General features: G+C 38.1%; 12 protein-coding genes across 17 annotated transcripts in view; 5 read left to right on the top strand and 7 right to left on the bottom strand.

Annotated features, from left to right (window-relative positions):
* The window catches only part of elfn2a (extracellular leucine-rich repeat and fibronectin type III domain containing 2a), a 113,651-nt gene extending 89,123 nt beyond the window's left edge, over positions 1 to 24,528 (bottom strand). Inside the window, exon 1 of the mRNA XM_056256610.1 lies at positions 24,442 to 24,528. The gene's annotated coding sequence lies outside the window, so the exon portion shown is untranslated. The remainder of the gene's footprint in view (positions 1 to 24,441) is intronic.
* The window catches only part of rrp36 (ribosomal RNA processing 36), a 305,769-nt gene extending 221,543 nt beyond the window's left edge, over positions 1 to 84,226 (top strand). Inside the window, exons 1-8 of one of the 2 annotated variants that reach the window (XM_056256612.1) lie at positions 81,356 to 81,437; positions 81,747 to 82,146; positions 82,260 to 82,395; positions 82,896 to 82,962; positions 83,042 to 83,146; positions 83,232 to 83,306; positions 83,454 to 83,571; positions 83,808 to 84,226. In XM_056256612.1, the coding sequence (XP_056112587.1) occupies positions 81,795 to 82,146; positions 82,260 to 82,395; positions 82,896 to 82,962; positions 83,042 to 83,146; positions 83,232 to 83,306; positions 83,454 to 83,571; positions 83,808 to 83,941 (987 nt within the window). In that variant the 5' untranslated portion in view covers positions 81,356 to 81,437; positions 81,747 to 81,794 and the 3' untranslated portion in view covers positions 83,942 to 84,226. Of the gene's footprint in view, positions 1 to 81,355; positions 81,438 to 81,746; positions 82,147 to 82,259; positions 82,396 to 82,895; positions 82,963 to 83,041; positions 83,147 to 83,231; positions 83,307 to 83,453; positions 83,572 to 83,807 lie in introns of those variants that run through there. The other variant, XM_056256613.1, reaches the window with a different exon arrangement.
* Positions 47,812 to 67,624, bottom strand: mfng (MFNG O-fucosylpeptide 3-beta-N-acetylglucosaminyltransferase). The gene is made up of 8 exons (XM_056256611.1): positions 66,905 to 67,624; positions 59,716 to 59,761; positions 59,532 to 59,634; positions 56,741 to 56,894; positions 52,610 to 52,695; positions 52,275 to 52,440; positions 48,942 to 49,027; positions 47,812 to 48,286 (listed from the first exon to the last, which is right to left on the bottom strand). The coding sequence occupies exons 1-8, from the start codon at positions 67,244 to 67,246 to the stop codon at positions 48,190 to 48,192; spliced, it is 1,080 nt and encodes a 359-aa protein (XP_056112586.1). The 5' UTR covers positions 67,247 to 67,624; the 3' UTR covers positions 47,812 to 48,189.
* LOC130089327 (amine sulfotransferase-like) lies at positions 73,713 to 75,447 on the top strand. The gene is made up of 6 exons (XM_056256615.1): positions 73,713 to 73,878; positions 74,063 to 74,265; positions 74,344 to 74,470; positions 74,604 to 74,698; positions 74,821 to 75,001; positions 75,317 to 75,447. Exons 1-6 carry the CDS (start codon positions 73,713 to 73,715, stop codon positions 75,442 to 75,444), a joined length of 900 nt encoding a protein of 299 aa, XP_056112590.1. The 3' UTR covers positions 75,445 to 75,447.
* Positions 77,654 to 80,704, top strand: LOC130089325 (amine sulfotransferase-like). The gene is made up of 6 exons (XM_056256614.1): positions 77,654 to 77,832; positions 78,002 to 78,204; positions 78,283 to 78,409; positions 79,767 to 79,861; positions 79,989 to 80,172; positions 80,546 to 80,704. The coding sequence occupies exons 1-6, from the start codon at positions 77,667 to 77,669 to the stop codon at positions 80,671 to 80,673; spliced, it is 903 nt and encodes a 300-aa protein (XP_056112589.1). The 5' UTR covers positions 77,654 to 77,666; the 3' UTR covers positions 80,674 to 80,704.
* An 18,190-nt stretch (positions 84,227 to 102,416) lies between the features above and the next one.
* Positions 102,417 to 103,913, bottom strand: tmem264 (transmembrane protein 264). The gene has a single exon (XM_056256333.1). It carries the CDS (start codon positions 103,731 to 103,733, stop codon positions 102,747 to 102,749), a length of 987 nt encoding a protein of 328 aa, XP_056112308.1. The 5' UTR covers positions 103,734 to 103,913; the 3' UTR covers positions 102,417 to 102,746.
* Positions 103,914 to 121,407: 17,494 nt separating this feature from the next.
* rpp21 (ribonuclease P 21 subunit) lies at positions 121,408 to 129,453 on the bottom strand. The gene is made up of 5 exons (XM_056256609.1): positions 129,308 to 129,453; positions 129,132 to 129,232; positions 128,959 to 129,041; positions 128,700 to 128,834; positions 121,408 to 121,934 (listed from the first exon to the last, which is right to left on the bottom strand). The coding sequence occupies exons 1-5, from the start codon at positions 129,362 to 129,364 to the stop codon at positions 121,813 to 121,815; spliced, it is 498 nt and encodes a 165-aa protein (XP_056112584.1). The 5' UTR covers positions 129,365 to 129,453; the 3' UTR covers positions 121,408 to 121,812.
* Positions 129,454 to 132,590: 3,137 nt separating this feature from the next.
* Positions 132,591 to 192,477, top strand: gpc5b (glypican 5b). Its single transcript, XM_056256606.1, has 9 exons — positions 132,591 to 133,046; positions 135,315 to 135,476; positions 137,787 to 138,496; positions 140,460 to 140,641; positions 140,774 to 140,833; positions 141,208 to 141,330; positions 158,254 to 158,374; positions 168,906 to 169,041; positions 191,922 to 192,477. Exons 1-9 carry the CDS (start codon positions 132,878 to 132,880, stop codon positions 192,110 to 192,112), a joined length of 1,854 nt encoding a protein of 617 aa, XP_056112581.1. The 5' UTR covers positions 132,591 to 132,877; the 3' UTR covers positions 192,113 to 192,477.
* A 4,623-nt stretch (positions 192,478 to 197,100) lies between these two features.
* gpc1a (glypican 1a) lies at positions 197,101 to 230,525 on the top strand. Its single transcript, XM_056256608.1, has 9 exons — positions 197,101 to 197,661; positions 223,469 to 223,627; positions 224,815 to 225,212; positions 227,479 to 227,644; positions 227,759 to 227,889; positions 228,033 to 228,170; positions 228,258 to 228,388; positions 229,378 to 229,553; positions 230,220 to 230,525. The coding sequence occupies exons 1-9, from the start codon at positions 197,505 to 197,507 to the stop codon at positions 230,426 to 230,428; spliced, it is 1,665 nt and encodes a 554-aa protein (XP_056112583.1). The 5' UTR covers positions 197,101 to 197,504; the 3' UTR covers positions 230,429 to 230,525.
* A 2,047-nt stretch (positions 230,526 to 232,572) lies between these two features.
* ankmy1 (ankyrin repeat and MYND domain containing 1) lies at positions 232,573 to 247,323 on the bottom strand. Its single transcript, XM_056256605.1, is given in 16 exon segments — positions 232,573 to 233,088; positions 236,754 to 236,908; positions 236,999 to 237,110; positions 237,200 to 237,365; positions 237,461 to 237,574; positions 238,814 to 238,945; positions 239,124 to 239,231; positions 239,415 to 239,561; positions 239,647 to 239,787; positions 241,852 to 242,023; positions 242,680 to 243,348; positions 243,351 to 243,610; positions 244,562 to 244,778; positions 245,376 to 245,827; positions 245,908 to 246,054; positions 246,772 to 247,323. Coding segments are annotated over 16 exon segments (3,279 nt in total). The 5' UTR covers positions 246,907 to 247,323; the 3' UTR covers positions 232,573 to 232,936.
* Positions 247,324 to 248,365: 1,042 nt separating this feature from the next.
* hsh2d (hematopoietic SH2 domain containing) lies at positions 248,366 to 253,395 on the bottom strand. 2 transcript variants are annotated; one of them, XM_056256604.1, is made up of 7 exons: positions 253,225 to 253,395; positions 252,940 to 253,175; positions 252,155 to 252,292; positions 251,904 to 251,993; positions 251,594 to 251,759; positions 251,043 to 251,276; positions 248,366 to 248,970 (listed from the first exon to the last, which is right to left on the bottom strand). In XM_056256604.1, exons 3-7 carry the CDS (start codon positions 252,277 to 252,279, stop codon positions 248,473 to 248,475), a joined length of 1,113 nt encoding a protein of 370 aa, XP_056112579.1. In that variant the 5' UTR covers positions 252,280 to 252,292; positions 252,940 to 253,175; positions 253,225 to 253,395; the 3' UTR covers positions 248,366 to 248,472. The 2 variants fall into 2 exon arrangements, with proteins under 2 accessions (XP_056112579.1, XP_056112578.1); XM_056256603.1 differs by lacking the exons at positions 252,940 to 253,175; positions 253,225 to 253,395 and having other exon boundaries at positions 252,155 to 252,420.
* A 473-nt stretch (positions 253,396 to 253,868) lies between these two features.
* On the bottom strand, positions 253,869 to 276,545 carry tpm4a (tropomyosin 4a). 4 transcript variants are annotated; one of them, XM_056256599.1, is made up of 9 exons: positions 276,249 to 276,542; positions 274,469 to 274,594; positions 267,094 to 267,227; positions 260,233 to 260,350; positions 260,079 to 260,149; positions 259,907 to 259,982; positions 259,623 to 259,685; positions 259,472 to 259,541; positions 253,869 to 254,585 (listed from the first exon to the last, which is right to left on the bottom strand). In XM_056256599.1, the coding sequence occupies exons 1-9, from the start codon at positions 276,360 to 276,362 to the stop codon at positions 254,503 to 254,505; spliced, it is 855 nt and encodes a 284-aa protein (XP_056112574.1). In that variant the 5' UTR covers positions 276,363 to 276,542; the 3' UTR covers positions 253,869 to 254,502. The 4 variants fall into 4 exon arrangements, with proteins under 4 accessions (XP_056112574.1, XP_056112576.1, XP_056112575.1 ...); XM_056256600.1 differs by lacking the exon at positions 253,869 to 254,585 and adding an exon at positions 255,604 to 255,812 and having other exon boundaries at positions 276,249 to 276,545; XM_056256601.1 differs by lacking the exons at positions 274,469 to 274,594; positions 276,249 to 276,542 and adding an exon at positions 271,926 to 272,156.
* Positions 276,546 to 288,358: the final 11,813 nt, after the last annotated feature.

Raw genomic sequence — 288,358 nt, 5'->3', positions numbered from 1 at the left:
AAGACCATTAGAATCAGGCCTAGAAGAACCTTACACCTAGAAAATATTAGACCATACCAATCAGGATTAGAGGAACCATATCTCACTCCAAGACCATCAGAATCAGGGGCAAGCAAATCTTTAATCTTGGACATTAATTTAGCGTAAGTATAAGTGATTTACAAATTAGGAACATCACAAGCAATAACTAAAAAGTACCAGACTGATTCTGAGGGTATTGTAATTTCAGGGCCACAACAAAATCTAGAAAACACAATAGAATAGAATATATAGAACCGAATCAGAAAGAGAATCAATCAATCTAGTCCAGGAGTGTCTAATCCAGCTCCAGGAAGGTCTCGGTCTTGCAGACTTTAGCTACAACTCTAACTAAACACACCTGAACCAAGGTGATCAACATCTTCAGGATTACTAGAAACTTCCAGACAGGTGTCCTGGGGCAAGTTGGTGCAAAACTCTACAGGATATTGGCCCTCGAGGAGTAGGATTGGACACCCATTAACTAAGGGGACCTTTACACGACAACGATGTACTAAAAAACTGAACACTTTATTCACGTACAGAGGACACCATGCTCAAAACGATCCCCGTTCACTCTGATCCGAGTAGACGACTAAAAACTTTGTATTCTGCATGCCAGGCTAGTAGTTGCAATGTCACTTTGTAAAGAAACACTACGCTTCTAAAGACTGAACATGCAATACTCATGCGCATGGTGTCACAGTTTTCACAAATTCACATTTTTGTAGTTTACACGGAGATGATAACAGTATCGTTTTCAAAAACGTGCACTTCTTTCTTTAAGTTTGCGTTTCCAGGACCGGCAAAACGCAGTCGTCGTGTAAATGAACGCCCAAACTGCATAAAATGTTTTCAGTTTTTAGTTGAAAACGGTGTCATGTAAACGGCCCCTAAATACAATAAGACCATTAGAATCAGGCATAGAATAACCTTCCACCTAGAAATTATTAGACCAAGTCGAGAGTAGAATAACCTTCACTCTTGAGATTACAAGACTATCATAAGAACCACCTCCAATCTAATGGTTTCTAGAGTTTAAGTCTTACGGCTGAAAATGATGATTGATTTCTTGTAGTTTCTAGAATGATGGTTTTCTGTGGTCCTGAAACAAGACCATCAGAATCACAAGACGGACCACCATAACGCATCATTTTCAGACCACAGAACCAATTATTGGGCATTAAACTGATATGGGTTTTAGTAATTACTTTAATTATACTGTAGTTGATGGCTTTATCCTTCTGCAGCATGTTACTCAACTAGTACATAGGAACGTTCTTGTAAGTAGGAAAGATTGTGTTTTTGTTGTCTTTTTGTCTGCTTCCTACCTATTCTCCTATCAGCTGAGAAGAGTTGTTTTATCAGTGCTTTAAAACATGCACACATAACTCTTAACACAGAGAGCGATCTCATCTCGGATCTGCCCCTTCCTTCGCCTCCACGTCAATCATTATTAGCACTGAATTACCTCATGTCAGGTTTCACTTCTCTTTTTATCTCTCTTGTTTTCGCACCTTTTCTCACATATTCTCAAACTTAGGCATTCAGTTAAAAATATTCAAGTCCAATTATCCTGATTCAAAACACTGTATGTTAAAGATCAATACAAAACACTCGAAATCCACTAGATATCAGCAATTGAAGCAATTACAGATCAGAAAAAGAAGAGAGTCACTTTCCCCCATATTTTTGAACCACTGATTTTTAGTGTATCTGTTATTTGGAGCACTTTTGCTTTTCTTTTTCTCCTCTTTATCACATGACTGTTTTGCTCTCTTTTATAGCTACTTCTCTTGGGGAGGAGGACAATCATTACCTAGTTGCTGTGTTCAAAGACAACACTTTTTTAAAAGGAATAGTTAACCGAAAGATTAACATGTTTTTATATGTTTTCTCACATCACTCCAAACCTGTATGACTTTCTCTTTTCAGTGGAACACAAATGAAGACATTTTGAAAAACGGTTCCACGGCTATTTTTATAATTGCCCAGGGATTGTCAAGCAAAATAAAATAAAATAAAATAAAATATTTTAACAAAATATTAAAATAAATTAAAATAATTTCTTAAATTAAATGAAAATTTTATTTGTGCATGCACATATTCAAAAGTGGCCCACCAAGAAGTGATAACTTGGTATGTTACTGGCCTTTTTGTTCCATGGAATAAAGAATGATATGAAAGAAAATTATGTTAAGTAAGTGTCACTATGATCTTTATCACTAATATCAATTTATTCCAATATGATCATAACATCTGTAATCATATTTGCATTAATAAGCCCCTAAGGCTTAACTTGATCAACATTTTCGAGTTTGTGTGACTGACAAATGCAAACATTAAACTAAAATAAACCACAAAAATGTCCATGTTTTTGCTGTAGCACAAGTTTTTCGATCCACTATGAGCCAACTGGCTGATGCAACAGCCGGCCTTCCTGCGTGGCCATTTGGAAAATCACAGTTGCATATTCCATTGATTTCTGCAAATGATCTCATCCATGATAAAACACCCTCCCGGGTGAGTTATCCAGCTGGATGTCACATTATTGAACTAGCATATGAACCGCATCAACAACAAACCCGAGGAATATGACCAAACACTGTCAACAGGGACGATGTGAGTCTGTAACCCCCACCGCTCAAACAGGAAAATACACAGGGGAGCAATTTGCTCTGGAGCTGATGTAGATGCACAACGGGGACCACTGTAAATAACCAGGGATCGACGCACGTCCAAACACAGACAAAACATGTATTTAGAGGCTCCGTTTATTTAACCAGCTTGTACGAAATTGCATACTCAATAATTTTACATGGCGAATGGAAACTAGAATGGGATGAGGGTGCCAGACTCTCGCTTGTTCCTGTAGCAGCAGAGAGACTAGGGGGCCGCAGTCACCCGCCATTTTGGCTACGGTCCCGAACAAGTGCTAGTCAAAGCTATTTGTCGACCTGCTGTTTTGAATGGATGAAGTAAACAAAATAATCTTGTGTACATCTGATGCCCGTCAGTTTATAATCAGCAGGGGAACATGCAAATAAAGCACCAGCCTATTAAACAGGTTGTTGACTGTGGAAATGCACCCGGCGAGATCGTCTCTAAACGAAACGCAGGACCACAACATGGAGACGAATGACTCAATTCCATTTGTTAACTAATGTGTGAATTTTCTTTGGATAGATAGATAGATAGATAGATAGATAGATAGATAGATAGATAGATAGATAGATAGATAGATAGATAGATAGATAGATAGATAGATAGATAGATAGATAGACAGATAGACAGATAGACAGATAGATAGACAGATAGACAGATAGATAGATAGATAGATAGATAGATAGATAGATAGATAGATAGATAGATAGATAGATAGATAGAAAATAAATAAGAAATCAATAAGAAACATTTTAGATAAATTATAGAAAATCTCTGAATCAGAATCTCTTAAAAAGTGTAAAAACTGATGTTTGTGATCATTTCTGGTTTTAGTTTTGCATTGTAAACAAACAAACAAATAAATAAACAAATAAAATCTAAAGTGAACCGTTTCAATTGCTAGCAACTCCTAAACTGTCAGCGAGGACTGAGGTAAAAGTGACGGTAAAAGCGCTCATTTCCATTTCGACGGATTAAAATAAACCTCTCCGTCTCCTCCACTTCCTGCTGAGAAGTCCGCAAATCACCTCGCTAACACCCTCGCTTCTTCTTAATGGAGCGTAAAATTAAATTAAAGGAGAAGTCTGTGAGGAAATCCTCACAGGAAACCAGGAAGGGTGAAGGAGCTCGTGAAAAAAATCCGGGGAAAATGTTTTCTCTGTGAGCGACGATTATGGGCGCAGAAAAATATTCAGCACAGATTTGTTATTGTCCTTTCAGAATATCTCCAAATGACCATAAGGAGAAAAGGAGCCCAAAATACATCATTATTACGCTGCATTACTGCAGTCTTAATTACAACTTAAAGGGACAGTCGCTCACAATTAAACCAGTGCCGGGTCCAAAATTACACATTGTTGCTCTACTATGAAGAAATTAAAGCACTGTCTTAAAGGGATAGTTCACCCCACAAAATGGAAATTCTGTCATTTACTCATCCTCAAGTTGTTCCAAAACTGTATGAGTTTCTTTCTTCTGTTGAACACAAAAGAATATATTTTGACAAATATGGGTATCCAAACAATTGATGGGCCCCATTGACTTCCCCATAGATGGGGTCAATGGGGTCCCATCAACTGTTACCAATATTCTTCAAAATATCTTCTCTGTGTTCAGCAGAAGAAAGAAACTCATACAGGTTTGGAACAACTTGAGGGTGAGTAAATGATGATAGAATTTTCAGTTTTGGTCCTTAACTTTCCTTAACTTTGAATTCAGTCACATTTGCAAAACACTATCCTAAAAACGTCCTTAGAGTCCATATATGACATATTTATCATTATGGTCCTTATAATGGCCATGAAAAGCAGACAAAGATTTATCTGTGCAGAATAAACCGACCGTTTCATTCAATACAGTATATGCTGCTTCAGATGCTCATTTTCTCGGTGCGGAGAACAAAATGCTGTTTATGGTCATTTAATTTTGATTAATGATTCTCTGTCTCAGTGTAAAAAAAGAAAGAAAGAAATGGGTCTGGATTCGGACGGTGGTCTGCTAACCTCGGCTCTATACTCAAAGCGCAAGCCTTCCAAAGTCCACAAACTCTGGGAATTCGTGAGTTTTTTTACAACAAACTGCCAAAACCTGCGGCTGTTTTCCAGTAACAATATATCTGACAGCCCATAATGTCCATGTGTAATGGGCTCTAAAAATTACTCTGCAAAATAAAATAAAATATAACATTAAATTAAAAAAATAAAATAAAAGTAAATAAGTAACCATTATTTAGATTTTCTTAGAAGTGATTATTCAAAATCTAAAGTGACAAGATCTGGCATAAGGATTCACTGAGCACAAATCCCACTCACACTTTTAGTTATGCTAATTGCCTTTTGTTTCAAGCTGCAGCATAATTACCGTTCATGATAATTGCATAAATGTTTGAAATTAGAAAGGCAATGCAATTAGCTGGAGATACATGTAGGCTATAGCATGCATAGTGTTGGTTTGCAAATCAATTCTCACTGCAACACACTACTCTAATTTATTAGAGCAATCTCTTTTCATGTATATAGGGGTGTGTCTTTAACTTCGGGCACTTTTATGTACCAGGTGTTCAATTTTATTACATGGGAAAAGATTTCGACATTTTTTATTTTGGTATGTGAAGGCTCAATTCATTCATTCATTCATGCATTCATAAATAAATAAATAAATACGATTCATAATCAGGTTCTGATTAAAGGCCTGGCTCATCTGTAAATAAATAAATATGTTAAATAATTAATTTTATACTTATGTTCTGCTTTTTAGGCCTGGGTCAAGGGTAAAAATAATAATTATAAATATATAATAAATAAATAAATATTAAATAAATGTTTATATTAAATTATTATGTTTCATAATTAGGTTCTGATTAAACAAACCTGGGTCAAGGCTAAAATAAATAAAACAAATTAAATAAATAAATGTTTTATAATTAGGTTCTGATTGAAGACCTGTTAAGGGTAAAATAATAAATATAAAAATTCATACATAAAGTCTTTAAAAATCATTAACATCCTATTGTCAACTGATTCACATGAAATTATAGGCTAAATAACTAGCGTTTGAGTCCTCTGAGTTCATATTACGGTTTTGGAATAAAACATGAAAACCTAACCCAATTTTCATCTCAAGGTTTAGTTAGTGCTTTCTATTTTTAATAATTACTTTGAGAATAGGGTTTTGTTATGCCTTTTGCCATGGACAGGCAAGAATTCAAACATTATTAAATGGATAATACACTATATGTCACATCTGAAAGAGCAGCCCAATTTAATTCCAAGACAACTGTCAAACAGGCATAAATTACTAATTTAGATTCAAAGACTATCCTTGTGTTTCTCTTTATATGGTAAAACAAAGAACCTGCTGTTGTGCTTCAAGTTTTTTTTTAAAGACATCAGTTGAATATAAAGCTGGCCCACCTAATCTATTCTTAGAGACAGCGTCCATTTCTCCAGCAACACAATAATAATCTATAGAATAACTCCAACTAAAATCTCATCATATCTTGAAACGTGGATGAAAGAAGCAAACGTTACCCAACTGCTGACATTAATGGGGTGCTCGGCATCCTCTCGAACGTTTACTCTTTTAAATGTCAGAGTCGGTGCCTGAACCGGCAGCGATGCAGTCCAGCCCCGTTGACACGGATCAAAAGGTGGGGAAAGGGCAGTGCAGTCATTATCACCATGGTGAGGAACTTTCAGTTGGGTTAGAGGCTTCGGACTTGGTTACAGTGAGAATGAAGAGCCACTGAGGACCAGTGACCTGTGAGGGCAGTCTGGCCCGGTAGACGATGACTGGATGCCTCAGACAAATACAACGACGTCCAGAACGAATAAAAAAAAAACAGTGCTAAATAATAGAAAAGCCACTTTAGCAAGATGTATTTTATGGTTTCATGATATTGGAAAAGATTGACATTGCAATGTTTGTTTGTTTTCTGAGATATATTGCGATATAAAAAGATAACGAACATTTTTTTTGTGGCGTACAATAATTATAAATATTTAGGGGGAAAAGTTGAGAACTTTTTTTGAGTCTTATCTTGTTTAGCATGCAGGCTGGTTTTAAAGGTGTTTTGACCACTTCTTTAAATGGTTAGGCTGGTCTTATCTGGTCAGGCTGGGAAACCAGTTGACCAACCAGCTAAAACCAGCTAAACACCAGCTTGGCTGAGAGAGCAACTTGACCAGCTTAAACCAGCTACATCCAGTTTAAACCAGCTAAGCCATATCACGATATCGATTTTATTTCTTTATATCATGCAGCCCTAATGTATTTCAGTGCATAACACCCATAAGCCTTCTTATGAAGGCATCCTAAACGACGTTATCTCAAACCAATAACGCCTTTGATTCAGTAACCTTGGAACGCCGAAAAAAAATGTTGGCATTTTGGGCAGGAGGCCCTCTGGCCGATTTCCGTGCCCACACTATGATGGAAATCACAGCTTCTAATTGGACCAGATGGTGAGGAGAATGTAGCCAATTATGGTTGATTGCCTACCCACACACGCAGAGAAAGCCACGTCTACATCCGTTCACGGTTGTCCACCTACACGAACATACGTAGGAACAACAACGCAGCGGTAAAGGCACGCATGCCAACAATGCAAACACTGAAAAACAAGCATACTGGGGAATGTCTTGGTCATCCACACAAACATGATTTGGTCTGGCCCACAGAGTTGTTTCAGCACCTTGGAGAGCACCAGTGGCGACGGTGGTGTGGATTTCAGCACCATGGACAGTTCCTATCATTGTTTTCATGGTTGTCACCGTTATGGCTTTAACATTAGTTTTCAATGATAACAAATTTAAGTAATAAAAGGATTTTGAATGGGCTATACAATCTGGAAAGTTTACCTTGAAAGTCTGTAATCATATAAATGAAAAGATAAAAGTTTTAGTGTGTGTGTGTGTGTGTGTGTGTGTGTTTGTGTGTGTGTGTGTGTGTGTGTGTGTGTGTGTGTGTGTGTGTGTGTGTGTGTGTGTGTGTGTTCGTGTGTGTGTGTGTGTGTGTGTGTGTGTGTGTGTGTGTGTGTGTGTGTGTGTGTGTGTGTGTGTGTGTGTGTGTGATAATATATATACTTTTTAAAGAAATATAATGAAAATATTCATTTTAAGTGTAGAATTATTCATTCATGTTATAAAATTAAATAAGAATGATACATATGTATGTTATCTATGATTTAAGAATTTAATTTTAAAATGAAATAAGAATTTTTATATATATATATATATATATATATATATATTAATTATATAATTTTTAATTATAGTTTTTAATAACTATATATTTATAAAAAATAAATCTAAATTCAATATCACACTAAATGAAGGTACACACTATAATTAAAAACAATAATGAAATTATTCATCAGAAGTTTATTATATATTTATGTAAAATAAACATTGTGTGAGTGTGTTTAAAAAAAATCCATTAAATGAACCAACAGGAAACCAGACAGACAGGTTGAAGATCCAAATGCAGTTTTAATAGGGCAATCCAAAATCATAATCCATGTAACAGGCAGAGGGTTAAAACAAAGGCAAACTATACAAACAGTGGCAGATTCTAAAACATAGGTAAACGGAAATGGGCGGGAGATCGAGACCATAGACCATAGACCATAGACCATAGACCATAGACCATAGACCATAGACCATAGACCATAGACCAGGGAAACAAGATAGAGCACTCATGACTTCGCAAAGAGTGAGAGAAAACACAGGGCTTAAATACACAGACATTAACAAGCTAATGACACACAGGTGGATGTAGTCAAACAATAATGAGTCCAGGCAAAGGTTTCTGGGAAATGTAGTTCATAATGGAATAATAGCAAAGGACTAGGAAGGAATGATAATCCAAATACTGACCAGAAAACAATGTTGATACTACAAAGAGCTGTTGTTTGAAAGCATAAGACTGCAGGGGTTTTAAAAGATTTGTCTGTTTGACACAAAAACCTAGAAAATCCTTCGACAACTGTACGAACACGCGCACCATGCATAAACCATGAAAATGCAGACACGCTTTTGCTTTTTTCCGGTACAACTGCGATAAGGCTGGGTAATAATGGAGCATATGCGTCTCGGCACATAAAAGGTGAAATTATGACTGTCTGAAAAATAAATTTATTGTGTTTTTTTTCCCCCTGCTACTAGACATTAGCACAGTTTTAATTAATGGCACATGCTATGCCTGGAGGCTGAGAGGAGATTGCAGTGCACCGTCATGAAATTACCTCTCCTCATGTGTGCTTTGAAAGTTAATGAGAGAGACGCAGAAGCTCGGAGGAACAACAGAGCTTGAGGAATGATGGATCTGCTAACTGTGGCGTCCACAGGAAGTGACGACAGGAAATTGTTGCTGATGCATGTCATTTAGGTTTTAAATACAGTTTGGCTCTAAAGCATTCAAAAATGCTCTTTCTTGTTTTCATTTCAGAAGTTCAAAACGTTCAGACACAGAGCTGACAACTACAGGAAGTGAGAACACAGGAAATGGCCAAGAGGATTTCATGGCTGTGTAGCAAGGTTTTTTTTTATATAATTTAACGACAATTACACTGAGAACGATTTGAAATGCTCTGACTGTGAAAGTGTGAAAGAAAGAAAGAGGGAATGAAAAGCTTATTCTTATTGCGTATTGCTGCTTAATGCATGATGATAATTTTCTGCTAAGTACAGAACAGAAAGACAATCAGAGTTATAGAGGAAACGTGTGAAGCCACACACACACACACACACACACACACAGGCAGATATCTGGAGTCTCTGGCTGGTCTTAGACTTCTCTCTAATTGCCATGAGTCAGCCTGCACCGGGGCTGGACCTTCCACCCACAGACTCACACTGAACGAGAAAAACACACACACACAAGCCTCGCCGTTTTTTCAGCCACTGCGTGCCCGCCATTCCGAACAGACAGGATCTGTGTGTAAGCCTCTTAGTATGCAGAGCAAGATGGAGTGAGTGTGTGTGGTCAAAGCTGGCCAAGGAGTTTGCATTCGTTAATGAAATTTCAGGGGTGATGTTGACAGCTTACCAGTACATGGATGTGTTTGTGTGATTATGACACCAGGGTCTTGCGTCTAGTCTTCACTACGCTCCAAACTAAAACTGAAATAAAAATAAGAACTATATAGGCATATTTAGAACAAAAAAAAAACATAAAAATGACAAAAATGCACAACAAAATTACTAAAACTTTAACTGAAATTAAATTTAAAATGGAAAATATAAAAAAATTCTTATTAAAAAAACTATGATGGATGGATGGATGGAAAAAAATAAATGTAATTAAAATAACAAAAAAATATATAAATTATAATATAATACAAAAATATTATAAAATAATCATAAAATGTACTTTTCCATTTCATTTAATACCGAAAAGCATAAAAAGAGTTAATTACAATAAAAAATATTATTTAACTACAATTTAAAAAATATATATTTTTCTGCTTTCTTCCTACTCTATTGAAATCAATTGTGAATAGAGTCTCTCATGCAAAGCACTACATGGCACATGAAGTTGCTGCAGATTGAAGAATGTTTCAATTCACAGGTTTAGGATTCTGAAAAGTCAGTTCCACTAGGTTTTGGAGCAAATCTAAACCCATTGTCCTTCACTTCTTCAGTCATGCTTGTTCTTTAACAGCCGTGAGATGTAAACCACAGAACTTTTGCACTTTAGACATTTAACCTTTAAGCTACAACCTTAATTAGTCACAGCCTCACTTGCAAATGAGTCAGATTTTTACACTTCTTGGAGTCAAATTCACCAAATAATAGAGATGGTCCTCACTGCAGAACACGAAATCCAGGGGGAGGAGTTGGATCCAGATCCAACTCCTCCCACCTTACATATACCTACACCTACCCATCTCCGCCCCCTGATCTCTAACCCCACCCCTAATCCTACCCATCTCCACCCCCTGATCCCTAACCTCACCCCTAATCCTACCCATCTCCACCCCTTAGATCTGGATCCAACTCCGCCCCCTGGATCTCGTGTACTGCAATGAGGTGCTACTGAAATAATAAGTGGTGTGCAAATACTTAAAATGTCTGTTGTGTGTCTGTGTGAGATGGAGGGCACTGCATTGTCCAAGAGAACCCAAAGATTTAGCGAGAGAACGCAAAGATTTAGTGAGAGAACCCAAAGGTATAGCGAGAGAACGCAAAGATTTAGCGAGAGAACGCAAAGGTTTATCGAGAGAACTCAAAATTTTAGCGAGAGAACCCAAAGGTTTAGCGAGAGAACCCAAAGGTTTAGCGAGAGAACCCAAAGGTTTAGCGAGAGAACGCAAAGGTTTAGCGAGAGAACGCAAAGATTTAGCGAGAGAACCCAAAGGTTTAGCGAGAGAACGCAAAGGTTTAGCGAGAGAACCCAAAGGTTTAGCGAGAGAAAGCAAAGGTTTAGCGAGAGAACCCAAAGGTTTAGCGAGAGAACCAAAGGTTTAGCGAGAGAACCCAAAGGTTTAGCGATAGAACCCAAGGTTTAGCGAGAGAACCCAAAGGTTTAGCGAGAGAACCCAAAGGTTTAGCGAGAGAACCAAAGGTTTAGCGAGAGAACCCAAAGGTTTAGCGAGAGAACGCAAAGGTTTAGCGAGAGAACGCAAAGATTTAGCGAGAGAACGCAAAGGTTTAGCGAAAGAACGCAAAGGTTTAACGAGAGAACCCAAAGGTTTAGCGAGAGAAAGCAAAGGTTTAGCGAGAGAACCCAAAGGTTTAGCGAGAGAACCCAAAGGTTTAGCGAGAGAACCCAAAGGTTTAGCGAGAGAACCCAAGGTTTAGCGAGAGAACCCAAAGGTTTAGCGAGAGAACCCAAAGGTTTAGCGAGAGAACATAAGGTTTAGCGAGAGAACCCAAAGGTTTAGCGAGAGAACCCAAAGGTTTAGCGAGAGAACCCAAAGGTTTAGCGAGAGAACCCAAAGGTTTAGCAAGAGAACGCAAAGGTTTAGCGAGAGAACGCAAAGATTTAGCAAGAGAACGCAAAGGTTTAGCGAAAGAACGCAAAGGTTTAGCGAGAGAACCCAAAGGTTTAGCGAGAGAAAGCAAAGGTTTAGCGAGAGAACCCAAAGGTTTAGCGAGAGAACCCAAGGTTTAGCGAGAGAACCCAAAGGTTTAGCGAGAGAACCCAAAGGTTTAGCGAGAGAACCCAAGGTTTAGCGAGAGAACCCAATGGTTTAGCGAGAGAACCCAAGGTTTAGCGAGAGAACCCAAAGGTTTAGCGAGAGAATCCAAAGGTTTAGCGAGAGAACCCAAAGGTTTAGCAAGAGAACGCAATGGTTTTTACAGAGAACAGTTACTTGGGGGAGCGCATGCAAAGTTTATCTGGGGAACAAAATTCTTTTGCGAGAGAATGCAAAGGTTTTGCGAGCGAACACTAAGTTTCTCGGGGGAACAATACTTTTGCAAGAGAACGCAGAGGTTTAACGAGAGAACGCAAAGGTTTAGCGAGAGAACCCAAAGGTTTAGCAAGAGAACGCAATGGTTTTTACAGAGAACAGTTACTTGGGGGAGCGCATGCAAAGTTTATCTGGGGAACAAAATTCTTTTGCAAGAGAACGCAGAGGTTTAACGAGAGAACGCAAATGTTTTGCGAGCGAATACAAAGTTTCTCGCTGGAACATAATACATTTGCGAGAGAACACAAAGGTTTTGACAAAGAACAAAGTTACTTAGGGGGACCCAATAATTTTGCAAGATAACGCAAATGTTTTTTGAGCTCATGCAGTGTTTCTTGCTGGAACATAATACTTTTGCGAGAGAACATTTTCTCAGGGGAACGCAATAATTTTGCAAGACAATGCAAATGTTTTACGCAAAGTTTCTTGGGGGAACACAATACTTTTGTGAGAGAATCAAACATTTTGCGAGAGAATGCAGAAGTTTCTCTCTCTCTCTCTGTGAGATAATCCACACCTCATTCTCCCCTGCCGCCCACTCTCATTCCTGCGCTGGGGGACCATCTGCTGTTTCCCAACCTCTAGACACGCCGTCAGTAAAAGAGTCAAAGAGACAGCAGACAGAAAGACATGATGATTCAACTCCCCTGAGCTTTCAGCGAACATCAGCCTGCGCCGCCTCTCGCATCTCTGCAAATCCATAAACGAGTCTTTTGAAAGAAAAATAAGGACTGTAAATATAGGAAAGACATGAAGGATCATGCGTTTGAACCTCCAGATCAGAAATCAGGTGCAAGTCTACAACCTGCACAATAAGGTTGACGAATAACTAACTAGAAATCCCGACACTACTAACTTACAGCTTTTTCAAAAGCGTGAGCGTTTCAAAAATAATGTTGATTTTCCAGGACCAACTAGTTTTCCTAATCACAGTCACAGGCGTAGTATGTAGTACCAATACACACACACGCACACACAATGTAGAATAGCCCTTGAAATAATGATTGTAGCACACATCTCTTGCGACTTATTGATTTGTTTCTCTTTTAATCGCTCCCAAACCTGCACGTGGAATCACATTTCATCATCATTTACAACACCCATAATTGATTGACAGCTGCCATGGTGATTCAACAATATGGTCATCCACGGGTGTCTCCATGGCAACATCTCTGGACAGACAGATTCTCCAATTGGCCTCAGCATGACCGCTCATCCCCTGTAGACATGTGTGACTGACAGGTGAGAGGGTGAAGAAGAGGAGACTCCTGGCAGAGGAAGCAGGCATAAGTGACCAGTGACAGGTTTAGTGGAGAAGAGGCGAACGAGACACCATCACACACCGACGGGCAAGCGTTAGCTATAGCCTATACTAGGAATATTCTGGGTTCAGTTAAGCTCAATCAACAGCATTTGTTAATGTCAATTAATATTGATGACGAGGCATCATTTTTTCGACTCTTTTTCTTTACGTGGTTACGGTAGGATACTATGAGTGCGACTTTACGAGACTAATGGTGAGCACAGACAACAGATAGAGAATTAACGTACATTCAGCGGTTTTATTTACAACATGCACTCATTCAAGGCTGTTTTATTTAATTAGTGTAAAATAAAGTGTTTATAGCGACAAGACTTGACGGATTGCGTGACTTCGTCTATTAGCGCCAAGTTTAAACTAGGCATAGGCTACAGCATGTTATCTAATTTGTGCATTAATGGCTGTTAAACAAATTTGGCTAATTCAAATAAATAAGGTTTACTAATAAGGGAGGTTAGTTATTTTACCTTTGAACACCGTTGTTGACTCACCTTCCCTCAGGCGCAGTTGGCGGGCTTGAGCGCAATTCACAAAATGGCGCCACTCATCGGTGAATCCGATATAACAAAACCGATACCAGATTATGGAAAATACTAAAATGTCGAGGAAATATCGGGAAAACCGATTACCAGTCATCATTAATTTTTGGTCACTCTTAAATGTTAACACATTGTTCACATCTTGTAGCTATAGCCTACTATTTAAACAGTAAGTATTTATAAATTAGCCATCTTAGGTCTATTCTAACATCTTAGGTCTATTCTAATATTTTAACTTTTACAAATTGGCCCATTCCCTTCCAGTGTAAGTGTCTCACTGTAACTCAATTCTTTTTGTGATCAGGCCATATTAAGGGACTAGTACATCAAACGCTTGGGCTCTTTTTATTTAGGCCAATAAACAGCCACCTAGCAACCACATAGCAACATGCTAAAAAGCACTCAGAACAATATTGCACCTTCAAGCGCACTTTTAAAAAAAATCAAGGAAATTCCAGTAAGGGGTTCACAATTATCTCTTCTTCTTGTTCCCACCAATTACGACCCCTGATGAAAGCACATCCACCCGCCCATGAATTAACCTCAAGAGCTAATTAGCGAGCTCAAATACCATTACCATCTCAAACGCAGGCATGATGACGGGAAGAGACTTTAAATGGCTTAAATAAATAAATCAGTCACGCGTGGGTCACATCCTGACTCGTTAAGATGTGATTTAATGAGGGTGGGGCAGGCTTAACGAAGGGGGGAGGGCGTTCCTGGCCCTCTGATGACTAATTATGAAGATGACGATAATTAAATACCCCCACTCAGGGATGTGTGTATTATCAAATCATGCATCTCGTCTGGAGGGTGGACATGAATGCACGCAGTTATTACATGCGCTCGGAGAAAACGGAGGGAGGAACTGTTTACATACTCTTGAGACTCGCGGTAGCATGTGGGCACTTACACAGATATGTCGTTCCAAACCAAGTATTTACCCACACGTAATTTCCTGAAAATCTGCCCTTCAGTCAGTCGATATTGGGGGGGAAGTAATGGAGGCCAAAACATAATACAATTCACTGACTGCAAATGAGATGTACAAAGACATGGGCCATCATTCAGCAGTGCTCTAGAGTTGAATCTATTCATCAATAAAGTCACTTCAGAACATTTGAACATATGCTTAGTAGGCTATAGCTATCGGGTATGAAATTAAAAAGGGCTTCTCCAGTGCGTTCATTACACATAATTATCATCACAGCACATTTAAAGCCACAGATGTGATCAGCTATGAAATGGAAACAAATGCTGCCTCAGATTCAATAAAAAAATGATTTAACAAAAAATTAATTGATGCAGAGAATAAAAACGTCAAAATGACTCTTATTTGAAGTGGTTGGCACAATCTCCCACCTCAGGGAAGGCGACAAAAAATTGCATTGATTGGACTGGGTCCCTTCCTCCCAAACCTCTCTACCCGTACATATTTAAAATCGTGTTAGTAACTGTAACCTTGTTTAAACTGTTTAGAAGATAATTAAATTGGGGTAAACTGAAACAGAGGAAAGCGAGCATAAGGAAAGAGTTTAGTTAGGCGGTTTTCTGTTCTTTAAACCCAAGTTGAACGTTCACTAGGGAATCAGGGTTGAGAAACTTTTGAACTTTTCAGAGAAGCAAACGTAACGGGATGCTTAGAGGGATCTGTGAGCTTGTACATGTGTGAGTGAGAAACCTCCTTGCCCCGAGTGGTCTACATAAGATTGTTAAAACATCTCTGAGGTGTTAAAAGTTTCACTCTCGAAAACAACATGCAATCTGGTTTCTGGTGCATTAAGTTACTGTGCTTCGAAGTACAGTTTAGAAGTCCCATGATGTATTTCTTCAAAACCAATACCTATCAAGGAAGGAAATTATTTATTCAGATTTACTCAATATGCCATGTTCAATGGCAAATTGCAGATCAGTTAGAGCGAATTAAAATGTTTAATGGGAGACATTAAACAGTCAGATTTGTTTCTGAGAGAACTCTATTTCTTAAACAATAAATGTTTTTTTAACCACAGGCTATAAGCTTAATAGTCAGACTTTATCCATACCATGTCATTTTTAAGTTTGCTGACGGAACGAACAGTGTACATTATTAATTATCTAACTGAAATTGAAGAGTGGTAACTTGCCGTGTCTTGTGTCGGTAACACTTTACTTGAGGGGGTGTGCATAAGACTGACATGACACCTTCATAACCATGACATGAGTCATGAATATGAAGTAGGGTTTATGCATGTTTATGACAACTGTCATTAAGTGTCTTTCGCTCAATAATGACATTTTGAATGCAAATATGACATTGTTTAAGATGTCTTTGTTATGACATCTTGACATAAACCATAACATCATAACCTGTCAGTGTCTTTGTCATGACAACTTGACATTAAATTAAGTTAAACTGTCATGTGGTTGGTTTTGACATTGGCTGTCATGAGGCCATTATAACTGTGTCATGAATATTTTTCGTGACCTCAACTACAGTGGTACACATTTAATTTGTCATTAAAAAGTTATAATGGCTTCATGACAGCCAATGTCAAAACCAACCACCTGACAGTTTAATGTAATGTTAAACAATAAAGCTAAGTGGTTTCTTAAGTTTGATAATTAATCTGCTATGTCATGTTTATGACAGGTTGTGTTGTCTCAGTAATGTCAAGTTGTCATGACAAAGACACTGACAGGTTATGATGTATTGGTTTATGTCAAGGTGTCATAACAAAGACATCTCAAACAATGTCATATTTGCATTAAAAATGTCATAATTGAGCAAATGACACTTAATGACAGTTGTCATAAACATGCACAAAACTTCCTTCATATTCATAACATGTGTCATGTCATGATTATGAAGGTGTCATGTTAGTCTTATGCACACCCCTTCAAGTAAAGTGTTACCCTTGTGTCCAACTGAAATAGTTTGACATTATGACTATATTAGACACAAACTGGAGTTAAATGCAGGTTAAGCCTCAGATATGCATGTCTACTCAGTAGTACGGGTTATTGCGTTGCTCTAGAGTTCGCTATACTTGACTTTTCTTAGTTGTAAGAAGCCGTTCAAATAAAAAGCTTATTTTGCAGTGTCTCTACAATACAGCTACAATATGTCTTTTTTTTTGCCGCAAGGGGTCGCTAACCTCTTACAATAACAAATGCGTAGATTGATGACGCAGTGATAAGCGGAATCATGGAACTTGCCGTCATGCTGATGGATTTAATAATGTTTATAGATGAGTGGAAAAATTCATGTTTTTAACATGACTGTGGTATGAAGCAGGTCGCGATTGCTAATGAGAGACAGATATCACACGCGAGTCCCGCAGATATAAAGGAATAAGGACATTTAATTCTTTACAATCTTTTTTTAACTTGACAGTCAAAGATGCCATCAAAAAAGATAAACATCAAAAACTTTGGATTATAGCACAAATTAATTTTGCCTGAATTTAGCATGCAGACAGTCAGCAAACCAAAATGCTCTCTTAGAAACATTCGGTTGTATTAGAATTTATAAAAAATTATATTATAAAAAAAAGAGTTAAGCATTCATATATATATATATATATATATATACAGTATATATATATATATATATATACCGGTATATATATATATATATATATATATATATATATATATACATACTGTATATATATATATATATATATATATACTGTATATATCTATAAATGCATACAGTATATATATATATATATATATATATATATAATGCTTAGCAAATTCAGACACTTTTAAGTCAGAACATTTCAGACTTACAAAGGTAGCCGCAAGATATCCATAAATTAAAGGGGGGAAAAAATCGCCCATCTTTCACTGGCAGTTGTCTAACTGGCTAAAATAATGTCGTAGACAAAGCCCTTACACAAGAGAGTGAATGGGGCTTTTAACGGTTTTCTTAGTTGCCATCTCTCAGTGTGGGAGAAGGAATAATGGTCAGACTGGAAATGCACTGGGACAGAGTCTAAGATAAGCTGATGCCCGATGTGCGAGTGTGGATCTACGCAGCTGTGTGTGAATGTCTCACTGTAGGCTCAGCCCAAATTGGCGCTCAGTCACACCTGATTTCTTCAACACCAAGCATATGCGCAGATACCAGACCACACACATACTTTATTGGCTACAGCATATTGAGCTGGATGGCTACACTCCTGAAGTCCAGAATCCCCACTGGCCCTGAACACCTTATTGATTATTTTTCACTTTAGATTAAAAGCCATTAATTGCCTTCTCTCACCTGCTCTCCCTTCCCTCAGTCTATCACTATTATTAAAGATGCCAGCTGTCTTTAACTGCTCAGACTAAAGTCTTTTAAAAATATTAAAGGTTCTAATTAGAAGCAAGAGGGTTTTACAGCTTGATTCCATAGCAGGACATTTTACATGTAAATGTATGATACAATAGGAGAACGTAGTCACATGGTTCTTCAGAAAACCATCTATAGATGTACTGCTGCTGCAAACAAGGGCTTAAACAGTTCAGACAAAAGTCTTAAAAATAAAGGTTCTAATTATAACCAAGATGGTTCTAAAGCTAGATTCCATTTTAAATGTATATTTAAGATGCCATAGGGGAACCTGGTTACATGGTTATTCAGAAAACCATTTATGTACCGTTGCGGCAAACAAGGTGCTTCCCTGAAGAACATCAAGAACTTTTCAAAGAACAAACATAGCGATTTTTAGATCTCCATTTAGTAAGTATTTGCAATTGAACAATGGAAGTTCTAAAAAAAAAAGAAAGAAATGAACACATATGCCAAATACTGCAAGTAGAGAACTTAGAACCTACAAGTTCAACTTAGAATCTTAGAGTTCCAATATGAAATGTATCAGTCTTGTCTTCAAAAAACCATACAGCCACAGAACCCTATATAATGAAAAAGAAATTCTTGATAAAAACATGGTTCTTTGCTGAACTTGAGGTTCTACAAAAACATTCTACAATTCAAATTCACAATTACAATTTGTCAAAAGTAAGAGGGATCTTGAGAGAACCTAGAATCTAGAACTTTAAAGGGATACTCCACTTTTTTTGGAAATAGGCTCATTTTACAACTCCCCCAGAGTTAAACTGTTGAGTTTTACCGTTTTTGAATCCATTCAGCCGATCTCCGGTTCTGGCGGTAACACTTTTAGCATAGCTTAGCATACATCATTGAAGTGGACAAGACCATTAGCATTTCTAAAAAAAAAAAATGACCAAAGAGTTTCGATATTTTAAAACTTGACTCTTTTACGTTGTGCACTAAGACCGACGGAAAATGTAAAGTTGTGATTTTCTAGGCTGATATGGCTAGGAACTATACTCTCATTCCTGCGTAATAATCAAGAAACTTTACTGCCGTACCATGAGAGCAGCAGGCGTAATGATATGATGCAGCGCCTGAAAATAGGCCACCTTCCGTCAACACAACGGAACTATTTTCAGGCGCTGCGTCATATCATTACGCCTGCTGCTCTCATGGTACGGCAGTAAAGTTTCTTGATTATTACGCAGGAATGAGAGTATAGTTCCTAGCCATATCAGCCTAGAAAATCGCAACTTTACATTTTCCGTCGGTCTTAGTGCACGATGTAACTACAGAAGAGTCAAGTTTTAAATAGAAAAAATATCGAAACTCTTTGGTCATTTTTTTTTTTTTGAAATGCTAATGGTCTTGTCCACTTCAATGATGTATGCTAAGCTATGCTAAAAGTGGCACCGCCAGAACCGGAGATCGGCTGAATGGATTCAAAAACGGTAAAACTCAACAGTTTAACTCTGGGGGAGTTGTAAAATGAGCCTATTTCCAAAAAAAAGTGGAGTATCCCTTTAAGAGTTCAAATATGAATTTATTTAAATGCATTAAATATTAAAAAGGTTCAAACGCCAATTTATAAAATATAACAGAAGTACTACAGTTAACTCAAGAACTCTATATAGAGAGACACGGTTTTAAATAGTTCTTTTCAGAAACCGAGGAGCATAAAATTTGGGATTTTAGGATCTTTCCTAAAAAAATCTATTAAAAAAAGTACAACAAAGAACCATTAAAGAACCATATTTTTTTAGTAACATAAACCAGGCCAACTTTTAATATGTTTTTTTTTTTTTTTTTTTTTTTTTTTCAGAACATACATTCTAAAAACCTGCGTTTGAGATTTATCCGTGTTAGATATAGATCCGGGTCGCTAAAGACCCGAATATGTAATAATGATTGGCGAAACATTTATGCATTTAATAAGGGTTAATAAAACTAAATACAGTCATTCATTAATATTCAGGATGTTCATTCAGATTTCGTATTCAAGAGGCTGTAGTAATTGTATTATAAATTAGAGAGGGTCAGTTTGTCTTTATTGGCAGGCACGCTTGGGTCACAGACACATGAACATCAAAGTACGGATTGTGTGCGTGCTCTTTCAGCATCTCGAATCCCTTCGTCTCGCTTGCTCTTTCATGCTTTGTATCTGCCCCTCTCTATGTGATCTCGATATGAAATAGATCTACCATTGACCAGCCAACCATATGCCTATAGCATGTCATTATGCGCCTGCTGGCAACATTGGATCGTGTGCGTTCATTAAAACAGCACAGAGAGAGTCCCGCAGGCAAACATGCTGGGGTGGACGCGTGGGCATGAGTTCACGATTAATTTAAACACACGACTTTCGTGAACCTGCACCTTTAAACAAGCAGCTGCGTGACTCACTTCTGGCACCTTTGGATGTGTCTAAAAAAGGCCGGAGATAAATCAAAAGCCTGCAAACCAGGCTGCAAATAATGAAGTCACACACTCAGCATTGCCATATGGGGCAAATAGGCTTTGGCAGTGAGGGGTCAATTCATCATCTTAAGAATTCAGTCATTGTGGTTTAACCCAAGACTCAGCTTCTCGTCCAAACCATAAGTAAATCTGCTGCAAGCGCAGTGTAAAAAAAGCCAATCAAAATCTAAACGAACCCTATTTACTTTCTTACAACACCTTTTTTGCACTGTAAAAAATTATTTTCATAATTTGTCATCGCTACTTTTTTTTCTTTTGTCAAATCAACTTCGATAATTAATGTTGTTCAGATAACACAATCTTTTAAAAGTTATATTTATTAAACCAATCTCCTTCATTGTATCAACTAAAATTGTTTAATTTCAACAAATTCAAAAATAAGGCAACTTTTTTAAGTTAAACCAACGTTTTTTTTACAGTGTGGAATAACCTGCATTACATCTTCTACAATAAGACCATGGTCAAGAATAACTTTCCTTTTCGAGTGACACCACTAAGTAGTGGTATTTTTCAACTCCGCCCCTTTTTACAATTTAATCAGTTTCCGATAATAAAACGAAGCCCATTCATTTTTGATAAAAAAATTAGGATATGTATTTTTTTTTCTTGTTAAATATCCTGTTTGTCGTGTATCTACTTGTTCTTTACAGAAGCAAATGCCATTTTGTGTTCATTTTAAATACCTAATGACAGTACTTGATTCCATGCTAACGTATTTCCACTGAAGAAAATTTGGCGTAGGATTTACTAGTCACTTTTATTTTACTTTACTTGTGAAATTCACTAGCAATTTCTGAGTGTAAGTTCTGAGTGTAAAAGGTTTCAAAGAAACGGCAACGTACTCTAATAATCTTCGAAAAATATTTTTTTACAAAACAAGTCGTGGGCAGGGTATATTAGAGTTTGTCAGCAAAATGATTTAGTTGATACCATTCCTTAAAGACAACATGACAACATTCAATCAAAATCAAAATTGACAATTCTTTTTTTACTTTTTATGGAATATTGCATTTATTATAAATGATTTGTTCGTGCCCTCATTCAAGTGCCCTCCTAATATTTAATCAAAACAACTTCCTCTTTTCCTCTTACTGCAACATCTCGGGGCAACCTGTCACTCACATGAGATCGAACAATAGCAAACCATGACTATACAACCATCCAATCAACTCCCAATGGACAAAAACAAGTCTCGCCCTACAAGAAGCAGTTTTACTCAGACATAGTGATTGGACAATGAAACTGAATCCCTGTCCAATATAGTGTTGGAGGTTTCACCTATATATGCATGGTTTGGTGGCCAATCTTCACTGATATAACATCAGTAAAAAGTGTGAAAGTTGAAATAGCAGAGCAATAGCACAGCTGTATATGAATTATTGCAATCCACACAGCATAATGGGAGACATATCAGAGTCCACAAAAGGACAAATTGTTGGTGTGCGTCTCTCTGGCTCTGTGACCAGTATAGCATGTCTTTATGGTGTATTGAGAGCTATGGTATCCAGGGTAATGTCGGCATACCACCGCATAGGACGACTTGCATCCAATAGGTGTAACTGTCGACACAAGAGGAAGCTCTCTGAAAGGGATGTCCCGGTACTAACCCGGATTGTATCCAAAAAAAACAACATAAAACCACTGTTGCCCAACACACTGCAGAATTAAATGAGCTCCTCGACTCTCCTATTTCCACCAAAACGGTTCGTCTGGAGCACAGAGTCAATATTTATGTTCGAACTGCCACTATAGGCAAACCTTTGGTCACTCATGCTAATGCCAAATGTCGGTTTCATTGGTGCCGATGGTTCAAATCTTGGGCTGTGGACAATGTGAAACATGTATTGTTCTCTGTATGTGTCCATCTTCACTATCTTTCCCACATCCGTGGGAGTTATGTTGCGGAGAAGCCCCAAAGAGGCTTAACATCGGGACTGTTGCTGCCCAGAGTGAAGCACAGCGGTGGATCAGTGATGGTTTGAGCTACAATATCATGGCATTCCCTACTGTGCTTGATGGGCGTCACTGCCAAGGACCACCGAACCATTCTGGAGGATAATGTTCACCTAATGGTTCAAACATTGTACCCTGATGTGGGTGCCGTGTATCAGCATGATAATGCATCAATACACACAGCGATACTTGTGACAGAATGGTTTGATGAACATGAAAGTGAAATGGCCTGTACAGTCACCAGATCTGAATATGTTTGAGCCACTTTGGGGTGTTTTGGAGGAACAAGTCAGAAAACGTTTTCCCTTAACCAACATTACATAGTGGACACTGTTCTGGAAGAGAAATGGCTCAAAATCCCTCTGGCCACTGTGAAGGTCTTGTAGCCTATCTGCCATTCCCCCAAGACGAATTCGTGCTGTACCGTCCACAAAGCAGGAACTACAAAACTAATAAATTACTGTGGTCAAACAGGTGTTTTAGTTTCAAAGTGTTGAAATGTGGAAGAAAAGATATGCATCTTCTGTTTCATGCCGACAAGAGAAAAAGGTGAAATTTATTTGATCTAATTGCAAATATTTCTATAGGCTACATTAAAATGCATATAATGTGAATATTGACGAAATTTATACGATGTTTTCATTAATATAATGATTTAAAATAATTGAATAAAGAAAACAAATAGCACAAATTGTCAAATTTTTGTAGTATACCATCATATAAATCGCTTAAAGGTAAAAATTATTAAATAAATAAAAAAACGACTAACAGCTACAAAACTCGATTCGAGCGTTATTCGTATATTCCCGCTGCCGCTGTCTGTGTGCTGTAATGAAACAGGTGTGGTTGCATTGAAGCTCCCTAATCACATTGATTTCTCTCCATGCTGTGGTAAAGAGCTTTCTGGAGCCCTTGCAGAGGGAGCTCTTCTGTGTGTTACTGTTATCAGTATTCTGGTGTAATCGGCGGCTGCTGTTAAAATGACAGCGAGTCAAAGCGGAGACCCCAGGCTTCGCCAGTCGCTGCGTATTTGTGAGGTTATAAATCAAACGATGGCGCTCTCCCCCGTCCCGTATCTCTCCCAGCACCCCCTCTCCATCGCTCATATCCATCAGTACGTTTCATTTCCAAAGACAAATAGATAGGGCTACGATGAAAGCATGCCAAGAAGAGACAATTCCCCTAAATGATTCGCTCTTTAATTATTGAAAGACTAGAAATACAAAAAGTAGACAGGCATTTCCTTTAGAACACTAAAGCAGTTCTTCAAGCCTGCTAGAGCCAAGAAAGCGAAACACACATGCATGAGTGTATATGAAATGTATAAGAAATGTAGGCTACAAATGTATAGAAATGACATAATCAACATCATCTTCACTTGAAACTGCTGTAAAAGAACATCTAAAGTCTATGAAAATTGTCAGTATGTCCCGGCGTGGGATTTATAAATGCCCTGAATCTGCTGATTCTGGTTTGGGATGCATTTTAAAACCTAAGCATCTTTTAAAACTCTGATAGTGTCAGAAAATATCTGATAAACCCCGTGTTATCTTCAACTGGGGGATGCAACACACAGCTCACCAAACCCCCTGCGCACACAGATCAGCATGCAGGTGGCTTTCCAAATGAATCACTTCTCATCAATGGAGAGGATATTGATTTTACAAAAAAAAATTAGTAATAGTAAAATCGCACGAGCTTGGTTTTACACAGAAATGATTGAATTCAGAGACTGCATTCTTACCTCTGTTGCGGGCTCTTCCTTTCACCACGTATTGCTGCGGAAAGGCAGTTTATTATCCCTTGCCAGCGCTGAAGACTCAGACCGACGGAGATACGGACTGAGCTGGCGAGAGAGAAAGATGGGGGGGGGGGGGGTTACAACTGGATCCTGGATCAGTGTACTCCGATTCCTGAACGAATGACTCAATGACTCTAAATGATTCTTTTCATCATACAACGAAATTAAAAATAATCAGATTTTTCGTGTGTGTGTGTGTGTGTGTGTGTGTGTGTGTGTGTGTGTGTGTGTGTGTGTGTGTGTGTGTGTGTGTGTGTGTGTGTGTGTGTGTGTGTGTGTGTGTGTGTAACAAAAATATACAACACAACCAATGCACACAGTCCGATTATCGAACTAATAAATCTGTTCTTTTTTTGTGAATCATTAGCAAGTTCAGTTCTCGAGCTGGTTCTTTTTGATGAATCACTTAAACCCTAAATGCATGAATGTTTCCCCAATCATCATTACATATTCGGGTCTTTAGCTACCCGGATTTATATCTAACAAGGATAGATCACTACCTGTTGCGATAATATAAAACTCTCCTTATATTAAAGTAACAATTACAGAAGAATTAATAAAGCATATTTTGTTACCTTTTGGAGCTTGAAAGGGTTCAGTTTGAGCAGATGTTTTATACTGTCATCACTGTCCTCATCAGAGCTCATTCCCCAGTACATTCAGCATCTGGCTCATATTCTCAAAACTATCATTTTCAACGTCTTCAAAATCAATATTTTGATCTCTGACAGCTTCTTCAGCAGATCCACCATCATGACAGTGACACTAATATCTGGCATTCAGTACTTGCTCTGCAGGAAATCACTGAGCCATTTCATGTTTTGCTGATGATACTTTCTATTCTTTTGTTTTCTGCCTGCAGGAACTAATGAAGAAGTATTGCATTTTTTTTATTTAAAAAAATTCCTTTTATTTAGTTTATAATGAATTGATTGAGGAATACAAAGAAGGTTGATGTCTAACTTTTAAAAAAAAAAAATGAATGAGGTGGAGGGTAGTGAATGACATCACCGGTCACTAAAGACACAAAATGTGCGTTTAAGGGTTTGGTTCGTGAATTAAAGAATGACTCTTCTGAGGGTGTGCTTTACAGTGTTTTAAAACCAGATGATTCCAGAACGAGTGACTCTCACCAACCGGATCTTTTTAGTAATCAATCAACAAGTAGCCTATACAATGTGAGTTTAGTTGTTAGGCTACTGAATTAATCTGCCTTACTTAACCGCAATACTTTGGCCATGAAACTACGACAAGAACAGCTACTCTTATGCTGCAAGGCTCGTGAGAGAGTAACTATAGTTACAGAATGATTGTTCACATGACAACATAAGTCTAGCTAAATATACTCATGCGTTTTGTTGCAATCGGTAGTTTTTATTTATATAAAAAAGAAAAAAAGTAGGCTACATGAATAAAATGTTAATTTTTGCATAAAGTATTTTTATTTAATAGGTCGAATTATTGGAATGCATTTATTCTACCAGCCACAAATGTCTATTTAAACCTTTTGCAGAAATTGTCATTTATTTGAAATATAATACATTTGTTATATCTGAAATCTGATGATGCTAAGTTTAAGACTGAATAAAGCAATGATAGTGCACATGATCATAAGGACCCATCTCAGATAATGATGAAAATATTTCATGCAATACGTTATTTCATTTATTGCAATGGCTTTTCTTTGCCGCAGAGAGGAGAAGTACGAGATACATTTCCATATCGTCTCCAAAGTACGCTGGTAATGCACATAAATGCATTTTTCATATGGCTTCAGTTTCTTGCTCGTTGTCTTTTCGATCGGCCACCAAGCGCATCTGTTTCCCACTCTGAGCACGTAGCGCGCTTCTGTCAGCGCGTGTCTCTCCCCGCGCGAGCGAGCGCGCGCCCACACGAGCAGGCAGGAGCCTTTGACGTCATAGAAAGGCACTCCGCCAGAGCGCGAGCCAGCCACAGCTGCCCGCGTGTGTTAAATCAATCTTTCACGTGAATGACTGTGCAGCTCCCCCTCTGGCATCCTGAAACATCCCCAGAGAGATTTCAGAGCTGAATTTGGGTGAATGGAGGGTGCGAGAGGCTCATTGACATTGAACTTGCCTAGTGTTTGTCTTGAAGGGGTCTGTGTGAGATTTTGACCTGCTATGACCAGTAGCCTATGTGAAATCGCCCTGCACTGCCCAGCTAGCAGGGAACTTTCTCAAAGTGTTTCCAATAATGTTAACAGAATGTTAACTCAAATATATTTTTAATTAAACATTATCAAAACAGGAGGAAAATAATGTTCACATAACTGAGAAAAAAAAAACTTTTTTTAAACTGGACACTCTGAGAACATTCAGAAATATTTTTTTCATAACTTAATGGGAACGTTAGCAAACCGTTTTTATAAATTATTTTTGTTAGCTAGTACTATACAGTATATATGTCCAGTTTGAAGAGCATTGTAAACACCATAGAATACATATTTCTGTCTTTCTAAACAGGTGTTGTTTTGTATATGAAGGCAAGAAACTGGTTTCAAACTGACTTTCAAGCCATCAAAATGTAGAACAGATTCAAATGAGTGTCCGCAAAGCCAATTTTTAGTGACTTGCTAAAAGGGGGAAATATCTACATTGCTTCCCATTCATGCTTGTCCTTATACTCTGGAAATGAAAGTATAAAAATAGTATAGAATGATTCAAACACATGCGCTCTTCAGATAGCAAGCAGAGAAGCTTTGGCGCATCTGGCTTGATGGATTTACACTCTTTCTGCAGGATCAATGCTACTGATGCAGGGACTCACAGGATAGCTTCTATAAAGAGATAGCTCCCTCACGATCAGGAGCATAAGCTTTCAGGAGAATGATGTGCAGCTGTGGGAACCAGAAATGAGCTTTCTTTTGCGTCACTGCAGCTTGGGTTAGATTTGAGATTCAATTGGAGCAGGAGGTTAAAGGGATATAGTTCAACCAAAAAAAAATGACAATTCTGTCATCTTTACTCACCATTTGTCAATCCAAATCTGTACTGAACACAAAAGATATTTTGAAGTCCAAACAACATTGGACCCCATTTATGTTCATTATAGACACCAAAAAAAATATATATATATATTATTATTATTTTTTCTACAGAAGAAAGTCATACTTGTTTGGAAAGAAATGTGTGTGAATAAATAATGCCAGAATTTTCTTTTTTTTGGTGAACTATCAATATAGTGGTCAAAGGTTGTCCTTTAATGATCAGGAAAGAAACATTCTAGACATTAGGATTGAGGACAATCCTCTTTTCATTCAAAATGTCTTCCATTCCAACTCTTTATATTCAGTTATATTTCAGAACCACGGACAGTTCCACAACAGTAACGTTTCAGGACATATATTGGCCAAAAATAGTATCAAAAACACAAGAGCCACAATAGCTCTAAGTATAAAGAGAAAAACATCAAAACCATTCTGAAATCATCTTGGTTTTATTGGCTTTCGATCTGACCGTCCCACCCAAACCAACTAGAATCAATCCTCCAAGACCTACACCAGCAATCACAGAAATTACTTCAATTATTGCCAGTTCCGTTCCAGCTTGCCTCATGTACAAAATATACTCCTCATACTCAACCGGGAGGTCTGGAGGTTGGTTTTACTTTAACTTGCCTCTACCTGCAGCCATCTTAACCAGCCTGACAGACTCCATTCATGCAAAACACTGTACATTTTAAAGCTGCTACGTCTGACTGCATGTCTCTTTTTTTGCTATTGAGATCTTAAAGAGCCTCGTCAGCGTTGGTATTGGTTTTTTGCCTAACCATGTTAATCCCAGAGACGATCTCCTCAATTGTTGCCTCACTACCCTGCTCCACACAATAGGGCCAAGCACAGATAAATGATCCCCGCTTTAAGACAAATAGCCCTTCTTTTAAGGCCGATAGTGTGGAGGAAGGAAAGTCCCATCCATATACTTCATGGCATCGACCCCGGTCGATTGGGGTCGATCCGGGTTGGGCGAGCCGCACCTTACCTCTTGGCTCGACAGTCATTTGTCCAAATGGCACCATAAGCATGCAGCAAGCAACTCGTTGATGAAAAAAAAAATGATTTGCTTCTCAGTAGGAATGTAGATAGACAGCTAATGTTTAACTTTAATGAAGATCATAAAACCTGTCAGATCTAAAGAGTTGTAGATTATTGGATAGTCAATTTTGGGTCCTTCCAAGGGGTCCTCCAACAGCCGAGCAACTGCCATTGAAATGTACAAAATGTAACCTTTAGGGGTACAACTTGTCGCTGGGGATGTACCCTCAAAGGGACAACTTTGTAAGTTATCTACCCTTAAACGTGCATATTAGTGCCTTAGAGTAGCAATAAGAACCTTAAGAACCCGCCGGCGGGCCCATTTGCCATTGCATGTTTAAAACAATAATATCTTAGTAAAAACCTAAAGTAATATTGCCAAACTATATATCATTTGAAAGCTTAAAATCTCTAGTTTTCATATTTGGTGGCTGTTATCTAAAATATATTACAGAGGAGCAGAAATTTATCAATTTGCAACAAGAATATTTCATATTCATTAGGAGTATTTAGGCCTTTATTTTGAAATAACAATAAACATGAAAAATCATGAAAGATTGGTAGAAACCTCAGTTTGTTTTCATGCCATGAGTTCAAAAGATAACACCAATTCCATTTTATGAGAAAAAAAGGTCTGAAAATGTTTTAAATATAAAGAAAATGGATTCTCGATTTGTAATGCGCTGCGAGCTATAACGCTATAACGTAGTCTTTATGCATTTATTAGAGGTTTAATTCAAATCAAATACTGCCAAACCACCCATACTACTTCTGAATAGGATGTCTACTTCATAAATTGTATGAAAATTATGGAAATACATGGCTCAGATCACTCAAAACATATGAAAATGGAGGCGCCCTTATATGGGCAGTAATGGAGTCTGGTTGGCGCCCTTATATGGGCAGTAATGGAGTCTGGTGTTCACCTAGTGAAAAAGTTGGGTACTGTGCCCGAATAAAATCTTACTGAAAGCTCATTTTTTGAGATATCAACCTAAAATTTGGAATACAACTTGTTCAGATTTTTGACTTTAATTTTCTTGCAGTTTTAGAGTAAAATATATTTTGTAATATATATATTTTATATAAAATATTAATCATTATATTTTTACATTACACAATTTCATAAACTCAAACTTATATAACTTTTTTTCTGTTTAATTTTTTTACAATTTCTAGACTTCTACAATAATCTGGAAAATGTCTTCTTTAAAACAAGACCAGCCATAGGTCTATATTCCAAAGCATTCCTGAATTACAACCATTTAAGTTTGGATAGTGATTTTTATGTCTATGCAAAAAAAAGGGGGGTGACAGTTAACAGGTTAAGGCAGTGGTTTTCCTCACTTTTTTAAGTTAAGTCAACTGATCCCTTTTTACAGCTTTCTTCTCTACTGAAAATGTTTGGCTTACAAAAATCTCCATCTAAACCACCTCCCTCCCCTTCTTGTCTAGGAACTAGTGATTTCTTCTTTCCTTTTAAATGTAATTAAGATACTTAGAAGGGGTATGTTTGGGAATTTTGTAAGATACACAATGCTATTTAACAAATAACGAAAACACGTCATCACAAAAACCAGAACACTGTAGGATCCTCAGGTTTGATTAGAACTGGCAAGAGAGATATTTTACCATTGTGTTGAATTCTCAGTAATAAACTATTTTGTACACACTGAATCATCAAACTCATGCGTTTGTCTTCTACCTTTGTCTTACGTGAATCATACACCATGGCAACAAGAGTCTAAATTTAGAAAATTGGACGTTTCTGTTTCCTTGTAATTGTTTCTCATTAATAAACCCCTGGCCTCCGTTTTGAATCCTCCAAGGGCTTGGTGTATTGGCTGCAATTGTGCTATTACTGCACTAGGAAATGGCCCAGGATCTATTTGTATCCCTCCGTCAGGGATCCGTTCGAACTTGATTATCTAAAGACGCATGATCAGTCATTGATACAATTTACCTACCACCTAAAACTGAGCCTCACCCTTTTGCTCTTTCACATAGGGCAACGAGCTCTCTCATGGGGCGACGAGAATGTTTGAAGCCTTTAGTGACCTTTACAGACATGGTCATGTTGCCCAGCATGAGTGACGAATGAAGTGTCAGCATGAAGGGAAAGATAGAGCCATTTCGGGGAATGGATGTTCTTCTTGTCAAGAGAAGAATGGTGTTTGGGGTGGAACAGGTTGGATGTAGAAACTCTTTCAGACCGGTTTTAGGAAACAATCTACACAATGATGTAGATGCAAAAAAATATATATAACTTCAAAATAACAATCACTTTTCTCTTCAAATTTCTTTTAATATGTTAATCTGACCTAATCGACGGCAATAGTAAATATATTTTCTGTAAAAATGTTTAAACTGTACTGAAGTTGAGATTTAGAATCTATCTAAAATCTATGAACACATTTTATTATATACATATATTTAATACCTTAGATTAGATAGTATTATAGAATATAAACTTTGGTACAGTTTAAATACAGTTTACAGAATTCATACTATTCAGACTATTTATAAAACCTACATAAACCCAGAAACTTACACTAAATGCACTAGAGAAAAAAAACTAATAACCAAAGCAGTACAACATTTGCAGAAATATTTTTCCATTTTAAACGTCCTAATTTACATACAGAGCGAGAGAGAGAGGCCGTGTGCATTGCACCCTTTGCTTTGTTTCTCCCTCCGGTTTTCTGTAACACACACCCTCACGTTCAAGCAGAAATACTTGCAGCCACACAAAAAAACAAAAAAAAAAACATAATGGAGGTGTGAAGTCAGGCTCTGTTCTGAGCCTGATGGGCCGCGTTTCTCAAAAGCATCGTAAGCCTAAGTTGATCGTAGAACAATTGCCACCAATGGCTCTATGACCAACTTAGGCTTATGATGCTTTTGGGAAACGCAGTCCTGGTCTGTTTACTATTTAACTATTCGTTTGCATGAAAAGGCACAAAGACTGATTATAAAGTGGCGAGGATAGGGGCAGGCGGAGATGAGACAGGTCTAATATTATTTCAGCTTTGTCTAAAAGACTGACATGACTTAAGAGAAAATAACAGCCTTGGAGAATTCTGCATGATATGTTAGGCACTGGATAAAGCTCACCGGATTAAGGAGGATATCACTTATGGATGCCATTTAGATATTGACAGCAAGCAAACAGATGCACAAACATGGACATGTGTGTTTGTGAAGACATTTATGCTGAATAAATTTGCATATCTGCAGACAACACCTTCCATTGAGATGTATGTACCCCCTCAGATATCTAAATCAAGAGGATCTAATCGAGTCTTATCTTTTGGATACATCAAGTTAGGATTTCAACCCAGGTCCACTTGCATCCTAAATGAATACAATATTGCTACACAAACAGGTCTTTGCTTATATATTAAAGATTTACTAAAGGGATTTTTGTTTTGGTCATATCATGTATAGGTCACCAAGTAAGTCAGGTTGGCCACTTGCAGAGATCGGCAAATCCAGCAACTAGTAATTCTTCTTCAGAAGTGCACATTGAGGGTCTTGGGAACTTATAAAAAATAACTTAATGATCTTTAGGTGGACTGAACAAAACCTGTGCATCTTAATTCCTGGAAGTAGTGTGGAGTCTGAAGTTAAGACTAGTGAGACACTTTATAAATTCATAATGGAAAACCACTAGATTACATTGTTCCTGGATGGATCTACAGACAATATTTATCAGTATCAGGGGATAAGTATATAACTGGAAAAACAACCAGCATTGTTTGTGTGTGCTAGTGTTACAGCATGTGTCTCTCCTTAATGCGACATTGCAGAGGAGAACCATTGTCCTTAAGGGAAAAAGTTTTACCTCCAAAATACACTGTTAAAGTCTGTGGACTCACAGTTCTTATTAAAGTTACAGTCCCTCCAGTCTTGTAAGTCTCACACCCACAGACAATGACTAGTAATCAAAGACTCCGAGTGCTCCGTTCAGAGGATTATGGCCTTGTAATTTTCACATTCGCTCAGTGCCACAGGACAAGCCACTAAACAGGGTCTATCATCCACTGAGCCATGAGCAGGTAAAGGGGCTTGTGCTCTGAAAATTGCTATTTGCCTCCGTCCTCCCAGACCAAATGGGGATTAATTGAGTCTAATTAAAGCTCATCTCCACTGCAAGCACTAATGTGGTCAATATCTATCCAGTGGGAGACTGTCCTCAATTATCCCGGCCTCACAATTATCATCATCATTACAGCGGTGTCATTTTTGCGCCAGTATTTCAGAGTTATCTTTTAAAGACCTGTTTCCTGTGAGAAAGCAGAAAAATAATTTTATTCCACCATTGGACGTCCCTCAATGCCATATCCCTTTTCTCATTTGTCATGTTTCCTCTCTCCTCCGTTCTCTCCAACTTTCAGACAAGGGCTTGTCGCCAGGTGATGGATTGCAATAGTCTCTCGGTTATCTCAGGAGTCACAGGTAATCTGGAATATGCCAGATGAGACCCAGGTTTGCCAAATGAGCCATTGCAAACACACATATGAGTGCAGACACAAATACATTTACTATTGATTTAACTAACCAAATGCCCCATCACTCAACTGCTTAAATAAGGCCCAACGCTCCACACCAATCCACCGCTGAATCCCAACTTAGGTGATGTAATACTGCACGGATTATTGTGAAATAACCCACCGAGAGTTCAGCACTAAGGGTGCATAGCATTAGCAATGAAATGACAAATTGGACACTCTACAAACTTGAGGACTTACGCAAAGGACTCAGCATTGGATCAAGTGCGCCATTTGGGAAAACTTAATAGCCTCTAGTCAAAGAACCAATGGAATGGCACTTCAATTTGTAGCAAGCAGTAATGAATCTATACACCCAACAATATCATGGAAATTGAATCCTTGCTTTTTCTAAAAGGGCGTTTGCCTGATGGGAATTAGCTTAAAGGAAAACAAGTGGTATAAGTGGTACAAATTCATTTTGGACCTTCAATCTGATTCTAGTGTAGGGTGACTTTACAAATGTACATTCTTCTTCGTTAAACAGATTAATTGTTATCTGAATCAACTTACAGTACACTTCTACTACAGGGAAAATCGCCAAACCTGAGGCACCTTGCTAAAAGGCACAATGGTGGTAGCTCATAAATCCCCACTTTTGGGGTTTAAACACGAGTTTTAGGTTACCAGTGTAACCGGTCCTGCTTGACCCGCTCCAAGTGGGATTCAAACCAGAGTCTCTGGCATGGGAGGCAGGCACGCTAACAAGGACACTAAAGGCCGCAGCAGCTAGCATCAGTCGCTAGTGCGCCTCTTGAGAACAGGAGAGTGAGGTTTACACGCACCGCTCTTACTGGCCTATGTCCGTTACACTCACCCCCCTAAACCTCACTTCCAACCCGGGTTTCGGCAACAAAAGTAATTGGTCCTACTCGACCCATTCCGAGTGAGGGGAGTAAGGTTATCACGCTCAGTGCTTACTGGCCTACGTCCTTTACACCAGCATAGCAATCTCTCTTCTTGACACCCCTCGGAAATAATTAAAAAGAAATGAGAATCTTACTATTACCACACCTCAAGTGCACACACCCTACTGCTAATTCTCCACATTTGTGCTGGACACAGACCCGCTGAGGACAAATTGCCACAGGTTCAGTTAGCTCAACAAATAGAAGAGGTCCAGATCAGCACGTACACCGACTCCTGTCGACTGGACCATGACATTAGCTAAAGAAAATGACCAGATTGAAACCAGTGGGCGAGAAACCCCCTATAGCTTAAAGCGACACTAACTTGTCTCCACCACACACCTTGGAAAAAGCTTGTGGACTCAGTTGCAGAAGTTCCCAGCAAAAAACAAACAAAACAAAAAAACTGAGTGGGAGGTTCTGAAAGTCAAAGCGAATAATTCTTTAATGTCAATTGTATTTTTCACCCTCCAAACTGGCCAAGGTGGTATGGTTCAGTGATTTGAAGTGGGGAGAGAGAGAGAGAGAGGGAAGGAGTCCTGAGTTTTAATGGCTCATTGTAGATTTTTTTTGTGGCAGATGAAATATGTTTTAATTTGCCAAGCGCTAGAGGGGCTGTCGATAACTCACATGCGAGAGAAAGCACCAAAAGGCGGGAATGCTTTTTCTCTCTCTCTCTCGCTCTTTCGTTCTTCACTCACATTGGCGCTCCTGCATGTTCCCATGGTAACGGAGCACAGCAGCAAAGCAAGGCAAGCCAAAACTGAATGAGATAGACACCAAATACAAATTCTCTCACTGTCTCTATCTGTCTTTCTATCTATTCAACCTGTCCTATCCTATTTATATCTCACGCAAACACCTTGGTCATGAATTGAGTGTGACAGATAAACAGTTGAAATCACTTAAATTATGCATGCAAAAACTCGAAAGGTAAATGTGTTCAGGATTTTGCATTTGCATCCTATCATTCAAAGTCATATCATACCAAGTCGTATCAGGTATTGGCATGATTTAAATTAGATCATGCACTTTAACTAGTAAAGGTGAAGGCTTGGATCGGAGGTAGATGAGATGATGCAGCGAGTATTTCGAAGTTCTAAAGCATGTTGGAACATTCATGATCTCTCCAGCTGACCGAAGAGATTCTGCGAAAGCCACAGTCAGAAAATGAGATGTCGAGCGTGATTAATCTTCACACCATGAGAGGAAAAGAAATGAGGTGATTCTGGGGTGAAGAACAAGAAAGATCTGGAATAGCAATGAACAAGCTTGACATTCATCCATATTCTGTGCGGTTAGGTTCCAAGACCTAAAGGATGTGTGTGGGATTCAGGTTAATGTGCACATTTCATCTTTCACAGTTGTGCATTGCTTCTGTTCTAGACAATTTAGAGTTTGCTGCTTGTGAAACCGTTCTTGTATTTACAAGTATATACACATACATATGTTCTTGTTTATCCACAAGTAAAAACTTTTTACCAGTTTGTACGTCTCTGGTTGTGAATCGAATTTGGGTTGGAAACGAGACCTCAAATCAGCGTTAAATAAAGTTAAAACAAAAAAAATACATTATTTGGTCAACCTCATGCTGGTTTTTGTGCAATGACAGTTAACAGTGACCATTGTATATTGCAAGTTATATTCCAAGTCTTCATAAGTTAGACAATATTTTTGTGTGAGGAACAGACCAAAATTTAGGGTACGTTTACACAACAACGATGTACTAAAAATTGAAACGGAGAAGTTTTACCTTTGCGTTTTTCGCAACATTATCAAATCGATCCCCGTTAACACTGATCCGCGAAAACGATTAAATGCTGTATTATTCATGCCAGGTCAGTAGTTGGTGTGGTCACTTTGTAAAGAAATGCTACACGACAATAGACTGAACAAATGCAAATGCAAATGCTGACTAATTATTTGAATGTTGAGCAGCGAGCTCATTGGCTACTGATACAGCAGGAACCAATCAGCGGTGCCCTATAGAGAATGATGTGATTGCAGCAGATTGAGTCATGGACCTTTCAGCCTGCATCAGCGTTTCATAACAGAACTTTGGATTTATTTGCTATAGTGTGGATCGATGTTTGGAGGCCAAGAACAAAATGTTCCCAATGTTTTCTCCAAGATGAGTGTAAATACTACTCCAATTTTAAGAGCAAGCGTTTTAAGCATTTGTTAGCTTATCCAGTTGGTCCTCCCCCTCACAGGTTTACAACAATATTTAACATTTAACATAGACCAATTTATCATTTTTAGTAAAATTTCAGTCTCTTCCTCACACAAAGCTGTATGACTTTAGAAGACTTGAAACAAGTGCACAAAGAGCTACATTTGTGGTACTTTTATGTTGCTTTTCCACCCTTTTGAAACTTGCTAGCCATTGTAACCCATTGTCATGGGTTGGAAAATACCTACGTAAAAACTGAAAAAATGTAAGCTGTGTTCCACAGAACAAACAATAGCATACAGGTTTGTAACAACATAAGGGTGAGTACATGACAGAATTTCCTATTTCATTAACTATTTATTCCGCTATTCTGTTACACTGCTAATCCAATGCTATGCTAATTGACACATTGCAAAGTTAAACACTATATTGTGTGAACACAAAGTGTCAAGTGTTCATAATGCGAATATAAACATGCCACAAGCAGAGCCTGGAAATGTCCCCGAGCAGATCCCCGCTTAGTCACTGGCTTGAGAGCAGTGTGTAATCATCATTCACACTTAAATGATCTGTTAATTGAGACGGACTCGAGCTGTGACAGGGAGGACCAACAGGGAACTAGTGCTAAGCTAACAAACGGTTGCGCCATTTGCAAAACTAACACAAACCACTAATCTGAGAGAAAAACATTGCAACAGTTCTGCTAAGCCCCTGAAGACTGAACCACATGCTAATGCAAATAAATAATTTAGCACATTTTGAACAATCTGCTTCACAATCTTTGCAATTTTACTGTTAGCTTTATATTAGCCTAAGATACAAAGCAATCTCTTCTTCACAAGTCAAAATGTATTTTAAATGTACCCTATTTGTTTTCTAAATGCATGTTCCTGGTCTTACTGTACACAATTCATCAGCACACATAATTACAGCAAGTCTTTATAATCTTTTAAGTATGAAATCATTCAAATATGTATAATAACAACAGTAAAATGGGCTGTTTCATGTCACTTTAAGTGTCTTTCATCTAAGCAAGGCCATCCATCTCAAGCCAGCAGCATGTGTTTTGACAGATATGGTGATGTCACACCTGGAGGATGAGGTACTGGTGATTCAATGTGTTTGGGGTCAGATTACTTACTGATGTTTTATGTCAGCCGGTCAGCGAGGTTAAAAGCTTTGTCAACTAGGAATCACGGCGTGCTAACTGGCCATCCCAAATGTACCTTTGAATCAAGCCGTTACCTTTCCCAGAAAAAGGCTGAAAGCAAAGAGCAGATTCCTGACACTTAAGCAAAATGAGACTGACAGGTCTGTAAACACATTACTTTTAGTGTCATGGTCCATTAACAAGAAAGGACCTCAGATCCTCTTCGGATTGTACATTCCAAGTGGTTCTCCTGCAACTGAAATCCATCAATATTATTGTTCCATTTTAACAAATACATGGATTTTTTTTGTAATCATGACACTTTCACTGATAATGTGCTGCACCCTGGTGGATAGGAGAGGTACCGCAGGCTCCGTACTGTGACGGTGACTCACACGGTTTTGTTTTATGACGATGGGATCTCCTCTTCCACCCCTCTCACCATCTGTCTGGGAATTCTCCCGTCCTGAAACTCACCTAAACTGTTTCCCTCCCTCCTTTCCCCCTCAGCCTTTTCTTCTCCTTTAGCTGCATTTCTTGCTAGTTTTTTGTTTTCACTATTCATCTACACTAAAACATTAATGCTACCAAACAGATAAAAATCATGTATCAGTACAAAACTAATTTATTCCTGATAGTGTTAAAAGGTCATATAGTCACATTTACGGTTCTGTGAGCTCCTGGAAATTGCATTTTACTGTTATTCTGACAAAAAAATAAATAAACACCCAGCAATAGATAACCCAGTCAATGAATAACCCCAAACTATCTGACACAACTTACCCCACAGCAGTGTTGTTATTGTTAACTACAACTTAAACTATTACAAAATATTGTTGTTAGTTGAAATAAAGCTGAGATAAAATACAATATAAATATTAAACTGAAATAAAATAAGCTTAAGTTGAAGTACAAAAAATAATAAAATAATAGCTATATATAAATATTTTTAAAAGTAATGAATATATATATATATATATATATATATATATATATATATATATAAATGCAGACAATGACTATAACTAAAAAATCCACGTAGAACATTTACTTTTTAGAAAATAAAACAAATAAAAATACATTTTTCAAAAATTTACTTTGACATTTGTCATTTACTTTGCTTGTCAAAGCACATTTATACAGACCTACAGTACATATATACATTATCCATTTACATGTAAACTAGGTAAATTGGTCATCATGTGTGTGTGTATGTATATATATATATATATATATATATATATATATATATATATATATATATATATATATATATAATCATAGAAAAAGCTCGTTCCTTTTCTCATGCATCTCAGTCATTGGCAGATGTATAAGCCAACCTAAAAAAAATTTAACATTTGACAAAAATTATGTAATCTTTAGATAAATACAAACTATTTTGTCTTATTCTTGGTCTTATAACAGCAATGTGTCATTTTATTGTTCCCTCTGTCCTCACAAGGTCCTGACCTGAGCTTTCTGCCTTTAACATGCAAGTTAAGGTGTCAGGGTCAAATCCTGACCCTATACGGGTCTGAAACATAAACAGCCTGACATTAACTGAGTCATTGTGAAGAGACAGAAGAACAGACTCTGAAAGACATGTGTTTGTGTGACGTGCATAAAAGATTTATTTTGTTGTTTCCAAGGCAAGGAACTGTCTAAGATTTCCTGTTCGGAGGACTTCTACATCACGGTTGGTCCAGAATTAATTGAACAAAGGGTTAGAGGGGTCAGTGCTGAAGAAATCACCTCTGCTCCTTCTGTCTGGCTTGAGAAACAACTGAAAGAGTTTCAAAGTGAAGGTGATTGGCAGTCCTGCACTTCCCCTCTCTGTGGAGGGCTATCAGATGGAACAGGAGCTATTCTGTTCTCTATAAGAGCACAAAAAACCTTTGGATGGGTTCATGGCAACACGGTCAGGTTTTTTTGTTGTTGAACTAGATCCCACTGAGCTTTTCTTTGAAAAACACACTTTAAAGTCTCAAAGGAAGGTTATATGCACAGCTACTCTTTTACACAGACCAGGTTTTTGGGTCATGCTACTTTTGATTGAATTGACAATCATTATTAAGTCATATAAACACCATAATCTTGTTTAATCAGGAAAAAGTTATAAATGGGTTTAAGAAAAACCTGGCTTAGGCCTGTCCATTTATTCATTGAGCCTCATTTATGAAACATGAGTAGAACGGATTTGTGAAAATTGATTGTAAATAGACGTAATTACATTTTAAGACAATTTAATTGTACATAGAAATTTGTTCAGCACGTTTCATGAATGAGGCTCAATCTAATGGTTTTGGCATCAAGACAAACTATTTTTTATCTTCCCGTTAACAATTTTCTTGCGTTGTTGCTTCACGGATTTGGATGTAAACCGTTAAAATGCATTTTTTATATATATAAATTATTAAGTATTATTCATAAATTAAACATTAGATTAAATACATGCAATAAATGATTTTTTTTATAAACAATATGAAATAAATCCTTTTATTTCAGATTTAATTTATAAATAATACTTATAATTAAATTTGTTTTGTATTAAAAACCTAAATCTAAAAAATAAAAAAATAAAACAATATTTTTAAAATAAATAGAAATACATGAAAAATCATATTTTATAAATATGAAAAAAGTACATTTATCATATTTGATTTTAAAAACCTATTTTTTATTAATTAAAAAAGCTAACCCCCAAAAATAGTTTATAAATTATTTGTGAATTCATTTGTTTGAAAATTTTATACATTTTATAAAATATAAAATTTTATTTCATATTTAATTAATAATATTTATAATACTTATGTATTAAAAACCTATTAACAAACTAAATACAAATTGAAAGAATATTTATAAATAAAAATACATGCAAAATTATATTTTTATGAATATGAAATAAAAAATAATTTAATTTATAAATAATATCCAGTTTTTTTCATTAATTCAACAAACATATCTATAATATTACTTATGAAATCAAACATGCATTAAAATATTTCTGAATTAAATAAAAAATACATACAAATAATATGAAATAAAAACTATTTGAAAAAAATGTAACTACAATTTTTTAAATTCTGTCATCATTTACTCAACCTCATGTTGTTCCAAACCTGTATGAATTTCTTTCTACTGTTGAACCACTTTAGACATTCTACTAACTATAAGTAAATTTGCAACTACATGTCAACTAACTGTCATTAGAGTTTAGTAAACTGTCTGCTTAATATCTGCTAACACTTTATTTTTATGCTCCTCCAACAGACATTCTACTGACTATAAGTAACTTGGCAACTACAAGTCAAATTATTCTACTAACAAAACCCTAACCCTAACCTAACAGTCTACTACACTCCACTAATACTCTAATGACAGTTAGTTGACATGTAGTTGCAAAGTTACTTATAGTTAGTAGATGTCTAAAGTGGACTATCGAAATAAAGTGGAACCGAAGATAGTTTGAAGAATGTTGGTAACCCCAGTTGATGGTAACCATTGACTTCTATAGTAGAAAAAAAAATGCTATGGAAGTCAACGGGTGCCGTCAACTGTCTGGTTACCAACATTTTTTAAATATATCTTCTTATGTGTTCAACAGAAGAAAGAAACTCATAGAGGTTTGGAACAACATGAGTGTGAGTAATTAACAAAATTTTCGTTTTTAGGTGAACTATCCCTTTAAATGTCTTTAGAAGTTCGACATTTGCTGGTTGTAAACAGATATACAATGAGCTGGGGGTTATCTGGCACTCTCATCGAAACGTCTTGTTAGAAGTCAGCGCCTGTCTCTCGGTTTCTGAGTGGCGTTGAGAGGAGGGCGGTTCCATGGCTATGAACCCTCAGCCTGCTCTCAGAGTAAGGGCCACTTGACCACTCTCTGCTCCCCCTCCATTATCAACATCAAATGATGACCACACTACATCCCAAACGGCCTCAGAAAAAGGAGAAAATACCTTCAGCGAGACACCTGCTGTGGCAGCTTGTGTCTTCATTGAGATCCTATTGATTTACCTATTGATTTTCTTGTAGGGGGGGTGTTGGGGGTTCAAGGCGCGATGGCTATTGATTCCCAAGAGTTGCAGCACCACACAGTTTGTCCATGTGAACCGTGTCATTGCTAAGGTGATTTTAATGCACCTAACCTCAGAAAGAGATACTGGGCTTTTTAATGCAAACACACCAATAGACGTTACGTAGCCCTGCCCCTTTTCAGCGCTGCGCTCATTGTTTGTATTTCCACAGCATGAAGGTAAGATCTTACAGATTTATGAATGAACCTCTCGTTTTTAAATCTTCTAGTTATACTGACATTTGTTATGACACCCGCTTCAAACAGTACAATGCCCATGATAACTTTCGTTAGCAGTACAATAAGTAAATCCAATTCACTAATTCTTCGACAGAGATGGCATAGAAATATACAGAGCTATACCGCAAAAAAATGGAAGTTTTTAATTTGCACATATTCTAAAGACTGTGTGCTTGTTTCTCTGGCGCAAAAGGTCTATAGGAACAATAAATAGTGGATTATTTCCTACAGCTGAGACGCCTCAAATGCGCACTGTTCACCATGATGGTTTTGAATAGCTTGAAATATGATTGAAAACACTTCTTACAGAAATTTACAGTTAAGTGCAACGCAAGTGTGTCATATAGATTACATAAAATCAAAATGGGAACATTCTAATCATGGATTTTAATGGTGAGACTTTTGTTTTTGTAATCAGGCACTCAAAAATTATATAAAAATTTGGATTCAGATTTATCGACCAATATATCGGTTATCGGTAGCCTGGATGCCAGCCCGAACCCCGCCCACAACATTTCTTGGTCGGGAAGTTCGGTCTGGACTCAATCCATTGAGGAGTAATTATGATCGGTTCAGAATTAGTCGGGCCAATCAAATTTCCAGGGCGGGCTTTATACGATGAAGGACAGATGATCTGCAGTTACGTAATCATCACGTTATCAAAGAGCGCTTGGGTTGAACTGGTTTCCCTCAAAGGTGACTCAAGTTGGAGAATTGAGATGTATAGATTCCGCTATTGCGTCTGTTGTAAAAGAAACCGACCACGCATTAATTTTAAAAGACGAACAGAGAACTGCAATCAAGGCATTTGTCGATCGGAAAGATGTGTTTGCCGTCCTTCCTACGGGATTCGGCAAAAGTTTATTTTATCAGCTGGCTCCGATGGTCGCTAAGAAGATGGGACGCAATGAAAACCCTGTGGTCGTTGTGGTTTCTCCTTTGGTCGCACTCATGGAGGACCAAGTAAAAGATCAACACTCATTATTTTAAATTTGTACTACTTCTTTCAGCGTGCGTGTAGTCGAGTTCTGTTGACAATTTGCGTAGCTCATAAAAAAAAACACTTACTGCGTTGCTCTGATTGGTTGTAGGTCTATCCAATTGAGTGGAGCTGTGTCTGAAATCGCTCCCTATCCACTATAGTGCACTATATCGGGTGTCGGCCATTTTGTGTCCGAATTCTGAGTGAACGACATCATTCCCTACATTCATTCACTACTTTTACCCACAATCCTCTCTGAATTCGAGTGTACATTCGATGTACACTTGCTGAAGCACTATTTCCCACAATCCAATGCGGAGAGAACTGAGAGAGCAAGTTTAAACCAGAGATTACATTACAGCTTTCTTATTCCTGATTTAACATTTATTTCATGCTAGTTTTATTTTTCTATTAATCATTACTTGAATAGAACATATTAAAACATTGAGACAATATTATATAGATGAATTGTAAAATTAAATTAAATTATATTTATATCGTTTTTTTAATTAAAATATATTATTTAGTTTTAATTAAAATAAATTATTTATTACAATTTAATGTGTTTTACTAATGTGTTTTGATAATTTATGGCATTGTTGTTAACTCGTTAAACTGTAAAGGGAGAGATGATTTTTTGGTGGATGATTTGAAAAATCTCCGTTTATCATCTGTAGGAAGCGTATTCATTCGAATATAATAACGGTCGCCTGAGGACTCTCGACCACCACGTCATCTGTGAGCGTGAGAGTTACAATTTCAGTTGATGAAACTACAAAGCTGGCACGGAGGTATATACAATTACAAAATAAAGTCATTATGATTGTGATTGTTGTTAATATTATTTTATAAAGTAAGTAACATAAGATAAAAGGAGTTTTATCAGTACGTGTGACGAAGCCTTTTCTGCGACAGCTCCAACTCTCTGACGCACAGTGTAAACGTCAGTGTCCGAATTCACTCACTTCATTTCGTTCACTCCTTGCAGATATAGTGCACTCAAATGCCATACACTATATAGGGATTAGTGAACGAGTGAGCGGTTTCGGACACAGCTTGGGAGTTTTTTTTTTTTCCTGGTTCGGTTAAGACAGACCTCATAATCAAACCCCTATGGAGCAGTATCAGACTCACATTCTGACTAGAATATGAGTATGACGACGTCAGGCTAGGTTATCGGCTTTCAAATATAAAGAATTATCGGGTATCGATATCGACCAAAATTTTCATATCGGTGCATTCCTAATTTCAACAATGTCTCAAACTGTGCTCAGATTTGCCATAATAAGTAATAATAAAAAATATATATTATTTCATAATATACAGTAGAGGGAGTGATCATTTCATTCATTTCATTTTGGCTCCTGCGATGGGTGGGGGGGCGTCCCATCCCTGTGCGTTGAGCCGACCAGATGAACCAGTTGTTTCCAGTGCTGACGGTCTTGTGCCAGCTGCTCTGCATCCTCCACAGCAACTCCATGTTGTTGGAGGTCGCTCGCAAGGACGTCGAGCCATCGGGTGCGGGGTTTACCTCGTGGTCGTCTCCAGCCTGCGGCCCTCGGATCAAACTGGAGAATGGCTCTCGTCGGATGGTCAGGAGGGAGACGGAGGACATGGCCGAGCCAGCGGGTGCGATGTTGCGCAGCCAGGCAGGATGCTCTGGACTGGCACGTGCGGGCTCTAAGCACTTGATTGGAAACCCGCTGGGGCCACCTGATGTTCTCGATGGTCCTGAGGGCCCTGCTATCAAAGCCATCTAATCTCGCAGTCAGTGTCTTATTTAAGGGCCAAGTCTCCGAGCCATAAAGCAGGATGGAGAGTACTGCCGAGTTGTAAATCCGGAGCTTCGTCTTGCGTGAGATGGTCTGATGCCGCCAGAGTGGTTTCCAGAGAGACTGCAGGGCTGACGCAGCCAGGGCTCTTCTGCGGGTAATCTCTGGTTTTAGCTCCCCGTTGTCTGTCACTAAGGATCCCAGATACACAAAGCTCTTGACAGGCTCTACAATGTGATTGCCAAGCCGCAGGGAAGTTGGATGAGGTCCGTCACCGACATACATGAACTTGGTTTTTGTCCAGCTCACCTGAAGGCCAAGCTTCTCAGCCTCTTCGCTGTATATGCCCAGAGCATCTCTCAGCTGGTTGTAGGACGTGCTGAGCAGGATGGTGTCGTCAGCATACTCCAGGTCAGTCAGGTGGTAACTGCCGAAGGGAGTGATGCATTAAGGAAATGTGTGCTTCATAATATCATGAAGACAAGGCTATATTAATTACATTAATGTCTGGTCCTTGTGTAAATACTCTTTATTTAAAAACTAGTTTTTTACACTTCAAGCATTTTTCGTGAGATATAGCCTATAAAATGTACTGTACGCATGTACGCGTGCATTCGTTTGACCAACACACTGAACATCCAAATGCACCCACCCATTGAACCCGCCTGCCCACATAAAAGCCTGTCAGCAGAGAGCCATTTATTCCGAGTAGCTATATTGAAAAGAAACTGACAGACACGGTGTGCGAGAAACTGTGAAGCATAATTACACAAACACCCTCGTTCTCTTTTCCTCGGTCACCTCTGGTTTCTCTCCTGAACCCTGTTGGATCCACTTTGAGTGAGCAATTCTCTGCTTGTGGATGTCTTCTTTACACGCTTGTCTCTGAAAAGCTATATTTTCTTGTAAACAGTATATTTTCAAAAGTCTTACTCAGAGACTTGTTAAAAGGATAGTTCACCCAAAAATGTAAATTGTCTAAATCTACTCACCCTCGAATTGTTCCAAACTTGTGAGTTTTTCTTCTGTTGAACACAAAAGAAGATATTTTGAAGACTGTTGGTAACCAGACAGTTGACGGACCCCATTGTACGTTTTTTTTCCTACTAAGGAAGTCAATGGCTATCGTCAACTGTCTGGTTACCCACAGTCTTCAAAATATCTTCTTTTGTGTTCAACAGAAGAAAGAAACTCATACTCATATGTGCATTATAGACCTCCCTGTGTCTGACCACAGGACAAATAAGAGTGTGTGGGAGCTTTTATTATCTTCAGCTGCTTTTATGGCCACACAGATCAGGCGGTGAGCAGATGGCAGAAAATGAGATTGCGGATCCTCTTCTCTGACTGGTTTGATTTGGTCTACTGAATGTCCACAGGTAGACATTAAGACTTATGGGGCAGAAAGAAAACTTTCCAAATTTGCGTAGTAAAACAAGTAGGCCGTTAATGGCTATGTATACAGGTATACTAAGTTTGAGGGAGAAAGTTCATTTGAACTTTCATTCAAAGACAAAAGCATGTAGATTATCCTCAGAATGGTGTAGTTATGGCACCTACCTAAATCTAACATGCTAAAAAAAGTTGAGATGCAAAGCCACCAAAACCATTTATATTGACATTTACATTAACTACTGAATTTCCTATATGTATTAATACTGTGTTACAAAATTAGTAGTAATTGTAATCTAACCCCACTAAAAAATTAATTTGCAATTAAATAATGAATAAATATTACAATAGAAAATGCTAAAAAATATATATTACAAATAAAAAACTATTTGCACTAGTGGATTCAGACTTTAGACCACTGTTAATATCAATTACCAAGAAATCCACCCACTAAACAAAGCATTAAAATGACAAATAAATAAATAACGTATTAGATGTTAAAGCTCCAGTCTGTAACTTTTTTGGGTTCAAAATTATCCAAAATAAATTTGTGCAAGTACATAACCAGCCAGTGTTCAAAACTATCTGCTTGCCTTAGTTCAATTCAAAGCGGTAAGCTTGTAATAATGTTTTTAACTCCAGTGGTACTGGTGGATTTCCGCAGGAAATTCGAGCATGTCTTTGCGTCATTACGTCACATCTGTACACATAAAGAAGAGTCTCGGCTAGTATAAGCTATATTGCGTGTGAGGATGTTGGAGGTGGAGATTTATAGCCTTTTTTCACAGCACTTGATATAATTAAACTTATCAATTTGATGGCGGATCCAGAAAAGTTCAAACGACAATCAACAGTGACAACTGGAGATTCACCCGTTGTAAAATGCAAAAGACTAGTGGCAACAGAAAAAAAGAGACTGCAATCAGAGCATGCGAAAACAAGGATACACATCGGAAGGCTATGAAATGTAGTCACGCAATGCTGACGTTGTTAACCTTTACAATTTGTGATCAAAGTATAATTTGCACAGTTTGACGTGATATGATAAACGATCGTTAGATTTAATCAGCGCGATTTACTGCAATGCTTTTTTTCCCTTAGTTGGACAGAACAAATGTCACGTGGATGTTACTTACTTGTTCAGATGACATTTTACGGTGAAAAATCATATGTTGCTCATACTTCCAAAAATAATAATCTGTGATTCCAAAGACAGTATCCACACCGGCGCGGTGACTGACAGCTGCACATTCTCCTCAAACATTGGATTCATTCCCTGTGCCGTGCCGAGACACAACCCACGTAAAGTTGATTATTCCGTGAATAACTGCAATTGCAGATTTTGAACAGAGATGGCGACAAAGAGGAAAAACTGCGGACTGCAGCTTTAAATAAATAATACTAAAAACATCTGTAGCATTAAATCAATTGCAAACGGTTCTTAAAACACCAAAGTCTTTGTGATCAAAGTGCACTCAAAATTTCATCAACGGCCTTTCAAAAACTCAACAAGTCAATAAATAATCAACTAATTCAACATATATGCAAATACAAGACAATATTTTAAAAGAGTTGGCTTCTCCAGCTCAAACATAAGCACTTCACAGGGGAATCAGACACCAGCAGACATAAAAAAATGAATCAAACTCACTCAGATGCTATTTTGGGTTAGTTTTTGTACTGTATAATCCACACTGGAATAAAATTGTGCTAGTTTGTTTGGTGTACCAAACTCTCTGTTTGTTCTCACAGACTGCCACTTGATTAATTGGTTCATTTGATTGGCTGGCTGTCTTAAAGGGCCAGTATCCCCTGTCTGTCAAAGCCCTGTCTTAAAGAGGCAGTGCATGATTATGCCAAACTGTTTCATGTAGAGCACTTTCTCCAAACACACCTCCACACACACACACATTTGTGTTATAAAATAAATAATTCATAGTCTTTATACAGAAATAATTTGTATTTAACAATAACTGTAAAATGAAAAACATGTAAAAAAAAATGTAACGAAAACATTTTTTGTGGATATCCACTTATCTTAAGTGCTTCATGTATATCATACAGTATAAATATTACAGTAATCAAAATGTGTACAGTGCAAATATACGAATACAACTGATCATAGGAAAAAAAAATATGATTACCCTGTTTTGAAATAATTTGATTATATATAGTAAATGGTTTAAAAACAAACATATTCATAACCAAAATGTGCAGCAAGTAGACAGAGGTTATACACTTTCAATTTACAATTTCAATAACAATAATGGCTCAGTTAAACATTGAGGTTTTTCCGTGTCCTCATTTGAACACCATGCACTTTTGGCTTTTGTTGGCTCCTCAGCCCTTACAAAGTTCATGCATTAAAATTCTCACTTTATACATGATTATTGTATCATTGGAAACCACGTTGATTCCATGACAAGGCATTATTGAGAGCTACAGGACACCAACTTGTTGTAGGGTACAGAAGACAGTGGACTGTCCTGAACCTGAAAAACAGATTACAACAGAACAACATTAGCTTAAACCATCTTAAATGCATCATTAACAATGTCTATGACACATTTTTAAATGTCATCATAGAATAATAAATTATAAAAGCAAAGGATTAGTTGAAGTTTGCGAAATCTTTGCAGGAATCAAACTTTTACTGTCTCAAAAACAAGTATCCGTTATCTCTTGAGGAAAACATAAAACCTTTTAGCCTGTGAAGAGTTTGGTGATACATATAGACAAATATATTCAGATTAAGCTGATTAATATGTACGAGGAAGTGCTTTTAAACTGCCCGTAAGAGATGTCTGCTCACGAAGTGTGTAAGAATGGATTTATAGCGATAACAGAAAATGCCTGGATGTGTGGGAAGATATCAAACTCACCGTGGTAAGCATATTTTACAGATAAACATATACAAATATTAGCATGAAATTAGATTTCAGGAAGAAATTAGTAGAATATGCTTTTATATCAGTTAAAGTGGCTATATCTAATTTTAACATTACTTCGTGTGGTAATTTGTGTTGAATTAACAAAGGAAAGATGAGTTAGTGCCCGTATTCGTTATCTTTTAGTCATAAATAGCAAATCTATATCCCCAGGGTCTGCATGTAGGTGTATGTGTGAAGGTGTGTGTGCATGACTAACCTGGACGGATCTTCGTCTTTGGTAAAAACTCCTTTTAGTTCAACACTATTCATTTTATTCTCAAACCATCCATAGCTTAGAGTCACCTTCATTGTTAGAGGAAGAGAAACAAACAGGAAGAACAGAAAATTTGTTGTTAGAATTGCATGACTAGTCAGATTTGTTTTTACTAACCATTTCATTTTAGCCCAAAAATCTGTTATCTGTTTTGGCAGATATAATACTAGCATCCAGTTCATTGAGGTAAAATATCAGCATTCTGTTCTTTGAGGTAAAATATTAGCATTCAGTTCTTTGATATAAAATTAGCATCCAGAGGTGAAATATTAGCATTCAGTTGAAAAATTAGCATCCAGATCTTTGAGGTGAAATATTAGCATTCAATTCTCTTACGAGAGGTTCTCTCGTATTGCGTAAGCTAGCTTACGCTACGGGAAAGATTCATCTTTTCTGAGAATTTGAAGCCAAAAAATTATCCTATAATTTTGTATCCATTGTCAACGCAGTTCAGCTGCAGCAGACCATGAGGGGGCTAGCTAGCAGCTCATTGGTTCGCTCACAGAGAACTGCTTAAGCCTATGAGGAGACGCGAATGAACTCTCGAACCAATGATATTCTGACCCGCTCTCATTGCGTCAGAAACCGCCAAAACGGGCGTGGTCAGAGAGTATAAATAGCGTCCCAGGCTGTAAACTCTGATTTTCATCTCTTCAGCGAGGCTACACGCATCTGCTGATCCTGAGAGAAGCCGCCGTCGTCGAAAAGGCAACTCTAGCGAGCATCTAGGAGACTGAGGAAGCCGGCCGTCTTCGCCACCTTCAGCCGTCCTGCGAGCTAGCGCCATCCGACGGATTTGTATCCTTTTTACAAAAAAGCTTCCTGTTCTTATTTGTATCTAAAAGAGCCGAGCGTCTTTTTAAAGATGTCTCGTAAATCTTCCTGCGGTTCTTGCCGCGCTCCCCTCGAGACTGGAGACCGCCACGTCATCTGCGCTCTCTGCCTCGGATTGGAGCATGCCGAGCTCGCCCTCGCCGATGGCGGCTGCGATCTCTGCGAGGATATGCCGTTGTCGACCCTGCGGACTCGACTTCAGGCCACTAAAGTTGCTTCCGCGCCGCCTCTGACTTCGCCGCAGGAAGAAGAAACGCCGCTCTCAGAGGCCGCCGGAACCCCAGCTAGAAGCGTTCATCCCGCCGGAGCCTGTCGCCTCCCGCTCTCCTTCTCCGCCGCTTCCGGACATACAGTTGCCGCCGAGTGGCCGCTCTGTCGCCTCCGATGACGCCGCGGACATCAAGGAAACCTGTTCGCTTCTCGCTTCAGACAGTCGCTTAGCTTCTCACTTTGCTCCTATCCAAAGCACCCCGCACGTTCACGAAGTGCATGGATGCGGCGCTCGCCCCCCTGCGGAGTCAAGGTCTGCGAATACTGAACTATTTGGACGACTGGCTGATTTTGGCACAATCACAGAGAGAGCTACTGTCTCATCGTACAGTTCTCCTCGACCATCTGAAAGCTTTGGGCCTCTCTGTCAACTGGACAAAGAGCGCACTACAACCCAGTCAGACTATCTCCTTCTTGGGTATAGAGCTAGACTCGGTCACGATGACGGCTCGTCTGTCAACACAGCGCGCGCGCCGTGTTCAGCGTCTCGCCGCATCTTTTCAGATGAACAGACTCACACCTCTGAAAACTTTTCAGAAGGCGTTGGGTTACATGGCCTCAGCCTCCGCAGTGCTCCAGCTGGGGTTACTGCGCATGCGCCCGCTTCAGCTCTGGTTGAAGAGCTGTGTGTCTCACCGTGCGTGGACCATGGGCCGCCAGCTGATAAAAGTAACGCAGACCTGTATCACAGCTCTGCAGCAATGGACTGTGGCAGAATGGTTTCAGCGGGGCATTTCCATGGGGACCTTTTCTCGCCGAAAAGTCATCTCGACAGACGCATCCAACACGGGTTAGGGTGCGGTCTGCGAGGGCTCACCGGCCTTCGGCCCCTGGTCAGCTCAGGAGAGCCTCCTCCACATAAACTGTTTGGAGATGCTTGCGGTCGAGAACGCGCTCACGCGCTTTCTTCCGCGTATTCACGGTCACCACGTGCTGATCCGTTCGGACAATATAGCTGTGGTCTCCTATCTAAACCGTCAGGGCGGAGTCAGATCCAGGAATCTCTTCCGGCTGACAGAACGCATCTTAGTTTTGTCTCAGTGTCACCTGCTCTCGCTCAGAGCGACGCACGTGCCGGGTCATCTGAACGACGGTCCAGACAGTCTGTCCAGGAACCCCATTCCCCCCGGGGAATGGTCCCTGCACACTCTTACAGTCCAAAAGCTGTGGCTAATATTCGGCAGAGCAGAGGTGGACCTCTTCGCCTCAGAAGAGAACACCCACTGCCCAATATTTTTTTTAAAGAGCGAGGACGCGCTAGCCCAGACCTGGCCCAGCCGCCTGCTTTATGCATTCCCTCCGGTTTCTCTGCTACCACAGGTGCTTCAGAGAATCAGGGAAACACGCCACTCGGTGCTCCTCATAGCCCCGCGTTGGGAGGGTCAGACTTGGTTTCCGGAGCTCACTCAGCTGTCACAGACAGCCCCGTGGCCCATTCCAATCAGAGCAGATCTCCTCTCCCAAGCTCGCGGCACGATCTGGCATCCCCACCCAGAGCGCTGGGCGTTACATGTGTGGGTGATCAACAACTACCCGTTGCTTTGCCAGAGGGAGTGTTAAACACGATCATGCAGGCTAGAGCGGCTTCTACTAGAAGGCTCTATGCGTCTAAATGGTCTGTGTTCTCTAAATGGTGCACCGACAGAAACTTGGACCCACGGTTATGCGAGGTTCCTTCCTTGCTAGTTTTTCTCCAAGAGATGTTGAACAAGGGCAGGTCCCCGTCCACTCTCAAGGTGTATGTGGCAGCCGTCGCAGCGTTCGTTGAACCCCGGCGCGGCCAGTCACTGGGCAAAGATGGCTTGGTCATCCGCTTCCTCAGAGGAGCTAGGAGGATGAACCCCCCACGCCCCCCTTCGGTGCCGATTTGGGACCTTTCCATAGTTCTCGAAGCTATGAAAGCCCCTCCATTCGAACCGCTAAACACTATTATAAGTGGTTGCTAGGGTATCCTAGGTGGATTCTAGGTGTTATCTTACTAGCCTAGCTTATTAAGTCAAAAGATACTTAGAAAATCCTAATTTTGTTTGCTTCCGATCATTTCTTCTCAACTAAAATGCATGAACCATCACTCATTTCTGTACCAATACAATAACAATACTTTAATACCTCAATATAAGCAATACTGATAGCCACCACTAAAAAATCAGGTGAAAATTACAGTCATCTCACTTGTTTGGGGATATCACTGGGGGAAATTAGAAGTAGGTTTTCCAGATGAGAGTGAAACATGTTGCTATGGACCATTGAGATGCCCAGTCGCCTCTCAACTATGAATCCCACCGTACAGTCATCAGGTAACATGATTACTGCGGAGGTCTGCTCGAACCTGGGACCACTGCAAATAAAGACAAACATATTCTATATGCATAATATATACACAATACAGTTCATAAGTGTAGGGTCGGTAAGATCTTTCCAATTATTTCTTAATTCAGGCACTAAAATGTGCATAAAATGGTTTCAAAATCAAAGCCAAACACACACGTGCTGAATCAGGGCCTCACCTTGCCCAGGGTGCCATCTTCTCTGCCAGCTTCCTGCTCAGACAGAAACCAGCCCCTCCTGTGGCAAACCAGAAACGCACGTCCCTCTGAAACGGAACAGAGGAAAAAGTCAACCAGTCAGTTTCAACATGCAGTTGGTTACAAATATATAATTTATATGAAGAATTAATGCTACAGTTCATTACAATTTAAGAATCAAGTCCTAAAACATTGATGTGCAGGGTGATTTATGGTCGTTCTGAAGCTCTAGTGATGCAAACGGTCAGTGTGCGATAGTTTACAGCAGTACATGTGGAGACTCGTGAGTAAAAGCCTCACCTAAAGCAGGCATTTAAGCAACAAGAGATGAAAGAGATGAACAAGAGCAGTTATTAAAGCAACTCAGTTTCCTTTAAAAATATTGTGCAAGTGTGCAGAAATGTTCATCACTTGTACATCAATATACACTCACCTCAAGGATTATTAGGAACACCTGTTCAATTTCTCATTAATGCAATTATCTAATCAACCAATCACATGGCAGTTGCTTCAATGCATTTAGGGGTGTGGTCCTGGTCAAGACAATCTCCTGAACTTCAAACTGAATGTCAGAATGGGAAAGAAAGGTGATTTAAGCAATTTTGAGCGTGGCATGGTGGTTGGTGCCAGACGGGCCGGTCTGAGTATTTCACAATCTGCTCAGTTACTGGGATTTTCACGCACAACCATTTCTAGGGTTTAAAAAGAATGGTGTGAAAAGAGAAAAACATCGAGCATGGGGCAGTCCTGTGGGTGAAAATGCCTTGTTGATGCTAGAGGTCAGAGGAGAATGGGCAGACTGATTCAAGCTGATAGAAGAGCAACTTTGACTGAAATAATCACTCGTTACAACCGAGGTATGCAGCAAAGCATTTGTGAAGCCACAACACGCACAACCTTGAGGCGGATGGGCTACAACAGCAGAAGACCCCACCGGGTACCACTCATCTCCACTACAAATAGGAAAAAGAGGCTACAATTTGCAAGAGCTCACCAAAATTGGACAGTTGAAGACTGGAAAAATGTTGCCTGGTCTGATGAGTCTCGATTTCTGTTGAGACATTCAGATGGTAGAGTCAGAATTTGGCGTAAACAGAATGAGAACATGGATCCATCATGCCTTGTTACCACTGTGCAGGCTGGTGGTGGTGGTGGTGTAATGGTGTGGGGGATGTTTTCTTGGTACACTTTAGGCCCCTTAGTGCCAATTGGGCATCGTTTAAATGCAACGGCCTACCTGAGCATTGTTTCTGACCATGTCCATCCCTTTATGGCCACCATGTACCCATCCTCTGATGGCTACTTCCAGCAGGATAATGCACCATGTCACAAAGCTCGAATCATTTCAAATTGGTTTCTTGAACATGACAATGAGTTCACTGTACTAAAATGGCCCCCACAGTCACCAGATCTCAACCCAATAGAGCATCTTTGGGATGTGGTGGAACGGGAGCTTCGTGCCCTGGATGTGCATCCCACAAATCTCCATCAACTGCAAGATGCAAATGTTGCTAATGCTTTCAGCACCTTGTTGAATCAATGCCACGTAGAATTAAGGCAGTTCTGAAGGCGAAAGGGGGTCAAACACAGTATTAGAACGGTGTTCCTAATAATCCTTTAGGTGAGTGTATATATATATATATATAATATATATACAAAATATATACAATAATTAATTTATAATATTAATATTAATATATTAGCCTATATATTGAGTGAAATATTCATTGATTTGCTCATTGATTTGCTCATAAAGATGACCACTTGTTCAGATTCTGAATGATTTTTTTTTGTTAATGAATGATTCATTGAGTAAATAAACACAATGACTCAATGGCTTCATCCAAAATTGCATACTTCCCTACTATATAGTAGGCGAAAAACAGTATGTGACAAAAGAAGAATGTCTGAATTCACAGTTCTCAAAAAAGAGTAGGCAAAAAGTACCCGGGTGACCTACTACTTCCGATGAGATTCTGAAGTGTGCATACGATGGACACTTTACTTTATCATGAGGCCACGGGAGAGGATTTATGAATGACAGTGAAGTGACGCAACTGATGCTGGTAGGTCAGATGATAATGAAAACATGGCGAATGTACTACGTCCAGATTACAATTATACTACACTTTTGAAGTTATTACTTAGGCTATTCAAAATAAGAGAGTATGCCATTTTGGACTCAGCCAATTCCTCATTTTGTTCCTGAATGAATTACCGATTTTTAATTGCTTGAGTTAATGATGCAATGACTCACTCGTGAAGACAACTGTTTAAATAATACCTGAATGAGTCTGTGCTTTAAAATGAATCGCTTGAGTAAATGATTCATTGACTCACTCATAAAGACAGTGATTTGCTGCCACCTAACTGGTGTAAATATGTAAAATACCAAAAGAGTCAAATTCCCACCACTAAATTAGGCCAACACAAACTGAGCACAAACACAGACATGTGGATTGATACGAACATCAGAAAGTGCCGCTCAGCCAATATGAAAACAACTGTTGCACAAAATGCATTTATTTTAATTTCCATTTTAATTTTCCACTTCTTTTCATTCAAGTTTTTTTATTACAAAATCCTATTTGCTGTACCGCCAAGTAGCAATCTAAAATCTTTACATTAATTCAGATGGTTCACCAATTATGTGACCAAATCCCTAATCAAGCAACAAAAATTGCAATGTATCAGCTCTTCAAACCATGAATTTCTCTTTCTCTGTAAGTTCTCAATGCAATCTGCTCTTCATTTCTTGGCTTTCCAGATAATCTTAGCCGGTTTGTTTTCACATGGGGTTCTGTGGAGCATCATAAGCGACAGGGGCATAAATCTGCCTGTATCCATCTCCTTATCCCCCCATCCGTTTATCTCTCCATTCAATCCTCCGTGTGGCCGTTACCCTCAAGGTTCTTTACAGTCCTTTTCTGTCTTCTCATTCGTTCGACCGTATTCCTCCCCTGTAGGGAGTTGTGGCCTGTCCAGCCAGACGTATAAATGTGGACATAAACAACACAGGGGACACACAGAGATGGGGCAGACGGGACGGCCAAGGTTTTTGACCAGAACGAAAGAGCAGTTTAGATTCAATGGAGCTTTGACTGTCCAACTGGGTGTTATATTGAGAAAGAAGTTGAGGAACAAAGCAAAGGAAGCAGGCAAATGGATTTGTAGACAGTAATCCCACAATTAAAAAGAATGTCTAAAATACATATGTTTTTATGGTGGGTATAACTAATAGTTAAGGTGGGTGTAATTATTTGTTTTCTTTTTGTCTTTCATCCCATTGAGCGGAGGTAGAGTCCGGCTGGAGTGGCAGAAATGAAAAGACAGGTCTCATTTTTATTACCCAGGTGCCTATGTGCCCCAAGAAGAGATCAGTAGAGCAGAGAGAGAGAGAGAGAGAGAGAGAGAGAGAGAGAGAGAGAGAGAGAGAGAGAGAGAGAGAGGATTATGAAATCTGAACTAAATGGCTTGTCTGTTCCTGTAGACCTCACACACACACACACACACATACACACAATGGGTTTTCATGATTTATGAGGACATTCTATAGACATAATGATTTTTATACTCTACAAACTGTATATTCTATGCTCTAACCCTATCCCTAAAACCTTTCTGCATTTTTACATTTTCATAAAACATAATTTAGTATGATTTATTAGCTATTTTCCTCATTGGGATTAAAATAGGTCCCTACAAGGACAAGGAGTTCGGATATTGTCATTTTTGTGGGGACATTTTGTCCCCATAACGTAGGGTTTACCAGGATTTACACATTCACACACACACACATACACACACAGAGAGAGAGAAGAAGCAGGTCCAAAGACAGCATGACTACAAACACACACTCAAAATGATTGGCGTTACACATTGTACATGATTGGATCAACTCCCCTGACAGTATTTTTTTCCAACTATACAAAAAAGCTGACAGAATTGTCCAGATAAATAAGCAATAAAGCTCTAATCACTGATTGATCCCTGAAGGGCAAAAATACAATTTGGTAAAGGCTGATCAATAAAAAATAAAAAATTATTATTATCGATAATGGTTCAGAGCAGTGAATTCAGGTTTTTTTTTAAATAAAAAAATGGGATGCTGACCGTCTTATTCCCTTCCAGCAGCTCCTGTGCTCTCATTGGTCGATCCAGGCTTGGCTTGCCCACATAGATATCTCTTTCTCCTGGGAAGGCCGTCAGGAGAGAAAGAAGGGCTCCAGGGTTCAGGTAATTATCATCATCAACATGACAAAACCACCTATGGCAAAATCACAAGTGCTTTAAAAGTTGTATCAAAATCAAACTTGTACTGTTCACGTTGTCTTAGCACGTTGTTTCACTCTCCGATGTGTGTGTGTAGATAGATAGATAGATAGATAGATAGATAGATAGATAGATAGATAGATAGATAGATAGATAGATAGATAGATAGATAGATAGATAGATAGATAGATAGATAGATAGATAGATAGATAGATACCGTAAAACTTCAAATAATAGCCGAGTCCCAAATAGACGCCTGTCTCTTTTACACGCCTGGTGTGGCAGCAGGTTTGGGTAAATAAAGGCCGGTCTCAAATAGAGGCCGGGTCTGTTTTTTAGTTTCGGGTTGTATTTAATCCTCTAAAACCGCCAGATCGCCCGCTTTTTGTCGGCCGCCAAAGTAAATTTTTGTCCCTCCAAAGCCTTTTTTTTGATCGATGTAGAATAGAATGACCGCTTGACAGGGCGCGTTAAGCCTTGTTTATACTCGACGCGTCCGCAAGAGCGCGAAGGTGCGCACGGCAAAATGACGTAATTGCGGTATGGGCGGTCGTGCGCGTTGGGTGCGCAAGACCCCATTTCGCCTGGCGGTGTGCACGGCACTTTTTGTAACATCGCGCGCGGCGCCGCATCCGAAGATGAACGACTTCGAGCCGAATCAGGCCGAACTGTTACGTCTGTACCAGCATGTTTATGATCCTTCTATACACAGAGACATTTGCATTGATGGGCGATCATAAAAGCCTCTCATTTTGTGAATAGGAACACATTTGCATTAAGCACCCAGTTTGCACTTGTCTAAAATAACTGCTTACATTTATAAAATAAGCCTACAATAGCAGAAGTAAGCCCTGCTGATTAAATTAAGGTTTAAACACTCTTCAATAAGGCTTCAGTTGTTTAACGAGTTTGTACAAGAAAGTACAATACACCTACTGCATTTATTACTCTTTTAATATGAATCAGCTATTAATAAACTACTAATAAACGGCAAACTACTTCTTCACTGCTGATTCCTGGTGGTTTAGAGGAGAATTACTCCGAGGCGCCCCCTGTCGTTTCACAGAATAGCACAACGGCGAGCGCGTCAAGTATAAACGCCTCGTCCGTTTGGAGAGGTGCGCGCGCAGTCAGCGGAGACTCGCGCTCGTGCGGACGCGTCGAGTATAAACAAGGCTTTACGAGCAGAGAGAGAGAGAGAGAGCGCCCCGGCCGCGCGCGCGCACTCACGTCTTCAAACAACACGAGCGCTGTCTTGCTCTCTCTCCCTCGCGCATATTAATCAAAATCAATTGACGCGATAGTAAAAGGTCGGAAGACCGCAGTTTCACGTGGAGCATTTGGAGATTTTTAGGGATTAGAGACAGGCCTATACACTCAATGAACAACATCTCAACACTAAATTATAAAGGCCTGTCCCATATAGACGCCTGTCTCAAATACAAGCCGGTGCAGTTCGACGATTTGGGTAAATAAAAGCCCGGGCTACTATTTGAAGTTTTACGGTAGTCTAAATAAAGTTCTGGATAAAAATTTCCCCCTCAGAAGGTCAGAAGTATTTTTTCAAAGTTCAGGAAGTTTCGGGAATGGGACTTGGGTGCTGCGCATGCTGATTGGTTGAGTTCGCGCAGCATTTTGATTGGTTGACTCCACGCAGCATTTTATTTCAACCACCATTTTTAAAGTCTGTCGCGGTGCGTGCAATAAAAGTTGTTTGATATTCGAAACAAAAATGGAGTTTAAAAAATACGACCGATGGACCGACAACGAGGTTCTTTATTGAGCTTATATTCGGAGGAGGAAATCCAGCGGGAACTGGAAAGTCGCACACAGTCCTACGTCAACGGACTAATTTGCCTAATCTTCACGGTAGGGTACGCTCACATATCGCGTCTTTTGCGCGCTCAAGTTCGTTATTTCAAATGTAGGCGCGCAGTATGTGGTGCGGTGCGACGCGCTCATTTTTTTTCCATGCGCGTCCGCGCCGCATCGAGATAAAAACATTTCAACTTTTAGGTCACGTGACAAGAACCAACCGGAGCGCAACCGCCCTAGCGCTTTGGGAAAAGGAGAATGCGGCGCGCCCAGCGCTTTCTACACGTTTTTAGGCGCTATATGTGAATCCGGCCTTACGGTACTGATCCACTTTTGCGACACGACTGAAGCGTGGTGTCGCACCCTCTCCACATTGATGCGCGTTCCTCAAGTTTACCGCTATGGGCGTGGTTTTGACCCAGCGGCCAGTCTAGAACAAAGGCCCCTCGAGAGACTACTTCTATTGGATAGACGCGTCGCGTTTGACGGATTCATTTGCATAAAGCTGGGCATCGGCCAGCTTTTTGACGCGCAGCATTTTTCCAAATGAAGCGCCGCCTTCCCGGGATGCTTTGCGGGCGCGTTAAAGTCGCGTGACGTCACCCATAGGAATAAAGTGGAGTGCGGCGCGACTGAAGTGTCGCACGGACAAGTGGATCAGTACCGTTAGACAGCAAAGGAAACGCAAACAGCAACTGGTCTGGGGGAGGGAGGAGTTCCTGGGACAAATTGTTCCGGGTAGTTTCGGTGGAAATGCGGCTATATAGATACATATGAATCGTAACATAAGGTCATATTCCATTATCGTCCAACTCACTTTTTGTCAGAGGCCATGAAGTGGTGATACTCGGCAGCCATCTTGCAGGATAAAGCTTGATGACTGTGCTCCGGCGAGCAGTTAGTGACGACAACATTAAATCCTGTGAGGACAGAAACACACAACGAGTGAAGAGCAAATATTCAGAAGCTCACACCAATCCTGCAGAAGAACGATGATCTACCTTCAGAGGAAATGTCTTCATCTGGACTGTCTGTGAAGATGTAGGTCTGTAAAAGTAAAGAAGAAACACAAATTAATGAGGCAAACCATAATAATTCTGAAATGGTGCAGTGAGAGTCTAGTGGTCTTTTGGGGACAAGTAACATCCAATCTCCCATCATGCACCAGTGCGAGATAACAGCTGGTGCACCAGGAGGCCTCAGAGCATCTGTGATCAAGGTTTTGTCTCTACAGAGAATATTGGTTTATTATTACCAATGTTTTCTCAAGGTGGGACGACAATGTTGCGAAGAGTTTGTGTTTTTCTGTGAGAGTGTCTAAAAACTACAGCTGAGATAATTGGACTGGCACAAAAACTATTGAGAAACATTATCAACAACAACAACAAAAATAGCACTAAATAATTTAGAAATATGAGGTACGTTTGATCCGTTGTAATATAGTTTGATGAACATTAAATAAACAGTCAGAATAAACTTTTTTTTTTTTCAAAGAAAAGTTGTAAGGCATGTTACAAAATGTAGCACTAAAATGAATATAACATTTTTATTATTTTGAATTAATTATTATTTATTCTTAATTTTATTTATTTAACTATAAATTATATATTTTATTAAATATTGTTTATATTATACATTTCATATTGCAGTTTTCTTTTCACTACAATAGCTTTTAAATTAGATTTTTGGGTTGATTTTTTTTTTTGGAGGGGACATCATCTTCACTTACACAACAACAAATAATTCCAATTATGAATAATGTTAAAAAAAAATTATGTTGTTGTTTAATATGTTTAATATTTTTGTGGAAACTGTAATACATTTTTCAGGATTCTTTGATGAATGTAAATTTTATTTTATTTGAAATACAATTTTTTGTGACATTTTATATATATATATATATATATATATACTGTAACTGTTGCTAAATTTAATTCATCCTTCCTGAATAAAATTATTAATTTCTTTCACGCACAACTAATTTTACTGATGTGGAACATTTTGTGTGCAAGAGGGGTGGAAAACAACAAAATGTTACATTCTTAATTCTTAAATTATATATTTTATTAAATATTACTTTTATATTTTTATATAAAATATATATAATATATAAAAAATATTATTATTATTTTTACAGACTAACATTTTTTGGACATCGCTTTTTTCCCCCTCATTTTCTCATAATTGTGTTCTCTAGAGTGTCAGTTGTTCACTAAATGTTACACAACAATGAATAATTCCATTTAGGAATAATTACAAAAATTGTATTATTATATTATTCAAAACCTAATAATATAACTATTATTAAAATAAGTATTATTAAACATATTCAAAACATGACTTTTATTATGTAGACATCTATGCATCCAAAGCAACTTACAAAAGCAAACAAATATTGTATAAAATAATTCTAAAATTTGATTATATGAGGTAGCCACTGTGATATAGTCTTTAATATAGTTTGATGAAAATTAAATAAACATTCAAATTAAACAATGACAAATGCAGCCAACATTTTAAAGAATGTTACAAAATGTAGAACTAATTAATTTAATTAATGTAACTTTTTTATTTATTTAATTATTAATCAAATATATATATATATATTTTATATTATACATTAAAATGTATTACTATATTATTAGAAATCTAATAATATAATTATTATTATTATTATTATACATATTCAAAACATGACTTTTAATATGTAGATATTTGCATTTATGCATTTAGCAGACGTTTTATCCATTACAGAAAAGGAACAACAGCAATCTGTCAAAGAGTCGTCATATAGGCCTATAGTAAATATATATATTTACAAACTTTTGTTACATGCAATTAATCGCAATTAATCGATTTGACAGCACTAATATATAATATTAGCATTGGAACTTTCCAGTGTCATTTGTAACCACAGAGCCGAAATGATAAAAAAAAAAAGGCTCTCAACCAAGTGAGAAGAGCAGATTTGGGAGCCATTTCCTGTTAGACCAAGGCACATCCTATCTGTGGCCATATTTACCTCTACACTTCCGTTTTGACTCACTCACACACACACACTCTTTATCGCATCCCGTGATGATGCAGTGCAGATGTCACTCTGGAAGTTTAGCTTCATTACGACGTCTGCTCCAGACGGCTCAGATCGTAAGTCTACATGCCTCTCCCTCCGTGGTCCTTGAGTGCTGGCAGAATAATCGAACGCGCAGATCAATGCCGCAGCCATCAAAGCCAATGGGCCAGAGCGAGTGGAAACGGCCCACTCACACCCCGAGCTCCTTCATAAATCATAAGGGTGGATCTTTAGCTCTCATTTCTTCCAAAGTGAGACGGCTGATGACAGCGGCTCATAAAGCACCGTCTGGAGATACACAAAGAGTGAAACGGCAGGACAACTGCCCATTAGTGGCATAATGAAGTGAAACCGGTGGAGGAGGTGCGTACATTTTGTCTTCCCAACTTGAGAGGGAAAGAAGGCATAGATGGAGCCCAGCTTCCCCTCTGTGGATGTAATGGGTGGAGCTAGAATATCCAAGCACAACTCGATCCCTCCACCCATTACATCCACAGAGGTGAAGTAGGATCAAGCTCAACCCATGACGTCCTGGATGTCATTTGGCTCTTTAGTGAGCTCCACCTGCAAATTTAGGAAAGAAATGCCTCATAATGTGATGGACGATAAAAACGAATGCACTTATAGGAAGCCGGGTTGCGTCCAAAACGTTTTTGCTTATAATAGGCTATCAAAGCCTCATATACTACACATTCTGTCACTGAAATTAACAGGAAAAAAAAAACATATTAGTCTGTAAAAGTGCTCAATAACAAAATCTAACAATGTGTTGGGGGGAGGGGGGGTATTTTTTTTTAATTTTCCTGGCATTTGTTAAAAGTGCCAGAGTTGTTGTTTCACACTTCGTTCCTGTTTCCTCAGCTTAAGACTTCCTCTGTCAGATAGACTTCCGTTTTGTCATTGTTTCTAAACGCAGTCTGCGGCTGTCGCTTCCTCTTATTGGCACGGAGGCAAAGGGCACACAAACATACGCACACACTCTCATGAAAACTGAAACGCACATCCTGTGTTTAAAAACCCGCTGTTGGAACCCGAAAACTAAATCGAACAAAGCCCAAATCGTAAGCTTCAAACAGCATAACTCAATCGCCTGGAAAAAGCCCAGCTAACAGGGAATGTTCTCAGAACTTTAGCTGACGCTGTGGCAAGGTTCTCTCAAACTTATGAACAAACGTTCTTCCAGGAACATTAGTAAGACATTCATTCTGGTCTTTAATAATGTTCTCAAAAACATTATTTATACATCGTTCATGGAACGTTTTTTTTTAACCTGAAACGTTTGATTGGATGTTTGCGTAACAGTTATTTCAGAGAACATTCGAAAGTAACGTTTCCATTATGTTTGCAAAATGATCACATGGAATGTTCCCTAAACGTTCGCATAAAACATTTAAAAGAATGTTCAGAAAACATTCAGAAATAACGTTTTTAACTTAATGTTAACATTCTTATGTTACGTTCAAATGTTCACATTTTTCGTAAAATTTAGCAATTTTCACATACAGACGACAATGTTGTCAAAACGTTCACAAAACAACTAAAAACGCTGTATTATTCATGTCAGGCCAGTAGTTGCTGGTGTCGCTTTGTAAAGAAACATTACGCACCTATAGACTGAACGTGTGATACGCATGCACATGACATCACTGTTCGCACCGTTTTCAATAACTTTCACTTTGAATCCCGTTTTCAAAAGTTTGCATTTCCAGGCCCCCAAAAAAACACAGTTGTCGTGTAAATGAACGGCCAAAACGTATTAAAAGTTATATCCATTTTCATCCATTTCCTCATATTCAAAACAGGACCAATAAAGCAGAAGCAGGGGATTTTTTGGAAAGTGTTGCGTTTGAGGGCGAAAAAACCTCAACCTCAACCCCCCTCCAGTTTCAAACTTAATCTGTCAAACGACTGAACGTTTGAGAGTCATTTCTCCCACACAAACACAAACGAATTAGTGTGAGGAATTTCAGCCCCTAGCATTTCACTCACTTTCTCTGTAATCGTACAAGTATTTGGATCAGCAGCGCCGCTATTTCGCACGTGTCATCTTATATTTAGAGTGACGGCTGCTCCTTTGAAAGTGTTACATCCTGAGTTGCATGTTGGGAATTCGTTTTGACAAGCCACTCAGAGATAATGCTCGGCAAGTCCCAATCACTAGCATCTTCCCAAAGTAGAGCTCATGTTGTCAGTGCCTGCCAAACCACGAGTTTGAACGTGTGAATGCATGTGTTAGTACGTCAGTCCGACTTTGTTCTGCTTCTTAATGTCATGTTACAGAAGGCCACAGTCAAGTCTAATCATTTACGGTTTAAACGGGTGTCCATTAAAGGGGACGTTTAAAACTTTTTCGATGTCAGTTTAAAATAAATCTGTGTCAAACTTTGCTTTTTGCCAAGTACCAATAATGACCGATAATTATGTCTGACTTTCACAAAAATAATATAAGGAACCAGGGCTTCACTCATGAACATTTTGTCTCACGTAACATGCATTTAAGTGTCAAGCAAGTCTAAGGAACAGCAAAAAAAAAAAAAAAAATTATATACCAGCCAGGGGTGCGTTTCCCAAAGCCAACTATGGTCGCAAGTTCCGTCGTTACCAATAGAGTTCACTGGAAATTGCGATCATAGTTGGATAACGATGCTTTCAGGAAACGCACTCCCAGTATATCAAACCAGTATATCCTGAAGTGTCAACCAGTCTCTTCCCTGTTTACTGAAGTCAGCCGGATCCGGGCCGTATCCAGATCAGATGGTGGACCTGCACCTGGACCCGTCCATGACACATCCCTGAAGTGCCAGCCTCATCAGCCCTGTGAAGGCCTCATCGACACGACAGCCATCGGCACTGATCCTCAACAAACTCGTCTCCACACCGGCGTGATGACTCCGACTTCCAACCAGATGGAACTGGATTCATATTCTGAATGTTCTGATCCAATCGGACTTCTGACCTGTAATGCTGCCTGGATCATAATCATACACTGTTCGCTCGTTGGCCAGAGGAGAACTGGCCCCCGACTGAGCCTGGGTTCTCCCAAGGTTTTTTCTCCATTCTGTCACCTGATGGAGTTTTGGTTCCTTGCCACTGTTGCCTTGGCTTTTGGCTTGCTAGTTGGGGACATTTAATATTCAACTATATTATTGATCTGCCTTACTTAAGGTGGACGATGACATAATTTTCTTCTAGAAACAAACTTTGTTGTATTATTTTCATGTTATCACTGTGAAGCTGCTTTGATACACTCTATATTGTAAAAAGCGCTATAAATAAAGGTGACTTGACTTGACTATATCCCAAAGCATGAATTTGAATTTAACATGAGCATGATTTTAATAGTATAACTTAAAAATATGATGAGGTTGTTGACAAATAATGGGAAAATCTCACAAAACCAGCCATATTTGAAAACATATTTGGGTAATATTTCAATAAGTATATATATATATATATATATATATATATATATATATATATATATATTATTAAGTATTCTTTTTTTTCAGTATTTTTTGCTTAAATAATCTGAAGCCATTTTTCGGACCATTACATTTTTTTTGTGACATTATTAATCACAAATAAAATAATACTTATTATTTCAAATTAAGTAAATCGTATTTATTTGAATATAAAAGTTGTATTATTAATGATCAAATAATAATTTGTAATATTATTGTTGTTGTTGTTATTGTTGTTATTATGTGATTAATAATGCCACAATGAAATAATCATTTTTATTATCATTATTATTATAAAAATAGGTTACTACTATATTTAATAGAATATAAAAGTTGTATAATTATTTTAAAGTATTAATAAGAAGTAAATTCTATATTTAATTTAATATAAAAGTTGTATTATTAGTCACATAATTACAATTATAAATTGTATTATTGTTGTTGTTGCTGCTGATCTTATGATTGTGTGATTAATAATACAACAACACAGATTATTATTCTTGTTATTATTGGTAGTAGTAGTATTAAAAAAAATAGGTTAATATATTTAATAGAACTTAAAAGTTGTATTATTATTTCATATTAGTATTCTGATTTTAGTATTAGTATTAATATTTTAAAATATTATTTATATATTACTGGCCTATATACAATTTATTTATTTTTAAAAAATGGTCACTGTGCAAAACATTTTAATAAAATTTCCTTTATGCAACACATAATTTTGTACTTTTTTCTTTCGATTTTGTGGTGAAATGCGACCGTGACGTCACAGGCCTTTTGGATGCTATTCACAGAGCGGCTGTGCTGTAACCGCACACTTGGTCTGGTCGTTTAGATCTGTCAAATCAGAGATGGTTTCAGTATCTACAAGCCTTAACCCAGAATCCATCAGTAAACCTCTAAAAAATATCTTAAACAGGCTTTAATTCACTGCCACACCAAATGCTTTGTATTATAAGATATCAGTGGAAGGCACTGAACTTGGCTTCATTCAAATGGACTTTCAGTAAGTGGTCTTCATTACTTTCTCTTTCAAAGGTCACCGCTGTGAGGTCTGCTTCTTGTGACAAAAAAGAGGACCTAAAAGTCCATCTCTACCCTTGGTGACAAGGCTACTGCTGAATTAGAGAACACAGAGAGGAAGTGCTCAGTCTATAAACGAGCACAGGGCGGACGAAACAGGAAATGGCTCAGCTCACTCTGTTTTAATATAGATGCACCAATGTGTGGGCCAATCTTTGCGGCGTGGTGCCAACGTTAATAAATTCGGCTCATTCGTGCTTGTGAAAAATGACTTCAATCACTCTGTTTAGCAATCAAATAGAAGAAAAAAAATGTGGGTTGGAAACATTTCCTAGGTGCCACTTCATATGTTGCCACCGCTCAAGTGAGGTTTTGCACCTGTGCTTTCACCGGGACGTTTGCACACAACCTCTATCTGATGCCACAGGATGTGCACATGTCTGCCAGACGTCCTGTGACATCAACATCAGCATGTTTTGTATGAGTTTGTATCATAAATCATGATTTAGACTAATAAAATGATCAATGAACTATCATAAACATTGACTGGTTGATCAGTATGGGGTTTCTTATATTAAATCCCCTTTATTTTTTTGAGTATATAATAGATCCTAGTCAAGGAGCACTCACGTGGTCTTTAGTCCTGGAGATCCAGGTCTCCAGAAGAAGAGCAAGGCGGGTCTTGTGGAACCGGCCGGTGGTTTTCACTGCAATGAAGATGTCTGTGAGTTTTAAAGATTGTTGTGGCTTCATCTCCCTCCATTTCTGACGTTTCTGTTTCTGATTTTCAAGAACAACGTCTCTGTGTTGGTTTACAGCCACGGTCCTTGATAGAGATGCTGTTCTTTCACGTGCAAAGGGCGCAGTGGGGTTTTGGTCACTCCGGGTGCGCAGCTGCAAATCCAGCAAAACCAGGATGAACAAAGTCAGAGCGAAGACAGGCAGTGGATGTAAAAGCCTCCTCAAGATCATCTTATAAATCCTTAATCCACTTTTGGTCACATATTAAAGTAGTTCAAGTATAAGCTGCGGCATTTGCCCGCATTCACATTGCATGGCGCACAAAAAAAGGTCTGATTTTTAAAAATAGTAATGAAATGAAACAAACAGAGAGTCCATGTGTGGGTTGGAATATGTATTTTAAATTCATTGTTATTCTGTGAAAGTTTGCATCTGGTAATTCCGCGCGGATCCTAGCTGATGCCCCATGCGCCCTGGTAAAGCGGAGGATGGATGAACTGTCACTCATTCACTTTCGGGCTTCGCAAACTTTTTACGCCACGCCCACTTTCCGTGGTGACTGACGCTCCGATGGTGACTGATAAGATAAAGTGTATGGCTGCAAGTGTGCAAATAAACCGAATTTCCTGTTGAAAACTTCTTTTTGAAGCCAAACTTATTCTCTCCTGTGCGGAAGGAGATTAAAAAAAAACTATAACGTTTCTAGTTGGTGCATTATAGAACATAATAAATAACTTTGAATCTATTCAATGACAAAAAAAAAAGAAAAAGTACCAAGAACCGATGTGGAAACAACCAATCAATTTATTTTCAAATGCCTTTTATGTCTTTATTACTGTTATTAACATTTATTTAACCAGGCAAGTCACTTAAGAGCAAGTTCTTATTTTCAACAACAGCCTGTTTTAGTAAATAAAGATATTTAGACAGTAGGCTAATTATAATAGGTTTTAAACTCTGATAAACTCTCTTTCGATATTTATTGTGGAAAAAAAATGTGTACTGATTTTAAACAAATTACAACTGTTTCCTCCTAAAATATTAAAACAAAATGGTGTAAATATGAATATATATAGGCTATATGTGTGTGTGTGTGTGTGTGTGTGTGTGTGTGTGTGTGTGTGTGTGTGTGTGTGTGTGTGTGTGTGTGTGTGTGTGTATATATATATATATATATATGTGTGTATATATGAATATATATATATATATATATATATATATATACATGATATATATCGGTATAAGTATTGGCCAATATAATATGATTCTTTTTAATGTTATCGTTATCGGCCCGATAAGAAAATTTGGAATTTTTTTCCTTCTGCTGAGACATTTCAGATGCACACTGTATGCCATGATGGTTTTGAATTGCTTTAAATATGATTGTAATTTCTTCAAAAATTAAAATACAGTTCAGTGCAAAATGTGCAGTGCAAGTCGTTCATATAGGCAACATAAAATTATAATGAGAACATTAAAAGAATTAAAAGAATAAAGAATTATCGGTTATCGGTATCGGCCAAAATTTTCATATCGGTGCGTCCCTAATATATATAGACAATATACTTAAGACAATTGAAAATGTCAATGTTTGTAATTCGTAGCCAAAATTATGATGACACATGAGGATGTATATTTCTCAAGGCAATATTTTCGGAGAACTCCCTCTGAGGGAGGTTGCCAGCTGTTTATATTTCTGACGGTTCACTGTATGACACTGTAGGCGTTCTGGCTTCTGTCCTGAACTACTTTATCGTTTTACTTTCAACTTGTGCCAGAGAACTGCGTTATCCTAACTGTTATCCTAAGCACCACTTGTCAAGTAGTCAAGTATACATGCATTTGGAACGTTTATTGTGTTCAAACACTTTTTTGTAATGTTCTGGCTTATACTTTTCCTCAGGTCAAGGGGGATTGAGGATGACATGATCAAAAACCTCTGCAGTGACCTTCATCAGCACCTTTGTTTGTAATTTCTCAGCCTTCTCCTCTTTCATCCATTCATCCTTTGCAACCAGTAACCAGCTGCCTCCTTTTCTCCGTCCCCCCCTCCCTCGGTGGCCCCATGCACGGTCGTCTGGTCCCTCAGGTAAATCAGAGATGCCCAGGCACACCCTGGCCAGGAAAGGCCCAGGATCGGTTTACGGCCTACCTGAAAAGATCCTTTTAAAACAGCAAGTACATTGCTCCCTACTTTGAACAATGGCAGACCTTTTCAGACTCTTTATGCATTGAAAAGCCATTTACGTGCCTCTTGACTTGCTGTTCTGAATGCGAGATTCATTGTTGATGCAGTGTTTTGTGCAGACAACAGAGTGTTAGACAGAGCAGACAAAACAGGCAGCAAAAATGCCTCAGATCCTTTAAAAAAGCACAAAAGCCTCAGATCCTTCAAACTGAAGTTTACAAACAAACACCAGTGTCTCCAAACGGCAGGTGTGTGGGTTACCATCAACAATCTGAAGACAAAAAGTGTAAAAGAGGCTTAACTACACTGTTTATGTTGTTTATGAGACAGATCAACAGTCAAAACTAAAAACACATGCTCCACCTGAAAACAGATAAAACCTTTTCAAGTTTAGTTAGGCGTTCCTTAGTTTTATTTAAAGAAAAAAAATCGGATTTTATGTGAGAAAATTAGTAGCTGATGAAAAACTTTTTTTTTCTAATATTTGAAAATTATTTTATATTGAATATTTTATATCCATGAGTCAAAGTACAGAAGAGGATTAGGGCCAAGCAATAATAAAAAAATAAAACCATCTCGAGATTAAAGTCATTATAATGCGAAATTAAACTCGTTAAATTTCGAGAAAAAAGTCTAAATACAATCTTGAGAATAAACTCATTAAATATCGAGAATAAAGTCGTTGTGTTTTGAGAAAAAAAACTCGTTAAATTTCGAGAAAAAAGTCGAAATACAATCTTGAGAATAAACTCATTAAATATCGAGAATAAAGTCGTTGTGTTTCGAGAAAATACGTTGAAATGAAATGTAGAGAATAACGCCTTCGAAAGATTTTTTGAAACTTTCTTTTTATATTTTATTGTTTTGTTCACTTTAAAAAAAAAAAATACAAATATTCCAAACAGCCTCTCAATTATTTGCATTATTTCCCATTCAGCCCTAGCCTGGATGCCAGCCCGAACCCCGCCCACAACATTTTTTGGTCTGGAAGTTCGGTCTGGACTCGATCCATTGAGGAGTAATTATGATCGGTTCAGAAATCGTCGGGCCAATCAAATTGCCAGGGCGGGCTTTATACGATGATGGACAGATGATCTGCAGGGACGTAATCCTCACGTTATCAAAGAGCGCTTGGGTTGAACTGGTTTCCCTCAAAGATGACTGCAGCTGGAGAACTGAGATGTAGAGATTCCGCTATCGCGTCTGTTGTAAAAGAAATCAACAGCGCATTCATTTTAAAAGACGAACATAAAACTGCAATTAAGGCATTTGTCGATCGGAAAGATGTGTTTGCCGTCCTTCCTATGGGATTCGGCAAACGTTTAATTTATCAGCTGGCTCCGATGGTAACTAAGAAGATGGGACGCAATGAAAACCCTGTGGTCGTTGTAGTTTCTCCTTTGGTCGCACTCAAGAGGGCCAAGTAAAAGAAGCAACACTCGTTCTTTTACTTCTTCCAGCGTGCGTGCATTTGAGTTCTGTAGTTGACAACTGTGCTATGCAAAGTAGTTGACTTACTGCGTTGCTCTGATTGGTTGTAGGTCTATCCAATTGAGTGCAGAGTTTTTTTTTTTCCTGGTTCGGTTAAGACACGCCTCATAATCAAAGCCCTATGAAGCAGTATCAGACTCACATTCTGACTAGAATATGAGTATGACAAAGTCAGGCTAATTCAGCCCCTTACAATCATGAAAAATCTATTCTAAAAGTCTGTTTACTTTCTGTGATTCATTCATTAATTTACAACAAAAAAAATTGTATATCTTTCATCAGAATGTAATCTGAATAATTTCTGAAACGACCATCTAGTATATAACACCCACTTTCACAGATAATTAGCGATCAGTTTAATCAAAATTATCATTATCATTATTAATCATAATCATTATTATTATTATTTTTTATTATTTTATTTATTAAAGTGCCTTGCACGTACATGCCCAGCCCAAATAGGCTTAAAAGACACTAATGACATAAAACAAACATAATACAAAAAAATGACCATCATAAAAATCACTTGAATCATCATGAAGTGGGAATTTTATTTTTTATTGCATTGCTGAAACGAAAACATCATGCAAATTAATTAAGTTAATTAATAGAAATGAACTGAAGTAAAATAGCCTACTTCCTTAAAACTTTGTCTTGAAACTCTCAACCAATTACTCTGCAAATGTAGTTCTCAGAGGTGTAGGATTTGTTATGTCAGACTGCAGATCACAATCTAAACTCAGATCTTCGCTTGCTATAATCCCGGTGCTGAAACAGTCCTTTTGCATGTTCGGCTCTCCAGAGGAGGGATTAGGTGACCCATGTGTGGGAAAAGAGGCACAGAGAGAGAGAGAGAGAGAGAGAGAGAGTAGAACCGCGCTTGACTCTGGCTAAACAAACCTGTTTCAATCCCAGGCTCCATGTGAGGCTGAATCTAGATATGTATCACACACTCAATGTGGGCTTGCTACTCAATAGTCGGCTGTAGTTTGATCTAATACATGTTTATTTGAAAATATCTATCAAGACTATCCAGGGCTGTGTTGCGAAATCGCCCCCTATACCCTTAAAATTTGAGGGAACAGACATTTGTAGTGGTGTCTGAAACCATAGTGGTTATCGAGTGCACCATCGAGTGCACCATAATGCACCACAATAACGAGTGTAAAACAATCAATCATCCATACATTTTCCAAACCGCTGGTCCAATGTGGCTACAGCATAATATCATACAGGTATAAATTACTTTTTAATTGATTATTAAATTGTTTAATTACGCTTTTTACATGCTAGTTTCCTGGAGCTGCCAGTTTGCTACGTTTCAATTAACATCAAGCACTAACTATGTAAAAGCAGCGGCCCTTCCGACGCACTGCAATGTCCGAATTCACGCACTCGTTTTCATTCACTCCTTCAAGTCGACTATATTAGTGGAGTAATGTGGGAATAGTGAATGGGGGGTATAGGGGGCGATTTGAACACAGCATAGGTCTTAAAAACGCCAAAGCTCACACTAAACCTCTCTGAAGCGGTATTCGAGGATAAGCGTATCCCATCATGCATCATGTTCAGGAACTTGTGCCCCGAAACCGTGAGATGTCGAGGAAAACAATCCACTCTAATTAAATTAATTAGATACATATAATTTGGCACCACAAATACTAAATCATCTGGTATAGCGACTACTGAACAGACATTTAGATGTTTATTTTCAAAGGCACGGTATTGAAAATCAAAATAAAGCATATCATGTAAGTTGACAAGTGGTCAAGTGCAAAGACCACAAGTGTGTGTTTTGGAAAGGCCCTGAATCACCTGGATTTGCTAACTAATAGGCTTTATGTCAAACGTCACAAACGGGAAAACAGGTCTCATCGCATCCGCAAGTCAGGGAAAGTGTTAGTTAGATTTGTTATAACTGGTTGCAGACCATTTTGATAGCCTATTTCTGATATGCTTGAGTTTCCCAGAATTACCAGTAGATATCAGCAAAAACCATCAAGTCATATAGCCTAAATAATGATTTCCAAATGTCAAATCGTGTTGCTCATGACTTTTTATTAAGGTAGTGTAGTTTGCGCATCAATCTCCAGCCTATCTTATATTATGATTGCTTCATCTTTTCCCACGTTCCAAACTGCAAACAAGAGTTTTTTATGATGAGGTTAACCTGGGACATAGCCCTAGTTAGAGGTAAACTCTCTGAACTGCCCTCATATCTTACATAACAACTATTCCTTGACTTTTAATTGTGTTCAGTGGTTTCATTTAGGCTGAAATTATCCCATTTGAATAGATATGAAGATGTTAAATCACATGCAACATGTCCTTCTGAGACTGTTTATGACCATTTTATTGATGTTTATTCTGGTAATAGAATAATAGAATAGGCTGGGGTCCACTAGGGGCCTCAGCAAACTTTCAAGAGAGGCCAGAATTATTTATTATTATAAGATTATTATATTAAAAATATATAACTAATCTAAATTAAAATCTAAAAAAAAGAAAACATAAAACCAAACTTAAACTTAAATCATATTTCTTTCTCCACCCCCCACAAAATGAGTCATGGTTAATCAATTTACGGTAATATATCAATACTTATTACTGTTCATAAAGTTTGAAAACAAGAAGCTTTTTCAGAATTACAGCAGGAATATGGAAAATACCTTACAGTAAAGAATGTTGAGAACCAATGAATATTATTGAACGTATAAAATATGGACCAAGTGCAACAGTAATTTGTGCATCTGCTGTGATATACCTTCTTAACCTTCCTATTACATTTCCTATTTGAAATGTAGGCCTACAAAGACTGACAATAAAGATGTGGATTAAAGCACCGTGTCCAAAGGTTGGTCATGAACTCCGCAAAAATAAATAATCCTTTGACTATTGTGTAACAGCAAAGATGACCTTTTTCTCAATGAAGTCTGGCCCTGCATGGATATTATTTTCCTTCGTCATTTACGGTCTTTTGGCAACACGCGCTAGTGTTGATTTGGCTCAGCGAGAACTATGGCTCAGCAGGATTACAAAAAGCTTAGTGACAAACTGATCACGTACAAAGACACTGTCTTAACTTTGGATCCGAATCATGATGTTACTCCAGAGTATATTGACAGTTTAGAGGATTTCGAAACAAGGGATGATGATCTCTTTGTTGTTACCTTCCCGAAATCAGGTAAGTGAAGACAAAATAATAATAATAATAATAATAAAAAGCCAAAGAGTAACCTATTTCAGAATTTAAGTAGCCTACGGCATATAGGCTACTTTTTTAGCAGCACGTAGCTAAACATCTAAGGATATGTAACAGAAATATTTAATGTAGGCCTATTATATGCTTGATTTTACGCCGCTCTCAGGTACGGTATGGACCCAACGGATCATTACTTTACTATACGAGGAAGATTTCCCGGACAAAGCCAAACAAAGCACGTACGAGCAGATGCCCTGGCTAGAGTATCGTTTGAAGGGGGAAGATTACAACACTCGTCCATCTCCAAGACTCTTCTGTTCCCATTTACTCCAGCCGCTGATGCCCAAAGCGCTGCAAAGAAAAGGAAAGGTGTGTATGCGTTCATCAATCAATTAACAAACAGCATTGACGTCATGCACAGTTTTTAATAAAAATTTTTGATGTCAGATCATCTACGTCATGAGAAACCCTAAAGACGTCATGGTGTCATATTTCCATTTTTCCAACAACATGAAAAACTTGGATTCTTCCGAGAGCATGGGCGAGATGCTGGAAAAATTCTTCACAGGATGCAGTAAGAGCCAAAACTATCATGTTTTACATAACAGATACTTGTTACTTGTATGTATGTATGTATGTGTTTATATATATAACCAGGTCTTGAACCTTCTACAAAGTCTGACACTAATGTTGTGTCTGGTTTGTAGTGATTGGTGGCCGTTGGTTTGACCATGTTAAAGGATGGATTACAAATAAAGACAAATACAGCATCCTGATCCTTACTTATGAAGAAATGATCAAGGTGAGACTGGTTCAGATTATGATCATCTTTCCATCAAGTGTTATTATTTCTTTTCTGATGTTGTGGTCGGTGGCTATTGGTATCTGTAGACTGACCAATGATATGAACAAACCTTTTAACAGGACCTCAGGTCTGTCATTGTGAAAATCTGTGAGTTTGTGGGGAAGAATCTGTCAGACGCAGCGATCGATAAAGTGGTGGAGACAGCCACGTTCAAACACATGAAGCAAGACCCCTTGGCCAACTATGAATCCGTTGTTCAGGATGTCACGAAAGATCCAACAGGACTTTTTTTGCGCAAAGGTCAGATAAAAGGTTTGGATAATTGTAGCAGTGTCCAATTAATCTTAGAGATATAAAGATATAAACGGAGAGCTTTTTTCAAATTGTCACTTCATGATCCCAGCTAAAAGGGAACATTCTCAGAACTTGGGCTAATTGTCTTTAACGATGATAGAATGTTTGTTCAAAGTTATCTTTAATAATGTTCTCAAAACATTATGTTCAAGGGGTCACAGTAGACTTTTGTTAAAAGTAAATTATTAAATGTGATAAGTGACACATCAGCGGTGGTGGAATAGGATGTTATATTAATGTTTTGAACCTGCCGTGTTACAGGAACAGTTGGGGACTGGAGGAACTCTTTAACAGTGGCTCAGAGTGAATGTTTCGACCACGTGTACCAAGAAAGAATGAAGGACGTACCTCTGAACATGGTCTGGGACATCTCAGAATTACTTGGCTGAAAACTCAAGTTGTGACATTAATTTTAAAAACTATAAAGATATATGTCACGTTTTGGTTTTGTTCATGTCATGCCTCATGTCTGCCATGTGTCTTTGTCAAGTTTTGTTTCACTGTAACCTCTGTTGTGTAAATTCATGTCTTAATTTTGAATTTTTCATGCCACGCCATGTTTTTGTTTTATGTTTGGTTTTGTTTGTAATAAACTGCACTTCTTCTTCTGTACAACTTGCCTTAAGTGGATTCCTTGCAATATAAGACTATCACAATAAAAGGAAGGCATAATGTGACTAGATGTCACCATATCAAAACAGATAACTAATGGAGGTTGAAGAGTGTGTACACTATAATTAACATTATGTAAAATATGGAAACAATATGAATTTGCAGTAGCCTATGTAATTTTCAGCCAATTTGATATTTAATAAATATGATCATATTTAAGTTTTTTCCGCTTTTATGTTGTAAATGTAAACATAATTCTGGTAGTAATAGCCTATTAAATGTTGGTTGAATGCAAATGTCGAAATAAATTTACCAAAACATAAAACTTTGAAAGTTTTTATTTCATGTGTTTGTGTAATCCTTTTCCAAAATGTAATGAATTAATTTACAAAGCTATCGTATTTAATGTATAAAATACAGTATATAATATTCATTTTCACATGTCTCCGAATACAACTATTTTGACAGAATTATAATTAGCCTGAGGACTTTTATTTTGATAGACGTTTTGTGCAATACAACATGATCCTGAACTGTTCAATTATTCAGACTCTGGGCCTGTCCAAATACCCCCACATGCGGTCTTGAGCTGCGTCTAATCAGGACGATGGAACCGGAAGTGCTAAAATGCAAACTCGTTTGTCTACAAAGTGATGTCATACCTGCACCACTACAGTTTTTCACATACTATATACTGTATGTCACAGTTCATGGATTCATTGACTCATTCTCTCTCCCTGTGTGTGTTAGCACTTTTGTGCTCTCTGACTTCTTTTCTTCATTCCCTGCTGGATTTCTGTCCTTGGCTCCCTGGTCGTTCTTGGGGTGACTCACGGAGGATCTGGCTTTGCCCATTGCTTCCCTGTAAACACAGAAAACCCCATGCAAACACACATTGACCGACAGAAAACACATGCTATAAGACCGTTCGGACCGAATGCAACGATTGAACGAACATTCTTTGGTCCTATACGCCTTCCACAGACGACATATATTTATAAAAATACTTTTAGACCGTTAAACAGAGTGATTGCTATCATGATATGAGGAGACTTTCAACCAGCATAACAAAAAAAAAAAAGATTCTGCAGGGAATCACCTATGGCCCCTTTAAGCAATTCTGCTTGATAGGCCTTGAGTACAGACACCTGTCCAGCGGCCATGTAAGATTTCCCAACCAAAGCGGAAATAACCCTACGCAAGTTGGAGCCGAAGACGGCGCGAGATGGGCCGCAAGAGTCTCTTCCACAATCAGCATTGCTGCCTAGCCGTGCTCCGCCATTTTAGAAATAGTGGCGAAATCAGCGGCCACGAGATTCGTGATGTGCGCCAAAAAAGGCTGCTTCCAAGACTTCGAAACCTCGTGGTGGAGGTCTTGGAAATAGGGGAGAGACCTACGGAGCTGGGCTGGGGTCGATCATCCAGCTTCGACTGGGCCTGAGATTGACTGGGCCACGAAAGATCGCTGCGCTGTTACACTACGTGAACTCACTCGAGGCCCACAGAGAAGGAAATAAATAGTTGAATAAAGTCGTTTGTTTTTTGCGCACAAAAAGTATTCTCGTTGCTTGATAAATTTAAGATTGAGCCACTGTAGTCACTTGGACTATTTTAACGATATCTTTAATAACTTTTCTGGGCCGGCAAGTTTCACTTCCTTAGAAGCCTATGGAGGAGTGATCCAGCTCTCAGATTTAATCAAAAATATCTTAATTTGTGTTCCGAAGATGAACGAAAGTCTTACGGGGTTGGAACAACATGAGGGTGAGTAATTACTGACAGAATTTAGATTTTTGGGTGAACTATCCCTTTAAAGCACAGAGTCCAAAGGTTGGTCATGAACTCCATAAATAACCCTTTTACTATTGTGTAACAGCAAAGATGACCTTTTTTCTCAATGAAGTCTGGCCCTGCATGGATATATTATAACAATTTTCCTTCGTCATTTACGGTCTTTTGGCAACACACGCGCTAGTGTTGATTTGGCTCAGCGAGAACTATGGCTCAGCAGGATTACAAAAAGCTTAGTGACAAACTGATCACGTACAAAGACACTGTCTTATCTTTGGAAAAAGATCATGATGTTACTCCAGAGTATATTGACAGTTTAGAGGATTTCGAAACCAGGGATGATGATCTCTTTGTTGTTACCTTCCCGAAATCAGGTAAGTGAAGACAAAATAATAATAATAATAAAAAGCCAAAGAGTAACCTATTTTAGAACTTAAGTAGCCTAAGCAAGGCATATAGGCTACTTTTTTAGCACATACATTTCTAAGGATATACGTATAAGTGAAATGTTTCATGATGGCCTATTAAATGCTTGATTCTCAGGTACGGTATGGACCCAACGGATCATTACTTTAATATACGAGGAAGATTTCCCGGACAAAGCCAAACAAAGCACGTACGAGCAGATGCCCTGGCTAGAGTATCGTTTGAAGGGGAAAGATTACAACACTCGTCCATCTCCGAGACTCTTCTGTTCCCATTTACTCCAGCCGCTGATGCCCAAAGCGCTGCAAAGAAAAGGAAAGGTGTGTATGCGTTCATCAATCAATTAATAAACAGCATTGACGTCATGCACAGTTTTTAATACGTCTTTTTGATGTCAGATCATCTACGTCATGAGAAACCCTAAAGACGTCATGGTGTCATATTTCCATTTTTCCAACAACATAAAAAACTTGGATTCTTCCGAGAGCATGGGCGAGATGCTGGAAAAATTCTTCACAGGATGCAGTAAGAGCCAAAACTATCATGTTTTACATAACAGATACTTGTTACTTGTATGTATGTATGTATGTATGTATGTTTATATACACTCACCGGCCACTTTATTAGGTACCCCATGCTAGTAACGGGTTGGACCCCCTTTTGCCTTCAGAACTGCCTCAATTCTTCGTGGCATAGATTCAACAAGGTGCTGGAAGCATTCCTCAGGGAGTTTGGTCCATATTGACATGATGGCATCACACAGTTGCCGCAGATTTGTCGGCTGCACATCCTTGATGCGAATCTCCCGTTCCACCACATCCCAAAGATGCTCTATTGGGTTGAGATCTGGTGACTGTGGAGGCCATTTTAGTACAGTGAACTCATTGTCATGTTCAAGAAACCAATTTGAAATGATTAGAGCTTTGTGACATGGTGGAAGTAGCCATCAGAGGATGGGTACATGGTGGCCATAAAGGGATGGACATGGTCAGAAACAATGCTCAGGTAGGCCGTGGCATTTAAACGATGCCCAATTGGCACTAAGGGGCCTAAAGTGTGCCAGGAAAACATCCCCCACACCATTACACCACCACCACCAGCCTGCACAGTGGTAACAAGGCATGATGGTTCCATGTTCTCATTCTGTTTACGCCAAATTCTGACTCTAACATCTGAATGTCTCAACAGAAATCGAGACTCATCAGACCAGGCAACATTTTTCCAGTCTTCAACTGTTCAATTTTGGTGAGCTCTTGCAAATTGTAGCCTCTTTTTCCTATTTGTAGTGGAGATGAGTGGTACCCGGTGGAGTCTTCTGCTGTTGTAGCCCATCCGCCTCAAGGTTGTGCGTGTTGTGGCTTCACAAATGCTTTGCTGCATACCTCGGTTGTAACGAGTGGTTATTTCAGTCACTGTTGCCCTTCTATCAGCTCGAACCAGTCTGGCCATTCTCCTCTGACCTCTGGCATCAACAAGGCATTTCCACCCACAGAACTGCCGCTCACTGGATGTTTTTTCTTTTTCGGACCATTCTCTGTAAACCCTAGAGATGGTTGTGCGTGAAAATCCCAGTAGATTAGCAGTTTCTGAAATACTCAGACCAGCCCTTCTGGCACCAACAATCATGCCACGTTCAAAGTCACTCAAATCACCTTTCTTCCCCATACTGATGCTCAGTTTGAACTGCAGGAGATTGTCTTGACCATGTCTACATGCCTAAATGCACTGAGTTGCCGCCATGTGATTGGCTGCTTAGAAATTAAGTGTTAACGAGCAGTTGGACAGGTGTACCTAATAAAGTGGCCGGTGAGTGTATATATATATATAACCAGGTCTTGAACCTTCTACAAAGTCTGACACTAATGTTGTGTCTGGTTTGTAGTGATTGGTGGCCGTTGGTTTGACCATGTTAAAGGATGGATTACAAATAAAGACAAATACAACATCCTGATCCTTACTTATGAAGAAATGATCAAGGTGAGACTGGTTCAGTTTATGATCCCATCATCTTTCCATCAAGTGTTATTATTTCTTTTCTAATGTTGTGGTCGGTGGCTATTGGTATCTGTAGACTGACCAATGATATGAACAAACCTTTTAACAGGACCTCAGGTCTGTCATTGTGAAAATCTGTGAGTTTGTGGGGAAGAATCTGTCAGACGCAGCGATCGATAAAGTGGTGGAGACAGCCACGTTCAAACACATGAAGCAAGACCCCTTGGCCAACTATGAATCCGTTGTTCAGGAGGATGTCACGAAAGATCCAACAGGACTTTTTTTGCGCAAAGGTCAGATAAAAGTGAAAAATCAAGAGTTGGTAATTGAAGCACTGTAAAATTAATCTTCAAGATAAGATATAAACAGAGACTTCGTCACTTTCATGATCCCAGCTAACAGGGAACGTTTTCAGAACTTGGGCTAACGTTATGAGTTTCTAAGTTTCTCACAAAGTTATGAACAAACTTTATTTCTTTAACGATGATAGAATGTTGCTTCAAAATTATCTTTAATAATGTTCTCAAAACATTATGTTCAAGGGGTCACAGTAGACTTTTGAAATTATTCATTATTTAAAAGTAAATTATTAAATATGATAAGTGACACATCAGCGGTGGTGGAATAGACCTGTTATATTAATGTTTTCAACCTGCCGTGTTACAGGAACAGTTGGGGACTGGAGGAACTCTTTAACAGTGGCTCAGAGTGAATGTTTCGACCGCGTCTACCAAGAAAGAATGAAGGACGTACCTCTGAACATGGTCTGGGACATCTCAGAATTACTTGGCTGAAAACTCAAGACATCCATTTTAAAAACTAATAGATATATAATGCTATCACAATAAAAAAGGAAGGCATAATATATATATATATATATATATATATATATAGACTAGATGTCACCATATTAAAACAGATAACTGATGGAGGTTGAAGAGTGTGAACATTATTATTAACATTATGTAAAATATGGAAACAATATGAATTTGCAGTAGCCTATGTAATAATCGCCCAATTTGATATTTAGCCTAATAAATATGATCATATTTACGCTTTTATGTTGTAAATATAAACATAATCCTGGCAGTTATATCCTATTAAATATTGGTGAATGTAAATGTCAAAATAAAGGGCTATATTACCAAAACATAAAACCTTGAAAGTCATTATTTCATATGTGTTTGTGTAATCCTTTTCCAGAATAGTATCATTGAATTTACAAAGCTATCGTATTAAATCTATAAGATACATAATATTAATGTTTACATGTCTCCAACATAGACTGTAAGGTCTCCGAGTACATTTATTTTAAAAGAATTATAATTAGCCCAAGGACTTTTATTTTGATAGATGTTTTGTGACGCGCATGCTCAGTTCTCAAACTTCCACGTGCGTGCGGAACTAGCTTTTTTGCGCTAATATTAGTCTTCACTTGTCTTATTCTATACGTTTTGACATCTTCTGAGTCTTTTGACACTGCATCTGTAATGAACCTGTCATGTTAATATTTTCCTCGTTTTATCGGCATATTTGACTGCTGTACTCCGAGGCACAGGTAAGTGGATGAAAACAACAACAGAGTAAGCACGAGTATTTCGGGGGAAAAAAGCAATAAACGAATCTAACTTTTCATATAACGTTAGCTCTAACTATTAGTGAATGACGATATGACATATTCATATTGTCATGTACAAGACATACACAGCTGTCTTTTAATAAAGTTAATGGCTTCGCGCAGGGTTAGCATTCATAATATTGTCAAGTGTTACAGTTATACTTAAAACAAATATTTACATATTTAACATAATATATTGTAAAATGTCTTTGCACTAACATCTTTTTGTTCAATGCATCATTTCCACAGCTTATAAACAAGCTAAGTAAAATCAGGTTAAAAAGGACAAGAAGTAAAATGCCTAAATCAGCAAAGAAACTGACCAAAATGGAAAATCACAGTTCTGATGATGAAGAGGACGCTTTAGAGATGGAGAGAAACTTTGCTTTACTCAGTAAAAGGAGCGCGATGCAAACTTCAGCAGAGAATGATGAGAAAATTAGAGATGAAGAGGGATCTGCAGAGGATGATGAAGCACCTGAAGAGGATGAAGATGGATCTGCAGAGGTTGAAGACAATGGCATGGACGATGAAGGTGACTCAGGGAGTGATGAAGTTGACACAGGGAGTGAAGATGAAGAGTCCGTTAGTAACCATGAAGATGGAGGCAGCAAGGCACAATCACACAGGAAGGGCAGCATTAAAAGTGGTAAGAAGATATCAGATCTTTATGCAACAATTTTGACATTTAAATGATTATTAGCTGACCCTGTTTAAAAGAGCCATATTTACATTTACACGCATATCTTTGTGTTTGTACAGAATTATCAACCATGTCATTTGAGGAAATCTTAAAGCTACAGAATAAAGTCGGAACAAAAGTGTACAATAAAATCGCTTATGGTGCCACAAAGCAGCAGCAAAAAAACGAGCCCATGAAACGGCTAAATAAACACAGGTACACACCTATTGTTAAATGTTATAGTATTTATTAATATTTTGAATTAGCTTTTATTTGTATATTTTCATTATAATTTTAGTTTGAGTTACTTTCAGGAATTTGTTTGTGCTTTTGTAAAAAAATATATATATATATTCAAATTTTATTTTTTGTAGTTTTACTACTTCAACTTTAACGTTTTATTTCAGTTAGCTGCCAAGGCAGCATTTCTAATTTCCGTTTGTTTTTTAAGTTTAAGTTTTCTAATCTTTATATTTAATGTTATTTCAGCTTTATTTTAATAAACGAAAATAATTTTTTATTTTTTATAGTTAACAATAACAACAGTAACTTGGTAAACAGGGCTTCTTTTTTTATCAAAGTTTAACCACATTTGATCATTGTTTTTATTGATGTATCTCACTAAAAATAATCAAAGAATTGTTTATGTGAGTTAAAGTTATTTTGTCTGTCAGTTTGTGTATGTTTTGTCTAATCACTGTGTGTTTTGTCTTCAGACCTCAAGAGATTTCTGCAAAGAAACATGTGCCTTTCCTCCGAAAAGTGGTTCCTGTCAAGAAAAGGGTACGTTTCTGGAGTTTATTAAATTAATGGTTGCTCAAACTTATGCTTAGGGAGATTTCATTTTATGCTTTGTAAACAGATTTCAAGAGACCCTCGCTTTGATGACCTCTCAGGGGAATTCAAGCCTGAAATTTTTAATCAGACGCACAAATTCATCAATGATCTCCGAGAAAAGGAAGCACAGGTTTGTGAAAATGTAAAATGCTTTATTGATTCCTGTTTGTTTTCATTATGTGCATCACATTTATGTCCACTGCTATTTGTTTCAGTTAGTGAAGAAGAATCTCAAGACAGCCAAATCAAAAACTAAAAAGGGAGAGCTGAAAGCCTTGCTTAAGAGAATGGTATGTTTGAAATATACTGGGCATAAAGACTCTTTAAACTTAAATACCTTTAAGAAAGCTACATAAAACACCTTTACAGGTGTGTTAAGCTTAATATTGCTGCTTATGATGTGCTTTATATCTAATCTGTGTGTGTGTGTACAACAGGAAAACCAACAGAGGGAACGTCAGAGGCAAGAGCAGGATAGAGAAAAGGAACTTGAGTTCAAGCGGAAACAGAGAGAGTTGGTTGGCCAAGGACACAAACCCTTCTACCTGAAGAAATGTAAGTCTTTTCATCATGTTCCCTGAGTGTTTACATTGTTCTGATGTATTTATAATTCAAAGTTACTGATTATTTTGGAGAAGATTTGTTAGTGGAATGCCACGCTATTCCTACTCGGGTTTCTTTTGAGCGCCAGTGTTCGCAATTGTGCGTCATTTAACAAAGAAATATCAAATAACCTATATAATGTGCTGTGTATTTTTTTTATTTACAACTTCTTTAAAACCTCTCTACAGCTGACATGAAGAAGCTGGAATTGGCAGAGAAGTACAGCGAGCTGAAAAGGAGTGGAAAACTGGAGAACTTCTTGAGTAAGAAGAGGAAGCGCAATGCCACCAAGGATCGCAAAAAATTGCCCAATATGCGCTAAATATAACTTCATCTGTAGCATCTGTTGATTATTTGTCTTGGTGCGAGATGATACAGAAGGACGTCAGCTGAGGAGTTATTTTTGCTCGACTCTGATGTTTAAAGAGAACTTGAGGTTTAAATTTGATCTACAGTTTCACAAAACTGGATGCATGTTGTTTATAGGTTTGACAGAGATGCTTTTCCTAAATATCCATTGTCTTCTGTTCTTTAATTATAATGTAATGTTTAATGTTTTCTTAAAATAAAATCCTTAGATGTATTGTCGGACACCTCTCTTAATTCACCACTAGATGGAGCTACTGATTCTTTAAATGATCTCTGCATAATCCTTTTTTTTTTTTTTTTTTTTAACAATGCTCAGAAGTTAATATGAAGGAAACTATCTGAACTGTCACTGAATGATGTTAATCCAATTTTTTGACCTTAAGGGCATTAGACATAAACCTGTTTCATACAGACATCTGTCAAAAGGATGAGTCAGCTCGCATTCGCATCTGCCTTCTCAAAATCCAAAAATATTTTTCTTTCGACTAGATCATGACCCATTTAAGCACGGTTTGTCTTGGGCAAGGTTGTTTGTGGCAAATCCGCAGGGGCGTATCTTGAAATTGCTGTTATTAAGACGGAAGAAGCAAGGAGTACCTTGCTTGAGAGATCGGCGTCAGTTCCTTATAGTTTCCAGCTTCTCCACTTTGCTCGTAGCAAGGGTTTCCTAAACCTTGCAATCCTGGCACAAACACCCCTTGGTAATTAACGCCTCACAAGGGTAAAGCCCTCAATTAATCATTTAATTTACATTCTTGTGTAAAGGATGGGACTACTGTGGCTATATATCTTCTTAACCTGCTGGTCCATGCGCTAGAATCCATCGCATCCCTTTAGGGGGTGGAATTAATGCTGCCTGCAAATTTAAAGAAGGGCTTTATTTTAAAGCAGGACACTCCAGCTAAGACTTTCGTGTTTGAAACCATCCTTGCTTGAATACTGAACGGTGGATTAGTGGCCTTCTTTAACCTTGAGTTTTATGTCAGACTCATTCCCTTGCAGTTAAGTCCTTTCTTTGGGTCACCCGAGGCTTTTAGAAATCTTGTTTCCGGAATCTAAAGCACACAAACCCTTCCCTTTCATCCTAAATCTGTCTTGTGAAAGATGCAGTTGTATTTTCTGGTATTGATGAGAGAATCTGGTGCATTCGCTGAGCAGAACATTTGACACAGCATTTGTCAAACGCTCTTTGGCCATTGGGACACCCAAAGGAGTGATTGCTGAAACGCAAGCAGAGATCGTGGAATGCTAAACTGCGAACCATCACTCTTAATCTGCAAGTTAGGATATTGCTACCCCTTCATATGCAGGAAAGTAACCCAAGGCAACCCGAGGCTCCTTTTAGAAATTCGCAATAGGCACAGAGGACAGATTTGCATTTTATTACCAACTTGTCACCTCGTTGATGTCTTCATATTTATGGATATAACAGTGGAATGCGGAAGGAAAGGGATTGGAAAATGAAGCGGGCCAGCCACACAGCAGCTAAAGAAAAGCGCATTGACATGTACTATGCTCACCATGATTTTTCCAAGACGTGCTCCCAGATCAACTTTAGTTGGTCCTGGAATATCATTCATGTAAAAAATTAAACTCTTAAACCTATCCCAATCCACAACCAAGACTGGTGTCCTGAGCCTAATTCTTAACACCTGAACATAACTCTAACTTAACCCTGATCTTTTTACTTTACCCTAAAATCGAATTGGTTGATAGGAATATTGTTCCAGGACCAACAAGGATCCTTACTTTCGAGTCACAAGCGATTTTGATCTAAATAAAATGGGCTCACTGGACAATTTCTCTTCCTGATAAAGTCAGGAAGCCTTTTTAATGCCAGTACAACATAATGAAGTGTAAAAGATGCATGAGTGGTGTGTAAATTATACTTTATCTGTGTATTTATGGTGTGTTTAAGTAACGTCGGAATAGTTGATCGCACATGAACTCCACCACAAAGTGGAAAACTCCTCAAGATCTCGAGTCCGAGATTCCGGTGGATACAGCGTCCGTTTTGATGGGAAATTTGTTGAAATGTTTTTTTTTTTTTTTTTTTTTTTTAGATTAAAACTAGCTAAGTTGTAGGCCTATGTACAAAATACAATAGTATTGTTCAATTGTGAATATATCCATAAACTGAATAAAAATACATCCAATGTGCATTCTTTATTCATCATTTCAAGAAGAAGAGTCTTGTTGTATTTTTTGTAGAAAAGGTTGTGCTCCAACCAAAATATGAATGCACCTTACGTTGTAATTATGGGTATGTTTAACAATCCCCAGTCACACAGATCCACAAAAATGATTATGTTGCCAGGCCAGTAGTTGGCAATGTCACTTTGTACAAAAAAAAACAAAAAAACTCTTACTCCTATAGACTCAATACGCATGTGCATATCACCATTCTTTTCTCAAATTCGTGTTTTTGAAATTTACACGGAGACAATAACGGTATCGTTTTAAAAAAAAAACGGTTTTCAAAAGTTTTCAGGCCCCTTAAAACACTGTTGTCGTGTAAATGACCGGCAAAAACCCATAAAAGGTTTTCCGTTTTTCGTTGAAAACAGTGTCGTGTAAACGGCCCCTATGGCTTCCCAACTCGTAGCCTGTGAACTTCCCAGGAAGACTTGAATTGAACCATAATTTCTTCTTGTGCTCCCATAGGGAATGATGGGAAATGTAATTTGCTCATCGTTGCGTTTTCAGACAAGCCACTTTTTTTTTCCACCAACGTTACATAAAACATGTAAACTAAATTGTACAGTCAACATTTGCATTAGCTTACTACTACGTTTCAGCCTCAAGCTTTTAATGCTATGACTTAAACTCATAAAGTTTTCCACTGGTAAAAAGGTGGCCTTTATGCATGCTCAACTTGAATATTGAGGATCATTCCAATGTGACTTCAAACTTCATCAAGTAGACGATCATTTTAACAACCTTACAATAAAAAGAGCGTATTCTCTCTTTTTTAAGCTCTCCCCTGAAAGATTTTTTAAGATAGAGTGGTTTGCCTTGCCAAGAACCAACAATCCATTTCGAGGGTGGCCTGCTGGGAAATCTAGCGCTAAATGAGGAGGGAGCTGTGTGCCTTACAGACGCCGACTCCGCGACACCTTCGCCTCGTCCCCTTGACGCATTACGACAGTCCTGTCCGTAATGACATTACCCGACTGAGTGTTGAGAAGCAAACTGCCGCCTGGATTGAATTACCGCGCCCCGCCGTTTCTCTCGCCCGTCAGATTATCAATTTGATGACCGTCGGCAGGAAAGTGGATTTTCAAGATGCTGCCCTGAGTCTCACATGTCTGCTTTCCAAGGCTAAAGATTCGTTTATGACCATGGGTATTCGGATTTTACAAATGAGGTGGTGAAAGGGAATCAAGGGCACGTTTAGGGATGCAACATGGTGCGGAGATGGGATTAACGTTGTGTCAGGTTAGCGTTAATTGCATTGGTAATCTGGGATTTGAGTTAGGATGACAAGAGGCCATTGCACAAGCAGGCGAAACGTTTATCGTCCCAAGCAGAGCAATATTCCTTGAATGTAAAAAGGTTATTTCAGGCTGAAACACTTGAAGGTTAAATCGCATTTGGTTTAATCAGCCCAATGCCATTTGCAGTGGACTCACAAAGGTCTGAATTTGCATTGCTTCTTAGACAAGACAAAAGAAATGAAATATTTAAGCTTTGCATTAAATATGGGCACAAAAAGCACATAAATATAAATACATTAGATGTAATCTGAAATCTTTCCTTATACAGGCCTATAAATTCATGGAATTGACTTTCCTGATATTTCTTGAGTTTAGATTTCCAAAAGAGGCAGAGAACAAGTAAACGACTCATTTATTAAACCCTTAAAGGAACGCTCCGACTTTTTGGGACTTTAGCCTATTCACCTTTAACCTGGCCCTAGCCAGATGAATTTCGCTCCGCCTAGCTTCACTCACATCCATCTGGAACCTCTTCCATTGAGAGTGATTTCTCCAACCAACTTTATGGTTTAGCCAATCAGGACGCAGGGCGGGAGTTTCATAGATGTGACGTAGTGGAGAAGCGACCGTGAGACTGTTTTGATTCAGACAACAATGGCGGCTCGCATCGAGGAAACAAGCGTTAACATTGATGCTGTTAACATTGATTTCATCCGTGTTGTCCAATCTACCTAATATTGTTTCATTAAAAGAACATCAGAGAACGGCTCTTAAGGCTTTTGTTGGTGGAAACGATGTTATATAGATCAGTGCCTTCTCCCGACCGGATTCTTCAGCGTCACGGGTTGGCTTCGGTGTGAGTGGTTGAAATAGCACGTCGATAAAGATGACAGACAAGTGGCTTATCCAATCATATGCAAGGATTTTTGATAAGGCCCAGCCTTCTGAAACACCATTTCAATGGATCGGTTCCAGATGGATGTGAGTGAAGCTAGGCGGAGCGAAATTCATCTGGCAAGGGCCAGGTTAATTCACCTTATCCCCCAGAGTTAGATAAGTCCATACATACCTTTTTCATCTCCGTGCGTGCATAAGTCTGTTTGACGCACCCACCGATAGCCTAGCTTAGCACAAAGACTGGATGTAAATGGTTGCAGCTAGCATACTAATAACCGCAGCACCTGAGACGCGCTCTCTGCTCCTCACCACGGCGCGTCTCAGGTGCTGCGGCTATCACTCCGCCCAAGTAGCAGTGCTTCGCCTTCAGAGAATATAGTTCCCAGTATTTATACGGTTAAAATATGTCTGTGTCTCATGTGACTTTGTTTTTTGTACACTCTGTGACTATACAAATCACAACATGTAAATAGGAAAATGTTTGCGTTATTTTGTCACTTATTTGGATTAGTATGCTAGCTGCAACCATTTACATCCAGTCTTTGTGCTAAGCTAGGCTAGCGGTGGGTGCGTCAAACAGACTTATAGCACGCACAGAGATGAAAAAGGTATGTATGGACTTATCTAACTCTGGGGGATAAGGTGAATAGGCTAAAGTCCCAAAAAGTCGGAGTGTTCCTTTAAATGCACGAATGTTTCCCCAATCATTATTACATATTCGGGTCTTTAGCAACCCGGGTTTATATCTAACACGGATGGATCTCAACCTGTTGCGATACTATAAAACTGTCCTGATATTAGAGTAACTATAACAGACTAAAATAAAGCATATTTTGTTACCTTTTGGAGCTTGGAAGGGTTCATTTTGAGCAGATGTTTTATACTGTCATCACTGTCCTCATCAGAGCTCATTCCCCAAAACATTCAGCATCTGGCTCATATTCTCAAAACTATCATTTTCAACACCTTCAAAATCAATATTTTGATCTCTGACAGCTTCTTCAGCAGATCCATCAAATGATAGTGACACTAATATCTGATTGTGTTCAATACTACACATTATATGCCAAAGTTGCATACATAAAACAACAACAGTGTCCTGCCACAGTGTTTTTTGATGTATTTATTATTATTTAGTCAACCTACAAATGTGTACTTATAGCTGTCTCTACGTTAAACTTGGAGAGAATTAAATATTGTTTTATTACTAAATAGTCGTATGTCATTGTCAGGATGTTACAATGAAGCAAGAAACTTGTTTGATCAACACAAAGGTGTGAAATTGAATTTTATAGTTACAGCGTTTAAAAAAAAGACACGTAGATGAATTTCCAGCATCAATCAAACCACAGGGAAAAGTATTAGCAATGTCAGCATATTGAGATACGTAATTACGTTTGACATAGATCCGTGATTCATTTTCTGTCTTTCTGCAGTCTTTCCCTTCAGAGTGTCTGAATTGATTCTGCTTTTATTTAGAATAAAAGACAGCTCCTCGTCTACTTCAAACAAACATATTCACCGCAGAGCAGCTTCAGTCACTTCACCTGTCCTTGGCCATTTGGAAAAATCCATAAAAACAACTTTCTTTAAAACTATACATTTTAAAAACTGGTGCGCATGCAGTTTTGCTTCACGTCTTTCTCTCACTATCTTTGACCCTCTGGTGCTGTTCGGTCATTTTTGACTGAAAAATTGTACGTTTTTTTTTTTTTTTAGAATTGTTTACTTCATCAGAATGTTATGAAACTGGGGAAAGTTTTTCGCACTTGCTATGTGAAACACACACAAATAAATGGTCCTGAAAAAATAATAGTCACACTTATACTGAATTTAATCTATGGAAATGGTTGGTACTCCACCCAAACAAAATCTTACTGAAAGCTCTTTTTTTTTTATATCAACCTCAAATTTGGAGCACAACTTGTTTAGATTTATGGCTTTGATTTTCTCACAGTTTTAGTGTAAAACATGTTTTTGGAAAATATGTATTTCATATAAAAAAATAAATAAAAAATTTAAATCACATCATAATTTTTTTTTACTTATTTCACTTCAGCAATAATCTGCCAAGTGTCATCTTTAAAAAGAGACCAAACTTCAGTCTGTGCTCTAAAGCATTAAAGATTTATGACCGTTTAGGTTGGAAATTTAATTTTCAGGTCTATGCTTAAAAAGTGGTTAACGGGTAATAAATGGATAATTTATTATTCCATAAGTATAATTTAGCACCATAAAATTCCCTAAAAATGCAAAATATTAAATTAAAAACATTATTGAACTAAAGTATAGTACATTTATTTAATTGAATATGATTCAATTGAAATCATTTGCGCATAAGTGTCATCTTTCACTCTCGGGTCGCTGAACAAATCAGTTCAGACTATCGTTGTTATTGAATTTCTTTACACTTTTATTCCTAGAGAAAAATAATTATTTCTTTGGCTTTTAAATAAAAGCAATCAAAAGTGTGAAATTAATTTTTTAGTGTTTAACATTCAAAGGCAGACTTCTCTGCGTCTTGACACTGATCTATTCATTTCATACCCGGCATAAAACATGCCCCATATGGAGTTGTTAACAATGGGATGAATGTGTGGTGAATATTAAAATCCCTAATTATATTCAAAATGAATTTTAAAAGTGAACGAACAAAGCCAAAGACTGATTAACTGAACATATGCCTTCAAGTGTCTTCATTGCAGTTTAATCAAATAATAACAGATAATGGTGCAATAAATTGCCTTTCTACTCAGTAACAATGCAATCACTGCCAACAGTGGTAATATTTCAAAAACTTACGGAAAAACAATGGCAAATGGTATTATGACACCCTTGAATTAACCTGAAATCCATCTTAATAGAAGTCACCCATATGTGCCAGTCAGAAATACAAAGTAAAGTGGGTTGCAAATGCTGCTTAATGTTGATTTTAAGACGATATTGCCTTCATAACCTGCATATCATTCAAAAACTGGTATCACATTAGATGTACCACAGCAGCTTTGAATATGACAATCCCCTCATAAAGTATATGATTCATTGTTGACTCTCCTTAAAGTCTTCTTCGAGTTTCTGTTTTGAGCATCAGAACAACGATGTCACCTGAGGCTCATGTTGCCATAGGAACCCCCTCAGGTGTGTGACACCAATGACAACTTCATCTCAGTGTTGCGATGGTAATTCTCTTAGATTAAACTTCTACCAGAAGAATCATTGGGTATATTCAACTCACAGTTTTAGATACCAACCATTCTATAATTAGATGATGGTTTCTGGTTTCTCTTTCCTCTTTCAAATGTAATTTGATATATCTTTTTCTCTCTTTTTTTTTTTTACCAGGCTATATGTTATTTCAGAGATGGACGTGGAAAAAAAATGTATATATAATTTAATCCTGGATCAAAAACGAAAAACAAATTATGCTTTTCCAAATTTCTTATCTTTTTTTCTAGGCGCTTAGAAGGAGCTTCATACATATTTAGGCTGCCTTCATACATGCTATCGCAATTATTGTAAATACGAGTTTCCGAGTTAAAAATTGGACATCAATGCCCTCTCAAGTCGTATTTACCACTGGGAAGTTCGGAGATCATTTTGATAAGCAAGTTGAGCTGGGCGTGCCATAAACTTTAAACATGGTGGAGAACGATTTCTGCTGTGAATGGTTCTTTATTAGTCAATGTACCGGTTTACAAAACATCGAACTGAATCGGTCCGAGAAGTTCCCAAGCCAACAAACCACACACTCATAATGCGGTAACTGTATTGAAGTTTCAAAGCATTTAAAGTCCCTGTAAAGTCTTCTGAGTTTGTCACACCACAGAAAATTGTGTTATTAGCCACCCTGCCAAATTTGAATGATAAAAAAAGCCAGCAAGTACATAAAATAAGCTATCAAAATCTTGAAAAAATGAGCAGTAGTCTCTGCTCTCAAACGCTGGGGGCGTGTCTGCTGGCTGCGCTGAAACCACGCCCACTCGCGGGAAAGCTGCCGTCGCCACACTCAACTCTACAGCCGGAATAGATGCTCGCACGGTGGGCACGCACTGCCGATGATGGCACCAGTTGTCGGCGCGACGGGAGGATGAATGCCGAGGCGGAAGATAGTCGGTTCGGCCCCATTCACCAGTAACAGCGGATTATCAGTGAATGTCTCAGTTGTCTCCGACGAAAGTTTATAAAACTATCCCGTGTAAAATGATCACTTACAGAGGCGGGTTTTGGCAGTGATCCTCAGCTCTCCATCAAGGTTGGCTCTTCACAAAATTAATCCACTTCTTCTTGATGTAATCGTTTTTCGGAAATTTAGATAAGGACACCGATCTGTTTTGTATGTAATCCGGTGATCGCATCCAGGTAGTAGGCCTACGCATTTCCGTGACGAAGGCATAGCTAGCTAGCAATCTGTAGGCTGCTGTAGTAACTAATAGTACTGACCGTAACTCACGATTGAGCGGCAAAACTGATGCGAATGTGCTCTATTGTTAGGGGAGCGGACAGCCTCAGTGTAGTGCAGTGTTAAATACATCTGTGGTGTAATCCCATATTTACTCCACTAGAGGGCCACCTTGGTTCTTATAAGGGGGTCACCGTAAAGCAGCGAGTGAGTGTTATTTTTCACATGCTGGTGAGCAGCAAACGCTGCTAGTGCTCGGTAATAAATAACGAGTTCGGAGATATACCTTTATGTGTCGGTAGTTTATTATAGGCACCACACTACGAAGATAAAGGAACACTACATGGTGTCAGAAGAGAGTCGTTTCATGAACTCATGAACCTGCATTAGACAGCACTGAGACGCAACGGAGAAAGCCGGCGCATCGTGACTGAAAGTGAGTCTGCCGAGTGAAAATTAATCATGGATCAGTTCAGATTACCACCCCCATTAGTCCTGTCAGGAAATACAGGCGAAAATTGGAGGAGATGGATACAGCGGTTCAACATTTACATGACTGCTACAGGATCAGACTCAAAAAGTGAGAAGGTAAAAATAGCCATTCTACTACATGCATTAGGAGAGGAGGCCTTAGAAGTGTACAATTCGCTATCCGTTGAGCCTGAAGAGGATGAGGAAACAATGCAAGATATTGTAACTGCACTTGAGAAGTATTGCTTGCCGAGAAAGAATGTTGTATTCGAAAGGCACCAGTTTTGGGCTTACCCCATGCCTGATTCGATAACCATCGACAAGTATGTCACAGAACTGAAACAAAAGAGTAAAGACTGTGAGTTTGGCCCAACAGAATCTGACATGTTAAGAGACAAGATCGTGTTTAGCATCGGTGATCAGCGTTTAAAAGAGAGGCTCTTAAGAGAAATAAACCTGACCCTTGAAAAAACTGTAGATATTTGCAGAGCGGCAGAGGCAGCAAAAACACAGATTCAAGCAATGGGAGAGCAGAATAAAACTGTCCACGCCATTAGAAAGAAGACAAAAGATGCAAAACCGAACAAGAGATATGAAAGAGTGACATCTCAGCTGCAAAAAGTTAATGTGAACTCTTTCATCTGCAAAAAGTGTGGAAAATCCCACCTTCCACGACAGTGTCCAGCCTTCGGAGCTACATGTCATGCCTGTGGAAAACGTAATCACTTTGCCTCAGTGTGCATGTCTGAAAAAAAAGACATTCAGCCTAAACACAATAGAAATGTCACTGTTGATTCATTATTCATTGGGACAGTGGAAGTAAAAGAGACTCCCACCTCTGCACAGAAAGCATGGTACACAGACGTGGACATTGGAAATGTGACAGTGAAGTTTAAATTGGACTCAGGGGCTGAAGCCAATATTATTCCTCTCGACATTTATCAATCTCTGCAAGAAACAGCGTTGTTGCAACCGACTTCGACTATGCTGGTGGCGTATGGTGGAACAAAATTAAGGCCAGAAGGTCTGGCCAAGCTGCAGTGCGTCACTCCCAAAGTGCAAGTTTGCTTACCCTTTTACATCACCAGACACTCATCCATTCCTATACTTGGTAAAGACGCATGTGAACGGATGCAACTGCTGAAAAGAGTAGACACTGTCGTAAAAACCCATCCTACCTCCAAAGAGGAGCTGATAGCACAACATTCAGCAGTCTTTGAAGGCCTTGGTCAGTTTCCGGGTGAACATCATATACATGTCGATCCGAAAGCAGTCCCGGTCATACATGGCTGTAGAAAAATTCCCTTAGCAGTGCTGGGCAAACTGAAGGATACACTGGATCAGCTGTTACAAGCAGATGTTATAGCGCCAGTCACCCAGCCCACTCCATGGGTTAACAGTCTCGTCATCACTGAAAAAAAGAATGGGTCATTACGAGTATGCCTGGATCCTCGTGACCTTAATAAAGCCGTTCTTCGCCAACACTTCTCTATCCCAACAACCGAAGATGTACTATGCAGGCTTGCTGGAAAGAAAATTTTCTCCATCTTTGATGAAAAGGATGGCTACTGGCAAGTCAAACTTGACAAAGACTCCTCCCTGCTATGTACATTCAACACACCGTGGGGTAGATACAGATTCAAACGTCTGCCATTTGGTGTCAAATCTGCTAGTGAAGTCTTCCAGCAGTACAATAACGAAGTGTTTGGTGACATAAAAGGTGTGCACATCGTAGCTGACGACATGATTGTCGCCGCTGCTACAGAACTAGAACATGATGTCATAGTTGCTAAAATTTTGGAGAGAGCGAAAACACACAATGTGAAATTCAACCCTGACAAGATTCAGTATAAGGTGAACAAAGTTCATTTCATGGGACACGTGATAACTCCACAGGGTGTGAGAGCAGATGATGGCAAGATACAGGCAATAGTAAACATGCCAACACCCACAGACAGACAATCGCTACAGCGTCTTTTGGGCATGATCAGATATCTCGCCCCATTCATCCCAGGTGAGGCATCACTTACAGCGCCTCTCAGGCAGCTGCTGAGAAAAGACATCGCATTCCAGTGGCAGCCTGAACATGACACGGCATTGTCTGCACTCAAAACTGCACTGACCAACACACCAGTTCTCAGGTACTATGACCCCAACACAGCACTCACCATACAAACAGATGCATCCAAAGATGGCTTAGGATCATGTCTGCTGCAGGAGGGGCAACCAATAGCGTATGCATCTAGGGCTTTAACTGATACAGAAAGGAACTATGCCCAGATCGAGAAGGAGCTACTGGCGATCGTTTTCTCGACCAAAAAGTTCCATCAGTATGTATATGGACGCAGTGTGAATGTCCAGTCAGACCATAAACCATTGGAGGCTATCTTCAAGAAGCCACTGAGCAAGGCACCAGCAAGACTGCAACGTATGCTCTTGCAGCTACAGAGATATGACCTCATCGTCCAGTACACGCCAGGGAAGGACATGTTAATTGCTGACGCATTGTCACGTGCCGTTGCTGATGGTCAGCACTCAAGTACAGACGACCTCAGCGATGAAAGAGTTGTGTATGCACTTGAAGCAACACAGGCTCTCAGTGACGACATGCTAAAGCAGCTTACAGATGCTACTGCAAAAGACAGTACTCTCCAGCTTCTCATGAAGATGCAAAAGACAGGCTGGCCAACGCATAGAAAACAACTTGATCTCTCAATTCAACAGTACTGGCCTGTTAGACACACTGTGGCTGTGCAAGATGGTATATTAATGGTATCTGACCGGATTCTGATTCCTGAGACAATGAGATCAGAGATGCTTAAGAACCTACATATCGCACATCAAGGTATCCAACGCACGAAAGCACATGCCAGAAAGTTCATGTATTGGCCTGGTATGACCAGACATATTGAACAGATGGTCGAAACATGTCCAACGTGTCAACAGTTTCAGCCCAGGAACCAGAAAGAGCCACTCATCTCTCATGAAGTACCAGAGCTCCCCTGGTTAAAAGTTGCAGCAGACATCTTCGAAATCAGAGGTCAATCGTTTCTTCTAATTGTTGATTATATGTCAAAGTTTCCTGAGGTGATGAATATCAAAGACAAAACCGCATCCACAGTCATTGCAAAGATGAAAGCAGTGTATGCCAGGCACGGCATCCCTAAAGAGCTAGTGTGTGACCATGTACCATTTGCAAGCTATGAAATGAAAAAATTCACAGCTGAGTGGGGCATCAAACTGACACACTCAAGTCCGGCCTACCCTCAGTCAAATGGGTTGGCAGAGAGAACTATCAAAACTGTCAAAAGCGTCCTGAAAAAAGCAGAACAATCAGGGACGGATCATCACCTTGCTTTGCTGTCGATAAGGAATACTCCTGTCACTGGCACGCCTCATTCACCAGCGCAAGTTTTGATGGGAAGAGTACTGAGGAGCACCTTACCAGCATCCAGTGAAGTCCTGCGACCAACCACTCCCAAAGGTGTTCATCAGGCGCTCCAAACCCTGCAAAAGAAGCAAGCGTGTCACTACAATGTGGGAGCAAAAGCCCTGCCAGAACTGCATGCAGGTAATACCGTACACATTGAAACAGACAAAGGGTGGCAGCCGGGTCTCATTGTTTCTAAGCGAGATGAGCCAAGGTCATACAATGTTGTTAATGCAGCTGGACGACAGTTTCGTCGCAACAGGCGCCACCTAAGGAAAACAATTCACAAGCACACAGAAACATTTGATCCTGCAGATGAGCCTAATGACGGTGCACACTCTGCCATTTCAGTGGCACACGAAGTGGGAGATCGGTCTGCACAGGATGTACCAGATCATTCCTTATCTAAAACTAGTACCACAATCACCAGGAGTGGTCGAGTTGTGAACGTTCCCGTGAGGTTTCAGGACTACTGTATGAACTGACTATAAGTTTGCCTTGTAATTAAGCTTATAAATGTTAGGCATTGAATTGCTTATCTGACAAAATGTTTGCTACAAACGAGAAAGTCAATGTTCCTGTTATGTGGACTTTAAGAGCTATATTTAGTGTTTTGTATCCTATTTATAGCTAGTTTGTTTCCCTGAGAAAAAAGGGGATGTAGTGCAGTGTTAAATACATCTGTGGTGTAATCCCATATTTACTCCACTAGAGGGCCACCTTGGTTCTTATAAGGGGGTCACCGTAAAGCAGCGAGTGAGTGTTATTTTTCACATGCTGGTGAGCAGCAAACGCTGCTAGTGCTCGGTAATAAATAACGAGTTCGGAGATATACCTTTATGTGTCGGTAGTTTATTATAGGCACCACACTACGAAGATAAAGGAACACTACACTCAGTGGCTCCAGTGCGTCATCAAGTAGGGGCGTGTCCAGGAGCTCAGGGGCTCCAGTGCGTCATCGAGCCCCGTTTTAGCCCCGCCCAAAAAATCCGTAAAATATCAATGATGAAAAACTGTTTAACGGTCTAACTCCACAATTCAGTACTTCACAGTTCACAGTCTTTGTAATATGTTTTAGCAATACATTTCTAACATTTATAATGTGTTTAGAATTTTTTTTTTAAATTGCCTTTACAGGGACTTTAATATGACATGTTGTGAAGGTTTAAATATCCCTTGACTGAATCTCTTATTTGAATGTTTCACGAAAATGATTCGGACTGACTAAATCTAACGTTGTCAACACTGCAACAATAGAGCTAAACATACACAGACATGTAAATGCGTTCTATGGTTAATTATGCAAACCAATGTAGAATTGCTAAAAATTCGTATTAGACAACTGTGCATTTATTTAACTACATTTTGCCTAAAGAAGTCAACAATGGCAGCCGAAAAAGAGCAAATAAGAAACTTTAAAAAAAAAGAAAAGTGTTACTCATTTAATTACCAAGATTGTCATGGTAAATTAAGCAGAGCAACAGATAGACGGCATCCTGGAGTAAACAAGCAAAGTGTCTGGATGACACATTGTGTTTTGGTCTTGTGTGGCGGTCCGGGTTCTGGGTGGCACAGCAGCCATGCAACTGAATGCATTGTTCGGGCTAATTGAAGTGGAAACAAGAGGACTGAGACCCCCCCATAGGCTCTTGGCAGGAACAAAAATACACAATCATATAATTCAAGAATCCAAATGCAGTGGCGACAGATAATGATGTGTCCAATTAAATGATGCCGAAGCTGTTCCAGTAGAACTCCAGCCGCAATGTGTTGAAATGCCATGTTCTTCCAAATGCAGCTTAATTGCCACCCACTGGTTCTGTCAACAGGTGCCAGCGGCTCTGAATCATAGTGGGGGAAGTGTGTTAAAGCTTTTTTATGTTTCCACCTCTCATTATGAGGGAATATTAATCAGCCACGTATACAGACAATTTTTAATTCATATATATATAAATCGCTCCATCCATCTATCTTCATTTCACGAACATTTGTCACCTCATCGACAACTTTAATCACACTATCTCACTAAAATTGGGTTCACACTCCGTATGACCATAAATGACGGAGTATTTTAAGTTGTTTCCGCTGTTAAAATGAGACAATTTGTGCCGATTTGTGTCATGGAAGCCTCATTACTACAGTCCAGTGATGAAATATGCCTGGAAATGGGAAGCCTAAGGTGCCGCTTCACTCGCCGTCTCCTCGTGGAAAGGTGAAGTAGGCAGATGTAGATGGCACTTTATTTTCTCCTCCTCGCTCATCTTTCCGTCGTTTCTTGAAAAAGCGTGACATTGAACTTTGTGCATCCGCCATGGTCACCGCATGTTAATACTCTCACGTGCAAAGAAAATGACATGTAAATGTATACCAAACTTGTATCGAACCGTGACCCCAAAACCGAGATACCGAACCATGACTTATGTGTACCGTTACACCCCTACTATCTATCTATCTATCATCTGTACATCCATACTAACTAATATCTTTCCTCAAATCCTGAACTCCACTGCCAAGAGACTTCTCATATCCACACAGAATCACACTAATATGTGCATATCCAGAGTACCCAAAGAGAATATTTTTTATGCTGTCCTCTATTTCAGATTTGACTTTCATGGCTCCCTCCGGATGCATTTATCAGCCGAGGGTTAGTAGTTAGCTGTGTTGAGCACTGCCTGCAGCTGCCCCATGTCTTTACAGTACATTTTTTCATTTTTACCCACATTAGGACTGACTGACACATAATCTCTTGGCGCAGCAGTGGCCTCCATTTTCTTGGCAAATAGCAGCGGGTTTAATTCCAAAATAACAACTCATACGATTTTGTTTCTGTAATTGGGCTATTATCATCATGGCGTGAGGGCTGAATTCTCAAGCTTGATTATTAAATGGTCCCAACTGAGTCATTATTAAGAGGTTTTTCAATGGTCAGCTATTAGTTGTAGAACAATTTGGCAAGGGCTAGTCTGCTATTCATATGCAATGCTAACATTTAGATTTAGACATAACTGCTCTGTTTTTGTTGTAAGTGCTTTAACATAAATTAGTAGATTTAACTATGCTTAAACTTTAGTGTAGTTAAATATTGACCTTATTCGAACTTTCACATTACTTTAAAAGTAACTTCCAAAATGACGTTTTTCGGTTTATGCATTGTCTTTTAATAAAAATGTGCTATAAAGTTCAAATTCTACAAAAAGATTTCCTCATAGAAAGCTATCATATGGCTTCAGAAGGCATGAAATATACCGCACAAGTCATTTGACCTACTTTTATGGTGTTTTTGTGTGTGTGTGTGTGTGTGTGTGATTTTGCTGCTTAAAAGATTTAGTCCCATTCATTCACGTGAATAAGGGTGAGTAAAATATGTATTTTTTTTGTGAACTATGCGTTTTAGCAGCTACATCAAATGTAAATATTCATCAAGTGTGATGAATTTCTGTATTTTGATTCAGAGCACCTTACAGATTAACTTGCAAGAACAAATGCACACCCATAAATTACTGACTGAAAGGGACTGCTTTGACAAACTAGTTACTATTTACTTTACTGTTGACATGTAAAAAAAAATATGCGTTTATATGTTGTGTTTCAATCTGGCACAGAAGCATCTATGGTGTCAGTGAAGCAATGAGAAGCTGTCAGGTGTATTTACTGAGATCTTGTTTTTTTTTTTAGACACGTCTTTGTGCTATATTTGTCGACTGTGCTAATCTAACAGTAGCTATAGCAACATGCTAAAATTATAGCTCTGGGTATACGTTGTCATAAAACATTTCTTTGCTTTACTTATTATTCACACATTGCTTTACTTATTATTGAAATACTCAGGCTGAGATTTGATTTTTGGATTTAAATAGAAAGCCCTCAGAGATTTGGAGTGGGTTAACAGTAGGCTAATCATTTAGGAACAGGAGACAAAACTTTGCTAAATTTGCATTTGATTATGACAACTTTATTTAAATGAGTTGCCTCAAATTCTAGATTTGTAGAAGAAAAGAACAAGCTGCCTTTTATCATCATGTTGAGCTGACAAGATAAGAATAATCATACTGAATAGCAGGATTGTGATTTGGTCCCGGTTTGGGGAAGTCTTTGCTTTTAGCAGACTTGTAATTTTACTCAAAAAGAACAAAGGAACACGATTAAGTGAAAAATACTAGATTTTCTTAAGAAAATGATTTGGCACAGCTCTAGAGTGGTTGACAGGGTGTTGCTACATGCACACCACACACACACTGTAAAAAAAAATATATTGTTGGTTTAACTTAAAAAAGTAAGTTACCTGGTTGTCAAGTTAATACAACGAGGGAGAAATTATTGAGTTGATTTGACAAAGGAAAAAAATGTTGTGATAAGAAATCATGAAAGTATTTTTTACAGCGCTAAGGTGTTCTAAGTTTCTAAACAGTTTCTAGGGTTGCTATGTTGTTGTTATACGGTCGCTAAGGTGTTCTTAGTTTCTAAACCATTGCTAGTGGGCTTTGGGTGGCCGTTAGTTGGTGGCTTAGCATCAGTAAGAAGGAGAAAAAATAATATCAGATATCAACAAAAACATTGTTTTAATAACAAAATATCATTCATTTGATTCTCATAAAACATCGAATATATGAATAATTCCATTAAATATAAAACATTCACTTTGTAATAGGTTTAGATAAGTTAATTGTAGTACGAGTTGTTCCAAACACACAACTTTTCACCATAGTTATTAAAATACTGCAAAAATAAAATACATACAGAACATGATGATTCAGCATATTTTTTAACACCCTACCAGAAAAAAAGGAAAGTAGATGAAGTATTCACAGCTGTCTGTAATTGTACAATCATAGGGTCACTGAGAGTTCCTTCAAGTGTGATTTGCTTGCCACTTGTTAATTAATGACTTTCGGAATAAACTTCTACATTCCATATATAAAGACATTTTCTGGAAATGAATGGACCCCAGATCCACCACAGCTGCTTTGCACGAACATTTGTCACCTCATAAACAACTTTAATCACATGATTTCACGAAAATTGGGTGCACACTATGATATTCGCCACTTTTTTGTTGTCAGGGACTTTTTATTTTCAAGGCGAAATTTGGAATTGGCATTGAATGTGAGAATGTTATGTGAACTGCACTGATTTTTTTTCTTAATCACTATTTTTTTCTTATCTTTCAGTAAAACAACACATAAATCAAAATCTAATTATGTTTATATCAAGAAAACACAATTTAGTTTAAAGCCCAGGACACACCAAGCCGATGTCAAAGAACTAGCGGCGACAAAAGCTGACTGTGTTGTCGCCTCTCGTTGGCTGCGTCTCGGTCAAAAAGCTGCGCTTGAACACACCAAAAGGACTTAAGGCGAGTGTCAACTCGCATGTGCGTTCTGCGCCTGCGTGTAAGTAAATATCTGTCTATATCAGCAGGTATCAATAGTCTGTTTTCTTCATTCAAAAGGGGAAACAGAAACTATGACTTTAGACATACGCACTGTAACAAAGCAGTGTTTGTTTATCATTTTGAATATCAATCACGCTTATCAGTTTTTTCGTTCCAGTCGGCTCATGTTATAACGAAAATATGCGTGCATTCGAATGCTCAGGTAAGATAACGTCAAATTCTGTCTGTCTGTCTGTACCATTTTGACTTTCATCACTTTTACTTTCATTCTCGTTCACTGACTCGTTCGCTAAGCTGAACAGCCAATCAGAGTTCTCTCTCTCACCGACGGTGCCCGACTAGAGCTATAACCGAAAAAACTAAGCTGACCGACGCTCAAACACGGCCCGAGTGTGGCCTTAAGTGTAAATGTATCTTGTTTGAAAGAAAATTTGGCATTTCTACTGGAAAACAAGATGAAAATAATTATTACGATTTCTTTTAACACTGTGGTGACTAATGCCTAGTCAGTGCTGTCAGTTTCGATCAAAGTCTAGCTAAATGTCTGTGGTATGGGCTGGACAGTCTTATTAATATCATGTCATACAATCTGATAAGAAACAATGGTAAAGTACAGTAAAAATCAGACAGTGTACACCCGGATTAACTTTAGGATAAAAATCTCATAGCAGTTCATGTTGTGCGTTGTCCAAATATCCTCCGTGCAAACTCTTCTAATTCCACCTTTTGTCATGTTTCCTCAAGTTCGGGCTCTTCTGGAAGCGTGGTGAGATCTTGTATGACTACCTGCGGAGTTGGCAGGGTGACGGACATTGGCATTGCGACTGGCACTCCCCTTCGAGAACTTTGTGGCACTGCATCCCTCTGTAGCTCCGGAGCGAGAGCGGGTGTCGGCGCCTCCTGAAGGTGTCTCCGGTACTGCACGAAGCTGCACGTCTTCAGGACAATGGCGAGGACGTTCTTGCCCATGAGTATTCCAGACACACGGACGTCCCTATAAAGCACCATATTCCCTCCCCGTATAAAAATCGTAATAAAGTTGATGGCGACCAAACTAAGAATAGGATACAACAACATCTTGTGCGGCACAATATTTACACCTTGCATGCTTATTTCGCTTAGCGACACACACGGCAGTATCAGAAGTAGTATGTAGCAGTAGAAAAAAGTAAGGCCCTCCACCCATAGGGGGAGCCCTTTTCTCTGAGGCTCCCATAGGCTGGCCTGAATGTCCAAGATGTCGAGAAGGTCCACCACAACCCAAAATAGTCGACTCCTCAGCTCCTCTCTCTTCTTGATTGGCCGAACGTATTCCATGTGGTCGATGGCTGCCAGCGTAACGTAAAGTCCCGGCACGAACACGGAAAGCAGCACCGTGAAAGCCTTGCATGTAAGAGCTTCCACTCTCTCGCCTTCCGCTTTGTAGTTCTGATAGACAAAGTAGACCTTGATCTCGAGCACAAAGACGTAGAAGAACCAGAGGATCATGGCGTAGCCGCGTTTAGCAGTTCGTACCTCGGCCCCAACCCATACGGCAATGTACCTCAGCACGATGAGGAAGCACACGTCGCCTACCATCACCATGATGCAGACGCCCACCTTCCGTGGACCTTGATTTTGCTCCACAAGGTAGGCGTCCAGCAGCGCCATGCTACTCATGATAAGAACACACGAAAGGCAAACGTGTGGCTTGTTGGAAGGGGGCGGTGGGACCATGTTGATTATGAGGAACAAGGTAATAATGATGGGTGGTTGAATGTTCAATCAAACCAAGTTTTGTAGACCCATATGCGTTGCTTAACTGTTCATCCCAAAGGAACCGCAGTCCTGGAAACAGTAGTTAATCTAATCTGCTTAATAGCACAGCAACCTGTTCCTCAATATAAGGCGTGATGGGAGGAAGAGCTAATGAAGAAGCAAGAAAAAAAAAGATCAAGATTGAGCCAAACTTGCTGTTTCTAAATTCAGCCCAAGGCTGAAGACAAACTAATGCACAGGTTGTACTCCGGGGTACCACACAGCAAACCTGGTACCGCTGTCAGTCATTAGTCCTCTCGTCTTAACTCACTCCCACAGTTTTCAGAGTAAATGTAGGCAACATGTGCATACTGATCACATCCGTTTCGGTTTTCATTAATCGTTAATTGCATCTTTCACAGCCAGAGTCTTAAATATTTCAGATCTCCCAATCTGTAAGCACAACCACCGGCTCTTATTTTCCAAAGAGGAGTCTCACGGCTTCTAAAGCGAGAGGGAGTGGAGAAATAAGCCACATGCTCTCCGAAAGAGTGGGTCAGAAATGATCGGCTGTGATAAATTTCTCATTTTATGCCAGAAGTGAATTTCTTCCCATCTTTATTCCTCAGAGCGCCGCATACGAGACTACAACTGACATGCCTCTCCTATGAGGTTCATCACTCCAGATTGCGTTGAACAGTAAGTGCGTGGGGTTCACGTATGCATGTATTTCTCAGAAATATTGCAGCAGAAGAATTCTTTGAAGCCTCAGAATCTCAAATCCGATCCAGTCCTCAGATCTCTTCCTCCCACATAAATTGACGTGGGCTGTAAAAGGTAAAGTATTTAAAAGTAAGTTTACCTAGAAGAAAATGACCTCTTTCTGAAGGATTGGAAGCACGGCACTCCTCCACAGTAGCAGTCTTGCGCCTCCTGTAGATTGAAATCACTCAATTCTCATCTTCTTCCCAGTTTCGACGCCAAAGCCAATAAGTTTCCACTTGCCCTCACCTCTGAAATCTCTGCAGCAATAATCACGATCTTCCTCCTCTCATCCTCTGTAACTCCAGAGCAATTTGCTGTGCGCAGCCTGTGGCTCTTCAACATAGTCTGGCTAGATTTCACCCTCCTCCTGCTGTTTTTCTCTTCTCTCCTCCCTCTCTCTGCTCCCCTCCACTTATGCGCAGTCAGGCATTGGGTGTCAAAGAGGGACGCTCTGCAACAGCTACAGATAAAGACCGCGTGAAGCTTTCATTTGATCAGAGCTGCGCTGTCACAACAAGACCAAGAGTCTGCATGCAGTACCTCTCTTAGGGATTCCCTTTATGAGACCTTCAGTTCCTCAGAAGTTCAATTGTGAGATGTGCAGTGGTCCAGCGGTCTTTGATCTGACATAGCAAATCTCAGAGAAAGTGTGAGTGAAACAATAAAGAGAGCGAGTAAAGGTTTCCACAATGCGGAAGCAACCACTGAGCGCATCAGGACAAAGATGCTCGATCTAGATTTTAACCCTCATTTCATGAAATAATTGTTTGGTGTAAAACTTACTGATCAAAGGTTTAGGGTTGGAAAATGTTTATTTTATTTTATTTTATTTTAAAGGAGCATTCATTGGATTACAAAAAAAAAAAAAAAAAGTAAAAACAGAATTCATTCTAATTTGGTGCTCAAGAAACATTTCTTTTTATGTTTTAATTGTTTTAATTTATTTTTTTAATTTAATTTTCACCAAAGCAGCATTCATTGGATTACAAACCCAGTAAAAACAGAAATCATTCTGATTTGGTGCTAAAGAAAAATGTATTATTATTATTATTACTGTACTACTCGTGTTGTTATTATTATAAATAATATATATATATATATATATATATATATATATATATATATTTGTAACTTTAATTTATGTATAACTTAAAAACATTTTTTAATGTCACTTTTGATCAATTTAATAAAATCATATATTATATTAAAATACTTTTAATATTAAACATATTAATGTATTAATATTAATACAATATTAACTTCAACAAAAGCTAAAGTTCAACTAAATGTTTCATTGTCTGTCTCAAAGATGTATTATGTACAATAATTTGAATGGCTTTGCATTGTAAGCATTCTAACATCCTACATTCAATCGATATTTAAATCAGTGATTTAGAATGTATGTAGTTTATGAATATATAACATTATGCACATGCTCTTTTAAAGTCCACATGAAACTAACTGACCTGTATTAAAACTAGCAAAATGTAGCCAAAGTTGTGTTTTAACACAGACATTATGCTTAAAATAGAACTTTTCAGATATTTCGTTCTCTCAGACTTCTTGCTATGTATGTAGAGTGAAGAGAAACCCAAATGCGCCTAACTACATATGACAAAAATGGAAAAAAAGAGGTACAATTTTCGTTTGATTCAAAGGCTTGGGGCAAAGCTTTCATTTATGAACTAAAGAGGAGAGAACAAAGATCTCTGATAGCGACATGAGCATGCAATGAGGAAAACAAAAAGCATAACGTGATTTACTGAGGCTACCTTCAGCAAAGGATCTGCTCCTGCACATTTAAACTCCACAGAAACAAAACTACAGGTGTTTTAGAGCAAATTTGGGAAAATGTATGGCTTTTAGTCCATGTCTGTTAGCTTTGAGCTCATCTATATGTTAATGTACCCCTAAATCTTGACAAAATCAACTTGTTGGAAATAAATGCATTCAAAATAAACATTCTTACTCAAACCACATGCTGGGTTTGACTGAGATTCTGTCAACAGTTAGACATAAACCTTCAGATCAAATCTTTATGATGATCGACAATAAATTAAAAATGCACAGAGCCTTTGTTGTTAATTATAAAGCATATTACTTATAAATGTCCTCCTTTCTCATTAGCGTTAGACAGTCATGAATGGTTGACAAGAATCCAGAACATTAGTTCCAACAACGAGAGGCTGATTTCTCGCCTTTGTTAATTGGATGTGTTTGATCACTTTCCCTGCCCCCTTCTGAAAAGCACCAGGCATCAATCTGAATGTGCCACTGAGAGCTGTTACAGTAGGACGAATAGTCTGATAGATGGTAGCTTGTTCCATCGATGTGTCAGAATGTGCACCCATCCACAAGCACCATTAGACAGTGACTCAGATGAGTACATGGCCATAAATGACCATTACTAAATGATTCAGCAGAGTGAGAAGAGCTAAGGAAGAATCTGTTCCAAATGGCATACTAATGTAGCTGCATTCACTGATAAGCATTTTAAACATTCGTATGCATTCGTATCCTGATCTCACGGGAAAACATAACTAATATACAAGGTGGCGATTTTATATGAATTTGTGCGATGTGAATCGTACAAAAACGATTATTAGAAAAGAAAAGTGCATGAAGGTCCACCCCTAATCATACCCATCACTGGGGGCGTAAGCATTGTACGAATGAGATTGTACGAAGTTATACAAATTAGCCACCGATTCCCCAAAGACGTAAATAGTTACACATTTTCATTATTTGTTTTGGAATTGCCAAGTTAGTACGTATTGCATGCTAACTTGAGCAAGTGGCATCCGGTTATAATTTTGAAAATGAATAGTTATTTTTTTTTACATTTTTTTTTTTTATTATATGATCAATAAGTTATAACAACATGTGCTTTTACATTGCTTTAACGCATCAAAAATATATACCTTTTTTTTATAAGGTATACAAGTTTCAACTAATTTTTTAAGTTGACATGACAAACATCCAAGTTGATTGTACTTAAAAATGTAAAGCAGCACCTTTTTTACACTGTGTGTATAAATGTTTTAATTATAACGAAACGTTAAAAATGTTGCTATTTACAGTTAATTTGTATAACTTTTGGCTATAAAAAAGATTTAAAAATTGCGATTGTTTCTTTCTGCTAATTTGTCAAATTGGAAATGGAAGTTCTTGTTGAGCATAATGCGCAAATGACAAAAATAAAGTATGAAAAGCAGTATGCCGTTCCGAACATATCAAATGTATCAACTAGGGAATCTAATGGGCTGTGTCCAAATTTTTCATTCTGAAAGCTCATTTGTCTTGTTTAATGAGGCACTTTAACAAAACTTGGCAAGGATTGCAAAATTACCCTCTGCTTAACCTGAGCAATTACAAGTCTCAAACTTGCTGCAGAATATACTACACCCAAATCCTCAGCGTAGCGAAACGAAACATATATCCTTTATGACTCTTAATTAAATTTGCTAGCTGTAACCGTAAGTGACAGTGAGCATATTCTATGTAGTGGAGGCATAATCCAGTTACTGCTTCATTCTGGGAGATGCAGATGCAAAGCATCTGTAAGCATATTCGATCCGAGAAGCAATAAACTTTGAAAGCAATAACAAGTCTTCTGACCTAAGCAACATGCATTATACATGGGACCGGATGCTGTAAGATGAAATACAGAAGTTTTTTGCCTTCTGCGGATGTGTTAATGTAACCGTGTAAATCTTTCAAGGAGTTTGCTTACAGCGGTTCGCTATTAAATAAATCGTGTACTTGAAGTCTTTAAACTCAGAAATAAAGGTGGTACCACAGTAATACGCACATAGAATGGATCATTCCTGTGTAGTGCATTTTACCTGACAAAAGCCAGTTCCTTCAGGAAGTGACATACATTCAATGAATTCTGTGACATTTGGTGGTAGTTGGTTTGCCCCACATAAAACTTTGGTTCGATTCAAACGAACCCTGGTGCGATTGCTCTGTTAGTGCGGTTCATTTGAATAAGTGTGAACGCTGCCATCTGAACCCTGGTGGTTCAATTTGGCTGCGGACAAACAAGCGGACCAAGACCCCTGAAAAGATGGGTCGTGGTCAACTTCCAAACAAACTCTTTTGACTGAAATATGAACACTACACGGACCAAAGAAATGTAAACAAACCAAAAACAGGACACAAGATGCGACCCTAAAAAGGACGGAATGATCAGGCATACCTGTTTTTCCTCGTCATATTGTCGCAATGTTTCTCATCACAGTTCGGTACAGGCGTCAGAACGACTCCATTACACATTTTATAAGCTCTTCACGAGTTTAGGTTCAGTGTAAAAAATGAGTGTGCGCGTTAAGCGAACCAGGACTAAATGTATCGTTTTCTCTTTTTGGTCCAGGCCAAAAGAACCAAAGAGAACCGAATTACAAGTGTGAACACACCCTAAATTACATAAACATATTAATTTTTCATATTTTACTAAACAGTAGCACCACTTTTGCACAGTATTTCGGAGCAAATTGCTTTAAGCACTAATTTTCTAGATGAATTTGAGCCTTATCTGATTTTCAGAATTCCTTCAGTGAACCGGCCACCATAACAAAGCAGAAAGCATGTCTAAATAAACAACGCAACTAATTCTTGGTGAATTTTCCCCTAAAGAGTTCAAAAAAGAACAGGAATGGCCCGCCTATCGCTAAAAGGAAGAACACTTTTAAAATGTTTGTGTCTGCTGAAAATAATTGTTTTTCCCCTTTGTGTGCACAGAGGAAGCACTTATTTTCTTGAGTGTGTTTTCCTCTATCTGTGAGTAAGAGACATCGTGCTCCAAGTGTTCATTTTTAGCAGTGGCCTACTTCTCTGTCACCATGAAGAATTGTCCCCGGGCATAAGACCTGTTCCTCGTACCTCTCTCCTTCCGTCTTCCCCACTCTCACTCTCTCTCTCTCCCTCGTTCTACCCTTTTTCTCCTTCCATGTGCCTCAGTTTTCACCCAAATCCACAGGGCTATTCAGTAGAGGCTTGTTAAAAGAATAGTTCTTCCAAAAATCAGAAGTCTGTCATTACTTATTCGTATGTTGATATTTTTACTGCAGAGCAAGCTTTTTTTTTTTTTTTTAGAATTGAAACATTGCAACTCTTGTCTCCATGACAGTTGTCCGAAAAAGTTAAAAGAAAACAGTCTACAAAATATCATATTAGTCAGACTTCTGTGCAATAGTCAGAAGTCTTCAGAAGTTGTTGTGTGAGGAACCGATGAAAACGTAATTGTTTAGTTGTTTAACAAATTGAATGGAGCCTATACAGAAGGCCAACTGAAAACACAAATACGCTTTGGTTTTCTAATTTGAAATGTAATTCAAGAAAATACATTTATAAATCCACAGCTAGTAAAGTGATTTTTTGTTTTTCCTAATCAGGCACCGATTAGAGTACCCATAAGAAAGTAAAAATACATTATGCCTACACATGCAATGGAAGATCAGTGGCCTCTATGCATGCATTTCTGCATTATTTAACATAACTTGATTGTGTGTGTGTGTGTGTGTGTGTGAGCTGTGTAGGTGTGTGAGGTCTCTGGTTTCTGCCTGGGTAACTGCAGATGGAGATTGCAGACTATGTCGCCCTCAAGCAAATCGACTTTTATTTCAAACGGTTCACCCACAGTGGCAGCTTACTGTACAGTACCTCTCTCTCCAATAATAACTCGTCAACACATTCTGTTGAATTTATAGCATGGTGACTGCAAGTTAACATATTGGTTCATCTCATAAATTTCCTGCATTTTTATGGAGACATTGTTGGTCCATTTGCTGATGAGTATCAAAAAGAATGGCTGAACATTAAACCTCAGATTAGAACTACATTTTTTAATTGTTGGTCTATGTGCATGCAAAGTCATTTCTTTCAAGTCGTGCTGTTTTTTCAGGGTCTAATTTCACGATTGCTCCCTTTTAAAAACTGAAAAACTGCACTCTCTAGTTATATCTCATATATTTATTAATACCATGGACATGGTATTAATAAATATATGAGATATAACTAGAGAGTGTGGTTTTTCATCTTTATTTGATAACTTCTTTAAAACTCGCACCCATAAACGGTTTGGGAGTTGAGCGCGCCTGTCCTCAGCTCCCTTTTAAAAACACCACTTAAAGTTAGACCTGTTTTTCACCACATTTCTATCCTGTTTAATGTAATTCAAAACTAAACTCTCATCCTCATCCCGAGGTTACCGTAGTCAGCCGCCCAATGTGTATTGCGCCCTGGGTCCTTACTGTACACAGCAAAATCCCCAGTGTTAACTTAACACTACTCAGTGTTTATATGAGTCTACACTCAGAGTGTTATAAGTAACACTGAAGCACAGTCATAATTAAGTGAATAATTGAGTGATGATTGAGCATTATTGAAGACACCTGATGTTAACAAGCAGAATCACTGAAGGAGAAAATCACAAATTTCAAGTCACCATTATGGTGACATTAGTTGCTTTAGTTGGACTCTTGACCCTTAAATTTTCAATTTGAGATTTTGTTTGGCTGCTGTAATTGAGTTATAACAGCCAGATTAACAAAGAGAAAAGATGATCTGATGGTATTGGTTGTGTTTTAACATAATTCTTTTTTTTTTACCTGGATCGCTGAACTCATTTAGAGCCAAATATCCGAGTTAGGTTTACTTTATTGATTATAGCAACACTATCCTTTTACAGCATAATATTGTTTAGCTTTTTCAATGTAATCCAAAGGATTTCTTGAAAGTTGTTCATATACCAAAAAAAAAAAAAAAACTTTCATATAGGCACACATAGACATCAAGAATCAGTGTAAGAATACAGGAATTACTAAGACAATTAAGCGCATTATTTATTCATGCAGCAATGCATGATGGGAGCCATGAATGAGTTTTGGTTGGTGGAACCCAGAATGCACTGCAACACGCTTTATAATTGTCACCATTGTTGAAATTCACAGGCTGATTCTTGATGTCTGTGTCTAAATATATATATATTTTTTTTTTAGTTTTTGTATAAGAACAATTTTGAAGAAATACTTTGGATTACATTGAAAATGCAAAAAAAAAAAAAAATAGTATGCTGTACAAGAACAGTGCTGCTATAATCAATTAAATAAACCTAAATAAGAGATTAGGCTCCAAATGAGGTCAGTGATTCAGGTCAATAAATGATTATGTTAAAACACAACAAACACCATCAGATCACCTTTTCTTTTGTTCATCTGACTGCTATAACTCAGTTACAGCAGCCAAACAAAATCTAAAGTTAAAAATGTAAGGGTCAAGAGCCCAACTAATGCAAATATTGATCACCATAATGGTGACTTACAATTTGTGATTCTGCTTGTTAACATCAGGTGTCTTAAATAATGCTCAATCATCACTCAATGAATCACATCTCATAAACACTGTATAAACACTGAGCAGTTTTAATTTAACACTGGGGATTTTGCTGTGTACTAGTGCTTAATTCACTGTATTTAGCGGTGTGTCAACGACTCGCGAGCTACTGACTCTGAGCGATTCTTTTTAGTGAATCAAACACAAGCAGCGCAAACAGCATAGTCCGATTCCCAAACAAATGACTCTAAGGCTACATTCAGACTGTCAGTCAAAATCCGATTTTTGTGAAATCCAATCAGAATTAGCTAATGTGAACAGCAAAAAAATCACATGAAATGCGATTTTTACAAATGCGTTTCAAGCTACATCCATATGTGGTTTGAAATCCTATTCAAATCGCATTTCTGTAAATCCGTTCCAGATTTCGCGTGGTTTATGTGACTTTCGTTGTCAACGTCAGACGTTGTTAAAGAACAAGTTCGGTATTTTACACTTAAAGCCCTGTTTTAAGATCGTTTCTGATGAAATAGAACGGTTAAGATTGAAATTTGGACACATGCTGCAGCTGGCCCGAGAATTTTCGGTTTCTGTGGTAGCAGAAAATGCCGAACTTGTCCTTTAAAGGAAACATGCTGAAAGTCGCTGCCGACACAATGCTGTGTTGTTGCAAAGTGCCGGACGAGCAGAAAATGACAATACGGAGACATATTTTGAAACCGGCGGAGACGACAGCGCGGAACAAAGCTGTGCATACCAGCCTCCGGTTAGGGTACACATTTCTATGTTGTAAAATTTAAATAAGACAACATTTCTATTGCAAACCCCTCCATGTTGCGGTTGTTATAAACCAATGCAGATAGCCTATTCCGGAAAACGAAAGAGCTGTATGGACACACAAATTGGATTTGGACTGTGAACCTTAGATCATATTCTAATCGGATACACAAATAATCGGATTTGGACTGACAGTGTGAACGTAGCCTAACAAGCCGGTTCTTTTTAGTGAATCGTACACATGCAGTGCAAACAGCGTAGTCCGATTCCTGAAAAAATTACTCTAATAAGCCGGTTCTTTTTAGTGAATCAAACACATGCAGCACAAGCAGTAGACGATTCCTGAGCAAATAACTAGGCCTAACGTACAGTTAATGCAGATTGAATGGCTGACTTTTTTCAATGAAGTGAGTAGTTTGCTCCATTATGTGAGACAAGCATTCGAATGTATTAAACCTTGAAAAACGCATCTCAAGATTCCTGCAATTTGTTCCATTCCAATGCGTTCCGTTGAGCTGCTTTGAACACAAGTAATGCATCCAGTGTAAATGCCCCTCAGATTTGCATCATAAGCATACACAACCACAGCACATTGTCAGCATAAATAGCATCCGAGTCTATGATTATTGCTCTGCAATTAAATGTAAAGCAATCACGTGGATGTTGGGAACCATCACATCACAGGCGGTTTATTTTTAACGAGCCTTCTTGATTAATCGCAGTAGATTCTAGAAGTCTCCAGGAAGGCTGCCTCTGACCCACAAAAATCATTCCAACCCCCATCTTTTCCCAAGTTTTATGGTGCTCATATTAAAAAGTCATGAGAAGAAGTGCTAAAAATGCATTCGGCCGCATCAAATTAGCCCAATTAATGCTGGAAGTTCAGGAGCATGCATGTGTCCCAGCATGCACCACTGCATTCTGTATTGCTTATGTTCTCTCTTCCTCTAGACCCTGATTGTAGTCCACCATCCACGGATTCAGGATGACTTCATCAGCCTTTCGTGGGAAAGACATGCAGTGGCACCTAAAAGTATTTGGACATGTAAGCTGCAATTACAAATTCATGAATGTCTTTGCATTACATAATTCAATATCAAAAACAAGTAGCATTTATTTTAAAGCGAGCATTTGATAGGTTTTAAAGGATGAAACAATGGATACCATTGTGAAAAAGAAGTACAGGCTACTTTTAAAAAGAGTACTCAGTGCCGCTGCTAGCCATTTTGGTGCCCTAAGCATAATTCCTTTATGATAATTCCTTCATAATTCTTTTTCACACGGGTGTACTGTCCTAACAAATTCTGTGTTCCAATATATAGTGAGCTGCCTACTGTACGTTGGATTTCCCAACACAGAAACATTTCCAAAAGTTAAGTTAACTTAATTATTCTGTCTATCTAGTTTTGGTCAGACTGTAAGCTGGCTTCGCATGTAGCCTTTACAAAGCAGGAAATCCCATAATCCTTTGCAATGAGCTCAGTGGAAGAAACAAAAAAATCCAAGATGGCGGACAAGAAACTTTTCAAAATTTAAACCGGGTTTTAAAATGGATTGTTTTATCAAATATCTATTTGTTCTCTGTATTTTTATACCTATTAAAGTATTGTTACATGAGCTTAGGAACATGCTAATGGCGAATTCTTTGAAATCAAATGCGAGTATCCCTTCATTCATTCAGTTGCTGTCTGTATAGAGCATTTTGGAGGTTTTAGAACAGAGAAACATATTTCCACATATTAAGATTGTTAAATATTTGTGGAGCCTGAGGAAAAACACAATGAAAAATAATTTTGTCACTGTAAATATGGCCCACACAAGTTATTGTCTGAAAGGTCTATCAGCATTTGTTCACAGATGCCATTCATACATTTTTAACTAACTTAACTCTTAACCTGTGACTTAAGTGTCCAAATATTTTTTTTTAGCAACTGCCATGAGCTAGTATTGCTTTAGTATTCAAGCAAGGCATATTTTCAGATCATGTTTACCCGGCAGATCAGAAAACCTTGAAAGTCTTTGATCAGTATTTGTGTCTTCCACTGACATTTTGATAGACAGGCTAAGCTACAAACGTTTTACTCAGTAACTGTTATTTCAGAAATAATATCAAATAAAACAAACAGAGCTTGGTTGCAGACAGACAGAAAATTATATCTATCTATCTATATATACCATCTATCTATCTATCTATCTCTCTCTCTCTCTATATATATATATATATATATATATATATATATATATATATATATATATATATATATATATATATATATATATATATTTGAACTCAAACATAACAGCTGTTTATTAAATATGATAATGTACAGGAAAACAAAAATGTGAGGAACTCCTTAAACCATTAATCACACATGTAATCATTGATTACATTTGCTCTACTTGAATCTGGCTCATTAACTCTCAAGGGACGGTGAGCGCAAAGGCCCAAACAGATGTTTACCAAAGTGTGCTTTCCAAACTCTTCAACCTTTCCTTTCCTCTGTACTTCGACTTCAAAACTCAGAGGGGGCAACCACCCACATATTTGCATATATTTGCATACCTGAAGGAGCATGTTAATTTGAAGCAGCTGTTGGCATAAGTGAGTAAAATGAAGGAGAGGAGGGAGTGCTTCAGGACCTGTTGCAGACTAATGAATGCCTGTTTCCCTGTCGAGGGACAAGAGACCAGTTTGGACGGAAATTAATAAAAAAAAAAAAAAAAAAAAAAAAAAAAAAAAAAAAAAAATTGTAGCCGTGATTTAGTGGGCAGCTTGCAGAACTACATAAGGCCTTTCCAAATAGGACCGGTTTATTGTAAGATCTACATAACATTTTGAATTGTTTTATTATGATTTTGTTTTGCCAACCACTTATAAAATAAATGCAAACAGTTATGCAAATGTGAATACTATACATATAGTTGTATATTAATAATGCAACAATATAAGAAGTTAATCATTTGTGTGTACATTAATTTATTAAAAATAGTGCTGTCAAATATATTAATCTAATTGCATCTAACATAAAAGTTTGTAAATTTAATATATATACATTCACACATTATATATTTACAAACTTTTATGTTAGATGCAATTAGATATACATTCACACATTATATATTTACAAACTTTTATGTTAGATCCAATTAGATTAATATATTTGACAGCACTATTTTTAATAAATTAATGTATGTATATATATATACATTCACATATATACACAAACGTTTATGTTAGATGTGATTAATCATGATTAATCGATTTGACAGCACTAATTTGAAAAATAAAAAGCATAAATAATTCAGTATAACAGTTATGCAAATAGACGATATATATAAACCAAAAATAATTGATTGATTTTACACACACACACATACATATAAATAATACAAAAAATATATTGAGTAAAGTGTATTATATACACACAAATGGTTATACAAAGACTAATAAAAATAGTAATAAATAAAAAGCATGAATAATTAAGTTTAATATAGGCTATACATTGAATGCATTTTCTGTTTTTAGGATTCAGGGCCTTTTGAGGTAAAGTGCCAACAAACGACAGTTTTGTTTCTCTCAGTGGTCGTTATTAACCAGAGAAAGAAAATATTGCTCCATAAACTCATCCAAAAGAACATTCACAGCTTGCTCTTCGTTTAATTGTGCCTCATAAACTAAAAGGCCTTGTGTAGTGGATCTCATAAAAAAAGGCAGTAATTATGCTTATGAAAATGGCAGTTTTCCTCCCAGACCTTCCTCATTGTCCAGTGCCCATCTTCGGAAAATACAATCCATTTTGCACACTGCTATATTTAAAGGGTATTTAAGAATAAAGAGATTAGCGCCTGACACTTTCACATCTGTGCATCCTCCAATACATTCTTGCCACATTTTCCTATCATATTTTTCTCATGACTAATTCCACTTCCCTACGAGTGCTTATGGATAATCACAGTTGGCAGCCTCGGCTGTGTTGTGGATAATCTTTTTAGCTCTTTTCTTGTTCTTGTTCAATTTGTAGGAGAGCTGTGGATCCAACCTAGCCAACAAGACGGACAATATTTGCAGAGATGTTTTGTGAGGGCTGGGGGAAGCTTGGCTCGGTTTTTATCATTTATCAATAAATGTAAATTATTAAAGTGTTTATGGCCTACTGACACTCAGTACATCACACCGAGTTTGTAAAATCGGTACAATGCTGCCAAGCACAGAATTGGTTGAGGCTTTTTTATAGCATTTATTATAAAGTATTTATTTATTCTGCTGATGCAACTTGGGATGATGTGCAGAGAAGATATTGCATCATGCAAAGAATTTTCTTTGCTGCAATTACACGTTTGCTTTGAAAAACTGGCTTCTTTATGAATCGCATCATACGTTTGTAATTTATATATATATATTTTTGTATATAAATTATTTATTTATTACTGTCATTTCATATCATCTAAGGTGTCCTTTTTTGGTCTAATGTGTCCTTGAGTGTCTTGAAAATAGCAAAAAAAATCACACACACACCGTATGCATATACAACCAAAATGTATTCAGGCACCTTCAACATTTCTCACATTATCACAGTTTTAGTCGCTATAGTATAGAAAATGGTAATAAACCATAGTCCTGAACCCACTAGTTAAAAAAAAAAAATCAAAAATGATATCTGGTGTCTGAATAATTTTTGGTTTGACTGTATTTGTCACCAGCTGGAGTGCCCTTGAGAGCCACCAGAGGGCACTCCACATCAGACTATTGTCATTCCCTCACAAACTACATCTCCCATAACTCACTGCCCGGACTCTTCATCCATTATCACATTCACCTGTGTCTCATTATTTAGCTCACCCCATATAAGCCTTGTTTTCTCATTCATATCTGTCTCAAGTTTTGTTTAGTGTTACTGCAATTCCGAGCATTCTCCCTGGTTTCATGTCTCTTGGTTTTGGATTTCTTACCTGTTCCGTGGATTACGCTTTTGCCCGTGTTCCCTGCCTTGTTGTGTTTGTTTGCCTGCTAGGAATGGGCAAATGAAGCCTCATGAAGCACTGAGGCTTTCCCCTGAATGTTTCGGGAAAAGATTCGACGCATCAAGAGTGTCGAAAACAGCGCCATCTTGTGGCAGGTCAAATTTATAGCAGCCGTGTTTATGAACAGCTGAGTGCGCAGCGCCGTTTTATCAATTAAGCACAAATAAAAGGCTGACAACGCTAAATGTTCAGTTTTCTGATAATATATATTAAACTGTGGCAATAAATTAAATGTAACAATTATTTCTAAAAATACTAACAGGAGTTGCTTGCTGCAAGTAGCCTAAATGTTGGTCTAATTATGTTATGGTTTCTATGCTGTTTATGTGTCAGAACAGGGGCGTCACTAGGCCCTTTTTAGGGGGGCTAAACTTCTGCCTAGCCCCCCTAAAAATGTGAGATTAATGTAGGCTACAGAAATTCGTGTTCGCTTCAGTCTTGTTATAATCAGATTCAGCGCGTTCTTCATCTTCAATTCAATCCGCAGCGGCGCCGACAGAGAGCACGTCAGAAACAGAGGACAGGGTGTGTGTGTGTGTGTGTGTGTTCATCTGAGCCTCATTGGTCTGTCACTGCTCGTCAATGTCAGAATATTTGAGATGACCAATCAAATCAAAGTAGGCAGGCTTTATGTTCACAGACGCTGCTGCGCGCGAATTTTAACAGTGTGACTCGACGCGTACGGTCAAGTGCGAGATAAAATGTAAAAAGTAGCTAAACTTAACATTTCATATTTTACTTTTTTTAGGTCATAAATGTTAAACGAATGACAAAAAATAATCAGGCAAACTACGGTAATATAGTTTTGTCTAATTTCGCCATTTTGAACTGAAAATAGGCTGTAACGTGACTCATGTAATGTAATAATTAGTTTACAAGAAACATTAACAAAGCCGTTTTCATCATGTTAGGCACAAGATTAATAATGAATGTGTACATATTGAGGATATAATACAAATTGTAGCCTTTAGTAAATTAAAAAAGCTCAGCTTTAGGAGGGGAAGAGAAAGGGACCAAGAGACTGAGAAAAAAAGAAAGCGTGATGGAGATGAGAAGAGAGCAGGTATTGACAAATAATCTGCCCACTGACATGGTTTTAAAGCTATTTCTTATCCTTTTTTGGTCTTCAAACGTCTTGAAATGCACATATCAGAGAAATAAAAAATTTGAACCCCCTACCAACCTCAAATTTAGGACCTCTGTGATTATAAAGCCCTGTCTACGGCCCTGTATTAGGCATAAGATCAATAATAAATGTGTAGCCTACATATTGTGAATGCATTTAATAAACTTAATTACCTTTAGTAGCTTTCAGTAAATAAACGCGTCTGAGAAAATGATTCATAGGCAAAATCAACCTATCAATTGACCCTATGTTTACTTTCTTCACTGACAGACAAAAATGAAAAGCCTATATCAGTCAAAGCTCAGCTTTAGGAGGGGAAGAGACAGGGCAAGATAAAAACAAAGAGAAAAAGAGTGTGATGCTGATGAGGAGAGAAAAATAATCAGCTGCCCACTATCCAAGTTTTTTGGCCTTCAGAACATCTTAAAATGCACATATGTAGATCAGAGAAATCAAAATTTTCTCGGGGAGACCCCGAACCCCCTTATTTGCCCTACCTCACATTAGGGACCACAGTTATTATAAAACCGTGCCTTTGCATCGTAATGAAAATGGTTAATAGTGATCTTTAGATCCTAAACTAAAGTGTTACATTTTTTTATTTAAAAAAAAAATCATATTGGGGGCTTAGCCCCCCTAAAATGAAAATCCTAGTGACGCCCCTGTGTCAGAATATATGATCATGTAGGCTATTGGCTTATTTATATTAAAATTTTAGTAAATGGACTTAAACTTCCAAAAACCTGTAGAGTAGTGGTCTGGGTTCAAACATTCCGACACGCAAAGAGAAGCATTCACGTGGCTGGAAAGAAAGTGAGGCTTCGTTTTTCGTTGATCACGTGTTTCTCTGAAAACAATACGCGCCGACATGGAGCTTCATGAGAAAATGCGCTGCGTAGCTTACTCGATAAGCTCTTTGAAGCTTCAGTGTCATATGTAACATCACTATTGCCTGCCTGTGTTTGACCTCGCCTGTACCTGTTCAACAAACACTGCATTAGGATCCTCAACCTTTGTGTCTCAGAGCAGTACGTGACCGAAATATCAGCCTTCTTCCTGCTAAATTGGATGGTTCTTGGCCAGAATAAACTGCAGTGAAACAATTTTAACAGTTCAAATGGATATGTACAGTCTAATTACAATACCACAATGTTTCCCTCAGGTAAATGCAATATTTGTGGACAGATATTTTTTTTTTTGCTCTAATATTCCTGTTTTTTTGTCAAATTCCCAGTGCTGCCAAAAACAATATCAAGAAAAGGAGCTATTGGGCATGCATTATATTTCTGACAACACAGAAACGATTTTGTTTTCCCTCAGATGGAACATGGCAGACTCAAAATCAGTCAGATAAATGCCATAGCACAGAGGAACAGCGAGCACGAGTCAGGTAATTTCACAGCATATGAAAAATTCATGCACCAACAGTATATATTGGCAATATGCACCCTGCAGGGGGGATACCAGTGGCATTACTGGCGTTTACTAGGAATGTCACATATGTGCTAGCATATCAAAGCATGCTGCAGCATAAATGTTGTTTTTAATATTAGCATAACAGTAATTTCTAAATTTCCACTCGACGGTCAATAAAGTTCTTTATAAACCAATCTGGTCTTGTTGGGTGAGCCACATTCAGAGGCGTTTGTAAATTGACCGATATGTGCAAGCATGGATGCATCTCGATTGGATTTTTCATTCAACATTCCATAGCTGCTACAAACCATTAGTATCAAGAAAATATATGCAGGTCACATATCTAGCCAAAATCCAAATCAGAAACATATTTTTTTAAATCATTATGATTGGGACATGAGAATGTAAACCACCCACTTCATCTAGATCTCTTTTTGACCTTTCTTTTCACCTCTGATGCTCTTCCATACAGCGAGCCTGTGGACTTATCCATTTAGCACAATCCCTCAACCACACGATTTTAATTTCTAATGCACTCCCACTGACATTATGCGATGCAAATTGAATTAAATCCTGTCTTCCTATGCATCTCGTTCTGGCCTTCAGGGCAATTGATTCGGTTCTCTAATTCGAGGAAGTGGGAGGGGTTCTTTGGCTTAGATAAAGCCTCATGGTGGTACTTTCCATGTTTGCCGTATTGACATCCCATAGATGCATATCCTCCGGACCGCGCTGTTGTAATGCGTTTAGACAAGATCCATATCCCATCCAATTAACAACATCAGCACCGACTGAATTACACTCATAAATGTGTAAATATCTTTATATCACTTATACATTATCGCCAGGGTGAAGGATATCATGAATATGCAACAGGAATTAAGCATCCAAGATTTGATGCATGATACATGGAGAGGTCGTGCTCGTAAATTTGAATAATTCATGAACACGCATTGCGCGCTGTGCGAAGAGAAGGCTTTTTTTTTTCTCATCAGAAACTTCAAATATCAAAACCTTTAAGCCCAGCATGGGATATATGTGCGACCCTGAGATCAAGAGACTATCAGAGATCAACTGACTGGAAAAATCACTAAGCCTTTAGAAGTTCGATGAAAAAAAAAAAACGAAACATTGTTCAAAATGTTCTGAAAAGCACTAAAAGTTACTAAGTTTGCGGAGCGTGTCTAATTGAAATATCCACATGATGGTTTGGATAAAGAGATAATTTAGCAACAGTAGATCAATCAATTTTTATGTAGTCAACTGAATTCCCACCAGGATTCCAAACGCTCCGGGTGATAAAAGCAAACGCTTCTTTAGAAGGAAGTCGTGCAGAGTTCAATTATATTTAAGCGTGCCAAAAAAAAGTACAGGATAAAAAGTCATTAGCAATGTAAATCAGCCTTTTACAGTACGAATACTTTATTGCAATTCAAAACAGCCATTCAATGCGGAAGAAAACCCATATTGCACATTCTGTCAGGAAAATAATAACTGCATTTTTAAATCTAAAGGCTGCAAAACTAAAATAAAAAAAACTATAATAATAATAAAAAAAACATCCACTTTGTTGAACCAGCCATATTAATGTATGCGGACAGTCTCCTAAAGTGAGTGTCATGAAGGATTAGTCAGATTTGTTTGAGCTGCAGACGAATTCTTCGCTGTTGTGGACGCTGAGCCACTTGAAATATCCGATTTCTTCCCTTGGGTTGTGGACTTAGATGAAGGACCAGCAACTGTAGACATAACAATAAAGATAGTGTATGGTGTTTATTTGCGATATTAGAAGATAAAATGCTAAAAAAAAAATGAATGGTGTCATTTGTACAAAATTGCTAATGATGCATGTTGTCTTAGCTATAAATATTCAAATAAACGTGTTGTTTTTTCTGTTCCTCACAAGCCAATTAGTTACCCGATTAATTTAACATGCGTTAGCCTGTTAACTTACAGATAGTCAGTTACTGATACAATTACTGATTAGTCTGTGATTTTTAGCATACCACTACCAGATTAACCTGCTAGATTTAAAGGGATAGTTCACTTTGAAATTAATTTTTTATTTGTTTTAGCTTACCTCAAGGGCATCCAAGATGTAGGTGTCTTTGTTTCCGCAGAAGTTTCAATTTTGATATTTTTAGGTCAAACCGTTCTTGTCTGTCAGTGATATAATGCAGGTCTATGGTCACCACCTCAAAGAGCATGCACAGAGAAGTCCAAATTAAACATGATTTAATGACTCGTAAATGTAAGTACACATTGATGGCCTAAGACACGAAACGAGCGGTTTGTGTGAGAAAACTAACAGTATTTATATCGTTTTTACTTCTTGTAACGCACAGACCTAAGCGCCCGCGCCCTCAGATCACTTGGACGTGGCTGTGGTTACAAGAGGTAAAAACGATATAAATACTGTTCGTTTTCTCACACAAACCGCTCGTTTCGTGTCTTAGGCCATCAATGTGTACTTACATTTACGAGTCATTAAATCATGTTTAATTTGGACTTCTCTGTGCATGCTCTTTGAGGTGGTGACCATAGACCTGCATTATATCACTGACAGACAAGAACGGTTTGACCTAAAAATATCAAAATTGAAACTAGTGCGGAAACAAAGACACCTACATCTTGGATGCCCTTGAGGTAAGCTAAAACATACCAAAAATTAATTTCAAAGTGAACTATCCCTTTAAACATCACTAGCTGATTAGCCTGCTCTCATAAGGTGCGTCCCGATCGACAGGGTCCCTAAGCAGTGTTCACTGCTCTACTCCCTGAACAGGGTATATCAGTTGAAGTGGACTTCGCTGACAATTATCTCTCATTTGAAATGCCCTGCAACGTCATCAAAGAAAAGCAAAGACGAGGTCACTTACTTCACTTTCAAATTTAAAATCATATAATAGGCCTATACATATACAAACCCGTATGCATCTAATAAATAATAAAAACATTGTATTAGTTTAGTTGTTGTTTTTTAGTTTATTACATAGACTACTTGACTTTAATAAACTATTAACATATTTGAAACTGTACTGTTACGGAAGCCCTGAACCGCAACGAAAAAAAAAAAAAAAAAAACTAGCATTTTGAGATTAAAGTCGAAATATTTCGAGATTAAAGTCGAAACCGCAACGTATAAATAAATAATAATAATCAGTAAAAAAAAAAAAAACTAGCATTTCGAGATTAAAGTCGAAACCGGAACGTAAAAAAAAAAAAAAAATCAGTAAAAAAAAAAACTAGCATTTCGAGATTAAAGTCGAAACCGGAACGTAAAAAAAAAAAAAAAATCAGTAAAAAATAAAACTAGCATTTCGAGATTAAAGTTGCAATATTTCGAGAATCAAGTCGAAACATTACGATAATACAGTCTTCCATAGAAGTGTGTGCATTCATAACAGTGCGGGTCCACTGGCTCAGAGCACGTGTGTGTGTGTAATCTGGGCTTTCAACAAAATTCTACACAGGTGCTGATGGCGTTGCCTATTATAGACGAGCGCACAGACTCCGCCGGAGTAGGTATCACAATGGTCCAAACTTTATGTGGCAGTGTTTTTTAAATGTTTTCGTGCTCGTCTAGGCAACACTATCTGGGTCGAGAACACAACAGTAACCGTTCTGTCTCCCTCTTCACCGTAATACGTTCTGGATACATTTTATCATTCTGTATCCAATCATTTGGCCGGATCCCGTGATTTCCTCAGATTTAATAACCACTAATGGTGGTTGAGGAGAGATTCTCTGATATGATTGTAAAGCGCTTTGAGTGTAGACATATGAAAGCGCTATATAAATGCCTCATTCATTCATTCATTCATTAATTAATTAATTAATTAATTCATAAAGCTGGATATCTCCATCCAGTCTGAAAAGTGTTTTCCGGGTTGGTTTTCCTATAGGTTAAAGTCTATTCCGGCGCAGTATATTTTATAACGTCCTATAATGGTAGCCTAATGCTGGTAGATTGTCACCTGTTGAAACAAAACACACACACACACAGTGTGAAACACTCGCTATGCACCATTATGAATGCCTGTGTGCGCGGCAATGTGAAACAATGGCAAGCACACACGCAACTTCCACGGAAGACTGTATTCTCGTACTCTCGAAATATTTCGACTTTAATCTCGAAATGTTTCGACTTTAATCTCGAAATGCTAGTTTTTTTTTTTTTTTTTACTGAATTTGTTAAAAAAATTTACTTTGCGGTTTCTACTTTAATCTCAAAATATTTCGACTTTAATCTCGAAATGCTAGGTTTTTTTTTTTTTTTTACGTTGCGGTTCAGGGCTTCCGTAGTACTGTAACTGTCATTCAAAATGAAAATACATTTTGATTTGGTTAACTATGTATAAATGTGTTCTTAATAATTACTCATCTCGCGCGCTTTCTTTTCCCGCGCGCAGCTGCATAGTAAACATTCCTGAAGTAATACAGTAAAATAGAATAAATGACAGCGCCTCAGCTGCTTCTCAACACTTTTAATTTGTTTACATATTCATACAATAGACTTTGCAAATGTAACACTCATCACCGTAACCATTCATAAATACTCTAGTTTGTATAATAATAACAATATTTATGAATACTCAAATGCATACGTAAACTCAGAGCCATTTAAAATCTCTTCGAACGGCTCTCCTCTATGGTTAGTTCAGACTGGTGATGCGATGCGCAATGACAGTTGGGTGATTTTCACTCTCCTCTTCCTGTGAAGTGATGTATCGATGTTCCCTTATTCCCTACGCCGTTCGCAGTGCCCTTTGAACTGAACATGTTCGCTCACTTCGGATTGGAATCTCACTTAAGATGGTGGAATACCCTGTGAAGTCCACTTCGCAGTCCACTTACGGTCGAATTGAACGCACCTGCGTATTGATTTCACTGTTACAACTGGGAATATTTTTTGAGAACCAGCTAAATTATTAGCCGATTAGCTTGTTAGCTTAACATAACACTGTTTTGTTTGTTAGCTAACTGGTTAGCCGATTAGCTTTGTTACTTCTAACTGATTAGCTGTTATTGTAACATACCAGTAACAGATTAACTTGATAGATTAGCATGTTATTTTAGCTACAAAAAAAATGTTTTTTTTTAGCTCACAGGTTAGCCGATTAGCTTTCCATACTGCTGATTTGTTTGCTATTCTAACATACCAGTAACATTAAGCTGATAGATTAGTAGGGCTGGGATGATACACCTATCTCCCGATTCGATACTATCACGATACTTGGGTGCCGATACGGTATGTAGGCTATTGCGGGGTTTTTTTTCCCTCTGGTGTTCTTCGGTCGTTTCCGACCGGAATTTTTTTAAATAAAAAAATGTTAAAAATCGTAGCTTCATTGGAATGGTACGAAACTTGGTGACTTTTATGGTACTTGGTATATGAACACACAAAAAAATTGGGGACATGATTTGAAAAGTCTAAGTGGTCGTAAAAAAAATAGTCACACTCATGGCCTTCGGTCAAAAATGACCGGCCATAGGATATGAATGGGAAAATGGCAAAAATATGAAAATACAGAGGTTTTTTTGTGCGTACAATCTACAAATCAGCCACGATGCAGAAAAAAAGCATAACACAGTGAAGGGGTGAATCTCTAAAACATCAAGAGTGCAAAACAGACAAATACACTCACACACACACACACACACACATACACACAAAAACACACGCACACACAAATGAACGTGTGTCATTGCAAAAGCTAATTTTGGGAAATGTGTGAAATAAAAGCAATTATTAATCAATGTAAGGAATAAAAAGCACACAGATATGAAAGCATGAGACTGTAAGCCATCAAGGTTGCAAAATAGACATGCTCACACACACACACACAGACACACACACATAGGGAAATATGAGACTGGTGAAACTGTAACAGAGAAATGTGAGAATATGTTAAATCAAATCAATGAATCAAAGGGGAGACATTGGGTCCAAAATGCAAAGGTCACACACTATGTCTCTCTCTCTTGAACACACGCACACACACACACACAGTGTAAGATCAAACGATGGAATTCTTCCCTAGTAACCTCCAGGCCTATTGCAGCACATATGTGCTCTTTTGATGTGTTTATTAGAGGTTGAATTCAAATCAAATACTGTCAAACCACCCATACTACTTCTGAATAGGATGTCTACTTCATAAATTGTATGAAAATTATGGAAATACATGGTTCAGATCACTCAAAACATATATGAAAATGGAGGCGCCCTTATATGGTCAGTAAGGAAGCTTGGCGTTCCATGCATCTAGTGAAAAAGTTTGGTATGCGCCAAAATAAAATCTTGACTGAAAGCTTATTTTTTGAGATATCAACCTAAAATTTGGAACACAACTTCTTAAGATTTTTGGCTTTCATTTTCTTGCAGTTTTAGAGTAAAATATATTTTATAATATATATATATTTTATATAAAATATAAATAATAAAAATTTTACATTGTTCATTTTTATTAACTCAAACTTTCATAACTTTTTTTCTGTTTCACTTTCATAATTTCTTTCACGTCTACAATAATCTGGCAAATGTCTTCTTTAAAACAAGACCAACCATAGGTCTATATTCCAAAGCATTCTTGAATTACAACCATTTAAGTTTGGATAGTGATTTTCATGTCTATGCGAAAAGAATATAATTTTTATTTTATTTTTTAAAAATAAAATAAAACAACCAAACAAACAAAAAACTTGACAAAAATAGTCTTTGAGAATCACTTATTATAAATTAAAATCCACAACCTGAAAAAAATAGGCAAATATGTGCAAAAACAACTAGAATTCACAAGCCTTTCTACAGAGGCTGTAAATCCATCTAGTGGTTAAAATATGATATTGCATGATAATTATGCTCACTACATCCACCAGATGGCTCCAATGTGATTTAAAAAAATGTTTTCTATAGGCCAAGGATCCACTTTAACCTGAAATACAGCATTAATTAAAAAAAAATAAAAAAAAAATATATATATAAATTTTCTATTATATTCAATGGGAAAAAATTTATCATAATTATTGCATAAATATTAATTATTTTCATAAAATTCTCTCAAAACACAAAAAAGAAAAAGAAAAAATATTATTGAACAAAAATTAATTTAATTGATTTTACTGAAAAAAAATAAAAATTGATTTCAGGGGTCCGGTCACTTTTGACCGCGAAGGTCTTGAGTGTGACTGGAAAACGAAGAACTCCAGAGGGTTAAGAATTGCGATTCTACAAGTATTGCGATTCGATATTGCAATTTTTTAACACAAGAAAATCGGGAAAAGTTAAATCATACAGTTATACAGACTGTACATGATGTACAAGATGAGTCATATTTACAAAAACAAATCATCACATCTTTCTGATTTTTATTTCAGAAGCATCATACAATACTACATTCTCGAAGAAATGATTCAATAACAAATACATTTTTTAACAGTCACTTGTCGCCACTTAGTGGTGAAACAATGTAATCGTTATTTTACGCACCAAGTTTCTATCAAAAGCTGATTTTGATCGCCATCGTAGACATCAGTGTTCATATTTGAACTTTAGACTTTATCCAAGTACTTATATGATAATTTTAACTATTGCATCACAGAAATAATGATACTATGAGGTTGAAAAGACTGGTTGTGAAGCTGTTTCATGACAACTCTTTCCAGCCCAATACACGGGTTTCCGGTTTACAAACATTACAGGGTGCGTGCGCATACCAGAGGCAAAAAGCCAGATTGGTGAGCTGGTCCGCTACTGCAACAACCTTAAGTATTGAAGCTTTCCTTATTGTTTCTATATAACTGCTGACTCAATAAAACGTGATTTTAGTCAGATCTGTTGGTCTGTCTTTAATTTTGCAGTGTTACTGTGAATTTTAGACTAGTAATGTAATAGCCAATGTTAGCAGTGCAGCATCTACTGGAAAGCCCGAATTTGCATTTATATATGTTTCGTTACGCTTGTTTACGTTGGCATTTTACAGACACCACCACTATGCTACTAGCCTACTACACGAAACACGTCTTTTTTCTGCCTCCCGGTTACGTGCGCAAGCAAGCAGTGATGACGTTGCTGAGATATCCATGTATAGATTAGGATATAATTTCATTATAGCTGATTAGAATGTTAGCTCACCTTTCCCTGCTATGAAAGGATACTCAGAAATGCTATTTTTCACACCAATTTGGTATTTTTTTCTAAGCAACAAATAAACTGAGGATGTTTAAAGGCGTAAAATAGACATCAAAATGGATTTTTTTTTTTTTTAACTTCTAATATAGCTTGACAGTCACATGTCACAGCTTCGGTGATTGGCAAAAAAAAAAAAAGTGATTGTCCGTGAAACAAAGATGTCCTAAATGAGTCAGCCAAGCAATCGCTCTTGAGATGAACAGAAATACTAATGGAGGTCTTTCTAGGCTGGACATTCTTGGAAATCACACACTTTTAATCGAAACTAAAAGACAAAAACAGTTCAAAGACTGACGATGATCATCTTTACCTTGTGATGTCTGGTTTTCTAGCTGAGCCTCCGGTTGATCCACCCACAATTTATATTTAGGGTTGTTTGGGAACCGTTTGGTCAGTCCACAACTTAAACACCTTACAATAGTCTTACGTTGTCGTCTTGGTCCTCCTTCAATATTAAGATTTAATATCATTGTTATAGATAGATAGATAGATAGATAGATAGATAGATAGATAGATAGATAGATAGATAGATAGATAGATAGATAGATAGATAGATAGATTAGACTTACTTTTTTGTCTTACAGTGGATGTGACACCTGGTACCAGTAAAGTGCAGCATTTCTTGCAAATGGTTCTCTTCACTGATGGATCTCTGTCAGGAAAAAAGCATCATACTTTGTTGAAGCTCCATCACTGATATTTGTTTATATATAAGCCACGCTATTAATGAGAAACTACTCACTGTCTGAGCACCAGTCGTTTGGAGATGGTCTTCTGAGTGAAGCAGTAAAATCTTGCTAGTTCAATATTCTCTGGATTTTGAGCCAAAACGCAGTGAGCAGCCTGGGGGCGAGAACACGTCATGAGAACGTTTGGAGATTAAGAAATAAAATAGATCTGATAGAAAATCTCACTAACCTGATAGAGGAAGTTCAGGCGTTGATATGCTTCTTTATCTTTTATGTTCCCAGCCATGTTTCTTTATAGACGTTTGGCTGTCACTCCAAAGTGTGAACTAGAACTGCATAACATGACAGCATGTTTGTTTTATTCCTTCTGCTCGCCAGTTGCGGGTAAAAGCACTATATTTGCTTTGTATTGCCATCTAGTGGAGAAGCGGTGTAATGACATCTTCATGTATGTTGTGTGAAATGACCAAATCGCGCCTCCTAGCGACTCAACCATATAACGCTTATTTCAGACTGGGAGTTTGTGTCTGCATGCATAGTTAGAGTTGTATATTAGAAATTATAGCAATTTGCAAGTAGGATATAGCTAAGACATTTGGATCTAAATTACAGTTGAACTTTGCAACATTGCAAAGTTTTCAAATGTCCAGTTTCTGAAAATGAGAGTTAATGTAATCATTGGTTTGTCAACTGTAGCTGCTATTATTGTGAACATGACTTTTAAAGCACCAGTCCGTAACTTTTTTAAGTTAAAAATAATCCAAAATAATTATATAAAAAAAAACTTATTCTGCCAGTGGTCAAAACTATCTGCTTGCCATAGATTCAAAACGGTTAGCTTGTAATAATGATTTTAATTCCAGTGGTACTGGTGGGTTTCCGCGGGAATTTCGAGCATGTCTTTGCGTCATTACGTCACACCCGTACACATAAAGAAGGAGTTTCGGCTAGCCGGCTATACTGCGCGTGACGAGATGTTTAGATGTATAGGCTTTTCTCGCAGCACTTTACATGATTAAACTTATGGCATCCAGGAAGATCCAAACAACAATCATCAGTGTCAACTGGAGATTCAGCAGTTATAAAAGCCAAAAGACTTCGTACTTCGGATTTAAGGTGGCTAGAGAAAGAGAAAGAAACCGTCTCATGCGAACACAAGGATTTAACATCGGCGGGGCTTTTGAAAAGTGCGTGAACTCCGTGTTTTGAAGGGGTTCAAAACGGAAGAAGAGACGGCTTTTTTCTGCTGAACAAGTAAGACATTTCAATAGTTCAATCGTGTAACAGTACGTTTTCTTAATTCACACAGTTATGGAGTTTCCTTTGTTGTGCCTTTCTCGTTTTGCTATTATGGAGAATATGAATTCTGAACTACGCAGGTAGCTGCTAACCATAAAACACATTAAATTTAACATTAGTCACGCAATGCTGATGTTGTTAAAGCTGCAGTCCGTATCTTTTCCTCTTTGTCGGCATCTCTCTGTTCGAAATCTGTAACTGCAGTGAATCGCGGAATTATTATCTTTACGTGGGTTGTAAATCGGCATGAAACAGCGCGGATGAACACAGTGCTTTGAGGCGAGTGCTGCTGTCAGTCACCGCGCTGTGTGGATACTGTCATACAGAATCACACACTTTTTGAAAGTTTGACCAACATAAGAATTTTCATAAGAAAATGTCTTCTGAACAAGTAAGTAACATCCATTTTTGTTCTGACCAACTAAGGGGGAAAAAGCATTCGACATGATAAGCTTCGTTAGATTTAATCAACGCGATTTACAGCAACCGTGCAAATTATAGCCTAAAGTTTGTTCTCGAATTGTTCATGTTAACAACATCAGCATTGCGTGACTAATGTTAAATTTAATGTGTTTTATGGTTAGCAGCTACCTGCGTAGTTCAGAATTCATATTCTCCATAATAACAAAACGAGAAAGGCACAACAAAGGAAACTCCATAACTGTGTGAATTAAGAAAACGTACTGTTACACGATTGAACTATTGAAATGTCTTAACTTACTTGTTCAGCAGAAAAAGGCCGTCTCTTCTTCCGTTTTGAACCCCTTCAAAACACGGAGTTCACGCACTTTTCAAAAGCCCCGCCGATGTTTAAATCCTTGTGTTCGCATGAGACGGTTTCTTTCTCTTTCTCTAGCCACCTTAAATCCGAAGTACGAAGTCTTTTGGGTTTTATAACTGCTGAATCTCCAGTTGACACTGATGATTGTTGTTTGGATCTTTCTGGATGCCATAAGTTTAATTATGTAAAGTGCTGCGAGAAAAGCCTATACATCTAAACATCTCGTCACGCGCAGTATAGCCGGCTAGCCGAAACTCCTTCTTTATGTGTACGGGTGTGACGTCATGACGCAAAGACATGCTCGAAATTCCCGCGGAAACCCACCAGTACCACTGGAATTAAAATCATTATTACAAGCTAACCGTTTTGAATCTATGGCAAGCAGATAGTTTTGACCACTGGCAGAATAAGTTTTTTTTAATATAATTATTTTGGATTATTTTTAACTTAAAAAAGTTACGGACTGGAGCTTTAACATGAACAATTTGAGAACAAACTAGGCTATAATTTGCACGGTTGCTGTAAATCGCGTTGATTAAATCTAACGAAGCTTATCATGTCGAATGCTTTTTCCCCCTTAGTTGGTCAGAACAAAAATGGATGTTACTTACTTGTTCAGAAGACATTTTCTTATGAAAATTCTTATGTTGGTCAAACTTTCAAAAAGTGAATCTGTGATTCTGTATGACAGTATCCACACAGCGCGGTGACTGACAGCAGCACTCGCCTCAAAACACTGTGTTCATCCGCGCTGTTTCATGCCGATTTACAACCCACGTAAAGATGATAATTCCGCGAATCACTGCAGTTACAGATTTCGAACAGAGAGATGGCGACAAAGAGGAAAAGATACGGACTGCAGCTTTAAATATGCTACATTCTTGTGTGTGTGTGAGAGAGACAGAGAGTCCGTGTGAGTGTGTGTGTGTCTGTGTGAAAGTCTGTTAGCCTGTCTCTGTGTGTGTGTGTGTGTGTGTGTGTGTGTGTGTGTGTGTGTGTGTGTGTGTGTGTGTGTGTGTGTGTGTGTGTGTGTGTGTGTGTGTGTGTGTGTGTGTGTGTGTGTGTGTGTGTGTGTGTGTGTGTGTGTGTGTGTGTGTGTGAGTCTATGTGTCTGTGTATGTGTGTCTGTGAGTGTGTGTTATTAATTTGCTTTTGTGGAGAATAGTTTCAGTTGACAACACCGAGTGGTTGTGTAAAACCTAATTTCACCCATTTCCAGACAGCCCTTTTTAATCATTTATATCAGGATTTTTCAAACATTTTGTACTGAGCTAAATATTAAGTGTATATTTCTAGAGGCTTTGTTTCTTCTTTCTTCTTTATTTATTTATTGCTGTTTCTTTACTATCTATCTATCTATCTTTATCTTTATCTAACTGTCTGTCTATCTATCTGTATGTCTGTGCCAAAGGGAGGGGGGTCCAGTGGGTGTTGGGCGCACAAAACTGGCAGTCAGAAGTCTCTTTCTCCACATTGGGCACACACACACACACACACACACACAGGGCCCTTCCTCACATGTCTCCAGACCAGTCTGTCAAAACAAAGCATGTGAAGCCCCTGCGATCCACCAGCTTGGAAAAACTTTCTCCCTGGATAACGTTACTTCATTAAGCGGCTTTAAATGTGCATCTCTTCCGGATAATATTTTGACGTTTTTTTTCCCCCCTCGTTCTCACACATTGGCTCAGAGGGCTTTCTGTGGACTGAGATGGTGCAATGCTCCGCAGGACAGCACCGCGTGTATGTTGGTTGTGGATCCTGCTCTCCAGTGTGTTAGTATGGAGAGCTCACTGCGCCAGCGGGCAGAGCTGTCATGAGGTTAAAACCGCTTTCCAGCTGCGCCAAGTCGGTTCATTAAGATGGGTTCCGGAGACCGCAGCAACAGGTTCGTTAATATACTGTTACTGTTGGAAGCGTGCGGTATCTAATATAACACATAAAACATTAATATTCTCCACATTATTCCCAACTGGCTTTCTTTATTATTTAGTTTACTTACCAAGAAAAAAATACAGCCAACTGAACAAACACACGTTGACCAATCTGCTCATGTTGTCGTGTTACCAGCCATAAACGGCACATTTTTAGCTAAATTTGAACCGTAACACAATTACGAAACGCAAAAACAACAATAACAAAACATTGTTTTCGCAAAAAAGTACTTAAACCTACTTGATAAAATATTAAATATAAATTTCTAACGTTTAAAACACATGTAACAGCTTGCCCCAAACCGACAATTATTTTAATAAAATGCACGTGACTTAAAGGGACTTAATATATTAACCCAAAAATAAAAATTCTGTCATCATGAGTTTCTTTCTTCTGTTGAACACAAATTAATATATTTTGAAGAATGTTGGTAATCAAACAGTTGATGGCAAAGGTAAGCCGTCATATATTTGGTTACCAAATTCTTCAAAATATATTATTTTGTATTCAGCAGAAGAAATAAATTCATAAAGGTTTAGAACAATTGTAGGGTGAGTAAATGATGACAGAACTTAAATTTTTGGGTGAAGTATACCTTTAAACTTTCAGTTAAAATAGCCTATATCGTCTTTATAATTTTCTTATAGATATTGTGAGTGATCGTTTTTCCCTTTTTTGACCATTTAGTCGCCTTTTCCACTTAATTTAAATTAGTCAAATAAAGTGTATTCATATTTTCATTATATGAGGTCATCATAATAGCCTAATTATAAGAAATATATTGTTTAAATGAGTTATAGCCTGTCAGACAGTTACGTGTGAAGTAATTAATTAGACAAAAAATATCCAAAAATATTTGCATATTAATTTGTATATTATCTTAGTTTATCTACTGGCTACATTGTGTCAACTAAATGTAAAGTGTGACCAAAAAAGTTGTCTAACAAATAAGTCATGATTACGGAGCATAAATCAGAAATGTCAGTGGTGTTGACAAAATTAACAGGAGTGTAGGATACACTGTCGAATGTTTTTCATGTTCCACATTTCGTGTTAAATCAAAAACGCATTCCTGAATAGAAGTCATCTCAAAAATGTTTGGGTGTTCCTATGAAATTGTAAGCTGGGCATATTCAGTTTGTCTCAAGTTCTTGTTTATGGAAAGGATACACTAGAAAAGTATGACCATTACAAAACAAAGTTTTATTCTTAGTACATACGTTTTGAGGCGTTGCTCCATGCGTATTAAGCGCAGAGGAGGTGAGAGAGGTCAGCAGAATGCCGGTGATCACAGTCAGCTGTTCTAATGCGTGGCTTATGGGGTCCCATTGGTGTAAAATTGGTTACATAGGATAGGGCAGGGTGACTGACAGAGCAGATATCATCTGTCTTGATCACATGTGCTCTCTTTACATGCACCCTCTTGCTGTACAACCATACTGTATGTGTCATTTCTGTCCCATATGATTATTTTAATGAAAAAAATGCTTAGAAACATTATTGTATTTTTAAATAATTGAATCTGTAACTTTTTGTTGTGTCCCTTTTATTGTACAAAAAAAGTTGCTGCCTTATATTTTTAAGTACAATCAACTTGGATGTTTAATTTATTTAAACTTAAATTACATTAAACTGACTTAAGCAATTTTCTACTTTTTTATAAGTTTTACAAGATCATTTTTAACTTATTTTGATGAGTTAAAGCAATGTAAAAACATATGTTGTCATAACTTATTGATCATATAATTTTTTACAGTGTTTAATTATATTGTCTGTATAATATATTGTATTGTCTATATTTCTGTAGTAAAATTATAAAAACTGTTAAAATGAGGGATGTTGTACTCTGTACTTTTTTTCTAATAACTAAATTTGAAAATCATATTTTTTTGGTATTTACAGTATGTGTACAATTTATATAAAATATATCACACAAAATATAAAAAAAAATCCACACCAAATCCACTTGACAGTTAATGATCAAAATTTGTAGTTGTAGTCGGTACCTCCCATTAAACAGCAAAAAAGTTAAATTTGAACTGTAAATTAATTTACGATATGCAAAACTACCTGAAACGTCAAAAATAGGTAGGGTAAAAACAAATCAAACATTTGTATGATCACATAAAGACTATGATCAGAAGTGATTTAGTTTGGAGAGGTTTAATGTTTAGTGAAAATGCCCCTAACTGAATCACATTCTTTGATTGATCCTCCACAGATGCAGATCTTCTCATCTGCAAACACCAGGGTCCCACATGTTGCACCCGCAAGATGGAGGAGAGCTACTACGCCGCCGCCCAGAGAGACACACACCACACCATTCTCTCCTATAGCTTCGAACTCAAATATCTCATCCTGGGCCATGCCTCTACCTTCCAGGGTATGTATCGATATTTAGTGACGCCTTTTGTCAAATAGATACTTAGTCATGTGCTTTTTTGCATTTGCACCAGGAGCAAGAGGTCATGGGATCAAGTCCCGGCCACAGCAGGTGGTTCACACGTTCACTACATGCTGTAGCTTTGTACGCATGTATGGATACACTGCAGGGTGGTGTTTAACATCTCACGAGTCGTATACTGTGACTTTCCGAGGTTACTTGGAGATTTGCTTTTTGTTCTGTTTTTCACGCTCACAGAATGATCCTTTATCTGTCTGAGGTCTCCTGTGAAGCAGTACATGTGTTTCTTAGAGGTTGACTGGTACTGTAGGATTAGGCCTTTCAGAATCAGTGTTTGAATAAAACGTACAAAAAGAACCAATCAGAAAGTTGTTTCACACACACACTTAGCACTCTATGCATATCATTATCTACTCCAGTGAGTTTCCATGTATAACATATGACGTTATAAACCATCAAATTTACAACTCTAAAACCTCGCCCAACCAAATATTTAAGTTCATCCAATTTGTCCACCCAAACTTGGACAAAAACCCTTTCAGGTTCATAGGAAAAGGGCACAGTCGCTGTCCTCTCTGTCTTTGCTGCCAGCCGAGTGAATATTTAACGAGCTTAAAGCAAACGAAGAGAGAAATGTTGAAATTCTTGGCGTATCCGTGGAGATCCGTCTCACTGCACTTCAATGTATTGCTCTATAATGAGAGCTTTTGAAAAGATCAGTTGTCCTTTTCTGCTACTTTTCGCTTGGTTGTAGCTGGTGTCCTGTTTAAAAGAAAGAAGGTCTGTAAAGTGTTTTTCATTCCCACGTGAAAGAGGATTTTTAATGTAGATCGCTTTTTGTCTATATGCCTGTGTGTTTAAGGGGGAAAGTAATAATTCAAGTACAAACTTTATGGACTCTTTTGGGAATGTGTCTGTTCAAGTGTTAGTTCACCCAAAACTTCTGTTCTTATCAGTATGATATTCTTTCTTCCATGGAAGAAAAAAGAGAGCTATCTTTCATAATGGGGACAAGGACTGTCAAGGTCCAAAAATGACACCAATAAGAAGACATGTGAGAACCAAATATGTTTGATATTGTTGACGTCAAACTATTTGAAAAGTCATCTCTGCCCTTTGTACTGGACTCGAGTAAATCCATTGTAAAGCAAATCCAACATATGCTGCTCACATACTAGCTATCCAAAAGGCACTAAAAATACTGTGTGCCTCCTTCTCTTGATCTAAATTCAGACCTGGACTGGGTACACTGAGTGGAGTTATTCTGACTCTAATCTTTTTTAAATAAGGACCCATATTAAATCCAACAGGCACTGAGTTAATAGACCTATCAGGGGTTCAGTCATCCAAGCTGTCCCAGGTCAGTTGTGGTGATTCCCAGGCGCCCTCGATGACCCCTGCGATCTGCGTGACTTCCCCCCCACATGCCTCCATCACCCAGAATCATGAGAAGAACCCCATTACACGATCCAGGCATAATCCCCTGCCATGTCACCTGATACTGAGGTGTTTGGATGTAGATGCCAAGATACACCCTAGTCTGAATTTTTAGGCATCTTTTCTTGCAAAACCTCAAAGGCTTGTTATAGAAAGATTCTTATGGGTGTCTTAGTATCATTGGCCAAACAGGTGTTCTTTTGTTCCTCCATCAATACAGAGGAATCATAACTTTTGGCTTGTTGTTAGCATGCTAGTCATTCTCATAGAAATAAGACAGAGCTGGAATGCTTTGGTTGTTATGAATGAGATGACACTAAAGCAAACTGCACTTTGAAGGCTTCTACCAGCTGTCTACTTAAGTACCCGTCTGTCACATCATGTCATACAAAAGTTAATATGCCATTGTAAATAATGTGCGTGGTATAACTGACTATGATCCTTGAACTTCCATTTGCACCCCATAGGCAAAGTGAGGTATAAGATGTCGCCCTGACTGCTAAAATTGGTAATAAGCTAGTCGCATGTGTCACATATCTCCAAACTAACCTTCAGCCCAATAGCGGCAGTCCAAAAGATCCATGGATTAAATGTTGTCTGCTTCCATTAGTCCAATGGAAAGAGAGATTAGATGCATAAGAAAGAGTTGTAAGCAATGTGAGACAAGGCAGAGGTGTACCGTAACAGACTATGTTTGACCCTCTCGTAAATGTCAAACAAAATTACCGCAATTGTTAGTCCACTCATGTTACGAATGTTTGTGTCTAGGTTGACTATGAAATAGCTGTTCATGTGCGCAAATGGCAGCGATTGTTCAATCCAGAATTTCTCTTTTATTTTCTCTTCCCACAGATACCTTCCATTCCCTACTCTCCTTCACTCTAAACAATACCTACTCGCTCTTTGACAGCACCTACAAGACAATCTCTCAAGACGCAAGACCTTTAGTGTCTACCCTCTTCTCTGACCTTGATCTCTACCTCCGTGGCAATGCCAATATCTCTGTGGAACACTCCGTCCACAGTTTCTATGACAAACTCTTCCCGTTGGTATACCAACACCTGGTCAATCCTGGCTTGGGCTCTCCTGTTTCTACCTGGTCCTCCGAAGGAAGCGAGTGCCTACGTGCCACACGGCATGACGTCAACCCCTTTGGCCCTCACCCACAGGCACTTGCTCAGGGACTGTCTAGGGCGCTTGTGGCTGGTCGTGCCCTCAATCGGGCACTGGCAATGGGTGCCGAGGTTCTGAATGTCACAGAGTCGGTGGGGATGACAAAGCAGTGTGGACGTGCACTGGTGGGGATGTTGTTCTGTCCGCACTGCCGCGGACTGACCCTGATCCGGCCATGCGGAGGTCTGTGTCTCAATGTGATGCGGGGTTGCCTGACAGGCCTGTCTGAGCTGGATGGGCCCTGGCGACACTATGTAGCATTGCTGGAAGAGCTGAGCGGGGCACTAGCAGGGGGATACGAATTGGAACTGGCACTTCTACGCATCCGGGAAAGAATTAATGATGCCATCCTTAATGCGCAACTGCATGGGCCACATCTCAGCGCCGTGGTGAGTCATGCTACTCTCTGATTCATAGAACACATTTATTTTTATTCCACAAACGAGCTACACCATATGCTGGACTAATCAGGCCGAGCACGCATGAACTTGCAGCAGCATGTTCGCTGATTGGTGCAGATCAAATGTCTCGGCCAATCATAGGCTGTGCAGTTGCAAGTGTTTATATTTGCATGTGCTTAAATCTTAAATGTAAAAGTCTTATAAATTAGCTTTTAGCCTAAAAATTTGTATTTTCACAATGGAGCCCAGTGATTTATTATATCTGCAAGGGATTTATTATTAGCTCAATGATTAAGAGCATGATTATGTGGTAATATGACACGTTCTGTAAAAAATGTGTTGGTCATGACAGTGTGACTATGGCTGTCTGTAAGTGAATACCCAGCCCTGAGGCTATTCATACCATCAACGCCAGAGTCTGTGTGCACGCCATAGGACGGCCGTCTGCCAGTCTCTCTCACTTCACTATTTCACTGGAATTGTGACTGAGGGGACGCAGGGGTCGAGGGTTTCGTGACAGCTCGGCTTTGCACCTATCATGTCCTGGTGCTGACAGCTCTCTATGGGTAGGTCAAGTTTGAGACCGCATTCCCACAAATCTGTCTCAAAGAGCATAGACTTGCCAGTCAGAAAGAGAGATATTATTACTTAAGCCCTCAACCGCAGGCCCCATAAACTCCAACACCAAGCTTACCACTTTACAATGGAGGCTGCTTGTGGGTGTTCGACACCCCCCCCCCCCAGTCATTCCAGCCACGAGGCTGGAATGACTTTAGTTTCACGTTACCTGGTTTGGAGTCTTATGGGTTGGAGAAGAGCTCTAGAAAAGTTGTTAGATGCAACCCCTAGACAGGTCGGGGAAGTTATAATTTGGCCAAAAACACACTTTACGCTGGTGGTCCTGCTTTGGGACCCAGAGTTTACATTTGACATAACTTGACAGCCCGACATTCAATAAATAATATAGAGTTTTGTTGTTTTCTTTCTTATGCTCTTGTGCTCAGCCAATAATAACTGCACAAACCATCTTTGTAAGTGCATCCTTATTTGAAGTAGTACTTTTGCTATTTTTATTTTGTTCATTGTTTTCGCAGAAGAGGGAATGTCACGCTACTTGTCCATGTTGGTGTCTAGCTAAATTGGCTGGCTTCTGCTAATTGTAAAACAAAAAAGAGATTCTAAAGAACAACTTGTGATAACTTAATTGTTTATAAGTTGTCTATATGTGGCGTCCAGTGTTGACATGGAGGACTATGGTGCCTCTCCAGTCCCTCACGCTGCTTGTGGTCTGGCGCTATCTTGGTGCTGCTTGAGTTGTTTGGGTGTTGTCTGGTCCCAATTAGCCTGATGTCCTGCATGCAAATTCACCTCTGGACAAAGACGGCTCCCGTGAACCGGCCGGCCCCTTCCCAAAATGCAATGCACCTAGCGAGGGGCCAGAGTAGGGGAATGAGAAAGTTCGCCTAATCCTTAGATAAATAAAGCGCTGCAGAAGATATACAAATACAAACACGTTTACACACGCTCACATAGACCACTTTTTCAGCCCTCATTCTGTTTTGTAATTTTTGGTACCTGAAATGGTAAAATACGGCAAAACAAAACTATTTTGTTATTTATCTTATTTTTTAGCTTTTTGTTTTTTGCGATGGTGAGATACTGAATAAAATAAAATACACATTTTATGTATACAGAAAGGTTAATGTATTATAATTCAGTATCCAGTACAGTTAAATACAGTTAAACCTCGAGATTATTGTGCAAGAGGTTCCAATTAAAAATCAATAATATTGTAGAGTGTTATTGTACCATTTATCAGTGGCCACTAGATGGAGGAATGTCTTTGAATTGGTGTAAGTCCGTTCAAACAGGCTTAAATTGTGCCATTCACCATGTTTTTTCAAACACATAATAATTCAGTGGATCTTTATTCCTCCTCTCTCTCTTTCAGGTAGGTAAAGTTTGTGGTTCCTTGACTGAATCGGTTTCCTCCACTCCAGTCAGTCCCACCTCAAGAAGTTTGACTCCTTCAGTAAACCCCACCATTGAACTTCAAACCTCAGTCACGTCCTCCAGCCCGACAACACTACCTGAAACAGGCAACCAACACGAGCACATAACGCTAAAAAAAAGGTGAGAAAATTACATGCATCAATTGTTGAACATATTTTGACCCTTTTAAATCCTTACAAATCAGGTGATATATAGTATATAGTAACTGTTTGTCTTCTTTCCTCTAACATCTGCACTTGTCGGTGACCCCAGGTCTCTGCCTCTGAAACCTTCCAAAAACAACAAACCCAGAAGCCTGAAAAAGATTTCAAAGTAAGTGTGTATTAATGGGGACTAATTAACATTTATAGAAATAGCAATTCAGCTTCCAGATTTCCAATAGTACCCTTAAGATGTTTTTCAATTATCTCTAATTATTTTGTCATAAAAATTACTTTGGCTGTCAGCCTAAGAATGTTCTAATTATTTAATCTCACATCAAATGAACATGTGTGAGCAAGGAAGAACGCTGTCAGCATTAATAACAGTCACAAACAAGTATGGGAGACCAATCTGCCGCTTGTATCTATCAGTGTTTGGGCATGTTTGATTAGAGAAGCGTGATGACTGAGGCAGAACTGGTTGTGTATAATTATGCCTGGTTTGATGCTTTATGATAACTTCCTGAATGCCTCAACTTCCTGCAGGGAGTTTATGGGCTACATTCAGCGATACAAATCGTTCTTCTCCACCCTGCCAGAGATGCTGTGCGAGGGGGAGGTAGTGATGGATGAAAACACCTGCTGGAGTGGAGAAGATGTGGTTGAGAGGTAAGCTCTTGTCAGACGAACTCAAATTTGCATGTTAATACATAGATGAATATTGGTCAATAACAGGGTACTCTTTTTTTGTCTTTATTCCTTATAAAAGGGATTTTTATACGATTTTCTTTTTTTGTCAATGACCCATATTCCTGTTTTAGAGCTAAGAATATCATATTGGCAAGATTTGCACATTGCCATATCATCATCATCAGTCAATTTCTTTGATTGGCTCTTTATTGAAAGAAAATGGAGCATATTGAACAAAAAGAAGATTTTCGGTCTGGCTGAAGACGTATTAAAGAATGAACAAACATGAGAATGTTTTCGTTTTTGTCCAGCCAAAGTCCCAAACTGATTGTAATTGTAGGCAATCATATCCGATCTCTAGCCATAAAGATCTCTATCCACTGTGTGAGGTCGTGAAGTTCATAAGATGGCCAAGTGGAGTGATGGTTGCCATGGATTATCGTGGCTTTTCTCCAATCCTCTTCCGGACAGAAGCTTCATTCAGAAAGTTCTGGAGCTCTATTGTGACACAAATGAGATTCCCTGAAAAACACACACTCAAAATAAACATTTGCATATAGGCGGTTTCGATATCAACATATGTTCATTTAAACACATTCTTATTTGGCATCCGCAACACAAAATGATCACGACCACTTTGCTTGAAAGGAAGTTTTATAATTCCAGATATATCCCCAATCGGGCCTCTTTTGCTCCTCAGCGTTGGCTCAGAGGTTAGAGATCCCACTCTCCTCCCACCCTCTGGACAAATTGCCCCATCGCCATCCACACTATGGCTGTAACGCAGGGCTGGCACCATCCATACCGGGGGCCCCCAGCGGGACAAACACAGGGTAGTCCTGGAGACAGGCCATTGTTACCAAGGAGAAAAAATGACTAGCTTGCTAATCTTTTTTTTTTTTTTGTTGGAATTGGTATTAAGACATATCAACTTTTTATTACATCAAACTGAATTGTTTTGTCTGAAAGAGAAGGATTTGGAGGTTCACTACATGCCATCGATTGGCTGCAAACAGGTCCAATATAAAATGTAAACTCTGAATTTAGCTAATACCACATGTTGGCATTTTTGCCACATGGCATTTAAGTAACACTAAATCTTTATCTTTCAGACAACGTAAATCAGTGGGAAATTATAAAAGCATGCTTTGTATTTTCTAATACAGAGATTCCAAAAACTGTTAGCAAAGAAAGAATGGACTAGCTTTCTAATCTGTCACATAAACGAATAGTAATTCTCTCTATTTGCTGGTACAAAAACTATAGGCTATGTTTGGAATAGAATACTAGCATACTGCTTACTACACACTGAATTTACAAATGTACAAATGTGAACGGAACATGCTAACAGCAATGCAATGCTAACAAAGTGATAGTATGCTATGCATACTAGCTTTCTATGTACCAGTAGTATAGTAACTAACTCATACAACAATGTTTTTTAACAGTAGTGTATACTATGCTTGTGTCTACCACTTCCCTTGGAATTACAGTTTGTTAGTTTTTTTAACCATTTTGTGTAAAATGCCAACATTTGACTGATTAAATAGTTAAATAATGATTAAACAATGAGTCGAGAAAGAGACAAATCCCGGCTGATAGTACTTAGTTCACTCATCATCACATTTGAAATGGAAAGTCAAGTTGAGTCCAGTGCATTCTGGGATATTCCTCGCTGTGCGCTCTAAATTTTGTAGTAGTAGGTCATCTGGATAATCCAAGCTTGCAGATCATTTGAATTCTGTACACAATATACATGACACTGTAAAAAATAGTGAAATTAGCATGTTAGCATGCTGTTTACAACCTCTTTAAAAGAGCCAACACTGCCCTCCTCTGGCCAAAATAGTTTTCCCCATTTAACGGCTTGAACCTTTTGTTCAGTCCGTCATAAGGAAGAAAAGAACAATGATTGCATGTTTTTTTGCATGACCATAATGTATTAGCCATCTAAAAATATTCTGCCACTTGTTCATAATAAACAGTGGGTCAAAGAAACACATTGAGGGAAAACATGTGTTCACAATATGGCCAAGCTTTCACAGTCTCCAGTCCAAAACACGCATTTTTAGCTTGGACTTTTCAGGTCCATTTGGATAGCTATGTACTATTTCAAATTGAGCGAACAAGGTCATTTTAGAAAATGCTTAGCTGGAGTTGTGGTTCACCTCCCACTGCACAGTGAAGTGTATGAATGTCTGTTTCGTAGGATGGTGGAGTTAACCAAGGAAATGTTAGCATGTCTAATAACTTGGTGTCAGCCAGAATCCAAGTGACTGGATGTGTGAGGTTGCTGTGGAAACAGTGTGTTTTTGTTTTTGTTTTAGGCAACTACCGTCCCTAGTCAAAGTCCTTTTGGGTCGTTCATAGTTTCTCTTTCTTTCTCTCTCACGTTTTGTCCATTACTGCCGCGACTGCCAAACTTTCACCCACATAAAAGGTGAAAGGATTGGAAAAGTATGGGCTCTGCTGACTGTCAATCATTGTGAAACGCTACAGCCTCGTTCTCAATGTTGTGTTCAAGACTGATTTGACGCGTGCGTGTGTGTGTGTGTGTGTGTGTGTGTGTGTGTGTGTTCCTCTGTGGTCTTACACTGGTCGTATCCTCCATTACAGCTCTATTAGATGATGTGTTTTCACTGAGGACTCGCCCTTGTGCTCACCATAACACTTCTTTTAGTTTTTAAGAGCTTAAGACTAGACATGCTACTTCCCTGGTGAAAGCTGGTTTAATGGGGTTTAGATAGTGTTTAGCTGTACAATTGGCCTAAAGCTAGCTCTGTTTTTAGCATGGACTAATACCAAGTATTTCATTAACTGGTCCAAGCTTCTCATTAGATAGTCCACGATAATGTAGCAAATTAGCTCTAAAGAAATATTAATAATCAAGCATTACTTGTTATAGTTGATTGTGAATATTTGGATCAGTTAAAATAATTAACTTAATGTAGTAAAATTAATATTACAATCAATTAAACTGTTTGTGCCGTGAACACTCAGGGCTCTATCTTGCACCCGGCGCAAATTACTTTGTACACTGACGCATGTATCATTCCTATTTTGCACCCGCGCAAAGTGGACTTTTCCCTCCACAGACACACGTCGGTTAACTAAGAAATACACTTGAGCTCCCCGGGGCGGTTCAGCGCAAAGAGGAGGCGTGTTCCGGCGCAAACTTTCCCTCATGCTATTTTGCTGTTCTATAAAACAATTGCGCCACTGACCAGAAAAAAACCTAGTCTAAAGTCAGTGGTGCGTTGCGCGTTGTTCATAATGCTATTTTAAGCGCGCATGCTTGGCCATAATGTAGCGGGTGCACAACGCGCATACACTTTGATTCTCTCAACAACACAGATGCAGCAGTTTTTATTTTTGCAAATCATACATTATAACAAGGAAAAATATTAACACATGAGGGAAATCATTGTGGTGTCCATGAAGATGTAAAAAAATTAGTTTTTTTTCCTCCCACGCCTGTTTAACCGACGCTGATTTGGGTGGGTTTCTCCCATCCCCATACAACGTCACTTCTCTGTCTTTCACGGTCCTGACAAGAACGTTGCTTTCCTCGGCTGTGAAACGCTCCTGGCGCACGCCTGGTAAATCCGCCGTTATAATAGCAATCCGCCATGCAACATGCGCACCTGGGGCCTCATTTATAAAACTTTGCGTAGGATTTGCGTCAGAAGTGGCGTACGGATGAAACATAGGACGTGCGTACGCACAGAAATATTCGGATTTATAAAACCGTGCGCACGCACATCCTACGCATTTTTCCCTTAATAAATCACAATCAATTCTAAATGTAGCGCAGCTTTTGCGGCTTCATGTCACGCCCATAGCTGCCCATAAATAGTCCGTGAAACGCCCACAAGTTAATATTCATAGATTGCGAAATCGTGGCAAACATAGAGAGGAAATCAAAAAAACGTAACTTCACTCAATGTGAAGTAGAAGTTATCGTTAGCGAGGTGGAAAAGAGGAGAAAAATGTTGTTTGGAGGGCACAGTGTGGGCATTACTCATCCCAAAAAGGCACTTGAGTGGCAAAAGGTTGCAGACGCCGTAAATGCTGTAGCCTCACAACCTCGGACCGTGGCCGAAATAAAAAAGAAATTACAAGCTACAGATGTCGGTTATAATCTACTTGGAAATGGGAAATAGTTCAGCGCAAATGTAATTTCTTGCAGCTTTCTGAATGGTTGAGACATACGTCATACGTTATTTTATCAAAAATAAAACAAACTAAAGGCATATGCATGAAATACCTGCATGAATACCATGATTCCGTAGCTGATAAAGACATTTTTACTATGAAAACAACTTTCCCCAGTGGACAAATAATACATCTATCTATTTATCTATCTATCTCTCCCTAATTATCTATCTATCTGACTGACTATCTAGCTATATCTAGCTATCTCTGCTCCGCCAGACGGACACATTGGCGAGAATATCAGTTTTGTACATTATTTCGTTCTGTTTACCATTTTATTTATGAGGATGAATTGTATAACATGCCAATATTATTGCAGAACATATTTCACTTTTCTTTTTGCAAATATGTGTTAATTTGCATTTCTGTTGCAGATCGATCAAACGGGTGTTCGTGTAGGCTGTTAATTGTAAGACTTGCTTTGTGACGTCTTCGTGTTATTTATGAGAGGCAGCATTGCCATTTATTTTACACAACGGTCTACAGTTTCACACACTTTCACGTGTTTCTTCCATCTGCCGACGGTGTCGCCATTTCTCATTTCACCCGTTTTTGTGCGTACGCCTGGGTCAGAGCTTGCGTAAAGGACCGCACATTTTACCGTCAAGTTTGCTTTTTATAAATACCAATTATTGCGTAGAGAGCGGCGTACGCCTTCTTTTGTGCGTACGCAACGTTTATAAATGAGGCCCCTGCTCTTAAAGGGAATGTGAGATGACGCTCTGATTGGTTTATTTCACGTTACGCCCAAACCACACCTATGAATAATGAAGCTACTTCAGACCAACCCCTTTTAGATTTGCGCCAGGCGCAAGAGGCATTTATCCCGCCGGGAAAATAGCAACAGCGCCGGGATCCGCCCACAAAGTTACTTGCGCTTTGCGCTTTGACACTTGCGTTTCAGATCGTTAAAATAGGGCCCTCAGTGTTAATTGTTTATTAATTCTACGAAATGTACATTTCCGGGGCATGGGAAATGTCTTTCTTACTGTACAGTACTATTCAGAGCCTGTTGTCAAAATCTATGATTAGGGATTCGAGTATATGAGCTTGAGACACGGACAACTTTACGTGTGACATGAACAAGATTTAATTTACTAGACTAAACACTTAAACTACTCTAACATACACTTACATACATGCATACAGTTTACCGAGGGAAAGAGAGCTGAAGCAGAATGAAGTTGAAGTTCAGCAGATCAACAGCCTTGAGCAAACCATCAGTTTAGTTCTAACATGCCCTTCTAAAAAAGGTGTAAGGATACTTAATGTATCAAATAATGAGACCAAGTTTGATACTTGCATGTCTCGCCCATTTGAATTAAACTGTCCTGATGCAATTTGTTGAGGCTCCAGTTGATCTTTGCTGATGTGGTCTTGATGAGAGAGAACCAGTGGGAGTCAGAGGATCTCTGGTGAATGGAAAGACAAGGCCACAGCCTGGCACAAGCTTGGGGGTCCTTAGAAGACTTCTAGTTCAGCATCATCTTCACATTAGGATTTCAGAAAACGGACTAAGAGACGTGAGCTTGTGATCAATGATTTTTAAAACATTTAGATGTCACACCCTCTGGAGGGTTGTGAACCAATAAGAAGTTGTTCCCTTTGGAGGGAATTTCTTTACGACCTTTTGTTCAAGCAGGCCTTTGAACATGTAATTTGATTGGGTGTTTAACAAAACACCCAATAAGACTTATAAGACTTATATTAGTCTTATAAGACTAATGCGTCACAAAGTTAGCAAAATGCAATGTAAATTACCAAATGCGGGAACGAAGATTGGAGTTTATAGAGACTTAACATGCTACACATGATTTTGGTTAACCATTGTGTGCAAGTCTGAAACATTAATCCAAAAAAGTTTAAAAGAGAGAATGGATACATAGGCCAAACCACATAAAAGGAAAATCATGACATGGGAAAATTAGATGCATGTTTATACATTTCTCAAGTGGTTATATATAGGATTAAAAGGGTTTATTTCTCCTTCTCAGCAAGAATTAAGTGAGAGTCACAACTCTCTGCAAACTCCTTTTGGGGTCGTAAAAAGTCTTATCAGTCTTAATGTGACAGGACAACGGGTTCTGCCAGTGTGTTAGCTTCATTTGGGATGTTAGTTTTGGGGGAATAGACTAGAATAGAATAGTTTCATAGACCTTTGTTGGGAGAGTGAGTTTGCTGGATTATTCATTTAATATAATGAATAATTTGTGTGTGTCTGATTGGTCCAGATGCTACAATAATATATTAGCTGGTCAACCAGCCATTCTGTTTTAAATAAACCACACTGACAGCCTTAACTTGGTATGAACAACAGCTGACTGGTTTGTTGATAGAAATGGTTTAGTAAACACAACTACTAGATTAAAATGGACTTTCCATTTTGGTGTTGTGCCTGAAAACTGTCTAAAAACATTCATTTAGACCAGTGGTGACCAGCTTAGACAGGTTATTGCTGCTTTTTTTCAACAGGATTTGTTGAAAACATTGTCTTGAGCCACATAACTTTGCCAAGACCTAAAAGGCTACATTTGTCAAATTAGGATTTGAATTTCATAGTTTATTTTTCTATTTTTAACTTACATTTGTTATTTTCCATATAAAATTATTATTCTGTGTAGAATGTTCAGTTTAGCCACACTATACTTACCTCTGCATGATGATAATGCTAATGCTAACAGACACAGTGTTTGGTATAATAAGCCTAAAGGCCGGAGGTGTGTTTGCTGTGGTAAGAATCATAATGACTTAATTTCAATACAGCACAGTGCAATTTTAGCCTATTTAGCACCTGTTTCAACAGGACTGTGGGTTGTGGGACTTTTGTGCAACTATTTGGTGAATTATCCACTGAGGCCATCTGGAAACCTAGTAAACAATCTACCTAGACAGCCTTTTTTAACATCTTCACTAGGTTTCATAGCCTACAAATGCTACATGATACACAGTATTTATAGTGGCTGATTGACCTGAAAACCTGTAACGGATACTGTAACTGCATATAGGATATCCAGAGCTTGTATTACAACTTTTTATTGAATTACTCAATTCCAAACAGCTGCTTTAATACAGAACGGCACTGTTAGCTTTGTGCAGTTCAAAGCTGACTAGATATATTACAGCTGTCCTACATTAGCATGGGCCCTTCCCAACTTCATAGACCACAGACAATAAATAGGATGGAAAACTAGCAACCAGAAGGTCTTACACCCGGTTATTACACACATGAGAAGGCGCACAGCTGAATTCATGCTGACGTAAGACAGGATAGCATAGCATACTCAGATGCTAAACACTAAAGTTGTGTATTGTAAAGAAAAGGACTTGTTGAAATATTAGCATATGGCATCCGTTTTGGCTGCGTTTCGATGCCAAAGGCAATAACTTGTTGAAAAGCTGTTCTGAAAGAACGGAGAAACTTCTAATGCACAGCTCATGAAGAACGGATATTGCTAGCTCATTAGGTGCTGAGTTTCATAACCTTCTGAGCAAACAAATGAGCTAATCCAGTATAGCAGATGAATTTAATTGGAGCTTTACTCCTCACAGTGTTATATGTGTGTGGTTTTTTTTGGGAAAATAAGCAGCGTTTAGTCAAAGGGAAACTCCAAAGTCTTTGGTCTTGAGCTGGGTAAATATTTTCTCTGAGTTTTTTTCTGGTTTGGATTCATTTAGCTGCTAATTATTGTGAGAAATGTGGGTGACTGCAGTGACAAGCCCACCGCACTGAACTGTAAGACCCATGTTCTCGCTAGCACATCTGTTTAAAGAGCCTGATGTTCTTTGTTGCTTATTTGAAACAGTTTGTCTGTGTCATAATCAAAGTATTTTATGAGGTGGCTTATTTGTTGTGGTCTTTGTTTTATGGAAAGGAAACTTTTCGGGGGAGAGCAGGACTTTTTAATCGGTATTTGATTGGATTGTGTGGGGGTAAAACGTGGCAGGCTATGCTTATATTAGTGGCGCTCGCTTAGGCAATTTGCATTTACCATAGCTAAAACGCAAAGTATACTTCAGTTTTGATATGAACGTTTAAAGCGCGTTCATACCAAGGATATCTATAACAATAACAATAAAGATATAGTTATATAAGATATATAAGTGAAAGAATAGCAGAGTTCACACCACAACTACAGTGTAACGAGAACGGCACAGAGAAATAATATTGTTGGAATCACTTTCACACTGATTTTTTCCAGCCAATCATAATCCTGCTTTAAAGAGATTTAGCATTAGACAAAACTGCAGTGAATCCTTATAATAAAGAGAACAATATCGTTAGTTGGAATTGACGCTAATATATTTATCTTTATAGTTATCGTTCTTGGTGTGAACAGGCCTTTAGTGTATGTGTACATCCAAATGCATAGACTAAAAAGTTTTCTCCTTCTCCAGTGTCTGCTCTATTTCTCTCCAGAAGGTATGATTGATATAAATGTATTTGTTCTCATTTAAACTAGAGTTGCATGTATCCCCTCACACAAGCACTCATCAACATAGGCATCTATTGTTGTTGCTATCACCAGTAGTTTGTTGTTCTGGCTCATCTGTTTAGTTTTTGACTGTAAATCAATGGTCCCAGCCAATGTTGCCACCTTGTGGACAAGCTAATTATTTCCAAAAAAGGAAGGTCGAATGCGCGAGCTGAGCGTACAGAGTATGCTCGTGTAACAGAGGCAAGCTAGTAAGAGCTGTGTGTATAAAACCTCACTCTCCTTGCCTTTGAGAGGCGTGCTAGCGACTGATGCTAGAGACGCTAAAGACTACGGTCTTTGGCGTCCTTGTTAGCGCGTCTGCCTCCCATGCTAGAGACACTGGTTCGTATCCCGCTCAGCAGGTCGAGTTAGTCTGGTAACATTTGGTGCCGTGACCCGGATGCGAGTGAGGTTTGTGGGGGTAAGTGTAACGAAGGCAAGCTAATAACAGTTGTGCGTGTAAACCTCACTCCCCTGGCCTCAAGAGCTAGAGGCTGAGGTCTTTAGTGTCGGTTTTGCATGCCCGCCTCTCATGCCGCAGACGCCGGTTTGAATCTCGCTCCGATCGGGTCGAGTAGGACCGGTTACACGTGGTTAAAAATCGGGCTGTGTGTGTACTATTCTTGGGCTTAAGGAGTTTCTCAAGTCTGGATATTTTTGCCTGGCAAACTAACAAATCATATACAATAAAAGTCCAGAATATTGTAGAGACTTCAAAGTGTGTGTGTGTTTTTCTCTTTTTGGACTTGGTTCAGTACACATCCACCTAAAAATGCCCCAGTAACCACCCTTAAAACCTTAGCAACCAGCTAAGAATTTCCTAGCAAAACTAAATGTAATTTGCTTTGTTAATTTAGATAGTTTAGTTAATTCAATACTGCGCAAAGACCAAGGACATTTGTTAAGGCAGTAAATAGGGCTGGTTCTCTTACGAGAGTATCTCTCGTACTGCGTAATAGCTTTACGCTAGGGGAAAAACTCTTTTCCACGAGATATTGAAGCCAAAAATTATCCTTAATTTTTTATTAATGTAAAACGCTTTGCAGCAGCAAGCAGACATAGGCGAAACAGCTCGCGCGCCTATTGGTTGCTCTTGCGGCAAATGCAGCAGCCTCGAGAGATCGAGAGAGACTCTGCGTGACGTAATGACCAATGGGGGCAATTCGCGCCCATATCGTCACGTCCCGCCAGAAAGGGCGTGGTCTCACCCTATAAATATGCTCGTTAGGCTGGTACAAGCTGATTTTTATCTCTTCAGCGACGCACACGCATCGCTGGATCCGGAGTGAGAAGCCGCGCCGTCGAAGCAAGCCTTTCAGCGGGACGAGCTCTGGAGTCGCTGGCCTCGCCGCCTTCAACTGCCGTACCTGCTGCGCTTTCCGGCGTTCTATATCCTTTTATACTCTGTGTATCTTTACTCTGCTGAGAGTGTTTGCTCGCTTACTTGACGCGACTCACACTTCTCTTCACAAAAGAGCTGCGTCTTTTTAAAGATGCCTTCCTGTGGCTCGTGCCGCGCCCCGCTCAGCGACGGAGACCGGCACGTCATCTGTGTTTCCTGCCTGGGTGAGGATCACGCGGCTCTCGCGCTCGCTGACGGCGGATGCCCTCATTGCGAGTTTTTGCCTATGGTGACTCTGAGGACTCGCCTGGCATCATTCTCCGAGCCTTCACCACAGCCCGCCGTGGTGCCGCGCCGCAAGAAGCGCCGCGCCCAGCGCGCTCCCGAGCTTTCTCCAGCCCGCCAAAGCTCGCCGGTTCGCCCGCCAGCTTCGCCGGCTTCGCTGAGTCGCTCACTGACGGACAACGGCCGCCGCCTGCCGCCGCGTCCGTCTACGAGTTCGACTAACCCACCGAGGCGTGTTCTCTTCTGGCATCCGATAGCGAGGATTGGGCGAGCTCCGTGGACCTCCCCTCCGCTAGCGTTTCACGCCAGACCACTGGTAAGAGAACCGGCATTGAGACTGAGCTGATGCGTCTGCTCTCTCAGGCCGTGGAAAGCATCGGCCTCGATTGGGAGGCGCCCGCGCAACCGCCGCGCAACAGGCGAGCTCTGTGGACCTCCGCCTTCTGTCCGCGAGTCGTCAAGGAAACGGGCCAGCATCAAGACCGCGAGCCCCCGCCCCCCATGGGCGTGCGTCACCGGCAAATGAGAAAAAGAGTGTGTTTTAGTCCCCGCCGAGGCCGGACTAATCTCCATTTCTTAAACATTTCTCAGCTCCTAGTTTGAGCGGCTGAAAATGTCATTATTGCAGCAATGAGCCTGTTGTATAACACGCACACCTGCATACAAACGCCGACACACACAAAACTGTGATGACACTCTCTTATCTGCTTGCGCTAGTGTAGTTCTCCCTGTGGCCCAGTGGCGGAACCCGAAGCTTTCACGCGAGAGACCCGTGTTCGATCCCGGCTCGCCCCGCTCTCTCTCCCTCAGCAAACTGCTATAAGGGTTTTGAGCGCGGCCAGGCTGCCCGCCGCGATCGGCGCGCCCCCCGCCTCACACACTGTAAACACAGTGTCTGCGTTACAGCACGCCGGAGCTCTCTTGCCGTCACTATGTCTCGGCCAGAGCCCAGATCTCATTCTACCCCTAGCTATTCACGCGAAAGTGTGGGCACAGCTTCCTGGGGTATCAGAATGGTTGCTGAACACTATAAAAAGAGGCTATTCGCTACAGTTCGCTCGACGTCCCCGCCGTTATACGGCGCGCGTCGAGACGACGGTGGAAAACGAAGTATCTCATCTACTTCGAGCCGAGATAGCGAAACTACTGAGCAAAGGTGCTATAGAACCTTTATCTCAAGCTCAGAGCAAAGGGGGCCTACACAGCAGATATTTTCTGGTACCGAAAAAAGATGGAGGTCTCAGACCCATTTTAGATCTGCGACAGCTGAACAGAGCGCTTGTGAAGCGCCAGTTCAGAATGCTTACGACCAGGAAAATCCTCGCGCAAGTGCGCCACGGGGACTGGTTTATGTCAATAGATCTGAAAGACGCCTATTTCCAAATACAAATAGCGTCCCATCACAGGCGATTCTTGAGATTCGCTTTCGAGGGCCGGGCATATCAATACACAGTCCTGCCGTTTGGCCTGTCCCTAGCACCTCGTACATTCACGAAGTGCATGGACGCGGCGCTCGCACCCCTGAGACTTCAGGGCATGCGAGTCCTGAACTACTTGGACGATTGGCTGATTCTAGCTCGATCACGATCGGAGCTCATAGAACACAGGGCCGCATTACTCGAGCACCTCGAGGAGCTGGGCCTCACAGTCAATTGGGCGAAGAGCTCACTGTCTCCCAGTCAGAAAATTTCCTTTCTGGGAACAGTGTTAGACTCGCTATCCATGACGGCACGCCTGTCACCAGAGCGCGGACTAAATATTCAGCGCGTCGCGAAATCCTTCCGCCACGGCTCGATAGTTCCGCTCAAAAGGTTTCAGAAAATGCTGGGGCTGATGGCCTCAGCGGCCTCTGTACTCCAGTGGGGCTTGCTTCGCATGCGCCCACTGCAGATGTGGCTGAAAGCGCGGGTTCCACCCAGGGCATGGACAGCGGGTCTGTTTCGCCTCAGGGTCAACCTACAGTGTGTTTCAGCTCTGGAACCTTGGAAAATAACCGACTGGTATCAGTCAGGTGTGAGTCTGGGGACCGCTTCGAGTGTGAAGGTGGTGTCTACGGACGCCTCCACCTCGGGGTGGGGAGCGCTGCTCGAGGGCAGACCGCTAGCTGGCCTGTGCTCAGAACGGGAAAAGCTCCTTCACATAAACTGCTTGGAGATGATAGCAGTCGACAAAGCGCTACGGCGTTTTTGTCCCCAGGTAACAGGCCACCACGTCTTGGTCCGGTCGGACAACATGTCAGTGGTGGCATACATAAATCGCCAGGGCGGCGTCAGGTCACGAAACCTTCACAGGCTGACGGAACGCCTCCTGGTCTGGGCTCAGCACAGCCTGCTCTCACTGAGAGCAGCGCACGTGCCTGGTCACCTGAATGTGGGACCAGACAGACTCTCCAGGAACAATGTTCCAGCAGGGGAATGGTCGCTGCACCCGCAGACGGTCCAGCTGCTGTGGAAAACGTTCGGCAGAGCACAGGTGGACCTATTCGCGTCCCACGAAAACGCTCATTGCCCGGAGTTTTTCTCGAAAAGCAAGGATGCGCTGGCTCATGTTTGGCCCCGCTGCCCCCTATATGCTTTTCCTCCTGTCTCGCTCCTGCCTCAGGTGTTGGAACGAATCAGGGAGAACGGATGCCCAGTGCTGCTCGTAGCTCCGCTCTGGACAAACCAGACGTGGTTCCCTGCCCTGATGCAGCTGACCAGCACTGCCCCATGGCCTGTACCATTGAGGAGAGACCTCCTCTCTCAGGCGGAGGGCTCGATTTGGCACCCTCGCCCGGAGTTGTGGTCCCTGCACGCATGGGCCATCAACGGGTACCCGCTAGCCTCCCAGAAGGAGTGTTAAACACGATCGCTCAGGCTAGAGCTCTGTCTACCAGGCGGCTCTACTCCTCGAAATGGTCTGTTTTCTCTGCATGGTGTCAAGCCCAGAGCTTTTCACCTGTGGAATGCGGGGTTTCGGAAGTGCTTTCCTTCCTTCAAGAGCTACTGGATAAGGGCAGGACCCCATCCACGCTCAAAGTATATGTGGCGGCCATAGCAACGTTTGCAAAACCGGTGTCTGGCCAGTCGCTGGGGAAAAATGACTTAGTTGTGTGTTTCCTTAGGGGAGCTCGGAGGCTGAACCCTCCCAGGCCCCCTTCAGTCCCGACGTGGGACCTTTCCACGGTCCTGGAGGCCATGAAAGGCGCCCCGTTCGAGCCAATCCAGCTGGTGGACATGAAACACCTGTCGTTCAAAACAGTGTTTCTCATGCCTCTCGCTTCAGTGAAGCGCATAGGGGACTTGCAGGCGCTTTCAGTAAGCGCGTCGTGTATGGAGTTTGGGCCTAATGACTCGAAGGTCATTCTCAAACCTAAGCATGGGTATGTCCCGAAATCCCTCAATACACCGTTTAGGGCCCAGGTAATTTCCCTGTCCGCCCTTCCGGTTCTCAGTTAGGAGGAGGACGCGGGTCTCCTTTGCCCCGTCAGGGCATTGAGAGCTTATGTGTCACGCTCGTCTGTTTTCAGACAGACGGAGCAGCTTTTCGTTTTGTTTGGCGGGCGTTCCAAGGGACTCGCCGCCTCAAAACAGAGCCTATCCAGATGGATAGTGGATGCCATTGCGCTCGCTTACTCTGCAAAGGGCCTACAGTGCCCCTTGGGTGTCAGAGCGCACTCCACGAGAGGCGTGGCCTCTTCGTGGGCTTGGTCGAGCGGGGTTTCCCTGCAAGATATCTGTACGGCCGCGGGCTGGGCCTCGCCGTCTACATTTATAAAATACTATAACCTGGAGGTACCCGCCTTACAAGCTAAGCTTTTGGCGGTCTAAAATTCAGTGCTATCTGCCCCGCTGTGCGGCCCAGATGCTGAGTTTACTGCAGCCCCATGAGTGTTGACACACGTATGGCCACCCAGATCAGGCTGAAAGCTTTCACCCTGGCTGCGCGTTTTTATTGTCATATGATAGCCCCGCTGGGTGCTTTTTTATAGGGAATAACGCTTCCAGCCTCTCTTCCTCCACTCTATGTGAGTTTATGGTGATTATGCACTACATGAGCCCTGGGCTTCGGCCCTTGGGACTTTGGTGTTGGATCCCTGTACGCACGGCGTGTTGCATTGTGTTCCCCTAGCGTAAAGCTATTACGCAGTACGAGAGATACTCTCGTAAGAGAACGTACTCGGTTACTAACGTAACCTCGGTTCTCTCTAGAGAGGGAACGAGTACTGCGTATCTTGCCGTGCTTGGAATACGCTCTGGTTCGCTTCAGCGATAAAAACCAGCTTGTACCAGCCTAACGAGCATATTTATAGGGTGAGACCACGCCCTTTCTGGCGGGACGTGACGATATTGGCGCGAATTGCCCCCATTGGTCATTACGTCACGCAGAGTCTCTCTCGATAGGCTGCTGCATTTGCCGCAAGAGCAACCAATAGGCGCGCGAGCTGTTTCGCCTATGTCTGCTTGCTGCTGCAAAGCGTTTTACATTAATAAAAAATTAAGGATAATTTTTGGCTTCAATATCTCGTGGAAAAGAGTTTTTCCCCTAGCGTAAAGCTATTACGCAGTACTCTTTCCCTCTCTAGAGAGAACCGAGGTTACGTTAGTAACCGAGTACGTTTTAATGTGTAGTAATACACTATTCAAAACCATTGATAGATTTGTATTGTGGTTCATCAAAAATGCAACACACTCAACGTGAAGTATGTCATGGAAATGGTATTCATACTTCGTGTGAGTGTCTGTTGAAAAATATAGAAGGCGAGTGGCCATTTCAACAGTCATAATATTGTAAATTTCCATAACATTTCTATTTGTGATAATCAGAATCTTAAGGTTGGCTGTATGTTTATTGAAACACATCGAGCAGATTGTTTCCTCTTTAATTATGCGCATACTGATAGGTAATTTGGCGCACCGAAGAAAGAATGAGCCTTAAAAATGACAGTATCCACAGACAGCTCATTCTTCTTTTCAATAAGCCACATAATCGGCTCCTCTCACATAGTGAATACTCACATATCTTATCTCCACCGTACCTGCCGCCAAAATGCATTTACGCATGACAGCTAAAAAGCACAAACCAACAAACAAGTCCGTCTCACATCAGTTCCTGACAAAGTGGTCCCACCTTGCAAACAAAGTGAGCCGTGTGTTCGGATGCAGCATGAGGTGTCTGGGGTCATTATTTATTCACTTAGATTAGCTGTGGTGAAAACAGCAGGGCGATTCTCCCACAAGCATTCATTTATTGATGTGCAGGCACACTGCTGCATTATTCTGCCCCCCTGCCGTGGTTTATATGCCCCCCACTGTTAACCCTTTGATCCGTCTGTCTGACTGTCTGTCTCAAGGACATAGTTGCAGGAAATAGCTTCTGTATGATAATCTAGCAATTGCATAAACAAACAATTTTGTATACATTGAGGTATGTTTACTGTTCATGATCTGGAAAATTGCAACAGTTAAAAAAGGTGTTGCTTTGCTTTAGTTTTTGTCTCTTGATGAAAAGTTCCCTTACATTCATTAAATATTTTGTCATGTCATATATTGATGAATTTAATTTTAATTAATTTGTAAGAGTAATGTAATATGTATGATCATTCTAAATATGTCCAGAATTTTGGACATTCTAATATCCTAGACTCCTTTGACTTGGACCAGAAAATAACCACCTAGCAACACCCTAGCAACCACAGAGCAACATTCTGGATATGATTTAAATTATGTTGTTTTTTATTTGCATTTTCTAAATTTTAATTGTGGCCTTTAAAATTGTGCTCCTTTGACTTGGACCAGAAAATAAGCACCTAGCAACGCCCTAGCAACCACATAGCAAACATTCTGGATATACATTTACTTATATTAAACAAAATTAAAGCCAATTTTTGGCTTATTTTAGTTAATAAAATCCATGCAGCTTTACATCCCTGTAATTTATCCATACCAACAATCATCTCTGTATTTAAAGTTCATGCTCTGTGCTTAATCAAAGTTTTAACCTATCTGCCCTCCCCGAGCTTGACCCATTGATCTTATAGGCTGCTGAGCATGGCACTCTGACAGTCACCATGGCAACCAATGTTGAGATGTCCCCCCAAAGAGTAAAGATTGAAGACCTATCGAGACCTTTTAATCAAGTTTGTTTCCTCATCAACATCCCTTCTTTTAAAATAGAATTCTCAAGGATACATGAAATGTTTTTATTGTCCATCTACCCAGATGTGTTTATCGCTCACTTGAATACTGTTTAGCAGGTAATCATGTTGTGTGGACTGTCTTGGTTGCATCGACTTGGCCTTTGTTTAAGGCCGCCCTCCAGATGCCTCCTCCATGATCTCTAATATAAGGGCACAGAGTCAATACCTACATTTGCAGCACAGTTGTGTCTTCAGGCTTCACTGCGGGTTTCATAATGAATCATTTATGTGGGTGAAAAGGGTGTATGAGTGTCCAATTAATCCTTGGGCCTGTTTCTAAAAGACAAGCCTTAAGCATTCCCTGCATTTTTAGGACTCCAGAACTCAGAATTAGGAGATCATTATCAGTCCAGAGTGAGCTTGATTTCTGTGAAGGTAACTTATCTCTTGCTCTGTTTCTGCCACAGTTATACAGGCCATGTGGTGGGGAATGGACTGCAAGCCCAAAGACAAAACCCAGAGATAAAGGTCAGAAGTGTGGATCCAAACTTGGTCAACGTAAAGGAAAAGCTAGAGCACTTTAACCAGGTAGGTCCAAAAACATCTGAGGTCAGAGCATCCATCCTGCCACATTTGACCCAAACGATATGTTCTTAACCCTTACCCTGACCCTCTAACCGTAAGCTCAACAAAATCTTTGTAGGACTAAAGTCTGTGCACTCGGTACAATTTTCACCTCGAGTTTGCCAAATTATCTCGAACAACTTTGAGGAATTGTAAGAGATTTTTTTTTGTCGTAGGGCCTTTTTTCATGTAGAGTGGACGTGCACTGAGCAAGTTCTGAAAATCATGAGTTTGAGCACTTGCACACGTTACAAATCAGTTGAATCGACATGAAGAGTTTAAAGCAACATTGTCCAAAATGTTTAGATAAACTTAAAACTGATCAGGTGCTTGTAATACACAATCCATGCCACGACCAATTCCCAACCTTCTTCCTTTGATGCGAAAAATCTATTGGGAGCTTGATTGACGAGCTAAAATCATAAATGTACGCCTACATTTAGAGTGACATGCTTTCAGGTGGAAGATTTGTCTGAAATCTTTGGCAGTTCTGCAGTACGACTACAAAGTTCCCACAATGACCATCGATCGAGGAACCAATGAGAGCACAGCAAGAGCTTGTTTGGGTTTTTGCTGTAATTTTGCATGTCAATGCGGATGTCAGAATGTAATTGATAAGTCAATTCTGTCAATCGTGACGTAAGTTTGCTAAGATGCATATCTTATTATCATTGACTATTGATCAAGGTCTTACCATGGTCAAATCATACAATCTGACTAGTAACAATCGGATAAAAGAAGTACAGCTTTTTGGCTTGTGTACATTCCTTTTTATAAAACATTCACTGAATGTTTGCTTTGCAAGCCAAAGAGAAGACATTAAGAACCGCCAGAAGCGCTAGTTTCAAGCTTGCCCACCAAACGAAAATAGTCTTGGCCAACTCAACGCCAGCGCACATGTCAAGAGTGGTGAGACGGTGTCATTAGGCCAGGGTTTGCTCTGTGATCAGACTAGAGCAAGATCAGACCAAGAATCCCCAGCAGGAGTGTTGAAGACCTCCTTGGCATGACGACAAAGTCTGTCACTCCTGCAGCTGCTTTTGGGAGGGGACGGAGGGCAGCTCAGTCGGCCCCCATTTTGTAACATCTTTCATTGCTCCATTAAAAACAGACGTTCTGGTTCCACATTATGTCCAAACCTGACCCAGCCCTGGCCACATTGCCTTGCTGTGAGGACTTGCGTCACTGACAGGCAAGAAAGCTGGGAAAGTACAGTAGATTTGTGTCAGGGGTTGAAGAGAAGGTCACTTTGAACCGCTTGTGAAATTATTCCCATAGGTCATCAAGCCCATGTGAGGTCTTGCAGAGTCTCACATGTTTTTTGCTCTCATAGTGACCTGTGGTAGTTTTTCGTGGCTGGCTGGTATTTAATTAACTTATCCATGTAAAAACTGACAGGTAAAATACTTCATTGATTGTATAACTAATGCTAATACATAACCTTAAGTTGATACTCTTGCAAATAAAATCAGGTATTAAATGAATTGAAATGAATTCTACTCAGGTAGTACAGAGAGTTAGGCTGTGTCCGAAATTGCCCCCTATAGCCTTAAATATGGCACTATTTGAGGGGACAGCCATTTGTAGTGGTGTCCGAATCCGTAGTGGACATTATCGAGTGCACTCATTCAATCCCACAATGCACTGCAATACCGAGTGTGTCCAATAACTTTCGGACACAGGCATAGAAACTTACCTGAATTCGATTTAATGACATTTTAAGGCAACTCTATCGCCCCCTTGAGTACACAACAATAATGACTTCTTCATGAGTTTTTAATCAGCGTTTTGTCCCGTTTTCAAGTAAAAAATATTTCAATCTTCAAAACAAAATACATTTACTCAATAAGATATTAAAACTTGTTTTCATAGATTGTCTTGAATTATAGCTGTGTTTTGTCTTCCTTAAAATAAGTGAAAATCTTTCATTGCAGAAAGACAAAAACACATTTTATGAAAACAAATCTTAATATTTTAAGCTGTATGGCTATTAAGTAAATTATTCTTGTTTTAAGGTTATTTGGATATTTCAACTGGAAGATTACATGAAGAAAAAAACTTTAACTTTTTTGCAGTGTACTGCGGGTTATTACCAATTACAGATCCTTTTCAGAAGTCTTTGTTTCATATTTATTATTGGCCCCATTTAAAGTGTCCTGAAAAGAACAAGTGACACCGAATACTACAAAAAGTGTCACAGGGTATCATGACAACCTGCCGTCTTAAGTGTCACTTTATGCATTTAGAGGTGTGTGAGATCTTCAAGTAAAAACCAGAACCTTAGTCCCAGTCTATCTCTGATCAACGCTTATTGAGAAATTAATATTGCAACGGCATGTCCCAAGAGCGAGCCATCTTGCGCTACAGGGAAGATTAATGCGCCTCATGGTTGAGTTTACATCAAAGGTCGTCATTATTTTTTTCTCTGAATCTTCTGTGCGTCCTTTAGCTCTGAGCGGACAGTATGATATAACACTCTTTTGCATAAAGCTAAGTAATTTATGAGCCCTCCCCGCAAAAATGGCGAATGAAGAAAACCCCAGGCATGACTTACGCAGCTGTATGAGCCGAGATGTGTCACAGAGGGATGCTAATGAGTATGAATGCTTTCATAACCCGCCATCTAATGTAAACATACATCAACACGCAAACACTTACACGTACATTATAAGGCATGCAAGTGGATGTGTGCATCATATTTCAGTGTGATTCGAAGACATCCAAGTCCTTGTTGTTTGGTATAGTTATGGATAATTGACCGTTAGTCTTTTCAAACTCGTATGATGTAATTTTTTCAGTGAAGAATTTTGAAGGATCTTTTTTATTGCAAACAAATGTCAAGTGTTAGTATAGACCAAAAACCAGCATGAAGCACCATAAGGCCATGTGTCCACAAAAGCATTTTTTACCAAGGCTAGCGTATTTTTCCAAAAAATGTTAAAACGTCAGCACCGTGACGAGGCGCTGAGTGTCTATTTCACGCTGAGTGTTCTGAATTTTTTTCTGGTCTCCGAGAGTTGAATAATATTCAATTTTGGGTAAAATGCAGCGCTCAACACTGTCACTTTTTATCCAGCCGTCCAATCACAGTGGAGGAGGGGCGGGACAAATACAACACCGACCAATCGTCATATTTTGCTTGTACTAGTACTACAATAACAAACGACAACAACAATCACATCTCTTTATCCAAAACTAGTGCCAGAGCAAGTGCGTTACATTGTGTCGATATTTTTGTATTCAGAATCAGAAACATACTATTTGTGAAATCAGATACTAGTAACTAGCGTATTCAACCTAGCATATTGCCTTTGCTTACGACAAATATAGAATGGCGTTTTAGTGTCAATGATGTCAAACTTTAAACAATGCATCTGTAAATAACAACTTCAATTTCGGAAAGAATTGCATTAAATCTTCAGAATTTCTCCTTTTGTGTTACACGTAAAAATAAACATGGTTGGTTGGTTAGTCATTTTTGTTTAAACTGAAGTCCTAAAATTGAAATTGTAATTTCAAACTTTATACCAATAACAGTTATATTTTCCAAGTGAATCTGAAGGTGGTTAGTTAGTTAGTTAGTTAGTTAGTTAGTTAGTTAGTTAGTTAGTTAGTTAGTTAGTTAGTTAGTTAGTTAGTTAGTTAGCAACATTTCTCATTTTCTTTTAAGTTGAAGCCCTAAAATTAATAAAAACTAAAAATGACATTGAAAAATTAAAGCTAAATAGAAATATTTGAAACAAAACCACATGTAATAGAGTAATATATAAAATAATAACAAAAGCACATTAAATAACTTAAACTAAAATTAAAACTGAAAATATAAAAATAAAAGCGAAGTAAATAATATAAAGTTGTAGCCTAGATAAATAATGCTAAAATATCACAGAACAACAGCAGATCTTTATTTTATTTATTTTTACTTTCTTCTCAAAAGTGTTTGAGATATGTCTTCTTATATGTTGATGAGTTATTGGTCTGTTTATCTGACCCCTGCCAAACGCGCCTCGGTATCGCTTTCCTTTGACCATTAGAGGTGTATCTCCGTCCAATTGATGGAGCCTGTTGTCAAGGAGACGCGGTTTGACAAAAAAGACCCCCAAAGCATCCTATCGATCCGTTTACATGACTGGGGTCTTGAAACTACAACGGATATAGTAAGGGAATTTGTTTCCTGGATGACTCTGAATTATGCAGAAAATCCTGCTGTAGAAACACAATCCTTTTAGAGACTTAATGAAGACTGACCATGGAGAGCTCTGAATATTAAAGGGATAGTTCATGCAAAATTCTGTCATCATTTACTCATCCTCAAGTTGTTCCAAACCTGTATGAATTTCTTTATTCTGTTGAACACAAAAGAAGATATTTTGAAGAATGTTACCAGTCTTTGTACCCCATTGACTTCCATAGTATTTATTTTTTCTATACTATGGAAGTCAATGGGGTTACCAAAATTCTTCAAAATATCTTCTTTTGTGTTCAACAGAAAAAAATAACTTCATGCAGGTTTGAAACAACTTTAGGGTGAGTAAATGATGACAGAATTTTCATTTTGGGGTGAACAATCCCTTTAATGTTGTATCCTATTTTGCACTGCAGTGGATTGCGTAAGTACGTTTTCTGTAACATAGAGAAATGTAATTTCATATCAAAGGTTTCATGAAATCTATTGGGTCACTTTTTCTCTGAGATAGATGTCCTCACTCCATAGGATCCTAAACCAGTTTTTTTTTTTTTATCCAATCAGAAACACTTTGTTTGCTGACAGGACTTTGGAGGGCAGAGTTTAGGAGAGAAGGCGGTGAAAACATGTGGAACACACACACTTTTACAATCCAATCAGAAAAATGTCACAAAACAGAAGCAAAAAAGTTTGAAAATGCCGCTTCATGTCATTTTTAACCTTGATTTCTTTATCTATCTACAGTAGGAGAAGATGGAATGAAGTCAGAAACTTTAATCACTGAAGTATTTCAATGCAAACATGTCAATTTAAGACCAACATGCTCATGACTCCGCTTGGAGGGCGAGAGGTCTTTCTTTAATTGTTTCTTCTCTTATCACAAACAAAACAATTAAAATTTAACGTGCAGCTAAATTGAATAATGAACCAGGCAAGGCAAAAAAAGAAAGCACTAATAAGTATGTCGCTGTTTTATCTCAATAGAAGGGGGTGGACGCGCTGGGAAAGGACAGTCTGTTCGCCCTGTTGTTGCCATGGTGTTCGCCTGACGCGTGGTTTAATTCATTATACGGCAGTTAATTAACAGTCCCCTGGGGAACGATTTCCACAAAGTCACTGTGGAATTTAATTGTGTTGCGTTCCTCCATCAGGGAGAAACATAATGCAAGGAAATTTAATTCAAAGTGTGCTTGAATGTTGTACAATATACAATCAATGAAATCTGAAATATTCATTGTTCAACTTTATACTAATAAGTTATATTTTCCAAATAAAACTAAGATTTTTTTTTTATCCTAACCAATCATAACAACAAACAATATTTGTTTCTTTGTTTTTTTGTTTCTTTGTTAGTTTACCATATGGATTTTGGGCCTAGTTTTTTAAATGGTTAAATATTATCTCTTTTTTTCAATTTAAAATAAAAGTTAATAAAATATTAAATAATATTTAAATAATCATACATTTTAAATGAATTACATTATTAGTTCATATATAAATATATATATATATATATATCATGTTTTCTTATCATTGTATATACAGTATATTAGTGCTGTCAAATCGATTTATCACGATTAATCGCATCTAACATACAAGTTTGTAAATATATATAATATATGTGTTTGTATATATATATATATATATATATATATATATATGTTTGTGTGTGTGTGTGTGTGTGTGTGTGTGTGTGTATGTGTGTGTGTGTGTATATATATATATATATATACACTCACCTAAAAGATTATTAGGAACACCTGTTCAATTTCTCATTAATGCAATTATCTAATCAACCAATCACATGGCAGTTGCTTCAATGCATTTAGGGGTGTGGTCCTGGTCAAGACAATCTCCTGAACTCCAAACTGAATGTCAGAATGGGAAAGAAATGTGATTTAAGCAATTTTGAGCGTGGCATGGTTGTTGGTGCCAGACGGGCCGGTCTGAGTATTTCACAATCTGCTCAGTTACTGGGATTTTCACGCACAACCATTTCTAGGGTTTACAAAGAATGGTGTGAAAAGGGAAAGCATCCAGTATGCGGCAGTCCTGTGGGCGAAAATGCCTTGTTGATGCTAGAGGTCAGAGGAGAATGGGCCGACTGATTCAAGCTGATAGAAGAGCAACTTAAACTGAAATAACCACTCGTTACAACCGAGGTATGCAGCAAAGCATTTGTGAAGCCACAACACGCACAACCTTGAGGCGGATGGGCTACAACAGCAGAAGACCCCACCAGGTACCACTCATCTCCACTACAAATAGGAAAAAGAGGCTACAATTTGCAAGAGCTCACCAAAATTGGACAGTTGAAGACTGGAAAAATGTTGCCTGGTCTGATGAGTCTCGATTTCTGTTGAGACATTCAGATGGTAGAGTCAGAATTTGGCATAAACAGAATGAGAACATGGATCCATCATGCCTTGGGGATGTTTTCTTGGCACACTTTAGGCCCCTTAGTGCCAATTGGGCATCTTTTAAGTGCCACGGCCTACCTGAGCATTGTTTCTGACCATGTCCATCCCTTCATGGCCACCATGTACCCATCCTCTGATGGCTACTTCCAGCAGGATAATGCACCATGTCACAAAGCTCGAATCATTTTAAATTGGTTTCTTGAACATGACAATGTGTTCACTGTACTAAAATGGCCCCCACAGTCACCAGATCTCAACCCAACAGAGCATATTTGGGATGTGGTGGAACGGGAGCTTCGTGCCCTGGATGTGCATCCCACAAATCTCCATCAACTGCAAGATGCTATCCTATCAATATGGGCCAACATTTCTAAAGAATGCTTTCAGCACCTTGTTAAATCAATGCCACATAGAATTAAGGCAGTTCTGAAGGCGAAAGGGGGTCAAACACAGTATTAGTATGGTGTTTCTAATAATCCTTTAGGTGAGTGTATATACACAATACAACTTTTTATACAAACTTTTGTTAGGCACGATTAATCGCAAGTAATCGATTTGACAGTACTAATATATATATATTTATATTATTTATATATATATATATACAGGTCCTTCTCAAAAAATTAGCGTATTGTGATAAAGTTCATTATTTTCCATAATGTAATGATAAAAATTAAACTTTCATATATTTTAGATTCATTGCACACCAACTGAAATATTTCAGGTCTTTTATTGTTTTAATACTGATGATTTTGGCATACAGCTCATGAAAACCCAAAATTCCTGTCTCAAAAAATTAGCATATCATGAAAAGGGTCTCTAAACGAGCTATTAACCTAATCATCTGAATCAACTAATTAACTCTAAACACCTGCAAAAGATTCCTGAGGCTTTTAAAAACTCCCAGCCTGTTTCATTACTCAAAACCGCAATCATGGGTAAGACTGCCGACCTGACTGCTGTCCAGAAGGCCATCATTGACACCCTCAAGCAAGAGGGTAAGACAGAAAGAAATTTCTGAACAAATAGGCTGTTCCCAGAGTGCTGTATCAAGGCACCTCAGTGGGAAGTCTGTGGGAAGGAAAAAGTGTGGCAAAAAAACGCTGCACAACGAGAAGAGGTGACCGGACCCTGAGGAAGATTGTGGAGAAGGACCGATTCCAGAGCTTGGGGGACCTGCGGAAGCAGTGGACTGAGTCTGGAGTAGAAACATCCAGAGCCACCGTGCACAGGCGTGTGCAGGAAATGGGCTACAGGTGCCGCATTCCCCAGGTCAAGCCACTTTTGAACCAGAAACAGCGGCAGAAGCGCCTGACCTGGGCTACAGAGAAGCAGCACTGGACTGTTGCTCAGTTTTGCATGTCATTCGGAAATCAAGGTGCCAGAGTCTGGAGGAAGACTGGGGAGAAGGAAATGCCAAAATGCCTGAAGTCCAGTGTCAAGTACCCACAGTCAGTGATGGTCTGGGGTGCCATGTCAGCTGCTGGTGTTGGTGTACTGTGTTTTATCAAGGGCAGGGTCAATGCAGCTAGCTATGAGGAGATTTTGGAGCACTTCATGCTTCCATCTGCTGAAAAGCTTTATGGAGATGAAGATTTCATTTTTCAGCACGACCTGGCACCTGCTCACAGTGCCAAAACCACTGGTAAATGGTTTACTGACCATGGTATTACTGTGCTCAATTGGCCTGCCAACTCTCCTGACCTGAACCCCATAGAGAATCTGTGGGATATTGTGAAGAGAAAGTTGAGAGACGCAAGACCCAACACTCTGGATGAGCTTAAGGCCGCTATCGAAGCATCCTGGGCCTCCATAACACCTCAGCAGTGCCACAGGCTGATTGCCTCCATGCCACGCCGCATTGAAGCAGTCATTTCTGCAAAAGGATTCCCGACCAAGTATTGACTATTGAGTGCATAACTGAACATAATTATTTGAAGGTTGACTTTTTTTTATTTATTAAAAACACTTATTTTATTGGTCGGATGAAATATGCTAATTTTTTGAGACAGGAATTTTGGGTTTTCATGAGCTGTATGCCAAAATCATCAGTATTAAAACAATAAAAGACCTGAAATATTTCAGTTGGTGTGCAATGAATCTAAAATATATGAAAGTTTAATTTTTATCATTACATTATGGAAAATAATGAACTTTATCACAAAATGCAAATTTTTTGAGAAGGACCTGTATATATATATATAATAAAAAAAATATAAATATAATACCTTAACTTTTTATAAAAAAAATAATAATGTTAATAATAATGTGAAATAGTAATGTTGCAGGGCCTAAACTTGTAGCATTTAAACTAATTAATTTTAATTGTTAATGTTTTATTGTTTTATTTAATAGAAAAAATAGTAGATAATTTTAATGTTTGCCATTTATCAGTTTTCAGCCATAACATAAAAATCATTATCAGTTTCAGCAAGAAGATTTTTTTGGGGTCGCTTATTTTCTGCTTTTGTCACACTTGGTAGCCACACCCACAGTAAAATCTCATTGGTCCAAAATCTTGCTCTACTGAATATTAAAAATCAGTTATGTTCTGATTGGCTGTGATTCTGTCCTGGGTTCTATGAAGTTGGTTTGCACTTCTCTGTGTTAAAAACAAATTAGAACGTGTGACAGAATATGAAAGCAGAAACAACGGGGAGCCAGAAAATAACTGAGTTAAGATGTTGTGAATTATGCACTACTGCGATTCCCAGAGCTGTTTTTCGAAACAGTTCTGAAATGCCTCGCAACCGCACGTGTTTAATATTCTCTCGCTGTGAAAATGGAATTTGCACTTGAGTGAATCCATGTTTAGTGCAATGGAATGCTGCTGTTATGAGCCTTGACTTCTTGCCTGGAAGCCTTTGTTGGAACACATGGGGCTATTTGGACGTGATGGGTGATCTCGACTCACTTACTCGCTTCAGAGGGAGTCATTTCAGGAAAATTCCACTATTACAGCTCGTGAATTTGAGAACAGAGCTGCTGTAGTTGTTATGTGCACCAGCTGGAGCTTGGGTCAGGTTGGACATTCCCTAGAAAGAACTAAAATATATACATATATATATATATATATATATATATATATATATATATATTCATTGTTCATAAATATTTTTATTTTTATTCTTTTATTTTATTTATTTTATGATTTTGTAAGCTTACTGCATAGCTGTGCTTTTTTTATTTGTGATAACGCAATGAAACTTGCCAAATTAAATGAAACAGGCTGCCAATTATAAATTATGAACACATTCAAAAACCAGAGAGACCCAACAAAATATGAAATATGAATTTTGTAAGAAATATACCGTAACCAAGTTTAGTGTTTTGTTCTTCCCACAAATTTTAAATATTAAAAAATATACAATTTTCTCCTCATATTAATCGAACTTGTAGGGTCATTAAAAACAAATCCCCATAGTTATATTTATATATACAGTACCGGTCAAAAGTTGGGAAACTATTTTTAATGTTTTGAAAGTTCTCTTGCGCTCATCAAGCTTGCATTTATTTGATCAAAAATACTGAAAAAAAAACAGTAATATTGTGAAATATTATAAAAAAATTAAATAATGGTTTTCTATTGAAATATGATTTAAAATATAATTTATTTCTGTGATGCAAAGCTAAATTTTTATCAGCCATTATACTCCAGTCTTCAGTCACATGATCAGTCACAGAAATCCTTCTAATATGCTGATTTATTATCAATATTGCAGACAGTTGTGCTGCTTAATATGATTTGGTAACCTGTGAAACTTTTTTTCAGTGATAATTTTTGCTTCTTTTATAAATAGAAAGTTGAATAATAAATAAAAAGGTGTTGGGATTGAATCTCATAAGAATATGTGTCTGATGCCAGAGTGTGGTTTATGTTTTGTCACAGGAGATGTGGGGTGAGACGGGTTTAGGAACAGATGGTCGTGAGGATGTCGAGACAAGCGGCGGCGACATGGCAGAAGGCAGTGGCGAGTGCGATGATGAAGACGGCTGTCAAGGATCGGGCCGGGGCGACAAGACAGGTGAGTTTGCTCGTCCTCTGCATCTGCGGCTCAAAGCCAACTGTCTCTCTGCATTTACTTGATCTACAGGTCCCAGGAGAGGACGTCCTTCCCATGTTGCTAAGAAACCCAGAGCCATTTACTGTCTTGTGTTTGTTTTTAGGAGGTCGGTCTCTTCTCATTATTTACAGTGCCGATCACAACAGGGATATTACAAGCAAATCACTTTTTTTAAGCATAAATCAAAGCAAAACTGAATTAAATTTGTTAAAAACAAACAAACAACATTTCCCCAGTGTGGTGAGAAAAATAAACTAGTTTTTCTTCTTTTAAACATAAAACAAAACAAAACTGAATTAAGTTTAAAACAAAAACTGGAAAAAAAAACATGTTTGTCAATTGTCAATTAGGTCCTTTTGCGTTTATCTATTGGTTTCATTATATATCATATTTTATCATTGAAAACAAATGCTTTATAACAAATTCTCACGCTTAAGATGTATGTACTTTAATGGAACAGCATTGTTCTTAGGTCTGTGCTCTACTTAGTACGCTGGATGCACTCAGGGGTTGGACTAAATAATGGATTTCACCTTATAATAGATGAATAGAATTGTGTGTAGGGAGTTATTGCACCATTTTTCAAGGAACGCCCGCTGTTCTTTTACTCTGTTGCTCAGAGTCCAGCCTCGGTGCTGCTTCGATGAGGTCATGCATCTTTGTCCATTGCTCTCGGAAACATTTCCAAATAGCATCCATGCTTTAAACATTTTCTGGCTTTGTATTAGTTGAGTCGGGTAACAAAGCACTGATTGATTTGGCTGAGACTGTGCTTTTGGGATATTATCCCGTGAAATCATCCTCAGTCTTTAATTAAATGTATCTCTTCAATACATGGGCCCTTTTGACGTTTACAATATATTCCTCTGTTATGTATGAATGTTATGTATGTTTTACGTATATGCTATGTATTTATATGTTATTTATTTATTTATAAAATTACTTATTTATAACTAAATAATTATTGATTGGTTTATAAATAAATAAATCATTTATTTGTAAACAGAATGTATTTAATTATTTACACAAATATGTATTTATAAATATCAAATATGTATTTATATTTTACCCAATATATGAGTACTTTTGCCTTTTGAAATTTGAGAAAATATGCTAATATTCCCCTGTTATGTATGTTATATATGTATGTTATGTAATTATTAGGGCTGGGACTCGATTAAAAAAAATTATCTAATTAATTAGAGGCTTTGTAATTAATGAATCGAAATTAATCGCATTTTAATCGCATAAATATTTGACCTGAGAACAGTGAGAAGTAATTTTTTTCACATGGATTTTTAGTATACCATTGAATAATGACTGAATACATAAGCTTAAGCAACAAAATATTGTTTATTTTTGTTCAACCAAGTCCAGCAGACCAGTGCAATTTTTGCCATTAAGTGTAGCAATAGCATATTGCTACACTACACTAATAGCAATAGCGAATTCCTTGTTGCATAGCTCTTATCGACGCTTCCATCCGTTCGTTTTTTGTAACAAAATTTCCCAGCCACCGGCCAACCAAAGCGAATGGGCTATATGCACGCATAACTTCCGCGTTTGATGCAAGGATGCTCTTGCTTTTCCGGTTGGGGAGATTTAAAGCGGAGGAAAACCGAGGAAAACGGGATTATGGCAGAGTCTTTAAAATTTACTGTCCTCTCGTCTTTGAAACGAAACTTTAATACGTTTAGATGTAATTTTATATATAGTAATGTTTATTTAATATAATAAACAAAGAAGCATAAACAAAATGAGGGGTGTCTGTTTTGTCTGTTTTTGTGACTAACGTTTCTTTAGTATAGCAATAGAGTATAAAAACCAATATAAATTCTCGGTATAGCATTGGACTCTACGATCGGCGGAAGTAATCCAGCATCCTTAGACCTTCACCGGAAATACCGCCGTGCATAGAGCCCATAACGATCTCGTCAGCTTCTTCGTCATGAACGCTAGTTGGTGCGCCAGTATAATCGGTCCGCCGAAACTCATCCAGTGAGAAACATTCTGCGGTGCAAAAATAAGTGCGATTAAAATAATTTGTGTAATTAATTAACGCGTTAAAGTGTGTAATTAATGAATCTTAATTAACGCGTTAAAGTCCCGGCCCTAGTATTTATATGCAATTTATTTCTTTATTTATAAAAATATTTCTTTATAAATTATAATTACAATTTAATTAAAGAATAAAAATAAATGTATTTATAAAATTGTAAATACAATTATTTATTGATTGATTGTTTGTATTTATTTATTTTTAGAAATACAATAAAAAAATTATTTATACATTTATTTATATATATATATATATATATATATGATATTTAACTAAAATAGTGTAATTTCCACCACATCTCAAATTATGTATTGTTTAAATCAATAAATAAAATAATAAACAATAAAAATCAAAACAAATCAAAATCAAAACAATAAAAGCATTTTATGTATCCTAAATACACAAATAAATACAATTTTCACATTTTATTGGCATAATTTGACAAAATTACAGCTTGATTGGAAATGACACATTTTTTTTTTTTTTTTTTTTTAGGATTTTATTAAGCGTTTTATTTTGATAGTTTTTCTTTTGAGATTTTAGATTTATTTAAATTGTACAGTTTTATGATATCATTTTTACTAAGTGTTTTATTTGTTCATTTATTTGTATTTACTCCTTTGTATTTGACTCCTAAATTTGGGAAACCATGGTTTGGATTATCATAGTTTTAAAAATGCAATATGTTTAGGATGGATTTTCATAGTTTAAAATTGTAAGTCTGGGTAAATCCATAAGTAGTAAAACAATTTTTTTTTTTTTTTTTTTGTACCTAGATATAAAAGCTGGTTTAGTTGAAGAAAGAACAATTACTATATTGGCACCAAAACCCTTGATCATCTTTCGATTTCATGTCAAAATGAAGAGGTGATCCAACAAATGTCTTTCTCCTGTTACCCATGCGGACAGTTTTTTAACAAGAGCTGTCGAGAACGAATTACAGTTGGTGACAAATTAACAAAAGTTACTGTTACACTTTTACCTAGGTATCCAGACTTTTAGTGATTTTTAATCTATTTTTATTTTCCCAAAACCCAATGGAATGAATTCCTGGCTTGGCCGTTTTAAATCCCTCAAATCCCTTGAGTTGATGAAAGTACGGATTGCTGAATGACAGCCCGTCTCATTCGGGGTCATGGAGGTATAGTTTCCCCTACAGCGACCTCAGAGCTGGTCATAATCAATCAATTATTCATTTCGCAGGAAACGGTTCATTAACGGAGACCAGAGCGTTATGATACCCACCGCTCTGTCTCTCTCGTCTTTCTCTTCATGCTTGGTGTCTCTGTCCAATGATGCTGAGATAAGCACACAGACAAGGGTTGCAATTTGCATTGTTTGTTTTCGTCGAGCGTACCTCGTCGTAATTGACCGTGACTATGACACACACAAATAAGCATTGCTGCAGTTCGGCTCGGCCTCGGATGGATGGAGACCAAAGTCGAGGTCTGTTTTCTGGTGTGCTTCCGAACATGTGAAAGGAATGGTCTTCTTTTTTTTTGCATGCACCTCCTCTGAGGTCCATAAAATTACTCATTGATCGTTTCCTGCTGAACCTCAAAGATTCAGATCTGAGACGTTTGCAGTCTCTGTCTGCGTCAATAATGCTAATAAGGCCTGTTTTCTTGAGCCGTTTGCCTGGTTACACACACAATTATTGTTTTTGGAGTCGAGGTGAACCTGTGGCACTTTAGATGGTCATGTTCTTAGGTTTAGGTGATCAGTATGAAATCAGTATGATCTAAAACGGTCTAACAATATTTTAAACACATACACACACACACATATATATATATATATATATATATTATATTAATATAATTTATTCTTTAAATTATAATTTATTATTTTATTAGATTTAATTTTATTATGTAATATTGATTTTAAAAATGTTTAAAATGGTTTTAGATGGAGTAAAGCATGTAACACTATAGGACACACCACAATGTCATGGCTTCAAATGCCCTTTTGCTACAAGTTTATCTGTTTTTCTTGTTTATTTATTCCACTTTTGTCCCAGTTTTGTCCTTTTTTGTCCGTCATTAGACCTCTGACTCTGCAGTGCGCGTGGGGAATGTGGTATTTAAAATGTAATTCTATCCAGCTGTTTATGGAACCAGAGTCTGATAAGCACTTGCTGAGGCTGTAACCTCCAGCCAAATGAATGAAATGAAATCTCGCAACACCACCAGTGTGTGTGTGTGTGTGTGTGTGTGTTTACTGTTTGTGTCCCCACATCTGCAGTGTATGAGTTCACAGTTTGGATTACCTGATAGCCAGAATGTAAAAAACAGGGCCACTAAAACTGAGGAAGCTACTTTGAAACTCAAGCTACAAAGTATTTCTTTGTTTGTTTGTTCTTGCATCTCAAACATTTGTGCTCGGAGTGCCCACATATATTATGTGACATGCCATACTAAATGTACTAAAATATATATACAGTATATACTTGGTAATAATCAATAATCTTTAATAATCAAATTAGCAAGAATTGCACAAATACTGTGGATAAAGTAATGTAGCCTTGCCCAACTTGCAGACAGTGTTTTACAGGAAGAAGAGTCAGTGTTGATCCACTGTTAATGACTTCAAATGTTCATGAGTAGTTGAAAAATGTCTCATAGTTCGTTTGAGTTTAATGCGAGACCAAATATTCACTAAATCTGGACTCTGAAAGGCCAAAACATGAGCCTGATGGACTTTTTCTCAAGACACTTTTTGGTTGTCTTTGCAATTTGGGCAAGAGCATTGTCTTGTTGAACAATAACATCAGATCATTCCTCAGATAACAACTTTTCATATGTGGGGAGCAAGCTATCCTGTAATATTCTCCTGTACTCCAAAGCATTAAAGGACTTTTCTCAGTGAAGTAGCTCATCAATACCAGCAGCTAAAAAGGCTCCTCACACAATGACACCTCCATGCTTCATGCGTTTATTATTATATTTCTCAGCAGATTTTTGAAGACACTTCTCTGGAGCATCACCATGCAACTCGTGTTTCGTTGTGATTCACAACTTTACATATTCTGTCAAAACCTTTGTTTGTCTGAGATGGCTTTTTAAGTAGTGCATTTGTTTAATTTTGCTAATTTCCTGACCAATAATTTGTGGTTAAGACAATTAAAGGCTTAGTGTTGAACCATTTTATGGACCTCAGAAGAGGTACATGCTAAAAATGTCCATTTCTGTCCCATGTTCGGAAGCACACCAGAAAACAGACCTCGACTTTGGTCTCCATCCATCCGAGGCCGAGCCGAACTGCAGAAATGCTTATTTACCCTTTTTATATTTTAATGCATAGACCACATTAGTACTTTGGCAATGCAGGATCACTTGTGTAGGGTTGAAATTTTAGGACAATAACCGAAAGGTTGTAGGCTTGCGTCTTGCCAGGGTGATCCATGAAATTTCACCATTGCGCCCTTGAGAAAAACACAACCCCAGGTTTCTCCAGTGGGACTGTCCTTGTAATAAGTCTACTGTATGTTGCTTAACAGGCCAAATCGTGTGGCAAATAAAAGAGTCAAAGCCAAAATGAAGGACTCTGATTGTTCTGGCCACTCAACCGTCCTCCATTCTCTCCAGCTTTCCTTTGATTAATTAAGTGACATCTACACCGTCGCTATTGAATCACTGTTGTTGAGAGTGAGCGAAGGCTCATTATTCAATCTGCCAACTCAAGAGCTCCGTGAAGAAGATCATTCCGGGCTTAATATATCAATTAATGCTGTTAATGTGCAAGGATAAATTACAAAAGAGAGTGTGTGTTTGCTTTCTGCGGCGGTCTGGGTTAGAGTTGCATTTAAGTGGGTGTGTGTTGGGTCTGCTGCCACAATCATCTCTTGGGAATCGTGGCTTGGGTAATGAAGGACTCATTACTGATTCAAGAAGGACCGCGAGAGATACCTTTACACCCCCAACCTCAAGCCTCTTGTGAAGGTCAAACAATACCAGTGTATGTGTGTGTGTGACCCGAATTTGTCTTTTATGCAAATGATCTTCACTTTTAGCACAACAACGTGTGATTCTTATTTTAATTACATATTATGAGTGAAAAAAAGAGGTTTGAGTTGAAAAAAATGTGGATGGGATTTAATTTGATCTATTAGGAATTTATTGGGTCATGAAAACTCAATGTTAAATGCCAGAATTGGCATTACAAGTACTATATTTATGATATCAGGTGAATCACTTAATCATTTCTGAACGTAATTTTAGAGGCGAGTTTTTATTTATTTATTTATTTATCAAACAGTGCCCTCAGGTAGTAGTATTTATAAATAAATGTTAACTATTGTATATTTTATCATTTCCATTTTATATATATAAAATGGAATTAAAATGGAATCATTATATATATACACACTCACCTAAAGGATTATTAGGAACACTATACTAATAGTGTGTTTGACCCCCTTTCCCCTTCAGAACTGCCTTAATTCTACGTGGCATTGATTCAACAAGGTGCTGAAAGCATTCTTTAGAAATGTTGGCCCATATTGATAGGATAGCATCTTGCAGTTGATGGAGATTTGTGGGATGCACATCCAGGGCAAGAAGCTCCCGTTCCACCACATCCCAAAGATGCTCTATTGAGTTGAGATCTGGTGACTGTGGGGGCCATTGTAGTACAGTGAACTCATTGTCATGTTCAAGAAACCAATTTGAAATGATTCGAGCTTTGTGACATGGTGCATTATCCTGCTGGAAGTAGCCATCAGAGGATGGGTACATGGTGGCCATAAAGGGATGGACATGGTCAGAAACAATGCTCAGGTAGGCCGTGGCATTTAAACGATGCCCAATTGGCACTAAGGGGCCTAAAGTGTGCCAAGAAAACATCCCCCACACCATTACACCACCACCACCAGCCTGCACAGTGGTAACAAGGCATGATGGATCCATGTTCTCATTCTGTTTACACCAAATTCTGACTCTACCATCTGAATGTCTCAAAAGAAATCGAGACTCATCAGACCAGGCAACATTTTTCCAGTTTTCAACTGTCCAATTTTGGTGAGCTCTTGCAAATTGTAGCCTCTTTTTCCTATTTGTAGTGGAGATGAGTGGTACCCGGTGGGGTCTTCTGCTGTTGTAGCCGATCCGCCTCAAGGTTGTGCGTGTTGTGGCTTCACAAATGCTTTGCTGCATACCTCGGTTGTAACGAGTGGTTATTTCAGTCAAAGTTGCTCTTCTATCAGCTTGAATCAGTCGGCCCATTCTCCTCTGACCTCTAGCATCAACAAGGCATTTTCGCCCACAGGACTGCCGCATACTGGATGTTTTTCCCTTTTCACACCATTCTTTGTAAACCCTAGAAATGGTTGTGCGTGAAAATCCCAGTAACTGAGGAGATTGTTAAATACTCAGACCGGCCCGTCTGGTACCAACAACCATGCCACGCTCAAAACGGCTTAAATCACTAGGGATGTCCCGATCCGATCACGCGATCGGAAATCGGGCCCGATCACGTGGTTTCAGACTCGATCGGAATCGGACGTGACCTCCCGATCAGGACTCGGATATATGTAAATTAGGGGTGTAACGGTACATGTATTCGTAATTCTTGAACCGTTTCGGTACGAGGCTTCCGGTTCGGTACGCATACAAACCGAACGATAGGACCATTTTTCCTGCAGACAAAATCCGCGCTGGCGCGATCACCACAACGTTGCGCAACATCAAATGGCAAACGTAATGAAAGCAGAACGAAACTGCGCTTCTCATTATATTGTGCTTAACGGACCATTTATCAGTTCGGACCAGCAACATCTGTGCAGCGCGAGATCAAGCGACACTGTGCTAAGAGATCCAGTGAAGAAAACATTTGAATTCACCACTGAAGTAATAACATCGCTGCGAGATCTAGTGAGAAGCATTCACATTTCTCTGTTATTAACCGTAGATCTCTATCAGATCAAACAGCGCTGACGTGGGAACCAGGAGAAACATTGTGCCGTGAATGAACATGGATTTAATGTTGCACTTCAAAACTCAAATATTATATAAATAAATATATATTTAAATGTTATTTTTAATGTGATTACCAAAACATTATTTGTTCATCCTTCAAAGATTACCCCCATTTATAAACCTGAAAGTTTCAAGATGTAGGAGAAGTCAAACTTATTTAAAAATAGTTTTTCTTTTAATAAATAGGAAATTTCTCTGGCATTTCTTTCTTTTTGCTGTATCGTATCGAACCGAACCGCAAATTTTGTGAACTGTTACACCCCTAATGTATATATATATTCTCATTATTTTTTTATACACTTTTAAAACATTTTTATTTTTTGTTTACATGCCTGCCGGGTATTTTAAGTTGAGATGCTATTTGTTTTTATAATAGACTTTTTCTATATTTACTGTTGCACTAAAGTCCAAAAGTGAAGATTTTATGTTATTTATTACTTGATTGTTCAAGCTACCTCACAGAAGTGCTCTGTTTGTTAACAGAGTTGTTGAATGTTAAAATAAGGTGAATTAAATAAAAAATAAGGAACATCCTGGATCTGTTTTTTCTCTCTTCTTTATTCTTTTTTTTATGTATTATATAAGTATCGGATCGGGACTCGGTATCGGTAGATACTCAAAATCAAATGACTCAGACTCGTACTCGAGGGCAAAAAAACCTGATCGGGACATCCCTATAAATCACCTTTCTTTGCCATTCTGACATTCAGTTTGGAGTTCAGGAGATTGTCTTGACTAGGACCAGGCCCGCATTAAGAGCTCACTGGGCCCCGGGGCTATGAGTTACTGCAGGGCCCCCCAACCACCACTTTAGGTCACCAACTACATGAGCTAAATGTTCTATCATTATACGAGTCATTTTATTCATCTATGATTTACTTCACAGTTAAGTTATATTACTTTTAATACGATTTTTTATCATATCAAAATTCTATGCCACTAAAATTTCATAATTCTTGTGACCAATTTCAATATCACAAAAAATAATAGTAGCTTAAGAAAAGAATCTCAAGCTTACTGATGACAAGAGTCACAAATAACAATAGAACAAAGGCACATAAGAAATCGACCTACTTGAAAAACGTAAAGCACTGAATAATATTATATTGTATAAAGTAATCAAATAAATAATACATAGTTTTCACTATAAATTCAACATTCATTCTTATTAATTTTACAAAAGTGATTCAGTCAAGGGCAATAAATTACTTTATTTCTGATGTTTGATTAACATCATTGACACAAATGGCGACAGCAGCTTTATTAGCAGCTTCTGTCACTTTAAGACCTCAGGGTCGGAACTCAAGTGCGCTGTGCAAAACCGTCTCAAGTTCACCATGGTCTCAAAACCGAGAGTTAAATAGAGTTTGATCAAACACAAAAAGCATCATACATCCATCAAGTTAATAATCAAACTTACAAAAATTTGTGGGGTCGATGATGACGCATGTGTTTTAAGAATAGTCTAGAATGAAGTGAAGAGTGGAGGTGATTGATTGATTGATGCGTATATTCTAATAAGGCGCAGGCAGCCATCTATAGGCCTACGTGCAGCAGCAGGTAGATCGTTCACAAGTTAAATATAGAATAAATGTATTTGTTATATCAAATTAAAACGTGACGTTTCAATTTTATAGAATAAATGTATTTGTTATATCAAATTAAAACGTGACGTTTCAATTCACCATGCCCTGCTGCCCACGGGGGTTTGATTGACAGGCGAACTGGCCAATCATAACGCCAAATACGCAATTTTGTCCGACAACAAAGCTGTCAGTAGATTAACGTCGGTGGACTTGAACTTGAAAACGGTATTGTTTAAATTACTTAAATGACAATATTTGAAAGTTGAGACTTTGTTTCATATCAACAGTAAGCTGCTCTGAACTCTCTCTCGTAGTCATTCGGTGTTCCAATAGTCTTTGCCCCGCGATGTATTTTTCACTGCGTGAGTGAGAACATGATCATGTGCGTGACTCGTGAGAGACGCCTGGCTTGTCACACAGTAACTAAAAAAGGCGGGTCTTTGCGAACGGTCACTATAATATTAATGATAATGATTCCATGATAATGCATGGAATATACGGCAAAGCGCCACTAAATAACAGGGCTAATTTGTGGGGGGCGTTGCGTGGTAAGGCTTTGGCAATCAGATGGCTAGTATCTACTCCACAGCCAATCACGGGCCCCCTCCTTGCTCGGGCCCCGGGGCTTTAGCCCCACCTAGCCCTATTGTTAATGCGGCCGTGACTAGGACCACACCCCTAAATGCATTGAAGCAACTGCCATGTGATTGGTTGATTAGATAATTGCATTAATGAGAAATTGAACAGGTGTTCCTAATAATCCTTTAGGTGAGTGTGTATATATATATATATATATATAGTTGTAATCGAAATTATTGAACCCTTGTTGTCTCAAGCACACCTGATGCAACTAATCATGGGCTTCATTAGTTGCACCAGGTGTGCTTGAGCTAGAACACATGAAATATCTGAACTGGCTAGGTTTGTTGTGTCATGTTTGACTGCATGTTAGAGATATGGCGAAGTCAAAAAAATTACCCAAAAAGTTAGGGGAAGGTATCATCCAAAAAGTTAGGGGAAGGTATCAACAGAATACAAAAAAAATAGCGAAGGCACTATGTTCCTAGAGACACCGCTCAAAGTTAAAGGAAGTCAAAAAGTCAAAGTTAAAGGAACAGTGGTTACACTACCTGGACGGGGCTGAAAAAGGAAAATATTCAGTTTCAGAAAAACCCTAGAGTGATTGCAAAAGACCAGCAGCAAGACTCGGTGGCAACAGGCACTAAGGTTTCAGCTTGCGCAGTAAGGCGTGTACTAACCGCATGTGGTTTCCATGCCAGAACTCCAGGACGTGCACCACTACTGACCCAAAAGCACAAGAAAAGTGCTCAAAATCATATAAATAAGCCACAGAAGTTGTGGGATTCTGTTCTGTGGAGCAATGAAACAAAACTGGAACTTTTCGGCCCTATGGATCAGGAAGGAAGGTCTGGAGGAAGAAGAATGAAGCATATGCTGAAAAGAACACTCTGTCTACAGTGTGATCATGGTGTTTCTCGTGATGCTCTGGGGCTGCTTTGCATCCTGTGGCACTGGAAACCTGCAGTGTGTGGAAGGCAAGATGGATTCATTGAAGTATCAGGAAATCTTAGAAGAAAACATCATGCCGTCAGTAAGCAAGCTGAAGCTTGGGTGTCATTGGACCTTCCAACAGGACAATAATCCCAAGCATACCTCAAATTCCACCAAGAATTTTCAGGACCTGGAGGATTTTTCTGAAGAACATTGGGCAGTTTTAACTGCTCAGAACAAACAAGGGACTCAAGAACAACCATCACAAAAAAACACAAAAAAACAGTTGGTCATCCACGTAACGACGCACAGTATTACGAATCAAGGGTACATAAACTTTTGAACAGGGTCATTTTTAGCTTTTATGTAAAATATCTTATTCAGTACAGTACTAAATAAATAAAAATAACAGGCATTTTGTATGATCCCTCTTATTTTGTTACAATTATATATATTTATGTTTAAAAATATAAATAATATGAATAATACATATGATGCAGCATTGCGGTAATCACATGAATTTTAGTTTTATTACGTATTATTTATTTGTATTATTTAGAATTTGATTAACAATTTTATATTTTTTATTATAATATTATTCCGATAAATCAGTCACATTGGACTGGAAATGTAAATAGTAATTTTTAGATTTCATCTTGACTAATTACTAAAAGATCAAAATATTTGTGTGCATTTCAATAATTTATCATTTTGTCTCATGAAAATTGCGTAAATGAAAACAACACCTGCTTACAATACATACAAGGTCCTGGATGACTTGCTTAGAAAAAAAAAACATTTTAAAAACCACGACTGTTGTTTGTTTTGGCACATACTGGCGGTTGCACTCATGTTACTCCATTGGCACTCATGCGTGTCTGGGTTCATAATTATCAGATTATTTTCCCAGCATCAGACATTGGAGCGGACATGCTCTGACAGCTTGGTAAACTTTGATTAAGGTGACCTCATCTCCTGCAAATGTGCCGTCGTCTGTTTGTCAGCACCTGCTTCTTTCTCCTTTTTTCAGTAAATCCATTTTTGTATCTTACAATCACAAACCAGATTTTTTGCAAGTAGATGTCAGTGTAGCTAATGCTAACATAATTTCAGATCCTCTGGCTTTCCTCCCCCTTCCCCCAGCAACACAGACGGTGAAGAGGGGAGGAAGATTAGATTGACTCCCAAAGGTAAAACCAGATTCATCCTCCAGCTGTAGAAGATATTGCAGATATTGTGTCTAATAGAGTAAGTTTGCTTACCTTTAGCCATGCTCTTAATAAATATGTCTTTCCTTTGACATGGTTGGCCATATCAATGATCAAATAGTTTTTATTGGTTATAGTTAGTGGTGCTATGCTTAGTTTCCCGCCTAATAGTTTAAGGCGAAAAACTACATTAGCGCATTAGCTGCATGGATCTGCCTAAAAAAAAAGAAATTTGTGCTAAATTTATAATACCTTTGTCATTAGATTTTATTCTGGATTTGAAATATATTTGAACGTAATCTTGACCAACAGTTTTGTAGATTTTTGTATTTCCCCATTCAGGTACTTGCATGATTGTAAATAACAGCTCTGAGGCGTTTTCAAGATGGTCGCCAAGCTAACTTGCCTTAAATGGACTTGCCTTAAAGCTACTCAAATGTATTTACGTATTAACCATATTATCATTTTTTTACTGAAGCTCTGAACACTCTTCGGTATGTGAAGATAATTTAATATTCTCTGAAAGCAGAATTTCTAACGTCCGGCTGCAGACGCTAAGTGTGCATTTGGCATTGCTGGTAAGGGATCACATTTCCGCACCTGCTTTTCACACCTTTAGTTTAAGAAAAACTAAATGAAATGAATGAAAGAGATGTTTTGTTTTTGTTCTCATACACATCACTAGTATTAGAGACTGCCAAGTACAGCACATAATTATACCCAGTTTGTGGGTGGACAAGTTAACAATAGTACCCTGTCTGCTTTTAGACGTTATGTCATGGAAAATTCATTCTTAAACCGCTGAATGCACTAATTTAATGAAAGTCTTATTACATGTTTAGTCAGTATTTAATGCAAAAATTACTTTCTTTTGGAAAGCAATAATATTTTTTTGGTTATTAGTAGAGATGCACCGATACTACATTTCTCCACCGATACAGATAGCGATTATTCAAAATGATATCGGCCGATGCCGATACCGATAGTTTGATTTCGGTATTTTCTTAAGGAAAAAAATCATGTCTCCCAAATAATGCTGCAAACTATACAGGGAACCCACTCATTCAACAACAGAGCTGTTATATTCAACTGCTATTTATTTCCAGATATAATATTTACACTCAGATAAAAGCTGAAATGTTTGTATAAAACTCAGTTGCACATATCGTAGTTTTCTTAACCCCTTAAGTGTCACGGGCCCACCGGTGGGCCCAAATCCTTTACATTTTTAAAACAGTAATATCCTATACTAAACCTAAACTAATCTTGACAAACTATATATCATTTGAAAGCTTACAATCTCTAGTTTCCATATTTGGTGATTGATTTTCAAAATAAATTACAGAGGAGCCGTAATTTATCAATTTGCAACAATAATATTTTCATACTCTTAGACCTTTATTTTGAAATAGTGATGAACATGAAAAATCATGAAAGAAGGGTAGAAACCTCAGTTTGTTTTCATTCCAAGAGTTCAAAAGATAGCATCCATTCAATTATTTAAAAAAAAAGGTCTGAATTTTTTTTTTTATATAAAGAAAAAAATTATATGATGTGGCAGGAAGCTAAAACGCACATGCGTGTTCTTTTTATGTTTCTTAGAGGTTGAAATCATATCAAAATCTGCCAAACTTCTCATATTACTTCTGAATAGGATGTCTACTTCATAAATTGTATGAAAATTGTGGAAATAATGGTTCATATCATTCAAAACACATATGGAAATGGAGGCGCCCTTATATGGGCAGTAATGGAGTCTGGTTGTCATCTAGTGAAAAAGTTTGGTACTGCGCCCAAACAAAATCTTACTGAAAGCTCATTTTTTGAGATATCAACCTAAAATTTGAAACACAACTTGTTCAGATTTTTGGCTTTGATTTTTTTTGCAGTTTTAGAGTCGCCCAGGTTTTGAAAATATATATTTTATATAAAATATGAATAATTAAATTTTTTACATTGTACATTTTCATAAACTCAAACTTCTATAACTTTTTTTCTATTTCACTTTCTTAATTTATTTCACTTCTACAAGAATCTGCCAAATGTCTTCTTTAAAACAAGACCAATCTTACGTCTATATTCCAAAGCATTCTTGAATTACAACCATTTAAGTTCGAAATGTGCATTTTCATGTATATTCAAAAAAAGGGGGGTGACACTTAAAGGGTTAAACAGTTCTTCATGGAAAATCTATTCAAACACACATATAATTAACAGTAAATAAGCTCTTCTAGTTTTTAATAGTTAACCAACGAACGAACTGTGAACACTGGATAACTTTCCTAAGGTAAATGCAAAATTAAGTGATATTGTTCACAAGCTGTCTTATTGATGTCTTTCCGCGGTTGAAACATAGATTGAGTGATTAAACAAGTCATGATACGGATTTCGGATAGTTGTACTGTATCTTTCAACATAACCTTCTGATATTTATCATTTTTTTCTAGATTTGTGGAAGAAAAGACACCACGCTGTCACTTGAACTGAGGCGCTACATTAATCTGTCATGTCACATTTAAGAGCATTAAAGCGACATTTATTGTTCAAATTTCGTGATAAAATGTACTGAATTTGAAAGCTGAGACTTAATAGCTAATTAATTAATTGGTCGATACATAGGTGCATCTCTAATAATTACACTGTAACAAACGTACAGTTACAATGTAACAAATGTTGTTTTACACCGTAACAAACATATTACAGTGTAACAAATGTATAAATACAGTGTAAAACAACTGTAAGCTGAAATAAAATTTATTAAACTGTTAAAAGGTAAAAATTACACTAACAAGCGTATACTACACGGTAACAAACATACAATTATAATGTAACAAATGTATCATTATACTGTAACAAATGTATAATTACAAAGTAATAAATGAATGTGTAACAAACGTATTATTACACTTTAACAAATGTATTAATGCACTGTAACAAATGTGTAATTACTCTTAACTGTATAATTAAAATATAACAAATATATTATTTTACTAACAAACATAGTTACACTGTAAAGTATTGTTTCACTGCAACACTAATGCATGATTACAACGTCACATATATTATTACACTGTAAGAAACTTACTATTACAGTAACAAACGTATAATAAAACATTATAAACATATGATTGAAATGTAACAAATATGTAATATCACTGTAGCAAATGTATTATTAAACTAAAGTGAATAATGACACTAACTAACGTATAAATACATTTAACAAATGTATAATTAGACTAACAAATGTATAATTACAATGTAATACATTATTTCACCATAACACATGTATAATTACAATGTAACAAATGTATTATTACATTGTATAAACATTTATTTTATAATGTGATTTCCCCCCCATTTTCAATTATTTTACTTAAACGAAAGGTTAGGATTTTGGCAATTTTTTGAATGAAAGATCAAAAGGATAAACGATGCAGATTTATTTTTTACAGCCATTTTTGATCATATTTACCAGGGGTATGATTAATTCTGGGCACGACTGTATATATACACTACCGTTCAAAAGTTTGGGGTCGGTACGATTTTAAATACTTTTAAAAGAATTCTCTTCTGCTAACCATGGCTGCGCTTATTTGATTAAAAATACAACAAAAATCAGTTATAGTATTAAATATTATTCCAGTGTAAATCAGCTGTTTTCTGTGTGAATATATAGTAAAGTGTAATTTATTCCTGTGATCAAATCTGAATTTTCAGCATCACCAGTGTCAGTGTCTTCAGTGTCAAATGATCCTTCACAAATCAGTATAATATGAGGATTTGATGCTCAAGAAACATTTATTATTATTATCAATATTGAAACAGTTGTTGGTCTGTCAGTTGTACAGTTTTTTTTTTTTTTTTGGGATTCTTTGATGAATAGGAAGTTCAAAAGAACAGCATTTGTTTGAAATAGAATATTTTGTAACATTATAAATGTCTTTACTGTCCTTGATAAATAAAAGTATTGATTTCTTTCCTCCAAAAAATAAAAATAAAATTCTCACTGACCCCAAACTTTTGAACGGTAGTGTATGTATATATAATTAGACAGTAACAAACGTATAATTAGACTATAATATGTATTATTACATTGTAACATTTTATTACACTGTAACAAGCGTATTATTACACTGTAAGTATAATTAGACTGTAATAAATGTATACTTAACCTAAGAAATGTATAATTACAATGTAACAAATGTATTACAGTGTAACAAAGGTATTACTACGCTGTAACAAACGTATATTTACACTTAAAAAACAATTAAAATGTAATTGAATTATTACACAAAAAATGTGTAGACTGTAACAAACATATAATAACACTTAATAACAGTCAAATTAAAATGTAATGTATTACACTGTAACAAACTTATAATTACAATGTAACAAATGTTTTGCATTGTAAAAAGAATATTATTATACTGTAACAAAAATATTATTACACTGTAAAAATGTAACAAACGTGTAATCACAATAAACAAACGTATAATTACAGTATAATAAATGTATTATTACACTAAGAAACATAATTACACTTAAACGTATAATTACAATATAACAAATATATTATTACACTGTAACAAACGTATTATACTGTAAGAAACATTACACTGTAAAAATGTATAATTAAACTGTAACAAACGTATAATTACACTTAATATATGTATAATTAGAATTTAACAAATGTATTATTACACTGTAAGAAACATTTTTACACTGTAAAAATGTATACGACTGTAACAAACGTATAATTACACTTAACAACCGTATAATTACAATGTAACAAATGTATTATTGCACTGTAACACATGTATTATAACTGTAAAGAGTATAATTACACTAACAAATGTATTCTACGTGGTAACAAATGTATAATTACAATGTAACCAATATAGTATTATGTACTCTATATGGTAACAAACGTATTACACGTAACAAACATATAATTACAATGAAACAAACATATTACTACCCTGTAACAAAAGTGCTATTACACTGTAACAAACATATTTTATACTGTAAAAAGAATATTACACTGTAAAAAGTATAATTAGACTGTAACAAACGTATAGTTACGCTGTAAAAATGGTTCATTAGACTGAAGCAAATGTATAACTACAATGTAACAAATGTATTATTACATGGTAACACATGTATAATTACAATGTAACAAATCTATTACACGAAAAAAAGTTCAATTACAATGCAACAAATGTATTACACGGAAAGAAAAGTTTAATTACAACGTAACAGATATATTACACTGTTACAACAGTATGAATACATTGTAATTAACATTTTATTACAATGTAACAAACCTATTAATACACTGTAACAATGTATTATTACACTCTAACAAACGTTCCATTACAACATAACAAACCTATTATCAAACTGTAACAAACGTATTATTACACTTTAACAAATGCATTTTTACACTTTAGTAAGAAACATGAATACACTAACAAATGCATATTTACACTGTAACAAATATAATTACACTCTTGTAACAAATGTATATGACAAACATGATTACACTTAAACTGTAACAGGTGTATAATTATTAGGGATAGTTTACTTCAGTATCTTCACACAAGGACTGAAAAAGTGGAACAATTAAGTTTTAAGAAACATAAAATATGGGTTATATTATAGATAGATAAATACATACACTTCAAAATTTTGGGATCAGTCAGTTTTAGCAGACATATTACAGCACAACTGTGATAAATGTTTCTTAAATCAGCATATTAGAAAGATTTCTGGAGGATCATGTGACACTGAAGACTGGAGTAATGATGCTAATAATTCAGCTTTGCATCACAGGAATAAATTTAATATATAAAATGTGTAAACTATTATTTTAGATACCATTAGTGTACAATATTACAATTTTTAGGATTTCTTTCCACAATAAACATAGTATATGTTGCTGTCACAGAGCCAGAATTTTTTCTTTTCTTGTATTTGTTATTATTTTTTTATTATTGTTTTATTTTGGTTCAATTTTGAGTGAAAAATGTCTCAACATCAAACATAATGACAAAAAAATTTTCTGATATTGCTTCTTGATCATTCATCACACTGAAAATGGAAGGTAAAGTCCAACCCATACCGAAATATGCAGGAGTATATTTTTATATACTGTAGGAATAGAATGAGTAGCATGTAAGAATATATAATAAATATTCCCAGCTAAAAATGAACATTCTCGGAAAGTTCAAGCAAGGTTCTCTAAAAGTTATGAAGAGACGTTCCTCCAGTAAATACAAAGTTCTGTCATGAAACTCTAGATGGTGCAGCCTGATCTTGTCCGGTCCTTATCTCAATCTGCTGCATTCACATCATTCTCTATAGGGCACAGCTGATTGGTTTCTGCTGTATCAGTAGCCAATGAGCTCGCTGCTCAACATTCAGTTGTCAGCATTTCCTGTTGCAGTTGCAGCGCGCTTTCAGAAACCCCCCATCTTCCCCAGCTCCACCTGTATAGAGCTGCTATGGTTAATTCATGTACGCTATATTGTACAGAAGCAGCATGTCTACTTACTCACAGCAGCGTGTCATGAATGTATTGGAAGTTATATTATTTAGCAGTAATTATTTGTTGAGATAAACCAACGCTATCTCACGACCAATTCGTCCGAATTTGACGAGTGATTAAAAGATGGCTAATTCATAACAATTCGTACGACCTCATTCGTACGAATTTGTACGATTTGTCTAAACCCACGTGATGGGTAGGTTTAGGGGCGGGGTCAGGGGTAGGTCATTCGTACGAATTCATACGAATTGGGCAACTCGTCAAATATGTACGTTTTAGCAAAAATCGTACTAATTCGTACGAGTGAGGTCGTACGAATTGTTACGAATTAGCCATATTTTAATCACTCGTCAAATTCGGACGAATCGGTCGTGAGATCGGGTTGGATAAACTTCAGCTGTAAAAGTTGTAGAATCTTTTGAAAAGTTGCAGATTCTTTTGAAATGCAAAATAAGTTAAGGGCAAGTAAAAAATCTTGTAAGTCTTGTAGACTTTCCAATTTTTTTCCTCGTTCGTCATTTTTTCTCAGCTGGAAGTTGGCAAAACTAGGCCAAAGCAAGCCGTTGCACACTTCACTGTCATGATAATGTATTCAGTCTGTTGGCTGTGTTCTGTGAGGCGTTCAGTACGGTGATCTCCACCGCTCTCCGCCGTCTAGTTTCAGATCTCTGCCATGTGACCTGCGGAGGCTTGTTCCTGCAACAGCTAGAGATTCATGGGAAAGAGTTGAAATGCAATCATTCTTCCTGTCATGTGTGGTCATGCTTCACCTGTGTGTGTGTTTGATAGACAGAAGGCAAACATGGTTTTACGGAGGTGGAATTATGCCGTTTGCCTTTGTCTTATGAATGAGTGGCCACATGTCAAAGCTGTTATGAGTCTAGATACGTCGTGGTGTTAGTGCATGTTGGCATTCAACAACTCTGTATACATATTTCATATCCATCTAATCAAATTTTTAAAGGTGAGATATCAACGTCTATAAAGACGTCTGTCAGATTTTTGACTTTCAGCATAACTTCTGGTCCACACTGCAGCTTATTCAGGCCAAGAACCACCAATAAAGGAACAGACCATCTAAGTATAATCTAGACTAATGACCAACCACATACAGGTAGACTTTTGAGACTATTATTTCTATTTGAATATATTTTAAAATGTAAATTTTTTCCTTTGATGAAAAGCTGAATTTTCAGCATCATTACTCCAGTCTTCAGAGTCACATGATCCTTCAGAAATCATAAGCTGATTTGCTGCTCGGGAAACATTACCATTATCAATGTTGAAAGCAGTTGTGCTGCTTCACAGTTTTTTGGAAAATGTGATAAAAAAAAAAAATCTGGATTCTTTGAAAAAAGTTCAAATGAAATGATATTATTTGAAATACAAATCTTTTGTATTATTTTTTTTTAAAGCATTTCTTAAGTAGTATTTCTTTTTTTTTTAATCTCACTGACCCCAAACTTTTGAATGGTGTCCTTAACTTTTATGTTCAGGTTACTTATGTTTTTGTTTTTTGACCTACTAAAATCAGCTTATGTACACAGTTGTAGCTAATACTGTTGCTAATAATGTCTAAATTTATCTCACTAATCTAAAAGTGAATATTTGTATATTACCAGTGGATTCCTGTTGAGAATACAGTATCATTGTATTACTGTATAATAGTATTATCTTGTATTATTTACTTAAATAAATTAGTTAATAATGTATTTAATTTTTAAAATTAATATTAATTTATATATTTATAAATATGTAATTTATATTTTTGTAATATTGTGTTATGTTTTATTTATTTATAAATTACTGTATGTATGCATATTTATTTACACTTTTTTAATACATTTTATGTATTTAGAAATATTTCATTTATATTTTTATGTTGTATAATTATTTTCATTTATATTTTTATTTATTTATATATTTTTAATGTATTATATTTAGCTGAGAGAATGTTCTCAGGGAATGTACTGCTTCAACGTAAAAAAAAACCTATATTATCAATTTGGACGACAAAAAAATTCTCAAATTCAGCACATTTCTCATTTTTCTATATTCAAACATACAGTAGAGATAATAAGCATTGAATCATACAAACACATTCGTTTTCTTTTTAAAACTATAAACACCATAGCGGCTTGCCAAAGCTGTGTCCAGCGGAAACGGAAATACAATATGCTAAATAAGTAGATTCTCACATTCAGCGTCAGCAGGAATCCTCAGTTTCACACGACTTCTGCATATTTAGCATGATATTTATACAGCATATGTGATCATTCCTACACGTCTCTCCTGTCAAGCAGCCCGCGGGCGTTCGCTCTCTGGTCTGATACGAATTGGATCCATTTACTGCTTTAATTGGCATCAAGAGATCTCCTCATGGTGATTGTGAATAAATGAACCCTTTGTGAATTGTGCGAACGGCACAATGGCTATTGTGTGAGAATCTCAGGTTGGATTTCATTGGGAAAAGGTGTGACTGTTGTTTTCGTCTCTCGCCCTGCCTTGTTGCGTCTGGGTCAAATTTGTTGTTGCAAAATTAGGTAAACGGATGCCTCTGAAACATCAGACCGTGAATGTGTGTTTGTTTGTGCCGAGACATCCTCACGTGAAGTCATTCGTTTGTGTCCGTATGGACACTATGCATCATTTCATTGTGACACGTTAATGTGTTGCCGTCTGTTGGTTTGTGTCTGCGAGTGGTGCGGCTCTCGGCTCGTAGCCTGGCGCTGATATATGGCCCTGCTCATCTGCTGCGCAATGCACATATGTTCAACCCAGAACGTTATTGTGTGTGCGTAGTTGCGCAAAGCGCATTTGTCACTGTAACCAAATCGGATTTACTGTTTCTTTTGTTGGAGGATTGGCGTCTTATTGTACACTCTAAAAAATTCAAGTTTCAAAAGGGGGATTTTGCAGCAATGCCATTGAAGAACCATTTTTGGTTACCAAAAGCAGTGAACATTTCTTAAAAGAACCATTTTTTCCTTAGTGGGAAGAACCCAGCTAACAAAAATGTTCTAAGAACATTTTGCTAATGTTCCCATTAAGTTATGAAAACACTATGCTCTCTGAACGTTCAAAACGTCCAGATTTTTAAATGTTTTTCTTGATCAATAGTGATAACATTTGATCATTTTGCAAACATTATGGGAAATTACCTTTAAATGTTCTCTGAACCATCTCAAACTAGTACGTTTATTGTTGTATCATCTTACAAAAATAAGATGATCGTCCAATTAAAATGTTTTAGAAAAACAATCCATGAACGATGTTCAAAAGTGCTTTTTGTGTTTTGAGAAGGTTACTCTTACTTTCAACGCACATTCTATTATATTTACTAGAATTCCTAACTTTGCCAAAGTTTTGAGGACATTCCATGTTAGCTGGGAAAGATCCTTTTGTGCAATGGAAAGTTTCAATGGAAATGAAATGTTCTTAATGGAACCATAGATGCCAATAAAGAAGCTTTATTTCTAAGGGTTTATACAACAACGATGTACTAAAAATGGAAAAGTTTTTCCTTTGCTTTTTTTGCACACAGATGACTATAGGTTGTCAAAACGATTCCTGTTGTTCACACGGATCTTTGAAAACGATTAAACGCTGAATTATTCATGTCAGGCCAGTAGTTGGCGATGTCACTTTGAAAAGAAACATTACACATATAGACTGAACACGTAATGTGCACGACGTCACCGTTTTCACAAATGCATATTTTTGTAGTTTTTGTCGTTTTCAAAAACGTGCACTTTGAAACCCGTTATCAAAAGTTTGTGTTTTCAGGCCCCCGAAACGCCGTTTTCATGTAAATAAACAGACAAAACGCATAAAAAGTTTTCCTTTTTAGTTGAAAATGGTGTTGTGTAAACGTCCCCTTGGAGTATTGAGCATGTTTAAATGTGATATTCGCACCTAATTCTTAAATGCTTTTGTTCATATTTCTTCCAACAGTGCTCACTGAAAAGGAAATCTATGTACAAATTTCACAACGGGAAGGCTTTATCCCAATCCAACCCCCCAACTCCAGACCCGAACCGGACCTGCACGCCAAAGGAGTCAGCCACATCCCAACCATCCCAGCCGTCCTATTTCTTGCTCTTTTACCCATAATACAGCTCCTCCTGTGGCCTGATGGTGTCTGACGCACACTAGAAAAGACTGAACGATTCACGCATGCATTTGCACTAGGCCCTTAGAAGTCTGCACATTCGTCTTCTGATCTCCTCAGATGATCATTAAGTTCTTCAAACACTGGGTATTCGTTTGCTCTGGCCTGTTTTAAAGGGTTTTATGTAGCTACTAAGTAGTGTAAGGAGACGCAAGTGTGATGAGGTCCGCCATCATTTCTTTGGTGGTTTAATGTCATATTTTGTAGTGCCACTGTTTTGACTTTTTTGAATGAGGATTTACAATTACATTCATCTGGTTTGGTACATTTTAGAGTAACATATCACATCCTGAGTTCATTCACACCCTCCTGCAGTTACTGGAAAGGCTGCCCATATACGTGTATGTATATATATATATATATATATATATATATATATATATATTATGTGTGAATACTGTTTTATTGTATGTGTGGATTATATTGAAGATAGAGCTGTTTTAATTCTGCCTTTATCAGTATATCCGGGTGAAACTCATAAAGTTCTGTTTCACCATAGATTCAGGGGTGGGGGTGGGGGGGTATTTTAAGAAAATGAAGCCACAATAGGATTATTTTTTTTTGCATTGAGCCTTTTTTTTTACATATTTACGCTGTAATTCTTATTTCTATAATCTGGGGGGGGAACAATAAACTGCATAAAATAAATCTCTAATTTAAATAGTTTATTTATAAATATTTTCTTCCCAAAATACAGAAATGAAAACTATATTTCTTTGCATTACAGTATTGAGAATTTGAGAGAAAAATGTGGAAAATAATGTAAGGAATACAAATAATGCAAAAAAATATCTTAATGGACTTCAAAACAGGCCAATTTCCATTAAGTATTTTTTTTTTTTTTTTTTTTTTAGAGGGAAATGACCCAGTTTTTGTAAGATTGACCCACCTGCTTGAGCAATTGTAGGGCTTTATTGTTGTTGTAAAAAGTCGAATTGTACATTTAACCTATTTATACTGAAGTCGATGTACTGTATACAAAGGTGTTTATATGATAGCCGGGTTGAGCATAACCATTTAAAAACAGTGAAAACAGCTTTTGATTAACTCATATAGGATAATGAAAATACTTTATTTCTAGTAGAAACATCCTTAACATCGGCGTTTAACACTTTCTAGATGCAAAATGTTCCTATTGTTTGTTTTGACAGTTCCCCCTGACGTCAGTCTTAAACTTATATTTTTGAGTTTTGAGTCAATAATGTCATTTTCCATGTAGCTCCGACTGCGCCGTGTGTCATTTGTCACTGTAAGTGCTCGCACATACATCGATCAATAAAATACCATATTTTCAAAGTATACACGTGTCTTTTTGCTCCCTCCCAGCTAACAAAATAAAGTCCCCAGAACGTCCCCTGAACGTCCACTGCGAACGTCCCCTGAACGTCTTCGTGTAGGGTTCTTTAAACGTTCGCAGGACGTCGTGGGGGACGTTCGCGGGACGTCCCGAGGGACCTTCGCGGGACGTTTAGAAAACTTTCGGGGACCTTTTCGGAACGTTCACTAGAAGTCCTTTTAACATCTTAAGACCCTTTTATAGTGTAGCATTAGTCTGATAACACAAAATCGAACAACCAAGGAACAAACACAAGGAATATCAGGAAACAAAAATACTTTTATTTTCATAAACAAAAAAAGTGCGTGTGTGTGTGTCTAGTTGCCAAGTTTCCAGCTGAAACGAAGTTCACATGTGTCTTCAAATGCGCTGTGTGTGTGTGTGTTTGTCGGTCAGCTGTGGGATTAATCCGATGGCAATTCTCCACCTTTGGCCCTAAAACAACAAAATAAACATATTCAGTTATGATTTTATCCAAGTGGAATATAACGTTGTCTCATTTCAGCTACATTTAACGTTAGCTTCGTAGGCATAACGGTTATCAGCGGTACATTGCGGACAACTTCAGCAAACGTTTTAAAAGGTAACATTTTTATATAATTTAAAGACGGACAGTGGTTATGGTAACAAATTTATAATAACCTAAATTTAACGTTTTATTATACAACGTTAACAAATTTATAATAACCTAAATTTAGCTACATTTAACGTTAGCTTCGTAGGCATAACGGTTATCAGCGGTACATTGCGGACAACTTCAGCAAACGTTTTAAAAGGTAACATTTTCATATAATTTAAAGACGGACAGTGGTTATGGTAACAAATTTATAATAACCTAAAAATTAAAAATACCTTTAGACAGACGACGGACAGAGAAAACACAATAAGGCTGCGTCTGAGGAGGACCGTTAACTGTCACTACGCTACGCAGCTGAGCGTTGCCATGGATACAAACCATAGACTGTGATACAAACCGCGTACATAAGGAATGACGTCACTCGCTTAGGTGCATTTGATCCTATGATTTGATCGTCACTTGCTTGTTTCTCCAATTTTTTTTGTGTTATTTGATCTGCATGTGCTATCAATAATTAGAATAATATTTTTCCTAAAATATATTATTTTTAATAAAACCAGTCACCTTCGCCTGACCAACAGTTTGACAGGTAAATGTTAAGGATACTTTTATTTGTCTTACCGTGTTACTTTCCACTTTCTTTCCAGCAATTTTTCATTCTTCACGTTTTCCTTGGCTGCATTCATCATTTGAAGTCGATGCATTCTTTTAGAGCTCCTGGGATTCAACCTCTTCGTGCATGTGGAATAGCCTTTATAAATAGCTCATATTCAATTGAATCAATTTTCATGTTTTTGATGTTTAAATTATAACGGGTGAAAACAGACTCGTGGTTTTATTACATCTTTAATTAGTGATATAATTTACATGAAAGTTATTATCTTAACATTAAAACACTAACGTTTTTAGCATGAACTTACAATTAATGCAAATATTTGCATTTATATTTTAGTTTAATTATTCGTTTGTCTGAGTTGCAAAGTGTCAGTTGATGATGGCAAACGCATGGGCGACTGGATTTTGCAAGTGTTGTCATGGAAATGCCAGGTGAGGGACGAAATAGGGACGTTCGCAAACTGGCCCGGACAAATGTCCTCAGAACGTCCGTCAGCGAACGTTATAAAATGGACCAAATGCGAACGTCATCGGAATGTCCGTCAGCGAACGTTACAAAATGGACCAAATGCGAACGTTATCGGAATGTCCGTCAGCGAACGTTACAAAGCGGACCAAATGCGAACGTCATCGGAATGTCCGTCAGCGAACGTTACAAATGGGACCAAGTGCGGACGTCCTCAGAACGTCCGATCGGGAACGTTACAAAGCGGACCTAATGCGGACCTAAGGGGACGTTTGAAACGTCCGGGGGACGTCCCTTGTTTGCTGGGCTCTCCCTTTCGCGTTGTCACCATAGTAGATAGACTGTAAAAAAAAATAGGTTGTCACTCGTGCATTTTGAAATGGAAATCGTTTCTATTTTCGCACCTCAACATCAACATCTGAGCACGTTCTTCATCTCGTCTGCGGGTTATATTTTATTTTCCTGTTGCAAAGCTGGGGTTTGTTGTTGATCTGAACCGGTTTTGTATCAATTACATATGTTCTGACAACATAGGCTTCTCTGTTATCTAGGTGAGCGCTGTTTGCAATGAACCAGTCACGCCCAGAATGCACAATTGAGTCTTCATGTCTTTCGGCAGACATGTTGTAATTTATGCTGCTTTTTTAATTAGCTGTGTCTTATTATTTAGATGCCAATTAAGCTGTCATGAACATTTCCTGGTCTCCAGCCACAGTGAAACCCTTCATTTTGCCGTTGCTACGTTTTTGTGTCAACAAATGACATGGCAACTGTCATAGAAATGCTAGGAAATTGGCGTTGAAGCTGCTTTTGAGTAAAGGTGAGAGGTTTATTATTAGTGTGGTCAATGACTCACTTTCATTTTTCACTCACGCGTCTATGATCAAACAGAGGCGTCGCGGTGCAATGTGCGCTTTTTGTAGTTGTGAAAAATAATTCCTCTTCTTTATGCAGCTGTGTAACCACCATGTAATTGAAATGAACCCGCTCAACACAAACGCTGAGAATCTGAGTGCTCTTAATTAGACGTGTTTTGACTGAAAAATAACAGGCTTGATCGCAGCTGACTGTATTCTCGGTTTCAGCCTATAACCGATTCAATCTGTTTTTATGATCACGTCCATTTAATATCCCACCTGAAATCAATTGCCATGCAGGATACATTGTGTTCCAGTTGTCGGGGAAGGCGGCAGGGGGCGTCTGTTTACCTCCTGCAGGTGTCTGGACCCCTAGCCCTCCTCTTTTATTCGAACACAGGGCTGGACTTGTTCAGGGATGTTGGGAAATCCGAAATTCGAACGGATTGTTTCAATGAATCGACTCAAATGATTCATCACCCCAAAATGTTCCTCGAATTATTATTTTTTATTTTTTTACTATGAAACAAATATATTTTTACTTAAGTCACATTGTTTATTACTATGTTTTTGTTAAGATTTGTTTTCTTTTTTTTTTAACTAAGCGGATATTAAAATGTATCCACAAAAAGATAGCTTTTCACTCAAAAGATACTATCTATCTATCTATCTATCTATCTATCTATCCATCTATCTATCTGTCGTTCTGTCTCCATCTATCTATATATCATTCTGTCTCTATCTGTCTGTCTATCATCTATATCTATCCATCTATCGTTCTTTTTCTATCTGTCTATCATCTATCTATTGTTCTGTCTCTATCCATCTATCATTCTGTCTATCTATCTTTCTGTCTGTGTATAGGGTATCTATCTATTGTTTTGTCTATCTATCTATCTATCTATCTATCTATCTATCTATCTATCTATCTATCGTTCTGTCTGTCTATCTATCTATCTAACCAGCCTAAGTTCCCTGATCTTAACTAGTTATCCCAGTCTGTGCACCAGTGCATGCATTGTTTATATGAATAAGCGAATCAATTCGTCCGATTTATTCAAAGGAACCGATTCAAAAGAACGACTCGTTCGCGAATCGGACATCACTATTGTTCGGTGAGAACGGGACAGTAAAGAGACAGACAGCACAGGAGCGCACAGCAGCAGCACTGGGCGCTTTAACCAGATATTCCTACAGCAGTATTTACTGTTTGTACTACAGTAGCTACTTGTAGGGATATTATAAGTTATGCATTATTAATAGGCTAGTGCGTAAAGACATGAGCACCAGAAACAGATCCCCACCGGACTGATCAATAACGTATCCTCTTTCAACAGGACCACCGGCTTTAAACCTGGACGTGCATTTAACAAACAAACCCTAAACAAGTGGATTTCTACTATAGTATATCCTGCTGTTGTAGGAAGAATCGGATGCTTTGATTCGCTGTGTGAAGTGTTGAGCATCAGCGTCAGTGGACTTCATCCTCTTCCTCAGTCTCTGGATCCGGACACAATGGATCTGACAGCGGTCGCGCTGCTCGTGTCGCTCGTCTCCGTGTCTCTGTCTGCGGATAACGCGGGCGGTAAAGCGCGGAGCTGCGCGGACGTGCGCAACTTCTACAGCGGCAAAGGCTTCACGTTAAACGGCGTCCCGCAGTCCGAGATATCAGGTATGAAATGATCAGTGACTGGGGTCATTGTAACAGGTACAGTAGCCTACTGTCTCATTCATATTCAACACTGACATTTCTCTGTGCGTTGACTATGTTTATGCAGACCACTCACGAGAATCTATCTATCTATCTATCTATCTATCTATCTATCTATCTATCTATCTATCTATCTATCTATCTATCTATTCATCCATCTGTCTGTCCTGTTGTCTTCTGGCTGTCTCTCCACCTGACACGCTCCTTAATGTTAGGCGAGGTGCATGTTCTTATTGTCAAGTTCACATGAACAGATGGAGGGTCCCAGACAAAAGCTCTACTCGCCCCACCGAACAGAACAATAGACGAAACTGTAACTGCTGAAACAGGGCTACACCTGGCATAATGTTGATCACGAGCGACTTCCCCATTAAAAATGACCTTTCGTTTCATTCATCAGTTTTATATAGACACCCACCTGATGTCTGGATCCCCATGTGGTTTGAAAGAGCATGTGCTGGAGCTCATCTCCAACAGTATGTGGTCCCTATAGGTCATGTTACGATGACGGTGACTACCAGATTCGTAGGTTTTCCCCAGGGTTGCAGTCTAGGAGTAAAAAAAAACCTCACTGTAATTGCAATTTGTGGTATTAATCAGTGTTGTTGGTGTTATTAGATACACACAGGGCAGTGAGGTCAGTAAATCGTGGCATTTGATGAGCGAGTCTCATGATTTTCTTTGTCATTTCCAAGTAACAGGCAGCGGCAGAAATCCATGCAGTCAGCAAGTGACTCGTAGCTGGAGCCAGGGATTTTTAATGTTCCCATTAGGGGCCAAAAAAAATGTTGGCAGGTTGTGAATCTGTCCCATGCATGCTGGGTAGTATGAAATCTGCCATCAATATTTATGACACAGCCATCTTTTTGATAACAGGTCGCACATTATAACCGGTAATATGTCACAAATCAGTTCGGGTAAACATGCAATTATATCAGTGCATGATGTGCTCCCAGTGTTTTTTTTTTTCCAGAATTCCTCTGGGATGTCTAATTGTGCTGTGTGCCCAAGAAGCTAAAGGAGATAAATGATCACACATGTGCCACACTCACACACATAAACACTTGTAAATAAAGCTCAAACCAGGAAGGAAACATTGCCAATATTCACAATGCACTTTTTCTATGAGATGATGAAAATATATCCGTACAATATATATCCTGCCTCCTCGTTGTATTCCACACACACACACACACACACACAAAACACCTACTGTACACACAAACATCAACGCAACACCGCCTCGGCAGCCGCCTTCAGTAATAAGTGTATTTGAGGCATTATACATTGGCATCCTCAGCAGATTTGAGAGGCTGGGAGAAACAAAGAGTTCCTATTGGCCGAGAGGAAATTCTCAAGGTCATCGCCTGCGGTCTCAATGACAGAAGGGGGAGACGAGGAAAATGTAGCAAGTGCCGGCCGCCCACCACCGTCTCGTTTGAGACCGTCTCGACATCTTTTATTCATTGTTCAAACCGTCGGAATAAGTTGTTCGTTTAAAAGCTTTAAAGGGGTTGACGGCCAGATTGTGTTTGTCTGCTTGAAGCGTTCATGTTTATTTAAATGAGGTGCATTATAAGTTAGAGGCTAAATATAAATGACTTAAGTTGTGTTGTTTTTAATTTAGACTTTTTCCACCACAAAAGGAGATATTTAAAGCACTGTGTTCAAGCTGCTCTTTTCCATACAATGAAAGTGAATGGAGACTACGGCTCTCAAGCAGGGTTTTCTGTGAAGAACCTCTTAAATGTCTGTCTGTTCCTCGTTATCCAGCTGCTTCCCACATATTGCACAGTTTTTAAGTCCAGTAAACCGGAAATCCAGTCCGTGAAAGTATGGTCTAGTGAAAAAACAGAGGAGCTGAAGGGGTGCTTCCTCTGCACAGACTGGAATATCTTTTTTAAGGATGCAGACATTGATAGTGCTACTGAATCAATCACCGCATACATTTCTTTCTGTATTGATTCTGTTATACCCCAGAAAACAGTTAAACGGTATCCTAATAACAAACCCTATATCACAAGGGGCATTAAAGAATGTATTAACAGGAAGAAACTAGCTTTCAGAACTGGGAATAAAGCAGAAGTCCGAGCTGCACAAAAAGACCTTAATCTACAAATGAGAGCAGCTCGGCAACGGTACAAGGAGCGGGCAGAAAAACAGCTGTCAGACTCAAACACAAAGACACTTTGGGACTCGATCAGAGCTTCAGAAGACTTGGAATAAGTCATTTGGATTACTTTTGTGATGTTTTATGATGCTTTTTGGAGCTTAACAGCCTCAGTCCCCATCCACTTTCCTTGTATAGAAGAGTGCAGCGTGAACATTTTTCAAAACATCTCCTTTTGTGTTCCACAGAAGAAAGTCATACTGGTTTTGAATGTCATTAATATGAGTAAATGATGACAGAATTTTCCTTATTTGACTGAACTCTTAGAAATATGTCACGTTACAGACTTAAAATAAGTTGCAAACAACATTTCATGTTGAGTTTTAATAGTAAGTCAAACCGATTAATCGCGAATAATCGCATCTAACATAAAAGTTTGTTTACATAATATATGTGTGTATATATTATTAATTATATATATATCGTGTGTGTGTGTGTGTGTTTGTATATATACAGGCCCGCCGACAGGGGGGGACAAACGGGTCTGTTGTCCCGGGCCCAGGGTAGGGAAGGGGGCCCAGAACTGGGCCCTCATTAAATTATGTAATAATTGTAAAAAAAAAAAGAAAAAAAAAAGGCATATTTGTTGAAAAAATATCTAATATTTGAGTTACATAAAAGCTTTTTAATCGTTTTCTTCCTAATTGTCCTTGAAATATGGTGGTCAAGAACCCCCCCACCCCCAAAACAAAAATGGTTTGGCCACTGATCGAAATATGATGTTGTCATTTGATTTGAAGTTCGTAGGCTAACGTTACGCTCAAAATGTCCGGTCAACACAAGTCCGGTGCTCAGAAAAGAAAAGAAAAGAAAAGAGAAGAAGAAAATAGAGGCCTTCGAGATGTCCTAAACAAATATTTTTAAAAAGGTGGTGACGGTGAAGCTGGAACTAACGTTAGTAAAGTCAACGTAGAGCAAGGTAAGAAACAGCGCAGCCAACGTTTATGAGTGTTGTCAAAGACCCGGCACTTCGGTACCAAGTCGGTACAAATTTCTTTTTAAACGTCACGCCACGGTACCAGGTTTTCTCAAACCCGGGATGCGCGTGCATGCCCAAAGCGCGTTTAGTTGCGTCCTCTTCATAAAAGCGCTGAGACATGGCGACCGGCGGTGCTGCTGCTGTGGTGGCTGTAAATCCACTTGTTGATAAGAAAGGAGGAAAGAGCCACATATGGAAATATTTTGGATATTAGCTCATAATAGCGACGCGGCACGCTCGTTTTTACAGGCGCGCCTAAGTTCATTGTTGCATAGCAACGACAGACGCCACGGGAGAGCAAACGCTTGTGGAAAGGAGAAAGCGGTGCGAACTGCGCTCTCCATGATGACGAGGAAGTATTAGCAAAGAATTCATTGATTTCTAGCCCTTGGATTAGCTTTACTACTATTTATGGAGATGAGAAATAAAAAGCCGGCTGAAATGCATCACTGTCATCATCGGTGAACAGATAATGGGTCAGATCCGAGTCTATTTTTGCTGCGCTGCTCATGCTTAAAAGTGAAAGCACACTTTTGATGGACAAAAAATAAATATGATTTCACACAAAAAGTGCCCAAAATGCACAGATTTTGCATGTCTAGTGTGTTTTAACAAGAACTGCAGTAGGCTATGTCAGAAAAGAAAATGAAGACATTTATAGAAAATGTACCCATTTAAACGTGTTTTTATTATTCATTTTGGGTAAAAGTATATGGTGTTTTATAAAAATAAAAAAAATCGTGGGGGGGCCCCATCTAAGATTATCTTGTCCCGGGCCCAGACAAGACTGTCAGCTGGCCTGTATATATATACACATTAAATAATATGTATACATACATATGTGAGATGCGATCAATTGCGATTAATCGATTTGACAGAACTAGTTAATTTGCATCAAATTGCATGATTCATTTTTGCAATATTTTGACAACAGACAATGATTTTCACAGAATATTATATGTAATGGGAACACAATGTTGTTTAAATGTTGAACTGACATTCTGGTTAGTTACACACTGTGTCCGAAATCGCATACTGTATAGTAGGCAGTACATTCGGTTTGAAACTTACTTCACGACCATTAAAAAACGTACATTCTATATAGTATGAATGTGTGTGGTATTAATGAAATTCAGATGCACTACATCCGCCATGTTGTCACTGCCATGTGACCTATGGCGTCAGTTGCGTCGCTTCTCCACCATTCATAAATCCTCTCCCGTGGCCTCATGGGATAGTAAAGTGTCCATCGAATGCACACTTCAGAAGCTCCTCGGAAGTAGTAGGTCATCTGGGGACTGTTATTCAAAAACTATGTATTCGCACACACTACTCTGTTGTAGTTTTTCACATAGGCTATATATAGTAGTGAAGTATCGGACGCGGCGGCAGAGTCGTCATTTCTGTAAGATGTTATTTTGATGCCTCTTTAACTGGTGTGACAGTGATACCCACACTGCGCATTCTGAGTTGGAGGGTTTGAGATTTCCGCCTCGTTTTGTTTTAGCATGTTTTAGAAAGAGCTGATCATAAAGCATCACCTAAAGGTCAGAGAGGAACCAGAGCTGAATGCCGCTGTCTAGAATTACCGACGCAACTTGTGTGTCTCCCATTTTTACAAACACAGAGGCAGCGTATTGTTCAATGGAGGGGACTACGTGACACTTTGAGCCCTGCGGTCACTCGAAACAATGACAATCTCACATTTCCCTCAAGTAGGCCGTGAAGATGGGAGTCGGGTGGGGATGTGTGCGACCTCGCGGTTATTCGTGATCGTAACTTTGTTATTTTAACAGATTTATTTTCAGGTTTTGAAAACAAGATCCAAGTATCGACGAATTAGTGCTGTTTGTAACCTGTAGCCTGGTTTCAGACCTCAGGGCTGGCTCATGTTTGCTGTTCTTCTATAGAGCGAGGCACACACCCATGAGCCCTGTGTGAAATGAAAGAGGCACACACCCATGTTCTCAGCCACACTGACACACACACATCCAGCCCCCAATCAGACAGGGGCCCGATTCGGTTAAGCTTTCCGCATATATCAAACCCGTTCGCACATGCAAATTCAATAATACAGTCGTTCAGTGGAGAGTGACAATCAAATTCGCTCATTTGACGTTGTTAATTAGTTTTACGCATCTAATTTCTGGTGCACGAGTGTCACACATTTTAATCCAGTGGTAATTCCTCACAAATTATGGAATTATTAGGCATGAATTACCAGATAAAAAATTTTATCATAATTATATACAATTATACATATAAATACATATAATACATCATTTGAATATCACTCATAAATATGAATATGTATATATATATATATATATATATATATATATATATATATATATGTATGTAATATACATGTCCATGTAAACAAAAAATTCAAAATACACTGCATATGACGAAAATTGATATATCTTATTCAATTCAAAAATAATATTTACTGTAATATCAACTCGTAAAAAATTTGGCTTTATTCGTTTAAATTATATTATTGAGTATGAACTGATTTCATTATTAATATTTTTATATATTAAGGTTTAATATATTTTCAAAATATTCTGTCATATAAATAAAAAAATGCTTCATATGATTCTAAATGAACTAAAATAATATTTACTGTAATATCAACTTGTGATCAATTTGGCTATATTAGTTTAGATTAAGTATGAACCGCTTTCATTATTATTAAATGTAATCGTATATTATACATTATAATATTATTAATTTTAAAATGTAATATTATTAATAAAAATAATTTTTATATTTAATATATAAAATTTTTATATATTTATAGAATGTTCTGCCATGTAAACTAAAAATATGCTTCACATGATTCTGTGTAAAATATTCCAATGAAGGCAAGTTGTAGAGAGAACCCAAGTGCAGTTTATTTACAAACCTAACAAGATCAAACATAAAACAATAGCATGGCGTGGCATGAACTCAAAAACATAGACGTGACGCTTACCGACAGTGAAACAAAACTTGACAAAGACACATGGCAAACATAAGGGCTTAAATACACACAAGACTAAAGACAAGACAAGGGACACCTGTGAACAATGAAGCAATGAACCAATGACACATATGGCAGCATCACATGACTTGAACAGGGATCACATGACAGACATGAAACATAACCAAATCATGACATTCTGAATATATTCATTTAAAAAATAATATTCACTGACATTATAAAGTATGAACTAATTGAATTATTATTTAAATTATACATTGTGTTATTAATAATATTGCTATATTATTAACAATTATTATTAATATATTTTTATACATTAAGATTCTGTCAAGTCAAGTCACCTTCATGTTTTTTTAACAAGCGGTTTAATCATAGTCTGCTTAAAACTTTTTGGTACATATCCTAATGACAAAGATGAATTAATGATATTAAGAAGAGGATCTTTGACCTCTGGAAGCATCTTTTTCATTAGCTTAGTTGGTATAGGGTCTAATATACACTCACCTACAGGATTATTAGGAACACCTGTTCAATTTCTCATTAATGCAATTATCTAATCAACCAATCACATGGCAGTTGCTTCAATGCATTTAGGGGTGTGGTCCTGGTCAAGACAATCTCCTGAACTCCAAACTGAATGTCAGAATGGGAAAGAAAGGTGATTTAAGCAATTTTGAGCGTGGCATGGTTGTTGGTGCCAGACGGGCCGGTCTGAGTATTTCACAATCTGCTCAGTTACTGGGATTTTCACGCACAACCATTTCTAGGGTTTACAAAGAAAGGTGTGAAAAGGGAAGAACATCCAGTATGCGGCAGTCCTGTGGGCGAAAATGCCTTGTTGATGCTAGAGGTCAGAGGAGAATGGGCCGACTGATTCAAGCTGGTAGAAGAGCAACTTTGACTGAAATAACCACTCGAGGTATGCAGCAAAGCATTTGTGAAGCCACAACACGCACAACCTTGAGGCTGATGGGCTACAACAGCAGAAGACCCCACCGGGTACCACTCATCTCCACTACAAATAGGAAAAATAGGATGGATCCACATGGATCCATCATGCCTTGTTACCACTGTGCAGGCTGGTGGTGGTGGTGTAATGGTGTGGGGAATGTTTTCTTGGCACACTTTAGGCCCCTTAGTGCCAATTGGGCATGGTTCAAATGCCACGGCCTACCTGAGCATTGTTTCTGACCATGTCCATCCCTTTATGGCCACCATGCACTCATCCTCTGATGGCTACTTCCAGCAAGATAATGCACCATGTCACAAAGCTCGAATCATTTCAAATTGGTTTCTTGAACATGACAATGAGTTCACTGTACTAAAATGGCCCCCACAGTCACCAGATCTCAACCCAAAAGAGCATCTTTGGGATGTGGTGGAACGGGAGCTTCGTCCCCTGGATGTGCATCCCACAAATCTCCATCAACTGCAAGATGCTATCCTATCAATATGGGCCAACATTTCTAAAGAATGCTTTCAGCACCTTGTTGAATCAATGCCACATAGAATTAAGGCAGTTCTAAAGGCGAAAGGGGGTCAAACACAGTATTAGTATGGTGTTCCTAATAATCCTTTAGGTGAGTGTACATGCTATCGATTCAGATGATTTAACGAGTTTAAAAAAATCTTCCTCTCCTATAGTAATGAATGAATCTTATTTGTCCTTAGGGAGACTACAATGCACTCCCTGATGCGATGCTATATTAGACGGTTGCATAGTTATAATTTTCTCCCTGATATTATCAATCTTATAAGTGAAGTTGTTCAAGTCATTACTGCTGTGCTGCTTGGAAACTTCTGGGCTTGAAGCTTTATTTTTCGTTAGTTTAGCCACTGTTTCAAATAAATACCTAGGGTTTTGTTTATTTTCTTCTAATAGGGTTGAAAAACAAGCAGATCTAGCAGCTTTTAAGGCCTCTCTGTATGCAATCGAGCTCTCCTTCCATGAAATGCGAAATACTTCTAGTTTTATTTTCTTCCAGTTTCGCTCCATTTTGCTCTCTTAAGGGCCTGAGTGTGCTCGTTGTACCAAGGCGTTGGACTATTTTCTTTAATCTTCTTTAAGCGCAGCGGAGCAACTGTCTAAAGTGCTGGAAAAGAGAGAGTTAAAAGTTTCTGTCGCAATATCGAGTTCTTCTAAGCTATCTGGGATGCTGAGATGATGAAACTGATCAGGAAGATTATTAATAAAGCAATCTTTAGTGGCAAAATTGATAGGTCTAACATATTTGTAACATGGAGTTGGCTTTGCAGCCTTGGCTTAATGAAGTTTACACGAGACTAGATAATGATCTGAGATGTCATCGCTCTGCTGCAGAATTTCAACAGCATCAACACTGATTCCATGTGATAATATTAGATCTAGAGTATGATTACGACAATGAGTAGGTCCTGACACGTGTTGTCTAACTCCAAAAGAGTTAAGAATATATTTAAAGGCCAATCCCAATGCATTTCGTTATCCACATGTATATTAAAAATCACCAACAATTAGGACTTTATCTGCAGCGAGTACTAACTCTGATAGAAAGTCAGCAAATTCTTTGATAACGTCTGTATGGTGCCCTGGTGGCCTGTATACAGTAGCCAGCACAAATCTCAAATGTGATTTATCATTTACACTATATATTGTTACATTATAATGTTACATTCGGTAATGTAAACGAAAAATGTGCTTACTTTGATAACATTTAAATTAGTCATTTACTGTAATATGACCACATCCACCTGGTTACATTATATTGCATCAACAAAAGTATTTTCAAAAGGTAAGATCATGTTGAAATAGTTCCATTTCTTGTTGTCTATACTGAACATTTCATTTTTTACAGTCTGGTTTTAGTAGTTTCAGTTCAGGCGAATGCTCATGTTTTGGCAGATGAATTGTGGACTCGTGATTATCTGAGCATAATTACACCTTCTCCCACACAGCTTCTCTCCCTCTGGCCTGCTGATTGTTCTTTTGATGCGCGGGGGTGTTTCTCAGCGATTTCTCAGTTTCTCAGGATCTGCAGTGCACCGTGAGGCTTGTTAGAGTCGAGATCATGCAGATCTGATCAGATCTTACACCCCCTTGCCCTGCCACTGATCACGAATAAAAGCACACCTGCACTCGGAGGAACACGCAGCACCTGGAACCACTGACAAGCCTTCTTTTGTTCGAGTGTGTTTGGAACGCTTGTAAAAGTTGGAGTGGACACGTCAAGATCTCTGAAAAGCATTGTCAAGTCCTACTCTAGTTCAACTTCCAAAGGACAACTTAAATTTCCGACTCAAATCACTTTTATTTTTATTTTGGTTTTGTCAGTTGATTGGTCTGTTCAGCAAATTAGGTTGTAAACCTTTAAAGACAGAGAACAAAATTTTTACAAAAAAAGTTTGTAAAGTTTTAACATTTTACCATTTTTAACTTTGTACCATCCTTTTGAATCTTATACTGTTAATTTTTAACTCAAAATAAAATATTATTTTAGCACAAACCCATTTAACACAAAATCAATGAAGACAATGCTGCAATGTGTTCCTTAACCAATCTACTACACAGTAGTTAAACATAGCTCGAACATATTAAGCAGCATTTCAAACACCATTTCACCGGCCATTGGCGTCTTTGGACTGAACCTATGAGTGAACTTGGAGTGTCTTCTCTCTGAGACTGAAGTTCGTTTCTCTGAATGACTGAGAACCTCCATGTCTTTTCAGGTGCTCCAAATCAGTGACAATGACAGATCAGGTGACAAGCAGCTGGTTTGCTGCTGCTGGTGCACTCTGGGAAGTGTAGTTCTTTGAGAATCATTCCTGAGATTCAGCTCAACAAAAAGGACGCTTTTAGGACGCTTGTGTCCTAAAAAAGTGTGGAGGATAAACGTAGACATTTCTTCACGTTAAAATACAGAATAAATACATGCTTCAATAAGGTTCTATTTGTTAACATGAACTAACATTGAAAAATACTTCAAAGCTTTTTTTAATCTCAGCTAATATTAATTTCAACATTTAATAATGCATTATTAAAATCAGATGTTGTATCTATTATTAATATTTAATGGACCTGAGCTAGCATGAACTAACAATGAACAGCTTTATTTTTGAAGATGACGGCATTTCCCTTGCATAATATATTATTGATATATATATATCGGGGGTCAAAAGTTTAGAACAATTATAATTTTTTATGTTTTTCAAAGAATTCTTTTCTGCTCAAGGCTGAAATTAATAGTGTGAAATATTATTAAATTTCTAAAAGAACAGTTTCCAGTTTTAGTATATATTAAAATCTTCTTTCAAAAACATTAACGCATCTTAATTATTCAAAACTTTTGACCGCCATTGTAAGGTTGGAGGGTCTAAATTAAATATATCTTTAAAACTAGGTTCACATGACCTGCTTTGCTAGCTTCTACCCAGTGACATTTACATTTATGTAAAATCCAAAGCAACATCCATTTCATTCAATTTGATCAGTTCTTACATTCCCTGAGAAACTAACCCTTAGTCTTAGCATTGTCATCGCTAAGCGCTTCTGTAGCTATGCCTCAAAACAAAGAAGTGACAGTTGAATTTAAACCCAAAATTCCACTTGATTGTCAACAAAATCTACCCTTTTAACAGTTGATTAACCTACACAATATGTAGCAATCATATACTGAACCTGTCATGTAGCAGTTAGCATTGAATTAGTTATAAACCCAGCCATGTTGATGTTGTATGTCGATAAAACTCTTGCCTTACATAAATCCTTGATTAATTCTTACTCTCCACAACTACAAAAGAAAAAAACCCTGACACATTTGCAAGTTGAAAACAAATCCAGCTAGGGTTCATTGTTTAAGCTATGCTGTTAGCACCTCTCTAGCTGATTAAATACATGAAATGGCTCCATTTGTGATTAGTCTTCACCAGCCGTCGACAAGTGTTCGTCACCTCATGCTCCTCGTGTTATTCACAGTGTTGTGAATAATTCACAGTAGCGCCCAGCGTTCCTTCAGCCACTTTGCTCTGCCAATATTAATTGCATGTTTTTTGCGTCAGCCAATTTGCTGTCAGGTTATCTCGCTGCCAACACGCTGGTGAAAGGGAAGAGAGGAGTGAGTGATGAAGACGGAGATGTGATTATTATCGCTGTCAGCTTCTTTGTTCGAGAAACATTATACTGCTCGAGTGGCAGAGACACAGAGTGCTTTGAAATGTCTGTTGTCTCGGGGATTGAACAAGATTTCCATGAGCGAGATTGAAAATATAACATGTATGTGCATGTTCTGTGATTTTAAAGAAATATGGGTCTCATTCACTAATTATGGCGTGATTAATTCGTATTTATAAGCACAGGAGAACATCTCCCAAAATAATGTTTTACCTAGTTCACAACATGTTATGGTTTGTAGGTAATTTGCATAAACGCGCCCATCTCCATATATGGGCTTTCCACACTGTTTTTTTACTTTTACTTTTTCCCGCCAAAACCAGTTCAACCACCTCACAGCTTGAGCTTAATGCAACTTTTCTTACTCTATTACTGTGTATGATTTACTATATTTAAGATGAAATAATCATGTATAAAATTCATCTTAACGCTTTTGTAAGTCCACCCAGAGTTTCCGTACTTGTTTTTTTCCTGTAAATTAAGAATAAGTATGAAAGTTATTGATGAATGATGATTTGTTCTTGAAAATGTTCGGACGCAGATTTCACATGCAAATTTGTGGATATGCATGGTTAGTAAATGAGACCTTTTATCTTTTATCTTGTGTCCTAACAACAGGGATATCAACATCAACATATCACATTAGGGTTCAGGGAAGGTTTTGACGTCATCCACCGTTGACTGTATTAGTCAGGTAATCTCTTTAGGGTCTTGACATTGAGTGAATTATCAGTTCTTTACCATTTACTCATTAAGTGTCTCCTTGTATTTGTATCCAATGAAGAAGAATGCCTGTCAGACTCTATTAAAGGTGAAAAAGTCTGACGTTCGGGACATGCTATGCATGTAAGTATTTCAAGAGTTGTGCTGAGGTTTAGTTTGATCAACATAAACAGGCAGCTACTACCCAAAGTAGGGTTGCCAACTTCAGAAAAGGAAAATACGGGATAATCGTGTTTCTTTATAGGAAATAAGGGACACCCAAAATATTTGTTCTGTATCACACAGAGTGTTTGTCATTTCAGTGTCTGCAGTTCATGTGTATAAAAGGTTCTCAGACATAAACACATTTGTTTTGCTTAACCTATTTAAGTACAATTTAATTCTAAAACGAATTTTAATGTCATACAAAAATGTCACATTACACACAAACCATCGTTTAAAATAATAGCATTTACCATTTCTCAAAACTGATTTGCCGAAATCAAAACCCGGACATTGAAAGGGATTCGCCGTTAGCTCAGGTCTGGATGGAACCGGGAGCGACCAGACAGCAGAAGATTCGCAAATCAAACAATGATTTGTCCCAAAAGAATGATTAATTCTCAGTTTTGTTTGTTATTCATATGGTCTGATGCGCATGAGTGTGGGCTGTGATTGGATGATGACCGGTGTCGTGATCATTCTCAAGTGTTGTGTTGCTGTTGTATCAGTCAGTGGTTAGATCAGCGTAGCAGTCAATAAACAGGACAAGGGAAGTCACGTACGGGACAAATAAATTAGACCCAATATACGGGACGTCCCGGCTAACACGGGAATGTTGGCAACTCTAACCCAAAGCCTCCCATTAGCTACAGCAAAACATGTTTTCCTTATTACCGTGTTTCGCAACTCAAAAATGAAGGTCTGTTTTGGTACAAAACAATGCTAACAATGCTAAATGCAAATAATAGAATGCAACCAAATAGTCATGGGTTTTTAGAGTAGCAAAATAAGTGTGCTAATCATAAGTGAGGAGAAAACCTGTCCCAAAACGTTGGTTGTTGAAGTCAAAGACAGTGTGTCCAACTCTGTGACACTTTAGCGCAAATTCATCTGTCACTTGGGAGAAGCTAGTCAAATTAACACCGACAGGTTGCATAGCATCCACGTTTCCTCTAAAATCATGAAAAAACTGCTCTGGGTAAAAAGAAAAAAACAATCCAGGCAGGTCAAAGATAATTTAGAAGTAGTGATATATGAAATGACGGTTAAGAAGACCAAATTTGAGGTTGTAAAATGTTGCATCTGAGATTTTTTTTACAAAGTGGAACCGCTAATGCTAAATGGTAAAAGCCCCAATAAATGTGTAGCAATTTCAAAAACAAAACATACATGCTCTCTTTTAAACACACACTTGTGACTCCATGCGTGACAGCTCGGGGATTAGGATTTCTTTAAGACTCAAATACTCTGTTCGTAATCCAGGGGCTCGTAATCCAGATTTTAGCAGCGGCAAGCATGGCAATTTGAGAATGTCTCAATGACGTTGTTAGAAAGCAAGGATTTCAAGTTAAAGAAAAGCACTCAAATGACCCCTTTACCTAGCATTAGCTTACATTTTCAGTGATCGGATCACGCCCTGAAAGCACTTGAACTGTCAATTTGACTGACCAGGCTGTAAATGTTCCATAAATACATGTAAAAAAAAATTCCCTTTGTTTTTATTGGTCGTTAAAGTACGATTTTGCGGATTTTGGTCATTTTGATTAATTTTTATTTTGCTCTTGCAATTTGAGTATGTTTTAGTTTAAAAAAATTGTATAATAGAAATGAAAGATAAATATAATAGCCTACTAATTTATGTAATTATATAAATGTACTTTTTATAAAAAAATATAAATTCAGTAAAAAAAAAAAAACTGAATATATAGCAGCCAAACACACTTCTAATCCATTATATCTGTTCCTGGTGTGTTTTGTTCATTTGTCTTGACCCTGTCAGCCAATGCGACAGACCATTAGGCTGATGAGATTTATTTATTGTGACATTTTTTATTGTTTGAGTGGAAGCAATTATGAAGAACTTATTATTTTGCATAATGGCTTGCCGTTTCAGTCACGGCACGTTTTCCTTGCTCACTGGAGGAACCTCACGCACCGAATGACAGCCACTGCGGTCGATACAATTCACTGAGGGATTATAAAATTAATGCATCATACTGAGAATGATGGGACATTATCATTTGCTGTTTTTATAGTCTACTTAGCACATTCTCACTTTCTCCCAGCCTGGTGATTTGTGGAAAGCCCTGTGATTGATCTGTTTTTTCCTACACGGTTTCTCTTCCTGTAATTGTACAGCAACGTACCAGTATGTACGTACCAGTGGTGATTACTTTAAGGCTATAGAGTGCAACAGTCAGTTCCGGAAGTAAAAACTCCATTCATTTTCAAATCATGTTTTAACGATAACTTTTAAACCATTAAAGACAACCTTACCGGGAACTACAAAGTTGTTAATCGATGGCATTTGCTTCTGTTGAAGACGTCAACTTAGTTTTAAAATAATCGTTTAACAGCGGAGTTTGTGGTGAATTCCACCAATCAGAGAGTCGAAACTAGCAAAACGCACCAAAAGATCGCGTTAGCTCCGCCCAATCCCATGAAGCACTGCGAATGACGTAATCGAGTCCCTATGCTCTCAAAATACTTAGATATTTGAATATATATGCATATTTTGCAGTAAACTTAAAATATATTGTTTTTTTTATATATTTATATATACATATTTATATATATATATATATATATATATATATATATATATATATATATATATATATATATATATACTACCGTTCAAAAGTTTGGGGTCAGTGAGAATTTTATTTTTTGGAGGAAAGAAATCAATACTTTTATTTATCAAGGAATAATTAATTTGATCGAAAGTGACAGTAAAGACATTTATAATGTTACAAAAGATTCTAACCCTAACCCTATTCATCAAAGAATCCTAAAAATAAAAACTGTACAACTGACAGACCAACAACTATTTCAACATTGATTATAATAATAAATGTTTCTTGAGCATCAAATCCTCATATTATACTGATTTGTGAAGGATCATTTGACACTGAAGACACTGACACTGGTGATGCTGAAAATTCAGCTTTGATCACAGGAATAAATTACACTTTACTATATATTCACACAGAAAACAGCTGATTTACACTGGAATAATATTTAATACTATAACTGATTTTTGTTGTATTTTTAATCAAATAAGCGCAGCCATGGTTAGCAGAAGAGAATTCTTTTAAAAGTATTTAAAATCGTACCGACCCCAAACTTTTGAACGGTAGTGTATATATATATATATATTACCCCAACGTTTTTAATTCGATTATGCTGTTTGCAATGCTTCATGGGATTTTAGTTCTGGAGTCAAAATATTGTAATTTTTTAAAAAATAAATACACAGAACTTCTGTATATTATACAAATATTGCCATAACTGACATCTGTGCTTCCCCAGCGTTAAAAAACAACAGCCGCCATTGTACGTATACCAGAGCTGAATATTTCAGCACCAAAATCCAGGCTAAAAATACTTCATAAGAAGCACTGAAGCAACCAGACAGAAAATCTTGTGGTCTTTCTCTTAAGTTTCTCCCTCTCTCTTCATCTTAACCCCTTAGCCTGTTTTCCTCATCCACACTCTCACACGTGTCCTTGTCTCATACTTGATTAGAGATCAGGACGTCTGTTTTAACAAGGTTTGGCAAACATTGTAATGCACACGAATACAAGTGCTGTTTGCACACACACACGCACGTGTTCACTTGCACACGTGTGTGTGTCTAGGCAGCCGGGCAGAGTCTGAGCTGCGGTGTATTTTTAGATTTATGGAAACCTAGAAATGTCCAATTCAAAGAGCTGGGTTGTACGCTTAGCCATCTTTCACCATTAGCGAAGCAAGGCACACGTTTTAGAGCATATCCATAATGCATGCTATGTGTCGTGATCTCAACAAATGCTCAAGAAGATGAAGTCGCTCGTATAAGAAACGTATCTATCTTTGCCTCAATCTACTGCCTGAAGCAAAAATGGTTTATTAGATGTTGCTAAGTCTGCTAAGCTAATATGATATGCAGTCCAAATGTACGAATTTAGTATACATTTTTCATTGTAGATATACTGCATTTCCGAGCGGAACATTATTGAACAAGAAAAATATACGAGAGGATGGGACTTTATTCATACGTTTTTAAGGTGGCATATTTTTCACCCTATAGGCGACATTAGCCGAAAAGTTGTTTCAGAGCAAGTTATGTTTAGAACCCAGTTAAGAAGACAACTTTTTTCTTTTCTTTGGAATAACATGCAATTATAAATTGCTCAGAAAAATATTTTATAATCTTTCAGGAACATGTAGTAAAAAAGTAAATTAGCAGATAATGTAAATTAGCGCACTAGCTAGCGGCAACAAACAGGTTTCCATAACACTCTCCTCTCTATCATTGGTCCGTCAATACAGATAGCCCCGCCCCAAACTCACATCATTGGTTGAGCCAATGTTGATCGTGTCGGAATGTTCAAATAAAAGGACTTTTGATAGCACCACAGTGTTCACAGTTTTTGTGTAAAACAACCATTGAATGTTTATTTATAGTTGTCTTTTAACTTTAAGATGGAATCAAAGTAAGTATTTTAACATCGGGAAAGATATTGCAATCTAAAATAAAGTTCAATAAACTTCTAGGTTTTTTTACTTTTTGTACACATTTGACCCCACATGCCTGTAATAGTGTTTTAAATGTTGGTGTTGCTCTTATCGTTAAATTCGAATTGCTAAGCTATGCTATCTGTGTAACACTAAGCTGTACTTTTTGTTTTAATAGTTTCCCAAAAGGCGCCTGTATATCATGTTCTAAGTATAAAGTCAACAGGGTTGTATTTTCCGTTTGAACCCGCTCATATATGGTGTGTTATAGGATCATAGCAGCTCATTAGACCAACCTGTTATGGCCTTTATATTTCACACTCACTTCTGCTTCCTCGGTTCCCCTGGGTCATAAAACTGTAAACACGCATATGAGAGCAGACCATGTGCAAACTAAATCACAGTCAGGCCTGGGCTATTTTCACCACCGATTATGGCCAGACCCCAGACATACCTCAGCTTGACGATCCTACCCATTTACCAAAGAAAGGAAGGGCTGGCATCTTAGAACTACCGAAATCAATTAAAAGGTGCTTTCCAGTGTTTTATAAGGCATACCGGGGGTTGCTCTGAAGTCGTCTCTTTTAGCACATAAAGCGAGCGGCCGTCAATCGCCTTTATTGCGGCTTCGTGCAAGGCCTGGTTCAGGGGTCACAAGCCCTTAACGTAAGACGGCACGGCGCCCGGGACTCTTTGAGCAGCCCCGCGACTCAGCAGGGTAGCGGATAAGAGAGACCAGAGGCAGATGGTTAAGAGAGTGCGAGAAACCCAGCAGGAGGGGGGTAATGAGTGCTAATAGGCACAGGAAGAGGTTGAAGAAAGGTCACCTGGAAATGTGGCGGAAGACCAGATGAGAAACGGAAAGGAGATTGAAAGAGTCGGCCAGAGGTGACAAAGGCCCAGATTGTTTTTATACTGTATAAGGACTTAATCCCTCATCAGTTTTTATTCCCCAACAGGGTAACTCCATGTATACAGGAACAGATTATGACGTCGGGATGCCCTGGGCACGGATGCCATACACCGGAAATGGAACAGCACATTAAAACGTTACAGAACTAGATCTTTCCCTTTACTAACAGAATTCAAGTGTAGACAGTTTAGCTGATAGTTTTGTTGCAAAGTATAAAGTGGTGTCAGACCCATCATAGAGTTCTTCGATTAATAAAATGACCAAACTGTGACACAATTCTTGTCACAACTTTATTTTCTGTACTTTTACTAAATCCATTTGTGCCATTTGTTGCCATTAACTGAAACTGGGCAGGGAATTTGTAGTTCCCCTGCATTGCAGGAGACTTAATGGGGAGAGTAAATGTTGAATTTGAATGTTTTTGAGTGTTTTTACATATGTGACAAAAGGGGAAGATGTAATGTTTATTGTCCAGAGCTTCTGAAATTTTAGGTTACCATTTTTACTACTTCTGCTGAGATTCTGAAGTGTGCATACAATGGACACTTTACTATCCCATGAGGCCATGAGAGATGATTTATGAATGTAAGTGAAGCGGCGTAACTGTAGGTCATGTGACAGTAACATGGCGGATGTAGTATGTCCGAGTTTCATTCTACTCAAATTCATACTATATAAAGCATCTTTTCTTAACGACAGTGAAGTAAATTCAAATTCAAATGTAGTATCTACTCAGACAGTACGTGATTTTGGACGCATCACTAGTGTTTGGCTTTAGAACCTTTGAAAATAGGGCACAAGTTGTATGGACTGCTTTTATGGTGGTTTTGCATCCCTTTTGCAAAAGCATGTTTCTTTTAAATAAAGTTGTTTTAAGCATGCCGTCTCATTTTACCTACATTCACAAGAATTGTATAAAACAACTGTACCGTTCTAGAAAACATGCACCATTTCTGCAGCTCATCAGGGCCCCCTACTGGTCTGGAGCCCTGGGGAAATGGGTGGCAGTGCCGTGCGTTAATCCGTCCATGCTTAAATTCAAATCCATGGCGCTGACACAAATGCGGAGGTGTTTGGCATACTTCTTTGACAGATAAATTTGCTCTAGGTTACACACTTCCTCCCCCTTCTCTCTCTTTGTCTTCCTAAGCTCATTTTTCCTCTGCGTATTTTCCCAGTGTCCTCTGAGGACATTGGTCTGCTGGGGATTACAGAGATATTGCATTGTGTTCATTAAAGGCAGCTTATCCTCTTAATTGAGACCAATGTTTGGGCAAAGCGCCATGTCATCTGTGACCTCATATTTAAAAAGAGGGTCAGATTCAAAGATTAGTTAGCGAATGACGGCCAGCTTAGAGTTTTCTGTGCCAGAGTTGCTATCATGTTCTGATATGTGAGTAAATCAGACAATATGGCCGCATATACACTGTCAACCAATTTAGTTTTTTGGCACATGCATGCACCTGAACAATAAAAACAAATACAAGATTAAATTGAATGTATACATAGCCATCATTCTACAACGCTTCTTCATGAGATTTAGATTTTTGCATTTTCTGAAGAAAATTTGACAATTAACAATGCTAGGGTGGGTACAGTATGTAGATTTAAAAGCCCACCTAAGTGCTTCGAAACGCACACCATTATTGATGTTATTGATGTAATTTCCACTAAAACAGGAAAACAGGGTGGAACATATCGAACAGCTTCTCTTTTTTAAAATAGCCAATAGCGTTTAGTTTACACAGTATATCACAGTTTCCTTGAACAAGTGACCGATTTTAGCTGCAACTTCAGCGTCTATTTATGTAGGGGGCAGGACACTTCAGGTTCTAGAGAGCATTTAATTGGACAGAAAATCTAATGAGATGCTGAAGTGCAGAGTGATGTTATCAAAATCATGGCAGAATTGAGAGACTAAGTTTTGAATCTTCTAAATGCGAATTTTGTCTTTATTTTGGAGCACATTAGCTTATAGATAATAGTAAGTCTAACATATTCATACTAAAATCCAAAAAAACGTCCATTTTGATTTCATGGGGTCTTTAAGGTGTTCTTAGTGGTTGTCATGGGCTTAAAGGCATGGTAGGCAGTTTGTTTCTAAAATACTTTTTCCCAAATTTGTTTAAACTGTCTTTATATACCAATACATGTCTAAAATGTAAGTACTCTGAAAAGGAGAGTATAAAAATCGAGTGTCTGTAGTCCTCTCAGGGCTGCAATAAACACAGCTACTCTTTCCATTCGGAACGAATGCAATGATTGGCTGGGCGACTGTCACTCTCCCTCGCTACCATGGCAACCACCCCTGCTGCTACAGGAGCTGCCCACATGAGCGCGCCCTGTTGACTCGCTCTTTTCAAAAGAGGAGAGGCACGTACCGGCCGGAAGCTAGTAAGTCTCACAATTATGGCAGAGAAAGAGCAGTCAAAATTCCCAGTACCACCTGTACCTGCATATACAGTCAGCGCAGGCAAACAAGGCAAAAAAAGGTGATGTCACTCCATGCACTGCGCTCCTCTCCGCTCGTGTTCATGTGTTTTGGGGGGCGTGGCTTTGGAAGGAGCCCAGAAGGGAGGGGGTGGGAGTTTCTCTGTTGGATACTTTCAAAATCCTGCAGTTTTCTGCTAGTTTCTCAAACTTACCTACCCTGCCTTTAACTCAACAAAGCACATTCTTATTTCTCTGATATTCTCGGTCACTCCTTCAAAGTAGTTCTGTGCTGTTGTTTTTTACTCATTCATATAATTTCATAAAAGCAAACCTCTTCTTAGAAAATAAGAGTCATTTGTAGATAAGTCAATATGTCAGTGCTTGAGTTCCACTTTTGTACTTTAAATAAACCTCTGAATGGGTTTCCATAAATTCTTTTACTGCTTGCTGAGCTTGTTCCTGAGAGTTGTGCTATGTGGTACTTGTGTGGTCACGCGGGTGTGGCGTTTATAAGTCTTCCAGAAGGGCTTGGTTGGGAAGCAAGCTTACCAAACACTTTCTCATTCCTCAGAGACACCCTGTTAATGAGGCACGGAGGACATGAGCATGTTTTTTTGGCCAGCGCAGGGATTTAAAACCTCAACCAGCCTCACCTGTAGATCCTCCCGCACCTGCTTCTGGTAAACCGGTGCCTGAGGCAGCCTTTGCTCTCATCTCAAAGGAGTCCACGCAAATCCTCTCCCAGGAAAAGAAGGAAAGGACGGAGATGGGAAAATAAAAGAACTATTCACATTGGTATGCCAGGGGCTTTGAAGATGAACTTGAAGAACATCCCTCAAAAGAACTTCCTCTTACTGTTTGGTTGTTCACTTTTAAAACGAGGCCCGTCTTTTTCTTCTGAAGTCAGTCCAAGTCAAATTTCAGAAGCCAATCCAGAAGGCACTGGGGCTGTTTTAGTCTGATGTGTCGACATCAGTGCTTCTTTATGAATTAGCGCAGATTTTCTTGTTGGAATGTGGTCTACAGAACAGGCTCGTAAAAATCATTCAACATATTGCTATGCAGTTTCTAGGGTGTTCTCAATGTAGGTGTAGGTCTATGATCATTTTTTACCTTTTTTTTTTTTTTGTCCTCCTGGTCATTTCCAGAAACTTTTTTTAAGTATGTGAACGCAGATGCTACTAGCCTACCTACGTTACTTTTACATTTTTCTTTTCAGGTCATCTACTGTTATCACAGAGAAATGTTTTTTTTCCCAGTGCTTTGTTCAAAAGCCCTTCATTCTTTTTAATGATCTTTTCAAAAGCTGATACCCTGATGTATTTTGCAGCATGTAAGCAAATATCAAAGAGGCATGCAAGGGAAAAGAATGGAAAAAGGGCACTCAGCACTACACCGCATGGAGCATTCATTTGATTAAATAGTCACCGGCCCTGAAGGGATTGAGCCAGTTGGGTTGAAAGCTACCTGCTAACAGTTTAACTTGAAGGGATTTGCTTCATCTGACACTACACAAGGCCTGTTTGTCATCCTGCTCGACTATTTGTCTAGCTGTCCATCTCTAACAATTAGGCTGTCTGAAGAAACCTTTGATTTTTCAGGGCAGACTGAGGCGGCTGACAGGTGATTCTCGGTCAGGCTTTGATTAAGGGTCTTGTTCATTTGGCAGCCTGTCGATTTTCATCCAACGCACTGGCACGGCTCAAGGAGGCTCGAACAATGTTTATTCGGAACAGAAAATAGATAATTCCTCTGGATTTATTTTTAACTTATTGCCTTGGCGAACGTCTTGCATTCATAAAGAAATGCATCATCTCTTGATCTGAACTGGAATTATGGTAGATTCAGTTTGCTCATGCACACACAAGATCCGCCTCTGTTAGTCTCTCTTCCTGGCTACGTTCAGAATGCAATACTAAGAATGCTTACTAAGCAGTATACACTGTATACCAGGGGGTATTCAATTAATTCCAAGAGGTACGGTCTATATCTTTCCTTCCCAGTGGAGGTCCGGACAATACTTTTTTGGAGGAGCTATACATTTCCATCAGGGCAGCCGTAGTACTTTGTAAAAGAAAAAATCCTAAACACTCAAAATAGTCCTCAAAGATGAGAATCCAGAGCCCCTAGAGCCAAAGTAGATGTCTAATAATTTTTACCAATATTTATCTTTAATTTTTAAAATAACTCCAAAATCATACCCTTGAGTGGGAGTAAATTAAGCGTGATCTGCTGTAACGTCACAATCGTGTTGCATTGTGGTCTATAAATCTGCCTGAAGTGTACATATCGAGTAGACTCGCTCCCTCTGTAAAAATCGAGGGTCTGTCAAAATAAACTTCCCTTGTCCACTTGACGAAGTTAAACGCACTTCAAAATGGCGGATTCTCCCAAGGGGACGTACTCATGTCTAAAAGTGGAGTTAAACTCAGCCATAGTTACCTGTTGATATGTTTATAGTTCTGACTAATATCATCCAGTTAATGGGACTGACATTTAAAGAAAACTCTATCGCCCCCTAGAGTACTGGAGCTTGCTAATGCCACAGAAATGCAAGAACGTAAATGTACAGGACTTCACTGTTTAATTTGCGTATGTGTAGTTGTGTAGAATATGTTCTCAACGAGCATAGATGTGAAAATTTGTAGTATTGTGCTAAAACTATGCAGTTGCATTGTGAGATACAGTAATCTATCCAGCATGCTTAGGTCGTTTTTTCTTTCTCACTATATTAGTTTCTTTTCATATGTGTTTAGTTAATGTGCAAAGCAAGATCCCAGCTGTAATGTAAGTGTGCATACATGTATGGTTGTGTGGTCACATTGTCGGCGCAGACTCTTCCTTTGTGTGCCAGAGCGGGAAGAAAAGCTTCATCTGTCTTGTGTCGCGTGGTCCCTCGTCAGTACACATTGATATACAGGCCACACTCCCGTGCTGCTCACGGACTGCAATGAAGGGCCCGGGATTTGATGCATAATGACACTGAAGGCTCTTTAACACCACAAAATGCAGAGCGACATGCAGAATATGATCTTGGGATCTCGCCGCTTGTTGATGTACAAGCGTAAACATTTCAAAACAGGCTCATTACATGCGTGCATGTGATATAATGCAGCTGAGCACGTTTGAAACCTGGCCTCTGAGAGCCTGACTCTGACGATAAGAGACTTTATTTGTACAATTGTGTTATTTTTTATCTAGCTACACACACTTCCATGCGTGTTATTTCACTATTTATATATTATTAAAGTATTAATTAATAATTTGCCTTAGCTTTTATTCTTTATATAATTTATTTTCACTTTAATTTAAGTTTTAGTTATGTGATTTTTACTTAGTTATATTTGTTTTATGTTTTATGTTTTATTTGTACTAATTTTAGTACTTTAACATTTCAAAGTTTTCCGTGTTTTATATATATATATATATATTTATAATTATATATACAGTCAAACCAAAATGTATTCAGACACCTTCAACATGTCTCACATTATCACAGTTTAGTCGCTATAGTTTAGAAAATAGTTATAAAATATGACAAGAATTCAGAGTTATCAAATCAGTTTGGGTTTTTTTTGGCCATCCTTCTGTTAGAAAGGAATTAGGTTGAATATCTGTCAGCTGTTAAATTAGCCCACAATTAGATCATACCATTTTAGGTCAACCAATTACCAAGCAATGCTTAATTTTGTTCAGTCTGTGGTGTAAAAAGGTTGTATTAGCAATTAAAGAAAAAATACGCAAGCAAAACATGGTCAGGTCAAAGTGTCTGAATACATTTTGGTCTCAATTTTTTTTAATACATTTTACTGGTAGTCCACTGTATGAAGAATATTTGGTTATTATACTGTATGTCACAGACAGTTTACTTTATTTAGCTATCCTCACTTACGTAAATGAACTATAGTGTCCTGCACCCACTAAAAAAAATATCAAAAATTGCATCTGGTGTCTGAATAATTTTTGGTTTGACTGTATATATAATTTTGTTTCAGTGTTTTTTCAATAAAAAAAAAAATTGGCTTTAGTTAACAATAACAACATTGACAGACACATTATAAAAACATTAATTTATTGTCAATGATTCAAAGTAGCAATGCTTGGACAAAGGCTTGTGTAAAATAATCTGAGTGGTCCTGTACGTCGTCTTCTTACCATACCTTTTATTTCTATAAATTAAAAAATGCCTAAAAGACTTGCACTCTAGGCTAAACTACATAATGCACAAATAACATTTCTTGGTCCTAAACCGCAGATACACCAAGAGATCTGATTGGATGACTCTTTTAGGTTGACCATAATATTGTAAAGCAAATATTTTAGCCCCTCAGCTACAGTCTTACCACGGTGAATGCATCAAATTGTGCTTCTCTGTGATTTTTCACTCTCGCTGCAGTCAGGCAGCATAAAAAATGCATAGTAGCGATAGCATCTCTCGCTCTAGTTCCCTAAGTCGTGACCCAAGACAAGCTTAACTGGGAAAGTTGTTTGCTAACTGTCAGCCGGGTCCAAGCAGCTCTTGCTCTCTAGAGGATCTCATTGACCCATTGCTCTGTGTTCAGTGATGTTCAGGGGAAGCTATTTTGAAAACTTAGCCAGCTAAGCTAAAGTTACTAAGAGTTAAACTACAGTCAAGCTACCCTTTAGTAAGTAGACTATTTGTTTTGTGGAAGTTTGACATCATGTTTAAAGGGTTAGTTCACCCAAAAATGAAAATGATGTCATTAATGACTCACCCTCATGTCGTTCCAAGCCCGTAAGACCTCCGTTCATCTTCGGAACACAGTTTAAGATATTTTAGATTTAGTCCGAGAGCTTTCTGTCCCTCTATTGAAAATGTACGATATACTGTCCTTGTCCAGAAAGGAAATAAAGACATCATCAAAGTAGTCCATGTGAGATCAGTGGGTTTAGTTAGAATTTTTTTATGCATCGAAAATACATTTTGGTCCAAAAATAACAAAAACTAAGACTTTTTTCAGCATTGTATTCTTCCGGTTCTGTTGTCGAGTCTGCATTGACGCTGATGACGTAAGACGCTGCTGACGTGTATCTGGTGCGTCTGTGTATTCGGGTTCAAATAAATATGGCTGGGCAAAAAAATGCAAGTCTTCCTCTGTGTCGAAATCCTTAGACATGTTTGCGAAGATTGTTTTGTTTACAGCGTGCGTCTCCCTCAGACTGTAAACGAAGCTCGGGCGCACCAGAACACGTCAGCAGCGCCTTACGTCATCAGCGTCACTGAACACGGATTGACAACAGAACCGGAAGAGAATACAATGCTGAATAAAGTCGTAGTTTTTGTTATTTTTGGACCAAAATGTATTTTCGATGCTTCAAAACATTCTAACTAACCCACTGATGTCACATGGACTACTTTGATGATGTCTTTATTTCCTTTCTGGACAAGGACAGTATACCGTACATACATTTTCAATGGAGGGACAGAAAGCTCTCGGACTAAATCTAAAATATCTTAAACTGTGTTCCGAAGATGAACGGAGGTCTTACGGGCTTGGAACGACATGAGGGTGAGTCATTAATGACATCATTTTCATTTTTGGGTGAACTAACCCTTTAACATTTATTTCAAATCTCATGGAGCTTGATAGCTATAGGCTATAGATATTATGTTATTGGAGTAACTGGCTTCTCTGGTGCTATAACTAGGTTAAAACCGCTGCTTAAATCGTATTATCTTTCTATTCCATCTGCAGGCGAGCATCTCCGCATCTGCCCGCAAGGTTACACCTGCTGCACCAGTGCCATGGAGGAGACGCTGTCGAATCTAAGCCGCAGAGAGTTCGAAGGCCTGGTGAGGGAAGCAGGACGTTCCATTCAAGCCTCGCTAAATGCCCAATACAGGACCTTTGACAGTGAGTCCACCAATCAAAAGTATTCAGTCTTACAGTTGGTCGTTGTGTTTGCAGCTGCTAACACACCTGCTCAGTTTTTCCACTGTATGGGCGGCTATGTTAGCAAAATGATTTTCAAATAATCCAAATGTTTAAGGTGTCATTTCTCCACCCAGAGTGTAAAGTTGAGGAAGAACAGAGTAGCGACTGCAGCAACTCGCAAAGGAAATGAGATTTAGAGGTTTTAAGTTGTACTTGTACTGTCACGGACAGCTTTCTTATCCAGAGCAGTAGTTTATGAAACTTCACCTGCTTTTAGTTAACATTTTTCGTTTATCCATCTGCGGGGGTTAACGAATGTGAAGGGTTAAACAGTTGCAGTACTTTGAAGCCCAAATTCTCTCCTGGTTTGTGTCATTGTAAGCCTAGATAAAAGGAAAACTCTAAAGTTCATATGCTTTCACACCGAGTGGTCCTCGCAGGGCAATTACAGTGGGTTTTTATGGTGCCCTTTTACAGCAGCGCACCATTTAAGCTTGATAAACTGTAGTGACGCCAATGATGATAAAGAGATTTAGAAGTAGCTGTTCAGTTTCATGACCCTAATCAGATAATGGGAATGCAGCAATCATACGCGCATAATATATATACATATAAACCAGTTATATTAATTATTAAGTTATCTGAATGTTGAACATATAGTACATGTTATTGAAATTAATGATGTGTGTGTGTTTCATCTTATAAATTCCCCTAAAAGGCAAAACATGCGCTTGTTCAAGAAGAAACCTAAATATTTTACATTTCTATTTTCATGGAATAAACACTACAATCAAACCAAATAATAAAAATAAAAAAATGAATTTATTTTTTATATTTACCTTTTATACCATACATGGTGAAAATATGAAATACATCAAATAAATACTATTATTAAATCTGCAATGTAAAATGTACATTTGGAAAATAGATTCATGATGTACTCACTTATTATATAAATTTGTAAATTTTGAACACAAAAAACGGACTGCAGCTTTGAATGAATATTGTTATATTAAAAGCTATGTAAAATGTTCAGAAGTCATGGTGTTTTAATGTTGTTGTACTGAAATCTGCAACAATATTGGTGAACAGTAGTCAGTGGACTCAATTGCATTTCTTTATTAGTTTCACTCTATGATAAGTGACTTCCTTTTTTGTCATTGCAGCATACTTTCTGGAACTTCTAAATGGCTCTGAACGGTGGTTGGAGGAGGCGTTTGTGGCCGCTCTGGGGGAGTTGTACCGACCTAATGCAGGAGTGTTCCGGGACCTCTACGCCGACCTGCGTCGATATTACAGTGGTGCCGCCCTGAACCTTGAGGAGATCTTGGACGAGTTCTGGATGAAGCTCCTGGAGCGCCTTTTGAAGGCGTCTGACCCTGAGACCGCCTCGCTGCTCTCTGACGACTTCCTGGAGTGTGCCTCCAAGCAGACAGAGACCCTTCGTCCTTTTGGAGATGCCCCACGTGAACTGAAGGCCAAGCTGGTGCGGGCATTCATCGCTGCTCGGGCATTTGTCCAGGGCCTTAATGTGGCTGGAGAGATTGTACGGAAGGTGTCTCAGGTATAGTGGTTTATTTTTCTTTTGTAGGATTGTGTGATGTAGGCTCAGGGCTGTTAACCAGAAGGTTGCAGGTTTGATCCCCTCAAGAAGCATGCCATGTGCCAAGAAGACCATAATGTCCTTGAGCAAAGTAATTAATCCCAGGGTTCTCAGGGTGACAGGCGGCATTCATGCATGAAAGTTAAAAACAAACGTTCTACTAAATAAGTTAAAAATAAATGACAAAAACAGAGTTTACACTTGCACACCTTTAGCAGTATTTCCAGTTCCTACCAGCATTTAACATCTCTGAAGCAGGAAGATTCGCTTCTTGGCATCTTCTTGGTAAAACCATTTGGGAGCAAAAAACGTTGAGTAAGTTCAATAGTCCTCAACTGAATTGAGGTCTAATGTTCTTGATTTGTAAGACTCACCAAATGTCTTTAACATCTTTGTTCCGTAGAAAGATGAGTCGTCTACTAATCATTCTCAATGCTCTTGCAAACCATATCATATTTTGCTCCAGAAACCATACTGTCATTGATATTTAGTATTCCAGTGTGAATTCTTGGGTTAGGTGTGCACCAAATATAGCGCTTCACATCAAAGTCTTATAGTTCAGTTAAGGTCTCATCAGACCAGGGATTCTCCTCCAAGTCATTGAGTCTTTGACATGCCTTTTGGGCAAATACCAGCAAAGAAGTGATAACAAAGACTTCCTTCTTCCACCTTCCTTACTAGCCAGATTTATGAAGTGTTTCTGCTCTTGAAGTGCTATTGTTGCCTCATGGTAGTTTCTCCCATCTATTTTGTATAGAAACGTAACTCTTTAGCTTTGCAAAACTCTTCTTGTCCAGACACCCAGTTCTGGAGAAAGTTCAATTCTTTGCAGATGCACAGTTGTTTCATATTTTCTCACAATTATAATGACAAACATCACAGTGCTTCAAGGTATATTTAATGTGTCATAACTGGTATTTTTAAGACCTTTGCCTCAGATTTGATTATAATATCCTTGAGTTCTGCGGTAGGGTGTTGCTTTGGAAAAGAAGTGTGTATTCTCCTAGAGACAGGTGTATTTGACATTAGAGTTCTACGGCAATGGGAAACAATCTTCAGTGAATCATTGTTCCATGGTGTAACACTGTACAATTGAGATAGTCCAAGGACACTGAAGACTTTTTTTTTATATGTGGCTTAAACTCGTATATGTCGTTCTTTGATTTAATGTGCTGCAAAACTGAACAAAAAATAATCATGCATACCATTGAATGCCATACCCCCAGTAGGTGGTCTGGTTTCACTTAAAGAGAGCAGTACCTAGTTGCCTAGAATGTCAATCAATAGATACTCCCAAATTAATCAATATTGGATCCATGACATCAGGACAAATGGCTACACTGCAGCATTCCCGAAGATGTTTGCCTCAAACCAACACAAGGAAATTTAGTCCAAGTCCTTAGTGGCTACCCTACCCTTCCCTAGAACTCCCTGCTGCTTTGACAAATGAATGTAGGGCGCAATGGTACCACTCTGTTCTTTAAGGGATTTCTTATAGAATTGGATTTAGTCTCCTGGTGCCAAACTCTCGGGAGATTCCTGCTAAGCAGACCTAAATTCTTGCTGATGTTGGAAATATATCAGTTCGGGAATATTGAATCTCTTCTGGAAATGGCTTTAAGTTATTTTATGTTGTCATATGTAAAAACTGGATCCACTGCATGGCACATTCAGATGGATTAGCATTAAACATTACAATGTTTAGTCATAGCTGTTTTCGCATTTGTATCAGTAGCATGCGAGGCAGGTTCACACATGGTTGACATAAAATGATTAAACTTAAGTTGCCTTCGGCTAATATACAGCATGATTACTCTGGCTTCCACACTTGGCTTTCCCAAAAGACTTTAAATTACTCTAAAGTTTGTCTTGCAAAATACAGTAGATGACTTGAATCCACATGCAGGTAATAAGCAGGCTCTGTAACATTCAGGAAATCAAGCTACCTCACAGCAAGATATAATATGATAATATGTGTATGGGTAGACGTAGGGGATGCACAGTGTTCATGTGCAATTTACTAATAACAAACTTGTTTAGCTGATACTAAAAGGACTTGCATGCTTTTATTATGGGAACAGTTCCCCTGAAGCAATACTGGGTTAATTGCCTTGCTCAAAGTGTTGTTAGGTCATTGATAAACACCAAGGCTTCAACCGAATGTTGTTCTTAAAAAACATTTTTTTTTTTTAAAGTGCATGGCAACTAATGGCGACTATTCCCATAGGTTCCTCTGAGCCCAGAGTGCAATCGTGCCATTATGAAGCTGGTGTACTGTCCTCATTGCCGAGGTCTGGGATCGGTCAAACCTTGCATCAACTACTGCAAGAACGTCATGAAGGGCTGCCTGGCTAATCAGGCTGATCTAGACACTGAGTGGCAGAGCCTTATAGGTAAAGCAGATGTTATACCAAATGAACTCTTACTCTTTTGTTGATTGCTTGATTTCTATTTTTGTTGCATCTCACCTCATTTGTTCACACATTTTGTTGTTTTCAATCAATCAGAAACCATGCTACAGGTGGCCTCCAGTTTTGGTGCCGAGCCCAGTATGGACACGGTGATCTATTCAATTCCCGTGCGAATCTCAGAGGCAGTTCTCGCCATGCAGGAGAACATGGAGATCTATACCAGCAAGGTTAGGACATTGGAATTAAGCATCTATTCTAAATTTGTGTGAGTGGGTTAGATTGAATGCACTTGAGGTATGAGTTTAAAGATTTATTGATCACGTAAGGGCCATTTGTACAAATATACACGCTAGTTTGTGTTGCGTTTCAGGTTTTCAAGACCTGTGGGGACCGTGGTGAGGAAGGCACACCAAGCTCAATATCTGAGGTGCCAAAGAAGAAAGGAAGTACAGTTACTGCCCTGGAATACAAACCCAGCCCCAAATCTGCAGCCAGACTGGAGGTGCAGGTGTGTGTATGTGTGGCAGTATCAATTTCTGGCCAATTTTTATGAGATTTATACAATGTTATTTAAGTGTGTGTGTGTAATTCCCAGGTCACAGACGTGTCCAGCAAACTCAAGGAAATGCAATTTTACTGGATCCAACTCCCTTCGGCTCTGTGCAGCGGTAAAACGGCATCCACAACCGGCGCTGATAAATGCTGGAATGGCATCACCAAAGCCAGGTATTATATCTAAAATCTTCTCATTCTACAAAGAGAGGTGTCTATTCAGCTGGTCAGTACATGTAATTTGCCGTTTTATATTGTATATTCAATCAATTTACATGCTTCTCAAGCCTAAATAGATGTGCAGGGTTTTGATGGATGACTATTAGGATGAACGCACATTATGAATTTATAGATCGTTACTCATGGTCAGTGCTGGCGGACTTCTGAAAACTGCATCCCTCCCTGTTTTTGCGGCCAAAGTCGTTAAATTGATTGTTTAGCTATCACTGCCACAGAACTGAACTCCCATTGCCCAAAGTCATCAGAAGTGATTAATCATTGGATGCAGTTTAGATGTGCGTTCAATTGAGAGGATTTAAGTAGGTAGAGCCAAACAAGCTTTATTTTTAGTCATCACTAATACCTATCAGCTTCGTATAAGCAAATTTGCAATCTCCTGAGGGTAATTAATGCATACTGGTATGTGATTAGTGGTGTTTGTTTGCTAACACAAGCATCCCTATTACTATTACTCATAATTATGGTTCATGTACAGAAAAAGAAGGGACTTGAGTCAAATCTAAAAACTAGAATATCATAGAGACTTGGGGACATAAAGCTAAAAAACACTGTAGCAACCACATAGCAGATCCCTCAGAAAACCATAGCAACATACTAAAAACAGCTCAAAACATCACATAGCAACATCTCTGAACACTCTAGGAACATAGCAATGCATTAAAAAACACTTAAACTCTTTAGTCACATGCTAAAATCAGAACGCTTAAATAAGTGCACCAAAAACCACTTAGTATTGTAGCAGCAGGTTTTGCTCACTCAAGAGCCACACTAGCATGACACGTTGTAATCTAGTTTGTATTACTGATGTGCAAAACTGTTTTTTTATTTCAGTTTAAGACCATAAATAGTCAAAAATGTAATACAAGAGCCATTAACATAATGTGCGTGATTGAAATGGTTCTGGAAAATTGATTTTTCTGCAGTTACCTCCCAGAGGTCATGGGTGATGGGCTGGCCAATCAGATTAATAACCCAGAGGTGGAGATCGACATCACCAAGCCTGACAGGACTATTCGTCAACAGATCATGCTGCTGAAGATCATGTCTAACCGCCTGAAAAATGCCCTCAGCGGCAACGACGTGGATTTCCAAGACACAAGTATGTAGCTAAACATGCTAAAGTGCTAAAATAAGAGCTGTGTAAACATCACTCACCTGGCGTCATGAGGTGCATTAGCGAACTGACACTAGAGGCTGCGATCTTAAGCGTCCTTGTTAGCACGCCCGCCTCCCATGCCGGAAACGCCGGTTTGAATCCCGCTGGGAGCAGGGTGAGTAGAACCAGAGAGGTTAAATTTGGTGCCGTGACCCGGATGGGGGTGAGTGTATTGGAGGCAAGCTAGTAAGAGATGTGAGAGTAAAACCTCACTCCCCTGGCCTCACTAGCGACTGACGCTAGAGACTGAGGTCTTTAGCATCCATGCCCTAGTAATCCAGCTCGGAGCGAGTCAAATAGGTTAAATAACCGGTTACCCTAACTACACTGCATTGTGAATGATAATCATACAGTGGGCTTCATGCAACCTGAACATGAGATCAAATTTGTGTAAATCATTCAGCATCAATTGAATTTATTCAATTCCCTAGTTCAGTTTGTTCTATTATTTTTACATGAATGAGGCCCAATGATGCAAAATTTGCCACGATTTTGTCTGCTTAAGTATTCCGCAATTTCATGTTAATTAGTATTGCAAAGCAACCATTACTTCTGTGACCTGTTTTACACTAGAGTAATTATCATGTTTTTCCCGTAATGTGCTTCTAGGTGATGATTTCAGTGGTTCAGGAAGCGGCATGTGTGCGGACCACCTGTGCATCCGAGGTAGACCTCCGGTTTTTGGGCCGAAGACGGACAGGCCCAAACTCTATGCCTATAATCCTGAAAACAAAAGAGTCAAAGGATCCGGAAACCAGATTCAACCCTCCGTCATCTTACTGTTTCTGTTACTCGCGAGTCTACTGCTCAGGCGATAATGGAGACGCTAAATCGAACTTTGGGATCTGGGTCAGGAAATTTGGGATAGGACAAGGAATGTAAAAAAAAAAAAAAAGAATAGTGAAAATGAGAAAAGGTGAGCTTAATAAAATTGCCAAAAGAAAAAAAAGAAAACTTTTGAGTGAATGGACATTTTAATTCCTCTGGAATACAACATGACCATGAGAATTGGTGGAAAAGGAAATTTGTTTTTGTGTTTTTTATGTTTTGTAATATGTCAGATTTAAGTGCTGACTTGTTACATCAATTGACATCTTGTTTGTTTTTTTACCTTTGAATGTAAAAAGAAGAACTGGACAGGGAGAATGGCGGTTTAGATTTACAATACGAGGTTCTCAGCCACCTTACCCACAGTTCTTTGTTCTTAAAGTCACACAGTCACCAAGTCACCTTGTGTTTTATTTCGCCATGCTTGAGTTATGCAAGTTCGTCATTGCACAACAGTCCATTTTGTCTTAAATATTTCACATACGGATATAATTACAAAGCACTACATTAGTCAAACCCCTTTTAGATAAAAAAAATTAATGAACTTTGGCATGGATATTAATCGAAATACTGAATTGCTGAGTATCTAAGGAATTATGTAATGGTGTTTTTTTTTAACTGTTCATTTGTTTAGTCCACAATTATTTTGTATGATAACAAGCGTCAATACTCATAAAACAATTTAAATTTATTTCACACCAACATCAAAAGAAATTGTTGCATAAAAGAAAATATAGCCTATTTTTTATAGGACCATTAAGATTTTTGCATTTAATATATGATTACTTTCATAATTTTATTTTCACAATAATTTTTCTTTCAACTTTAATTAATATTTTTCCTCATCTGTACTTTTGACCTGTTTTTCATTAAAGCATCTAACCATTCTTAAAACATGCTGAATTTCTAATTTGATCGATTTGTGAAATAAAATTCACCCACACATTATAATTAAAACAACATCTATTCTCAGAAAATGAAATTTATGCAATTTGAACTTTGTAAGTTATTAAATTTGTTTTATGGATTAAAGATTCTGAATTCATTTTGAGTTTTATTTTCAGAACTTTCAAGATTTTTAATAATTTCTCACTTTACATTAATTCAATTTTAGTGAGAACTTGTACTTAATTTACATTAAATTAATGCCACAATGCAAAAAAAAAAGTCTTAACCTAAAAAAAATAGGCTTTATTTTTAATGCTTTTTTTTTTTTTGGTGTGAAATATGACCCAGATCTGAGATGCTCTTGAGATTGCTCTTGTTGAAAAACAACAAACTTCCGAAAAACAAGAATGCAAAAAATATTTGTTTCACTCACCTCGATGCAAACCCTTAACTTGCATTTAGAAACTTATGGCTGTATTATTGCTCAGTGCAGCACAAATTTATATTCGTAATGAGTACTTTCAGCACAGATGTCAAGTTAAATAGAAGCATGTGTCAGCCTTGAATTAATTGATTTGCCTTGAATGGAATTGCATTATTGCCAAAGCCAATGGGAAGCAGTCATTTACAGAATGTACAGTTTTAAAATACCAACTGTCACTTTTAATAAAAGCTCATAATAAATTTGACGACTTCGATTCGAGAGCAATATGATTCATTTACTAAACTTGTGGCAGTGATGTTTTAAAACAACTCCAAGGATTTGATTCAGAAGCGAGAGATTTGCGATGGTTTAGACAAACATGTAATAAAAAAAAAAAACACATTCCTACAAAATGTCTTGGACAATATGAGCATCTAGTCCCTAAATGTTGCATTTAAAGGTGTCAAACGATCTTCGTGTTTCTGATATACCGTTCTAATGACTTCCTTTTTTGATGCACAACGAGAGCTGAATCCACAAGGACCTGGTTCAAGTCAGATGCGAAATGTAAAAAGTTGTGGAATGTAAACGCAGTTGAGAATGTACATGATGTAGTGTACGATCTCTGTCACAAGAAGGTTGGTTTTTGTACTCGGTTGTCCGGTATAAATGAAAAGCACATTGTATACTCTTAGTCTATCGCATGACTCAATGAATGGACATTGAGAAGGGCTCAAACACAAGCGTAATGTGTTTCATGTGACAGATTGAGCAAACGCTCGTTCGAGAGAGACAGAGATGTGTGTAATGGAACATTTGAAATATTTCAGGACTAGCATTTTATTTGAGGTTTGAATTTGTAAATTTGGTCTGTTTTACGTATTAAACATGCACAGTTGTTCAAACAAAGTGGATGTTGTCTGTCATTTCGAAGAATTTCTATTAATAGACCTTGAATTATGTTTTGTTTTTGTTTTTTTATGTAATTTTCTTGCTCAAGTTTTAAATCCTCCCCAGACAGCAACATAGTGTCTGCCCAGATGTGGATTCCACGTGTACCAGATGTGGGCCGGATCTGGGCCGACACTATGTTGCTGTCTGGCAGTCTCTCTCTTTTCAAAAAATGTAAATGTGAAGCCGAAAACTTTTACATATCTGTTTAATTGGCCTTTGATTTTAAAGCATTCTAAATAAAACTGTAATTTTCATTCAGGTCAGATTCTTGTATTTCTGGGGTCACTCTTAGGTGGAAGGTCTTGCCTTTAGCTTCTTTGGTCGACAGAGGTGAACGTGGTCCGATGATTGCGCATTTATCTCTGCTGCTTTTTCCACTCACCACTGTGAAAACACAACAAAAGTGTTATGCATTAGCTTATCATAGTAAAAAAAACTGTTTATTGGTCAATTAATCTGCCTATGTTTAGCCATTTTGTGATTATACTTCGCATTGTATCAGACGCACCATAAATTAACAATTAATAATGTAATTTTTGTCAAGAGTTTTTAAAAGACATTTTGAGCAGAATTTTTTTTTCTTAAAGAAAGATTTCTATTTCAAATAAATGTTGTTCTTTTGAACCTTTATTCATATTAAGCAGCACAGCTGTTTTAAACATGGATGATAATAATAATAAGATGTTTGTTAAGCAGCAAATCAGCATATTAGAATGATTTCTGAAGGATCATGTGACACTGGAGAAATGAGGCTGAAAAATCAGCTTTACATTACAGGAATAAATTACATTTTAAAATATATTGAAATTCCAAAGTGTAGGTTTTTAAAACCAAAACCTTTGAAACTTTTCTTTTAGCAATTTTGTGTATGTGTAATTTGCACCTATCAGTGTTATTTTAGTATTATTGAGATACTATTATATCTTTTTTATTGTTTTAATGTGTGTTTTGTCATTTTTATTTGTTTTTTAAATGCCTATATAGATATTATTAATTATTAATTGTATAGTTATTAATTTTTATTTCAGTTTTAGTGTTAGTTATTTTAGTACATAAAGTGAAACTGAAAAGCGAAACATGATAATGAAAAATGTTTCCCTGGCAACTAGCTCAAATAAAATAAATTTAAGTTTTTTTAAAATATTTTATTAATATTATATTATATTTTATTTTTATTTATTTATAGTTTATTTTATGGGGGGTTTTTTTATGGTTTAAGTTTTAGTTACTTGTAATAACCCTGGGGCCTCATTTATAAAATGTTACGTAGAAACCATCCTACAATTGATCTTATGATAATTTCTCCAATGTCCGTACGCGTGATTCAGAGAAACAAACGTATGAACAAAAAAACCTGCATACGCCTCTCTTCCAGATGTGAAATCTATAAATCGCAAATGATCTTAAAATTGCATGCAGCTGAATGGTTTCAGACCTCTGCCTTGTACACGCCCCCTAATTAATATCATCAGCATATAAAAGAGCATCAGTCAACATCCAAATCCTTTACTTGAGAATCACGAGCGCTAAGAATTGCTTAGATTTCCAAATACCTGCAGTACTCCAAGGCTATGTCCGAAATCGTCCCCTATACCCTTAAATAGGGCACTAATAGTGTCCAAAACCATAGTGGACATTATAGAGTGCACTCATTCAATCCCATAATGCACCACAACCACGAGTGTACAACCGATGTACGCTCAGCAGCTAGAGAATACGCATAATGCACTGTGAGAGTCACGCGCTGAATTTGTTATCATTCACTTCTTTAAGTGAACTATATTAGAGGACTAATGTAGGGAATCCTGAATAAGGGTATAGGGGGCGATTTCGGACACAGCCTAAGATCAAATTTGTGCTTAAGCACGTTTTATAAATGAGGCCCCTGGCACCTATAAGAAATACACCATTGTTTGTTTCTGGACCTACATCTTATGTAGAAACACTAGACAGACAAATCCTCCAGAGAAAAGCACACTGTCAACACCCTAAATATACAGCAATTAGGTTGTGCCAGGTTCCTCAATGTCCTGGTGAACCCTCTGCGTGATTCGCCGGCGATCAGATGCGCCCTCATTTGTTCTAGAAGTGTGGCCTTTATCTCACAAACACTTTTTATATAACACTGTTGTTACTGGAGACTGCATCTTGACTCAGTATATTCTCACAGGAACTTAGCGCTGCAGGAGAGGGTCATTTCTCATTTCATACTTTAAATCCCATAAGATCTTCGGTCTGTTTTAAAAACAAATCCTCTGCTCACACACTACACGTCTGGTTTTCAGAGTCCACTTCATGGAGTATACAAGCCTTCTGTGTGGTTTAAAGATAATAAAATGCAGCAACAGTTAAAGCTGCTGTAGGTAGCTTTTGTAAAAAATATTTTTTACATATTTGTTAAAACTGTCATTATGTCCTGACAGTAGAATATGAGACAGATAATCTGTGAAAAAATCAAGCTCCTCTGGCTCCTCCCAGTGGTCCTATTGCCATTAGCAGAAATACACGCTCCCGGTCAGAAACAACCAATCAGAGCCAGGAGAAATGTCTTAGCAGTGTCAATCACTCTCGTGTACGCGCTGATCACACCCCTCTCTTGCACAGCGCGAGCGCCGGAGCGCGTACCGTCGTTCAAACTCAAGATTGCCGGCGTGCTGCAGCTGTGCTTATGACGGAGAAACAACCTAAACTGCCAATTCTCGAGTGACACCTGCTCATAAAACAAAGAGGTAAACGGAAAAAGACCGATGACGATAAACAAGCGAAAAAGAAAGAATTACACAGAGCCCATTGATTCAGTGTCAAAACTCTAGCCGCATTACATGTAGATAAAATGTCACGCACTCTGCTAAGCAACAATTGAAACCTGCTAATTCACTGGCTTGTCATGTTGCTGAAATAATGTACTAGCACACCTTATATAGCATTATATATCGTTATATTAACGTTATCTTTCTAGCTATTTATAACTTATAGAAAGAGTGCAACGTTATAAAGTTAGATGTATTGCAAAATACATAATGATTTGAGGACCAAGTTTGTAGTCAAAGTATGGGCAGGCCATAGTCAATATAAAGCATATTGTTGACGTTTAGTCCCTATTAGTGAATGTGCCATATAACTTTTTATCCGCCATCATCGGTGGCCCTGTTTACTAGCCTGCGCGTTCACGACGGGCTCCGCTGTGGAGGACGAGCTGTGGAGGGAGGGCTGTAGCGCAGCAGAGAGCAAGGGGGTGGGACCTGTAAGTTGTGCTTGTTCAAATTTTCAGGCTAAGCCAACGTTTTCTCAAAACTCCCTACTGCAGCTTTAAGTCATTTGTTTTTAAATCAATTCATACAAATTTCATGGCTGATAAGAAAGTTTTATGGCTGGTAAATTTCGGGTTTTGTTTTTACCAATTCACTTGGCATTGGAAAAAATAACTCACTACAGAAAAGAGAAAAATCGTAATATTTTCTTCATTTGTACTTGAATTTTTCTGCAGTAAAAAAAACATTTTCAATCTTAAATTCCTAGAATTCGGTTAGATTTATGCTTAAAATGAAATCTTATTCATCAATTTAAACTGATCTTGTTATAAGGATACATTTTTATGGATGTAATTTTCTCTTTCAAGGTAAAACATTTTTATTTTCAGAAATGTTTTATAATTTTCATAATTTAGCACGTTCTGCCACCAAAAAAAAACTACATAATGGTGGGTTGCTTTTTTATTTATACTGATTTTATTTCATTGTGTCCAAACAGGATGATTTTCATGTATTCCTACATTAATAAGAATGAGAATTTGTCACATTACAGTAATGAAAATATTTTGAGAAATTACACTTAATTCTCATGAAAACAGAATTACTGTATACCTAACAATTATTTTTAATGCAAAATTTTATTCCTGTATACTTAAAATTATATATATATTGTCTAAAGGATGTCTAGATTTAGATTTTTTTTACTGGAAAAGACCAAAAGTGCGAGTTGAGCAAACGCTCAAAATCTACAACTTTGTAGGTAGGTGTTTTACAAATTGATCGAGACCTGGTACCAACCTGGCAAACGGACACACTCGTCTCTGTGGCGTTCATCCCACGCTTTCGTTTTGCAGGTCTTGCTACAGTAGAAGACCTCATGACAGCGGCTACAGGCCATAAGCTGCACACCCACCGAACGACCGCACTGGTAGCAATATTTGAAGCGATGCTTTCTAAAATAAAAACCACAAATAGACACGGATTTGAGGTGTCACTCATGTCCACAGCAGAAAAAAACACTTTGGTTTGCAATAATGAAGTACCTCCGCACTCTCTGACCGATGCATGAAGTCCTGCTGTTCTCTTCAGGAGAGCTCAGGAGACTCGGTGTCGCTCCTGCTCCGGTATACACAAACTTCTCTGAGGGACTGACACCTTAGACAACAGACAAACACACACACATTACCAGAGAGGCAAAATCCAGAAAGCGTTGTGTATTTCTAGTAACTATCAGCCAGTCTCACTGAATATGCCTTGGCTCCTATCCTTCTCCATGCGGCGTGTTTCCATTCCGATCGCCTCCTGTCTCAGCAGATCTCCCATGAGGCCTAGCAACTCCCGGCGGGCATTATAGGCTTGTCTCTCGTGCTTGTTGAGGGCATGATATGGAGTGTGGGCCATGCGCTGGTTCTGGTGGGAAAGCAGAACCGGTCTGGTGAGCGGATTGATAAATGAGATTTCAGATGATCTGGAACACGGGATGAACTGGCGATGAAAAGCTGCACCTGTTGGAATGCACTGTGCGCATAATCCACGACTGTTCCCACAGCGCACCTGCGTCCCGCGCCCACCACGACGGGCATGAGGATGTCAGCGCCAGCTTTGATCAACTTTTCCAGCTTAATGAAGCGAAACAGAAACAAAGAGAGCAGAGTGATTAGGAATAACTGTATTTATTTTTCCCTATTTACTTGATTGACAAGTCTCTGAAGCACTAAATTGTTTCTGAACGTGAGTTGAATGATGATTCAACCTGATCTTGTGAGGAAAAACATAACTTGGCATATGTTTGCTGCCAAATGTACCAGTGTCAGAAATTTACTTTTCTTTTAAGAGGCAATATTTGCCCCCTAGAATTTTATCTTTAAAGGGGATAAAATGAAATAAAATAATCATTTAATTTTTTTTTCTAACCATATAAAAATGTGTGATCCTTTTATGTAAAATACTTAAATGTAATCAATCAATTAAAATAAATACTCATCATTCTTCATTTGAATGATCAGAATAATCAAATATTACAAATACCAAAAAGTAATTCTTTACAGGGCACTTTTAGTCTCTCATCTTTAGTGACATTTTGAAGATTAAAGTGTGTTTTATTTGGTCAAATACAGATGATGCTTTAATAAGCTTAAAAAGCCAGACATATCTCCAAATAATGTTCTATTAAATCTATTAATTTGTTATTAAATAATTTTTTTTACAATAAAATACAATAATTATTATATTTTATTGTATTATTATAATATTGTATTGTATACTATATATATATATATATATATATATATATATATATATATATATATATATATATATATATGTATTATTATTATATAATATTTATATAATTATTCTAAACAACATATTACTGAATCATTTTAAGTCAATGAACAGAAGTGCACAAACACTATATATATATATATAAATGTAAATATTTTTATTTAGAATATATAGAATAATTTAATAAGTTCATTAATATATTTAGAATAATGAATTGTACTTCAAAATAATTTAGAACATTTGATTTAAATTATTATATAGATATAATAAACATATTTATTTTAATTTTATAAAATGTACCTTTAAAATCCATTTATTCTATCTAAATATTAATTTAGATTGATTTTATATTATTACTTTTACTTGTATATTATATTTATTAACTATATATATTATTCTAAATATATTGTTATTTAATTAGATTCTAAATTTAAATTCAATTTTACATTCAGTAAATGTACATGTTATTTTGTAATGCGTTGTGCAACTACAGAGCCGCAGAAACATATTTCACATATGCACAGTCACGTATTTTCCCATGAGACCAGGCAGGATAATTAGTTGAAGGCAAACACCAGCTTGACTTGGTTGCGTGGATGAGGCACACGGTCGTAGCTGATGTTGGCAAGGGCACAGAGAGCGCTGCCCACATGACGGGTGAGAGGAAGATTAGGATCAGCCCCTCCGGCTAGCAGTTCATCCACAGCCTGGGAAAAAAAACCATTAATACACACCCTCATCCTTCAGTAATGATTTATTATTCCACAATCATTCTGTCTTTTGGAACAGACAGTATTTAATTATACCCTAAAAGATGAGTCGTTGCAAATAGCTGCACTACAAATGATTTAGTCGGAAGAAGTGATGTCAGCAATGATTACATACAAGGTCGTTGCCGCTTGCGATGGCTAGAGACAGGGGTGAATGGCCACTCCACACATCATTGGGGCTTGCTTTGCGAGAAAGAAGAAGTACAACCACATCTCTAGCATTCTGAAATAAAAAAAAGCCTTTTTAAAATTGAATATTCCATATTTACTTCTTTATATATATATATATATATATATATATATATATGTATCCAGTCTTCAGTGTCACATGATCCTTCAGAAATCATTTTAACATGCTTCTTTTTTTTTTTATCGTGTTGTTTTAGTGTATATATTGTGTTCTTACTGCATAATCGCTGTCTCTTTGGCAGGCCACATGTAGTGGTGTCCTCCCACCTTCCTGAGGAAACTCGACCGGGGCTTCGTTGAACTTGGCCAGGGGTTTAGAGGCCATGAAATGCTGATTCTCAAAGGCCTGGTGCTCAAGCGTCTCCTGAGGATTTATATCTCTATGATTAGAGACATTAAAAAAGGTTGTGGTGCAATAAATGTATACAAAACTTGAGGTTTGCTCAGACCATATCAAACTCATAGACTTCATCGGCATCCTGTGCTTTGACGTCAGGGTCCGCTAGAGCATGCAAGAGGAGCTCTGTGATTTCAGGACCCTCGGCTCCAGGCAACCCTGCTGCTATGTGAAGGGGGTACAGACCCTTTTGCTGTCACAGACCAAAAAAAAGAGGAATCAAGCTATATTGACCAGATAGATGTCTTGCTGTAGATAATCTAATGAAATATAAAAAATTGTTAGTAAGCAGAAAATCACCTTTGAAAATATTGTAAACAAACTTGAATATTCAGGAAAGGAATCTACTTTGTAGATTAAACTAGATGAGTAAAAGTTGATCACAAACTTTGATGTTGGCTTGACAAAGCTTTGTCTGAAAGTTTAACATGTGTTAACAAGTATATAGTATAGCTAGTATATTTTAACAGTGTTAACATGTTGTAGCAAGTTGCTAATGCTAACATGTTATAGCATGATTTAACACAGTGTTTGCAACAGGCATGTTTCTAGTATGAATTAGTAAATTGCTAGCATGATTTAACATGTTCCTAACATGATTTGACACGTTACTATCATGTTTAACAAGTTGCTAGCATGGTCTAACATTTTGCTAGCATGGTTTAGCATTTTGCTAGCATGTTTCTAGCATTAAAATTAACACATTGCTATCATGATTTAGAATGCTGTTAACATGCTTCTAGCATGATTTAACACACATTGCTAGGATGTTTTAACATGTTCCTAACATGATTTAGCATGTTGTTAGCATGATTTAACATGTTACTAGGATGTTTCTACCGTGACTAACACATTGCTATCATGTTTCTAGCATGATTAACACATTGTTGGCATGATTTAATATGCTGCTAACATGCTTCTAGCATGATTTAACACACATTGCTAGGATGTTTTAACATGTTCCTTACATGATTTAGCATGTTGTTAGCATGATTTAACACAGTGTTTGCAACAGGCATGTTTCTAGTATGAATTAGTAAATTGCTAGCATGATTTAACATGTTCCTAACATGATTTGACACGTTACTATCATGTTTAACAAGTTGCTAGCATGGTCTAACATTTTGCTAGGATGGTTTAGCATTTTGCTAGCATGTTTTAACATGTTGTTAGCATGATTTAACATGTTGCTAGCATGTTTCTAGCATTAAAATTAACACATTGCTATCATGATTTAGAATGCTGTTAACATGCTTCTAGCATGATTTAACACACATTGCTATCATGTTTCTAGCATGATTAACACATTGTTGGCATGATTTAATATGCTGCTAACATGCTTCTAGCATGATTTAACACACATTGCTAGGATGTTTTAACATGTTCCTAACATGATTCAGCATGTTGTTAGCATGATTTAACATGTTACTAGGATGTTTCTAGCGTGACAAACACATTGCTATCATGTTTCTAGCATGATTAACACATTGTTGGCATGATTTAATATGCTGCTAACAGGCTTCTAGCATGATTTAACACACATTGCTAGGATGTTTTAACATGTTCCTAACATGATTTAGCATGTTGTTAGCATGATTTAACATGTTACTAGGATGTTTCTAGCGTGACTAACACATTGCTATCATGTTTCTAGCATGATTAACACATTGTTGGCATAATTTAATATGCTGCTAACATGCTTCTAGCATGATTTAACACACATTTTTAGCATGTTTTAACATGTTGCTAGCATGATTTAACATGTTGTTAGCATGATTTAACGTGTTGTTAGCATGATTTAACATGTTCTAGCTATTTAACATGTTCATTGCTAGCATGTTTTAACATGTTCCTAACATGATTTAGCATGTTGTTAGCATGATTTAACATGTTACTAGCATGTTTCTAGCGTGACTAACACATTGCTATCATGTTTCTAGCATGATTAACACATTGTTGGCATGATTTAATATGCTGCTAACATGCTTCTAGCATGATTTAACACACATTCCTAGCATGTTTTAACATGTTGTTAGCATGATTTAACGTGTTGTTAGCATGATTTAACATGTTGTTAGCATGATTTAACATTTTGTTAGCATGATTTAACATGTTCTTACATGTTTCTAGCACGATTTAACAAATTACGATTTAGCACAAAATAAAATAATAAAAGGAAAGAAAAGAAAGAAAAGAAAAGAAAAGAAAAGAAAAGGAGAAAGAAAATGATGAAAAGAAATGAAGCCTCTTGAGGTACCTCTGGAAGTAGAGGTATGTCTGGACGAGCCCCGCACTCCAGCAGACGACGGACGCCCTTGACATGGGCAGCTTTGATAGCTAGGAAGATGACGGGCATGGGGACAGTAGATGCGTTTGGGTCTGCTCCTCTCTCCAACAGAAGATTGATTGTAATCCATCGATTCCGATGTCTATCAGACCAGAGAATCACCAGTCACAAAACAACAATTTTTCATTAAAATCATTCTCATTACTGTAATGAAAAAAAAAAACATATAAATATATAAAAGCATTATAATTATAGCATTCCATCCATGCTCAAAAAGTAGAGCATGGCACTAGCAACGCCAAGGTCATGGGTTTGATTCCCAGGGAATGCATGAAGTGATCAAATGTAAACCTTGAATGCAATGTGAGTCGCTTTGGATAAACGCATCTCAAAAATGTACCAATGTTAATGTAAATAATAATATATAATTTATTATAATATTTTATATTATAAAACTATTATTATTATTGATTAAATTATTATATTAGTAATTAAATCACTTTTATTTCATTTACTAATAATACATAAAAATTAAGTACATTAATTAAATAATTTTGTATGTAATAATTTACATATACATTATTGTATATTTTTATTGTATATAATTATTGTATAAATGATTACAATAATAATATTACAAGTATTTATTCACCACACTAATAAGAATTTGGGTAAAATATGCTTATGAAAATGCATTATCAAAAAAATACATAAAATAATTAAAATAAAATTACATTTAAGCCAGGCATATATTTTGTGAGATTCATCTAAATAAAAATAATTTCTATAGAAATTTACTCTGTCTTAAGAAGTGCAATTTTCCGGACCGTCTCTTGAGTGTCAGTCGGAGTCACAGTTCCTGTCTGGCACAGGATCTCTGCAGTCTTCTGTAGGATCTCCTCTGTGACGTCAATGTGAAAACTAGCCAAAGAACATGCAGAATCAAAGGAAAGATCATCTGATCTGATGCTCCGCTCTAGTTTTTCTTCAAACTCCAGATTTGTCAGCTCTTCTTCAGAGTCAACGATACTCTTTGTTTTCCTCTCTCGCCAAAACACAGAACCCACTGCAATTGTACCATCGAATACTTGAATAGATCTTAAAATAATATCATGTGGTTCTACTGATGGTATGTCCTGTTCATGTTCAGGCTGAAGAACTATCTTCTTGTTTGGATCCTTATTTTCACTGATTTGATTAACTTGAGGTTCCTCAGTGTTCTTGAGGCCTTCTGGTTGGTCAGGTTGATCTTCGTTTATGTCCTCGTTGATTTGCTCTTGAGCTCTGAGTTTCTCCAAGTTATTGAGGTTCTCTGGTAAAAGACTTTGGTCAACCTGGTTGGTCTGTCTTGGTGTCTCAAATATCTCTTGGTCGCTTTCATCTTCGGGTGTTCCTGTCATTGGATCTGGAGAGGATATATGGGAGACGTCTTCCAAAGGCTTGATCTTTAGCGTAACAGACCGAAAAAAGGGAGGAACAAGAAATGAAGGGGAAAAATGATCTGACTAACTATAAGCATACCAAAAGAAAGTGCAAATCTCAGTATTCTTACCTGTGGCTCAGGGCTGATATTCTGGGTCACTTTCTCAGCCAGCGTCTCATTTAAAGACTGAAGTGGATAGTAGAGAACAGTACAGACAGCCAGAGCAGACATGCCTTCATCATTTAACTTATTAACATCGGCCCCGCTGTCCAACAGCATGTGGATGACATCGTCATGACAATGTACCTAGACACACAACAAACCTAATTTACACATTGATCATCAGCAAACATGCAATCTGTACTGTGTGTTGTTATTCAAGATCTGAAACCTGTAGGTTTCCAATTATCCAATGCTTATTCACAACTGTGAAAAAGAAAAAGAAAACAATGCTGCCATCTTCTGGAAAATATTGCTTTACATTTATACAACAGAAAGGCAAAAAAAAAAAAAGAAGAGTGTTTTGCTACAAAATGGACATTATGCAATGAAAAGAAAGCGATTCTTCATTTATTTGATCCAAAATACAGCAAAAACAGTAATATTGTGAAGTATGTTTACAATTTAAAATATCTGTTTTCTCTTTGCATATATTTTATTGAATTATTTATATGAATTTTCAGCATCATTACTCCAGTCTTCAGTGTCACATGATCCTTCATAAATCATTCTAATACGCCGATTTGCTGCTCAAGAAACATTTATTATTATTATCAATGTTGAAAGCAGTTGCGTACAATTTTTCTTCTTCCAGGATTCTTTGATGAATAGAAAGTTCAAAAGAACAGCATTTATTTGAAACATAAAGCTTTTGCAACATAATAAATGTCTAAACTGTCACTTTTGATCAATTTACTACACCCTTGCTGAATAAAATTATTAATTTCTTTAATTTCTTTCCAAAAAACAAAACAAAAAAACTCTTACTGACCCCAAACTTTTGAACGGTAGTGATAATGTTACAAAATATTTCTATTTCAGATAAATGCTGTTCTTTTGAACTTTCTATTCATCAAATAATCCTGAAAAAAACAATTGTACACAACTGTTTTCAACATAATAGTGTATTATAATATCAAAATGAATATTAGGAAATGAAAAATATCATATTAATATATATATAAATATATCAAAATAAATATATACCAAATAATAATAGTGACTGGATCATTGGATCTTGTTAAAACAGAAGCTTACCGTGGCTGCTATGAGAGCCGTATGTCCTCGTGCGTCACTCACGTCGGGATGGACTTTTCCATCTCTGAAGATTCGATAAACATTCCTGCATTCACCATGTGAAGCTTCCTCGATCAGTTTCTCTGAGTTCAGCTCCAGGGGACCTTTGGGTCCAAACTGAGTCCTGTTCATATTCAATACTGCAGTGACATCCCAGTCTAATGTTTCTGTCTCAAATCTGCAGGGAAAAAGTAAAAGATATGGGTCAAATAAAGGTAAAACAAAATAAATTAAAATATAATATAACATAATATATAAATATATATATATTATATAAATATTGTTGGTACCATCTGCCATCTTCTGGCAAATATATATATATATATATATATACAGTATATATAGGCAGGTGGTGCTGGGGAAGGTGGAGGGATAGGAAATGGACATAAATAGGTTAAGTAGATAGAACAGATCGATTGGCCAAAGTGGTTGGCTTTAAAAGAAACAGCTGCTCGGAAGAGCATATATATGAAAAAAGGAGCATGTAAATCCTACTTTCTTCCACTGCATTAAATATGAATGCATATATAATTAAATTAAATTAAAAAAAAAAAAATTAATTCTGGTAAATATTGCTTACTGTTTATATGACAGAAAGGCTCAAAGAAAGAGTGTTCTGCCACAAAATGTAAGCAATGTTAGAATTAAATATATTTTTTATATATTTTATTAAATATATTTAATAAAAAATGAAATGTTATGTTTCTTCAGCTCATTATATTCAAAACAAAACAAAAGTTTTGCCCAGGTTAGTGCTAAGCAACAATCTTCTCACCTGTGTCTCTGAATGTGTGCATTCATGCGCTGCTGTAGCGTCAAGGCTGTCGATGTTGATTGCTGCTCTGTGCTGATGTCACTCCTACCAAAAAAGTGAAGGTCCAGTTCCCGGCGTAGACACCTGGGAACGGGCAGATGGTCTGAGTCTGTGGAGTAGCTCTCAGTGTCTGGAGGCAGGATGAAACGTTCCACGTCCTCTGATAACTCCTGATCGGACTCAAGGGGACCGCCATCTGTACTCCACTCCACATCAAGAGGAAGTTGAGGTTGTTTCAGGTGTTTCTTAGGCAGTCTGGTCATGTGATCTGGGAACCCCTCAAGACTAAAGCCGCCCTCCAGAGTGGTGCATATTTGCAGTAACATCTCTCTGTGCCAAAGGCCCACATCCTGCCGCCCATCAAGGTATGTCATGATCCCAGGCCCAAAGCGTTCATCAGCATGATACAGACCCTGTAGATTGGATTTTGTTTTATTATCTATTATATGATAAAAGTAAACTTATTGTTAATGAACTATGGGAATTATGAAACCTCAAAAGTTGATCCGTCTGGGAAAAACTGCACTCCGTATCCCTCTTTTCGGTTCAGATAAAAGTTTCCTGTGTATTTGGATCCATCTGGCCAGGAATACATACCTTTCCCATGTCGATAATCCTTAAAAAATGAACCTTTATAGAACTGAATAAAACATGAAAATAATTTTGTGTCAAAGTGGCAAGTGGAAAGGGGATCAATAAAAATTATTCAAAATAATTGTGAACAAAAAAAATCAAACAGTGCATTTCTGGTACTTTCCATGAATAGGGTACAAAAAGGGCCTGTAAATAAATAAATACATTATTTTTGCTTGGTTTTCAAGAAATATGCATTAATTTTCATTGGTAGAAAAACGAAAATAAATGGATAAAAAAATTACAAATATGGTGCGAAAAAAATTACAAATATGGTACGAAAAAAGCCTGAATTTAGATAGATAGATAGATAGATAGATAGATAGATAGATAGATAGATAGATAGATAGATAGATAGATAGATAGATAGATAGATAGATAGATAGATAGATAGATAGATAGATAGATAGATAGATTGCCAAGTAATTGAAAATAATTGAATGGAAAAAATAAAGATAATTAAATAGAAAAATAATTATAAAACGTATATTTGAAATTAGTAAATAATTGTAAGTATAGTAATAAGTATTTTATTACAATTAACTGAATATTCAGCACTGTCAAAATGATGTGGAATACTGACATTTGATGCATTTTCATGATAGGTTAATGTTACGTTTTATAATGGCAGTGTTTATTAATGACTTAAATTTCGCAAATTAAACTTTATCTTAGAACCAACAGACCATTATATGGTATGTGTTACATATGAAGTGAAATATACCTCTCCATTTGTCCATGTGAAGACACCAGTGCCATGCTTCAGGTTATTTACGAATCCCCCCTCATATTTACACCCATCCGACCATTCCTGGATTCCATGTCCATTTCTTTTCCAAGAACTATCCTTTACCCACATTTCTGAACAAACGTGCTTTTCTTATTCAGTTCATATCATGACTTTATAAACGCTTGTTTACACAGCGCGCGACTTCTGAGTGCTCCAAACACTTTTTTATTGTTTAACTTCGGGTGGTTACCATGACGACGCGAGGCTTCCTAAAACTGCATGTCGTAAATTTCTGCATCTGTCAAAGTCAAAAGCTACACATCAAGCGGAAATAGAGTCCTCGTTAAATTAACTGCTATTAAGCCAGTTCCTCTGTGAGATAGCTGGTACTCCAGATGGTCTATTCACAACATAATATACATGACAAAGGCCGACGACCCACTTCAAATAAACACGTGTTCCTCGTTGGTTTGCTTTAGTGTTTCAAGTGACCTGCTAGTAGTAAGTTAGTAGTTAAACACCGCGCAACTAAGCAACCGCGACGACCCAGGGCAGTCGAGAGCGCGCGCATTGCACGCACGCGCTTGCTTTTTCTCGCTCCCTCTCGACTCGCACACACACACAACCATATCTGTTATAATAATGTTTAAATAAATTACTAACTAATTAATATCTTTTTTCTTTACTTATGTGACGGCTGTCAGTCAGTGTCTGCACGATGCAACAAAACATCGCGAGCACAAAGCTTCCCCAGGCGCGTGCTCATTAGCGCGCGACGACACATGATACTTGCCGCATGATGATACATTACAAGTGCCTACACTTCCATCGAGATGAACTTTTAATTCAAGAGTCAATGTTCTTCCGAGACTGGCTCGGATAATTAGCTAAGTAGCCTACAATGAAAACTAAGACATGTAAGATACTTTCCGCTGAAGAAAAATACTTAAGAGGGTTGGATTTAGGTCTAGTTAGATGTTTTTTTTAGAGGTGTTTTGGGCACTTGTTACACGCTAAACCATCTTAAGGTCAAGCTGGAAGACCAGGTAAACCATCATAAACAATAATCCTGCACAACATGGTATTTCAACACTGTAAAAAAACGTTGCTGCCTTAAATTTTTATGTACAATTAACTTGGATGTTTAAGTCATTTCAACTTAATTAACATTAAACTGACTATATAAAAAAAATGTGTTGAATCTTGCATAAAAGTTGAAAATTGCTTAACTTATTTTAATGAGTTAAAGCAATGTAAACACATATGTTGTCATAATTTATTGATCATACTTAGAGAATATTCTTGGGTTTCTTGGATTGTCTGTATATTTATTGATTCACTGCAGTAAAAAGCATATATTTACAGTGTTTGTTTTTTGTTTTGTTTTTTTGTTTGTTTTAAATCTCCCAATATGTAAAGATGCTAGATTGTAGGAAGTACAATCTGAAAGGCTATATTAAAATCCATGAAAGGCTATATTGAAATCCATGCCCATGGGCACAACACATTCTGTCATTGTTATTGTGTTATATTCAAATATTGTACAGTGTCAGACCAGTTTTTCCAGATGACAAACCTCTGTTCGGAACAGACATTGAAATGCATAGTAAAAAAGATCATCACAACAAAGAGACATATGTTGTCTCGCTATTCAATGGCAATACAACTTAAATCCACCCATCTTTATGTTTTTATCTAGTACCCAGGTGCAAAAGGAGGTGGATTTAGGTACTCGTATGGTAATTCTCTATCTGCAAAGTTGGGAATACCGTCAGATGACCGACAATCAGATAACTCCTGATATTCATTTTCCGCCTGTTGTTTAGGGTTCATGGTACTGCTGTCCATAGCAGGAAGAGTCGGATCCTCCTGACACGCATCTTTGGGGATCTCCTCATACGTGTGATCTTCAGAGTGTTTCTTTTTAAGCTTTTTCTTAATTTGCGCCAGGCTCAAGACCACAGGTTTCAAATGTTGTTGGTTTTTCTGTTGGGTACGGCCTTCAACGGGTGAGCTGGCTGCGATTTGATGTTTGTCAGGGCTTACCGACGTCAACCCTTGCGATCTGTCGGCCTCCGCGGTTGCTTGCGGGCGACTTGGCAAGCACATTCTGGGCGGTAACTGTGGTGGCGTGTCATGAGTTGTGGAAGTGAATATTGTTCTAGGCTTAGGAACAGGCTTTGTTGGCTGATCCTGAAAAAAATATAAGATTTTGTTTAGGTGCAATACCAAAAATAGCCACCGGGTGACATACATTCCACTGAATTTTGATTTAAATTTTTATGCGTTCTCCTGTCACAAATGAATACATTTCTGTCACAATATCACTTATATCACAAAACAGTCAACAAATATGGAACCTTGAGTCTCAGAACTTTCCTACGATGTGTTTTGTCAAGATTAGAAAAACATTTGATCTTAAAAAAGTGCAGTAAATTTTGTAATATGAAATACGACACGGCCCACTACGGGGAGGAGCCCGCTTCCATGGTAATAATTGAAAAAATATATATATATATTTTACAGGTTGAATGTTGAGGGTTTAAGTCTAATTTGTGATGATTACTAAAATATGTGATAAGAAAAAAAAAGGCAAACAAATGCTAGCTGGACAACCTGTTACTTTAAAGGGGTCATATAATGCCATTTTTGTACAAGCTAATATGATTCTTTAGGGTCTAAATTAAAAGTTTGTAATATACTTTAATTAAAAATTCTCATTAGTATTGTAAGAAAACACTTATTTTACCTGGTCAAAAACAGCTCTGTTTTCAGCACGCCGTTTCAGTGCATATGCCTTTAAATGATCATGAGCTTTGCTCACCCCGCCTCTCTGTTCTGTGCGTACACGTTTGTAACACAATACCATAACGTGTTGTTCATTATAAACGTGGGATTATGAATTATATGGAGAACGTCGTACATAGAAAACATGCAGTAATGTACCCTGAGTTCAAACCTTAGACTCATTCATCGTGAAGCGATTTGCAAAGATATAAATATTAATATAAAGTTTAATAAAACGTTACACTCACTTCAGTTGTTCTAGAGGTTCAGCAGGAACACGAATATCTGGTACCGATTCTTTATTCAGGAGCAGCTGCTTAGCAAAACCAGCTTTATACTGATCCTCGTTTATAAAGCAGTCTGGTGAGAAATGATTCGCGCAAATATGAGAGCAGTGACGTTGCTCGTGGGGAATATTCCCTTCGAAAACAAACTCAGCCACTGCGTCTTCAGCGGTTCGGATTTAGGAACATTAAAATGACTGCTGTATTCGTTATTGCACCCTAGAACAGAACACCACAATCGCTTAGACGCCATTCTGCTCATAGACAGTGCTCCAGCATATCAACAATGACCGCGCCGGTCCGCGCAGACTATGATTGACAGCTCTCACGAGCGAGGGCGGGTCTGTGTGGAAACGCGCCTATCAATCAACAATCGCGGGAGGGGCGTCCGACCGTGTGACGTCACAGGCTCGAACAGCTCAATTTGAGATTTTTTAGATTTGGATTTTTATCATTATATGATGGTTGTGTACAGGCACTGCCAACACACATTTCAGTACAATCAACTTGAAAAAGTGCATGTACCATTATATGACCCCTTTAAGGGTTAGTTCACCCAAAAATTAAAATGATCCTGTCTGTGTATATGACTTTCTCCTTTCAGCCAAACACAATCTATGTTTTTTTTGAAGCCCAAAAAAGCACATCCATCCATCATAAAAGTAATCATACGGCTCCAGGAGGTTAATTAAGGCCTTCTGAAGTGAAGTGATGTGTTTTTGTAAGAATAGCAACTGTATAATAATAACAGTCAGAGGTCACTCTTCCACTGGAACTAGACTCACATACGGCCATTACCAGAAGCCAGTGATTATAGTTTATAAAGTTATAAATATGGATATATTTCTTATAAAAACGCATCGCTTCACTTAAGAAGGCCTTTATTAACCCCCTGGAGTCGTATGGGTTACTTTTATGATGGATGGATGTGCTTTTTTGGGCTTCAAAATCTACCATTCGCTTCCATTATAAAGCTTGGAAGAGCCAGAATATTTTTTTATATAACTCTGATTGTGTTTCACTGAAAGAAGAAAGTCATATACACCTAGGATGGCTTGAGGGTGAGTAAATTATTAAATAGTTTTCATTTTTGGGTGAACTAAGCCTTAAATTCACAATTATTATAAATAAAATATATTGTCATTTTAACCTCAAGGACATTATATAATGTACCCTATCTTGATGTTGTATTACCGTGCTCTGTAGATTCAAAGTGGTCAATTCCGTCTCCAAGCTTGGATACAGTCTCGCAGAAGGACTTGAAGGTAGCGCAGGCACATCGGTTTGGAGCGCCGAAGTCGCGTTGTGTTCTGAGATATCTGAACGAGGCGTATGTGCTTGTGTTGGAGAATTTATCCATTCAACCTGTCCAGCGTTTAGCTCTTTCTTTCGAGGCAAAAACAACTCGGCGTAGTTGGTTTTGCCGCCCTGCACACAAATGAATCATGTTGAAACAAAGATTACAGTTATTGTTGATGATGGAAATAAACATTGTCTCCTTGCTCTGTCATGTTGTTGATTGGGTAAACAGCAATTGCATACTATTTAACACTGAAACGGTGTGCAAAACTTATACACACTCACACGCATATTTAATACATAACATTAAATGATACCATTTTTTTTTCTATTAAAAGATGAAAAGTGGTCCATGGTTGCCAGCTCTAACTAGATTGGTTAATCTTGATGGATGACCATAACTTGACCAACACACAACATTGCAACTTGCAAGTGCAACTCTATACCTGTTCACAAGCCACAGTCAGCAGTTCGTTGTAGGGTAAAATGGGGCTTCTGCGGTGGAAGGCCACCAAGTCATGGAGGGAACGATAGTGTGTACTTTCTCCCACTATAATAAACTGGTTATCTGGCAAGACGTCAATCATGAAGTGTCTGAAGCGATCTTCAGCTCTAGGAGAAAGATATTTATAGATAACCTTTAGTGAATACATGTTTGATTTGTGGACTCAATTGTGTACAGTAATGATGCGAGTCAAACTTCCTTATTGTAAGGATTCATAACTGGCAACAATAGCCACATTGACACAGACTTACCGATAAGATAATGTATAACCCACTCTGCTCTCACTAACACGAATGAGGAAGTAACCAGGAGGCTTGCACTTCAACTCATCCTCCGCAGCCCTACAATACAGAACTATTTTATTTGACTGGTTTTAACCCACCTGATTTTCTGCTCTTTGACATCATCATGTTCATGATAACACATAGTCTGAGCATTCAAGCACATATTACACAGTCTATCTGCTTATTTTTGTAACATAATACAGTGTTCAGTCCATTACTTCCTGGATATTATGCCGTGGAACCATTCTGGAACAATTCCATTCGTCAAAATGCTGCTGCGCTGGAATTCTGTGAACCAGGCGAACGCTGCATCACTGCTGTCGCACGGTAAAGGCACAGCCATGACATCCAGTGTCCTAAAGGAACAAATCGTTTGATGGAAAAATGTACAATTTAGGTCAATTACACTTTTCTGATGTGTTAAAATGCTTAAAAATACATTAAAGTAATTCATTCAGACAATTACTTGAATGACCACTTCTATGATGTACATGTTTTCAGTATCTGAATTAAAATCATTTACAATATTTTTTTTATATATAGTTGAACTGTCCAGAGAGTTTTAGAATAAAGAAAAAAGTGTGAACAAAAGGCTTAAAATTTAAATTATAAGAATAATATCCCTGAATGATTAACTGTTAAAGTAAATAAAATAAAATATGAACACATCATCTACAGGAAGGTATAAATATTTAGAATAGGCTAGTCCACACAATATTGATTAGCAGATTCATATTTTTCGTCATAATGACTCACAAACTCGTGATTACTGACAATTAAATTACCAAACTTGTTTAAAGGGGATTTTACACCAAAAAAAGTATGTTCAATTTCTCTTAGCGCACTTATTTGCATATAATTCAGTAGGTTATTACAGTAGTAACATATTGGCTATTTGACATGAAAGGTGTCACATAGGCTATATGTTATTTAAAATGCCTGTCTGACACGATTAAAAACAATAATACATAGGTAAAATGTAATGTTTTCATAACACACTCACCTGCCGAGGCACACGTACAGTGACGGCAGTCGACGTGACCTCACCTGTTTAAAAACGGTTGTGTGGGGTGTGGTTTAAAAACAAAGTATGCTACAGCCAGACACAATTTCAGACCACTAGCTAACTATATGAAATATCTACAGCTCTGTACTTTAAGTCATCAGTCGATCTCTGGTGAAATATTATAACCAGTTTACAAACGAGTACTTTTGATTTGTGTGCACTGTGACGTATGACTTTATATAATAAATATTAATTACGCCGTTTAACTTCCTGGACCGAAACCCTAATTAATATTCATGAGGCAAGTCGCACTTAGCATTCAGCAAATCAGGTAGGCCTGCTCGATATACGTCACATAACGTCATTAATATTCATTAGACAAGACTTCCAGCGTTCGCTTAACCTTTGACTCAGCGAATCAGGTAGGTCTGCTCGACAAACGTCACATAACGTAATTAATATGCATGAGCAAAGCTGGGTTCCAACACTGGAAAAACATTATTGTTGGTTTAACCTGGTTGACTTAAAATGTTGTTCATTGAAATAAAAAAAAAGGAGATTGGTTTAATCAACATAAACTCAAAATATTAAGTTATCTGAACCAAATAAATTAACTAAGTTGTTTTGACAAAAGAAAAAATGTTGTGTTTAAGCATGCAAATCCTTTTTTGCAGTGTAGATTCACGTTATGAACGGTCTGGTCGATACAAATGTCATTGTTGTTCTTAGTTTTGTGTCTGGTGATATACTGATAGTCATTTACAGAAAGTGTCACTTTTGTGTGAGATGTTTCTCACAAACTCTGTAGGCAAAAATAAAAAATACAAGGCATAATTTATAGCTTCTGTAAAATCCATAAAATGAGGATCAATTATTAATCTAATTGGACTATTCTAAAAAATAATCAAACGTCTACCCCACAAACAGACTTTTTATAAAAATTTATTACACAGAAAATGGAAAGGAAGCGTTTGAGGCATTTTGAAATAGTCATTTGACAGGAAAAAAAAGCGACAACAGAATTCACAGAAATTTCTAGGGAAGAGCTCATATTTCTTTGGTCTTTGTTTGGTCCCATTCGTGGTGGTTTCACAAAAATACCCAGGCACTTTGACCATGGTAAAACACCATCGCATTATCAATGGAGTAATGTACTGCAGTGCATCCTGTGGCCAGTAGGTGGAGCGCATGATGTACTTATGAGAAACACTGCATTGAAAACGCCCTCATCAACGTCTTCATTTACATTAATATCAAAACTTCAAGTGAATTTCTGCTGAGCACATTAGCATATTCACTTTTCATGTGGTATGTCATAAGGTAATAACGTTGTTTCAGTGGGGGAATTAGCACCTCAGGTTGTTTGGCTAATTTTTGAAAGCAGCGATGTCGAGTCATCTTGGATAGGCCTACTAGCGAAAAAAGAAATACCTCAGACCAAAATTTAAATTATTATTTTTTTCGGTGAAAAAATAGGGCTCAATAGCTAGCGAGTTGGAATTAAGCAGAGTATTTGTGGAATGTTGTAAAAATGGACGTCGTTCTCTCTCATCGTCTCTCTTATAAGCTGTTCAGCTCCTGAAGTGTCTGATCCAGCACTTGATGCATTCCGAGGTTTTCTTCTTTTGCAGTAGATAATTTTTCTGTAAGCAAAAAGAAAAAGAAAAAAATTAGTCAGATGCTGTGACTGTTTAATAAGCATACTATATGAAAATACAGTTTAGTGCCCTAGTTTTGTGGTCTTCACTGTAAAAAAAAAAAGTTGCTGCCTTAAATTTTTAAGTAGGCCTACAATCAACTTGGATGATTAAGTCATTTCAACTTAAATTACATTAAACTGACTTAAAAAAATTATTGAATCTTGAATAACTTATTTTGACGTTAAAACATGTTGTCATATCTTATTGATTGTATAATTTTGTTTACAGTGTAGGGTTCAAACAACCACACAGTGTTATAAGAAAAAATATCACCATTTAATTTGCTTGCACTTGGTCAGTGTGTCAGTAATAATGTGAATTACAATTGCATTTATGCGTTTTATTAAAGAAGAATCTTTCAACTGTGAAGATTAGTATTGTATTAAATATTTTAAAAAATATTATATAAATACAGGTACAAGCATAAAATCAGACAAAACTGAAATGTAACCTCACCTTTGTGGACATCAGAATATAAGAGAGGAGTATAAAAAACTGACGAATATTTAATATATTCTAATATATATCATTTAACACATTTTATCATATTCAATATATTTAATAAAATGTATAATATTTAATATATAAGAAGATATTTTATTTTACATATATTTTCTTCTTAATTTAATTAATTTTTCTTCTAAACTGCATTATAAGATCTGATCTGAGAATTATTGAGCATATTTTGTGTAAAATTCCCAAATTTCCCAAAAGTTCTGACACTTTTTGACTAAATGAATTTCAATGATCCAGTCATTCATGATTAATGGATAATAATTTTTTTTTAATCATACATTTACAATCAAGTAAAATATGAATTTACAATCAAGTAAAATATTTCATCTAAGTCTAAAAAACTAATATTAAAATTCCCTGATATTACCAGGAATTTCATGAACTTAGGAACTCTTACCAATCTTCATAATGAAACATTATCAATGACAACAGAAGATTGAGAGTCTGAAATGAAACAAGGGTGTTTTATTGAGACTAGCGAAGACACACTGAAGAAAATGAAGCACGCATGAAGAAAGTGGCAAGAAATTTGAGAAAGCAGGAGATGCATCAGAGCGGGACAGAGATGGATCTACAGGGAGGTCATGTCATTGAGAGCATGGTCCAGCTCCTCAGAGATGGCTTTATACTTCAGCTTCTGAGCATAGAGTTCATCTGAAGATCGGCAGGAAAAGCAGGAAAGCGAAGGATGAGAAGCAGCAATGGAGAGAAACCAAATGAAAAAGAGAAAGACAAGAAGTTAATGGAGAGAGACTAAACATGAAACTCACAGAGGTCATGTTCTACCAGTAACAATCTATAAGCGAATCGTGTTCAAAACAAAAATGACTGTTAAAAATTTCCATCCGGCCCAAAGAAGATATGCTCCCTACTAGTTACTTTTCCTATTCATATATACTACTTTTATTAAGCAAATGCAGAGTTCAGTCTCGTAAAGAGCTGACCGGCGCTGTAGGGAACAGACATACTTCATTTTTCTTGGGATCAGTGGCGGCTCCAGACAATTTTGATTGGGGGGGCAATGGGGGGTCCTGGTCATTTCAAGGGGGGTCTCATGAAAACCAACAAAAAATACAGTGGACACGGCTAATAACTGCATATTGCTGCTACTTAGCAACAAAAACAACACAGCATATCAACTACTTTGTTTTTAATCAATCAATTGCAGTTTACAAACAATATGCTACTTAACAAATGGTAAATGGTAAATGGACTGCATTTATATAGCGCTTTCACAGACCCAATGGCCACCAAAGCGCTTTACATATTGCCTCACATTCACCCATTCACACACCGACGGTTTTTTGTTTTTAATTAATTAATCAATTGCAGTTTGCAAACAATATGCTCGAACTTTAATTGCCATAGCCACACCCATGACAGAAAACATATTTACAAAATAGTATCCTCCTCATCCTCCAATTCCTCGGTGTCCTCTGTTTCCAGTCTTTACTAAGAAATCCTATGAAAAATTATTTACAAAATCTTCTGCAGGACAGTTCAATTCTTTACAATAATATAATATTATAAAAGAAAATTAAGCTGTTACACTGAGATGGTTTAGGAAAACCATAAAGTGTTTTTGTACAGTCAATTAATTGTACAGGCAGCATTAAACCATCAAAGTTAAATGATTGTTTATAGCTTATGAATTTCCTAGCCTATATTTTTCTTTAGCAGGGGGTTTCAAACTTTTTAATGGCAATGAGCCCTAAACAATACCCTTGTGAGATTCTTTATTTAGGCTTATAATATAATAAAATATATGCCCAATATAATATAATATAAAAAAATGAATTGAAGTATTTGAAGTGATAGTTTAAATGCTTCAATTTGTTTTCATATTATATTATTATAATATGAAAACAAACTGAAGCATTTACTGTAAATAGCTAGATCTAATAGCTAAATATTTTCAAGAAAAGTCAATATGTGAACTCTTAAATAGTTTCAGGCATGGTTAGATTAGGCTACTATAAAAATCTATGTAAACTAATGATGTATTTTGAGTTTGCACGCGGGTGGGTGTCTGTAATTGTTACCGTTCTGTGTCCATCATCCGTTATTTCCACCACTTTAAACCACTCTTCTTTAAAACATGATATTGGGATTTTATTTCACATGTCTTTGCGTTTCTCGTCGCCTCTCGTATTGAGATATTTGGTCCGCACACACGACTCACTGCCAATCACACGCGCTCACATCATTCTCTTTCTTTGAAACCTGTAAACTGCACTCACCAGTTTGAGCACTGCAATTATTTCTCACATACAATCAAATGGATTTCCCCACACATTTCGCGTCAGTCCTCTGCGTGGCATATTATTCTTTTCTGCGCGGCCGCGGCATCAGAAGTGCACGACCGCGCACGCGCGCAGCTTAGAGGGAACGTGATTCTTATGTTTATATATTTTGTACGTCGAAGAAATTATTAATTATTATTGTTCTGCGTAGTTTGAAGATAAACATTTTTAAATATTTATCCCGGATATATATTTTTTTAATCAGGAAGGGGGTGGGGGGTCAAATGGGGGGTCAAAGCATTTTTTGGGAGGGTCTTGAGACCCCCCAAGACCCCCCCTGGCGCCGCCTCGGCTTGGGATAGAAGGAAAACCAGGCTTGTTTAAACCAATTCTATATACCGAGTCAGTCGAATATATATCATCTTCCAGTAAAGGGTTCAAGCGTTTGAAACATGAGCCTGCTGGAACTGATAAAATGGCTCTAAAATAATATGGTGTTGTGTGTTCCAGAAGATTTTATGGCTGTTATATAGACAGGGAGGATGACCCGCCTTTGACCTGTAAAACCCCATCCACTCAGGACTTTTCAATGTGTCCTGCTTCGCCACTGGTCATTTCTGAAGGTAAAAAGTTCATTGAGCCACTTCCTTACCTTCACTGATGTTTGCATAGGAACAGTTTAGTCTATTGATGCTTGCCAAGTCAAACTATAGTCAAAAATTACCGTTTTGAAAAAATGCTACATCATAGGTTACTAAGAAAAAAACACTAAGTATATTAAATCTATTTAAGAAGAAAATTGTCATTTTTAAATGATTTTCAGTATTAAAGTATTTCTTTCTATTAGGATGACAGCAAAAGTCGAAGACAAAAATCCATGTAAAATGGTTCTTGTGCACTCTAATGATGATTCGTGTATCAGCAAATTAGTTTGAACCAGTTCATTTCATCAGAACAAAGCAATTTGCTAAAATAAACCAACCAAACTAATCAAATCTAGTTTTTGAACCAGTTCATTCCACCAGAACGAAGCAATTCTCTAAAATGAACCACCCAAAACAATCAAATCTGGTTTTGTAGCTAGTTTGTGTCATCTGAATGAAGTGATTCACTAAAATAAACCACCCAAACCAATCAAATCTGGTTTGGCTTATGACAGCATAAAAGTCGAAGACAAAAATCCATGTAAAATGGTTCTTGTGCACTCTGAATTTGATTCATGTATCAGCAAATTAGTTTGAACCAGTTCATTTCATCAGAACAAAGCAATTTGCTAAAATTTACCAACCAAACTAATCAAATCTAGTTTTTGAACCAGTTCATTCCATCAGAATGAAGCAATTCTCTAAAATGAACCACCCAAACCAATCAAATCTGGTTTGTGTCATCTGAATGAAGTGATTCACTAAAATGAACTTTCCAAACGAATCAAATCTAGTTTGAACCAGTTAATTTTTTTCTGAATGAAGCAATTCACTAAAACAGACCACTAGTTGATTCTGACTGAATGAAACGATTTGCTCAAACGAACCGTCTTAATCAACCGATTCACTTAAATGAATCAACTTTCCCAGCTTTTTGTCATGCTATACACACTAATTATCGGAGAAACAATTAATTATTGAACAAATGACTAGTCTAACTGGTTAATTAAATCTTCTTTACCAATGTTTTTTCCCGCGCTAACCTCCGCACTTATCGAATATCGAATTCCTGCAAAAGCGACAGTGTTTTGAAAACAGCTACAGTGAATATTTTAGAACAAGTTCACTGAAATGACCCATTTGAATGAAGTGATTCACTACAACAAATCATTCAAACAAACCGATTCACTCAAACGAATCAACTTTGTCATTCTACATGGCTACTACAGTAGTTAGGTCATCGCTCAATTCTGGTAGAGCTACAGTGTTTTGAAAACAGCTAGACATTCTTCTGGAAAATGTAGTTAAGTTAGCAGAATCTCTATGTTCAACTCCCCAATATTGCAAAAGAGTTGAACTTTTAGCTCCACAGAAAACTGAGTTAACAGACAGATTAAACCCATAGAATTAATGAACGTGTTCATACCTTCCAGGTCATCGATAGATTTCTCCAGTTTGGTCACTGACCTCTCGGCAAACTCAGCACGGGTCTCGGCCTGATAAACACAAAAAGGAAGTTGAAGGAATGAGAAAGGGCAGCTTATCTTTGACGTTGTCTCATTTGTTGACTTCTTTACCTCCTTCAGCTTGTCACTAAGAACTTTGATTTCCTCTTCATACTTGTCTTCTTTTTCTGAGTACTGAAACATGCAAACAAAGACAGATACAGCAAATCCATTTCACTTTCTGTCAACATTGAATAAAATTCGTATCGCTCTCAGAGCTATTGTGTTGTCAGAACTTTAAGTCCATAAATTACCATGTTTCAGTTTCAAAGCGATTATCAGGCTCTGAAGTTAAGTGATTATTACTGAGGTCTGAAATTGTGATATTAACAGATAAAAGAGAGATGTTGACTTACTTTCTCTGCCTGAGCCTCTAGGGATTTAAGGTTGTTGGTAACGTTTTTCAATTCCTCCTCCAAATCACTAGCTTTGCTGGAGGTATTTGAGCAGAAAACAATGTTTTAACTGGTCAAGCAACAAACATTCACATTCTAGTCTATTTAAAGCGTGAGAATAGGTAGACGATACCATTCAGCGACTTCGGCTCTCTCCTCGGCTCGCTCCAGCTCGCCCTCGAGAATCACCAGTTTACGGGCCACCTGTAGCAAAGATGGCGTTCAAACGAAGAGCTTCAAATGTCAAACATCTGGAAGTGGTGTTCCTCTAGGCGCTTGTACCTCACCTCTTCGTATTTGCGGTCGGCCTCCTCTGCGATGTGTTTAGCCTCTTTCAGCTGCATCTCCTGGATCTCCATCTTCTCTTCGTCCTTCATGGCGCGGTTCTCAATGACCTTCATGCCCCTGGAGGAGAAACAAGCGGTGAGCGAGACATCACTGATGATCTCTTTAGCTAATGTAGATCAACAAATTTGCTAATCTTTATTTCAAAATCAAAATGGTCCTGAAATCTGGAAATGAGAATTGACCAATGAATTTCCACCAGCTTTCCAGTCGTGTGCGATTAATGAATAAGGTTTTTTATTTTTAATGAATAAGGTTTTTTATTTATTTTGTACATTTTGATTTAAACAAATTTGCTAATGAATATTCAAAACTATTTGTTAACTGGTTTGACAAATTCATGGAATCTTCAACATAAGGGTGATTTCCAAGCATTGAATTTACGAAAATTCATGGAAAGCCATGTTAATTTCCTGTTTGCTCAACCTTAATATGAATATCATTGGTTCTTAATACAGTGTAAAACAAAAGAAGTTGCTGCCTTAAATTTTTTAAGGGATAGTTCACTTTGAAATAAATTTTTGATGTTTTAGCTTACCTCAAGGGCATCCAAGATGTAGGTGTCTTTGTTTCCGCAGTAGTTTCAATTTTGATATTTTTAGGTCAAACCGTTCTTGTCTGTCAGTGATATAATGCAGGTCTATGGTCACCACCTCAAAGAGCATGCACAGAGTGTCACGGTGTTTGAATTCATTGTATCCTTCTTGTCTCGTGTCATTGTTGTTGTGTGTGTGAGTGTGGGCGTGGTCTCCCGTCCGTACCGCTGATCAGTGGCTCCAGCTGCATTCCATTCCAGCACCAGCTGAACCTGATCAGCGACGCCTATTTATACTCACTGTTTTCGTCTCGTCCTTGTCAGATCGTTGTGATGTGTTCCTGGTGTTCGTTCCTGTTCCTGTCTGGCTGTTTCTTGTACCTGCGTTCATGTCCCGGATATCTTCGTGTTCCTCGTCATAATTCTACAGCACTCTCTGGACTGGAAATCAACACTTCACCCTCATCACATCACGTCACCGGCTTCCATCAAGGTCCCTGCATCGCTTGCCCGTCCCTGTGTGTCTGAGACTGTGACTTTCTGGCTACTTTATTCACTGTAAATAAACATCACTTACCTGCTCTTGTCTCCACTCTCGTTCCTTCCCGTGACAGAACGATCTGACCAGGCATGGAGGCAGCAGGTGATTCGGAGATCACTTTTAACGAGTTTGTTTCTCGCACTGTCAATCGGATGGATTCTCAAGAGGAGTGTATCTCGAACACAGGGCGGGCAGTACAAGCTTTAGTGATGCAGGTGTCCGAGCTCACCCAACAGCTTCAACATCTTCGGGGTCCCACTGCGCCGCCCACACCGCCGGTTCAACCCACACCACCGGAGCCGTCCTTCCAGTCGGAACCTCGTCTTCCTGTCCCGGAGGCTTACGGAGGGGAGCCCAACTACTGCAGGGCGTTTCTAACCAGGTGCTCTATCCATTTTTCGCTCCAACCTCGCACCTTCAGCAGCGAAAGGTCCCGTGTTGCATTCGTGTTGACGCTACTGACTGGGAGGGCGGCGTTATGGGGAACTGCGGTGTGGGAGAACCAAGACCCATGCTGCGCCTCGTTCGAGGCACTCGCCGAGGAGATGAGGAGAGTATTTGACCGGTCGGTTGCGGGACGAGAGGCAGCCAGAGTCCTCGCCGATTTACACCAGGGTGACCGACCGGTCTCCGATTACTCCATTGAGTTCCGCACGCTGGCGGCCGAGTGCCAGTGGAACGAGGAGGCGCAGTGGGACATGTTCCTGCGTGGGCTGGCTGACCGTGTCCAAAGGGAAATTTACACTCTGGACCTACCCACAAGTTTGAATGGACTTATTGATCTGGCTCTCAGAGTGGATGCTAGACTCGCCAGAATGGAACGGCTAGCTCCCCCGGCTCGTTTTCCTGGAGTCACGGAACCCCCACGAGCCAGCGGCAGAGACACGGTCAGCCCCGTCGCCGATCACGAGCCCATGCAGGTGGGTAGAGCTCGGCTTTCCCGGGAGGAGAAGGAAAGGCGGAGGTCCCTCAGGCTCTGCCTTTACTGCGGAGGGGCGGGCCATTTCGTACATGACTGTCCGTTAAAAGGCCAAGCCCGGTAGTAACATTGAGGCTACTATCGGGTGGGATCTCCGCCGAGAAGTCCTCACCACCATCATCCACGCTCCTCCCGGTAAGACTGAGATGGATGACCGGTACTCACGACTGTCATGCACTTCTGGACTCAGGGGCTGAGGGAAATTTCATGGACCGTGAGTTGGCACATAAACTTTTCATTCCGGTCACTTCTCTTGATCACAGCATATCCGTCAACGCTCTCAATGGTCAAAGACTGTCCAACATTGCTCTCACTACCGGCCCCATAACACTTACTACATCTGGTAATCACACTGAGACACTGTCATTTCTCATCCTGGACTCGCCCCTGACACCCATTGTCCTTGGTCACCCCTGGCTCACATTACACAACCCCCGTATTGACTGGCGCCAACACTCCATCTCCGAATGGAGCACTCAATGTTATAAGTCTTGTCTTACGTCTGCCTGTTCGTCTGTACCTGTTTCTGTGTTTCAGGAGGAGACAGTGGATTTATCCAACGTGCCCGTTGAGTACCTGGACCTGAAGGAAGTGTTCAGTAAGTCCCGTGCTGCTTCTCTTCCTCCTCACCGTCCCTATGACTGTGCCATAGATTTACTGCCAGGTAAGTCTCCGCCTAAGGGCAAGTTATATTCACTTTCTGTTCCAGAAAGGGAGGCTATGGAGAAATATATTTCTGATTCTCTAGCGTCTAAATTCATCCGGCCTTCCTCTTCTCCAGCGGGGGCGGGGTTCTTTTTTGTGGGGAAGAAGGATGGTTCTCTGCGACCTTGTATTGATTACCGGGGGTTGAACAACATCACGATAAAGAATACCTATCCTTTACCGTTGATGTCTTCAGCCTTCGAGAGGTTGCAGGGAGCATCGATCTTCACTAAATTGGACTTACGTAATGCCTATCATTTGGTTCGCATCAGGGAGGGGGATGAATGGAAAACCGCTTTTAATACCCCCAGGGGCCATTTTGAATACTTGGTTATGCCGTTCGGGCTGTCCAACTCCCCAGCGGTTTTCCAGGCACTCGTCAACGACGTGCTGCGAGATATGGTTGATCAGTTCATATATGTCTACCTGGACGACATATTGATTTTTTCATCTTCTCTCCAGGAACATGTGCAGCACGTACGACGAGTGCTTCATAGACTGCTAGAGAATGGGCTTTTTGTCAAGGCGGAGAAATGCGATTTTCATGCACAGTCTGTTTCTTTTCTAGGGTACATCGTGTCGTCTGAGGGAATGCGCATGGATCCTGACAAGGTTAAGGCTGTGGTAGAATGGCCAAGCCCAGACTCCCGTAAGGCCCTACAGAGGTTTCTGGGGTTCGCCAATTTCTATAGGCGTTTCATTCGCAATTTCAGCCAACTAGCCGCGCCTCTGACTGCCTTGACCTCCCCCAGAACGACGTTCAGGTGGTCCGATACAGCTGAGGCTGTATTCGCCAAACTGAAGAGCCGCTTCGTTTCGGCTCCCATCTTGATAGCCCCTGATCCCTCACGTCAGTTCGTGGTGGAGGTCGACGCGTCAGAGGTGGGGGTAGGCGCAGTTCTTTCCCAGCGCTCTTCCACAGACGACAAGATGCATCCGTGCGCGTTTTTTTCCCATCGTCTATCACCTGCTGAACGTAACTATGACATTGGCAACAGGGAGTTGTTGGCGGTCAAGCTAGCGTTAGAGGAGTGGCGTCATTGGTTAGAGGGATCGGGGGTACCTTTTATCGTCTGGACTGATCATAAGAACTTAGAATATATCAGCACGGCCAAAAGACTCAACTCCAGGCAAGCTCGGTGGGCTCTTTTTTTCGGTCGTTTTGATTTTTCTCTATCGTACCGCCCAGGTTCCAAAAACATCAAGCCTGATTCCTTATCTCGTATTTTTGACCATTCCGAACGCCCGCTTACTCCCGAGTGCATTTTACCCGAGACCCTAGTTGTTTCCACACTCACATGGGAGATCGAGTCGAAGGTCAAGACGGCCTTAGAAGGGGTAACGCCTCCGCCCGGTGGCCCACCGAGTCGATTATTTGTGCCGGAGGGGTTACGGTCCGACGTCATCAAATGGGGGCATTGTTCTAACGTGGCTTGTCATCCAGGGGTTAATCGCACCTGTTTTTTGGTTAAGCAACGATTCTGGTGGCCACTTATGGCTCGCGACATTCGCAGCTTCATCTTGGCTTGCTCGGTTTGTGCCACTGGTAAGACTTCCAATCGACCCCCGGATGGGTTACTCCAACCGCTGTCTGTCCCTTCGAGACCCTGGTCCCACATCGCGCTAGATTTCATTACCGCCCTCCCGCCCTCCCAGGGCAAGACGGTCGTTTTGACCGTAGTGGACCGGTTCTCGAAGGCGGCTCATTTCATCCCCTTGCCCAAATTACCCTCTGCCAAGGAGACAGCGGTTACTGTGGTGGACCACGTCTTTCGCTTACATGGCCTCCCGATTGACGTGGTTTCCGACAGGGGTCCCCAGTTTGTGTCCAAATTCTGGCGTGAGTTTTGTAAGTTACTGGGAGCGACTGTCAGTCTGTCCTCTGGGTTTCACCCCCAGAGCAATGGCCAAACCGAGAGAGCCAACCAGGATCTGGAAAGAATGTTGCGATGTTTGGTCTCCAAGAATCCTTCCTGCTGGAGTCAACAGCTTTCCATGGTTGAGTACGCTCATAACTCGTTGCCAGTGTCATCCACGGGCCTATCTCCGTTTGAGTGTAGTCTAGGTTACCAGCCACCGATTTTTCCTAGCCTGGAATCCGAAGTCGCGGTCCCCTCCGCTCACGCCTTCGTCCAGAGGTGCCACCGCACATGGACCAGAGCCCGAGAGACTCTGCTCCAGGTGAGGGCGCGCACCAAGGCTAAGGCCGATCGCCACCGGTCGAAGCCTCCCGTTTACGTCGTTGGTCAAAAAGTGTGGCTTTCAACCAGGAACATTCCTCTCCGCTCCGTTTCCAATAAATTAGCTCCTAAATTTATCGGCCCGTTTCCTGTCACCAAGATCCTTAGCCCGGTGGCAGTCCGAATCAAACTTCCTCCGGCGTACAGGAGAATTCACCCCGTCTTCCATGTCTCCAAATTAAAGCCCGTGTTTCATTCACACTTTAATCCGCCTGCCCCGGTCCCCCCCCCGCCGCGACTCGTAGATGGGGAACCAACATATTCGGTTAGTCGTATACTGGACTCTAGAAGGAGGGGACGCGGATTCCAGTATCTGGTGGACTGGGAAGGTTACGGTCCGGAGGAGAGAAGTTGGGTACCTGCTAGGGACATCCTGGATCACTCCCTTATCGATGATTACAATCGACAGGTAAGGGCGTCTGGGAACGCCAGGAGGCGTTCCTAGGAGGAGGGGTACTGTCACGGTGTTTGAATTCATTGTATCCTTCTTGTCTCGTGTCATTGTTGTTGTGTGTGTGAGTGTGGGCGTGGTCTCCCGTCCGTACCGCTGATCAGTGGCTCCAGCTGCATTCCATTCCAGCACCAGCTGAACCTGATCAGCGACGCCTATTTATACTCACTGTTTTCGTCTCGTCCTTGTCAGATCGTTGTGATGTGTTCCTGGTGTTCGTTCCTGTTCCTGTCTGGCTGTTTCTTGTACCTGCGTTCATGTCCCGGATATCTTCGTGTTCCTCGTCATAATTCTACAGCACTCTCTGGACTGGAAATCAACACTTCACCCTCATCACATCACGTCACCGGCTTCCATCAAGGTCCCTGCATCGCTTGCCCGTCCCTGTGTGTCTGAGACTGTGACTTTCTGGCTACTTTATTCACTGTAAATAAACATCACTTACCTGCTCTTGTCTCCACTCTCGTTCCTTCCCGTGACACAGAGAAGTCCAAATTAAACATGATTTAATGACTCGTAAATGTAAGTACACATTGATGGCCTAAGACACGAAACGAGCGGTTTGTGTGAGAAAACGAACAGTATTTATATCGTTTTTACCTCTTGTAACGCACAGACCGAAGCGCCCGCGCCCTCAGATCACTTGGACGTGGCTGTGGTTACAAGAGGTAAAAACGATATAAATACTGTTCGTTTTCTCACACAAACCGGTCGTTTCGTGTCTTAGGCCATCAATGTGTACTTACATTTACGAGTCATTAAATCATGTTTAATTTGGACTTCTCTGTGCATGCTCTTTGAGGTGGTGACCATAGACCTGCATTATATGACTGACAGAATAGAACGGTTTGACCTAAAAATATCAAAATTGAAACTTCTGCGGAAACAAAGACACCTACATCTTGGATGCCCTTGAGGTAAGCTAAAACATATCAAAAATTTAGTTCAAAGTGAACTATCCCTTTAAGTACAATAAACTTGGATGTTTAAGTCATTTCAACTTAAATTACATTAAACAGACTAAAAAATAGTTGAATCTTGTGTAACCTATTTTGATGAGTTAAAGCAATGTAAAAACATGTTGTCATAACTTATTGATCATATGTTTTACGGTGTATGTATTTATATATTAAAGTATTTATATATTAAATAATAAAAGGTGGGTAAGCCTGCTTCCATAGGTAAAACCCTCTCCAACCACAATTTCTCTTGAAAATGAATTCCGTAAAATTGTGTGGATTGTTTTCCAACGAGAAAAAGGTGTTTGGTCCACAGAAGCCATTTAGTTTTCACCCTAAGCACAGCAATTCATTCCTTCCACCATTATTCATGAATTAATGGTTTCCATTGACCTCTCGCTTTCGTCTGCTGCTTTCTCCGCCTCTTCCAGTTTCTGCAGTGCAGTTCCCAGCCTCTCCTGAGCCCGATCCAGTTCCTCCTCCACCAGCTGAATTCTGCGGTTCAGGCCCGCCACATCACCCTCAGCCTGTCAAAGAAAAGGTCAAAGGTTACTTATATACAATTATATACCGACTTTAAATGTAGCAGTAATGTGCATTTATGAAATAAAATAACGCTCTTGTGTTTTTTCAGGTCTTTGGGGATTCTCCCAATGATGCCATGTCATTTTCATCAGTTTTTGCTCAAAGCACAATCAACTGCAAAAGAAAAAACATTTGTATGCCCTTTACGACCACCACCTCCCGTTGTGATTCAAACAAAGATTGGCCTCATAATGAGCACAATGGTGCCTCTGTGACATTTTTCAGTTTTAAAGAGACCTCACAGCCAAACCAACCCACTTACTGCACTGATAATTGCAACTATAATTGTGACAAATATCGCTGTGGCTCTCGCACTGCAGACGCTCCAACTGAGCAAGCGCACAGTTCTCTCAGAACGCTAGGAAAATCTCGCTGCCAGGAAACTGTATCTGGCATCATAAAGTTTAAACTTTAAGTTTAAACTTTAAGAGGCATCGGGGAAAAGTCAAAGGGAGCAAATCGTCCATTTTCTAATCACATCTTTGTTTTGAGTCAGATCGGCTTGTATTTACGGATTTCTACTGCTTCCTATGGCGGATCATTTGGAGCATGAATACTAGTAAACAGATCATGGCTGATGTACCTCACTACATACAAGCTTTTATATACTTTAAGCTTTTTTTGTAGCTGGTTTGCAACTGGATGGCATAAAAAGATCAAACACAAAAACGAATGTAATAGATCATAGTATAGGCCTTTGACTCAAAACCTAACAACTGTTTTTTTCCTCATAATTGTGAATTATATTCTCATAACTTTTTTCTCATAATGTTGACTTTATAACTTGTCCAAATCAACTATCATATATTTTTATCTCACAATGTGACTTAAAGGGATAGTTCACACAAAAATGAAAATTCTGCCATCATTTACTCACCCTCAAGTTGTTTCTTTCTTCTGTTGAACACAAATGAAGATATTTTGAAGAATGTTGGTAACTAAACAGTCGATGGGCCCCCTTGACTTCCATAGTATTTCTTTTGTCATACTATGGAAGTCAATGGGGCCCATCAACTGTCTGGTTACCAACATTCTTCAAAATATCTTCATTTGTGTTCAACAGAAGAAAGAAATTCATACAGATTTGGAAGGTGAGGGTGAGTAAATTACAGAATTTTCTTTTTTGGGTTGAACTATCCCTTTAATAACTTGTTCAAACCAACTCAGACAGCAACATAGTGTCGGCCTGGATCCGGCCCGCATCTGGTACGTGTGGATTCCACGTGTACCAGATGTGGGCCGGACCTGGGCCGACACTGACAGTTGCTGTCTTGGAACTGTCAGTAACCATGTTTCCATCCACTTGTCAATCGAATTATCTGAAGTTCGGTAAAAAACCTCATGCGAATAAAGCTGGTGAAAGTGTGTTTCCATCAAACGGCTTTAAAGCGGATAAAAACCTGTGCGTAATGACGTGACGTCACATGCTGTTTTGCGATCAAATTGGTATATCGAATTGATTTGAGACATGTTAAGGTGTTTCCATTCATTTTCTCACCGAATTGCACAACATTTGCGAACAAAGTTTTACTAGGCAAAATGGATCGCACCATAATAACGTTTCCATCCGCGTTTATCGCATTAGCCGTATATCGATCAAGATAAAATCCGATGAGACCGATCGTATTTCATTTGAGTCGATATTCATGAAATTCAATCGAATTGTACTGTTTCCATAAGGCATTTTTCATTGGATATCACTTAATGCGGATAAATATGTGTGGATGGAAACATAGCTAGTGACTTTATATCTTAAAATATAACTTTATATCTCACAATTACAAGAAATAAAGTCATAATTACGAGATATAATGTTTGATTTCAAGCTATAATGTTTCTTGCAATTGTGACTTTTTTTCTCATAACTGCGACTTTATATCTCAAAATACGAATTTATATTTTGCAATGTGTGAGTTTGCAATATGACTATATCTCACAAAACGCCAATGAATACGCTATTCAAGATTGACATCATTAAAGAAGGGGTCAAATGAACATTTATTCACACACATTTCACCAACACATCACGGGAGTAGGAAGTTAACCCCCTTTCGAATAAAAGACAGCCAGAGAGGGGAGGAGAAAAATGCACAGGAAATGGACACACTCCACATCCTCTCCCCTCCCAACATACTCATTCTCAGGGTCAGGATACTCCCTCATGAGCCGTGCCCTTTCCTTAGTCACTGCGCTCCCTGGTTGCTTTAGCCATATATGGTAAAACAAGCTCTGGAGAATGCTAGTGGTGAAGTGCCAAAAAGTTTTAAAGGCTGAAGAATAGCACAAAAAAAATAAAGCCATATGTTATCGAGAAGCGTCTGGACGCAGCCTTGAACATTTTATCGCGTACAAGACAAACCCAAACGCGCATATGTGTGATATGAGACGGCGACATTCCCAGATCTATGGATTCCCAGGCCTATTTACACCACAATACAGATCTCAGATCTTGTTAGAGACGCAGTGACGTCCATGTCCAATTATACGTTTAGGGTTGAAGTGTGGGGGAATCACCTGGGACTTCTGCTGTCGACTTCCTGAGGCACAGCACTATCGTACGTGACATTGAGCAAACACTTGAGACGAACACTATCAATGTAATGACCTTTTTATGGGCTGATATTATGAAAATAAGGCCTATCAGATGAAAACGAACTGTGGAAATGAAGTACAGGCTCCAGGCTTCAGTCACTACAAGTTAATACTATAAAGTTGCTTACTGGTAAAACAGTCAAAGAGGGAGTTGGAGATGTAAAATTATTAGTTATTTCGAAACTAATGCAAAGAAAAGCAGAATACTGTAGGAGTATTGTGAAGTAAGCAACCACTTGTGTAACTTAACTTTGAAAAGATATGCAAAAAAGGTCTTGATATCATTTTTAACACCATGGGAACCTGTCAATGCAAATTTGAGGAGCATTTCTTTATCTTCCTTTACTTATTTACCAATTTCCTAATGGTCTTTGTACAGGCTACACATATGTTATAGTCATGTTCTTGACTTTTAACCCCACTGTGAATTACGCCTTACATAAATTATGACCATCATGGAGAGGTCATTGGTCACGTCATGACCAAGTCTAGCAGCATTCTGTCACACTAAGAGTGGGAAAACTCCCACTTATGAAAGTAAAGTCAGCGAAATTTGTATTAGAAGTGTCTGACTGCAAACCCCTAAAAGAGAAAGAAGGGAGTTGATTTAGAAGAATGATGGGACCATGGACCTCCCTAACATTTCTCCATTAAATGTAAAAGGCAACAGATCCTTGACAAAGACACACTATTGATCTACAAACACTGGAAGAACAGGACTTTTCTTAAGCAGTGCCAGCTTCCTGCATATCTGCATGGTCATTTGAGTATGAAGAAGGACAACAGGAAACTCCAATGTGGAACAAGAGACAACATCCTGACTCGGTTCCTTTGGGAGCTCAGGATGGGACATCCTTTGGGTCGTTCTTGAATGCAACAAAATCGAATTTTTAACTTCTAAGAAAGATCCACAAACAATTATTCATTGGTTGCGCAAAAACAGGAGTTCAAATGAGAAGAAACAGACTGTAGGTTTCTGGCCGAATTCCTTACAACAGCTTCACAAGGGATGACTCAGAAAATGGTATAAAATGGAGCATCTAAATCCTTCAAGGACTGTGGGGGAGGGGGGCTTCCTTAAGCATCTTGGTATCAAGGAAATATGATCTCACATACAACATTTTGCCATGTTCTTCATCTAAATTAACTAAAAAAATAATAATATTTAATATGACCCCATTACACCAACAAATTAGGTAGAAATCACTCCTATTACTGCAATAACTAGTTTTACTTTGTTTTACTGTCCTGTTGGATTGATCTATGGCTGAATAATACATGATTCGATTATACCAAAGAAAGTCCATTTTAAGAGTCAGATTAGGATATAAGACATATCTCATTAACAGACAGATAGATAGATAGATAGATAGATAGATAGATAGATAGATAGATAGATAGATAGATAGATAGATAGATAGATAGATAGATAGATAGATAGATAGATAGATAGATAGATAACATACTGTTGGTTTTACAAAAGCTTTGTTTTAAAACATGGTTGCCTTAAAATTTTGTGTTCATTGAAATAAAAAATGTAATATAGCCTAAATGATATATTAAAAATAAATTACATAAATTATTTAGGGTTATTTGACAAAATACTTTAATTAAATCTTAAAAATGTAAAGCCCTGTGGGAAATTAGAAAATACTATGTAGGTAAATAACGCAATTCTGTGTAAAAAAAATATACTCAAATGTAGCAATTGTTAGTTAAAACAAATAAATAGTTAATTATGTAAATTAAAATGATTTTAAGACTAAAATAATGGGGTGGAAGTGTAATAAACCTGTATGAGAAAACAGTGAGGCCTAACAACTGCCCAAAGGCAGATTTTGGGGTCGGACTGTCCCTTTGGACCAACGCCTTCATTCCACAACCTCACGTCTGCATCCAGGTCTCACTGTTCACCTAAACATACAATTATAGTCTTCAGCGGAGCCCGGGAGCTTTTTTTGGAACAGTTCACAGAGGTAACCCGTACAAGAATCCGGAGAGTGTAAAGACGGTAAATAAGAACAAAGAAATATGAAGATTTGTCTCACTTTCTCCCGGAGCTCGCGCTCATTGTCCAGCTCGCGCTGTAGAACCAAAGCTCGATCTTCTGCGTCATCCGCCTGCTGCTGCAAAGTCTGGATCTTTCTCTTCACTGCGTCCAAAGAAGTCACACCTGTCATTTTAGATACTTTATTATATTATATTTACAACTAGAAAACAAAACGAGCCGCGACTTTGGTCAGGAAAAATTAAACGATGTGCTACAACAAAAAACTCAAAAAGCTATACAAAAAAATAAATACTTAAAAATTGAAAAGCCTAAAAAATATATATAATCACGAATATAGGATTTAAAAAAATAACGGAATGGCGCTGTAGTTGGATGGCCAGTGTAAAGAAGAAGAAAAAAAAGGAGTGAAAACGACACGAAATGTGCAATCCAAATTCTTCCCAGTCCGGGTCAATACAAAACGGTTCAATGAACGAAAAAAATGTCTTCGCAGGAGGTTACTTCTGTCTCATGGAGTCATTGGAATGTGAGAGAATGTAAGGAGGCAGAACTTCTGCAGAAAAGTTTCAATGTAACTGGAAAAGTGAAGTCCCCGTGACGTCACTTTGGGCGGGGCAACCACTGAGTCACAATTCAGGCTCATTTTATGTTAATTACTTCTTTCTCTTGTCAAAATGTATTCAAAAACGTACTCTTAGAGCTTGTCGTTAATAGTCTTATTTTTATTTTTTATTTTTATTTTTTAAACTTGACTGTTTTTTGTTAATATATTTTTATTTAAAATATTTTAATGACTTTATGCTACACTGTAAAAACATTTTAAACAGAAATTTGACGTGCAAATATATTTTAAATTAACCACAATTTCCTAATTTCAGACGTTTCAAGACTGTTTTTACAGTAGCTGATGGGTCAAATAAAAAATAAGAAAAAAAATTGCAGTTTTCATGTTGTACACCTTTATTTTAGCTGTTTGGCTATCATTTTAAGTAAGTTATATTATTGTAATATCTTATAAATAACTTTATATAATTTCTTGGGAGTTTTCTGAGACAACCTTATTCATTTAAGGTTTAGATTAGGTAGAAATAACACTTCCGCTATTGTAACTTAATGTATTTAGGTTGATTTAATCATATTAAAAAATATTTTTGAATAAAACCATGCCGTTTTAGATTTTTACGTTACCTGACAAAACATTGTTAAACTGTTAAAAACAGTATGTCCTTTTCACTTCTTTTAAGGAAAAAATATTTTGGGATATACACTGTAAACATGATAACAATCATATCAATGTTTTTGTTTCCATCTATTTAACTTGATTTTTATTTATTTTTATTCAAAACATTAAAATTTAAAATTCAAATTAGTTGAAAAGCATAAAGCACTCTCACTGCAGGTTGTTGATTTCACTTACAAATTGAACGCTGCAATTACACACAAGTTTTCGATTACAACCCCCGCAATTAAAACCTCAAATCTTGACGTTACACAACACTTCTTCTGTCACACACTTTCCTCAGAAGTGTGCTTTTGTTTTAAAGACGAGCCAGCGATCTGGAAGCATTGATTTCATTAGTCACAGGAGTGTGGTCCTCCATGTTTGCTTTCGCTGCATTCTTGGGATTCCTGAGCTTCTACACTGCAACCAAAGTCCCAGTCTCCCCTGCTGTTCCCCCGACTTATCAGTTACAGGCATCAAAAAAATCCCTCACTCATTGGTGAACTTATCTTACCTACTTCTTTGGCGTTGTGAATGCAGATGTATAATTAGTTTACAGTTTCCTCTAATGCATGACATGTGGCTTGTCTGGAGCACATTTTCAGGGCAACGCTCCAAAGAACTCGAAAATGTGCTTGTATCCCCAGTTCCAGCCTCGCAGAACATTCTACAGGAAATTAATCTTATGCATTTGTACTGCACTTATTGAATAAAGTTTGATATCACGGTGTGTCCTATAGAAGTATTTTGAGGTCAATAACAACATGAAGAACATCTCTCTTTCCCAAATGGATTTCCCCCCATGCTGGAATCATTAAGGATTCACAAACAACCGATGTGCCCCTCCTCGGCTTCCTTCTCAAACTATGCAGTCATTTCCTTCGAGGTCTCACATTGTGAGGAGTAACCTGAGCTTATCTGAGAGACGGACAGGATGGACCACTTCAGAACCACGCAGGTGTGATTACGACAATTTTCTCACTCGTCCCAAGGCCAAACACGTTCTTACAGGTGGAACGCACTGCGCTTTGATTCATTTAAACTTCAAAGTAACCAATTTGTGCGTTTAAACCTTCAAATTATCTCTTTAATGAGCAATGTGTTCAATTCAAGGCATTACAGAAGTACACCTGAGGAAAGAGGTATTTTTAAAGATTCTTGTGTTGACATGTTTTTTATTGAGGTAAAGCTTTTTATTGTCCCATTTGAAGCACTTTGAAATGGTGCCGTGACCCTGAAATAGACCGGCTGGGTTGACAGGAAGTGAAAGCATCATAACAAAGCCTGAATGACTCGAGTTGTTTATTGTAGAGGACTCATGTCTGAGTCTGTTTTATTGAACCCTATGCATCACTTACGTCAGCAGCTTTTTTCTCAGACAGTTCGAGTTTCTCCTGGGCGTCCTTCAGGGCCTCCGAGTACTTGTCCAGTTCATCTTCAGTTTGTTTGAGCTTTTTCTGCAAGCCGACCAGCTCATCATCCAGCTTTATGAGGGAGAGTGAGTAAACATAGCACAATTGAGCATAATTTAAGGGAATATCCCAAATGTCCATATAAAATCTTTCTGGTATGGTCAGTGTTGTTACACATAACAAGTAACTTAAGTTACTTAATCTTAAAGTTACTTAAAAATACTTTTTTAAAGTAACGAGTAAAGTAACTCATTACTTTTACATTTACAACAGTATATCTGAGTTACCTTTTCAAATAAGTAAAGATAAAACACTTTCTGCTATGATCAGTGTTGGGGTAACACATAACAAGTAACTTGAGTTACGTAATCCGATTACTTTTTTAAAGTAACGAGTAAAGTAACGCATTACTTTTACATTTACAACAAAATATCTGAGTTACTTTTTCAAATAAGTAAAGATAAAAATCTTTCTGGTATGGTCAGTGTTGGGGTAATGCGTTACAAGTAACTTAAGTTACGTAATCCGATTACTTTTTAAAAATAATGAGTAAAGTAACGCATTACTTTAACACTTACAACAAAATATCTGAATTACTTTTTCAAATAAGTAAAGCGAGTTACATTGTTTACTTATTTATTGACCTCTACTGTTATTAAAAAAACAAACATGAAAGCCCAGCCTAGGTGAGAAAAAGTTACATAACACATTACTTTCCATAAAAAGGACTCACTTAATCCAATTAGTTACTTTTTTAAGGGAGTAATGCAATATTGTAACGAGTTACTTTTAAAAGTATCATTCTTCAACACTAGATATAGTCATTTTAAGAATCTATCAACCTCTATAATATTATCCCTCATAATATTTTCAACTATTTTATCACAAAATAATGTGTACATTTTAAGAAATGAATAGATATCAAAAATGGATTTGGTCACCCACATTATATCATAGGCCAACTCTCTTAAGTGGACAGCAGAAAACTAATTTTAGTCTGAGGTAAGCTGTCATATGGCAGTAAGTGAGATAAACACTCACAAACACTTTGCTATCTATGGCTATCAGTTTGGCTGGGTTCTTGTGTTAAAGAGAGGATCTTTTAATCTACTGGGATTCCAGACAGCCTGACCTCTCTTGTCCATTTATAACCTTAGGTGTTCTGAATGCTGGAAGACATGGATTGATTAATAGCTAATATTCATTTAGTTAGCTATCTGTCTATTTACAGAGAGCAATATGATTTCCAAGTGTGTACACTTCAAACCAATTGGTCAATAAAATAAATATATTTTATATAATATAATTCACAATATTTTAGCCTACAGTTTATTATTTATGATTAATGTTAAATTATAAATAATGTACATTGTTACTTCAACTCATGTTAACATGCAAACATTTAATGTTAATAATTTATTGGAATATGCAAGCTTAATAAATAGCGTAAAAGTATTGTTCATTGTTAGGTTAGACTGTTACTAATTTTTTTGTAGGATTCCTACATAATTGTGCAAAATAAGTAGCCAGTACTGCGAAAGAACCCAGAATTGCAGCTCAAATGAATACTTGGTTTTCAAGTATACTGAGGTCTTGGCAAACGTCTCCTTGATTACAATCGTCAAGTTTCAGCCTTGACAGATGCCTATGACAGCACTTTTGTTAGGACCTTTTCATTGTAACATTTAACCAATCTGGATTCCTACCTGCATTTGTTGATTCTTACCTGCTTGCATTTCTCCTCTGCAGCTTTCTGTTCGGTCTCGGCCTGCTCTGCCCGGTCGATGGCGTTCTCCTTGTCCAGTTTGAGCATCTGCATCTTCTTCTTGATGGCCTCCATGATTGCAGGTTGATCTAGTGTCTGGGTCGAATATGAAATTCAAGGGAGCTACGAGCTACAAAGTGCAGTTCTCGGTCCTTCAGCCCAAAGTGTGGTCAGACTAATGGATGCGAGGAGATTTAGGAGAGGAGAAGAATGCAGCTGATGCTGCCTGCAACCAAGAGCTGCCAGCAATGCTGGATCGCTCTACATAACCCAACTGAAGTCTAACCCCCCCAACCCCCTCACCCCCACCCGTCTCCCTATCTAACCACTTGTGAGAAGGAATGGCCTGGACCAAACAGTCAGAAGCACTTCTCCTTATTTGGAGTGGTGCATATTGTTTTTTAAAAAAAGGACCAAGGGATGGAGAGGTGAGCAAATACTGTAGGCCAGGCCCTGCATCCAGATTTAACCCCATTAGTGTTAAACCGAGCTAACAAAATCTGTTCTACGAGCGTTTTGCGAACATTCCCATTAAGTTCTGAAAACATTATTTCTGAATGTTATCTGAACATTCAAAACGTCGAATTTTTACATATTAACACTCATTTTTGCACACATTATGGGAACATCATGAAACAAGAAGTAACATTTACCAGTAAGTAAGTTTCAGAAAAAACCTTCCATGAATGATTATACATAACGTGTGCTTTTTATGCTAACGTTTTGAGAACAATATTAAAAACCAGATAACTTTGAACGAACGTTCTATTAACGTTACTGTAGCAAATAACTTTTGACAGAACCTTGCCAGAATGTTTGCTAAAGCTCTGAAGTTCTTAGAACGTTAGTCCTTGTTAGGTGACATTCATCTAAATCGCCTTTACCAAGGCAAGTATCGATATTATAATTGCTAATATCTATGGTAATGCACTTTTCAAAACCCCTACCACTAAGCAGATGCAAAATATACCTCAAATTGTGCAGTTTGTTGAGGAGAGGAGCTATTATTTTTCTTGTTATGTGGCTCTCTGGAATCCTCGAATCTTATCGGTCAATCACAGCATTTGGAGGTCAGATATTCTTAATATTCACAGTCGTCCATGACAACGCTTATTAAAACCTCTCAACCAGAACAAAAACTGGAGATACTACCATAAAAAATGTATAAAAAAAACTGGTGCCATATTGTATCTCAGTTATCAGCTGTAGCCGGAAAAAAATCAGTAACAATCGGACCTAACAATGAGCAATACTTTTACGACATTTATTAATCTTGCTTATACACTTTTATTACTGTTAAATTATTCCAATGTTTATCTTGTTGCTAGGCTGATCATTTTGTAGATTCTATACTTTTTTCTTAGCGAAAGCTTTAAAATCATATACAGGTAAAAAAATTATAATAATTATACTGACCACTGATTATACATGATCCAGTAACATTTGTACTTTTAATCTGCCGCACAATAAAAAGGCCAAAAAAAACTCGGCTTATATTAGAGGGACTATTCAATGACCAGAATACAGAAACTTGAAGGTGGACTGTTTTGACTCATTTGCTACCCCATAGCAACACTCTAGAAACCACAGAAAATATACAGGTAAAACAAACAAATAAATAAATAAATATATCTTCAAAATCAAAGACTAAAAATACAAGTGTTAATCATACCTTCATTAGAAAGCAAAGAAAGTTGCTTTCTATTCCTTTCACTGCCTTGTTCAATCAAGTCTGACGTAAAGCAATTGCACACACTTGATTTAGAGTTGTTGAGTCCCAAAGTGCTAAATGGCGAAACCGTTGGATCTAAGTGTTTTGGCACTGAAAAATAGAGCTGAAGTGCAGAATGTAACACTCTTGTCCAACTGACTTTCTTAACAGTACACTTGCCCTTCCATTAGGCATTTTGTGAATTACAACAAAAAGTGTAGTTTAGTTTCTTCTAAATAGGGTCTATTTTCAGTCATAAGCTCTCATTTTACACATTTTTAAGCAAACGAATGCTTGAATCCCCACCACGCCAAAAACCACAACTTTAGCATCAAGGTGGTAAAACTGCGAGACATGTTTGGCAATGTACCTCAGACATACTCAACTGTCAAATGGATGATTCACTCTCCATAACACCTGGATGAACATTCTGAGAAGAGTGTCCAAAAACACCTGTGCTCCAGAGAAACAGCTCTCTGACGTCTGCTGCGTGTCATCATATGACGTCATAGCCATGCACAGATGTTTGACATCTGCATACCCACTCCGGTGTGCCCTGTCTTTGTTGGCCTCCCTTAGGCACTGTTGTAAGGAAAAGACGTAATGTGCTTTGGCGTTCATTCAACATTACTTACTCATGCCTGCCCCGCTGAGTTTTAAGGATGAAGGGAAGTATGAATGTGTGTCATATAATTGGGCAATGCCCCATCGTGGAAATAGTTTAACGGACTGGTACAACACAAAGTGTACTTTGTAAATTCAGCCAATGGACAAAAACATGCTATAGGGATTCATTTAATGCAGGTACGATGTTAAAAAGTGCCTAAATTTCTTAAAGCAATGTAGGTTCAATACAAGTTGATCTATTTGGCAATAATAATAATAAAATCTAGTTCCTCAGTCAAAAAAAATTATTGACATCGATTTTTCCTTACAAAATCGTTAATTGTTTGAGCTCCGAAGCTGTAAAAAATGTTTAAGTCTTGTGGCTATTCTGTATCTTACCTTCACTTGTGTTGCCCAGACATTACTCTCTTTTTTTCTGTGGTAATTAACATGCCACAAATGCTATCGATAGATATTAACATTCCTTTAAACTAAGGGTACTTTTACACAACAATGATGTACTAAAAACGGTAACGTTTTTTCTTTGTACAGATGACAATGTTATCAAAATGATCCCGTTCACACGGATCCACAAAAACGACAAAAAACGCTGTATTATACATGCCATAGTTGGCGATGTCAGGTTGTAAAGAAAGACTAGCACTCGCGCCAAACGCGCATGTCTATAAACTGAACACATAATACGCATGTGCATTCACAAATTCACGTTTTTGTAGTTTACACAGAGGCGATAATGGTATAGTTTTCAAAAACTTGCGCTTTGAACACCGTTTTCAAAAGTTTACGTTTTCAAAACGCCGTTGTTGTGAAAATGAACAGTCAAACCAATAACAATAGATTTTCAACAATTATCATAGAATATAGCATGACAAAGTATTATGCACAAAGTCCACTTTTTTTTTAACAAGTAGCCTACTACTATTTGGCCGCTATGGGCATAGTTATAATTATGAAAGTCGCTAACACTAAGATGGTGTTCCACGACATCATTTTGACATTAAAGGCCCGTTTACACCAAGAACAATAATAATAGGCTAACTAACTAATGTCCACATCAACACACAATGACATTCTGTGAAACCACTCGCAGTTTTGTTGTCTGCTCCTCTAAATCCTTGAACTTTTTAAAGAAGGATGGATTCTGATTATGTCAATGTTTTTATCGTTCATCAGTTGGAAAAACCTGTGTCGTTATAGTTGTTGTGCGGACTCTGCTATTCTTATAAATTTAGAACGATTTTAAAAACTAATTCTTTATTGTTTTCGTTATAGGTATCGTCCTTGGTGTGAACGGGCCTTTAATCAGTTGTATGCCAAAATGGGCACTCTTGTGCCCCTTATGTAGCTTTAGTTCTAATTTTGTTAGCCAAATACATTTCCTTAGCTTTACTATAGTTTAACTTCTTCACTTTACAAACAGCTTATCAAGCTTCAGTTGTAAAGTAGCTTCAACAATAACATGCACATATGCTGAACTCACTCAACCCCAAACACGCACACAGCGAGACATTTATTTTACCTCCCCTCTGAACTGTCGATGTATATGTTGAGTGCATACTTTTAAGTGCAGAATGCTCTGTATTGTGGGAAGTGCAGGGATTCAGCTGTAGATAAGACCAGAGGAGATGACTGAGGGAGTAATTGCGAGTGAGAGAGAAACAGACAGAATTTGACAGGCCACTCCCACAGGAAACCGTAGCTAAGCTCAGCATGACCTTTTATGGTAAAAATTCCCCAAACCGCTGGCTGCCTGTCTTGGGAATATAGCGGTTATAAGATATTCGGTTTAAAGAAACAAGAGCACAGAAAGCACAGCCACAAGCCTGATTTTAACAGAAGCAAAGAGACAGATAAACAAAAACATTCACCTATAGTAAATAGTTCTGACTTCCTGGAATGAAAATGTGATTAAAACGTAACAGGATAAGCAGCAGGAAACAAGCTAGCTTTAATACAACAACACAGCTACACTGCTACCTGTGGTTTAATCCCATTACTTGGTCTCCTGCTTTACAAATTACCTAGGTTAAGTATTGTTAATTATAATGAACTAACTTAACATCAAGGTTTAGCCTCAAACTTGCTAGTTCACATCAATAAAACACTAGCTCATTTTAAACGCTGTTTGTGATGAAGTCTGTATTGAAAAGTTGTTATTAACCCTCTACTGGACGCATTATTATGCAATCATGGAAACAATTGTTACAGTGTTTTTTATATATAAAATAGACTCAAATTAACATTTCTTTTTTTTTTGTCTTTTTTTTTTTGTGTGTGTGTGGGGGGGGGGGGGGGGTACTTTTGGGTGCGTTGCCATATGGCAAGTTGCAACATTGTGCGACAATGGAACAGCCTGATGCGTTTTCTCCCAAAATGACATGAAATTCATAGATGATTACAGACCTGTCTTTTAGAAATGAAATTGTTTCTATTATTTAAAATGTTTTCAAGAGCTTTGTGTACAAAATATGAAACTAATTTTCAAAGTATTATTTCAACAACATTTACAAAACATCTGACGCAAACTCATAAGAACTGTTCAAGTGAAACTACTCGATGTGAAACGCCTTAAAGCAGTTGTTCTCTCCGTTAAAGGTGGGGTATGTGATTTTCTTTTTTGACCATTTTTTCAAAATCACTTGAAATCCTATTCCTAACCCACTTACAGCCACTGAGTTAGAAGCACTGACATGAAAATTAAAAAATGTAATCATCTGTGGAACGGGCAGGACTCGAAAAACTCCAGCCAATCATTTCCAAGACCACCTAGAATCATTGGACAGTAAGTGCGTCAATCAAACGGTCGTACCATACCCCCCTCCCCCATGCCCCTCTTCGAATGGGTAGAGTCAGGGCCAGCGTTGGAGGAAAGAAGGTAGGACCTTTTGAGTTGTGTATTTTCAAAATCTGCCGGCCATTTTGCAAATCACATACCCCACCTTTAAGGCAGAGGTGCACCTTGCACTTAGAGCAAACCCCTCTGACGATGCCCTTGCAGCCAGGATTCTTGCACCTTCCTTTTGGTGCACCCATCTCTGGCCAGTGATCAAAGCGGTCAAGACGGATATATATTTTACTTTTATACTTTACTTTTACTTTACTTTATAAATATATACAAATATATATAAACAGGCCCGCCGACAGGGGGGGACAAACTTCTTTATTTGTTTCCTAATTGTCCTTGAAAAAAGCCGGCTGAAATGCATTACTGTCATCAACGGTGAACAGATAATGGGTCAGATCCGAGTCTATTTTTGCTGCGCTGCTCATGCTTAAAAGTGAAAGCACACTTTTGATGGACAAAAAATAAATATGATTTCACACAAAAAGTGCCCAAAATGCACAGATTTTGCATGTCTAGTGTCTATTGTCTATTTTAACAAGAACTGCAGTAGGCTATGTCAGAAAAGAAAATGAAGACATTTATAGAAAATGTACCCATTTAAACGTGTTTTTATTATTCATTTTGGGTAAAAGTATATGGTGTTTTATAAAAAATAAAAAAAAATCGTGGGGGGGGGGGGGGGGGGGGGGGGGGGGCATCTAAGATTATCTTGTCCCGGGCCCAGGCAAGACTGTCAGCTGGCCTGTATATAAATATATGAGTAGAATACAACCATCCAACTATATCAGTGCATCCATACATTGTCATTCATACAAAGCTACTCTGCATTAGCATGGGCAAAATATTGTTCCATTACCGCACAATGTTGCCATATGGCAACATACCTATTTTATTAAATAAAAAGTTAATATAAGTATCAAAACAATGTGACAATGATTGAAAAAAGATTAGAACTTATCCCAGATGCTTGATGTATTTTTTTATTCCGAAGAAATATGAAAAAAATGTTCAGCAGCTGGAGTCATCAAAAGTGTGTGAAAAGAATGACGTTGCAAGGGTGTGTGTGTAGTGTCGTGATGTCATCAAAGCATATCATTGGTTACCACCAGGTTCTACCATGAATTTAAGATTAATCAGAGCTCATATTTATTTTCAAATTTCAAGAAATGTCCAAATAAAGGGTATGTTGCCATATGGCAACACCGTGCAGTAGAGGGTTAACATTTAGGTCTATGCAATTGACTACGCCTGATTCCATCTAACTGTAGCGCTAGCAAAACTAGTGCGCCCCCCTGTGAATAGGCCTATTAGCGGCCATTGCAGATACGGATGAGGTGACTTAAAAAAGGAGATGCAAATCGACAGCTAGTTTTACCTTAGCTGCTTAAAGGGATAGTTCACACACAAAAAAGAGAAAATTCTGTCAGCATTTACTTACCCTCAAGTTGTTTTAACCTGTATTAATTTAGGTGTTCTACTGAACACAAAATAAGATATTAAAGACATCAAAGTCCATGTAAAAAATACTATGGAAGTCAATGGGTCCATCAACTGTTTGGTTACCCAAATTATTCAATTTATCTTCTTTTGTATTCAGCAGAAATTCATACAGGTGTGAAACAACTTGAGGGTGATTAAAGGATCGAGTACTATTAATTTTTGGGTCAACTATCCATTTAACGCAGATTCACATTTTCCAAGCCCAGCAATCTCTCAATCTTGTGAATGTGAACAAAAAAAGTGGCAACATGTAATGCATTTAAAAAGATTTTAAAAATTAGACATTAGGACACTAAAAAAAATATCAAGTAGCCTAGGCTACTGGAACAAATAACTGAATTAAACGCAATGAAAAAATACAGCAACAAGTTTAGTTTTAGATAACAAATAAATATGAATATGCAACCGGTTTTATTAAACTTAAAACCAAACAAAAGAATCCGGCGAACATTAGAGTCGGACATATATTCATGAGGCCATGTCCTCTTGCGTTAATTTTATAATGACCAGCAGAGGGAGCAATGACTCCAATATGCGTAAAATCTTGCTGCTAAAGTCCATTTTGCAACAGGTGATCTCTCAGATTTTACACAGTGCTTCATTGACATTAGGGTGGAAAACATGTTTATGGCATATTAAAAACATGAATAGCCTAATAATAACTTTTGTTGGTTAATTCCACTAAAGAGAGCTTGAGCGTCTGGCTACCTGTTTGTCCAACCAATGGCAGACAGGTAGAGCCATCATTAATCATCATTACTGCATTTGGTGCAGCTGTTTCACAAACTTTATAAAGAAGCACATGAATAACCAAACAACCTATTAATCGAATGACTAAGCAAGGAAACTATTAATGTGGACTTGCCAACATGGATCTCTTCCAAATGCATCAAGCTAATTAAAAAAATTAATCCATCCTATTCCCAACTGAGCTCTCCGCTTGCTTGAAAAACTTTCTTCCAGTTGCTCTGAAAACAATCCACCTGCATCCTGCACTCATTCAAACAGAAACAAAAACATCAACTGATGTTCTCGCTGCTGGGCTTAAGCTTGATGCTTCACACAGCTTGAAGTATTTTGCAGTGGCAGGCATCCAAATTGTGCAGCATCAGAGAGTATTCTAGGACGCAGCTATCCCATGCTGGGAAAACATCCTTATTGTGTTTCTGTGGAATTCTTGGAAGAGCACAGATGCGAATAATGCAGAACAAGTATCTGCTTACAACAGACAGAAAAAAATGGCCATTTTCAAATGGGCAGCAGTGCTAGTGCTGCCGCAGCACACCAGAAACAACACAAATCATCTGGAATTGAACTTGGCACGCTCTAATCAGGGATATTGTGAAAGACGAGGAGGGAGAGGTTGAGCCGCCGTCTTCAGTGTGATGCTCCTGGGAGTGAAGACTTGTGAAACGTTGTCTTTGGTGAGGCCCCCACTGAGCGAACAGGCCTCCCGGTTGTGCATTTGAGTTCCGTGGCACGCATGGCCCATGAAAGCTGCTGCAAACACCTCAAATGTTGCACGATTTACTCCCAAGATGCGCACATGCTCAAACAGACATGAAAGGACGGGTAATATCCACAGGGGAAGGTATCTTCAGAAGCTCTCTACTGCCAGTCAGTGCTATAGCTGCTCTGAAACTGTAACTTTACTGTAGCTAGGCTACACTACAAGCTAACAAAATATATTGTTATTAGCTTGAACACACTATATGCACAGAGCATTGGCATCAAAAGCAGGGCTCCCCATTACTTTTGGGGCTACTTTAAATCTGCATGTTAGGTTACAAGCTATACTCAAGTTGTTCAGTAGCCTATTAGTTCACGAGTTCCTTTGCCTATATAATCTTTAAGCTAGTAAGGTTACGCGTATTTGGCTTGCTGTCCACAGTGGAGGGGCTCGAGGAAGCAGCTTCAACTCAAGCTAAGATATACCCCCCAGTGGGACTAATGTTTGGATGATGAGTATGGTAGCAAGATGCCTAAATTATGTTGGTGGAGTTGGGCAGGTGGATTGAAAGATTAGATGGGTTCACTCCTCCCGAAATTACATTGTGAACTTCACTAAAAGTACAACCTAACAAAATGAATCAGTGAGTCGTTTGTATTTGGCTCATTCATGCAACGTCCAAACAAGCAGTTAGAGTAAGTGAAATGAATAAGACTTTTAGTGAATAACAACTCATTGGAGCCTTTTCCTTATACAAAGCTATCAAATGACTTCGAATATAGCGTTCCAACTATTTTATTGTATGTTTTTCTGACAAAACATTGACAGTGACAAGGATACTATCTTAATATCCTTCATCTCTTTTTGTGTTCAAAAACATACGGTTTATTTTTTTTAAAGATTTTTTCCCCATTAGCAAAGGGATATACAAAAGTTGCATTCATGATGCAATTACATGAAGTTTTTTCTCAAATAACAGAGAAATGTTCGACATATAGCACCGAGAGTTATAGCAAAACATGAAGATTTTCTTTGCGTGCTTTACGTAACGTTACATAGCCTACAACATGAACATGTGGCATAACAGATGTGGCATATGGAACAGAGGTCTCTATGCTCTGGTGGGAATGTAGGCTACGGTAAGAGTATCACTGACAAAAAAACATAAATCAGAGCCCCCTACTGAAAGCCGTGTTATTCCAAAAAAAAAAAATATATGTTCAACGCCGTATGACTTGATGTGTCGCATGTGCTGTCGTTCAAATGAATCACTTTTAAAAGTCACAGAACTGATCATAGCCTATCACAACCGGGATTAAAGTCAACATCTGATTCTTCTGCAACATCGCTTTCAATATCCTGAAAATAATGGTGTGCAAAGGGAATCACATGGGAGTTCTTCACCGGGGGCCAGCTGTCTAAGAAAGATTAAACACTTGGATTTCTCCCACAGTTCTCTTAGAGCAGAGCTGGCCAGCTGTTGCTCACTACTATGAAAACCTACATTTCAGACGTGTTCCCCTTTTATGGACCCAAAAGGGCCACAACTGAATGTGATGCTAATCCACTGCATTAGCTGAGCTTCGCCATTCGCGGTTTTGCAGTCCCGTAATCAAAACAATGAGGCTTATCTCACGCTGAGTGAAAGCCCTAAGCACCACGTGACTGGATTCTGCCGGAAGGCTTGTAGCCAATTTGCTCGGTAAAAAAAGTCTAAACCAACCCTGAATAAGTCTAAATACATACGTAAGGTCATTATAGGAAAAACTTCATTTAAAAATGTTAAGGTATAGCAAACATGCACATTTCAATAAAAAAAGAATGGAGTCGAAAGCTATAATGTAGGCTACCGGTATGTGCACTATGCCGGTATGTTGTATGCTATTTACTTAATACACAAAAGTATACTTTAAAAGTCTTAAAAGTGGTTATCATCAACCCATCATCATCATGTAAATACTCTCCTTTTTATTATTTTATCTCATAAGGTCAATCTTTGATGTAAACTCTGTTACCATGATTTCTGTATAGGCTACCGACCAATTGTTAGTAGAAATATCTGCACTAAAATCCCTTTATAAGAAGCACCTTGAATTAAGTTGTCAAAAAACAAACTTAACACATTATCTGAGAGAATGTTAATCACAATGCCTGTTTCTAGGCTATAACTCGTATTACGTTGCATGACATTCATATTTATTCCACACACTTGCTATTTGTCATAATTTGACATTTAATTAGGAATTTCGTTGGCCAAAATTTCAACATGTCTTCCGCCGAGTGACGTGAGTGCTGACAAAATTAAACATACTATTTTTAAAAAACGATGAATATAATAAGAAACTTCTCACAAAACGCACTGATTTTGAGAAGTGAGACTTCTGATTATTTTTAGACTCCTCACATCCTCTTATACAGTGGGTGAATAAAAATGACTAAATACCTTGTTTGCTTTCCTTAAAAAAATAACTGAATGCATTAAGCATTCAAAAATATTTATATTTAATAAAATATTTATTAATTTAATTAGGCTATTTAAATAAATTTTATAAATATAATATTTAAATATTATTTTTTATTTATTTAAATATATATAGCTATATTTTTAAATGATGTCCAATTTATTAAGTTTTTTTTTTTTTACATTTTTGAATACTTTGATAGTCCTAATATAGTATGCCTAATAGTAGCCTACTTTTTTTAAATACGTTTTATAGGTATAACAAAGAAATCAAATCGAAATCTTTCCAAATCCCCCTTTCGAGGGTTTAGGCAGACAGAGTTACAACATTCACAGCTGAAAGGGGCATTAGCTTCATGCCCACCGGGATCTGACTCTGCAATCCTAATGTTTCAACATGGAGCACAGTAGATGCATGCAGCTATCAAGAGACTTATGCACTGGCCTCATTTCTGTAATCAAAAACCTTTGCTAAACTCGAGATGGGAATGAAGGATAAGACTAAAGACATGAAAGGCTTGGAAGTTTGAGTCACAGCCTTGAGCAGATGGGTTTTATTTAGTGCTCTTGCAAACATTTGGAATCACTGTTAACATATTTCCCCAAACTGTGTATATAGACAATTGTGTTTGAGGCAAATCTGTGAGCCTGCCTATATTTGCACTGCACTTCATGCAACAAAAATGCGTCTAATTAAATGGCAATTGTTGTTAAACGTTACCAAGTGCATATACTCTCAATGCTTCATTAAATACGCATTAAATATAAACACATTTGTGGAGGCTGCATTGGAAATGTGATATAGAAATCCTATGTAGCCTACTAAGTTTTAAGAAGAAACTATGTCATCCCCAAAGCACAAACTACCAAATTTTAGTCTTGATTACTATGTGACTAAGCCGTAACCATAAGTGATTGTTAGGCGTTGTCTGCTTTGGAATTTCTGGGTTGGGTTTTTTAGGATCACCTAAATGTTCTTCATTCAAGACAAAATACTATTTTTAACAGAACGATGTGTGAATCTGTTATTGCAATGGTTTCCCCAAAACTAAACACCTTAATTAAATGAACAAGTTTAATTTCTTTGTATTAGGATTTAAATAAGTGTCTCACGCTCCTGAGAAAGTTATTGACATGATTTCTGCTGAATAATTAATATTAATAAGGCATCACTTTGAAAAAATCCTTTTGGAACCTTTTTTTAAGAACCATTTTGGGTTCCCCAAGGAACCTTTCAGAAGAGGTGAAGAAACTTTCTGCACTATATAAAGAACCTTTTGTGGTTTCCTGATGATAAAGGTTCTTCATGGAACCATTGATGCCGACACAGAACCTTATATTCACATCACTGCGAACATTTGGAACCATTGATGCCAAAAAAGAACCTTTATTTTTAAGAAAAATCAATGTTTACAGTGGAAATATCATATCATTTTTTAGGATCACTTCAGCTTTGACTTTAAATGAGACGCAATGA

This window comes from Rhinichthys klamathensis, unplaced genomic scaffold (assembly GCF_029890125.1).
Source record: "Rhinichthys klamathensis goyatoka isolate OS25496 unplaced genomic scaffold, OSU_Roscu_1.1 h1tg000127l_1, whole genome shotgun sequence".
Classification (NCBI taxonomy): Eukaryota; Metazoa; Chordata; class Actinopteri; order Cypriniformes; family Leuciscidae; genus Rhinichthys; species Rhinichthys klamathensis.
This window is presented reverse-complemented; position numbering and strand designations above follow the sequence as displayed.

Bases quoted from the DNA above. Each gene is read 5' to 3' on its own strand.
- LOC130089325 (XM_056256614.1), top strand. From the start codon at position 77,667: ATGGCTCAGCAGGATTACAAAAAGCTTAGTGACAAACTGATCACGTAC. The intron at 78,410-79,766 runs GTAAGAGCCAAA...TCTGGTTTGTAG, and splicing joins AAAATTCTTCACAGGATGCA to TGATTGGTGGCCGTTGGTTT. The intron at 79,862-79,988 runs GTGAGACTGGTT...ACCTTTTAACAG, and splicing joins CTTATGAAGAAATGATCAAG to GACCTCAGGTCTGTCATTGT.
- rpp21 (XM_056256609.1), bottom strand. From the start codon at position 129,364: ATGGCTGGGAACATAAAAGATAAAGAAGCATATCAACGCCTGAACTTC. The intron at 128,835-128,958 runs GTAAGTCTAATC...TTAATATTGAAG, and splicing joins ATCCACTGTAAGACAAAAAA to GAGGACCAAGACGACAACGT. The intron at 121,935-128,699 runs GTAAAGATGATC...TTATGTCTACAG, and splicing joins AGAAAACCAGACATCACAAG to TTGCTGGTCCTTCATCTAAG.
- mfng (XM_056256611.1), bottom strand. From the start codon at position 67,246: ATGATCTTGAGGAGGCTTTTACATCCACTGCCTGTCTTCGCTCTGACT. The intron at 56,895-59,531 runs GTGAGTTGGACG...ATTTTGCCATAG, and splicing joins TTCATGGCCTCTGACAAAAA to GTGGTTTTGTCATGTTGATG. The intron at 52,441-52,609 runs GTGAGGCCCTGA...CTTTATTTGCAG, and splicing joins AAGATGGCACCCTGGGCAAG to TGGTCCCAGGTTCGAGCAGA.
- gpc5b (XM_056256606.1), top strand. From the start codon at position 132,878: ATGCTCCGCAGGACAGCACCGCGTGTATGTTGGTTGTGGATCCTGCTC. The intron at 158,375-168,905 runs GTAGGTCCAAAA...GTTTTGTCACAG, and splicing joins AGCTAGAGCACTTTAACCAG to GAGATGTGGGGTGAGACGGG. The intron at 169,042-191,921 runs GTGAGTTTGCTC...TTCTTCCAACAG, and splicing joins GGGCCGGGGCGACAAGACAG to TGCTCACTGAAAAGGAAATC.
- hsh2d (XM_056256603.1), bottom strand. From the start codon at position 252,390: ATGAATTACTTTAATGTATTTTTAAGCATTTTAACACATCAGAAAAGT. The intron at 251,760-251,903 runs GTAAGTCTGTGT...TCTTTCTCCTAG, and splicing joins GGTTATACATTATCTTATCG to AGCTGAAGATCGCTTCAGAC. The intron at 251,277-251,593 runs GTATAGAGTTGC...ATTTGTGTGCAG, and splicing joins TGACTGTGGCTTGTGAACAG to GGCGGCAAAACCAACTACGC.
- LOC130089327 (XM_056256615.1), top strand. From the start codon at position 73,713: ATGGCTCAGCAGGATTACAAAAAGCTTAGTGACAAACTGATCACGTAC. The intron at 73,879-74,062 runs GTAAGTGAAGAC...CGCCGCTCTCAG, and splicing joins TGTTACCTTCCCGAAATCAG to GTACGGTATGGACCCAACGG. The intron at 74,471-74,603 runs GTAAGAGCCAAA...TCTGGTTTGTAG, and splicing joins AAAATTCTTCACAGGATGCA to TGATTGGTGGCCGTTGGTTT.
- tmem264 (XM_056256333.1), bottom strand. From the start codon at position 103,733: ATGGTCCCACCGCCCCCTTCCAACAAGCCACACGTTTGCCTTTCGTGT.
- gpc1a (XM_056256608.1), top strand. From the start codon at position 197,505: ATGGATCTGACAGCGGTCGCGCTGCTCGTGTCGCTCGTCTCCGTGTCT. The intron at 223,628-224,814 runs GTGAGTCCACCA...TTGTCATTGCAG, and splicing joins CCAATACAGGACCTTTGACA to CATACTTTCTGGAACTTCTA. The intron at 229,554-230,219 runs GTATGTAGCTAA...ATGTGCTTCTAG, and splicing joins CGTGGATTTCCAAGACACAA to GTGATGATTTCAGTGGTTCA.
- tpm4a (XM_056256600.1), bottom strand. From the start codon at position 276,362: ATGGAGGCCATCAAGAAGAAGATGCAGATGCTCAAACTGGACAAGGAG. The intron at 260,150-260,232 runs GTGAGGTACAAG...TCTTTGCTACAG, and splicing joins CCGACCGCAAATACGAAGAG to GTGGCCCGTAAACTGGTGAT. The intron at 259,542-259,622 runs GTAAAGAAGTCA...TGTGTTTATCAG, and splicing joins TTAGTGACAAGCTGAAGGAG to GCCGAGACCCGTGCTGAGTT.